This window comes from Bufo gargarizans, chromosome 2, assembly GCF_014858855.1.
Source record: "Bufo gargarizans isolate SCDJY-AF-19 chromosome 2, ASM1485885v1, whole genome shotgun sequence".
NCBI classification, from domain to species: domain Eukaryota; kingdom Metazoa; phylum Chordata; class Amphibia; order Anura; family Bufonidae; genus Bufo; species Bufo gargarizans.
Genome location: NC_058081.1, coordinates 32,975,370 through 33,262,422, shown reverse-complemented (window position 1 = coordinate 33,262,422; position 287,053 = coordinate 32,975,370). Strand labels below are relative to the sequence as shown.

The 287,053-nt window shown below is 44.2% G+C and overlaps 1 protein-coding gene across 1 annotated transcript; it reads right to left on the bottom strand.

Annotated features, from left to right (window-relative positions):
- Positions 1-54,683: 54,683 nt before the first annotated feature.
- Positions 54,684-205,316, bottom strand: LOC122927157 (venom factor-like). The gene is given in 42 exon segments (XM_044278754.1): positions 54,684-54,914; positions 55,020-55,158; positions 56,868-56,951; positions 74,847-74,933; positions 75,730-75,819; positions 85,554-85,659; positions 97,574-97,663; positions 97,827-97,914; positions 98,775-98,820; positions 101,412-101,502; positions 103,761-103,820; positions 108,519-108,677; positions 109,113-109,273; positions 123,264-123,414; positions 126,332-126,430; positions 140,943-141,102; positions 141,199-141,274; positions 141,386-141,589; positions 142,128-142,214; positions 145,478-145,538; positions 147,386-147,598; positions 157,222-157,361; positions 158,871-158,959; positions 161,252-161,363; positions 161,834-162,034; positions 163,533-163,607; positions 166,730-166,859; positions 167,503-167,652; positions 169,071-169,181; positions 169,183-169,263; positions 172,382-172,594; positions 173,387-173,530; positions 173,912-174,027; positions 177,546-177,669; positions 179,757-179,859; positions 183,429-183,516; positions 183,811-183,890; positions 185,410-185,501; positions 187,068-187,138; positions 188,522-188,684; positions 192,537-192,723; positions 205,189-205,316. Coding segments are annotated over 42 exon segments (4,929 nt in total). The 5' UTR covers positions 205,254-205,316; the 3' UTR covers positions 54,684-54,772.
- Positions 205,317-287,053: the final 81,737 nt, after the last annotated feature.

Genomic DNA, 287,053 nt, shown 5'->3' with positions numbered 1-287,053 from the left:
GATACACAGCTCAGCAGGCAGTATAACACATAATAGGATTAGATACACAGCTCAGCAGACAGTATCACACAGGATAGGATTAGATACACAGCTCAGCAGACAGTATCACACAGGATAGGATTAGATACACAGCTCAGCAGACAGTATCACACAGGATCGGATTAGATACACGGCTCAGCAGTCAGTATCACACAGGATAAGATTAGATACACAGCTCAGCAGACAGTATCACACAGGATAGGATTAGATACACAGCTGAGCAGACAGTATCACACATGATAGGATTAGATACACAGCTCAGCAGGCAGTATCACACAGGATAGGATTAGATACACAGCTCAGCAGACAGTATCACACAGGAGAGGATTAGATACACAGCTCAGCAGACAGTATCACACAGGATAGGATTAGATACACAGCTCAGCAGACAGTATCACACAGGACAGGATTAGATACACCGCTCAGCAGATAGTATCACACATGATAGGCTTAGATACACAGCTCAGCAGTCAGTATCACACAGGATAGGATTAGATACACAGCTCAGCAGACAGTATCACACAGGATAGGATTAGATACACAGCTCAGCAGACAGTATCACACAGGATAGGATTAGATACACAGCTCAGCAGATAGTATCACACATGATAGGCTTAGATACACAGCTCAGCAGGCAGTATCACACAGGATAGGATTAGATACACAGCTGAGCAGACAGTATCACACAGGATAGGATTAGATACACAGCTCAGCAGACAGTATCACACATGATAGGATTAGATACACAGCTCAGCAGACAGTATCACACAGGATAGGAATAGATACACAGCTCAGCAGTCAGTATCACACAGGATAGGATTAGATACACAGCTCAGCAGGCAGTATCACACAGGATAGGATTAGATACACAGCTCAGCAGACAGTATCACACAGGATAGGATTAGATACATAGCTCAGCAGGCAGTATCACACAGGGTAGGATTAGATACACAGCTCAGCAGGCAGTATCACACAGGATAGGATTAGATACACAGCTCAGCAGACAGCATCACACATGGCAGGATTAGATACGCAGCTCAGCAGGCAGTATCACACAGGATAGGATTAGATACACAGCTCAGCAGGCAGTATCACACATGACATGATTAGATACACCGCTCAGCAGACGGTATCACACAGAATAGGATTAGATACACAGCTCAGCAGACAGTATCACACATGACAGGATTAGATACACAGCTCAGCAGACAGTATCACACAGGACAGGATTAGATACACAGCTCAGCAGACAGTATCACACAGGACAGGATTAGATACACAGCTCAGCAGACAGTATCACACATGATAGGATTAGATACACAGCTCAGCAGACAGTATCACACAGGATAGGATTGGATACACAGCTCAGCAGACAGTATCACACAGGAGAGGATTAGATACACAGCTCTGCAGACAGTATCACACATGATAGGATTAGATACACAGCTCAGCAGACAGTATCACACAGGATAGGATTAGATACACAGCTCAGCAGGCAGTATCACACAGGATAGGATTAGATACACAGCTCTGCAGACGGTATGACACATGATAGGATTAGATACACAGCTCAGCAGACAATAAGTATTTTGAATGTCATGCAAAAATTGCGGTATATACTGACACCCAATGTGTCTGAATTGTATTATGTACATTTGTAACATGTTATGGGACTGTTAAAAGTATATAATAATCTCTGCATAATACTGTGGTTGGTGTGTGTTATTTTGAATATAATAAACATAATACTAGACTAGCACTGTATACTGACACCAAGTGTGTCTAAATCATAGTATACGGCATATAGAATTGTAGTGAACAATGGCACAGGTCAAAATATATGGTAATCTTTGCGCAGTAAAAAAAGAAAAGAGCATCCGTTTTTCATATATTTTAAATGTAAGACAAGGACCTGATGTGAACTCGGCCAAATCTTACAATTGTAATTCCATTGCCAGGTCTTTACCTTAAGTTTAGGTATTTAGCTAGTAACACAAAGCGCCACCTGCTGTCTGAACGTTGTATAGCTAGTAACACAAAGCGCCACCTGCTGTCTGAACGTTGTATAGCTAGTAACACAAAGCGCCATCTGCTGTCTGAACGTTATATAGCTAGTAACACAAAGCGCCACCTGCTGTCTGAACGTTGTATAGCTAGTAACACAAAGCGCCACCTGCTGTCTGAACGTTGTATAGCTAGTAACAAAAAGCGCCACCTGCTGTCTGAACGGTGTATAGCTAGTAACACAAAGCGCCACCTGCTGTCTGAACGTTGTATAGCTAGTAACACAAAGCGCCACCTGCTGTCTGAACGTTGTATAGCTAGTAACACAAAGCGCCACCTGCTGTCTGAACGTTGTATAGCTAGTAACACAAAGCGCCACCTGCTGTCTGAACGTTGTATAGCTAGTAACACAAAGCGCCACCTGCTGTCTGAACGTTGTATAGCTAGTAACAAAAAGCGCCACCTGCTGTCTGAACGGTGTATAGCTAGTAACACAAAGCGCCACCTGCTGTCTGAACGTTGTATAGCTAGTAACAAAAAGCGCCACCTGCTGTCTGAATGTTGTATAGCTAGTAACACAAAGTGCCACCTGCTGTCTGAACGTTGTATAGCTAGTAACACAAAGCGCCACCTGCTGTCTGAACGTTGTATAGCTAGTAACACAAAGCGCCACCTGCTGTCTTAACGTTGTATAGCTAGTAACACAAAGCGCCACCTGCTGTCTGAACGTTGTATAGCTAGTAACACAAAGCGCCACCTGCTGTCTGAACGGTGTATAGCTAGTAACACAAAGCGCCACCTGCTGTCTGAACGTTGTATAGCTAGTAACACAAAGCGCCACCTGCTGTCTGAACGTTGTATAGCTAGTAACACAAAGCGCCACCTGCTGTCTGAACGTTGTATAGCTAGTAACACAAAGCGCCACCTGCTGTCTGAACGTTGTATAGCTAGTAACACAAAGCGCCACCTGCTGTCTGAACGGTGTATAGCTAGTAACACAAAGCGCCACCTGCTGTCTGAACGGTGTATAGCTAGTAACACAAAGCGCCACCTGCTGTCTGAACGTTGTATAGCTAGTAACACAAAGGGCCACCTGCTGTCTGAACGTTGTATAGCTAGTAACACAAAGCGCCACCTGCTGTCTGAACGTTGTATAGCTAGTAACACAAAGCGCCACCTGCTGTCTGAACGTTGTATAGCTAGTAACACAAAGCGCCACCTGCTGTCTGAACGTTGTATAGCTAGTAACACAAAGCGCCACCTGCTGTCTGAACGTTGTATAGCTAGTAACACAAAGCGCCACCTGCTGTCTGAACGTTGTATAGCTAGTAACACAAAGCGCCACCTGCTGTCTGAACGTTGTAAAGCTAGTAACACAAAGCGCCACCTGCTGTCTGAATGTTGTATAGCTAGTAACACAAAGCGCCACCTGCTGTCTGAACGTTGTATAGCTAGTAACACAAAGCGCCACCTGCTGTCTGAACGTTGTATAGCTAGTAACACAAAGCGCCACCTGCTGTCTGAACGTTGTATAGCTAGTAACACAAAGCGCCACCTGCTGTCTGAACGTTGTATAGCTAGTAACACAAAGCGCCACCTGCTGTCTGAACGGTGTATAGCTAGTAACACAAAGCGCCACCTGCTGTCTGAACGTTGTAAAGCTAGTAACACAAAGCGCCACCTGCTGTCTGAACGTTGTATAGCTAGTAACACAAAGCGCCACCTGCTGTCTGAACGTTGTATAGCTAGTAACACAAAGCGCCACCTGCTGTCTGAACGTTGTATAGCTAGTAACACAAAGCGCCACCTGCTGTCTGAACGTTGTATAGCTAGTAACACAAAGCGCCACCTGCTGTCTGAACGTTGTATAGCTAGTAACACAAAGCGCCACCTGCTGTCTGAACGTTGTATAGCTAGTAACACAAAGCGCCACCTGCTGTCTGAACGTTGTATAGCTAGTAACACAAAGCGCCACCTGCTGTCTGAACGTTGTATAGCTAGTAACACAAAGCGCCACCTGCTGTCTGAACGTTGTATAGCTAGTAACACAAAGCGCCACCTGCTGTCTGAACGTTGTATAGCTAGTAACACAAAGCGCCACCTGCTGTCTGAACGTTGTATAGCTAGTAACACAAAGCACCACCTGCTGTCTGAACGTTATATAGCTAGTAACACAAAGCGCCATCTGCTGTCTGAACGGTGTATAGCTAGTAACACAAAGCGCCACCTGCTGTCTGAACGTTGTATAGCTAGTAACACAAAGCGCCACCTGCTGTCTGAACGTTGTTTAGCTAGTAACACAAAGTGCCACCTGCTGTCTGAACGTTATATAGCTAGTAACACAAAGCGCCACCTGCTGTCTGAACGTTGTATAGCTAGTAACACAAAGCGCCACCTGCTGTCTGAACGTTGTATAGCTAGTAACACAAAGCGCCACCTGCTGTCTGAACGTTGTATAGCTAGTAACACAAAGGGCCACCTGCTGTCTGAACGTTGTATAGCTAGTAACACAAAGCGCCACCTGCTGTCTGAATATTGTATAGCTAGTAACACAAAGCGCCACCTGCTGTCTGAACGTTGTATAGCTAGTAACACAAAGCACCACCTGCTGTCTGAACGTTGTATAGCTAGTAACACAAAGCGCCACCTGCTGTCTGAACGTTGTATTGCAATTTAGCCAATTTAGATATAACGTCATTTCGTGACACACTTCTCAGGAGATGTTGAGATAAGTGATCAGTTAAGTGTGGACACATCTGTATATCAAAATACAGGGCAGCAGTTGTGTGCTTTCATATGCCTCTAGTGGCGTCCCACCGGGCATCGGTGCGCTCACTACTGTTACCTTTACCGGAGTCTTCACAGCTCTTATTTGTGGCTGGTTTCGTGATAGTAACCGTAGCTCCGCACTTGGCGTCCCACGTGGTTGTACCGCTGAGGTATTGGTGTCCCACGTGTGTGCTCCGGACTTGTCACGAGGGTATCGAGAACCACGCCTGACTCCGTTATACCCGGGGTCAGGAAGTCGCAGCGGTTGGCTGCACGCTCCTTTTAAGATAGGGCTGTTTTCCTTATGGTAGCTTTCTGGGTCTGCTTTGCAAACCCTTTTGGCTCACTCAGGGATCCGTAGCTCCTTCTCCTCAGCTGTTCCTTGTCCAGCACTCCCAAACCTCCTTATATTCCCCTCTCACACTTCTCTGGTTGCCAGAGATAGAGCTTCCTGCCTGGACATCTATACTGACCCACTGGAGCTGTGCTGTTGCGTTCTCTGGTAGTTGGTCCAGAACGCTACCCTCCGGATCCCTCTTGGACGTTTGTGGTCTGCTGTGGTCGCCCACCTGGGTTTATGTGTTTGTCTGTTTTGTCTGTCCTCTCCCTGGTGTTTCCCTCTTAGTGATAGTGGTGCGGACTAGCGATCCCACCGCCCTGTTCACTATCTAGGGCTCATATTAGGGAAAGCCAGGGTTTAGGCACGTGATCGCCGCATGGGTGAGGAACCCGTCTAGGGACGTCAGGGCAGTCAGGTGCCCGCCGCAAGGTGAGTCAGCGGTCACCACCTTTCCCTCTCCCTTGGGCAGGGCTTTCCCTGTTTTCCTCCCTGTGCGTGACGTCGGGCATTACAGGACTGCTTCGTGGGCTGCCAGGCAAATGAAGAAGGTTGGTGTGGAAGCGCTTCCTGAAAAAATTGATAGGTACTGTCCGTCTTGTGATGGGGGTTATTTTTCTTTAGAGTTTGTTCAATTATAAATAACCACAATAGTTAAGAAATTGTAATTGAAATTGTAGAAAAATAAATAAATAATATAGATAAGGGGTGAAATTTATGTTCAAACTGTAAAAAAGTTGCTGTTTGCATAAAAGAGAAAAAAATAATTATAATAATAAAAGGATCCTCAATTCATTTCTCGCTTCAAGGTGGTATCTTCACAGTTGTGGCTTAATTTAATATATAGCTATAATCAATCAATTTCGTCTTTTATATTACCACAGATCCCCCATCCTATAACAGTGCCATCCACAGACCCCCCCCATCCTATAACAGTGCCATCCACAGACCCCCGCACCCCATAACAGTGCCATCCACAGACCCCACCCCTTAACAGTGCCATCCACAGACCCCCCAACCCCATAACAGTTCCATCCACAGACCCCCCAACCCCATAACAGTGCCATCCACAGACCCCCCAACCCCATAACAGTGCCATCCACAGACCCCCCAACCCCATAACAGTGCCATACACAGACCCCCCCACCCCATAACAGTGCCATCCACAGACCCCACCCCTTAACAGTGCCATCCACAGAACCCCCACCCCATAACAGTGCCATCCACAGACCCCCCCACCCCATAACAGTGCCATCCACAGACCCCCCACCCCTTAACAGTGTCATCCACAGACCCCCCATTGCCGCTCCAGTACAGTTATAAAATGTGTAATTCAATTAATAATGATTCATGCTGCCCCCTCTGTAGTATAACATTCAATATATCCTACTCCCAGGGCTACTGTTATATCGTAATGCAGGCCGGCCGGGCAGACGAGCTGCAGAGTGACTGACTGACGTCACGTGCCTGCCCGGCTGACTTTATGAATGAAGCAGGCGGCGCAGGCACGTGACGTCAGTCAGTCACTCTGCAGCTCGTCTGCCCGGCCGGCCTGCATTACGATATAACAGTAGCCCTGGGAGTAGGATATATTGAATGTTATACTACAGAGGGGGCAGCATGAATCATTATTAATTGAATTACACATTTTATAACTGTACTGGAGCTGCGGGGCCGGAGCACAGTGAACGCACCGGCCCCCACCTCATCCTCCCAGTCCCTCCCCGCTGATACTTCGCAGCCTGCGATGCTGGAGCATGGCAGGCTGCGATGTCAAAAGGTGGCGGAACGCCGTTCCGGTGCGTTCCGCCAGAAAAAAAGCCCTGGTCTCAGTCCTGAAGCGATAGTGCCCCAGCCATCTTCTTCTTCTTGTGTCACAGTGTCAGCGATTTAAGATTTTGTTGTGCCAGTGGACAGCGCCCCCCTGCAGTGTGGCGCCCGGGGCAACGCCCCCCCCCCCCCCTCCACGCTAGACCCCTGCAAACACCTATGCTCCACTGAATCAATTTGGATACATTGTTGCGGTTGTGATAGCAGCTGACTATATAGATTCCATTATATATAGACTCAGATAGTGGTGTATGGTGTACACACAGTCACCAGCATCGCAATTGCAACTATATTTGAGCCAGTTAATATACCCTTGTGTATTTTTATGTACATTATATGCATTGAAGTATATATCCTTAAACTATACCTTCTCCGTCTGGTGCCTGTCTTTACACTGGCTGATTATCTGTAAATGATAACGTAATATAATGCTTAAATCTATAGGGGTAGGGGTAAGAAATTGCATAGTAGTTTGTGAACTTGTGTTTTACACAGGAGACTTTTTTTTTGTAATCAGAATATTTTAGCAAGCAAAAGATATTGGGCACAAATCTATTAGTGGCGCCGATATTGCAATATTTCCAAAGTCAACTGTCAGTAGCAGTGCAGTCAGTGATGTTATGGAAATGGGAGGACATCGTCTTGCAGCTCCCAGTCTTTAATTTTCAGAAAGCAGATTTGCAAATTGTTCCACAGTTTGTGTCACTGTGTATATTTAGGCCTAAAAATGTCCATTCTATGAAAGGGTTCCAAACGAAAGACCCAGAGCCAGAATGTGGGTAGTAGCAGCACCAACTATCCGGCTAGTAGTAGTAGTAGTAGTAGTAGACCACAGTTGTCCCTGGCTTTGGAAAAGTGCAACATTATCACTGAGGTGAAAGAGGATGAGATTGTAGATTGGATGGCTCACTCCTCCTCTTAGTCACAGCAGGATGACATGAAGTTGAGCCTGACACTGTGCCGTGGAGCCAGGGGTCACAGCGTTCCTCCTGCTTCTCCTCCTTGTAGCCTGGCAAAGAACTGCCACCAAGCCCTAAAGTAGATAGTCTCCCTGTCGACAAGTTTTGTGAGAGCACTCATCGTTTATACTGCCCTGAGGAGGAGATTCAAGCGGAGGCTGGGGAACACAGACATAGCTGTATTGGTGATAGTAGTAGTGGCACTCATAGCCACGGTATTGGCTTTTAGGGGCTGCCACAGTGGCAATGAGGGAAAATGCAGAGCAGGGGAGAGGTGACCAAAGAACCCACCATGATATTGCATAGTCTGATAGAAGTGGCAGGGAGGATGAGGATTTAGTGCTGGACAGGGCCTGGGAGCCAGATCGGGGTGCTGAGGAGGAGGCGGCAACATCAGACGAGGAGGGTGGTGGTGGCAGCAATGAAGAGCAGAGGCCATGTACCTCCCAAAGAACAGCCAGGGCCTTGTCTGCTTCGGGATCTGATGATGACACTGGCGCTGTGGGTGGGTTGGGCACAAAATGTGCCAGAGCTAAGCTGAGCTCAGCTGCCTTTAGCTCTGGGCGAGTATCTCCTGTGTGGCAGTTTTTATCCACGCTGCGGGAAGACAGAAGCATTGCCCTGTACAAGAGAAAAATAAGATGTGGGTAGGCAAACACAAACGTAGACACCACAGCTCTACATGAAGCGGCATCACCCCATCACATCGGCAATCAAAGGTGGGAGCCAACCACGGCAGCAGGAGTTCCCTTGGGGCAGCCAGGCTTCATCCACGGACAGTTCAGTGTCATTCACATCGTCATCATCCCTTTCCATTTCTCCAGCTCAGACTCCACCTCCTCCGCTCCATCATCAGCCACCGATAATGGAATATGTGGCCTGGAAACAACACTATATGCGCAGTTGCTGTCAACCATTTAGTCGCATCTGCTGCCTTTAAGCAGCTGATGGTGTGCACTCAGCCTTTCTGGAAGTGCGGCGGACTCGACCGCAGCCAGGGGTCCCCTTTTAGTAACAGTAATAAATATTTTGTCATGACGCCAATTGCAGTGAAGCAACAATGGGCACAGGGCACCTTTTAGTGATAGTGTAGATGGTACCCAGGTATAGGAACTCCAGAGTGGTGCAGGGTGGCCTAACTGTCCTTCATTGGTGTTGCACTTGTCACGGTGCTCCTACCTGGATATGCTGGACCCCGGGCGGTGTCATCCGAAGAGGAACAAAGGGGTAGTTGGTACAGTGAATGAAGATATAAATCAAGTCCAGACCCTGTATATAGTAAAACAGCAGCTTTACTTTCAATGAACGTTTCTCCAAACATTTTAAAGGCTCTGTCTTGGTTTCCAGCATGCCTCGGCCTCCCTATCCAGCTGAGCCAAAGGCGCTCAAGCTGGCCTCAACAGGGCTTATCCAGCAGAGATGGGCTCCTGCTTGCTTCCCCAAGCAGGGGGTACTCTCCACTGAACTCTCAATAACTAGTCCCTCCTTCACTTAGAGAGAGCTAGAATGGAAAGAAGGGTTCCATTCTAGGTAAAATAGTTCTGCCATTTATGCTGCCATCTGCTGGTGAACCAGGCATATTATACTTGAACAATTACATAACAAGAAATATGAATAAACATTTTGCAAGACCTGGAAATTAATACATATGATGACGTCAGGTTAACCATAGGAGATAGTAGCAAGGTGCAAAGGTGATAACGGCACTCTGGAGCCTTACATACCCCCTAACTTAAAAGTCAAGCCACCCTCAGCTTGTGCTTAGGGTATATATAAGTAGATATGCTCTAAGGGTACCTGGGAAAAATGAGGGGTGGCATCATCCTGTATTCCCTTCATAACACCAAGGTCTTAAAATGCTTTACGCTTCGTCACCTTGATGACTGACCAGGTAGCTACACACTTCCTCTAGGCTTGGCTAAGCACAAGTCCTAGGTCTATAAATAACCTTGGCTAAGCATAAGGCCTGAAAACATAGAACAATTACGAGAATGAGGCGGTGTTCTCCAATCTCTCCAGAAGTATTAGCAGTGGGTTACCCTTGACAATGTCAGATCTGCTTTTGACTAACCACTTGGTTCCCCCTGTGTAGCAGTACAATACCTAGGCTATCTAGCTAACACAATGTCACATAAGAACCATTAGTATTTAATATCCTCAGAGGCAGGCCATAATGAGCAACAGCGATGTTACACTTGTTTGTGACGTACCAGACATCCTCAGAGGCAGTCCATGTAAGCAAAGAAGTAAGGTGCTGACTGTCTGGCTCACAATGTGAAGTGCAGAGTCCATACAAAAATGCATATAATCACATTGCGGCACCTAAAAAAGAATACGCACAATGGGTACAGTACTTGAAACGTTGCTGAAAATGTAAAAGGTTAATGCAAAAATAGGGCAAATATTTAATGCAAATAGATAAGGCAAACATTTAAGGCACATATTCAATATTATAAAATAGTGCAATAAGGCAAAAAATTCACATTTGAGTCTCTCCTTCCATGTTGGCGGATGGAATGCACCAAACGGGAATCAAATAGTGCAAACAGTTCCTTTTTAATCCATGGGAAATAATGTCACCATTTGTAATCCAAATGAGATAGTAAAGTCATTTGTAATCCACATAAGGCAATAATGGCATTTGTAATCCACATGGGTATAAGAATAGCAGCACAGGTCATGAGAACCTTTTTTTGCAAAGGGGGTTCCAAATAACCTGAAAATGGGGAAAAAGGAATTGGTGTGCAACCGTACGAAACTGGGACTTTTGGTAGCTGGGGGAGTCCTAACTAACATGGACATCCGGGTGAGGACTAAAAACCAGGTGCAACCTGAAACATAAAACAATGCCAACAGGCCCTCACCCTTTAGGTCCAGTCCATGGAGTGGCTCCCAGAAGTTCTTTCTTTAAATAAAGATGGTGAGTCTCCTTAGAGGAAGGACCTCAGTTCCTCCTCACTGCTGGAACTGCTAAAATGAATTAAAGGTTGGTTCTGCCTTTTGTAGTCCATCCTGGCTTTCACAGTGGTGTTTTGGCAACACCTGCTGTCACTTCGGGGTAGTGACCTGGTGGTGACACTCCGCATAGCTGCTGTTACTTTCCGATTCACAGGGGCGGTTGCTCCTGCCATTCTGAGGGGATCAAGAATCTCCGGTTGCATGGGGGCCGGTAAGTAGGTCTCCTCTCTAGGTGGTATCAGTGACAGCTCCGGATTGATCTTACTCAACTGTGGCCAGGATTTCCATGGCAGCTGGTACGCTTCCACTGTAGAGCTGAACACCAAGGCAGCGTGGGCCATACCTCCCATCTATTGACCGATGGTTGGAGGTGCAGGCAGTCCCAGTATAAGGGCCTCCGGTAGGGGCTGTTCTCTGAAGCACAGCACCCCATCTTCTACTTCTTTCAGTGGTCCGACACATCCCCGGGCAGCTGGGTCCTCCTGCCAGTGCTCCGGCATGAGCACTGGGACCAGCGGCTTCTCCAGCAAACCCCTGCAGCAAAGAAGCCTTTAGAGGACCGCATGGGAGTATATTTCACCTGCTCCCCTTTATACATACTATGTCGGGCCTGCGGCAGGTAAGGCCGTTTAATCGATCGCCGGTTGACTGGTCATCCTGGATAGACCCCGTAGCTCACTCAACATTGAACCAGATAATGGTCCCGGTTTGTCTTTCCAGCACTGGGTCATGGGGCAATGGTCGGTCTAACAGGCGGACCACCCAATCCTTGATGGCCTTTCTGTAGTTCCACGTGTTGGCGGCATGGGCCGTGAATTTCAAAGGGACTAATGGGTTAAGGGGATCGTGAGCCTCGCTCTTTCTGGCTAGTGGAGTAGTAACTCCTGCCGCCTTTGCCATGCCAGCTGGCACGGGGAAAGCTCCAGATCCTTTCTCGGGTCTCCGCACAAGCTGCAACACTCTTATTTCTTCTACTGCTTCTTGCAGTTCGGGCAGGTCGTCACCACAGCACATTTCATTTCAGTTGGGCTTTGGCACCGCCATCTTGCCTTCTCTCTCCCTGACTTTAACTGTCAATGAAGGAGGGGCTCTAGGGGTAGAACTTCCACCTCCCTTCTCTTTACTTTTGTGTTGTTCCCTGTGGGCAGGGATCCTACCTGGATAAGCTGGACCCCAGGTGGTGTCATCCGAAGCAGAGCAAAGGGGTAGTTGGTAAAGGGGATGAAGAAATAAATCGAGTCCAGACCCTGTATATAGTAGAACAGCAGCTTTACTTTTAATGAACATTTCTCCAAACAGGAGTTTACAGGCTCCGTATTGGTTTCCAGCAGGCATTGGCTACATCAGTCACTCTCTGACTTTGCCGGGCTGATAGGGTAACTGCATATTACACTTAATTGTCACATGCCGGAGGCCCAAGGCAGACCTCCGGGACATCAGGGAATTAGGACAAGGCAACACAGACCAGCAGCAACACATAGCAAGAGCTGCAACAGGACATACAGATGTACGCACAGGCACACTACACAGAACAGCGGGTGTGGACTCACTGTGCCACTCACTGGCAATACTCTGGAGAGGCGTAACTAAGCAACTCCCTGGTATTCACTAGAGCCTCAGATGGTGAGGATAGACTTGAGCCAGTAAGGTAGTTGCCAGGGGCGACTCCAGAGCAAACCCTGAGTCAGTGGCAGCTGGTCCAGACAGACCAGGAGGTACCTGAATTAGGTACCGGCAAGAAGCGTAGACAAACACGCAGACAGAGACAAAACCAGGAGCAACGGCAAAAACAAGCGAAATACAGATCAGAGATAGCAGGCATGGAACAGGCTAGAAATACATACAGAGTGGGATTCCCCCTCCGGGGAAGCCAGGGATCCTCTCACGAAGGCAGGAACGGATATAAAATGAACAGAAGCAGTTAAGCACTGCCAGACTAATGAATGCAGTTACGCACTGCTAGGCGAACAAAAACAGACCAGGAACGTGACCACATACAGGGCAAATGCAGAACAGATCAGGACATGACATCGAACACCAAAACAGAACAGGTACAGGAGGACAGACAACAATGTCAACAATGCAAAACCAGGTGACACCACGCAGAAGGGTAAACAGTACCCACAGACAGAAGTGAGGTGCTACACCTAGACAGACACAGACAAAACTAAAACCCCTCAGACCCACAGCTCACAGAACTATATAACTGGGTAACGAGGCACCTAAAAAGCCATACCCAGCCACAGAACAGGGGAAGTTAACCCCATCAGAACCGGAATACAGATCCACAGGAAACACACAGGCAGAAGCACAGGACGTTGCCCCTAGCAACCGGCATACACGGCGACACCCGCAGCCAGCACACCATGGCAGAACGAACCCATGACACAACAGACATGGGGAGATCAACATACACAGGCAAGTCCAGGAACATCACAGCCAGCACGCAGCCCCAAGCAACCAGCCTGCCCAGGATTTCGGCTTGCAGCCAGTACGCAAAGGCGCATGCAGCCAGCCTGTACGGAAAACGCCACCGTGAACCGCACTGTGACATTGAACAATTACATAACAAGAAATATAAATACACATTTTGCAAGACCTGGAAATTAATACATATGACGATGTTAGGTTAACCATAGCAGATAGTAGCAAGGTGCAAAGGTGGTAACGGCACTCTGGGGCATTACAGAAGATACCTAGCCACCATTATTTTTACCAAAAAGTAATTCCTGCCTTGTATTCCCATGTGGTGGACAACGGGGGTAACTCTCTGCGATTCTCGCTGTGTGGCAAGGTTAAGGCCACAGTGGACACCTGGAGCAGCTCTTACAGGCAGGGACAGTACATGTCTTTTATAGTCCACTAGGTCAATGTTTTTTGTGGCAGTTACGTGGCAGCACTCCGATAGCGAGACCAGGTCCTTTTGACTATTTTGCTCACATACCAGGAATTTATCGACCCCTTCCTCTTTTATCGACGCTTGCCTGTCCACAAAAGCAGCAGGGCACAGCGTTTCTTGCACTACCCCTCTTTCCTATCACATGTGTCAAGTCAAGTGTAGTGATGAGGGGCATAGGCAATATTTGTTTTCGCGATATTTCGGAAATTTTTCGCATAATATTCGCAATAAATTCGCAAACTCTAGAATTCGGGATCTCCAGTCATTATTTTCGTGATTGCGCAAATCGGCACTAATGATGCGCATATTTTTTGCGCTATACATGGAACTTCACATTTTATCAGGTCTGAGTAGATATTACTGATTGGTGCACTAAGTATTGTTGTGACATCACAGCACTATGTCTGTAGCATGTATGTATGGACAGCAGAGAAACAGCAATTCCTATCACACTACCTAACACCCTGCACTGGAACCTATCAGCTACACTATATCACTATCTGACCTACACTGACTATCTCCCACTATCTGTATTATATATATGAGCTAACTATCTAATGTAATTGGATAAGGAATAGGATCCAGATGAAAGCACAGAGCACAGTAATGTCACTGCTCTCTCTCTCTCTCTCTCTCTCTCAGAACTGCAAAAAACTGCAGAAAATGGCGGCTGAGGAGGATCTTATATAGTAAGGGGTAGGCAACTTTTCTATTGGTTGCTAGGGATGTTGCTAAGCTCTGACAAAGATATTGCAGCCTTCATATTGGCCCACAAGCAAGAAGGGAGGTTACTGATGGGAAAAAAACTTGAATATTTGCGATAAAAATTTGTGATTAGAATATTTACAATCAACACTAGTTAATCAGTATCTGGTGAAAGCAAGTATATCAAACCCCTTAATCAGTATTTGATGGAGTAAGGTATGTCAAACACCTTACTCGGTATTTTGTGGAAGCAGGTATATCGCACCACTCATTTAGTATTTTGTATAAACAGGTATATAGAACCTATTTATGAATATTTACTAAAAGCAGGTATAGTGCATACTTTAATCAGTATTTTGTGGAAGCAGGTATATCACACCCCTCAATCAGTATTTTGTGGAAGCAGGTATATCAATCCCCTTAAACAGTATTTTGTGGAAGCAGATGTATTGCATATCTCAATCAATATTTAGTGGAAGCAGATATATCGCACCCCTCAATCAGTATTTTGTTGAAGCAGGTGTATCGCAAGGCATTAATCAATATTTGGTAGAGGCAGGTATATCAAACCCTTTAATCAGTATTTTGTGGAAGCAGTGTATAGCAGGCTTCAATCAATATTTAGTGGAAGCAGGTATATCAATTCCCATAATCAGTATTTTATGGAAGCAGGTCTATCGCAGGCCTTAATTAATATTTGGTGTAAGCAGGTATATCAATACCCTTAATCATTATTTTGTGAAAGCAGGGGTTTTGCAGACTATAGTCAATATTTTGTGGAAGCAGGTATATCGCACCCCCTAATCAGTATTTTGTGGAAGCAGGTGTATCGCAAGGCCTCAATCAATATTTGGTGGAGGCAGGTATATCAAAACCCTTAATCAGTATTTTGTGGAAGCAGCTTAATTGTAGGCCTTAATCAATATTTGGTGGAAGCAGGTATATCAAACCCTTTAATCATTATTTGGTGGAAGCAGGTATTTCAAACCCCTTAATCAGTATTTGGTGAATGCTAGTATATCAAACCACTTAATCAGTATTTGATGGAGTAAGGTATGTCAAACACCTTACTCAGTATTTTGGGGAAGCAGGTATATTGCACCCCTCATTTAGTATTTTGTATAAACAGGTATATGGAACCTGTCACGGATGATCCGCGAGAATATTGAACTGTCCTCCCAATATTATCAATATTAGTCTCCCTTATTGAGCAGTAGGTCTATTAAACAGTAATTATTTCCCTAGGCCCCAGAATCTACAATTTGATTACTCAGAGTGTCTCCTCCTGTGTACCCAGGAAACAACATAGTCCTTTTGTTCAAGTCAGTCAATAGATGCCCAGCAGATAACGCAATTACAGCTGGCTTCCTCAGGTTGACAAAAGAACTTCCCTTTCTGAAGAGATATCACAGCTAGGTGTGAAGACTGCACCTGGGGGGAGCCATTTGGTGTCGCTGCCATAGGGGGCTGTAAGCTAGCTTGCTGCAGACAGGCCGGCACCAAGGTTTCCCAGATTGCAACATGAATCTAAGATATGATTTTTACCTTTTTAAGAGAGCCCATGCATCTTACGGACGTAAAAATTACATCATCGTGTCACTCAGAATTCACTGGACGTTTACATAGGACAAACATAACTGTAAGATGTGCCCAGGTAAAGTTATGGTGTTACCCCATCATAGAACCAGTTATAATAGTAATATTTGGTATCCCTGAACTCCATATTTTGTGGGGAATGTGAATATGTGCTTGTTACTTGTGTACAGCGGAGACATCCCGCGATATGGCACATGCCATATTTCAGAACTGACATTCACCTCAGGAATACAGCCTGCCCAGCAGGCGGACTCTCAATTCCCCGCCTTGATTCTGGGACCCTTTATAACAAAGACTTAGAATCTGCTAAAGTAGTTCTCCACTTTAACAACACCTGAAAAGGGCCTCAGCCAGAGAACCTGTGGGCTGAAGGCATATTACACTGGACAAAGGCTTCTTGGACTTTATCCCTGCAACGGACTATTTCACCAACGGACATCTTTTCTGCGGAAAACTAAGTATTTTCTTTCTTTTCTCCCTTTTGTTTATTGGACTATACTTTCCTTGATTATTGTGTTATAATTACTGTGCATCGTGATAATTTGTATTGTATATAGATATATAATAAATGACCTCCAAGTCATTTCTCTAGCCATATGCCTGTTTTCAAACACTGCAAAAACTTACCCTAGCCTCTCCGAAGAGAAAGCTAATCGGTTCTGTTATCCAGATAGTGGGTTCCTTGCTCCCATAAATTGCAAGGTGGTGGCAGTTAAACTACCCTGTGTGTGGTTCCGGTCTGGTCGCTCACACGCTTAATGGCTGTCGATCGGCGGTCCAATCCCTGCGCTTTCAGCTTATCGACTGTACGGACTCAAGTTAGACTGTCGGTGTGCTGAAAGTGGCTGGGAGGCCTGTTTGCGGATTGACCACTAGGGGCGCTGTGGCGGTTTCGTGACGTATTGTGGCCGCGGCGGTCGCAGTTCATCACATATTGGTTGGCAGCTACTGGGATTCTTTTTTGCATGTGTTTAGAACTTCTGAACAGAGATTAACTAATTTACCTCTGTCAGAACCAAACCAATTTGGTGGTGGTGTGGCTGAGAGCAATACATTTATCTGTGTGTACAGAGAGACTGTGTAGTCCAGTACCCTCCCCGAAATCTTGTTTTCTTTATCTATCTTTTATATGGCGTGAAAATGTCCGGGGAATGCAAGAAAATGGCTTTGGCAGATCAGGAAAATCTGTGCCAAGAACGGAGCATTGAAGTCGGTCGCAAGACGAAGACCGACCTGATAAAAGACTTGTTCCGATAAGATAACCAACAACTGCGGCTGTTGGATGTGTCTACTGCGGGAGACACCGGCCCATCTGACTCAAGTCCTGAGGAACCGGAGACTGAGAATCCTGACTACTCGGAGGGGGAACATCCTGCGGGCCCTGTTGGCCCCCCAGCGCAGTATTTCAGTACGGAACCGGCCAGTACCAGACTATCTATTTGTACAGACCCTATGATGCAGCAGGCCCTCCAAAAACTAATGGACACTGACCCGGTAAAGTACCTACAGTACATGGCTGAGCGCGAAGAAAGCCAACGTCGGCATGAACTGAGCATGGCCAGAATACATCAACCCAGCCGAAGCTCATCACCCAACTTTCCTGCAGAAGGAGCAGCATCACACGTGAGTGCAAAATTTAAATTTGCTCCCATTGAAAAGGACACTGACATAGACTTGTTTTTGCGATCCTTTGAGAAAGCCTGCCGTCAGTATCGTCTGCCCCAAGAGCAGTGGGCCAGACACCTGACCCCCCTGTTGCGCTACAAAGCGCTGGACGCGTTTGCGGAGTTATCCATGGAGCAGGATGAAGATTATTCCGCCATAAAAGACGCTATCATTGCTAAATACCAGCTGACCCCTGAAGTCTATCGGAAAAGGTTTAGGTCCTTACAAAAGGATCGTACGGACTCTTATCCGGATGTGGTCAGCAGCTTACGCACTACATTCCGCCAGTGGACTTTAGGCCTAACAAAAGGGTCTTTTGACATCCTAGAGGACTTGATGGTGCTAGACCAGCTTCTTTGTATTTGCCCTGCGGATGTGAGACAATTTCGTGCTAGAACGGAAGCCTGCATCAGCAACCGCTGCTGCAGACTTAGCTGAGACTTTTGTCACAACCCGAGTGCCCGATCTGCGTAAATCTGCACCATCTCACTGGAGAGGAGGTCTGCCCAATGTCAGGGCAGACCCCCCTGCCTCTGTGGGCCGTCCACCACAGAGACCACCAAGTGCAGCTACTGCTTCCAGACCTGGGGCACCTAATGGAATCACCTGTCACTACTGCCGCAAGCCTGGACATATGAAATTCTACTGTCCTGAGCGGAGACAGCCACAGCCAGCCAGCGCATCCCAGCGTGAACTATCATCTTCAACTGTTTTGTTCGCCGGTGGGGAGGAGATTCACCCCATCACCAGCAATCACCAGCTTGTTACAGTGAATGACCAGCTAGTCACCGGTTTCCGGGACACGGAAGCCGATGTCACCCTGGTGCGTCCGCACCTTGTGCCCACAAAGGACATCATCCCAGACAAGTATCTCACCCTCACTGGGGTGGGGGGCACTCTTTCTCACATGCCCCAAGCCCGGGTTTCCATCGACTGGGGGGTGGGTGTTCAAGAAAAGGTAGTTGGTATCCTAGACCAGCTACCAGTTCCTGTTTTGTTGGGGTCCGATCTAGGCAAGCTGGTATCCTATTATGAACCCGCCATGAACCCCTCGGGATCCCAGGAAGGATGTCCGCCCTCTGCCCCCACCCAGGTGCTTGGCACCCGGGGGCAAAAGTCTGGGGGAGGGGGGTTGAATGTATCTAATATTAATGTTGATGATATGCATGACGTACCTGCTAATGTGATTTCTACATGTGTTATTGAAAATGCTAATCTGCCTTGCTCCGAAGTCATACCTGTCCTAGCTGTGACTCGGAGTCGGGCCACCCAAAACTTGAACTCAGAACAGGGGGAAGAGGCTCCGGTCTCCTCCCACTCCTCTGACCCCAGGGAGGGTGACTGTCAGCCACAGGCCTCGCACGCCACGGGCCAGCTGGCTGAAACGGATCAGGCGGCCTTCGAGCACGCACTTCAAACCGATCCTAGCCTCGAGGGTCTCAGAAGACAGGCTGCTGAGCCCCTCGCGGATGGGGCCGGGTTCAAAGTGTACTGGGAAGGTGGGAAGTTGTATAGTGAGGCGATACAACCCACCGAAGGCGAAATGACTGTGAGTACCAAGTTGCTTGTGGTACCTAGTGCCTTCCGGGGGCATGTGCTGAAATCCGCACATGACATCCCCTTGGCAGGGCACCTAGGAATTCGCAGGACACTTGACCGTATTCAGGGGCATTTCTACTGGCCTAGAATGAGGATAGATGTCATCAATTATTGTCTCTCCTGTACGGTTTGTCAGAAGGTTAAACGAGCTGGGAATCCGCGCAAGGCTCCCCTGTGTCCACTGCCAATCATAAGTGAGCCATTTCACCGAGTGGCAGTCGACATAATTGGACCTCTGCCCATTCCCAGCCGCAGCGGCAAGAGGTACACCTTGACGCTGGTGGATTACGCGACTCGCTACCCATATGCGGTCGCCCTCTCCTCCCTGAGGGCAGACAAGGTAGCAGACGCGCTAATTACCATATTTTCACGTGTAGGGTTCCCTGCGGAGATGCTCACAGATCAGGGACCCCAGTTTGTGTCTATACTGATGGACGCCCTGGCGGCAAAGATCCAGATGACGCACCTCGTCTCCAGTCCATACCACCCACAAACCAACGGCCTCTGCGAGCGCTTTAACGCGTCATTAAAGCAGATGCTGGCCACGTTCGTTGAGTTGCAGGGTGGGGACTGGGAACGATACCTGCCTCATCTGCTGTTTGCCTACAGGGAAGTACCGCAAGAGTCCACCGGGTTCTCCCCGTTTGAACTCCTGTATGGCAGGAACGTCCGAGGGCCACTACAGCTGATGCGAGAGACGTGGGAAGGCAAAGGTGATTCCACGGATGTCTCTGTAGTGGATTACGTCCTGAAGTTCAGAGACAAAATGGAGTCACTCTCTGCCATGGTAACGGAGAATCTGGCCCAGGCCCAGGCCAAACAGAAACTATGGTACGACCGCACCGCAGGAGACCGGGCATTTGAAACTGGAGACAAGGTCTATGCCCTTCTTCCCATACGGCACAATAAGTTACAGGCGGCATGGGAGGGGCGATACACCATAGAGAAGCGTTTAAACCCCCTGACATACTTGGTGAACATGGGGGGTAGAAAACAGAAGGCCTTTCACATTAACATGCTGAAGGCTCACCACGATAGAACCCAGTATGTACTCCCAGTGTGCAGCCGGTTAGAACAGGGCGAGACAGACCCTCTGGTAGATCTGCTGGCTGACACTCGGGAGACGGACGGGGACATAAATGTCAACCCACAGCTCTCCCCGTCCCAGAGAGAGCAGTTACAGGAGGTGTTAGGTCGGTACCACCGGACCTTCTCAGGTATCCCGGGACGGACCAATCTGGTCGCTCACCGGTTAGATACCGGAGAACATCCCCCTATCAAGCAATCAGCCTATCGCGTCTCTCCGGAGGTGCAGGCGGACATGCAGCGTGAGGTGGGGGAAATGCTAGAACTGGGGGTCGTTCAGCGGTCCTGTAGTCCATGGGCGGCACCCGTCGTCTTGGTACCCAAGAAAGACAAGACAACGCGGTTCTGCGTGGACTACCGGAAGTTGAACGCTGTAACCACTACGGACGCCTACCCCATGCCTCGCATCGATGAGATGCTAGATAAGCTGGCGGCTGCCAGCTATCTATCAATCATGGATCTGAGCCGGGGGTACTGGCAGATCCCTCTTGCCCCGGACGCGCGGCAGAAGTCGGCCTTTATCACTCCCTTCGGGCTCTTCGAATTTACGACAATGCCCTTTGGAATGAAAAATGCGCCTGCCACGTTCCAGCGGGCTATGAACGACCTGCTGGAGGAAATGCAACTGTTCGCTGCAGCATATTTGGACGATATTGCGGTGTTTAGCCCCACCTGGGAAGAACACCTCAAACATCTGTCCCAGGTACTGCAACGGCTGGCTGCAGCCAATTTGACAGTTAAGCCAAGTAAGTGTCAGATCGGCATGACGGAAGTCCAGTATTTAGGGCACTGAGTGGGAGGGAACACCCTGAAACCGGACACGGGAAAGGTTGACGCCATCTTAGCGTGGCCTCGGCCTATCACCAAGCGGCAGGTTCAGGCATTCCTGGGGACCGCGGGCTACTATAGGAAGTTTGTACCGGCCTATAGTGCCATCGCGAAGCCCCTGACGGATGCCACTGGTAAGAAGCACCCGAAAGTGGTTACGTGGACCCCTGAGTGTGAGAACGCCTTCCGGGCCTTGAAGCAGGCGTTAGCTAGCGCCCCTGTGCTTCAAGCCCCAGATTTCAGCCGTCGGTTCATAGTGCAAACCGACGCATCAGATTACGGTCTCGGCGCTGTCTTAAGCCAGGTGGATGGAAAAGGGGACGAGCATCCTCTTCTGTACCTGAGCCGGAAACTTCTTCCCCGAGAAGTCTCCTACTCAACTACAGAAAAGGAGTGTCTGGCGATTGTGTGGGCCCTGCAGAAGCTTCAATCCTATCTGTACGGCCGCTCCTTCACAATCATTACGGACCATAATCCTCTCAGTTGGCTGAACCGTACTGCGGGGTCCAACGGAAAGCTCCTACGTTGGAGCTTGTCGCTGCAGCAGTACGATTTTACCATCCAGCACAGGGCAGGCAGCAGACATCAAAATGCGGATGGCTTATCCCGGTGCAACGGCGATCCAGACCGATCAGCGCAGGATAGCGGCGACGCCACCCATCTTGCGGACGGATGTCTAGCCACAGACGCGGGGGGAGGTGTCACGGATGATCCGCGAGAATATTGAACTGTCCTCCCAATATTATCAATATTAGTCTCCCTTATTGAGCAGTAGGTCTATTAAACAGTAATTATTTCCCTAGGCCCCAGAATCTACAATTTGATTACTCAGAGCGTCTTCTTCTGTGTACCCAGGAAACAACATAGTCCTTTTGTCCAAGTCAGTCAATAGATGCCCAGCAGATAACGCAATTACATCATCGTGTCACTCAGAATTCACTGGACGTTTACATAGGACAAACATAACTCTAGGAGGTGCCCAGGTAAAGTTATGGTGTTACCCCATCATAGAACCAGTTATAATAGTAATATTTGGTATCCCTGAACTCCATATTTTGTAGGGAATGTGAATATGTGCTTGTTACTTATGTACAGCGGAGACATCCCGTCGATATGGCACATGCCATATTTCAGAACTGACATTCACCTCAGGAATACAGCCTGCCCAGCAGGCGGACTCTCAATTCCCCGCCTTGATTCTGGGACCCTTTATAACAAAGACCTAGAATCTGCTAAAGGAGTTCTCCACTTTAACAACACCTGAAAAGGGCCTCAGCCAGAGAACCCGTGGGCTGTAGGCATATTACACTGGACAAAGGCTTCTTGGACTTTATCCCTGCAACGGACTATTTCACCAACGGACATCTTTTCTGCGGAAACTAAGTATTTTCTTTCTTTTCTCCCTTTTGTTTATTGGACTATACTTTCCTTGATTATTGTGTTATAATTACTGTGCATCGTGATAATTTGTATTGTATATAGATATATAATAAATGACCTCCAAGTCATTTCTCTAGCCATATGCCTGTTTTCAAACACTGCAAAAACTTACCCTAGCCTCTCCGAAGAGAAAGCTAATCGGTTCTGTTATCCAGATAGTGGGTTCCTTGCTCCCATAAATTGCAAGGTGGTGGCAGTTAAACTACCCTGTGTGTGGTTCCGGTCTGGTCGCTCACACGCTTACTGGTTGTCGATCGGCGGTCCAATCCCTGCGCTTTCAGCTTATCGACTGTACGGACTCATGTTAGACTGTCGGTGTGCTGAAAGTGGCTGGGAGGCCTGTTTGCGGATTGACCACTAGGGGCGCTGTGACGGTTTCGTGACGTATTGTGGCCGCGGCGGTCGCAGTTCGTCACAGAACCTATTTATCAATATTTACTAAAAGCAGGTATATTACATACTTTAATCAGTATTTTGTGGAAGCAGGTATATCACACCCCTCAATCAGTATTTTGTGGAAGCAGGTGTATCGCAGGCTTCAATCATTATTTGTTGGAAATTGGTATATCAAAACCTTCAATCATTATTTTGTGGAAGCAGGTATATAGAACCCCTTAATCAATATTTGATGGAAGCAGGTATATCGCACCCCTTAATCTGTATTTTGTGCAAGCAGGTATATCGCACGCCTCAACCAGTATTTTCTGGAAACAGGTAAATAGAACCCCTTAATCAGTATTTTGTGGAAGCAGGCATATCGCACCCATCAAACTGTATTTTGTGGTAGCAGGTATATAGAACCCCTTATTCAATATTTGTTGGAAGCAGGTATATCACACCCCTCAATCTGTATTTTGTGGAAGCAGGAAAATCAATCCCCTTAATCAGTATTTTGTGAAAGCAGGTGTATCGTGTGCCTCAATCAGTATTTGGTGAAAGCAGGTATATCAAAAAACTTACTAAATATTTGGAAAAAGCAGATATATCAAACCCCTTAATCAATATTTGGTGGAAGCAGGTATATCAATCCCCTTAATCAGTATTTTGTAGAAGCAGGTGTATTGCAGGCCTCAATTAATATTTGGTGGAAACAGGTATATCAATACCCTTAATCAGTATTTTGTGGAAGCAGATGTATCGCATATCTCAATCAATATTTAGTGGAAGCAGGTATATCACACCACTCAATCAGTATTTTGTGGCAGCAGGTGTATTGCAGGCTTCAATCATTATTTTTTGGAAATTGGTATATCAAAACTCTTATCAGTATTTTGTGAAAGCAGGTGTATTGCGGGCTTCAATCAGTATTTGGTGATAGCAGGTATATAGCAACCATCAATCAGTTTTCTTTTGGAAGCAGGTATATCAGACCCCTTAATCAGTATTTTGTGAAAGCAGGTGTATTGCAGGCTCCAATCAATATTTGGTGGAAGCATGTATATCAATACTCTTAATCAGTATTTTGTGGAAGCAGGTGTATCGCAGGCCTCAATTAATATTTGGTGGAAGCAGGTATATCAATACCCTTAATCAGGATTTTGTGGAAGCAGGTGTATCGCAGGCCTCAATCAAATTTAGTAAAAGCAGGTATATCGCACCCCTTAATCAGTATTTTGTGGAAGCAGGTATATTGTAGCCCTCAATCAGTATTTGGTGGAAGCAGGTATATCAATCCCCATAATCAGTATATTGTGGAAGCAGGTGTATTGCAGGCCTCAATCATTTTTTGTTGGATGTAGGTATATCAATCCCGTTAATCAGTATTTTGTGGAAGCATGTGTTTTGCAGGCTTCAATCAATATTTGGTAGAAGCAGGTATATCAATCCCCTTAATCAGTATTTTGTAGAAGCAGGTGTATTGCAGGCCTCAATTAATATTTGGTGGAAACAGGTATATCAATACCCTTAATCAGTATTTTGTGGAAGCAGTTGTATCGCATATCTCAATCAATATTTATTGGAAGCAGGTGTATCGCAGGCTTCAATAATTTTTTGTTGGAAATTGGTATATCAAAACCCTCAATCAGTGATTTGTGGAAGCAGGTATATAGCAACCATCAATCAGTTTTCTTTTGGAAGCAGGTATATCAGACCCCTTAATCAGTATTTTGTGGAAGCAGGTGTATTGCAGGCTTCAATCAATATTTGGTGGAAGCAGGTATATCAATCCCCTTAATCAGTATTTTGTGGAAGCAGGTGTATCGCAGGCCTCAATTAATATTTGGTGGAAGCAGGTATATCAATACCCTTAATTAGGATTTTGTGGAAGCAGGTGTATCGCAGGCCTCAATCAATATTTAGTGGAAGCAGGTATATCGCACCCCTCAATCAGTATTTTGTGGAAGCAGGTATATTGTAGCCCTCAATCAGTATTTGGTGGAAGCAGGTATATCAATCCCCATAATCAGTATATTGTGGAAGCAGGTGTATTGCAGGCCTCAATCATTTTTTGTTGGATGTAGGTATATCAATCCCGTTAATCAGTATTTTGTGGAAGCATGTGTTTTGCAGGCTTCAATCAATATTTGGTAGAAGCAGGTATATCAATCCCCTTAATCAGTATTTTGTAGAAGCAGGTGTATTGCAGGCCTCAATTAATATTTGGTGGAAACAGGTATATCAATACCCTTAATCAGTATTTTGTGGAAGCAGTTGTATCGCATATCTCAATCAATATTTATTGGAAGCAGGTGTATCGCAGGCTTCAATAATTTTTTGTTGGAAATTGGTATATCAAAACCCTCAATCAGTGATTTGTGGAAGCAGGTATATAGCAACCATCAATCAGTTTTCTTTTGGAAGCAGGTATATCAGACCCCTTAATCAGTATTTTGTGGAAGCAGGTGTATTGCAGGCTTCAATCAATATTTGGTGGAAGCAGGTATATCAATCCCCTTAATCAGTATTTTGTGGAAGCAGGTGTATCGCAGGCCTCAATTAATATTTGGTGGAAGCAGGTATATCAATACCCTTAATTAGGATTTTGTGGAAGCAGGTGTATCGCAGGCCTCAATCAATATTTAGTGGAAGCAGGTATATCGCACCCCTCAATCAGTATTTTGTGGTAGCAGGTATATTGTAGCCCTCAATCAGTATTTGGTGGAAGCAGGTATATCAAACCCCATAATCCTTATTTTGTGGAAGCAGGTATATCGCAGGCCTCAATCAGTATTTGGTGAAAGCAGGTATATCAATCCCCATAATCAGTATTTTGTGGAAGCAGGTGTATTGCAGGCCTCAATCATTTTTGTTGGATGTAGGTATATCAATCCCGTTAATGAGTATTTTGTGGAAGCAAGTGTTTTGCAGGCTTCAATCAATATTTGGTGGAAGCAGGTATATCAATCCCCTTAATCAGTATTTTGTGGAAGCAGGTGTATCACAGGCCTCAATTAATATTTGGTGGAAACAGGTATATCAATACCCTTAATCAGTAATTTGTAGAAGCAGATGTATCGCATATCTCAATCAATATTTAGTGGAAGCAGATATATCACACCCCTCAATCAGTATTTTGTATAAGCAGGTGTATCGCAAGGCATCAATCAATATTTGGTAGAGGCAGGAATATCAAACCCTTTAATCATTATTTTGTGGAAGCAGTGTATTGCAGGCTTCAATCAATATTTAGTGGAAGCAGGTATATCAATCCCCTCAATCAGTATTTTGTGGAAGCAGGTCTATCGCAGGCCTTAATTAATATTTGGTTGAAGCAGGTATATCAATACCCTTAATCATTATTTTGTGGAAGCAGGTGTATCGCAGACCATAGTCAATATTTAGTGGAAGAAGGTATATCGCAACCTCTAATCAGTATTTTGTGAAAGCAGGTATATCGCAAGGCCTCAATCAATATTTGGTGGAGGCAGGTATATCAAAACCCTTAATCATTATTTTGTGGAAGCAGTGTATTGCAGGCTTCAATCAATATTTAGTGGAAGCAGGTATATCAATCCCCTTAATCAGTATTTTGTGGAAGCAGGTCTATCGCAGGCCTTAATTAATATTTGGTGGAAGCAGGTATATCAATACCCTTAACCATTATTTTGTGGAATCAGCTGTATTGTAGGCCTTAATCCATATTTGTGGAAGCAGGTTTATCAAACCCTTTAATCATTATTTGGTGGAAGCAGGTATTTCAAACCCCTTAATCAGTATTTGGTGAAAGCAAGTATATCAAACCACTTAATCAGTATTTGATGGAGTAAGGTATGTCAAACACCTTACTCAGTATTTTGTGGAAGCAGGTATATCGCACCCCTCATTTAGTATTTTGTATAAACAGGTATATAGAACCTATTTATCAATATTTACTGAAAGCAGGTATATTTCATACTTTAATCAGTATTTTGTGGAAGCAGGTACAGTCATGTGAAAAAATTAGGACACCCTTTGAAAGCATGTGGTTTTTTGTAACATTTTTAATAAAAGGTTATTTCATCTCCGTTTCAACAATACAGAGAGATTAAAGTAATCCAACTAAACAAAGAAAACTGAAGAAAAGTCTTTTCAAGATCTTCTGTAAATGTCATTCTACAAAAATGCCTATTCTAACTGAGGAAAAAGATAGGACACCCTCACATGTATTCCCTCTTAAATTGGCTCAGATCTCACACAGGTATATCACACCAGGTGCACATAATTAGTAGATCGTTACTCTGCATGTTGAATGAGGCTTGCCTTATTTAAACCTCAGACATTTAGTTTGGTGTGCTCCTGACTGTTGAAGTGAGAGTGAGCACCATGGTGAGAGCAAAAGAGCTGTCAGAGGACTTCAGAAAAAAGATTGTAGCAGCCTATGAGTCTGGGAAGGGATTTAAAAAGATCTCAAAAGATTTTGAAATCAGCCATTCCACTGTCCGGAAGATAGTCTACAAGTGGAGGGCTTTCAAAACAACTGCCAACATGCCCAGGACTGGTCGCCCCAGCAAGTTCACCCCAAGAGCAGACCGCAAGATGCTAAAAGAGGTCTCCAAAAACCCTAAAGTGTCATCTCGAGAACTACAGCAGGCTCTGGCTACTGTTGATGTAGAAGTACATGCCTCTACAATCAGAAAGAGACTGTACAAGTTTAACTTGCATGGGAGGTGTGCAAGGAGGAAACCTTTGCTTTCCAAGAGAAACATCGAGGCCAGACTGACATTTGCCAGAGATAAAGTTGACAAAGACCAGGACTTCTGGAATAATGATCTTTGAACAGATGAGTCCAAAATTGAATTATTTGGACACAACAGCAGAGGACATGTTTGGCGTAAACCAAACACAGCATTCCAAGAAAAGAACCTCATACCAACTGTGAAGCATGGAGGTGGAAGTGTCATGGTTTGGGGCTGCTTTGCTGCAGCAGGACCTGGTCAGCTCACCATCATAGAATCCACGATGAATTCTACTGTGTATCAGAAGGTGCTTGAAGAACATGTGAGACCATCAGTTCGAAAATTAAAGCTGAAGCGGAACTGGACCATGCAACATGACAATGACCCAAAACATACTAGTAAATCAACCAAAGATTGGCTGAAAAAGAAGAAATGGAGAGTCCTGGAATGGCCAAGTCAAAGTCCAGATTTGAATCCCATTGAGATGCTGTGGGGTGACTTGAAAAGGGCTGTACGTGCAAGAAACCCCTCAAACATCTCACAGCTGAAAAAGTTCTGCATTGAGGAGTGGGGTAAAATTTCCTCAGACCGATGTCGAAGACTGGTAGATGGCTACAAGAACCGTCTCACTGCAGTTATTTCAGCCAAAGGAGGTAACACTCGCTATTAGGGGCAAGGGTGTCCTATCTTTTTCCTCAGTTAGAATAGGCATTTTTGTAGAATGACATTTACAGAAGATCTTGAAAAGACTTTTCTTCAGTTTTCTTTGTTTAGTCGGATTACTTTAATCTCTCTGTATTGTTGAAACGGAGATGAAATAACCTTTTATTAAAAATGTTACAAAAAACCACATGCTTTCAAAGGGTGTCCTAATTTTTTCACATGACTGTATATCACACCCCTCAATCAGTATTTTGTTGAAGCAGGTGTATCGCAGGCTTCAATCATTATTTGTTGGAAATTGGTATATCAAAACCCTTAATCATTATTTTGTGGAAGAAGGTATATAGAACCCCTTAATCAATATTTGATGGTAGCAGGTATATCGCACCCCTTAATCTGTATTTTGTGGAAGCAGGTGTATCGCGGGCTTCAATTAGTATTTGGTGGAAGCAGGCATATCAATTTGCTTCAATGAGTATTTTGTTGAAGCAGGTGTATCGCAGGCTTCAATCATTATTTGTTGGAAATTGGTATATCAAAACCCTTAATCATTATTTTGTGGAAGAAGGTATATAGAACCCCTTAATCAATATTTGATGGTAGCAGGTATATCGCACCCCTTAATCTGTATTTTGTGGAAGCAGGTGTATCGCGGGCTTCAATTAGTATTTGGTGGAAGCAGGCATATCAATTTGCTTCAATGAGTATTTTGTGGAAGCAGGTGTATCGCAGGCCTCAATAAGTTTTTGGTGGACGCTGGTACATCAAACCCCTTAATCAGTATTTGGTGGAAGCAGATATATCGCAACCCTCAATCAGTATTTTGTGGAAACAGGTATATTAAACCCTTAATTAGTATTTTGTGGAAGCAGGTATATTGCAGGCCTCAATTAATATTTGGTGTAAGCAGGTATATCACACTTCTCAATCAGTATTTTCTGGAAACAGGTAAATAGAACCCCTTAATCAATATTTTGTGGGAGCAGGTATATCGCACCCCTCAATCAGTATTTTGTTAAGCAGGTATATAAAAAACCCTTAATCAGTATTTTGTGGAAGCAGGTATATCGCACCCATCAAACTGTATTTTGTGGTAGCAGGTATATAGAACCCCTTATTCAATATTTGGTGGAAGCAGGTATATCACACCCCTCAATCTGTATTTTGTGGAAGCAGGAATATCAATACCCTTAATCAGTATTTTGTGAAAGCAGGTGTATCGCAGGCCTCAATGAATATTTGGTGGAAGCAGGTATATCTATCCCCTCCATCAATATTTTGTGGAAGCAGGTGTATCGTGTGCCTCAATCTGTATTTAGTGAAAGCAGGTATATCAAACCCCTTAATAAATATTTGGTGAAAGCAGATATATCAAACCCCTTAATCAATATTTGGTGGATGCAGGTATATCGCACCCCTCAATCTGTATTTTGTGGAAGCAGATAGATAGAACACCTTAATCAGTATTTTGTGGAAGCAGGTATATAACAGCTCCTTAATCAGTATTTTGTGAAAGCAGATATATAACACCCCTCAATCTTTATATTGTGGAAGCAGGAATCTAGAACTTCTTTATAAATATTAGGTGGAAGCTGGTATATCGCACCCCTAAATCAGAATTTTGTAAAAACAGGTATATAGAACCCCTTAATCAATATTTGGTGGAAGCAGGTATATTGCACCCCTCAATCAGTATTTTGTGGAAGCAGGTGTATCGCAGGCTTCAATCAGTATTTGGTGGAAGCAAGTATATCAATTCCCTTTAATGAGTATTTTGTGGAAGCAGGTGTATCGCAGGCCTCAATAAGTATTTGGTGGAAGCTGGTACATCAAACCCCTTAATCAGTATTTGGTGGAAGCAGATATATCGCAACCCTCAATCAGTATTTGGTGGAAACAGGTATATCAAACCCTTAATTTGTATTTTGTGGAAGCAGGTATATTGCAGGCCTCAATTAATATTTGGTGTAAGCAGGTATCGTACCACTCAATCTGTATTTTGTTGAAGCAGGTATATCGTAGTCCTCAATCAGTATTTGGTGGAAGCAGATATATTAATCCCCTTAATCCGTATTTTGTGGAAGCAAGTATATCGCAGGCCTCATTCAGTATTTGGTGGAAGCAGGCATATCAATCCCCATAATCAGTATTTTGTGGAAGCAGGTGTATTGCAGGCCTCAATCATTTTTGGTGGATGTAGGTATATTAATCCCCTTAATCAGTATTTTGTGGAAGCAGGTGTATTGCAGGCTTCAATCAATATTTGGTGGAAGCAGGTATATCAATCCCCTTAATCAGTATTTGGTGGAAGCTGGTACATCAAACCTCTTAATCAGTATTTGGTGGAAGCAGGTATATCACAACCCTTAATCAGTATTTTGTGGAAACAGGTATATTAAACCCTTAATAACTATTTTGTCAAAGCAGCTATATTGCAGGCCTAAATTAATATTTGGTGGAAGCAGGTATTTCACACCCCTTAATCTGTATTTTGTGGAAGTAGGTATATCGTAGCCCTAAATCATAATTTGGTGGAAGCAGGTATATCAAACACCTTTATCCGTATTTTGTGGAAGCAGGTATATCGCATGCCTCAATCAGTATGTGGTGGAAGCAGGTATATCAAACCCCTTAATCAGTATTTTGTGGAAGCAGGTGTATTGCAGGTAGAGTTGAGCAGACACCTGGATGTTCGGGTTCGACGGGTTCGGCCGAACTTGATAAAAAAGTCTAAGTTCGGGACCCGAACTTGACCCGAAATTTACCCCAAACCCGAACCCCAACCCCATTGAAGTCAATGGGGACCCGAACTTTTGAGCACTAAAATGGCTGTAAAAATGTCATGAAGAGGGCTAGAGGCTGCAAATGGCAACAAAATGTGGTTAAGAGCATGGCAAGTGCTCTGCAAACAAATGTGGATTGGGACATGACTTTAAATAACATAAAATAGGTAAAAATAAAAAATAATAATCTTTATCTAGGAGGACGAGGTCCATATGGAGTATGAGGTTGAGGAGGCGGTGGATGTGGCGGTGTAGGTGGAAGAGGCGGTGGTGGAGGAGGAGGTAGCCTACACTGCTTTTTGCTTTTAAATATTATTTTCAAAATTAGGGTACACCCCAAAACATTTGGAAATATAACCTGTGATAACCCCCTCCAGTCATGCTAAACACACGTTCAGACAATACACTGGCTGCAGGGCAGGCCAGCACCTCCAAGGTGTAAATGGCAAGCACAGGCCATGTGTCCAATTTGAAAACCCAGAAGTTGCAGGGGCTGACCCCTGTCAGTCAGTTTGTGTAGGCATATGTACACTTACTGCCCCAAACGTCCCCGTGATGCTCACAATCCAATTTGATATCTGCTCTATCAACTTTCTATGTTCTTTTATGCGTCTTCCATGGTGATCACGGGTGGCGTGGAATCAGGGTTCCAGGCCAGAGAGGGAGCGTTAGAAAGAGAGACCACATCCAAGGGAGTATTCATTTTTTCAAATTATAGAGCTGAAATATGGGAGAAATTATTAAAGCATAAAAATGTGACAACTTTTCAAAGTGTAAGCATTGAATGAAAGGATGTGGCGCGCATTAATTACTGAATAATATATTACATTTTATTCCTAGTTGTCACCTATGCATAGCAGGTGTTTATTCACGTCTAAAATTGTATAATGTCAACCCAAGAATGTAACAGAAAAAATATTCAAATTTATTAAGCTGCCAACTAGGTAGAGGAGGGGTATATTACACCCAAAAATTGGTGAATTTCACCAAAAAATGTAACTGACAAATTTTATTTGATAAAACCTGTCTACTAGGTATAGCAGTGGTACACCACACCCAAAAAATTGTTAATTTCACCAGAAAATGTAACTGACAATGTTTTTTTTTTTTTTTTCCTTACCTGTCTACTAGGTATAGTAGTGGTACTATACACATCACAATTGGTGAATTTCACCCTAAAATGAAAATACTTTTTTTTTTTTTAACCGGCCTACTAGGTATAGCAGTGGTACTGTACACTCAAAAATTGGTGAATTTCACCCGAAAATGTAAATTACAATTTTTTTTTGTTTAACCTGTCTACTAGGTATACCAGTGGTACTATACACCCCAAAATTTGTTAATTTCACCAGAAAATGTAACTGACAATTTTATTTTTATTTTTTACTGGTCTACTAGGTTATAGCAGTGGTACTATACACACCAAAATTGGTGAATTTCACCCGAAAATGTAAATTACTATTTTTTTAACTGGTCTAGGTTATAGCAGTGGTACTATACACCCCAAAATTGGTGAATTTCACCCGAAAATGTAATTGACAAAGTAGTGAAATGACATAAAATAAAATACGTACAAATAAAATAAAATAAATATTTGATTTACGACGTGGAGTTCCATATGGAGTAGGAGTTTGAGGAGGCGGTGGGCGTAGCGCTGTAGGTGGAAGCGGCGGTGGAGGAGGACGAGGTAGCTAACACAGGTTTTGGTTTTAATAAAAAAAATTTAAATTAGGGTACACTCTAAAAGAGTGTGAAATATCCAAAATACAAAAATTAGCAATTGCGCTGCAGTATAACAATGGCTGGTTAGTGCCGGTATACATGTCTATTCTGCACAAGGTACGGACAAGTCCTGAGGGATCCATGCCTGGTTCATTTTAATGAATGTGAGCTTGTCCACATTGGCTGTGCACAGACGGCTGTGCTTGTCTGTGATGACGCCCCCTGCCATGCTAAACACATGTTCAGATAATACACTGGCTGCAGGGCAGGCCAGCACCTCCAAGGCGTAGAGGGCAAGCTCAGGCCATGTGCTCAATTTGGAGACCCAGAAGTTGAAGGGGGCAGACCCATCATTTAGTACGTGTTATGGTGTGCACACATACTGCTCCACCAGCAGCGCGTCTCCCAGCGTGCTCTTGTACTAGCGCATCTTACGATCATGCTCCAGTGACGGAATTAAGGACGGTACGTTGTCCTTGTAACGAGGATCCAGCAGCATGGCCACCCAGTAATCAGCACAAGTTAGAATGTGGGTAACTCTGCGGTCGTTGCGGAGAGGCAACGAAAAGCTGTCCTCTGTGGAAGGTGTATCGTCTGTGTCCTCTGTATCCCCCCAGCCACGCACCAGTGATGGCCACGAGCTGGTCTGGGTGCCACCCTGCTGTGAACATGGTTCCTCCTCCTCCTCCTCATCCTCTACCTCGTCATCCTCCAGAACTGTGCCCTGGCTGGACAATTGTGTACCTGGCGTTTGTGGGTGCAGGAACCCACCCTCGGAGCCACTTGTGAATGACTGGCCGGAAACCCTACGAAATGATCCCTCTTCTTCCTACTCCTCCAGTGCCACATCCTCTTCTATCATCGCCAGGAGCGTTTTTTCAAGGAGGCATAGAAGTCGGATAGTAACGCTGAGAACGGCGTTATCGGCACTGGCCATGTTGGTGAAGTACTCGAAACAGCGCAACAAGGAACACAGTTCTCGCATGGTGGTGAAGTGGTGCTGTTCCGCCGAGCGACTAAACCGTGCGTGCTGCAGTTGAAACTCCTCTATCACCTGCTGCTGCTCGCACAGTCTGGCCAGCACCTTGTGGGCACGTCGCATATGAAGCGGTGAACGGGAAGGCCAAAGTTACGCTGCAGCACTGACAGGCGAGCAGCAGCAGAGTGAGAACGCCGAAAGCGCACACAGACAGCACTTTATGCAGAAGCTCTGACATATCGGGGTAATTTTTAAGGAATCTCAGCACCACTAAATTCAGCACATGCGCCAGGCAAGAGATGTGCGTCAAACCGGCTAGTCCCAGAGCTGCTACGAGATTTTGCCCATTATCGCACACCACCAGGCCGGGCTTGAGGCTGACCGGCACAAACCACTCATCGGTCTGTTGTTCAAGGCCCGTCCACAGCTCCTGTGCGGTGTGGGGTTTGTCCCCCAAACAGATACGTTTTAAAACTGCCTGCTGTCGTTTACCCCTGGCTGTGCTGAAGTTGGTGGTGAAGGTGTTACGCTGACCGGATGAGGAGCTGGTAGAGGATGAGGAAGCGGAGTAGGAGGAGGAAGCAACAGGAGGCAAACTGAAGCGCCCTGCAATCCTCGGTGGTGGAAGGACATGTGCCAAACTGCTATCCGCCTCAGGCCCAGCCGCCACTGCATTTACCCAGTGTGCTATTATGGAGATATAACGTCCCTGACCGTGCTTACTGGTCCACGTATCCGTAGTGAGGTGCACCTTGCCACAGATGGCGTTGCGCAGTGCACACCTGATTTTGTCCCCTATTTGGTTGTGCAGGGAAGGGATGGCTCTCCTGGAAAAGTAGTGGCGGCTGGGCACGACGTACTGTGGGACTGCCACCGCCATAAGGCCTTTAAAACTCTCCGTCTCCACCAGACGGAATGACAGCATTTCAAAGGCCAGTTAATTAGAAATGCTGGCATTCAGGGCTAGGGATCGCGGGTGGGTAGGGGGGTACTTCCTCTTCCTCTCTAGTGTTTGGGAGATGGAGAGCTGAACGCTTCTGTGGGACATTGTGGAGATGCTTGGTGACCCAGGTGTTGGTGTTGCTGGCAGATCCTCTGTTTGCGGGGTGGCAGGTGGCACTGTCCTTCCAGAGGTGGATGAAGAGGCCGAGACAGCAGCAGAAGAGGAAGCAGGAGGAGCCAGAGACCTTTCTTGGTTTTTGAGGTGTCTACTCCACTGCAGCTCGTGCTTAGCACTTAAATGCCTGGTCATGCAGGTTGTGCTCAGGTTGAGAACGTTTATGCCTCGCTTCAGGCTCTGATTGCACAGCGTGCAAACCACTTGTGTCTTGTCGTCAGCACATTGTCTGAAGAACTGCCACGCCAGGGAACTCCTTGGAGCTGGCTTTGGTGTGCTTGGTCCCTTGCTGCATTGGGCAGTAGCAGGCGTACTGTCTAGAGGACGGCCACTCCGCTTTTGCACTCTGCTCCCTCTTCTGCTGTGCTGTTGGCTCTGTGCGACCACCGCCTCTTCCTCCGAACTACATAGGTCACTTGCATGAACTTGATTCCATGTGGGGTCGAGGATCTCATCAACCTCCACATCCTCCACCCAGTCTTCACCCCTGCCTTCCTTGTCGGTCTGCACACTTTCGAAAGCCCCAGCAGTTGGCACCTGTGTCATCATCCGAGACGTGCTGCGATGGTCCTCCCATGTACTCATCTTGAATGATAAGTGGTTGGGCATCGGTGCACTCAATCTCTTCCACTTCTGGGGCAGGGCTAGGTGGATGGGCCTGGGAAACTCTGCTAACAGAGTCATCAAAAAGCAGAAGAGACTGCTGCATGACCTGGGCCTCAGACTGCTTGGCTGATTTGCAAGGGGGTGAGGTGAAAGATTAATGGACTGGACATCGGCTGCAGGTGCCAACTGTGGTCTTTCAGCAGGAGACTGGGTGGGAGACAATGTGAAGGAACTGGATCCATTGTCAGCAACCCACTCTACTATCGCCTGTACTTGTTCAGGCCTCACCATTCATGGAGCCGCATTAGGCCCAACCAAATACCGCTGCAGGTTCTGTCGCCTACTCGCACCTGAGGAAGGGTTTTCACTTGTGCGTGTAGCTGGTACAGATCAACCACGTCCTCTCCCTGCAACAGGAGCTCCACCAGCAGCACCACGACCTGGGCCATGTTCCTTATTTGACGCTCTCCTCATATTTCTCGAATTTGGGATCTTGCCCTAAATGGGTGTTTAATTAATAGTAGAATATAACGACAGTATGTAAAGGGTGTATCTCACACGGCCTGAACCAGACTAGGCCTCAATTAAAGATTTTTTTGCCCAAAATGGCTGTATTTCAAATACCTGAATCAAACCCCTGTATTTAAAGGGTGTATCTCACACGGCCTGACCCACGGTAGGCCTCAATTAAAGATTTGTTTGCCTAAAATGGCTGTATTTAAAATACCTGAATCAAACCCCTGTATTTAAAGGGTGTATCTCACACGGCCTGACCCACAGTAGGCCTCAATTAAAGATTTGTTTTCCCAAAATGGCTGTATTTTAAATACCTGAATCAAACCCCTGTATTTAAAGGGTGTATCTCACATGGCCTGACCCACAGTAGGCCTCAATTAAAGATTTGTTTGCCCAAAATGGCTGTATTTCAAATATCTAAATCAAGCCCCTGTATTTAAAGGGTGTATCCTACACGGCCTGACCCACACTAGGCCTCAATTAAAGATTTGTGCACAAAATAGCTGTATTTCAAATACCTGAATAGAACCCCTGTATTTAATGGGTGTATCTCACGCGCCCTGATCCACACTAGGTCGCTATCAAAGAATTGTGCCCAAAATGGCTTTATTTCAAATAACTGAATAGAAAGACAGTATGTAAAGGTGGTATCTCACACTAACATCTGCAGCAAAGGCTGCCAACTAATTTTTTTTTGCCCAAAGGGGTGTTTGCTTAATAACTGAATTTGACAACAGTATATAAACCTGTAATTTCACACGTACTGATGCTGCAAGGCCTGAAATATTGTGTATTTTGCCCCAAAAAGGGTGTTTTATTAATAAAAAAATATAAGCCTTGTCCATACAGGGTGTATCTCACACGGCCTGACCCACAGTCGGCCTCAATTAAAGATTTGTGCACCAAATGGCTGTATTTAAAATATCTGAATATAACCCAAATGTATAAAGGGTGTATTTCACAATGACATATGCAGCAAAGGCTGAAAATAAACTTTTTTTTGCCCAAACAGGTGTTTCTTTAATAACTCAATATGGCAGCAGTATATAACCCTGGAATTTCAAATGTGCTTATGCTGCAAGGCCTGAAATATTGTGTATTTTTCCCCAAAAAGGGTGTTTTATTAATGAAAGAATATAAGCCCTGTATATACAGGGTGTATCTCACACGGCCTGACCCACAGTAGGCTGCAATTAAATTTGTTTGCCCAAAATGGCTGTATTTCAAATACCTGAATAGAACCCCTGTATTTAAAGGGTGTATCTCACACGCCCTGATCCACACTAGGACACTTTCAAAGAATTGTGCCCAAAATGGCTTTATTTAAAAAAACTGAATAGAAAGACAGTATGTAAAGGCGGTATCTCACAATAACATCTGTAGCAAAGGCTGCCAACAAATTTTTTTTTGCTCAAAGGGGTGTTTGTTTAATAACTGAATTTGACAGCAGTATATAACCCTGTAATTTCACACGTGCTGATGCTGCAAGGCCTGAAAATAGTGTTTTTTGGGCAAAAAAGTGTGTTTTTAAAACCCCAGAAAATGATGGCTGTATTTCTAGCTTAAATTGCACACTGACTAATCCAGATGTTGTATATTGCCAAAAAAAGTGGTTTTTTTTGGTAACAGAATATGAAAGCTGTTTATATTAAACTTGAATTTAACACTTGCAGATCAGAAAAATAGTTTTTTTGGGCAAAAAAGTGTGTTTTTAAAAACCTAGAAAATGATTGCTGTATTTCTAGCTTAAATTGCACACTGACTAATACAGATGTTGTATATTGCTAAAAGGGTATTTTTTTGGTAACAGAATATGAAAGCTGTTTATATTAAACTTGAATTTAACCACTTAAGGACCACAGGTTTATACCCCCTTAGTGACCAGGCACTTTTTTTACAAATCGGCACTTCACAACTTTAATGATTTATTGCTCGGTCATGCAGCTTGGCACCCAAATTAATTTTACCTCCTTTTCTTCTCACAAATACAGCTTTCTTTTGGTGGTATTTGATTGCTGCTGACATTTTTTGTTTTTCTGACATTAATCAAAATAGACCGCAATTTTTTCAAAAAAAGTGTATTTTTATTTTTTTCTGGTAAAATTGTTCAAATATAATTACATTTCTATACAAGTTTGTGTCAGAATTTATTGTGCTGCATGTCTTTGATAAAAAAAAAATCCAATAAGTGTATATTTATTGGTTTGCGCAAAAGTTATAGCATTTACAAACTATGGTACAAAAATGTGAATTTCCGCATTTTGAAGTAGCTCTGACTTTCTGAGCACCTGTCATGTTTCTTTAGCTGCTAGAATGCCAGGATAGTATAAATACCCCCCAAATGACCCCATTTTAGAAAGAAGACACCCCAAAGTATTCGCAGAGGGGCATGGTGAGTTCATGTATGATTTAATTTTTTTTCACAAGTTAGCGGAAAATGACACTTTCTGAGGAAAAAAATAAAATAAATAAAGTTTTCATTTCTGCTAACTTCTGGCAAAAAAAATAAAAAATCTCCCACGGACTCACTATGCCCCTCAGTGAATACCTTGGGGTGTCTACTTTCCGAAATGGGGTCATTTGTGGGGTGTGTTTACTGTTCTGGCATTTTGGCATTTGGGCAACATTAATGGTTCTAAATGCTGTGCAAAGTGTACCTTAAGTCTAATCGATCTATAGAAGCGTTGTAAATCCTGTTCCAAAGAAAAAGAGTAAAGGGGACCAAACGGGCAAAAGGATAAACCTTTGGATAATGTACTAAGTTCTGCCGGGGATAGTGTACGTGATGAAATGTTCACTACTATGTCCGTACCTGTGACCATGTTTGGACTCCCGATTGGTTTCGGGAACCATTAATGTTGCCCACACCGGCCTTGACCTCTGATTTATCTATTAAATCTCTTGACTTAAAAAACAAAAGTACCTTTATGCCCCCTAAACAATATCATGCAGCGGAAGCCTTCACTAACCTTGTCAAACAAGATCTGGACACTTGTCTTAAACATACCACGCAATCTCAAAAGTGAGGAACAGATCGCCCTCAATATTTTGAGAGATGACAAAAATATCGCAATAAAACCGGCTGATAAACGCGGGGCTATTGTTGTGATGGACACTACAACCTACATCGCTGAAATTAAGCGACAATTGTCAGATACCAATACTTACTCCAAAGTGTCCCTTAACCCTGTCTTTCGTATTAAGAAAGAAATTATTTCCTTACTTGACCATCATCTTCAGTCAGGCACAATCGATAAACCCACTTATACTTTTCTTATCAATGATCACCCGGTTACTCCCGTTTTCTATATACTACCCAAGATCCACAAGAATCTCACTAATCCTCCAGTTCGACCCATTGTTGCAGCTACAGATTCCATTCTCTCTCCACTCTCCATATTCCTAGGAAGAATCCTTACTCCACTCATCAAAAATACCCGGTCTTTTCTACTAGATAAGACACACTTCTTATCAGTCATTTCCTCATTACAGAACATTCCCTCCGATAGTCTATTGGTCACACTAGACGTAAACAGTTTATACACCTCTATTTCGCACGAGAAGGGCATTGAAGCCGTTTCCTCCCTGCTCTCTACTTCCAATCACTCCTGAGATTTGTATTACAAAACAACTATTTTATGTTCGGTGACGATTGCTATATCCAGAAGCGCGGAAACGCAATGGGTGCGAATGTGGCGCCACCATATGCAAATGCCTTTATGGCCAAATTCGAGGAGGATAAAATTTATTCCAATCAACTTTTTCAACAGTTTGCACAGATTTGGTATTGCTATATAGACGATATCTTTTGTGTGTGGACTGGTGACACCAGTACACTTTCCAACTTCATTGACTACATCAATAAACAAGACGCGGACCTCACTTTCACTTCCCATATAGACCAATATAGCATCAGTTTTTTAGACACACTGGTACTTAAGACAGAAACTGGATCACTAACTACTGACCTTTATAGGAAATCGACAGATCACAATACATTGCTTCATTATTCCAGTTGTCATCCTCAAAATACCAAACATTCTCTACCCCGATCTCAGTTTAAACGTGTATCCAGGATTGTAGCTGATCCTTCCCTCCGCCACTTACGCCTGAACGAAATGGCACAAAAATTCACAGACAGAGGCTATCCTACGAGCCTCTTGGAAGAGGAACTTACTCTAGCCAAATCGGCTCCCTCTAGATCCACCAAACCTCTACCTTCACCACGTATTCCTTTTATCACCACATATCACCCCTTTGCTCCTAAAATACAAACTATTATTAAAATACCCTGGGCTTTACTAGGACGATCCTACCCAAATGTGTCTGAATTTCAAAACCCAATCCATATGTGCTACAAATGCCCTACCAATCTCAAGGATAAATTGGTACATGCCGACATAGGCCCACTGTCACCGACACTTAGACAAACAACCTTAATACCTCGTAAAACACTTATCCGTGCCTGCACTGCGCTCAGTGTACGAATGTTATCAAGGGCAATAGGATCGTACACCCCCATTCGGGCAAAATTTATCACCCCAGAGATTTCTATACCTGCAATTCCTCTTTTGTGGTGTACCTTATTAAATGCCCCTGTGGTTTAGCCTATGTAGGCGAAACAACCCAGTGCGTCCGTGATCGTATTTACAAACACAAGTCCGATATCCGCTGTCAAAAAACGGAACTCCCAATTCCATATCATTTTCTATCTACTAAACACCAGATCAATCAGCTACAATTCCAGGTTTTGGAGCAAGTATCTTCAGCACGACGAGGAGGTAATCGAATTGCACGCCTCAAAGAACGCGAGGCATTTAGGATTTTTTAATTGAAAACGTTGTCTCCGCATGGTATGAATAGGGACTTTGATTTTCGCGTTTGATCTCTATATTCTGATTATGGACTGATAATGTCATTATGCTTGTTTATGGTATTTTTCACTGTATTGATTTTTGTATATATATAGTCTTGGACATAATCATTAATTCTCTTCTTTTTACCTTTCACAGAGAAAATGAGCCCCATAGCCTCATCATCACAGGTAGTATATATATATCCCCACATAGTTTAGAGCTATATTAGTAATTATCTATATGCTTCCTTGTTTTCACAAGTGTACACATATATAAATATATAACTATATATCTGTTTTACGGTTCTCCTCTGCATCCTATATATAAATGTTATTACACCGTACTATAGATATTCTATCATTGATTCGTTACAGATATTTTGCTTTATTGCATATTTATTGTCTGCCCTGTGAATTTTGTCTATACCAAACTCTTATGTATGTATTTGTGCTTTAGGCCGTGAACAAGGTCCTGGTGGACCGAAACGTTGGCCAGTGTAATCAATTTAATTTTGGGATGGACAATAAAATTAATTTTTTCTAATCATTTCAATATGAGTGCCGTGGTCTTCACCTATATCTATATTAATTATTACCACTGAGCACCGGAACCTATACGGAACCAGGAGTGCCATCCACTATATATCATTGTTCGTGACTAGGGATGAGCGAACCCGAACTGTATAGTCCGTGACACGGACCCGAACCCGGACATTTTCGTAAAAGTCCGGGTTCGGGTTCGGTGTTCGTCGCTTTCTTGGCGCTTTTTGAAAGGCTGCAAAGCAGCCAATCAACAAGCGTCATACTACTTGCCCCAAGAGACCATCACAGCCATGCCTACTATTGGCATGGCTGTGATTGGCCAGAGCACCATGTGACCCAGCCTCTATTTAAGCTGGAGTCACATAGCGCCGCCCGTCACTCTGCTCTGATTAGCGTAGGGAGAGGTTGCAGCTGCGACAGTAGGGCGAGATTAGGCTGATTAACTCCTCCAAAAGACTCCATCCAGTGATCGATCTGCAGCTGTGGGTCATTGAGCTGCTGATACTCAGTTGCTCACTGTTTTTAGGCTGCCCAGACCGTTTGTCAGTCACTTTTTTCTGGGGTGATCGGCGGCCATTTTTTGTCTTGTGGTGCGCCAGCACAAGCTGCGACCAAGTGCATTTAACCCTCAATGGTGTGGTTGTTTTTTGGCTAAAGCCTACATCAGGGTGAGGCTGTCACACCAAGTGCATTTAACCAGCAATAGTCTGTTTATTTTTTGGCCATATACTACATCAGGGGCAAGCTGCGCCCGTCACCAAGTGCATTTAACCCTCAATGGTGTGGTTGTTTTTTGGCTAAAGCCTACATCAGGGTGAAGCTGTCACACCAAGTGCATTTAACCAGCAATAGTCTGTTTATTTTTTGGCCATATACTACATCAGGGGCAAGCTGTGCCTGTCACCAAGTGCATTTAACCCTCAGTAGTGTGGTTGGTCAAGCTGTCACACCAAGTGCATTTAACCAGCAATAGTCTGTTTATTTTTTGGCCATATACTACATCAGGGGCAAGCTGTGCCTGTCACCAAGTGCATTTAACCCTCAGTAGTGTGGTTGGTCAAGCTGTCACACCAAGTGCATTTAACCAGCAATAGTCTGTTTATTTTTTGGCCATATCCCAGTCTAATTCTGTCAGTAAATCTATACCTGTCACCCAGCGCCTAAATACTAGGCCTCAAGTTTATATCCAGCTAAATCTGTCGTTACTGCTGTACTGTTGTGGCTGGGCAAGTTTATTAGTGTCCGTCAAAGCACAGTTTTTGTTCTGGGTTGAAATACAATTCCCAATTTAGCAATTTCCTAATTTAGTGGTTTCTGCTGTATCAGGCCTACTTTAAATACATCCCTAAAAGGGTATATCAGAATCAAGGTGCTGATAGGGTCATTCTGAGTAACTTCACACACACGCTACTGTGCATTTCCAAGTCTAATTCTGTCAGTAAATCTATACCTGTCACCCAGCGCCTAAATACTAGGCCTCAAATTTATATCCCGCTAAATCTCTCGTTACTGCTGTACTGTTGTGGCTGGGCAAGTTATTTAGTGTCCGTCAAAGCACATTTTTTGTTCTGGGTTGAAATACAATTCCCAATTTAGCAATTTCCTAATTTAGTGGTTTCTGCTGTATCAGAGCTATTTGAAATCTATCCCTAAAAGGGTATATAATATTCAAGGTGCACATAGGGTCATTCAGAATAACTTCACACACACGCTACTGTGCATTTCCAAGTCTAATTCTGTCATTAAATCTATACCTGTCACCCAGCGCCTAAATACAAGGCCTCAAATTTATATCCCGCTAAATCTGTCGTTACTGCTGTACTGTTGTGGCTGGGCAAGTTATTTAGTGTCCGTCAAAGCACATTTTATGTTCTGGGTTGAAATACAATTCCCAATTTAGCAATTTCCTAATTTAGTGGTTTCTGCTGTATCAGGCCTACTTTAAATACATCCCTAAAAGGGTATATCAGAATCAAGGTGCTGATAGGATCATTCTGAATAACTTCACACACACGCTACTGTGCATTTCCAAGTCTAATTCTGTCAGTAAATCTATACCTGTCACCCAGCGCCTAAATACTAGGCCTCAAATTTATATTCAGCTGAATTTGAATACAATACATTGGGCCAAATAATATTTTTGTTGTTGTGGTGAACGATAACAATAAGGAAAACATCTAGTAAGGGACGCGGACGTGGACATGGTCGTGGTGGTGTTAGTGGACCCTCTGGTGCTGGGAGAGGACGTGGCCATTCTGCCACATCCACACGTCCTAGTGTACCAACTACCTCAGGTCCCAGTAGCCGCCAGAATTTACATTGATATATGGTGGGGCCCAATGCCGTTCTAAGGATGGTAAGGCCTGAGCAGGTACAGGCATTAGTCAATTGGGTGGCCGACAGTGGATCCAGCACGTTCACATTATCTCCCACCCAGTCTTCTGCAGAAAGCACACATATGGCGCCTGAAAACCAACCCCATCAGTCTGTCACATCACCCCCATGCATACCAGGGAAACTGTCTCAGCCTCAAGTTATGCAGCAGTCTCTTATGCTGTTTGAAGACTCCGCTGGCAGGGTTTCCCAAGGGCATCCACCTAGCCCTTCCCCAGCGGTGAAAGACATAGAATGCACTGACGCACAACCACTTATGTTTCCTGATGATGAGGACATGGGAATACCACCTCAGCATGTCTCTGATGATGACGAAACACAGGTGCCAACTGCTGCGTCTTTCTGCAGTGTGCAGACTGAACAGGAGGTCAGGGATCAAGACTGGGTGGAAGACGATGCAGGGGACGATGAGGTCCTAGACCCCACATGGAATGAAGTTCGTGCAACTGACTTTCACAGTTCGGAGGAAGAGGCAGTGGTGAGACCGAGCCAACAGTGTAGCAAAAGAGGGAGCAGTGGGCAAAAGCAGAACACCCGCCGCCAAGAGACTCCGCCTGCTACTGACCGCCACCATCTTGGACCGAGCACCCCAAAGGCAGCTTCAAGGAGTTCCCTGGCATGGCACTTCTTCAAACAATGTGCTGACGACAAGACCCGAGTGGTTTGCACGCTGTGCCATCAGAGCCTGAAGCGAGGCATTAACGTTCTGAACCTTAGCACAACCTGCATGACCAGGCAGTGGAGTAAACACCTTAAAAACAAGGAAGTCAGTCAGGCTCCCCCTGCTACCTCTTCTGCTGCTGCCGCCTCGGCCTCTTCTGCTGCTGCCGCCTCGGCCTCTTCCTCCGCCTCTGGAGGAACGTTGGCACCTGCCGCCCAGCAAACAGGGGATGTACCACCAACACCACCACCACCTCCGTCACCAAGCGTCTCAACCATGTCACACGGCAGCGTTCAGCTCTCCATCTCACAAACATTTGAGAGAAAGCGTAAATTCCCACCTAGCCACCCTTGATCCCTGGGCCTGAATGCCAGCATTTCTAAACTACTGGCATATGAAATGCTGTCATTTAGGCTGGTGGACACAGACAGCTTCAAACAGCTCATGTCGCTTGCTGTCCCACAGTATGTTGTTCCCAGCCGCCACTACTTCTCCAAGAGAGCCGTGCCTTCGCTGCACAACCAAGTATCCGATAAAATCAAGTGTGCACTGCGCAACGCCATCTGTAGCAAGGTCCACCTAACCACAGATACGTGGACCAGTAAGCACGGCCAGGGACGCTATATCTCCCTAACTGCACACTGGGTAAATGTAGTGGCAGCTGGGCCCCAGGCGGAGAGCTGTTTGGCGCACGTCCTTCCGCCGCCAAGGATCGCAGGGCAACATTCTTTGCCTCCTGTTGCCACCTCCTCCTTCTCGGCTTCCTCCTCCTCTTCTTCCACCTGCTCATCCAGTCAGCCACACACCTTCACCACCAACTTCAGCACAGCCCGGGGTAAACGTCAGCAGGCCATTCTGAAACTCATATGTTTGGGGGACAGGCCCCACACCGCACAGGAGTTGTGGTGGGGTATAGAACAACAGACCGACGAGTGGTTGCTGCCGGTGAGCCTCAAGCCCGGCCTGGTGGTGTGCGATAATGGGCAAAATCTCGTTGCAGCTCTGGGACTAGCCGGTTTGACGCACATCCCTTGCCTGGCGCATGTGCTGAATTTGGTGGTGCAGAAGTTCATTCACAACTACCCCGACATGTCAGAGCTGCTGCATAAAGTGCGGGCCGTCTGTTCGCGCTTCCGGCGTTCACATCCTGCCGCTGCTCGCCTGTCTACGCTACAGCGTAACTTCGGCCTTCCCGCTCACCGCCTCATATGCGACGTGCCCACCAGGTGGAACTCCACCTTGCACATGCTGGACAGACTGTGCGAGCAGCAGCAGGCCATAGTGGAGTTTCAGCTGCAGCACGCACGGGTCAGTCGCACTGCGGAACAGCCCCACTTCACCACCAATGACTGGGCCTCCATGCGAGACCTGTGTGCCCTGTTGCGCTGTTTCGAGTACTCCACTAACATGGCCAGTGGCGATGACGCCGTTATCAGCATTACAATACCACTTCTATGTCTCCTTTAGAAAACACTTAGGGCGATGATGGAAGAGGAGGTGGCCCAGGAGGAGGAGGAGGAGGAGGAGGAGGAAGAGGAGTAATTTTTAGCACTTTCAGGCCAGTCTCTTTGAAGTGACTCAGAGGGAGGTTTTTTGCAACAGCATAGGCCAGGTACAAATGAGGCCAGCCAGGGCCCACTACTGGAGGACGAGTAGGACGAGGATGAGGAGGAGGTGGAGGAGGATGAGGATGAAGCATGGTCACAGCGGGGTGGCACCCAACGCAGCTCGGGCCCATCACTGGTGCGTGGCTGGGGGGAAAGGCAGGACGATGACGATACGCCTCCCACAGAGGACAGCTTGTCCTTACCCCTGGGCAGCCTGGCACACATGAGCGACTACATGCTGCAGTGCCTGCGCAACGACAGCAGAGTTGCCCACATTTTAACCTGTGCGGACTACTTGCCACCCTGCTGGATCCACGCTACAAAGACAATGTGCCCACCTTATTTCCTGCACTGGAGCGTGATAGGAAGATGCGCGAGTACAAGCGCACATTGGTAGACGCGCTACTGAGAGCATTCCCAAATGTCACAGGGGAACAAGTGGAAGGCCAAGGCAGAGGAGGAGCAAGAGGTCGCCAAGGCAGCTGTGTCATGGCCAGCTCCTCTGAGGGCAGGGTTAGCATGGCAGAGATGTGGAAAAGTTTTGTCAACACGCCACAGCTAACTGCACCACCACCTGATACGCAACGTATTAGCAGGAGGCAACATTTCACTAACATGGTGGAACAGTACGTGTGCACACCCCTCCACGTACTGACTGATGGTTCGGCCCCATTCAACTTCTGGGTCTCTAAATTGTCTACGTGGCCAGAGGTAGCCTTTTATGCCTTGGAGGTGCTGGCCTGCCCGGCGGCCAGCGTTTTGTCTGAACGTGTATTCAGCACGGCAGGGGGCGTCATTACAGACAAACGCAGCCGCCTGTCTACAGCCAATGTGGACAAGCTGACGTTCATAAAAATGAACCAGGCATGGATCCCACAGGACCTGTCCGTCCCTTGTGCAGATTAGACATTAACTACCTCCCCTTAACCATATATTATTGTATTCCAGGGCACTTCCTCATTCAATCCTATTTTTATTTTCATTTTACCATTATATTGCGAGGCTACCCAAAGTTGAATGAACCTCTCCTCTGTCTGGGTGCCGGGGCCTAAATATATGCCAATGGACTGTTCCAATGTTGGGTGACGTGAAGCCTGATTCTCTGCTATGACATGCAGACTGATTCTCTGCTGACATGAAGCCAGATCCTCTGTTACGGGACCTCTCTCCTCTGCCTGGGTGCTGGGCCTAAATATCTGACAATGGACTGTTGCAGTGGTGGCTGACGTGAAGCCTGATTCTCTGCTATGACATGCAGACTGATTCTCTGCTGACATGAAGACAGATTCTCTGTTACGGGACCTCTCTCCTCTGCCTGGGTGCTGGGCCTAAATATCTGACAATGGACTGTTGCATTGGTGGCTGATGTGAAGCCTGATTCTCTGCTATGATATGAAGACTGATTCTCTGCTGACATGAAGCCAGATTGTCTGTTACGGGACCTCTCTCCTCTGCCTGGGTGCTGGACCTAAATATCTGACAATGGACTGTTGCATTGGTGGCTGATGTGAAGCCTGATTCTCTGCTATGATATGAAGACTGATTCTCTGCTGACATGAAGCCAGATTGTCTGTTGCGGGACCTCTCTCCTCTGCCTGGGTGCTGGACCTAAATATCTGACAATGGACTGTTGCATTGGTGGCTGATGTGAAGCCTGATTCTCTGCTATGATATGAAGACTGATTCTCTGCTGACATGAAGCCAGATTGTCTGTTACGGGACCTCTCTCCTCTGCCTGGGTGCTGGACCTAAATTTATGAAAATGGACTGTTGCAGTGGTGGGTGACGTGAAGCCTGATTCTCTGCTATGATATGAAGACTGATTATCTGCTGACATGAAGCCAGATTGTCTGTTACGGGACCTCTCTCCTCTGCCTGGGTGCTGGGCCTAAATATCTGACAATGGACTGTTGCATTGGTGTCTGACGTGAAGCCTGATTCTCTGCTATGATATGAAGACTGATTCTCTGCTGACATGAAGCCAGATTGTCTGTTACGGGACCTCTCTCTTCTGCCTGGGTGCTGGGCCTAAATTTATGAAAATGGACTGTTACAGTGGTGGGTGACGTGAAGCCTGATTCTCTGCTATGACATGAAGACTGATTCTCTGCTGACATGAAGCTAGATTGTCTGTTACGGGACCTCTCTCCTCTGACTGGGTGCTAGGCCTAAATTTATGAAAATGGACTGTTGCAGTGGTGGCTGACGTGAACCCTGATTCTCTGCTATGATATGAAGACTGATTCTCTGCTGACATGAAGCCAGATTGTCTGTTACGGGACCTCTCTCCTCTGCCTTGGTGCTGGGCCTAAATTTATGAAAATGGACTGTTGCAGTGGTGGGTGACGTGAAGCCTGATTCTCTGCTATGATATGAAGACTGATTCTCTGCTGACATGAAGCCAGATTGTCTGTTACGGGACCTCTCTCCTCTGCCTGGGTGCTGGGCCTAAAAATCTGACAATGGACTGTTGCATTGGTGGCTGACGTGAAGCCTGATTCTCTGCTATGATATGAAGACTGATTCTCTGCTGACATGAAGCCAGATTGTCTGTTACGGGACCTCTCTCCTCTGCCTGGGTGCTGGGCCTAAATATCTGACAATGGACTGTTGCATTGGTGGCTGACGTGAAGCCTGATTCTCTGCTATGACATGAAGACTGATTCTCTGCTGACATGAAGCCAGATTGTCTGTTACGGGACCTCTCTCCTCTGCCTGGGTGCTGGGCCTAAATTTATGAAAATGGACTGTTACAGTGGTGGGTGACGTGAAGCCTGATTCTCTGCTATGACATGAAGACTGATTCTCTGGTGACATGAAGCCAGATTCTGTGTTACGGAACCTCTCTCCTCTGCCTGGGTGCTTGGCCTAAATTTATGAAAATGGACTGTTGCAGTGGTGGCTGACATGAAGCCTGATTCTCTGCTATGACATGCAGACTGATTTTTTGCTGACATGAAGACAGATTCTCTGTTACGGGACCTCTCTCCTCTGCCTGGGTGCCGGGGCCTTAATATCTGAGAATGGACTGTTCCAGTGGTGGGTGACGTGAAGCCAGATTCTCTGCTATGGGACCTCTCTCCAATTGATTTTGGTTAATTTTTATTTATTTAATTTTTATTTTAATTCTTTTCCCTATCCACATTTGTTTGCAGGGGATTCACCTACATGTTGCTGCCTTTTGCAGCCCTCTAGCCCTTTCCTGGGCTGTTTTACAGCCTTTTTAGTGCCAAAAAGTTCGGGTCCATATTGACTTCAATGGGGTTCGGGTTCGGGACGAAGTTCGGATCGGGTTCGGATCCCGAACCCGAACATTTTCGGGAAGTTCGGCCGAACTTCTCGAACCCGAACATCCAGGTGTCCGCTCAACTCTATTCGTGACGCCAATTGCAGCGTGCGCAGGGTATTATCACAGGGCCCTCCCAAGGTGTTACAACTCACGTCCCAGGTTAGGAATGCCAGAGTGGTGTAATGATCCATAATGTCTCTATAGGTGATGATAATGGTGTCAACGGTGTCTCCTACCTGGGTACGGCTGGACTCCTAGCTCCTGGCTCACTTGCAATAAATTTGAGTGTAGTGATAGGAGGAGTAATAGAGGAATTTTGCTGCAGAAATTATGTCCAGACCTTTAGATGAAGTTCAAACTTTTCTTTACTTAAGATTACTTGAATCCAAACAGAATACAGCTTTGGTCTTTGGTCTGAGCAGGTTTTGGCAATCATTGGCAGGAATAAATCTTCTGCTTTGAACGGTACCTTCTGCTTTGTGGGGACAGACAAGCTGAGGAGGAATGGCTTTTCCTAGGTCTCCGGACTTGACTCACAGTTATATTCTCAGGGGATGCTTTCTTCCTGGAACTGGAGGTTGTCTGAAACTTTCTGCTTCTTTTCGTCCAGTTGCGCTGCAGGGCTCAGACTGGGAATTTGATCAAGTCTCAGAACGAGACTTGGTCCTTGCTGTCTTCCCTATGCAGGGGAAACTAAAACTGGATCTAACAGTTTTTTTTTTCCTCCCTTGCTGCAGGAAGCTGGAAACATTCACTTCTTTTCAGCAGGGGGGGCAGAATAGAACAGAATCGTTCCACTCTGAATTGCCATAACATTAAAACTATCTCTACCAATGATGCTGCCACCTGCTGGTGGACCTGTAAAATTACAAGGAAAAAATAACATTTAACATGGTTTAGATGCACATTTGTGGAGACATAATACAAATTATATCTGATGACAATATAAAAGCTCTTAAAGGGCAGTAGCTGGGTAGAGGAGTGTAGTAACACAACTCTGGGGTGTTGCAGAAGCAGCAGATCTCTTCTCCAGATCTTGGCTGGGCAGTAGCTGCTGACTGTCCTCTAGAAGCTTATCCTCACTGAAAAGTAGAGGAGAGCTGACAGCATACAATACTTCCCAAGAAGAAGGAAAAGAAAATGAAAGAGGCAGGTTCAGGACAGGTGGAGGCACAAAGCTTGTTCCCGGGCCATGCCAATTAAGTGTGGTGTCAGAGGGACCTATCAACTACTGGATGGGGGTGTCTGATGTAATGTGAGATGATGTTGAAGACCAAGTCATGCATTCAAGGACAGCTGGGATGTTGTTCAAAACACGACCGTTGGATGACACTGGCAGCTCTGGCCTGTCGCTGCGACTACTGCTGCCACCCCTTCCTTAGAAGGGCCTTGCACCTGTCGACTGTATTATTTTTTCCGTCATGTATAATGGAAACAAACGTAACCATTTTTGGGCCCCATAGACATGTATTAGGACGGAGCAAAACTTAAAGGGGTTCTGCAGTTTGTTTAAACTGATGATCTATCCTCTGGATAGATAATCAGCATCTGATCGGTGGGGTCCAACACCCGGGACCCCCTTCCGATCAGCTGTTTGAGAAGGCAGCGGCGCTCCAGGAGCTCCGCGGCCTTCTCACTGTTTACCGCTGGTCCAGTGACGTCACAACTAGTATCAACTTGCCTGGGCGGGGCTAAGCTCCATTCAAGTGAGCGCCGCTGCCTTCTTAAACAGATGATCGGCGGGGGTGTCGGGTGTCGGACCCCCCTCAAGAGTATAGATCATCAGTTTAAACAAACTGCAGAACCCCTTTAATGCCTCTTAAAGGCTTCCGTTTTGCAAAATCGCCCTAATATGGATATGTATAAAATAAATATGCTTGACCCAATTGGAGGAAGAAAGTTGTGAGACCCTATCTTAAAGGGGATGTTTGCCTTATATAAACGTCAACAAGTGTTCAAGTGCCCTAAAGTACCTCCATAGGGAAATTTAGACTTACATGATACATGATGCCTATTGCAATCAATGGGCTGTCAATGTAATTGTGGTGCTGGCGTTCCTTGCCCGCCACTGCCCTGCTCCTCCTTGTGGGCACGGGTGTCGCGCTACCCACCCAGTGGCCCCTCCCCTCCCCATCCTGACAGTGGTTTGGTTCTGTTCACCTTCCTCCTTCAGCCAGTAATTGTCCTGGATGCTGCCATCTAAAGTTTTTTATGCTCGCTGCAGCCTACGACCTCAGGTTAAAGGCCTCCAGGCTTGTTCTATAGGGTGCATACACACTTGCCCTTGGCCTCTTAAAGGGCCATCATGCCTATCGCTGGCCTTCCTTGGGTAAAAAATAAGACATATCTGAGCTTTAGGTTTCTAGTTTACCAGCGAAAGTGTGATATTCTGTCTTCCTGTGTACCATATTGATACTGTGCTCAGTCAGCTCCCAACTATATCTTGGAGTATCTCAAGAGGTAGCGACCTGCTGGCTCCCCTGCAGCAAAGACCAGATCCCTGCTTTGGCTAATACTGTAAATGTAGTAGAAGTTTTGTGCAGTCCTGTGTAACACCATTGATAACACAGTGATAACTCTCTGAGAGTAAATGTAGTAGATGTTACCTGCAGTCCTATGTAACACCACTGATAACATAGTGATAACTCTCATAGTACAGATAATGTAGTAGATGTCACCTGCAGTCCTATGTAACACCACAGGAAACACAGTGATAACTCTCTGAGAGTAAATGTAGTAGAAGTTACCTGCAGTCCTATGTAACATCATTGATAACACAGTGATATCTCTCTGAGAGTAAATGTAATAGATGTTACCTGCAGTCCTATGTAACACCACTGATAACATAGTGATAACTCTCATAGTACAGATAATGTAGTAGATGTCACCTGCAGTCCTATGTAACACCACAGGAAACACAGTGATAACTCTCTGAGAGTAAATGTAGTAGAAGTTACCTGCAGTCCTATGTAACATCATTGATAACACAGTGATATCTCTCTGAGAGTAAATGTAATAGATGTTACCTGCAGTCCTATGTAACACCACTGATAACATAGTGATAACTCTCATAGTACAGATAATGTAGTAGATGTCACCTGCAGTCCTATGTAACACCACAGGAAACACAGTGATAACTCTCTGAGAGTAAATGTAGTAGAAGTTACCTGCAGTCCTATGTAACATCATTGATAACACAGTGATATCTCTCTGAGAGTAAATGTAATAGATGTTACCTGCAGTCCTATGTAACACCACTGATAACATAGTGATAACTCTCATAGTACAGATAATGTAGTAGATGTCACCTGCAGTCCTATGTAACACCACAGGAAACACAGTGATAACGCTCTGAGAGTAAATGTAGTAGAAGTTACCTGCAGTCCTATGTAACATCATTGATAACACAGTGATATCTCTCTGAGAGTAAATGTAATAGATGTTACCTGCAGTCCTATGTAACACCACTGATAACATAGTGATAACTCTCATAGTACAGATAATGTAGTAGATATCACCTGCAGTCCTATGTAATACTACAGATTGAACAGTGATAACTCTTAGAATACAGATAATGTTGTAGATGTCACCTGCAGCCCTATGTAACACCAGAGATATAACAGTGATGACTCTTGGAGTACAGATAATTTAGTAGATGTCACCTGCAGTCCTATGTAACACTACAGATTGCACAGTGATAGCTCTGTGAGTACAGATGATGTAGTAGATGTCACAGTGATAACTCTCTACAGATAAACTAGTAGATATATATATATATATATATATGCCTTACAGATGTAGCATTAAATACACAGTTGTAGCAAACTTCAACTTGACCTTTTGTTGTGTTAAAGGGGTTGGCCCATCTCAGACAGCAGTGACCAATCATAAGGAGATTTTTGGAACTGGCATAGTGATGAATGGAGAGCACGATATCTGCCTTCCTTCAATTTGGGTGGGGGGCCCTTTAGGAAATAACTGCAGGTCCTAGACTTGGGACCCTCAACTGTTTGACATTGGTGGCGTATCTTAGAGATATGCACCCAATGTCTGAGATGAGAAAACCTTCACTTTTTCCTCTGCGCCTTTCAAGAGCCCTAGCTTACTTTGAATGCTCTGTCGACATAGCCGTACAAGGGCTTTTTTCAGGACGAGTTGAATTTTTTTAGTGCTTGCAATTGATGTTCCATATAATGTATTGTGGAACTAATTGTTATGAGAAATGGAAAAAAATAGATTTTGGGCTCAGTTTTGGCCTTCTCTATGCAGTACAATTGACGTGCTACTTGTACTGTAACTTTATTCTGTCGGTTTATATAGTTTAGATTTATTACTAAGAAAATTAAAGATCTTGAAAAAAAAAAAGACTGAATTTTCAAAAAATATTTACTTCAAAAGAGCTGCATGAGGCTTTGTTCCTTGTGGAGTGTGTTGTAGTTTTACCCTTGGTATATATGATATTGTAAAACTATGAGATTTTTTTATTCCATTTATTTTATTTTTTTGCAGGGGCTAGACAAATGATGTAATATTTTACTATTTGCATCTTAAAAATATATTTTTTAAAACTTTGTTAACTCTTTTTGTTAATTCCCCTGGAGACATGAACTTGCAGTACTTCTGTACTGCAGTGTATTGGGAGTTTACCTTTCGTTCTCTAGCTGTGTGTATTAGGTGCACTAACATGGCACTTGGCACCATATAATTTTGTTTGTGGGGTGGTGACGGGGGTGGGGGACAGAAGTAGCCCCCTCTGGTAGCCCCCTCTGACTAACTGCTGAGATGCCACAGTTGCTATTGACTGTATCATGTCTTCTATCCCAGGTTGGTTGTCAGTTACCGAACGCGCTCCATACAATCCATGTATAGCTATAATATACCGTTGTGGGGCCTAGTTAATGTTTGCTGGATCTGTTCTGCATATCTTCTGTTCTGAAGCCTCTGCCTAGAGCAGGAAGAGAGCTTGCCCTGTTCCTAGTCTACACAACTCTTGGCATGGCAAGTGTAAATTATATTTGCCCAGATCACCCTGACCCTCCAAGCCTGATGGGCCCTGGCACTTACCCCGGTTTAATACTTGTTGATGCCAGCCATGATAAAATGAAGGTTGACCCTAAGACAATAATTAACACAGACTGTGCAGAATACATAATACTTTATTAGTGAATAATATGGTACAGTACATAAATCCCATCAGTTAAAGAAGTAAGATTTGGACTGTTTGTGATCAACTTTGACATCCAACAACTTCAAGTTCATCAGCAACTGCAGCAAAGTCATTACAGAGGGCTTGATGCTTAGGGTTTTGGCACTCTCTGTCATTTGGCCACCACTCGAGCCAAGAATCACTGTCCAGGACATAGGTGTAGCTGAGGAAATATAGAGTACATAGTCAGCATTTGTTGATTCTATCATAGAGTTGACCAACCAGTGAATCCTTGACTCCAACCTCAATGGTCAGACCTCTCACTTACCCTGATGTCTCTGTGTGAAATACATTATGGAAGGATCCATAGATAATGTAGTCTTTTTCTGTCTCCAAGCCCAAATTTTCTCGACACTTAATGTGGCTGATAAAGGTCCGTTGCTTGCCCTTGGCATCTTCATCCGTTCCTAGGGTATATAAGATGAAATTAGTAGTGATGAGATGGTAAAATTGGTTCAAAATTCAAAGCTGGAGCTTTAGATGTTATAATAATGACATAAGATGTTCAAATTGATCCAACCAAATTCAGAATTGTCCTGGCATTGGGGTACACTGGGTGAAACAATTTGCCCATTATATTTTCTGAACTGATGGATTGGGTGGGTTGACACTATTGGGAGGTTCTCAGTACCATTTTCATGCCGATTACACCTATTTTAGCCTTATTTCTAAGAGTTGCTCTGAGTTGCTGTTTAGAGATATGCTTTACAGCAGCACATGAGCTATAGTAGACTTGACTTTCTGATGACACATTACTTTATTTATCAAGTAAACTTAAAGAGAACCTTTTACCAATTTATTTTTTGGTTAAACTAAGTACCTTTACAAGCGGCGTACACTTCGATAATGCTGTTATAACTTCTCTTTTGTTCAAACGCCTCTCGGCTACTCCACTGTGCCCCCGTTCTGTTTCCGTGGCCTGTATGCTAATAGATAGCATCAGTACAGGGAGGAGAAGATGCCAGCGCTTCTCAGTGGGCGTCTCCCTCTCCCTGGCTGTGGCGCATTCCAATTGCAGCGGATCATATCACAGCCAGGAAGATGGTGAGCTGTTTTTCACTTCCTGGCTGTGATGCGTTCCATTGCAATTGGACTGCACCAAAGCCAAGGAGAAGGAGATGCCCACTGAGAAGCGCTGCCATCTTCTCCTCCCTGTACCGATGCTATCTATTAGCATACAGGCCACGGAAACAGAACGGGGGCACAGCTGGGCAGCCGAGGGGCGTTTGAAAAAAAGAAAAGTTATAGCAGCATTCGCGAGACTACCCGAGACTACCCCGCTTGTAAAGGTATTTTTTATTTTTTTTTGCTGGGCAGCTTGAGTAGCTTTCCTTGGCCCCATTTTGGGGTACATAGAACTTATATATTAAATTTCCGAGATTTAAATACTTATGGATTATTTTCTGGATAGTTTATCAGTATATGATTGGTGGGGGTCCGATACCCGGGACCCCGCCAATCAGTTTGAGAAGGCATCTGCGCATCCTTTTGCAGCCCACCAAGCACAGTGCTGTACATTGTATAGTCACTGTGCTTGGTATAACAGCTTAGTCCCATTAATTTCAATGGGGATGAGCTGGGCTTAGGCCATGTGGCCGATGAACGTGACATCACCTGGCCTAGGGAAAGCTGAGGAAAAAAATTGCTGCGATATTGCGAGCGCCGCTGCTTTCTCAAACAGCTGATCGGTGGCGTCATCATTATTTAAGTATCGGAAATTCCCTTTAAGTTATATCATGAGCCCAAATCAGTTCTCATGGCTCATAATAACTTCCAGAACTTATAGAAAGATATAAATAAAGGTGTTATATAATATATTATATATAGAAAGAACCTTATCTCAAACAGATCTGAATCACACTCCTTGGGTATTTGGGACTCATCCATGGCAAAATATTTCTTCTAGCCCTGCCCCAAGTTTTTTACAAACCCAAATCTCTTTTCCCGCTCACTCCTAACATGGGAAGAATTTTCTATTTTTAACGCATTTGTTGGTGGATGGGAGAATTTGGTGGATGGAATAAATTTCTATGACCTCAGTGACCTGCATCGAATCAGTCCTGGACACAGTTTCTTGCTTAGAGATTTAGTTGTTCTACATCACATTCAACGTTACCTCTCTTGAAGACCTCTTTAATGTGCATTTCATATGTGTCAAAGTCCTTTTCATAATGTATCTTAAGAACCACCGCCTTGAACACTGTGTAGATGAGAAAACAGTGAAATTAGCCATTACTTTTAACTAATAAGAAGTAAAACTAAAACTAAAAATGCTATCACTGTAGTGGTATATGGAATAAGAAAGTGATGGACTCTGTGGTGGGGGAACTACAGAGAACTCTATGCTGTATATCTGGTAGTAGTGCAATATATAGAAGTCTTAGGACCCTTTTACAACAGTGATAGAAGGGTCATACAAACTCTTATTCCCAATAGTTGACATGTGCAGAGGCCCCGGAATATTACCACAGAAAAAAGATAATACCCACAGCAGATATAACCATGGGACTTCATAGTTAAAGTTAAAATGGGGACTCCTTAAATTTACCACTCCCCATTTCTTAGTCATTCCTAAACAAAGGATTGAGGAACAGTCTGCGATTCCTGCTAACATGGTAGTTATGCCCATACTAAGATCCCTCTAAAGCATCGGTCTCATTCAGAAGTGTACTCATAGTGATTGCAGAGGTAGCAGTCACATCTGGGCCCTGGTTCCTGAGCAGGCCCAATGGCCCCTCTGGCACATAAGAAGACACCCAAATTATACATGAACCATGGCCGGTGGGGACGCCCTGCTACAGTAATCCAGTGGCCCTCAGATGCTTCTACCTCTAGTCTGAAACTTTTCATAATTCTCTTAAATCTACCTTAAACTACTCATTTACTATAGTAGCGTAACTCTCCATCTGTTGTAAAATTGCAGGGCATGTTGAGAGTTGAAGTTTCATAATACCTAGAGGGTCACTCTTTGGAGAACACTCCCCAATGGTATCCCCTTGTTTGTTAGTGTAACAGCGGCTTCTGTGCACCGCTGTTCCCCTGCTATCCGCCACGGTCCCGGGCGCAGTGTTCAGCGGTGATCTGCGGCCGCTGCTTCCCATTCACCGCTGCAGACCTGAGCTCTCTCTGTGTGGGTGCTGTTGTTCTGGGAACCACCCCACAATTTGCTCTCACCCCTGGCCACAGCATGCTTGCTGCTTGTTTCCAGCAGCACTTCCTTAAGGCCCGGCGCTCGTGACTTTCTGGTCTTTATGGGTTAGTTCATGTGACCTCACTGAGCTATCCTAGCCCTCCTGCGCATATATAAGTGGCTCAGCCCCCTTCCCAGATGCCTCAGTATCAAGGTCCTTGTGCCCTGCTAAGGTTCCCAGTTTCAGCTTGTATTCTTGTGTTCCTGACTCGTATATGTATTCCTGGATTCTGCTACCTGTTATATTCCTACCTGCTTGCCTTGACTCTCCTGTTTCTGATCTGGATTACTTGACCTGTACCTGTGCCACCTGCCCTGACCTTTTACCTGTCTGACTACGCCTCTGGTACCTCCTGGTCCGCCTATACCAGCTGCCTCGTGTGCCTATCCTCCTCAAGAGGTAGCTACCTGGTGTTCCCCTCGGGAAAGTCTATCCCCACCATAAGGGGTACTATGAAGATCCAGGGGTTCACTTAGACAACACCCTTAAAGGAGGTAGGATATATGACACAGTGGGTTCACACCCGCTGGTTCGTGACAGTTAGGCTTTTTCTCAAATCTGTTAAACCCTTGGTCTATAAGTTTACTGTACAAGCTGGAATTTAGTAATTAGCACCTAGTACCATATGGCAAGAGCACAACATCACTGATAGAAACACACCAACCCAAGGAAAGATAAAGTTAGATTTAGCCTACGCTACACTTGTGATGACCTTAGCATCACAAGGGAGGGTAAAGGCAGTCCGTTCTCATCCGGATTATCAGCCACTGTGATAGGGATCACTTGAGCAGATGTCTTAAAGGGACAGTGATGGGCCTAACAAATGCCCCAGGACTGACCCATGAACCCATATGATAGCATACCCATGTTAGAATATACACAGCCAATGATGTACTAAAATACAAAGATATTCACAGGTATTATAATAAAAATAAAACTGTACTAAAAAAACAATGACTGGATTTCTTTTTTTTAAAGGGGTTTCCCCACCATAAGATCATATGCCCTATCCACAGAGTATCTGATCAGTGGGGTGACAAGCTCCCCATTAAACATCACTTATCTAACTCAGGGAGAAGTGCAGATTAAAATATAGAAATTACCAGGCTCAGACAGCATACACCCATGGGTACTAAGGGAATTAAGTGCAATAACAAACAACAAGGGTAGGGTCTGTTCTACAGGCCTGGCTCATAGCAAATGGGGTACCAATATTCAAAAAGAGGTTAAAAAAGTGAGCTCCGGAACTATAGGCCGGTAAGTTGAACATCTACAGTTGGTAAGTAGGGATGAGCGAACTCGAACTGTATAGTTCGGGTTCGTACCGAATTTTGGGGTGTCCGTGACACGGACCCGAACCCGGACATTTTCGTAAAAGTCCGGGTTCGGGTTCGGTGTTCGTCGCTTTCTTGGCGCTTTTGTGACGCTTTCTTGGCGCTTTTTGAAAGGCTGCAAAGCAGCCAATCAACAAGCGTCATACTACTTGCCCCAAGAGGCCATCACAGCCATGCCTACTATTGGCATGGCTGTGATTGGCCAGAGCACCATGTGACCCAGCCTCTATTTAAGCTGGAGTCACATAGCGCCGCCCGTCACTCTGCTCTGATTAGCGTAGGGAGAGGTTGCGGCTGCGACAGTAGGGCGAGATTAGGCAGATTAACTCCTCCAAAGGACTTGATTAACTGATCGATCTGCAGCTGTGGATCATTGAGCTGCTGATCCTCAATTGCTCACTGTTTTTAGGCTGCCCAGACCGTTTGTCAGTCACATTTTTCTGGGGTGATCGGCGGCCATTTTGTGTCTTGTGGTGCGCCAGCACAAGCTGCGACCAAGTGCATTTAACCCTCAATGGTGTAGTTGTTTTTTGGCTAAAGCCTACATCAGGGTGAAGCTGTCACACCAAGTGCATTTAACCAGCAATAGTCTGTTCATTTTTTGGCCATATACAAAATCAGGGGCAAGCTGCGCCTGTCACCAAGTGCATTTAACCCTCAATGGTGTGGTTGTTTTTTGGCTAAAGCCTACATCAGGGTGAAGCTGTCACACCAAGTGCATTTAACCAGCAATAGTCTGTTCATTTTTTGGCCATATACAAAATCAGGGGCAAGCTGCGCCTGTCACCAAGTGCATTTAACCCTCAATGGTGTGGTTGTTTTTTGGCTAAAGCCTACATCAGGGTGAAGCTGTCACACCAAGTGCATTTAACCAGCAATAGTCTGTTCATTTTTTGGCCATATACAAAATCAGGGGCAAGCTGCGCCTGTCACCAAGTGCATTTAACCCTCAATGGTGTGGTTGTTTTTTGGCTAAAGCCTACATCAGGGTGAAGCTGTCACACCAAGTGCATTTAACCAGCAATAGTCTGTTCATTTTTTGGCCATATACAAAATCAGGGGCAAGCTGCGCCTGTCACCAAGTGCATTTAACCCTCAATGGTGTGGTTGTTTTCTGGCTAAAGCCTACATCAGGGTGAAGCTGTCACACCAAGTGCATTTAACCAGCAATAGTCTGTTTATTTTTTGGCCATATACTACATCAGGGGCAAGCTGCGCCCGTCACCAAGTGCATTTAACCCTCAGTAGTGTGGTTGGTCAAGCTGTGACACCAAGTGCATTTAACCAGCAATAGTCTGTTCATTTTTTGGCCATATACTACATCAGGGGCAAGCTGCGCCCGTCAACAAGTGCATTTAACCAGCAATAGTGTGGTTATTTTTTGGCCATATCCCAGTCTAATTCTGTCACTAAATCCATACCGGTCACCCAGCGCCTAAATACTAGGCCTCAAATTTATATCCCGCTAAATCTCTCGTTACCGCTGTCCTGTTGTAGCTGGGAAAGTTATTTAGTGTCCGTCAAAGCACATTTTTTGTTCTGGGTTGAAGTACAAATCCCAATTTAGCAATTTCATAATTTAGTGGTTTCTGCTATATCAGAGCTATTTGAAATCTATCCCTAAAAGGGTATATAATATTCAAGGTGCACATTGGGTCATTCAGAATAACTTCACACACACCCGCTACTGTGTATTTCCAAGTCTAATTCTGTCACTAAACCCATACCGGTCACCCAGCGCCTAAATACTAGGCCTCAAATTTATATCCTGCTAAATCTCTCGTTACCGCTGTCCTGTTGTAGCTGGGAAAGTTATTTAGTGTCCGTCAAAGCACATTTTTTGTTCTGGGTTGAAGTACAATTCCCAATTTAGCAATTTCATAATTTAGTGGTTTCTGCTATATCAGAGCTATTTGAAATCTATCCCTAAAAGGGTATATAATATTCAAGGTGCACATTGGGTCATTCAGAATAACTTCACACACACCCGCTACTGTGTATTTCCAAGTCTAATTCTGTCACTAAACCCATACCTGTCACCCAGCGCCTAAATACTAGGCCTCAAATTTATATCCTGCTAAATCTCTCGTTACCGCTGTCCTGTTGTAGCTGGGAAAGTTATTTAGTGTCCGTCAAAGCACATTTTTTGTTCTGGGTTGAAGTACAATTCCCAATTTAGCAATTTCATAATTTAGTGGTTTCTGCTATATCAGAGCTATTTGAAATCTATCCCTAAAAGGGTATATAATATTCAAGGTGCACATTGGGTCATTCAGAATAACTTCACACACACCCGCTACTGTGTATTTCCAAGTCTAATTCTGTCACTAAACCCATACCTGTCACCCAGCGCCTAAATACTAGGCCTCAAATTTATATCCTGCTAAATCTCTCGTTACCGCTGTCCTGTTGTAGCTGGGAAAGTTATTTAGTGTCCGTCAAAGCACATTTTTTGTTCTGGGTTGAAATACAATTCCCAATTTAGCAATTTCATAATTTAGTGGTTTCTGCTATATCAGAGCTATTTGAAATCTATCCCTAAAAGGGTATATAATATTCAAGGTGCACATTGGGTCATTCAGAATAACTTCACACACACCCGCTACTGTGTATTTCCAAGTCTAATTCTGTCACTAAACCCATACCTGTCACCCAGCGCCTAAATACTAGGCCTCAAATTTATATCCTGCTAAATCTCTCGTTACCGCTGTCCTGTTGTAGCTGGGAAAGTTATTTAGTGTCCGTCAAAGCACATTTTTTGTTCTGGGTTGAAATACAATTCCCAATTTAGCAATTTCATAATTTAGTGGTTTCTGCTATATCAGAGCTATTTGAAATCTATCCCTAAAAGGGTATATAATATTCAAGGTGCACATTGGGTCATTCAGAATAACTTCACACACACCCGCTACTGTGTATTTCCAAGTCTAATTCTGTCACTAAACCCATACCTGTCACCCAGCGCCTAAATACTAGGCCTCAAATTTATATCCTGCTAAATCTCTCGTTACCGCTGTCCTGTTGTAGCTGGGAAAGTTATTTAGTGTCCGTCAAAGCACATTTTTTGTTCTGGGTTGAAATACAATTCCCAATTTAGCAATTTCATAATTTAGTGGTTTCTGCTATATCAGAGCTATTTGAAATCTATCCCTAAAAGGGTATATAATATTCAAGGTGCACATTGGGTCATTCAGAATAACTTCACACACACCCGCTACTGTGTATTTCCAAGTCTAATTCTGTCACTAAACCCATACCTGTCACCCAGCGCCTAAATACTAGGCCTCAAATTTATATCCCGCTAAATCTCTCGTTACCGCTGTCCTGTTGTGGCTGGGAAAGTTATTTAGTGTCCGTCAAAGCACATTTTTTGTTCTGGGTTGAAATACAATTCCCAATTTAGCAATTTCATAATTTAGTGGTTTCTGCTATATCAGAGCTATTTGAAATCTATCCCTAAAAGGGTATATAATATTCAAGGTGCACATTGGGTCATTCAGAATAACTTCACACACACCCGCTACTGTGTATTTCCAAGTCTAATTCTGTCACTAAACCCATACCTGTCACCCAGCGCCTAAATACTAGGCCTCAAATTTATATCCTGCTAAATCTCTCGTTACCGCTGTACTGTTGTTGCTTGGAAAGATATTTAGTGTCCGTCAAAGCACATTTTTTGTTCTGGGTTGAAATACAATTCCCAATTTAGCAATTTCATAATTTAGTGGTTCCTGCTATATCAGAGCTATTTGAAATCTATCCCAAAAAGGGTATATAATATTCAAGGTGCACATAGGGTCATTCAGAATAACTTCACACACACCCGCTACTGTGTATTTCAAAGTCTAATTCTGTCACTAAATCCATACCGGTCACCCAGCGCCTAAATACTAGGCCTCAAATTTATATCCTGCTAAATCTCTCGTTACCGCTGTACTGTTGTTGCTGGGCAAGATATTTAGTGTCCGTCAAAGCACATTTTTTGTTCTGGGTTGAAATACAATTCCCAATTTAGCAATTTCATAATTTAGTGGTTCCTGCTATATCAGAGCTATTTGAAATCTATCCCAAAAAGGGTATATAATATTCAAGGTGCACATAGGGTCATTCAGAATAACTTCACACACACGCTTCTGTGCATTTCCAAGTCTAATTCTGTCACTAAATCCATACCGGTCACCCAGCGCCTAAATACTAGGCCTCAAATTTATATCCCGCTGAATTTGAATACAATACATTGGGCCAAATAATATATTTGTTGTTGTGGTGAACCATAACAATGAGAAAAACATCTAGTAAGGGACGCGGACGTGGACATGGTCGTGGTGGTGTTAGTGGACCCTCTGGTGCTGGGAGAGGACGTGGCCGTTCTGCCACATCCACACGTCCTAGTGTACCAACTACCTCAGGTCCCAGTAGCCGCCAGAATTTACAGCGATATATGGTGGGGCCCAATGCCGTTCTAAGGATGGTAAGGCCTGAGCAGGTACAGGCATTAGTCAATTGGGTGGCCGACAGTGGATCCAGCACGTTCACATTATCTCCCACCCAGTCTTCTGCAGAAAGCGCACAGATGGCGCCTGAAAACCAACCCCATCAGTCTGTCACATCACCCCCATGCATACCAGGGAAACTGTCTCAGCCTCAAGTTATGCAGCAGTCTCTTATGCTGTTTGAAGACTCCGCTGGCAGGGTTTCCCAAGGGCATCCACCTAGCCCTTCCCCAGCGGTGAAAGACATAGAATGCACTGACGCACAACCACTTATGTTTCCTGATGATGAGGACATGGGAATACCACCTCAGCATGTCTCTGATGATGACGAAACACAGGTGCCAACTGCTGCGTCTTTCTGCAGTGTGCAGACTGAACAGGAGGTCAGGGATCAAGACTGGGTGGAAGACGATGCAGGGGACGATGAGGTCCTAGACCCCACATGGAATGAAGGTCGTGCCACTGACTTTCACAGTTCGGAGGAAGAGGCAGTGGTGAGACCGAGCCAACAGCGTAGCAAAAGAGGGAGCAGTGGGCAAAAGCAGAACACCCGCCGCCAAGAGACTCCGCCTGCTACTGACCGCCGCCATCTGGGACCGAGCACCCCAAAGGCAGCTTCAAGGAGTTCCCTGGCATGGCACTTCTTCAAACAATGTGCTGACGACAAGACCCGAGTGGTTTGCACGCTGTGCCATCAGAGCCTGAAGCGAGGCATTAACGTTCTGAACCTGAGCACAACCTGCATGACCAGGCACCTGCATGCAAAGCATGAACTGCAGTGGAGTAAACACCTTAAAACCAAGGAAGTCACTCAGGCTCCCCCTGCTACCTCTTCTGCTGCTGCCGCCTCGGCCTATTCTGCTGCTGCCGCCTCGGCCTCTTCCTCCGCCTCTGGAGGAACGTTGGCACCTGCCGCCCAGCAAACAGGGGATGTACCACCAACACCACCACCACCACCTCCGTCACCAAGCGTCTCAACCATGTCACACGCCAGCGTTCAGCTCTCCATCTCACAAACATTTGATAGAAAGCGTAAATTCCCACCTAGCCACCCTCGATCCCTGGCCCTGAATGCCAGCATTTCTAAACTACTGGCCTATGAAATGCTGTCATTTAGGCTGGTGGACACAGACAGCTTCAAACAGCTCATGTCGCTTGCTGTCCCACAGTATGTTGTTCCCAGCCGGCACTACTTCTCCAAGAGAGCCGTGCCTTCCCTGCACAACCAAGTATCCGATAAAATCAAGTGTGCACTGCGCAACGCCATCTGTAGCAAGGTCCACCTAACCACAGATACGTGGACCAGTAAGCACGGCCAGGGACGCTATATCTCCCTAACTGCACACTGGGTAAATGTAGTGGCAGCTGGGCCCCAGGCGGAGAGCTGTTTGGCGCACGTCCTTCCGCCGCCAAGGATCGCAGGGCAACATTCTTTGCCTCCTGTTGCCACCTCCTCCTTCTCGGCTTCCTCCTCCTCTTCTTCCACCTGCTCATCCAGTCAGCCACACACCTTCACCACCAACTTCAGCACAGCCCGGGGTAAACGTCAGCAGGCCATTCTGAAACTCATATGTTTGGGGGACAGGCCCCACACCGCACAGGAGTTGTGGCGGGGTATTGAACAACAGACCGACGAGTGGTTGCTGCCGGTGAGCCTCAAGCCCGGCCTGGTGGTGTGTGATAATGGGCGAAATCTCGTTGCAGCTCTGGGACTAGCCAATTTGACGCACATCCCTTGCTTGGCGCATGTGCTGAATTTGGTGGTGCAGAAGTTCATTCACAACTACCCCGACATGTCAGAGCTGCTGCATAAAGTGCGGGCCGTCTGTTCGCGCTTCCGGCGTTCACATCCTGCTGCTGCTCGCCTGTCTGCGCTACAGCGTAACTTCGGCCTTCCCGCTCACCGCCTCATATGCGACGTGCCCACCAGGTGGAACTCCACCTTGCACATGCTGGACAGACTGTGCGAGCAGCAGCAGGCCATAGTGGAGTTTCAGCTGCAGCACGCACGGGTCAGTCGCACTACAGAACAGCACCACTTCACCACCAATGACTGGGCCTCCATGCGAGACCTGTGTGCCCTGTTGCGCTGTTTCGAGTACTCCACCAACATGGCCAGTGGCGATGACACCGTTATCAGCGTTACAATACCACTTCTATGTCTCCTTGAGAAAACACTTAGGGCGATGATGGAAGAGGAGGTGGCCCAGGAGGAGGAGGAGGAGGAGGAAGAGGGGTCATTTTTAGCACTTTCAGGCCAGTCTCTTCGAAGTGACTCAGAGGGAGGTTTTTGGCAACAGCAGAGGCCAGGTACAAATGTGGCCAGCCAGGGCCCACTACTGGAGGACGAGGAGGACGAGGATGAGGAGGAGGTGGAGGAGGATGAGGATGAAGCATGGTCACAGCGGGGTGGCACCCAACGCAGCTCGGGTCCATCACTGGTGCGTGGCTGGGGGGAAAGGCAGGACGATGACGATACGCCTCCCACAGAGGACAGCTTGTCCTTACCCCTGGGCAGCCTGGCACACATGAGCGACTACATGCTGCAGTGCCTGCGCAACGACAGCAGAGTTGCCCACATTTTAACCTGTGCGGACTACTGGGTTGCCACCCTGCTGGATCCACGCTACAAAGACAATGTGCCCACCTTACTTCCTGCACTGGAGCGTGATAGGAAGATGCGCGAGTACAAGCGCACGTTGGTAGACGCGCTACTGAGAGCATTCCCAAATGTCACAGGGGAACAAGTGGAAGCCCAAGGCCAAGGCAGAGGAGGAGCAAGAGGTCGCCAAGGCAGCTGTGTCACGGCCAGCTCCTCTGAGGGCAGGGTTAGCATGGCAGAGATGTGGAAAACTTTTGTCAACACGCCACAGCTAACTGCACCACCACCTGATACGCAACGTGTTAGCAGGAGGCAACATTTCACTAACATGGTGGAACAGTACGTGTGCACACCCCTCCACGTACTGACTGATGGTTCGGCCCCATTCAACTTCTGGGTCTCTAAAGTGTCCACGTGGCCAGAGCTAGCCTTTTATGCCTTGGAGGTGCTGGCCTGCCCGGCAGCCAGCGTTTTGTCTGAACGTGTATTCAGCACGGCAGGGGGCGTCATTACAGACAAACGCAGCCGCCTGTCTACAGCCAATGTGGACAAGCTGACGTTCATAAAAATGAACCAGGCATGGATCCCACAGGACCTGTCCGTCCCTTGTCCAGATTAGACATTAACTACCTCCCCATAACCATATATTATTGGACTCCAGGGCACTTCCTCATTCAATCCTATTTTTATTTTCATTTTACCATTATATTGCGATGCTACCCAAAGTTGAATGAACCTCTCCTCTGCCTGTGTGCTAGGCCTAAATATATGCCAATGGACTGTTGCAGTGGTGGCTGACATGAAGCCTGATTCTCTGCTATGACATGCAGACTGATTCTCTGCTGACATGAAGCCAGATTGTCTGTTACGGGACCTCTCTGCTCTGCCTGTGTGCTAGGCCTAAATATATGCCAATGGACTGTTGCAGTGGTGAGTGACGTGAAGCCTCATTCTCTGCTATGACATGCAGACTGATTCTCTGCTGACATGAAGCCAGATTGTCTGTTACGGGACCTCTCTCCTCTGCCTGTGTGCTGGGCCTAAATTTATGACAATGGACTGTTGCAGTGGTGGCTGACGTGAAGCCTCATTCTCTGCTATGACATGCAGACTGATTCTCTGCTGACATGAAGCCAGATCCTCTTTTACGGGACCTCTCTCCTCTGCCTGGGTGCTGGGCCTAAATTTATGACAATGGACTGTTGCAGTGGTGGCTGACGTGAAGCCTCATTCTCTGCTATGACATGCAGACTGATTCTCTGCTGACATGAAGCCAGATCCTCTGTTACGGGACCTCTCTCCTCTGCCTGGGTGCTGGGCCTAAATTTATGACAATGGACTGTTGCAGTGGTGGCTGACGTGAAGCCTGATTCTCTGCTATGACATGCAGACTGATTCTCTGCTGTCATGAAGCCAGATTGTCTGTTACGGGACCTCTCTGCTCTGCCTGTGTGCTAGGCCTAAATATATGCCAATGGACTGTTGCAGTGGTGGGTGACGTGAAGCCTGATTCTCTGCTATGATATGAAGACTGATTCTCTGCTGACATGAAGCCAGATTGTCTGTTACGGGACCTTTCTCCTCTGCCTGGGTTCTGGGCCTAAATTTATGAAAATTGACTCTTACAGTGGTGGGTGACGTGAAGCCTGATTCTCTGCTATGATATGAAGACTGATTCTCTGCTGACATGAAGCCAGATTGTCTGTTACGGGACCTTTCTCCTCTGCCTGGGTTCTGGGCCTAAATTTATGAAAATTGACTCTTACAGTGGTGGGTGACGTGAAGCCTGATTCTCTGCTATGATATGAAGACTGATTCTCTGCTGACATGAAGCCAGATTCTCTGTTACGGGACCTCTCTCCTCTGCCTGGGTGCTGGGCCTAAATTTATGACAATGGACTGTTGCAGTGGTGGCTGACGTGAAGCCTGATTCTCTGCTATGACATGCAGACTGATTCTCTGCTGACATGAAGCCAGATCCTCTGTTACGGGACCTCTCACCTCTGCCTGTGTGTGTGCTGGGCCTAAATATATGCCAATGGACTGTTGCAGTGGTGGCTGACGTGAAGCCTCATTCTCTGCTATGACATGCAGACTGATTCTCTGCTGACATGAAGCCAGATCCTCTGTTACGGGACCTCTCTCCTCTGCCTGGGTGCTGGGCCTAAATTTATGACAATGGACTGTTGCAGTGGTGGCTGACGTGAAGCCTGATTCTCTGCTATGACATGCAGACTGATTCTCTGCTGTCATGAAGCCAGATTGTCTGTTACGGGACCTCTCTGCTCTGCCTGTGTGCTAGGCCTAAATATATGCCAATGGACTGTTGCAGTGGTGGGTGACGTGAAGCCTGATTCTCTGCTATGATATGAAGACTGATTCTCTGCTGACATGAAGCCAGATTGTCTGTTACGGGACCTTTCTCCTCTGCCTGGGTTCTGGGCCTAAATTTATGAAAATTGACTCTTACAGTGGTGGGTGACGTGAAGCCTGATTCTCTGCTATGATATGAAGACTGATTCTCTGCTGACATGAAGCCAGATTGTCTGTTACGGGACCTTTCTCCTCTGCCTGGGTTCTGGGCCTAAATTTATGAAAATTGACTCTTACAGTGGTGGGTGACGTGAAGCCTGATTCTCTGCTATGATATGAAGACTGATTCTCTGCTGACATGAAGCCAGATTCTCTGTTACGGGACCTCTCTCCTCTGCCTGGGTGCTGGGCCTAAATTATGACAATGGACTGTTGCAGTGGTGGCTGACGTGAAGCCTGATTCTCTGCTATGACATGCAGACTGATTCTCTGCTGACATGAAGCCAGATCCTCTGTTACGGGACCTCTCTCCTCTGCCTGTGTGTGTGCTGGGCCTAAATATATGCCAATGGACTGTTGCAGTGGTGGCTGACGTGAAGCCTCATTCTCTGCTATGACATGCAGACTGATTCTCTAGCTGACATGAAGCCAGATTCTCTGTTACGGGACCTCTCTCCTCTGCCTGTGTGTGTGCTGGGCCTAAATATATGCCAATGGACTGTTGCAGTGGTGGCTGACGTGAAGCCTCATTCTCTGCTATGACATGCAGACTAATTCTCTGCTGACATGAAGACAGATTCTCTGTTACGGGACCTCCCTCCTCTGCCTGGGTGCTGGGCCTAAATATATGCCAATGGACTGTTGCAGTGGTGGCTGACGTGAAGCCTCATTCTCTGCTATGACATGCAGACTGATTCTCTGCTGACATGAAGACAGATTCTCTGTTACGGGACCTCCCTCCTCTGCCTGGGTGCTGGGCCTAAATATATGCCAATGGACTGTTGCAGTGGTGGCTGACGTGAAGCCTCATTCTCTGCTATGACATGCAGACTGATTCTCTGCTGACATGAAGCCAGATTCTCTGTTACGGGACCTCTCTCCTCTGCCTGTGTGTGTGCTGGGCCTAAATATATGCCAATGGACTGTTGCAGTGGTGGCTGACGTGAAGCCTCATTCTCTGCTATGACATGCAGACTAATTCTCTGCTGACATGAAGCCAGATTCTCTGTTACGGGACCTCTCTCCTCTGCCTGTGTGTGCTGGGCCTAAATATATGCCAATGGACTGTTGCAGTGGTGGCTGACGTGAAGCCTCATTCTCTGCTATGACATGCAGACTGATTCTCTGCTGACATGAAGCCAGATTGTCTGTTACGGGACCTCTCTCCTCTGCCTGGGTGCTGGGTAGTGTTGAGCGCGAATATTCGAAAAGCAAATTTTTTTCGCGAATATCGCAACTTCGCGATTTCGCGAATATTTCGAATATAGTGCTATATATTCGTAAAAACGAATATTCGTTTTTTGTTTTTCCCCCCCCCCCCACAAAATTACAGTACACATATAATTGATTGTTTCCCAAAGGTCCAACAGCTCAGATCTTACTCACATTGCCTAGAAAGTGATTGAGGCGCGAATCTTCGTAAGGCGATTTTATTAGCGCACATGCGAATATCGGCACGTCCCAGAACAGAGGCAAAGGGCTTTGCATTCATACATTAGTGAATTGAGTTGCGAATCTTCGTAAGGCGATTTTATTAGCGCACATGCGAATATCTACACTTGTCCCAGAACAGAGGCAAAGGGCTTTGCATTCATACATTAGTGATTGAATTGAGCTGCGAATCTTCGTAAGGCGATTTTATTAACGCAAATGCAAATATCTACACTTGTCCCCAGAACAGAGAGGCAAAGGCCTGTGCATTCATATAGTATAGCACCATATTCGCGAATACGTAGAACTTCGTAAAATTCGATTAACGAAAATTCGTATTTTTTATTTTACTTTCCACCTTACAGATTACATTGATCTGTACTCTGTCAACTACTGTCATCACCCCCCACTGTATCTCGATTGATTCCCAAAAGTCTCACATTCCCTAGAAAGTGATTGAGGTGCGAATCTTCGTAAGGCGATTTTATTAGCGCACATGCGAATATCTACACTTGTCCCAGAACAGAGGCAAAGGGCATTGCATTCATACATTAGTGATTGAATTGAGTTGCGAATCTTCGTAAGGCGATTTCATTAGCGCACATGTGAATTTTGCATAGCATATGTATTATGCGATGCGAAAATTCGAATTATCGCATATGCGAAATAATAACGAATTTGAATAATCGCGAATATTTTACGAATATTCTTTCGAATATTCACAAAATTTCGCGAATTCGAATATGGGACATGCCGCTCAACACTAGTGCTGGGCCTAAATTTATGACAATGGACTGTTGCAGTGGTGGGTGACGTGAAGCCTGATTCTCTGCTATGACATGCAGACTGATTCTCTGCTGACATGAAGCCAGATTGTCTGTTACGGGACCTCTCTCCTCTGCCTGGGTGCTGGGCCTAAATATATGCCAATGGACTGTTGCAGTGGTGGCTGACGTGAAGCCTCATTCTCTGCTATGACATGCAGACTAATTCTCTGCTGACATGAAGACAGATTCTCTGTTACGGGACCTCTCTCCTCTGCCTGGGTGCCGGGGCCTAAATATCTGAGAATGGACTGTTCCAGTGGTGGGTGACGGGAAGCCAGATTCTCTGCTATGGAACCTCTCTCCAATTGATTTTGGTTAATTTTTATTTATTTAATTTTTATTTTAATTCATTTCCCTATCCACATTTGTTTGCAGGGGATTTACCTACATGTTGCTGCCTTTTGCAGCCCTCTAGCTCTTTCCTGGGCTGTTTTACAGCCTTTTTAGTGCCGAAAAGTTCGGGTCCCCATTGACTTCAATAGGGTTCGGGTTCGGGACGAAGTTCGGATTGGGTTCGGATCCCGAACCCGAACATTTCCGGGATGTTCGGCCGAACTTCTCGAACCCGAACATCCAGGTGTTCGCTCAACTCTATTGGTAAGCTGTTTGAAGGTTTTCTAAGAGATAACATTCTAAGTGGGTAAGTAACGGGCTCAGTGGTAGGAAGAAGAGGGTGGCAATTAATGGTACATATTCCGACTGGTCATCGTAAATCATGGGCAAACATAGGGGTCAGTATTGATAAGGTTACCGTTGCTAGTGGGGAACCACAGGGGGCACATTTATCATTTAAGACAGGATTTGAGACAGGTCTAATTTGGAACGGGCCTATTTTGTGTGAGATTTACCAAAAATGGCACATTATCGATAAAATTGTTGCAAATTTAGACGTGAAGCTTTTCCACTCTGCACCAATAAAAAGCATCCAAATTATAAATCTACAACACTTCTACACATGACACATTATGGAGCTGATCCACAGCATATGGCCGACCTCTTAGCTGAGTTTTTGCTGCAAAAATGGAAAAACTGGGCCACAACATCAGATTCCAACACTACATCCGTGCCAGCTCTGAGAACTGAACAGGGTTACAGGCGAGGAGGGAGTTGTTTGGGTAAGGGGGAAGTTGGGGGGGGGTCTTTATTATTAAAATATAAAAATATTTATCCCATACGGCCAATGTGATAAAATCGAAATGTCCAATTCGCCATTTTTTCAATCGTTTTACTTATGCAAAATAATTCAGATCAAAAAGTCACATACACTCCAAAATAGTATCAATAAAAGCTACAGATTGTCCTGCAGAAAATTAGCCCCCACACACCTCTGTATACATAACTATAAAAAAGTTATGGGGGTCAGAATAGGGCAATGAAAAAACATATATTTTTGTTCAAACTTTTGATTAAAAACACAAAAAAACTATTCAGATGTGATATCTTTGTAATCATACTGACCCAGAGAATGAAGGGCACAGGTCAGTTTTTCCACATCGCAGGGACAAAACCCCTAAAACTGGCAGAATTGCATTTTTTTTTTTTCAATTCTGACCCTATTCAATTTTTTCCCGCTTCCCACTACATTTCATGCCATATTAAATGGTGGCATTGCAAAATACAACTTGTCCCACAAAAAACAAGCCCTCATACGGCGATGTGAACCGAAAAATAATAAGTTATGGCTCCACGAATACAGAGAACAAAAATGAAAACGCAAAAATTAGAACACCTCCAGTATTGAAGGGCTTCATGTACAGCTAATATGTGGCACTTAGACATAACTGTATCACATCTGTGAGTTGTGTGTTTTCTGTAGCCCAGACATGGATATTGTAGTTAATGTATTACCACCTTACAAACTAGCATTGTGGCTAGACATCTGAGGAAGCGTACGCCTGGGCAGGAGCTGGCGTGGGATGCAACTTTTTTGCTACATTTTGAAAGGTTGCAAAACATAAATAAACCATTATCCAGGTCTAATTTGACGTTCTCGTCAAGAAAATTGAACTTAAGAGATGCAATAGACGCAAAAAACTGCAAAAAGTCACAGAAATGCACTTCGACCCCATTATCTGTATTTTAGAATACTATAGGTCTCGATTCTAGATATGTTTGTGGCTTGGGCAGATGAGGTTTAACACTGACAAATGTAAGGTTATGCACATGGGAAGGAATAATGCAAGTCACCAGTACATACTAAATGGTAAAATACTGGGTAACACTGACATGGAAAATAATAATTTTCCCTAAGATAAGGAAATTGGCCTTTGCCTTAATGAGGGTTTTTACCTTCCTTTTGATAATTGTTGCAGGATAATAGTGAACATATATGTTTATTTAGCTATAGCAAACCATGTGGGAATTTACTAATATGGGAATTTCATACAATTGATTTTGGCTTCATGCACATGGCCGTTGCTTGGCCGTTCCGTGCATTGGGGACCACAATTTGCGGTCCCCAATGCACAGGCACTATCCGCGCCGCAACGGATCCAAACCCAACTTGAATGGGTTTGTGATCCGTCCGCACCGCAACAAAATAGAACATTTAATATTTTTTTGCAGTGCGGAGGCACGGAGAGAATTCCCACGGAAGCACTCTGTTTCACACCTCACCTTCTGGATTCAGGACCCATTCAACTCTCCCCTGACAGATTATCAAGGGAGACAAGGATCAGTCGAAATTAATATTCTTGGCCAATCCTTTTGTTTCTCCAGGGCTTAAAGGGAACCTGTCACCAGTTTTATGGTGTCCTAACTAAGAGCAACATAAATAAGTGACTGATTCTCTTACCAAAATGCTGGGTCACTTTCTTTAATTGACCCAGTCAATCTGCCAACATCTTGTATTGAAAAGCTCCAGCTGATAATGAGAAGTCCTGAATATTTATGAGCTCCTGACTCTCCCTGCCTACATGCTGCTGATTGACAGTATTTTTTTCATATAAATCAGCAGCAGGTGGGCAGGGGAGTGGCTATATCTCTGAATTAAAAAAACGCTGGACTCACTGACATCACGCTGGACTCAAATCAGCTCATTAGCATGCGGCATGTGGCATCTTTGTGTGTATATTATGAGGTAACCATCTGTCACACCAGTAAGTGAATACATCTAAGGTACTTTTTAGTAGTTAATGATTGTATATAATAAGTTAAATTATAATTAAATATCCACATGACAGGTTCCCTTTAAGCTGCCTCCAGAGGTGCTTGGCAGGAGCTTTTTCCGTTCTCTCCAAATAATATATGTTTGGCCGAGGTGAATGTGTATGGAAAAACTGGTACGGAGTCAGGAGAGATAGCTGTTGGACAAGCGATCATGACTGTGTATGGCCGCCTTTACTGTGCAGCTGTAATACCAATTGGAAGAACTACTGTGGGGTTAACGTCCTCAACTTCAGTTGAGAGTGGGAGCAGAACAAACTAGGAGCAACAAAAACATGCAGCAAGTTTCATTATGTGGCAAGAACCCCATCTGTATATGTATGTTGATTGAAATTACCCTGGGACAAAAATTGTGCAACTTTCCAACAGTCCCAAAGTAGGAATTGTGTAGAATGACATAAATAGGTGAATTGAACAGATGAGATATAAATATTTTATGAGCTAGACTTCTAGCTGGACTGTTGTGAAGGCATAATGATGATGCTGATTGGCTTATAGAAGTGTAATAGTTAAAGCTCACCATAGTCTACTCCAGATTTGCAGGCCTTAGTCATTCGATCTAAAGCTCTGTTTTTGTCTGTTGTCTCTTGTTTCATCAAGCAGTTGCCTGAAAATGGATAAAAGTTGTTAAATAAGGAAAAATAAAGTCTATATACAAGATGCTTCCGACCTCCAAAATACTTGACCTCATACTTCTGAGAAGGGACATCAGGGAGATAGTGAAAATGGAAGTATAATATGGCGCACAAAAGTTTTGGCTTCAGGCCAATACCTACTTACTGTATATGGGACATGATCCAACCTTATGACATTTTAATCTCAAATAGTGCACACAGTATATATTTTTGTCAAACCCCAAAATGAATACGGACACCCTAAGCTAATATTCCCCCAAAGATCAGATCCCCTAAACAATTACAGGCCCCAGATCAGATTTCTAAATATATATACCAGACCCAACCAACTGATACAGATGGTGACCTCAGATCAGATTCCTAAATATATTTAGAGCCTCCAGAGACCCTGAACTTTTACAGACCCCAGAAGAGATCCCTAAATATTTTTAGAGCCTCAAGAGACCCTGAACTAATACAGACCCCAGACCAGATCCTTAAATATATTCAGAGCCTCCAGAGACTCTGAACTAATACAGACCCCAGACCAGCTGTCCCCTTAAACAGAGTGGAGACTGGGTTCTTCCTAAATAAAGGCCCAAGGCTATCCGTAAAATACAGACTCCAGACCAGACATATTACGTAGATCATCACTTCTCTTTGTGTGGCAGTCCTTTTCAATCCTGAGTTTTCACCACCACATTGTCCTGACGCTTGTCCCGATGTGCACAGTGGAGGGGTAGAAGTGAATACATTCAGTAACTGGAGGAGTTTACAAATATACTTTACCTTCAGCACATTGACACACATTTCCCAGACAAATGCGACCAAATAACTTGTTATCTTCTTGGGTGTGGTAGAACTTTTGACAGCGACTTTCTATAGGAGAGAAAAAGGATACTGGTTATAATCTCTAGGTACTTGCTGTTTTGCCTCATTAAAGAGGTTCCCCAACTAATTTTTTTTTTTTTTTTAATATATCTGCCCTCTCCTCACACCAATGGCAGGACTACTTTCATCAGAAGACATGATCAAAAACAGATTTGCTACTAGGGAATTGTGATTCATACAGTTCTAACTGCCTGGCTTCTCTTGGACTTTGATATTGTGGGCAGTGCTGTTGCCGAGCAATCAGCCAAAGATGAGGGAACGTTTGCCACTGACAACTGTGACCCCTATAAAAACTCTGTTCCTGGCTCTTTAGTCGTCATGATTTTCAGTTAATAGAGATTGTGGTATTCGAAGTAAGGGGGAATCTAATTTTGTTTACTGGTTATACACCTTGTATGATGGTTTTAAGGAACAGCCTTGGGCCTAACAAAGGTACTCAGGGCTAACCTGTGCTATTACCTATAAAAAGATGCCTGTGCATTTTGCATAAACACACAGGCAGTAAAAATACTTAAAGGGCTTCTGTCACCCCCCAAACACCAGTTTTCAGTTTTTGACTTAATATATTTGCTAATTTTTACAGATTAGATATATACTCCTCTTACCTCCGGCTGTGGTGTAATTTCTGTAAAAATCGGACTTTAGTGATATGTAAATTTCTTCACTACCAGCAAGTTGGGCGGACTTGCTGGAAGCCGCCGCATCCTCTGTCTAAAAAAACGCCCCCTCCTACACTTGATTGACAGGGCCAGCGAGCACTCTCATCCTCCAGCTGGCCCTGCCTGCAGCTCAAATCCCACGCCTGCGCCATACCGGTCCTCATTTGGCGCAGGCGCTCTGAGAGAAGGAGCAGCCAAGCGAGCGTGGCCCTGTCAATCAAGTGGAGGAGGGGGCGTTTTGTCAGACAGAGGATGCGGCGGCTTCCAGCAAGTCCGCCCAACTTACTGGTGGTGAAGAAATTTACATATCACTAAAGTCTGATTTTTACAGAAATTACACCACAGCCTGAGGTAAGAGGAGTATATATCGAATCTGTAAACATTAGCAAATATAGTATGTCAAAAACTGAAAATTTATGTTTGGGGGGTGACAGAAGCCCTTTAATATTTTTTAAAGATTATGGAGGAGATTTATCAAAACTGAAGTAAAAAAAAATGGCTTAGTTATCCATAGCAACTAGAGTTGAGCAAATTTCCTAGCAAATTGATTTAACCTGAAATAGCGTAAAAAACAAAAAAAAATCATAATTATCTCCTCCATTTGCTCGCGAAATCCCGTGCGTGGTAATGTATGAAGTCACCACGTGGCTGGCGTGACAACGGGCCACATGAGATTTCGCACCAGATCTTCAAGGAAGATGCCGGCGGCCGGCCCATCGCGCGCAAATAGAGGTAGTAAGTATGATGTTATTTTTTTCTGTTAATTTTACTCTGTTTTTACTCTAAGATGCATACATGATCCCGGCATCCGAGGGGTACAATGATGGGGAGCAGTGCTATCGCAGCTCTCTGTCATTGTACCCGCTCCTTACAAAAAAATGCACTTTGTGACAAAGTAATTGCTCACAAACCAATTTTTTTGGGTCAAATTCAGCAAAGCAGCCAAATTGAATTTTGAAGAAATTCGCTCACCTCTAATGGCAACCATATTCCACCTTTCATTTTTCAAAGGAGCTTTGGGTATAAGCTTTTATTTGGTCTTTATTAAACATTTCGAACCCCAGTCTCTGTGCAGCCTTGAGTTTTTCTAGCAACAGGCTCTGAATTTTCACTCTGTTCAGTCAGGCAACTCAGCTGACAACTCCTTATCTCTGATCTCTGACCTCCTAAACACTCATTATAGCTCAATTATTATCTTACTGATATGAATGTGACTTAACCCTTTCTACCCCAGGCCAGTTTTCACCTTCCTGTTCAGGCTATTTTTTGCAAATCCAACATGTGTCACTTTATGTGGTAATAACTTTGGAACACTTTTAGGCCGAATGCACACAGCCGTGTTCCGCGGCCGAGAGCGGTCCGTGGTATGCCGGGCTGGATTCCTGTTCAGAACAGGAGCGCACAGCATTATCTATGACGCCGTGTGCTTCATGCAGCCGCTGCTGTACAGTAATGCACTATACGAGTGTATTACTGTACAGCAGCGGCGGCATGAAGTGCACGGCATCATAGCAACCAATGACGCCGTGCGCTCCTGCTCTGAACAGGAATCCAGCCCGGCATACCACGGACCGCTCTCGGCCGCGGAACACAGCCGTGTGCATTCGGCCTTACTTATCCAAGCCATTCTGAGACTGTTTTCTCATGACACATTATACATTCACGACAGTGCTAAATTTGAGTCAGTATATATATTTTTTTATTTATTAAAAAAAATATATATTTACAAAGAATTTGGAAAAATTCTCAATTTTCTACATTTAAATTTCTCGACTTTTAAGACAGATAGTAATGCCTCATAAAATAGTTATCAGTCAACAGTCCCCATATGTCTGCTTTATGTTGGCATCATTTTGTAAATGTCATTTAATTTTTTTAGGATGTTAGAAGGCTTAGAAGTTTAGAAGCCATTTTTCAAATTTTCAACAAAATTTCCAATACCTTTTTTTAAGCACCAATTCAGCTATGAACTGATGTTACAAACTTTGTTAACCCTTTAGGTGTTCTACAAGAATTAAAGCAAAATGGAAGCAAAATTTAAAACAATTTTTTTTTATGCAGATTTTTCATGTTAATAAATTTTTTCTTGCACCACAGCAAGGGTCATCAGCAAACTAAACCTCAATATGCATTACTCTGATTCTGCAATTTATAGAAATACCCCATATGTGGTGGTAAACTGCTCTATGGGCACCTGGCAGTGGTCAGAAGGAAAGGAGCGCCATAAGGATTTTGGAGGCAGATTTTGCTACAATGGTTTTGGTGTAGTTTTTTTATTTATTTTTTTACAGTATTCACCTGAGGGGGCATATAATGTGATAATTTAATAGAGCAGATTGTTATGGATGCGGCGATACCCAATATGTCTATTATTTTTATTTTTGTTAAGTTTTACACAGTAAATGCATTTTTGAACAGAATTAAATATTGTTTTTGTGTTGCCATTTTCTGACTAGCCTTTTTTTTTATTTTTCTGGCGATTGTCTTAGGTAGGGTCTCATTTTTTGTAAGATGAGAAGGTGGTTTTAATCATACAATTTTGGGGTACATAAGACTTTTTGATCGCTTGGTATTACACTTTTTGTGAGGCAAGGTGACAAAAAATGGCTGTTTTGGCATAGTTTTTTAAAACATTTTTTACAGCATTCACCTGAGGGGGCATCTCATGTGATATTTTTATAGAACAGGTTGTTACGGACGTGACGATACCTAATATGTCTATTATTTTTATTTTTGTTAAGTTTACACAGTAAATGCATTTTTGAACAGAATTAAACCCTTAAGGACCCTGCCCTTTTTCACCTTAAGGACCTGGCCATTTTTTGCAAATCTAATGTGTCACTTTATGTGGTAATAACTTTAAAACACTTTTACTTATCCAGGCCATTCTGAGATTGTTTTCTCATCATATATTGTACTTCATGACAGTGGTAAAATTGAGTCCAAAAATTTCATTTTTATTTATAAAAAAATACCAAATTTACCAAAAATGTGGAAAAATATGCAAATTTCCAAATTTCAATTTCTCCACTTTTATAATAGATAGTAATACTTCCAAAAATAGTTATTACTTTACATTCCCCATATGTCTACTTAATGTTTGGATTATTTTGTGAATGCCATTTTATTTTTTGGGGACGTTAGAAGGCTTAGAAGTTTAGAAGCAAATCTTGAAATTTTTCAGAAAATTTCCAAAACCCAATTTTTAAGGACCAGTTCAGGTCTGAAGTCACTTTGTGAGGCTTACATAATAGAAACCACCCAAAAATGACCCCATTTTAGAAACTACACACCTCAAAGTATTCTAAACTGATTTTTCAAACTTTGTTAACCCTTTAGGTGTTCTACAAGAATTAATGAAAAATGGAGATGAAATTTCAGAATTTCACTTTTTTGGCAGATTTTCCATTTTAACCACTTCAACCCCGCTAGCTAAAACCCCCTTCATGACCAGGCCACTTTTTACACTTCGGCACTACACTACTTTCACAGTTTATTGCTCGGTCATACAACTTACCACCCAAATGAATTTTACCTCCTTTTCTTCTCACTAATAGAGCTTTCATTTGGTGGTATTTTAGTGCTACTGACATTTTTAATTTTTTGTTACTAATCGAAATTTAAAGGGACTCTGTCACCACTTTCTAACCCCCACTTTTTTAACTATCGTTTTATTCATGGTGCCCTTCTGATTACAGTTGCCATCTTATATGTTAGATCTGCGGTGCCGTTTAGGTAAAAAATCGATTTATATCACCTGTCAATCAGCTAGATAAGGTGCCCAGGGCGTTCCTCTCCTCTTGAATCTGCCGCCTGCCGCCTGCCGCCGCCGCCGTTGGTGCCCAGCTCCTCCCCCGGTCTCGTCAGCGCTGCCTCAAACAACACAGATCCGCCTCCGGCTCTCCCTCAATGCCCCCTCCTTTTTTTCGGAAATCTCGCCCGTGCGTACGCATCCTTTCGGCATCATCGCTCTAAGTTCGCGTTATGCGCATGCGCGAGAAAAGGATGCGTACGCACGGGCGCAGGCCTGTGCGCACACGCGAGATTTCCGAAAAAAAGGAGGGGGCATTGAGGGAGAGCCGGAGGCGGATCTGTGTTGTTTGAGGCAGCGCTGACGAGACCGGGGGAGGAGCTGGGCACCAACGGCGGCGGCGGCAGGCGGCAGATTCAAGAGGAGAGGAACGCCCTGGGCACCTTATCTAGCTGATTGACAGGTGATATAAATCGATTTTTTACCTAAACGGCACCGCAGATCTAACATATAAGATGACAACTGTAATCAGAAGGGCACCATGAATAAAACGATAGTTAAAAAAGTGGGGGTTAGAAAGTGGTGACAGAGTCCCTTTAACTATTTTTTTGCCAAAAAATGACATTTTTCACTTTCAGCTGTAAAATTTTGCAAAAAAAACGACATCCATATATAAATTTTTCGCTAAATTTATTGTTCTACATGTCTTTGATAAAAAAAAATGTTTGGGCAAAAAAAAATGGTTTGGGTAAAAGTTATAGCGTTTACAAACTAAGGTACAAAAATGTGAATTTCTGCTTTTTGAAGCAGCTCTGACTTTCTGAGCACCTGTCATGTTTCCTGAGGTTATACAATGCCCAAACAGTAGAAAAACCCCACAAATGACCCCATTTCGGAAAGTAGACACCCTAAAGTATTCGCTGATGGGCATAGTGAGTTCATAGAACTTTTTATTTTTTGTCACAAGTTAGCGGAAAATGATGATTTTTATTTTAATTTTTTTTTTCTTACAAAGTCTCATATTCCACTAACTTGCGACAAAAAATAAAAAATTCTAGGAACTCGCCATGCCCCTCACGGAATACCTTGGGGTGTCTTCTTTCCAAAATGGGGTCACTTGTGGGGTAGTTATACTGCCCTGGCAATTTAGGGGCCCAAATGTGTCAGAAGTACTTTGCAATCAAAATGTGTAAAAAATGGCCTGCGAAATCCGAAAGGCGCACTTTGGAATATGTGCCCCTTTGCCCACCTTGGCTGCAAAAAAGTGTCACACATCTGGTACTCGGGAGAAGTTGGGGAATGTGTTTTGGGGTGTCATTTTACATATACCCATGCTAGGTGAGAGAAATATCTTGGCAAAAGACAACTTTTCCCATTTTTTTATACAAAGTTGGCATTTGACCAAGATATTTTCCTGAGTACGGCGATACCAGATGTGTGACACTTTTTTGCAGCCTAGATGCGCAAAGGTGCCCAAATTCCTTTTAGGAGGGCATTTTTAGACATTTGGATCCCAGACTTCTTCTCACGCTTTAGGGCCCCTAAAAAGCCAGGGCAGTATAAATATCCCACATGTGACCCCACTTTGGAAAGAAGACACCCCAAGGTATTCAATGAGGGGCCTGGCGAGTTCATAGAATTTTTAATTTTTTGCATAAGTTAGGGGAAATTGATTTTTTTTTTGTTTTTTTTCTCACAAAGTCTCACTTTCCGCTAACTTAGGACAAAAATTTCAATCTTTCATGGACTCAATATGCCCCTCACGGAATACCTTGGGGTGTCTTCTTTCCGAAATGGGGTCACTTGTGGGGTATTTATACTGCACTGGCATTTTAGGGGCCCTAAAGCGTGAGAAGAAGTCTGGAATATAAATGTCTAAAAAATTTTACGCATTTGGATTCCGTGAGGGGTATGGTGAGTTCATGTGAGATTTTATTTTTTGACACAAGTTAGTGGAATATGAGACTTAGTAAGAAAAAACAAACAAAAAATATATATATTTCCGCTAACTTGGGCCAAAAAAATGTCTGAATGGAGCCTTACAGGGGGGGTGATCAATGACAGGGGGGTGATCAATGACAGGGGGGTGATCACCCATATAGACTCCCTGATCACCCCCCTGTAATTGATCACCCCCCTGGTAAGGCTCCATTAAGACGTCCGTATGATTTTTACGGATCCATGGATACATGGATCGGATCCGCAAAACACATGCGGACGTCTGAATGGAGCCTTACAGGGGGGTGATCAATGACAGAGGGGTGATCACCCATATAGACTCCCTGATCACCTCCGTCATTGATCACCCCCCTGTAAGGCTCCATTCAGCTGTCCGTATGATTTTTTACGGATCCACGGATACATGGATCGGATCCGCAAAACACATGCGGACGTCTGAATGGAGCCTTACAGGGGGGTGATCAATGACAGGGGGTGATCAGGGAGTGTATATGGGTGATCACCCCTCTGTCATTGATCACCCCCCTGTAAGGCTCCATTCAGACGTCCGCATGTGTTTTGCGGATCCGATCCATGTATCCATGTATCCGTAAAAATCATACGGACGTCTGAATGGAGCCTTACAGGGGGGTGATCAATGACAGGGGGTGATCAGGGAGTCTATATGGGTGATCACCCCCCTGTCATTGATCACCCCCCTGTAAGGCTCCATTCAGACGTCCGAATTACTTTTACGGATCCATGGATACATGGATCGGATCCGCAAAACACATGCAGACGTCTGAATGGAGCCTTACAGGGGGGTGATCAATGACAGGGGGGTGATCAATGACAGGGGGTGATCAGGGAGTGTATATGGGTGATCACCCCCCTGTAAGGATCCATTCAGACGTCCGCATGTGTTTTGCGGATCCGATCCATGTATCCATGGATCCGTAAAAATCATTCGGACGTGATCCAAAAAAAAGTGATCCCATTTTGGAAACTATGGGATAAGGTGGCAGTTTTTTTCGTACTATTTTAGGGTACATATGATTTTTGGTTGCTCTATAGTACACTTTTTGTGAGGCAAGGTAACAAAAAATAGCAGTTTTGGCACAGTTTTTATTTTTTGTTATTTACAACGTTCATCTGACAGCTTAGATCATGTGCTATTTTTATAGAGCAGGTTGTTACGGATGCTACAATACAAAATATGACAGTTTTACATAATAAAGCATTTAAAAAATGATTTCTTAGTGTCTCCATATTCTGAAAGCCATATTTTTATTTTATTTTTTAAGCAACTGTCTTATGTGGGGTCTCATTCTTTTCTTATGAGATGACGGTTTGACTGGAACTATTTTAGAGTGCATATGACTTTTTGATCGCTTGGTATTACGTGTTCTGTGATGTAAGGTGACAAAAAATAGCTTTTTTGACACACTTTATTTTTTATTTTTTATTTTTTTTACGGTGTTCACCTGAGGGGTTAGGTCATGTGAATTTTTTTTACAGCAGGCCATTACGGACGTGGCAATACCTAATATGTATACTTTTTTTATTTATTTAAGTTTTACACAACAATACACTTTTGAAACAAAAAAAATGTTTCAGTGTCAGAGCCATAGCTTTTTTTTTTTTGCGATTGTCTTAGGTAGGGCATCATTTTTGCCGGATGAGATGATGGTTTGATTGCCACTATTTTGGGGTGCATATGACTTTTTGATCGCTTGCTATCACACTTTTTGTGATGTAAGGTGACAAAAAATTGCTTTTTTTACACCGTTTTTACTTATTTATTTTTTAAGGTGTTCATCTGAGAGGTTAGGTCATGTGGTATTTTTATAGAGCAGGTTGTTACAGACGCGGCAATACCTAATATGTATAATTTTTTTTAATTTATTTAAGTTTTACACAATAACAGCGTTTTTTAAAACAAAAAAAAATCATGTTTTAGTGTCTCCATAGTCTTAGAGCCATAGTTTTTTTTTGGGGGGGCGATTGTCTTAGGTAGGGGCTCATTGTTTGTGGGATGAGATGACGGTTGGATTGGTACTATTTTGGGGGATATACGCATTTTTGATTGATCAGTGTTGCACTTTTACTGATGTAAGGTGACAAAAAATGGTTTATTTAGCACAGCTTTTATTTTATTTTTTTGACGTTGTTCACCTGAGTGGTTAGGTCATGTGATATTTTCATAGAGCCAGTCGATACAGACTCTTTTGGGAAAAGGACATCTTTTTTTACTTTAAACTTTAAATTTTTTTTTTTTTTTGGGAAATTTTTTTTTAACTTTTTTTTTGTCCCACTCTGGGACTTCAACTTTTTGGGGTCTGATCTCCTTTACAATGCATTACAATACTTCTGTATTGTAATGCATTGGCTGTGAGATCCAGGCAAGCAGAATGTAAGTAAATTACATAATGATACACTTACGGCCAATGCTATCGCTGTCAGAGACACCAAATTACTAAAGTGTGCATAGCCTTTAAATTTTAAGTACCAAAAAAGATACAAAATAAGTTAAAATGGGCTTTTCCAGGAATTTGATATTGATTCATCAATATTGGATCAGTGGGTGTCAACTGGAACACCTGGAAACTTCACCAATCAGCTGTTTTGGGCAGCAGCTGGTGCTGGAAGCTATAGAATGGATGGAATGGATTGCCTGTGTATTTCAAATGCTGGCATATTGGACTTTATCGGACTGACTTTCTTTCGCTCAGTACCAGAAGACCCCATGGATAACCTACTAGGGATGGACATATTAGAGACACCCACAAACCTTCAGGTATTGTCTGTATAGACAGTACGGCAGGCTGTGTGTGCATTATGGCAGATGCAATAAAGTAGGAGTTAATGGGGAGAAAAGTGTTAATAGACCGTACAGTCTCCAGGACTATGCCACCATCTAAAGAGACCAGGGAGTAGCAAAGGAGCTTCATTTACAGTTGTATCTGTGTGTACAATGTATAATGTATTATCTAGGCCTCCAGAATACAGTCCAGTTGTGATTTGTCATTACACTCCCTGCCCTTTAATAATGAAATGACTCTGCCGATCATGTCCCAGTCTACACAACAGAAATGTGAGCTACAGGAGACAGAAAGTTTCAAATTTTCATTAGCACTATCTGTACAATGTTATTTTAAGTTTTTGAGATCATTACTCATTTTCTAACCTGTTTTTTCATGTTTGAACTATTTGTAGCTATTGGGGCCATACAGCTTCTAATATTTCATCCGATTACAGTACATACTGTAGAAGGTTGGGTTGCAGTATAATGGTGTGTTGCTTTTTTACATCAGTCTATAGCGATCTGAGGACTAAAGGTTTGCCATTTCAGTTTCTCAAGTCTATAAAGTTACCTGGTGAATAATAGTCATAGATTGTGATGGATCCAGGTTGGACAAGTCCCACATTTAAATTTCTGTTAAGTTTAACCTTCAGACATTGTTCCTCACTGTGCGAGACCTGCCGGGATAAAAAATACATAAAAAAAAAAAAGTTGAAGATTATAGTCCCTGTGGAAATGGATTCCTCCAACATTATGACAACCTCAATTACAGAATGAAAATATAACAGAAATGTAGATTACTGCAGCCTTCTTCCTAAAGAAAGAAAGCCATGCCAAGTCAATGTCAAGTTAACATTTGCCATCTAGTTCCTCACCCCCCTGCAAACCCCAGACCTTGAATTTGGCTCTTGGCCAACACTTGGGGTGGAAGCCAGAGCAAAACTGGCACTTCTCCAGCTTCGGCTGTGGAAGGGCCACTAGTCCTGGTCCCATGTAGGAGCCTTCTGGGCCAGAGGGACCAGGATTGGTTTATGGGTGGCCCCTTTTCTTATGGAGACGGCCTCTGATGCACCATGACCTATAGCATGTTTTTGATGGACGGGTATAGAAAGCATGTATCTTGGTCTTTCATTAAAAAATGTGTCCAGGGTGTCAATGTGGTGTGTTCAATACCCTAGAATAGGGTAGTTGCAAACTGTTTGTCAGTATGGGATCTGCATCTCCACTGCAGGATGGCAGATCGCTGTCTACACATTGCAGCACTATGGGTCCCAGTACTGGCTTACCTGGTAGGAGACGCAGGTGCCCGCCAGCATACCGTCGCATCCGTCCTCTTTGCCAGGTGTCATCTGATGAGCTATAGCACGCGCGCGCGCACCTCTCCCTTTCTTATAGGAGTAGGCAGCTGGTTCCTGATTACCATCCCCACCCGGAGGCGGGACTATTTGTATTTAAGGCAGCTTCACTCATCATGAAGTGCCCAAGCGTGGTTGTTGTACCTCTTGACTCCCGCTGAAGCACTCCACTGTGTCTGTTTATTGGATTTCCTGGATTCTGACCTCCGCTTCATTTGACTACGCATCTGCCTGCTGTCTGTTTATTGGACCTCCTGGATTATAGACCTCTGCACTGCCTGACAACGCATCAGTCCATCTCTTCCAGTAAGTCTGCCTGGATCCAGACCCTGTGCTGCCTATGAGACTGCTTATATCTGCACTGCCTGATTATGCATCTGCCCATGTAAAGTCTGCCTGGATCCAGACCCTGCGCTGCCTCTGAGACTGCTTATATCTGCATGCTATATTGCTCTGAACTTTGTGTTGCCTGTATCTGTCAAGTGACCTTTTGAATACTGTCTGCCAGTAAAGACCATCTGTTACTTTATTCTGCCTTTGTTGGACTCTGTTCACACTACTGCAGGTAGCTGCATTCAAGGTAACAGGTGCAGACACCAGGGTCCTGTCTCTGAGAGTCGGCAGTCAGCGATATTGGACTAATTCCAGTCCTCTATCAGCTGACACAGAGGATCCACATCCTCTGGTCGTAACAGTACGCTTGGGCCATGGATCCCGCTGGCTCTAAACCAGGAATGTCTGAAGTACTACATGAACTTGAACAACAGCGTACCACCCAGAAACAAGTGATAAATTACTTGCAGCATGTAGCTGCTCGCCTGGACTCCCTTGCTACAGCACAGTCTGCACAGGCTCCTACTGCTCCTGCTGTCCCTGTTGCGGCTGCAGCACTGCCAAGCGTTTCTGGACCACGTTTATCTGCTCCGCCCCGTTACAGCGGCAACCCGAAAGCCTGTCGTGGGTTTCTTAACCAGTGTACAATTCACTTTGAACTGCTTCCTCATCACTTTCAATCAGACCGCGCCAAAGTGGCATTCATTATCTCTCATCTCGAGGGTGAGGCTCTGGCCTGGGCGAATCCAATATGGGAGAGATCTGGTCCTATCACCAATAATGTGGCACTATTCATAGGCTCTTTTAAGAAGGTGTTTGAGGAGCCAGGTCGAGCTTCTTCTGCGGCCTCCTCTCTGCTGCACGTCCGTCAAGGAAGCTGGTCGGTGGGCCAATATGCGATTCAGTTCCGCACCTTAGCGTCTGAAGTTTTGTGGAATGAGGAGGCTTTGGTGGCGGCCTTTTGGGAAGGGTTGTCTGGACGTATTAAGGATGAACTTGCAGGTCGTGATGTGCCTACCTCCCTTGAGGCTCTGATCTCTCTGGCTATTAAAATCGACATACGGTTTTCGGAGCGAGCTAGGGAGGCCCGTCAAGAGAAAAGACTTCCACAACAACGGTTTAAGTCTAATATGTCTCAACCTCCATTACGCACCTCCTTTTCGGATCCTGAACCCATGCAGGTGAATTCCACTCGGCTCTCGGATGAGGAACGTCGTCTTCGCATGTCTTCTGGACTCTGCCTCTACTGTGGTGGTTCGGGTCACCGTGTCCGCAACTGTCCCCAGTAGTCGGGAAACTCCAATGCTTAGGGTCTTTGGGAGAGGCGGCTCTAGGCGAAAACTGCTCCACTCTCCAAATTCCTGTGACTCTGGTTCTTGGGGGCATCAAGGTCTCCATATCTGCTTCCTTGGATTCCGGGTCTGCGGGGAACTTCATACACCAAGCTATGGTGAGTCAATACCACATTCCTGTATGCCTGCTTCAAAATCCCCTGCTGGTGACTGCCGTCAGCGGACAAGTACTGACGGATCCAGTCCGGTTCATCACTGAGCCGTTGGAACTGCAGGTAGGGTGGTTACACGTTGAAAAGATTTCTCTATATGTGCTCCCTGAACTGTCCCATTCTCTTTTGCTGGGGTTGCCCTGGCTTAGGATGCACAATCCAGTAATCGAGTGGAGCTCTGGAGAGGTTCTTCAATGGGGACAGCTGTGCCAAGGCAAGTGCTTATGTTCCATTCAACGAAGGGTCTCTATATCCCTCCCTAAAAACCTGGAGGCCTTGCCAGTGGTCTATCATTCCTTTGCGGATGTGTTCGATAAAAAAGAGGCTGAGACACTACCTCCCCATCGCCCCTATGACTGCCCAATTGATTTACTATCTGGGACTTCTCCTCCTCGGGGTCGTGTTTATCCTCTGTCCCCTGCCGAATCGCAGGCAACAGCAGATTACATTAAGGAGAACCTTGAGAGGGGTTTCATCAGGAAGTCTTCCTCACCTGCAGGGGCAGGATTCTTTTTTGTGAAAAAGAAAGATGGGTCTCTTCGCCCCTGTATAGACTACCGTGGTCTGAATAAGATCACCATCAAGAATAAATACCCTTTACCGTTAATTTCTGAATTATTTGATAGACTCCGTGGGGCTCGGATCTTCTCTAACTTGGACTTGCGGGGGGCATATAATTTAATACGGATTCGTGAGGGTGACGAATGGAAGACAGCTTTTAATACCAAGGATGGCCACTATGAATACCTCGTGATGCCCTTCGGGCTCAGTAATGCCCCTGCTGTCTTCCAGGAGTTTGTCAATGACATTTTTCGAGATCTGCTCTATTCTTGTGTTGTCTATTTGGATGATATTCTTATTTTTTCCAGAGACATCAGAACTCATCGCAGGCATGTGCAGATGGTCTTACAACGCTTACGAGAGAATCGTCTGTACGCTAAATTGGAAAAGTGTGTCTTTGAAAAGTCGTCCCTGCCCTTCCTGGGGTACATCATCTCGGATCATGGTCTCAAAATGGATCCTGGAAAGGTGGCAGCAGTGCTCGACTGGCCCCGTCCCTCCGGCCTGAAGGCAATACAAAGGTTCCTGGGTTTTGCCAATTATTATCGTCAATTCATCCGTAATTTTTCTACCCTAACAGCTCCTATTTCTGGCCTGACCAAGAAGGGTGCCAATCCCAAACTATGGTCCCCTGAAGCAGAGACAGCATTTTCCTCCCTCAAGCAAGCCTTTTCTTCAGCTCCAGTCCTTAGACGCCCAGAACCCAACAAACAGTTCTTCTTGGAGGTGGACGCTTCCTCTGTGGGAGCCGGGGCCGTCCTGTCACAGAAGAATACCTCAGGTCGTATGTCTCCTTGTGGTTTTTTTTCTAAGTTATTTTCCGCTGCCGAAAAAAACTATTCTATTGGGGACAGGGAACTCCTAGCAATTAAGTTGGCTCTAGAGGAATGGAGATATCTTCTGGAAGGTTCTAGCCTACCAGTCATAATTTACACCGATCATAAGAACCTCACCTATTTGCAGACAGCTCAACGACTTAATCCTCGTCAAGCCCGTTGGTCTCTCTTCTTTGCCCGATTTAATTTTCAATTGCATTTTCGGTCCGCTGACAAAAATATCAAAGCGGACGCTCTCTCCAGGTCCTTTGAAACCACAGATTCAGAAGACGAACCCCAGTTTATCATTGAACCAACTAGAGTAGTCCCAGTGGCTCCAGTTAACCTGTCCAAGGTTCCCCCAGGTAAGATCTTTGTTCCGGAATCTAAACGAAGGAAGGTTTTACAGTGGGGGCATGCATCCAAGATTGCCGGCCATCCAGGTCAACGGGGGACCTTGAATCTCATCTCCAGACATTACTGGTGGCCATCCATAACAGCGGATATTGTAGACTTTGTGGCTTCCTGTACCTTGTGTGCCCAGAATAAGTCTCCCAGACTGAAACCTGCAGGTTTATTATTGCCTCTTCCGGTGCCTGAGGTCCCCTGGCAGCATATTGGTATGGACTTCATAACCGATTTACCTGTCTCTGAGGGCTGTACAGTCATTTGGGTTGTCGTTGACCGTTTTCCTAAGATGTCGCACTTTATTCCGCTTCCAGGTCTGCCATCTGCTCCTCGTCTTGCTGAGCTATTCATTTTACATATCTTCCGCCTTCATGGATTTCCCCTCCATATCGTCTCGGATAGAGGAGTACAATTTACCTCCCGGTTCTGGAGATCTTTATGTAAGTCTCTGAATGTCTCTTTGGACTTCTCTTCTGCCTATCATCCACAGACTAACGGCCAGGTGGAACGCATGAACCAAATATTGGTCAGCTTCCTGCGACTTTTCACCAATGCCCATCAGGATGACTGGGTGAAGCATCTTCCCTGGGCAGAATTTGCTCATAACAATAGAGTCAACCAAGCCACAGGTAAATCTCCATTTTTTGTGGTCTATGGACGACATCCAAGTGTTCCTCTTCCTGTGCGGCCTTCTTCTGGAGTTCCTGCGGCAGATTCCTGTGTGGAGCAGCTGTCTCGGGTCTGGTCCGACACTAAAGTATCGCTTCGGAGAACAGCGGACCAGATGAAAAGGTGTGCGGATAAGAGGCGCAGACCTCCTCCTCAGTTTGCCATTGGAGACAAGGTATGGCTTTCTTCTAAGAATATCCGTCTCAGACTTCCCTCTTACAAACTGGCTCCGCGATTCTTGGGACCCTTTTCTGTGATCAAGAAAATTAATCCTGTTGCCTACAAGCTCAAACTACCTGCTACCTTGCGGATTCCCAACTCATTTCATGTTTCATTACTTAAGCCAGCTGTCTTTAACAGGTTTTGCAAAGGCTCTTCACAGAACCCTCCTCCTGTCACTATGGATGATGAGTTTGAAGTTAAGGACATTCTAGACAGGAGGATTATCAGAGGTAATACCTTCTATTTGGTGGACTGGAAGGGCTACGGACCTGAAGAAAGGTCATGGGAATCTGCAGAGAATATTCATGCCCCTCTGTTGCTGAAGAAATTTCTCTCCAGGTCAGCCGTGTGGAGGAGGGGGCGTAAGAGGGGGGGTACTGTCAGTATGGGATCTGCATCTCCACTGCAGGGTGGCAGATCGCTGTCTACACATTGCAGCACTATGGGTCCCAGTACTGGCTTACCTGGTAGGAGACGCAGGTGCCCGCCAGCATACCGTCGCATCCGTCCTCTTTGCCAGGTGTCATCTGATGAACTATAGCACACGCGCGCGCACCTTTCCCTTTCTTATAGGAGTAGGCAGCTGGTTCCTGATTACCATCCCCACCCGGAGGCGGGACTATTTGTATTTAAGGCAGCTTCACTCATCATGAAGTGCCCAAGCGTGGTTGTACCTCTTGACTCCCGCTGAAGCACTCCACTGTGTCTGTTTATTGGATTTCCTGGATTCTGACCTCCGCTTCATTTGACTACGCATCTGCCTGCTGTCTGTTTATTGGACCTCCTGGATTATAGACCTCTGCACTGCCTGACAACGCATCTGTCCATCTCTTCCAGTAAGTCTGCCTGGATCCAGACCCTGTGCTGCCTATGAGACTGCTTATATCTGCACTGCCTGATTATGCATCTGCCCATGTAAAGTCTGCCTGGATCCAGACCCTGCGCTGCCTCTGAGACTGCTTATATCTGCATGCTATATTGCTCTGAACTTTGTGTTGCCTGTATCTGTCAAGTGACCTTTTGAATACTGTCTGCCAGTAAAGACCATCTGTTACTTTATTCTGCCTTTGTTGGACTCTGTTCACACTACTGCAGGTAGCTGCATTCAAGGTAACAGGTGCAGACACCAGGGTCCTGTCTCTGAGAGTCAGCAGTCTGCGATATTGGACTAATTCCAGTCCTCTATCAGCTGACACAGAGGATCCACATCCTCTGGTCGTAACACTGTTCTTTTAATATAATGTTATTTAATACATTTAATATGTCTTGTAATGTACCAGCATATCTCAGTATGGTTTAGTCACAGGTTAATAATCCTGACTTTCCCCTGTAGGAAGTTAGGTGTTAGACTTAGTAGTAGTTCAGTTATAGTGGATTTGCTGAGGAAGTGAGAGAACCGACATGTGCTCAATCCTTAGAGTAATAGGCCTGAGTTCTAGAGAACAATTGTCTCTGGGGATGTTTGCATCAAGTCAGCTATCTCTACTTCATAGTGCTCCAGAAAGAACGAGAAAGGAAAGATCTAAAAGGGACAGAATCTGCATGGTTGGACATTGGAGTCAGTCAATAAAATTGAAATAAAAAAAAGTTATGGCTTTTGGAATGTGGGGAGAAAAAAATTAAATCCAAAAATGTCAATGGGCATTTTCTTGAAAGGATTAAAAAAGAACCAATTGAAAAAATTGAATAAATCAATTGAAAAAAATATTTTTTTAGCCCAAAATGAGTACAATGCAATCATTAAAAAATGCCCCAAAAGTGTGCATATTAAGTACCAAAAATGAAACAAAAATGTTTGAAAAATTACACAAGATATTTGCAGTTTAAGGTTGAAGAAGACTTTACTGCAGTGATAGGGACATTGCTTCTACACCCTTCACACTTAGACATGACCTGGCCAGTCGTATCTTAGTCCTGTACCCCTCATCTGGAAATTACAGCCACTATGGCAAGAGTCATATTGCCAGCCTTAGATTCTGCAAAGAGAGGGACTTTGGAGAGATATAGGGGAGTACTACAACCCCCATCCTCACTTATAGCCACACGTTGCTCTCTGGAAAGATTTGCACTGTCAATTGTTTGTAACGGCACCTACATATCCTGACTTGCACCCTTACAACACTCATAACACCAAGGGCACCCCAACTACCATCAGGCAGGAGCCTCAATATCAGGGTATGTCTAGACAGAAGAAAGGGTATGCCCCCGATTGAAAATATTGATATTAATTTGGGTCCAGCTGTTCCCTCCTCTGATGAGTCCTGTATATATGGTTGGGTGTGATATGTGTTTTGTCATCTAGGGCCTTTGAAATTGCCTTCTAGCTACTCAAACCTCAGCAACCCAAGATACTGTAAGACAGGGCTGGCGTCATAAAAAAGAGTCATGGGGTTGGGAGGGGTTGGGAGCAAGCACACATGGTTAACAGGCTCCAGATAACCCAGACAGACAACTCGAAGAGAGAATTATTTGCTCCACTGACAAGAAAAAGTTCCCACAATTTCTTTGTCCACCATCCAGACACAGGTGGCCCCTTCATTGCACACCCTGGTCTCTGCCCTGACTATTTCCAGGTGATTGCATCACTTCCTTGGCTTATCCATTTACCAGATGGACAGGCCAACATTTATAGGACCAGATGCGGCTCCAGTTTCAGAAACCTATGTGTGCGCAGGATCTACAGGCCCAGCTGCAACATCTGTAGGCAAATGTGCCACGGGATACCATATGGAACCTGTATGTAGAGATGGCCTTGCGGTTCGCCCGGCAGTCGTTTCGTGGCAAACTTTGCGTGTTAGCGATTCGCCGAATATGCGAACATATGGAGAAATTCGCGCCCGTCATATTCTTTTACATTATGAAGAACTTTGACCCATGACACATCCATCAGGTGGTACAGGACAGCCAATTGAGACGTTTCAGCACATAGACATACCCCCTACCTTATAAATAAACCCGATCTGGCCGCCATTTTACATTCGGTGTTTTGCCAGTGTAGAGAGAGGTTGCTGTGTGGAGCAGGGACAGACTGTTAGGGTCACAAAACGCTAGCTAATAGGGCCACAAAAGTCCTTTTAAGGACTGGTATAGGTGTGCTATCAATAGGTGTGACATACTGAGGGGTGCGATATACTTATAATATACTTTTATAATGAGTCAAAAACACATAGATCTATATAGTGATCACCTGGAAGACAGGGGTCTAGGGGCTAGAGGCTTACTAGGGCAATTTTTATATAGGGTAAGGTTCCGGACAGGGTCGCTCTTATCAGGGCGGGTGGTCTGTCGTTAGGCTATCAGGGCCAGAATAGCACCCCCTGTAGGGCAATATCAGGGACAGTTCTTTGCCCACCCTGTCCTTCAATACCACATCATCATCTAGCCCAGGGATAGATGGTTTTTGCTTTCCCTCCGGGATTCATAGATGTGCACTGGAACCCCCCGGATTGTGGTAGGACATATGGTTTCTGATTTAGTGCCGCTGAGCACCTGATTTAGTGCCGCTGAGCACATGTTATCGCCTACCACATCTATGCTTTTTGCTTAAAGGGGTTCTGCACTTTGCTTTAACTGGATAGATCATCAGCATCTGATCGGCTGTTTGAGAAGGCAGCGGCGCTCCAGCAGCGTTGCGACCTTCTCGCTGTTTACCGCTGGCCCAGTGACGTCATGACTAGTATCAACTAGCGTGGGCAGGGCTAAGCTCTGTTCACTTGAATGGAGCTTAGCCCCGCCCACGCTAGTTGATACTAGTCGTGACGTTACTAGGCCGGCAGTAAACAGTGAGAAGGCTGCGACGCTGCCTTCTCAAACAGCTGATCAGCGGGGGTCCTGGGTGTCGGACCCCCGCCGATCAGATGCTGATGATCTATCCAGAGGATAGATCATCAGTTAAAGCAAAGTGCAGAACCCCTTTAACTTTAATTATTTATTTTATTTTCATTTTGAGGGATATCTTTTCCATTCACACATCCGCAAAATGGGTCCTCATCCGTTCCGCAATTTTGCGGAACTGGTGCAGACCCATTCATTTTCAATGGGGCCGGAATGTGCTGTCCGCATCCGTATTTGCGGATCCGCATTTGCATCTGTGCTTCCTTTTCCGCAAAAAAATAGAACATGTCCTATTCTTGTCCGCAATTGCAGACAAGATTAGGCATTTTCTATTATCGTGCCGGCGATGTGGGGTCCGCAAATTGCGGAATGCACATTGCCGGTGTCCGTGTTTTGCGGACGTGTGAATGGACCCTCATAGTAACTTTATTAAAGGTTACGTTTTATCTTTATGTATATTCTAATGGATTGTCTTTCTTGTACAATGTTATGTTAGACAGTATATTATAGTGCATTTGTATTGTGCGGCAGTTGTGTGCGGTTCTGCTGCGATACTGCAGGTATATGGAGCGACAAGCGTTATTGGAACAAATCATTTCTACTGGTGTGATATACCAGTCGCCCCCCAAAAAAATTGATGGAAGCGGGGTGTTATATACCAATATACTTTCTTTATAGTGCATTTGGGTACTGTATAGTGCATTTGCGCATGCGCGTACGCGAAAATTATATTGCCGATATTTTGCATTGAAAATAATAATGAATGGAGATCGCAAATTCGAATAAGGCTACTTTCACAATTGCGTTCAGAGTGGATCTGTCTGCATTATAGTTTAGAAAAAATTATAAGTGTGAAAGTTGTTCAGACAGATCCGTCCAGACTTTACATTGAAAGTCAATGGGGGACGGATCCGTTTGAAATTGCACCCGGACACCCGAACGCTGCAAGCTGCGTTCAGGTGTCCGCCTGCTGAGCGGAACGGAGGCCAAGCGGAGCCATCCTGATGCATTCTGACGGGATCCGCATCCACTCAGAATGCATTGGGGCTGTATGGATCCGTTCGGGGCCGCTTGTGAGAGCCTTCAAACGGAACTCACAAGCGGAGCCCCGAACGCTAGTGTGAAAGTAGTAACACCCCCCCAAAAAAATTATTCCCCCTCAAAAAAAGGCTGTAGTACAATGTTACTTCACTGTAGAACGGCAATTAAGACATATTTATATATATAAATATATATTATTTTTATAATATTTTCCAATTAATAAACTCCCCCCCAAAAAATAAAAATAATAACAATTCACCCCAGAACGGCAATTAAGACGTATTCTTTTCCTATTTTTACACCCCAAAAAAGAAATATAACAACCACAATTCACTGCAGAACGGGTGATGGGACGTACGTATATTTTCTTTTTCTACACCACGTAAATGTTTGTAGTACAATATAACTTCACCACTGAATGCCAATTATGACATATATGTTCTCCTTTTTTTGATATTTTAGGAAAAAATGCGATTCGTTACCACGAAGCGCAAGGAAATTCAGATTCGGTGCGAATAGATCAAGAACGAATTCCACTTTGTCCACTTCGATTCGCTCATCTCTAATTGTAATCACTTACATATATCATTACATTCACAAATAGAGCGTTTTATTAGATTGCCACAGCTCCTTCTTGCTGCATTATCTTTTTGGTCAATGAGTTTACATGGTACTTTAAAGGAACAGAAGGATTTTTTTTTAGAAATTTCTATTCCATTCCATTTCCAGGATGAAACATCGTTTCTCTGAAACTATGACCAGCAAAAAATGGTCCAGATAAAGAATGAAAATAAGATTGAGATATAAGCTACCATTCCTTACATAGTCTGTGTAAATATCCATGTTGCCTAAGATATGCCAAGGGACAGATCTTTGAAATGTAGATGAACTAGAGTCATTCCAGCTTACAGAATTTAACCCATCTCCCCTCTCCCATATCTCTTTGCCCCTTCATCAGACTTTTTGTATTGACGATGGTCTAGTAGAATTTATAAAATGGCCAAGGGTAATTTTTTTGTTGTTGGATGTGTTGCTTAGTAGCTCAAATTGGGACCAAATAAGATTGATTGGATAGTCTTACTATGACAATTGATGTATCAAAAAGGAACTTAGCTACGTTCCTTAACCGTTTTTTGAACCAGCAATTAAAATGTCTATCACAGTCAGGAACTGGAACTGAGCTGCACCTAAGCCACGTGACCTATGAGTGTGATGCCACTGGTATAGGGTAAGCTGCAAGAAGGCCACGGCACTCACATGTGTGTTAGATCCCCACCAATCAGATACTGGTGACCAGAGCATAGGACATCAGTATAAAAAAGTCAGAAAACCCTTTAAAATTATTACGATGACCTCCTACAAATGATGTGTCACTATCAACTATCTAACCCTTACTCCTTCCAGTCTGTGACACCTTCAAAATGTTATTGCATGCAAACCAACAAAAGTACCAAACTTTTCTCTGGGAGACTCCAGTCAGGACCACAATAAAGCCCCAGTAGCTAAAGAGCCACTATGTATGACCAGAGCTTTCAAGAGCTCCAGTCATGTTTCTTACCTTGTAAGGACAGGAAATGGCTGAGGGGAAAGAAAAGGCCCTTTCTTATGTCCTTAAGCAGGTTTCCTGTCTCTGAGAGGTATGGTGTTGTCATGGAGGATAGAATTAATTTGTATGTATGGCATGAGTGCAACCATGAGCATCCTATAATATTTCCTTTTATGCGTAACTATATTATTATATGTTATATAGTATAGTACATATGATATGGTATTATAGATGAACCTTATTAAATTTTACTTATAATGTTAAACGAAACAGCAATGGACATGTAACCAATTGACTTCTCACCTGCTGCAGGTAGATGATTAGAGCTCCTTTATCGAATGCCCCTTTGTTTATCTCAAATAAAGAGATGTACTTGTCCACTCCATTCTTAAGCTGGAAAACATAACAATATTCTGGTTAAGATAACATAACAGCCTTGATCTTCAAAAAACGTTCTCATTGTGTCAATAACATGTCTGTATTACCCGATATACATGAAAATAGAAGCTCTCCTATGATACATGCGCCACATCCCTTTGTATTGACCTTTACTTGCCTTGTTTAGGTCTTTTTCATCTGGGGAGAATCCGGTCATCATGGAAATATCAATGATGGACATGGTAGCATCTACAGGTTTGCGGTGTCTGTGGATAACCCAAGTTTTTTTTATTCCATGGGTTTTGGATATAATCAACTTCTAACATATATACACTTTATTAGCTCACTTTTTATAAAGTAAAAAGTGTGTTGTTAACTTGTCAAGGCTGGGCCACAACCGTGACCCTCAAAATACTGTCAATGTAACCGTTGACTCTCAGTGTATAAGAGATATCAGTGCCAAGTGGAGCCAAATAGATGTAAATGGAAAGTCCCACATTCCTACTTTGTAATTAGACTTCAAACACAGAACCCTAGTGTTACACATTGTTATTAAAGTCAATACATCCTATCCAAGTGACCTACCAACCTTTATACACAAAGTGTAGAGTGAAGTTCAAGGGATGTGGAGAAGTCCATTTATACACGTATCTAACACCTTTCCTATGTACCGTACATAGACTGACTTCAAAATTACTGATCATAAATGTGTCCACCAAGTTTTTGTAACAGAATAAGAAGGTTTGGGTTCATTTTCATGTTCTAGGGTGGTCTGAATTATAATTTAGAGTCTGGTTTTACGTCTTGCAGGCCAGTGTCAGGACCTTGTATGAGATAGAAGCTGAAGGAGAAGAGGACTCGGGAATGAAGAGTGGTAAGTAAACAAAAAGGGGTCTGGTCAGGGATCTTAATATATTACGATGTTTAGGGTATTTATTGATTTTGGTGTCTAGACTGGAGTCTGAATTAATTTTATTTGCGTGTGAGTGACTCAGATAGGATTTATTGTCTTTCAAACACTGTGTCCTCACAGTGTTGTGCATTTGAAGTGATGTTATAAATTGAAAGATCTTTTGACTCAAGAAAGATATAAACCGAAAAACCATAGAGCACGCTAAAGACAAACCTGAAGCAGATGTTGAGAGAAATTGTCTCCAAAGCATTATGTCCAGCTGTTAAAACATAGAAAATCAGAGAAACACATAATTATATACCAAAAACGTCAAGTCGATTAACAAATTAGAATATTTTAATAAAAACCATCATAGTAGTTTACAAGATGTGCATGAAAATAACATCATTTTTTTGCCTAAGATCAATCTCTTCCAGGACTTGATTAAAGAGGTTGGCCACTATATAAGTACTTTACACAACATTGTTGGAGGCAGGGTAAAAATGAGTTTCCAAATATACTTTATTTTAAAAATCTGTCTGCTAATCTTTTTATAGTAAGTCATGCCCCCTGAGCCCCGCTCTGCCATGCAGCCAGTTCATCCATGGCTGCACGCGACATTGAGGAGCTTTAGAGAAAGCTCGTCCATGCCTTTATTGTAACTGCACATGCACTGCTCTCCTAATCTGCCTAAGAGCAGCGCATGCCCAGTCTGCCCCTGCCACTTGCGCGCTTCCTGTTCCGTCTCTGACAGGAATCCGCTGCTTGTTCTTTCTGTACAAACAGCTTATTCCTGTCAGAGTTCGGAGCGGGGAGCCTAGTAAGAGCTCGTCCACGGCTGATCGCTCTGATTGGCTAGTCTGTACAGACTAGTCAATCACAGGATCCTAATGCCAGCTGAAACTGGTTCTGATCCCCACAGTCACGGACCCTCTAAAATGTATGTGTATATAATATCCCCCACTCGTGGTCCCTAGCCCCCATTGTGCCCCCCTAATTTTAGGATGGCCAGCGGCAGCGCTGCTGATCCCCCTTCCGCCCCCCTCCTGCCCCGATCTGTTTCAGGATGGCCAAGCGGTTAGCAGTGTGTCAGCTATGATATACAGCTCACACTCTGCTTGTAACGGCTGATATCGGTGTTGGCACCGATGTCAGCCGTTTAACCCCTGCCATGCTGCGGTCCATAGGGACCGCTGTATGGAAGGGGTTAAGAGATAGAGGGAGCTCCCTCCCTCTCCCATTGGGCTGCTGCTGTGTTGTGGCAGCAGCCTGGTGCTTCATGGGTTAACAGAGGGAGGGAGCTCCCTTAACTATTGGCAGCGCAGCAGCGTCCTGGTGGTTACCATGGTAACTAGATGCCTTCACAGGCATCCAGCTTGCCTTAGTATAGGGATCAGGCCTACTGTGAGTGATAATGCACTGCAGAACACTATACAGTGTACTGCAGTGTATTGTAAACCATCAGACCCACTGGATCTTCAAGAACAAAAAAAAAAGTTAAAAAATAAATAAAAAATAAATACATTTTTTTCTTATAGCTTATAAAAAATAAAAATTAAAAAAGCGTCCTTTTCTCAAATTAAAGTAAAAAAAAAAGGAAAGTAGACATATTTGATATCGCCGTGTCCATATTGACTGGCTCTATTAAAATATCACATGACCTAACCCTTCAGGTAAACACCGTAAAAAAAAAAATGCATAAAAAAACATTTTTGGGTCACCTTACATCACTAAAAGTGTAACACCAAGCGATCAAAAAGGCGCATGCCCCCTAAAATCATACCAGTTTAACCGTAACCTCATCCCGCAAAAAATTAGCTCCTACCTAAGACAATAGCCCCAAAAATTAAAAAACTATGGCTTTCAGACTATGGAGACACTAAAACATGATTTTTTTTTTGTTTTAAAAACACTGTTATTGTGTAAAACTTAAATAAATAAAAAAGTATACATATAAGGTATAGCCACTTCTATAACAACCTTCTCTATAAAAATACCACATGACCTAACCCCTCAGATGAACACTGTAAAAAAGATAAAATAAAAACGGTGTCACAAAAGCCATTTTTTGTCACCTTCATCACAAAAAGTGTAATAGCAAGCGATCAAAAAGTCATACGCACCCCAAAATAGTGCCAATCAAACCGTTATCTCATCCCACGAAAAATGAGCCCCTAAATAAGACAGTCACCCCCCTCAAAAAAAACTATGGCTTTCAGAATAAGGAGACATAAAAAAAATATTTTTTTTCAAAAATGCTTTATTATGTAAAACTGAAGCAAACAACCCCAAAACCCCGTCACCCCCTCCGATCAGCTGTTTGAAGAGAAGGCGTGCGCGGTGTCAGCGCTGCCTCCTCTTCACTGTTTACCTTCTAGCCGTTGCATCTGCAGTGGTGAGCAGGTGTAATTTCACCCAAGCCGTCCCATTAATTTCAATAGGAAGGCTTGGGTGTAATTACACCTGCTCACCACTGCAGATGCAACGGCTAGAAGGTAAACAGTGAAGAGGAGGCAGCACTGACACCGCGCATGCCTTTTCTTCAAACAGCTGATCGGAGGGGGTGCCGGGTGTCGGACCCCCGCCGATCTGATATTGATGACCTATCCTGAGGATAGGTCATCAATAAATATAACTTGGACAACCCCTTTAAGTCCCCTTGAATGGTATAGCCCTTGTGTGCGGTTGCCCCTGGTGTACACCTTATATTACAACCATGAACTCTATTGAAAAATGGGAAATACATGAGATATACGGAGCCAGTTCCCTCTTAGACATTAGATGGCTGAAAGCTTCAACTATAATTGCCTGGATCTGCTAACACATCTCATCTTAAGATGACACAGTTCTGAAATCGAGTATAACACTTACCAAGAATTTCTTTATTCACAGTGACTGACAGATCAAAGTCTTTGCATTCTTGTTCCTCCGCTCTCACTAGCTCATAGTAAACAGCCATCACCTAAACAAGGGATGATCATAAACACCCATGTGAGATTGAAGGTTTGTTAACAATTAGAAAACAACTGCCTCCTTCTCGAAACATGCCAAATCTGTTCATGGGTTGTGTGCGGTGGTGCAGCTCAGACACTGTACATTAGTAGAACTTGGATGGAATACCAGACACAAACCATGGACAGGTGGAGCTCTGTTTATGAAAAAAGCAACAATGTTTTTTTTTTCTAATCCTTGATAAAAAGCATCACTATGCAAACTTTAGATTTTTTTACATTTTGACCCGTAACTGGACCAATTAGCTAACATCTTGAGGATGAATGAACAGCAACAGTGGCGTAAATACCGGGGAAGCAGGGGAAGCGGCTGCTTCGGGGCCCGGCGCCCGGCAGCATGTCAATCAAGTCAGCTTAGCTGCCCTGCCTTTAATTTAGTTTTTCAGGCCAGGCAGGCCCCTTCACAGTGCGGCGCAGGCAACTGTGTGAGCTGTCCATCATCAATATCATCCAATCCCTCCTGGGCCCCTCCCGTTCTGTTCTAGTTAGGCACAGACAGCACAGTCTGGCACACCCACCGACTCCTGACCATGACCAAAGGAAGCAGCAGGTGGGCGGGAAAAAAGCTCATCGACAAGAGGAGCAACACACAGGAGCGGCACAGCAGAGCAGAGCTGCAGCGCACATCAGTGACTGATGACTCACTGATAGTCCAGTATATATATATATATATATATGTATTAGGAAAAGGATGGTGTGGCAGCCTGGTCTGGTCTAGATCGTGACTAGCCAAAGGAGTGGGGTTTACACATGAGGGGAGAGTTGCGAAGCGCGCTGGGGGGGCCATACAAAAATTTGCTGTGGCCCAGTCACTTCTAGTTACGCCCCTGAGCAGCAAGGTTGCTCAGTGGTTAGCACTGGTGTCTTGCAGCGCTGGGAGTCCTAGATTTGAATCTAACCAAGGACAACATCTGCATGGAGTTTGTAAGTACTCAATGTGTTTGTGTGCACTAAGAATGTGTGTCTGCCCTCCATTTTTTTCTATGGGAGCACAAAAAATAGCCAGACGCTGACTTCTAGCAGACCCATAAAAGTGAATGGAAAGGTGGCTGCACTCATGCAGTACACTCTCCATTATTTCTATGGTACTCCCGAAAATGGCTGAGCATGCTGAACATCTATTTTCAGCTCTCCCATAGAAAAAATGAAGGCACACTCTCCCCCGCTTTGCAGACTCCATTGTAGAGAGGTGGGACCCTCACCTACCTAACATTAGTGGCATAGTCTAGAGATATATCACCCATGTTTGAGGTGAGACAACCCCCCTTTAACCACCTAACTGGTTTGCCAAAGTCCAGCTTGGGCAGTAGGAAAAGTAGCTAACTGTTCTGCCTGAGCTGGGCTGGGCAGAAAATGGAGGGGGAGGGCTGCTTTAGATGCTGCTATCTCATGAATGGTAGCAGCTAGAAAACGTTTGAATGCTGACATTCCAGGCTTTCATTCAAGACTAGCCAAGTCCAAGCAACAGAGGAGAAATCACTGTTAGAAATTGAGTCGGGAATAATTGCGGGTAAAATTAACAGTATTCACAGCATTCCGATTTCTATCAGTGATATCTTCCCCTGTACTGAACACATTGCTGTCATTCTGGTACTGTTTGAAAGCTTGGAATGCCAGCTTTCAAACAATATGAGCAGTTAAAGCAGCCCCCCCTCCCTTTCAGTCTGGAGTAGAATGAGGGAGCAGCTGCAGAGCTGACAGGAGGCAGGAGGAGAGAAAAAAACCCCCAGTAAAAATAAATAGAAATGTGACGTTATATTCATTTTTAGTAACCCAGATAATAAAATTATATTATTTGTACCACACAGTGAAATCTGTAAAAAAAAATATCCACAAAATAATGCAAAATGTAAATTTTCCCCTTAAAAATAAAATAATAAAAGTTATTTAATACACAATATATACACCAACATGGTTCCTAAAAAACCTACAACTAATCCCGCAAAATAAAAACTTTAAAAGAAAAAATTAAAAAGTTATGACTGCTAGAACACAAAGGGGGAAAAATTTTATTGGTTCTTAAGTCTAAAATTTAAAATGCAATAGTGTCCCCTGAGTTGTGCGCCAACAAGATTTACTGCAGACACACATTAAAAATATACAAGAAAAAAAATTGAAATTTTTGGGCAGTTTTTTCCAATTTTATCATTAATGTTAGGAGGTTACGTTTCAGATAAAAAGTATACCTCAATATTATGTACAGTCTTACCGTTAATGTAGCTTTTCCACTTCCCGTTGCCTTGACCGCAAAACCTTCATTTATATTGGTCTGTAAAGAAGCCGAACAATCATATGCAATGGCCTCATCATTTTGTTATGTGCTCCAGTGAGTATCACATCAAAACATCAAAGTCATTTTATTCTGCTTTGTTAAAGGGAACCTGTCACCGGTTTTAAACCATAAGAATCATCGATATCCTGTTCTTCCCCACCTGTTTTTTTAAACACCTCCAAGTACTTCTTTTACAGTCCACTTTTGTTTTTTTCAAGTTATGTCAATTAAATGCTTACCTCATCACTTCCCATTCCTAACCCCACCTCCCGTTATAAGAGTGACAGAATCTAAAGATCCTACCCTCCTCCCGAACTCACGTCCCCAATCCTCTGTATGTGCAGAACCAGTCACCTCACTCACGAAAAAAAAATCTAGAATATTCGCGATTACGAAGATATAGCACTATGTTCTAGATCTTCACGAAATCTCGAAGTGCCGATATTCACGATTTGAATATTCGCGATCAATACTACTCCTCATCTCACACTGATCATATAATGTATACTGCGCAGCTGCGAGACTTGGAAAAGAAGGGGTGGAGATGAGCAATCATAGAGGGTGTGTCTTATTCGTTTGTGGGCGTGGCTGGACTCATCTCTGAAGCATTGAGGAGACAGGACTCATCTAAGTGGGCATTTACATATATGGCGGGAACATTTATTTTAGGTTTTTCTCTGAACTGACTTCATTGGCTTCACTGGCTCCATTGACGGATCATATAGTTCCATTCACAATGGCTTCATTGCTCCATTTTGTGGAATCTTATCTCTCATCTTCTCAATGACGTCATGGTTTTGTTCACAGTGGAATTATAGCTTCTATTCACAATGGCTTCATGGTTTCATTTTCATCAGGTTTTAGTTGTCTCTGATAGGCATAATAGTGCAATCAGTTGTACTTTCTATCTCTAGTAACCATAGCACATTCCCATCTTTTAAGGTCTGCAACTTTAGATCCATCTCTACCCATTTCCCCATAAGTACCAGTTGTCTATAGCCCCAGGGCATACCCCACCAGTTCCTTGATCACTTTGCTGCCTGGCTTCTAAGTATGTGAAATACTCCCATTATGGGCACCTTTAACACCCCCATTGACAATCCCATCTTCCCACCTTCCTCTGTTTCTATCTTTAACCTCCTCACTAGGCATTTCTCAACTTGCAAATTCTACTGTGCATGAACAAAGGAATTCATTTGTTCTGATCTTCTTCTGACTTTACTTAGTTTCTGACTTTAGCAACTCTCTTCTCTCGCTCTCTGAATACAACCTTCTCTCCTTTGCTATCAAACAGTCTCATCCATCTCAGGACACATCTACTGTGCCTATCTCACATATAGAAATCTGCACTCTCATAGACACTCTACAATCTTCATTTCCCCAATGTGTCTGTCAAATATTATAAAAAACCTAAAATTTTCCTGAATGAAGCACTGCCCCTATTCTCCAAACCTCTTGACACAGACAGCAACAACCTTGGTACATGTCCGAAACTCCTTGCTCTATGTTGTTCCAAAAATGTCCTGAAATGCGAACCTCATCCATGACCTGAACCTCCTAGTCTTAAGACTTCACTCGAGTAGCACCAGTTCTCTTTAATATACTACTATGGACAATCCGATTAATTTCCAACATCCTCACTTTTAAGGCCCCTTTCACAATGGGCGAGTATTCCGCGTGGATGCGATGCGTGAGGTGAACGCATTGCACCCGCACTGAATCCTGACCCATTCATTTCTATGGGGCTGTGCACATGAGCAGTGATTTTCACGCATCACTTGTGCGTTGCGTGAAAATCTCAGCATGTTCCTCTTTGTACGTTTTTCACGTAACTCAGGCCCCATAGAAATGAATGGGGCTGCGTGAAAATTGCAAGCATCCGCAAGCAAGTGCGGATGCGGCGCGATTTTCACGCACGGTTGCTAGGAGGCGATTGGGATGGAGACCCGATCATTATTATTTTCCCTTATAACAGGGAAAATAATAGCATTCTGAATACAGAATGCATAGTACAATAGCGCTGGAGGGGTTAAAAAAAAATAATAATAATTTAACTCACCTTAATCCACTTGATCGCGCAGCCCGGCTTCTCTTCTGTCTTCTTCTTTGCTGTGTGCAGGAAAAGGACCTGTGGTGACATCACTCTGGTCATCACATGATCCATCACCATGGTAAAAGATCATGTGATGACATCACAACAGGTCCTTTTCCTGCACACAGCAAAGAAGAAGACAGAAGAGATGCCGGCTGCGCGATCAAGTGGATTAAGGTGAGTAAAATTTTATTTTTATTTTTTTAACCCCTCCAGCGCTATTGTACTATGCATCCTGTATTCAGAATGCTATTATTTTCCCTTTTAACCATGTTATAAGGGAAAATAATACAATCTAAAGAACACCGATTCCAAGCCCGAACTTCTGTGAAGAAGTTCGGGTTTGGGTACCAAACATGCCGATTTTTCTCACGCGCGTGCAAAACGCATTACAATGTTTTGCACTTGCGCAGAAAAATCACGCATGTTCGCGCAACGCACCCGCACCTTTTCCCGCAAGGCCCGTGTGAAAGGGGCCTTAGGGCTTGTTTCACACGAGCGATGCCGTGCGTGACATCCGCTCCGTGAAAGAGTGCCAAGACCAGATGCAGACTGCAGAGGCACGGAGCAGTAACATGACTGATAATGCTCTGTGCCTCTCTGTGATCTCTTTACTATGAAATCACAATGACAACTGTGATTTCGTAGTAAAGAGATCACAGAGAGGCACGGAGCATTATCAGTCATGTTAATGCTCCGTGCCTCTGCAGTCTGCATCGGATTTTGGCACTCTTTCACGGAGCGGATGTCATGCACGGCATCCACTCGTGTGAAACAGCCCTTAGGGTGCTAATCTACCTATTCTCTGCTCACCATGTTTCTACATTACTCCTCACAATCTGATCCTTCCATCCAGCAGTATCTCCAACACTCCATGCACTTCAAATCTGTGCACACACAAATACTGGATCATACTGTTTCGCTTACTAATTCTATAAGCTATTACTAGACAAGAAGGTGGAACCATTTTACAAAAAGAGCACTTTTACCTCCTACTAGATAGTAAGGGTACTTTCACACTAGCGTTGTTTGAATCCGGCGGGCAATTACGTCGGCGGAACTGCCCGCCGGATCCGGAAAAACGTGTGAAAACAGATTATATTTGAATCCTGATCAGCATTCTGATCACAATGAAAAAATGCATTGGGAAAAACGGATCCGCCATTTATGGTCTTTAACTTTTTTTGCACTTTTTTCGGGTTTAGCATGCAAAAGCCAGATCCGGTTTGATGAAACACACGGCGCCAGATCCGGCATTAATGCAAGTCAATGGGAAAAATGCCGGATCCGGCGTTCAGTTAAAGTTTTCTGGATTTTTGGCCGGAGGTAAAAATACAACATGCTACGGTTTTCTGAAAAGCCTGATCAGTAAAAAAGACTGAACTGAAGACATCCTGATGCATCCTGAACGGATCGCTCTCCATTCAGAATGAATGGCGATAAAACTGATCCGTTCTTTTCCGGATTTGAGCCCCTAGGACGGAACTCAGCGCCAGAAAAGAAAAACGCTAGTGTGAAAGTACTCTAAGCTCTTGTGAGCAGAGCCCTCACTCCTCTTGTTTACATTTTTACAAAGTTTCTAGTGATAAGCGGCAGGGGCAATATTCGAATTCGTGATATTTCGCGAATATTTGGGTGAATATTCATGAATTTGAGAATTCGTTATCTTCAGTCATTATTTTCTTGATTGCCAAAATCGGCAATTAAAAAATTTGCAATAAAAAAAATTTGCATTACGAAAATTCGCAATCAACACTACTCCTAAAGTCAAAGATATTGCAGCCTTCTCATTGGCCCACAAGCTAGAAGCAGGGAGGGGTCATGTGTACTGATTAAAAAAAATCTTGAATATTCTAAATATTTGCGAATTCTCGAAGTGCCGATATTCGCGATAAAAATTTGCAATTCGAATATTCGTGATCAACACTAATAGTTTCTTAGGCTACTTTCACTCTGCCGTTTTGATTTCCGTTTGTGAGATCTGTTTCAGGGCTCTCACAAGCGGTCCAAAACGGATCAGTTACATTCTGAATGGAAAAGGATCCGCTCAGAATGCATCAGTTTGCCTCTGATCAGTCTCCATTGAGCCCTGAAGGCTGCTTGCAGCCTTTTGGTTTCCATCTGACGAAACTTAGCCAAACGGATCCGTTCTGACACACAATGGAAGTCAATGGTAACGGATCCATTTTCTATGACACAATCTGGCACAATAGCAGAAGATGGAAACTATTGTTAATGATATATTGGCATGGCACAGTCCTGCAGTGTAGACCCATGGCAATTTAAACTGTAAACCCATGGCAGTAATTCAAGGCTCACTCTCAAATTTCAGCCAACACTGTATTGACTTAGTAACTGTGAAGCTCCAAAACTCCTCTGACATTACCATCAGCATACAAACTGTGCACAGGGAGCTTCATGGCATAGGTGTCCATGGTCGAGCAACTGCATGCAAGCCTCGCCTCACCCTGGAATTTCTGCTGCGGAATCCTCATCTGATTTTTCCACACGACAAACATAGTCAAGTGGACGTTCTCAACTATGGTCAACGCCAGCATTTAACAGCATAATAACAATAATGTAGTCAAAGAAGATGTTCTCACCTCCTCTGATCGAGATCGCAGAGCATTTTGTAAATCGATACGGTGTACCGTTTTGTCTTTTCTTCCGGGTAAGTGGAATGAAACATCCATGTTCAGCTTCTTTATATCAGCTTTAGCCACATTGTATTGGGCCAGAGCTTGAAAGAGCATTATCGTGGCCTAGAGAAGATCAATGAAAAGAAAAAAATAAATAAGCCTCTTAAAATGGGCGCAATGTGTTATCTCAGAAGTCATCTACATGTATAATGAAGGACACATATTGTAAAGTTGTGTAGAGCAGCAGACTAACACAAAGTTACTGGTGGTGTAGAACAGTCCAGCATCATATCAGCATAGTAGCCTACCAGATATTATGAAGAAGGCCTGTAGAGGCATCAGATTGGTGGTAAATGGCAAGAGCAATTTAGAGAAAAAAAAGGTTTGTTATTTTTCCAGAAGTTGCATCACCATTGTCTATGGACATTTTTTTGCTGTAACTCAATCTCATGCATTAGAAAGTAACAGAATTACAAGGTCAGACACAGCCCATGAACAGCAGGCGTGCAAACCATTCTTTCTAATTCTGGACAACCCCTTTGGGCTTCCATGACTCACTTGTGTTGAAACGACTTTTTCACCATAGCGATGCTGCTCGGTAAGCCAACGAACCACTGGATCTACAGCGTCATGTGTTTCCATTTTCAAAAGAGCAAGGAGAGCATAAGACGTGGCTTCTATAGATACCATCTTGGATCCTTCATCCCAGAAAGTTTTATCTTGGAAAGTTGGAGAAAATGATGGTAAATATTGGTGGTAGTAGAGTATAATATTTTAACATATTGTGATTGTCCATATTGCCTCCATTGCTGGCATGATACACTGCTCATTTCCAGGGGTTACAACCACCTTACAATCCAGCAGTTGAAGAAAAAAGCTGCTGGCTTCTCTGGTGGTTGGTACCGTGGGAGTTCACTTAGGCACTTTTTCCTATGGCCATCGCTGCTGGACTGTATGTTGGTTGTAACCCCTGAATATGAGCAGTGTATAATCATGCAATGAAAAACAATATATGATGCCAGCAAAGGTCTCAATATGGACAATCACAATATGTTAGTAAGTACCTTGTATTAACTTTTTCTACATGATAAATACCATTTTCTAAAGTAAGACAGCCCCTTTAACAGTCATTTTTACAATGGAGCGGTCAGGGGTAGAGTTGAGCGAACCCGAACTTTAGGGTTTTCGGCACCCGGACCCGAACCGGAACCTTTACCTAAAAGTTCGGGTTCGGTGTTCGGCGCTTTTTGAAAGGCTGCAATCAACAAGCGTCATACTACTTGCCCCAAAAGGCCATCACAGCCATGCCTACTATTGGCATGGCTGTGATTGGCCAGTGCAGCATGTGACCCAGCCTCTATTTAAGCTGGAGTCACATAGCGCCGCCCGTCACTCTGCTCTGATCAGTGTAGGGAGAGGCTGCAGCTGCTGTGAGGGAGAGATCAGGGAGGAATCTTATGAAGAACAGCTTCTTTACTCAGCGATCTACAGCAAATGTGTTTTGTGGGTGCAGTGCACAATTGTTTTAAGCCTGCCCTGAGCCAACTACTACTGAAAACAAACTTTTTTTTCCTTCAGTTAGTCAATATCAATACAGTCAGCAGCCATTTTATGCAACAATAGTGCACCAGCACAGGCTATCTGCATGTCTGCAAGTCCAGAAATACTGCTTTGAGACACTGGGGTTAAAAAAAAGCTTTGTTTCATATAGTGCACATCTAGGATTATCGCTGCATAAGTGACTGTGAAATTTAGGCCAGAAATACGGCTCTTTCATACTGGGGCAAAAAAAAACATCTGTTTCATATAGTGCACATCTAGGATTATAGGTGCATAAGTGAGTGTCACATTTAGGCCAGAAATACAGCTTTTTGCTTACTGGGGTGAAACCCCCCCCCCCCCCCATCTTTTTCATATAGTGCACATCTAGGATTATAGGTGCATAACTGACTGTGAAATTTAGGCCACAAATACGTCTTTTTGATTACTGGGGTTAAAAAAAAACTCTGATATACTGCACATCTGGGATTAGACGTGCATAAGTGAGTGTCACATTTAGGCCACAAATACTGCTTTTTGCTTACTGGGGTTAAAAAAAAAAACCTCTGATATACTGCACATCTGGGATTAGAAGTGCATAAGTTACTGTGAAATTTAGGCCACAAATACCGCTGTCACATAGAGAGTTTAAAAAAAAAGATTTAAAATGTTGTGCAATACCCTACATCAGGGTTTTTATTGGCGGTTAATTATTTTTAACAGACTTAACTACTTTTTACTTTGCTTGGTGAATGCTAACTATGAGGCAAACATCTAATAAGGGACGCGGTTATGGTCGTGGTGGTGTTGGTGGAGCCTCTGGTGCAGGGAGAGGATGTGACCGTTCTGCCACAGCTACACGTCCTACTGAACCTACTACCTCAGGTCCCAGTAGCCGCCAGAATCTACAGCGACATTTTTTCAGGCTTAATGCCATTCTAAGGATGGTAAGGCCTGAGCAGGTACAGGCATTAGTCAATTGGGTGGCCGACAGTGGATCCAGCACTTTCACATTATCTCCCACCCAGTCTTCTGCAGAAAGCGCACAGGTGGCGCCTGAAACCCTCTGCTGGCAGGGTTTCCCAAGGGCATCCACCTAGCCCTTCCCCAGGGGTGGAAGACATAGAATGCACTGACGCACAACCACTTATGTTTCCTGATGAGGACATGGCAATACCACCTCAGCACGTCTCTGATGAAACACAGGTGCCAACTGCTGCGTCTTTCTGCAGTGTGCAGACCGAAAAGGAGGTCAGGGAGGAAGACTGGGTGGAAGACGATGCAGGGGATGAGGTCCTAGACCCCACATGGAATGAAGGTCGTGCCACTGACTTTCTGAGTTCGGAGGAAGAGGCAGTGGTGAGACCGAGCCAACAGCGTACCAAAAGCGGGAACAGGGTGCAAAAGCAGAGCAGCCGTCGCCAAAACAGTTTGCCTGCTACTGGCCACTGTCACCAGGGACCGAGCACACCAAAGGCAGCTTCAAGGAGTTTCCTGGAATGGCACTTCTTCACACAATGTGCTGACGACAAGACCCAAGTGGTTTGCACGCTGTGCCATCAGAGCCTGAAGTGAGGCATTAACGTTCTGAACCTTAGCACAATCTGCATGACCAGGCATATACATGCGAGACACGGGCTGCAGTGGAGTAAGCACCTTCAAAACCAAGAAAGGGCTCAGGCCTCTCCTGCTCCCTCTTCTGCTGCTGCCTCGGCCTCTTCCTCCACCTCTGGAGGAACGTTGGCACCTGCCGCCCAGCAAACAGAGGATGTGCCACCAACAACACCACCTCCGTCACCAAGCATCTCCACCATGTCACACGGAAGTGTTCAGCTCTCCATCTCACAAACCTTCGAGAGAAAGCGTAAATTCCTACCTAGCCACCCTCGATCCATGGCCCTGAATGCCAGCATTTCTAAACTACTGGCCTTTGAAATGCTGTCATTCAGGCTGGTAGAGACGGACAGCTTCAAAATGCTCATGTTGCTTGCTGTCCCACAGTACGTCGTTCCCAGCCGCCACTACTTCTCCAGGAGAGCCGTGCCCTCCCTGCACAACCAAGTATCGGATAAAATCAAGTGTGCACTGCGCAACGCCATCTGTGGCAAGCTCCACCAAACCACAGATACGTGGACCAGTAAGCACGGCCATGGACGCCATATCTCCCTAACTGCACACTGGGTAAATGTAGTGGCGGCTGGGCCCCAGGCGGAGAGCTGTTTGGCGCACTTTCTTCCGCCGCCAAGGATTGCAGGGCATCATTCTTTGCCTCCTGTTGCCTCCTCTTCCTACTCGGCTTCCTCCTCCTCTTCTACCACCTCCTCATCCGGTCAGCGACAGACCTTCACCACCAACTTCAGCACAGCCAGGGGTAAACGTCAGATGTGTTTGGGGGACAGGCCCCACACCGCGCAGGAGTTGTGGCGGGGTATAGAACAACAAACCGATGAGTAGTTGCTGCCAGTGGGCCTCAAGCCCGGCCTGGTGGTGTGCGATAATGGGCGAAATCTCGTTGCAGCTCTGGGACTAGCCAGTTTGACGCACATCCCTTGCCTGGCGAATGTGCTGAATTTGGTGGTGCAGAAATTCATTTACAACTACCCCGACATGTCAGAGCTGCTGCATAAAGTGCGGGCCGTCTGTGCGCACGTCCCGTGTTCTCATCCTGCCGCTGCTCGGCTGTCTGCTCTACAGCGTAACTTTGGCCTTCCCGCTCACCGCCTCATATGCAACTTGCCCACCAGGTGGATCTCCACCTTGCACATGCTGGAGAGACTGTGCGAGCAGCAGCAGGCCATAGTGGAGTTTCAGCTGCAGCACGCACGGGTCAGTCGCACTACAGAACAGCACCACTTCACCACCAATGACTGGGCCTCCATGCGAAACCTGTGTGCCCTGTTGTGCTGTTTCGAGTACTTCACCAACATGGCCAGTGGCGATGACGCCGTTATCAGCATTACAATACCACTTCTATGTCTCCTTGAGAAAACACTTAGGGCGATGATGGAAGAGGATGTGGCCCAGGACGAGGAGGAGGAAGAGGGGTCATCTCTAACACTTTCAGGTCAGTCTTTTTAGAAGTGGCTCAGAAAGAGGATTTTTGCAACAGCAGAGGCCAGGTACAAATTTGGCCAGCCAGGGCCCACTACTGGAGGACGAGGAGGAGGATGGGGATGAAGCATGTTCACAGCGGGGTGGCATCCAACGCAGCTCGGGCCCATAACTGGTGCGTGGCTGGGGGGATACGGAGGACACAGACGATATGCCTCCCTCAGAGAACAGCTTGTCCTTAGCTCTGGGCAGCCTGGCACACATGAGCGACTACATGCTGCAGTGCCTGCGCAACGACTGCAGAGTTGCCCACATTTTAACGTGTGCTGACTACTGGGTGGCCACTGTGCTGGATCCCCGTTACAAAGACAATGTGCCGTCCTTAATTCCCTCACTTGAGCGTGATCGGAAGATGCGCGACTATAGGAGCTTGCTGGTAGACGCGCTCCTGAGAGCATTCCCGACTGACGCCGGGGGACAAGTAGAAGCACAAGGCGAAGGCAGGGGAGGAGGAAGAGGTCGCCAACGTAGCTGTGTCACCGCCAGCACCTCAGAAGGCAGGGTTAGCATGGCCGACATGTGGAAAAGCTTTGTCGCCTCGCCGCAACAACCGACCCCAACTGCTGATATGGAGTGTGTTAGCAGGAGGCAGCATTTGAACAACATGGTGGAACAGTACCTGTGTACACGACTACACGTACTGACTGATGGTTCTGCCCCATTCAACTTCTGGGTCTACAATTTGTCCACATGGCCAGAGCTTGCCCTGTATGCCTTTGAGGTGCTGGCCTGCCCTGCAGCCAGTGTACTCTCTGAACGTGTATTTAGCACGGCAGGAGGCGTCATTACAGACAGACGAATTTTTGTAATAAAAAAATCGGGGGCACATCAAAATTAGGATGAGAGTGCCGGCACACGGTATAAAACGCATGTAATGTAATTCAAAAGAAAATAGAATACCGAGATAATAGCCGCACATCTAAAAAAGTATCAAATTTATTTAGGACAACAGACACGACAAAGAATAAGTTAAAAACATTGTATACAATGGATCTGGGCCATGAGAACTGATCATATGCACATGCCCTCCTGACTCACCACAACACCATAGACATTCCCCCACAAATACAAATAAACAGAGAAGTAAAATGCATGTAATCCATCAACAATAAAATTATTGGAGAGCTGTAATACTTATCATTTAAGATGACATGGTGGGGGTATGCGTGGTGGTCAGGAAACAAGCCCAACGCGTATCGCCAGGCTCTGCTGGCTTCCTCAGGGGTGCAGCCGCCTGTCCACAGCCAACGTGGACAAGCTCACGTTCATTAAAATGAACCAGGCTTGGATCCCACAAGACTTGTCTGTCCCTTGTGCAGAATAGACATTTATACCAGCATCAAACATACGTTCTTGTACTCAAGTCAAGTGCAATGATTCTTTGTTTTCTTTTTTCTTATTTGTCCCAATATTGTGGGGGCTACCTACCCCAATAAAAAATATTTTAAAACAAAATTGTTGACTACCTGTTCCTCCTCCATTGCTGCCTCCACCTATAACACCACATTTACCGCCTCCTCAACCTCCGACTCCATATCCACCTCCTTCTCTGAATTTGTAATTTTTAGTTATTTTATTTAATTTTAAGTTATTTCCCTATCCACATTTGTTTGCAGAGCAGTTGCCATGCTCTTAAGCACATTTTACTGCCTTTTACATCCCTCTAGCCTTTTCAAGGACTATTTTAGAGCCATTTTAATTTTAAAAAAGTGGCAATTTTAGTGCCCTAAATTGAGAAAATTCTTATTTTCAATTGTCGGGTGACATTTTACCATTTTTTATTTTGTATACAAACCCCTGCTGTGCCTGGGTGACAGGGGCCTAAATTTCTCAAAATCCTCTGTTGTATTGCTGGGTGACATGAACCCACTTTTGCCGTGAATGAACCCCTGCTGTGCCTGGGTGACAGGGGCCTAAATATCTCAAAATCCTCTGTTGTATTGCTGGGTGACATGTGTAGTGTCCCACTACGTAACTGTGGGCACTACTCAAGGGTAAATTGGGTCACGTTGTTCTCCACCTCTTGTGGAACATGATACATGGTAATGGTAGAAAGGGCAGAAGGATATTTACAACAAGAGGATTTATACCGGAGGAAGGTCTCCCTACCCAAGGATAAAGCCAGCTATTAGGCATACGGGCCTTGGAGAAAGCCAGACAGGATCTGAAGAAAGTACAGCCTGATCTGTGAGTGTTATTCCCTCTGAGTATCTTAAAAAGACTTTGCCTGCCATTTATGTGAAACCTGCCTGTTACCAAGATTTTGCATATGGAGCTAACTGAATGCCTGTACATAGTTGAACTGTTCAGTAAAAAGGAGTTCTGGTTCACTACAACTTTGTGTACCTCAATTATTCCTACAATAAATCGGTGTGCCACCGTTACCGGCACTGGCGTCATGAACTATAAGGGATCTTGCCACCGACACGCTAAACCTACAACACTCAGTTCACCTCACGTACCACCAGGCCTGGTCCCTATACCCAGAGAGTGCCCCAGAGGATCTATGTGCCAGCCTCTCCATCACTACTGTACGCCTGCCCAGGGTATACAACAAACTGTGAGTACCAAGAGCTACCCTAGGTCTGTTAACTGACCCCCGTGACCTCACATTCGCTCACCGTAAGGGACTGGCGTACTGCACATGTACCCCCTTTTGCCGTGAATGAACCCCTGCTCTGCATTGCTGACAGGGAACAAAATTTAGTGAAAACATCTGTTACTGATCGGAAGATGCGCGAGCTGATGATAGCATTCCCACCTGACAGCGGGGGCACAGTGGAAGCACAAGGCGAAGGCAGAGGAGGAGGAAGAGGTCGCCAACGCAGCTGGGGCGCCACCAGCACCTGAGAAGGCAGGGTTAGCATGGCCCAAATGTGGAAAAGCTTTGTCAGCCTTGGAGGTGCTGACCTGCCCTGCAGCCAGTGTATAGTGTGAACGTGTGTTTAGCACGGCAGAGAGCATTATCACAGGCCGCAGCCAACGTGGACAAGCTTACGTTTATTAAAATGAACCAGGCATGGATCCCACAGGACTTGTTCGTACCTTGTGCAGAATAGACATTTATTCCAGCCTCAACCATCCATTCTTGTACTCAAGTGCACTTATTCTTAGTTTTATTTTGTTATATGTGCAATCAATTTAAAAATAAAAAACAACACAAATCAGTGTTGGCTACCTATTCCTCCTTCACTGCTGCTTCCACCTACACTGCACTGTCAACCTACAGAGGATCTGTCTGCTCTCCTGTGTGGTGTAGTATAGAGGATCTGTCAGCTCTCCTGTGTGGTGTAGTATAGAGGATCTGTCAGCTCTCCTGTGTGGTGTAGTATAGAGGATCTGTCAGCTCTCCTGTGTGGTGTAGTATAGAGGATCTGTCTGCTCTCCTGTGTGGTGTAGTATAGAGGATCTGTCTGCTCTCCTGTGTGGTGTAGTATAGAGGATCTGTCAGCTCTCCTGTGTGGTGTAGTATAGAGGATCTGTCAGCTCTCCTGTGTGGTGTAGTATAGAGGATCTGTCAGCTCTCCTGTGTGGTGTAGTATAGAGGATCTGTCAGCTCTCCTGTGTGGTGTAGTATAGAGGATCTGTCAGCTCTCCTGTGTGGTGTAGTATAGAGGATCTGTCAGCTCTCCTGTGTGGTGTAGTATAGAGGATCTGTCAGGCTCTCCTGTGTGGTGTAGTATAGAGGATCTGTCAGCTCTCCTGTGTGGTGTAGTATAGAGCATCTGTCGCTCTCCTGTGTGGTGTAGTATAGAGCATCTGTCGGCTCTCCTGTGTGGTGTAGTATAGGGGATCTGTCGGCTCTCCTGTGTGGTGTAGTATAGAGGATCTGTCGGCTCTCCTGTGTGGTGTAGTATAGAGGATCTGTCGGCTCTCCTGTGTGGTGTAGTATAGAGGATCTGTCGGCTCTCCTGTGTGGTGTAGTATAGAGGATCTGTCAGCTCTCCTGTGTGGTGTAGTATAGAGGATCTGTCAGCTCTCCTGTGTGGTGTAGTATAGAGGATCTGTCTGCTCTCCTGTGTGGTGTAGTATAGAGGATCTGTCTGCTCTCCTGTGTGGTGTAGTATAGAGGATCTGTCAGCTCTCCTGTGTGGTGTAGTATAGAGGATCTGTCAGCTCTCCTGTGTGGTGTAGTATAGAGGATCTGTCAGCTCTCCTGTGTGGTGTAGTATAGAGGATCTGTCGGCTCTCCTGTGTGGTGTAGTATAGAGGATCTGTCAGCTCTCCTGTGTGGTGTAGTATAGAGGATCTGTCGGCTCTCCTGTGTGGTGTAGTATAGAGGATCTGTCGGCTCTCCTGTGTGGTGTAGTATAGAGGATCTGTCGGCTCTCCTGTGTGGTGTAGTATAGAGGATCTGTCAGCTCTCCTGTGTGGTGTAGTATAGAGGATCTGTCTGCTCTCCTGTGTGGTGTAGTATAGAGGATCTGTCAGCTCTCCTGTGTGGTGTAGTATAGAGGATCTGTCAGCTCTCCTGTGTGGTGTAGTATAGAGGATCTGTCAGCTCTCCTGTGTGGTGTAGTATAGAGGATCTGTCGGCTCTCCTGTGTGGTGTAGTATAGAGGATCTGTCAGCTCTCTTGTGTGGTGTAGTATAGAGCATCTGTCAGCTCTCCTGTGTGGTGTAGTATAGGGGATCTGTCGGCTCTCCTGTGTGGTGTAGTATAGAGGATCTGTCGGCTCTCCTGTGTGGTGTAGAATAGAGGATCTGTCGGCTCTCCTGTGTGGTGTAGTATAGAGGATCTGTCGGCTCTCCTGTGTGGTGTAGTATAGAGGATCTGTCAGCTCTCCTATGTGGTGTAGTATAGAGGATCTGTCGGCTCTCCTGTGTGGTGTAGTATAGAGGATCTGTCGGCTCTCCTGTTGGTGTAGTATAAAGGATATTCGCTCTCCTGTGTGGTGTAGTATAGAGGATCTGTCAGCTCTCCTATGTGGTGTAGTATAGAGGGATCTGTCGGCTCTCCTGTGTGGTGTAGTATAGAGGATATGTCAGCTCTCCTGTGTGGTGTAGTATAGAGGATCTGTCGGCTCTCCTGTGTGGTGTAGTATAGAGGATATGTCAGCTCTCCTGTGTGGTGTAGTATAGAGGATCTGTCAGCTCTCCTGTGTGGTGTAGTATAGAGGATCTGTCAGCTCTCCTGTGTGGTGTAGTATAGAGGATCTGTCGGCTCTCCTGTGTGGTGTAGTATAGAGGATCTGTCAGCTCTCCTGTGTGGTGTAGTATAGAGGATCTGTCAGCTCTCCTGTGTGGTGTAGTATAGAGGATCTGTCGGCTCTCCTGTGTGGTGTAGTATAGAGGATCTGTCGGCTCTCCTGTGTGGTGTAAGTATAGAGGATCTGTCGGCTCTCCTGTGTGGTGTAGTATAGAGGATCTGTCAGCTCTCCTGTGTGGTGTAGTCTTAGAGGATCTGTCAGCTCTCCTAGTGTGGTGTAGTTATAGAGGATCTGTCGGCTCTCCTGTGTGTGGTGTAGTATAGAGGAATCTGTCGGCTCTCCTGTGTGGTGTAGTCTAGAGGATCTGCGCTCTCCTGTGTGGTGTAGTATAGAGGATCTGTCAGCTCTCCTGTGTGGTGTAGTATAAGAGGATCTGTCGGCTCTTCCTGTGTGGTGTAGTATAGAGGATCTGCAGCTCTCCTGTGTGGTGTAGTATAGAGGATCTGTCAGCCTGTGTGGTGTAGTATAGAGGATCTGTCTGCTCTCCTGTGTGGTGTAGTATAGAGGATCTGTCAGGCTCTCCTGTGTGGTGTAGTATAGAGGATCTGTCAGCTCTCCTGTGTGGTGTAGTATAGAGGATCTGTCAGCTCTCTCTGTTGGTGTAGTATAGAGGATCTGTCAGCTCTCCTGTGTGGTGTAGTATAGAGGATCTGTCAGCTCTCCTGTGTGGTGTAGTATAGAGGATCTGTCAGCTTCTCCTGTGTGGTGTAGTATAGAGGATCTGTCAGCTCTCCTGTGTGGTGTAGTATAGAGGATCTGTCAGCTCTCCTGTGTGGTGTAGTATAGAGGATCTGTCAGCTCTCCTGTGTGGTGTAGTATAGAGGATCTGTCAGGCTCTCCTGTGTGGTGTAGTATAGAGGATCTGTCAGCTCTCCTGTGTGGTGTAGTATAGAGGATCTGTCAGCTCTCCTGTGTGGTGTAGTATAGAGGATCTGTCGGCTCTCCTGTGTGGTGTAGTATAGAGGATCTGTCAGGCTCTCCTGTGTGGTGTAGTATAGAGGATCTGTCGGCTCTCCTGTGTGGTGTAGTATAGAGGATCTGTCAGCTCTCCTGTGTGGTGTAGTATAGAGGATCTGTCAGCTCTCCTGTGTGGTGTAGTATAGAGGATCTGTCAGCTCTCCTGTGTGGTGTAGTATAGAGGATCTGTCAGGCTCTCCTGTGTGGTGTAGTATAGAGGATCTGTCAGCTCTCCTGTGTGGTGTAGTATAGAGGATCTGTCAGCTCTCCTGTGTGGTGTAGTATAGAGGATCTGTCAGGCTCTCCTGTGTGGTGTAGTATAGAGGATCTGTCAGCTCTCCTGTGTGGTGTAGTATAGAGGATCTGTCAGCTCTCCTGTGTGGTGTAGTATAGAGGATCTGTCAGCTCTCCTGTGTGGTGTAGTATAGAGGATCTGTCAGCTCTCCTGTGTGGTGTAGTATAGAGGATCTGTCAGCTCTCCTGTGTGGTGTAGTATAGGATCTGTCGGCTCTCTGTGGTGTAGTAGGAATCTGGCCTCTCCTGTGTGGTGTAGTATAGAGGATCTGTCGGCTCTCCTGTGTGGTGTAGTATAGAGGATCTGTCGGCTCTCCTGTGTGGTGTAGTATAGAGGATCTGTCAGCTCTCCTGTGTGGTGTAGTATAGAGGATCTGTCAGCTCTCCTGTGTGGTGTAGTATAGAGGATCTGTCGGCTCTCCTGTGTGGTGTAGTATAGAGGATCTGTCAGCTCTCCTGTGTGGTGTAGTATAGAGGATCTGTCGGCTCTCCTGTGTGGTGTAGTATAGAGGATCTGTCAGCTCTCCTGTGTGGTGTAGTATAGAGGATCTGTCAGCTCTCCTGTGTGGTGTAGTATAGAGGATCTGTCAGCTCTCCTGTGTGGTGTAGTATAGAGGATCTGTCAGCTCTCCTGTGTGGTGTAGTATAGAGGATCTGTCAGCTCTCCTGTGTGGTGTAGTATAGAGGATCTGTCAGCTCTCCTGTGTGGTGTAGTATAGAGGATCTGTCAGCTCTCCTGTGTGGTGTAGTATAGAGGATCTGTCAGCTCTCCTGTGTGGTGTAGTATAGAGGATCTGTCAGCTCTCCTGTGTGGTGTAGTATAGAGGATCTGTCAGCTCTCCTGTGTGGTGTAGTATAGAGGATCTGTCAGCTCTCCTGTGTGGTGTAGTATAGAGGATCTGTCAGCTCTCCTGTGTGGTGTAGTATAGAGGATCTGTCAGCTCTCCTGTGTGGTGTAGTATAGAGGATCTGTCGGCTCTCCTGTGTGGTGTAGTATAGAGGATCTGTCAGCTCTCCTGTGTGGTGTAGTATAGAGGATCTGTCAGCTCTCCTGTGTGGTGTAGTATAGAGGATCTGTCAGCTCTCCTGTGTGGTGTAGTATAGAGGATCTGTCAGCTCTCCTTTGTGGTGTAGTATAGAGGATCTGTCAGCTCTCCTGTGTGGTGTAGTATAGAGGATCTGTCAGCTCTCCTGTGTGGTGTAGTATAGAGGATCTGTCGGCTCTCCTGTGTGGTGTAGTATAGAGGATCTGTCAGCTCTCCTGTGTGGTGTAGTATAGAGGATCTGTCAGCTCTCCTGTGTGGTGTAGTATAGAGGATCTGTCAGCTCTCCTGTGTGGTGTAGTATAGAGGATCTGTCAGCTCTCCTGTGTGGTGTAGTATAGAGGATCTGTCAGCTCTCCTGTGTGGTGTAGTATAGAGGATCTGTCAGCTCTCCTGTGTGGTGTAGTATAGAGGATCTGTCAGCTCTCCTGTGTGGTGTAGTATAGAGGATCTGTCAGGCTCTCCTGTGTGGTGTAGTATAGAGGATCTGTCAGCTCTCCTGTGTGGTGTAGTATAGAGGATCTGTCAGCTCTCCTGTGTGGTGTAGTATAGAGGATCTGTCGGCTCTCCTGTGTGGTGTAGTATAGAGGATCTGTCAGCTCTCCTGTGTGGTGTAGTATAGAGGATCTGTCAGCTCTCCTGTGTGGTGTAGTATAGAGGATCTGTCAGCTCTCCTGTGTGGTGTAGTATAGAGGATCTGTCGGCTCTCCTGTGTGGTGTAGTATAGAGGATCTGTCGGCTCTCCTGTGTGGTGTAGTATAGAGGATCTGTCGGCTCTCCTGTGTGGTGTAGTTAGAGGATCTGTCGGCTCTCCTGTGTGGTGTAGTATAGAGGATCTGTCAGCTCTCCTGTGTGGTGTAGTATAGAGGATCTGTCGGCTCTCCTGTGTGGTGTAGTATAGAGGATCTGTCAGGCTCTCCTGTGTGGTGTAGTATAGAGGATCTGTCGGCTCTCCTGTGTGGTGTAGTATAGAGGATCTGTCGGCTCTCCTGTGTGGTGTAGTATAGAGGATCTGTCAGCTCTCCTGTGTGGTGTAGTATAGAGGATCTGTCAGCTCTCCTGTGTGGTGTAGTATAGAGGATCTGTCAGCTCTCCTGTGTGGTGTAGTATAGAGGATCTGTCAGCTCTCCTGTATGGTGTAGTATAGAGGATCTGTCAGCTCTCCTGTGTGGTGTAGTATAGAGGATCTGTCAGCTCTCCTGTGTGGTGTAGTATAGAGGATCTGTCGGCTCTGCTGTGTGGTATAGTATAGAGGATCTGTCAGCTCTCCTGTGTGGTGTAGTATAGAGGATCTGTCGGCTCTCCTGTGTGGTGTAGTTTAGAGGATCTGTCGGCTCTCCTGTGTGGTGTAGTATAGAGGATCTGTCGGCTCTCTTGTGTGGTGTAGTTTAGAGGATCTGTCGGCTCTCCTGTGTGGTGTAGTATAGAGGATCTGTCGGCTCTCCTGTGTGGTGAAGTGTAGAGGATCTGTCGGCTCTCATGTGTGGTGTAGTTTAGAGGATCTGTCAGCTCTCCTGTGCGGTGTAGTATAGAGGATCTGTCAGCTCTCCTGTGTGGTGTCAGTAATATAGTTAGACAATCTGTTTTTGAACAATATTGTGGGCACATTAAGGGGCACATTTATTTAGACCGTTGTTTTAGAAGCTTGTAATAAACCTTTTAAACTGGCGGTGGATTCGCCGGAGTTATCAAGTGGCACCGGTCTCTTCATAACGTCTGTGGATCTTCTATCAGTTCCAAATGTAAAACAGTTACCGAGCTGTCTTACATTTAGACCTTTTTCTATGACTGAAACAGGCATTGAAAATGGTAAATTATAGAGCCTTGCCAGCCCGTCCCCTTCCCCACCCATGTCCACTTTTTTAGACCTGGCGTGATAGGGGAGAAGTCTCAGACTGCAGCGCAACTAACCGCTGCACCGCAATCTGCGCCTGAAATATGCCTAATAAATGAAGCTTAATTACCTGTACCGCCATTGGCTCACAGATATGCCTCCAGCTCTTTTTTAAATCCTGGCATTTTGTGCCATTACTACTTGGGGTAGACACTCCACAACTTGATGCTGTATTTGTAAAAAAAATCTTTCCTGTATTCATCTCTTAATTACCTTTCCTCAACACAAAGATTGTCCCCTGGTCTTTTGTGTGAATACATTATGTGACTTTTCTTGGTATTGACCACCCAATTATGCTTACATGTAAAGCAGAGCCTCTCTAAGGCGTCAACCGTAATACTATTCTGGCTAAGGCCTGTTTTGCACCACATATGAAGGAAGACATCTGTGATTCACAGCCAGCAGTTCTTTTTCTATTTCTTGCACTTACATATTCTGCACTGCTTCACAGACATTATCATCACTCACTGTCCCAAGTGAGGAGGTCTCTTTTTAATTTCCCGTCGTCATGTGAGGAAATCCACACAATCATAAGAAGAACATGCAAACTCCATGCTGATGTTTCTCATGGTCAGATTATAACCTACAACCGCTATAATGAGACCACCATGCTGGCCAGTTCTCCGCAACCCTCAAACCACCTACCGTACATAAACCTTACCTTTTGCTACAGACAGAAGCTTCTGTGGGTCCTTTAGTCTGCCAGCCAAAGCAAGGGCATATGATGTGATTGCAACTGAATGTGGTTTCTTCAGTTTTTTATAGTGTTCCTCTATGTAGGTCACCGCTTTATTAATGCTGACATGCAGATTCTTAAAGGAAGGAAGAAAACTTTAGCAAACATTTGGAACATATCCCGTATCAAAAGCAGTGACAGTTATTAACATCTTATGTCTCTTAAAAGGTTTATCAAATACAGAAGCACTGTCATAACATTGTAATGAAGTGACTTCTACTAGATAAGGGTTAAGGAAAGAAAGTAACAAGCGTTAAGCAAATCTATAGGCTCCCGTTATAGCGACAAAGACCATTAGAGCCTTTTGGCCTCCCTGGGTGGTATATCTCTTGGGAACCATCTTTTTCACTATATTAACTAGTGCAGCAGACTGTGCTGTTCCATGCCGGGCATCCCAGTGAGCTTGCACAAGCCATTCTTACCTAGTCAAAATGTCTATTGTAGCCTTCATTATGCCACAAGTCTTAAAGGAGCTACTACACAAAAACTGTAGCATTGGGATACAGCTCCTGCTCAGATGGGGTTGTATGCACCACTGCAGCCAATGACCGAGTTTCAGATTCAGTTGTTTCATGTCCACATGTACATCACTGCTTGACCATGTGCTGCTTGGGGACGCAGGAAGGCTGGAGCCAGTCATTGGCTGCAGCCGTAGATACATAACCTTATCTACGCAGGAAGTTGAGAGATGGGACCACAAATCCAGTGAAGACAGCCTAGGAACCTGAGAGTCGCAACCCAATGGCAGCGACCAGGTGAGTATGGATTTCTCCACAGTTCCCCATGCTTGGGGTTAGATAAAAAAATATATAATACAACCTGGACAGCCTTTATAAGACAGTCTACCTGTACACAGCAGTGCTCAACAAAGTCTTTGTATAGTGTAGCTAGGCTAAAGATCTAAATTCTACCTTCCCTTTAAGAATGACTCGCCAAAATTTGCAGATACTACAGAACATGACTCTACACAGTTAAAACTGGTTGTCTGGTCTGACTGTTTAATTTTTTTTATTCCTTTTCCAGAACATGATTAAGGAGGGTGGTCTGCTTTTAACAGAATTCAGGGATCAGCATGACTGCAGCTACATGGACTGGAGACGTTCATTGTCTTCTATTGGGGAGTGTTGTGGGCATGCTCAATGACCTGTACAGAGGTCATTGTCCACCAAGTGTAAAATGTGAACCATGACCATCAACTATTTAGACAGGTTTGATCCTACATTACACATATACTCTTCTGGGTGCTATTTATCATTAGGGAGACTAAAAAATGTGCATGAATATTGTATGCCAGGTGATTTCCAGGAAGAATATATGTACATTTACATATGTTAATTCTTTCTGGCAGTAGATAGGATATTACCTCTTCATTTTTGTCAAGCATGCCAATTTGCATACCTTTGGGTTTCTGGGACAGATATTAAAATTAGCTTTTCTTCCAAAACATAGAAGAATGCTAATCAAAAAGCTATTGAAAATAAGTTTAACAAACTAGATTGAAACAATGTCATTTTCTGATGGCACGCTCCCTTTTTTGGGGGGCTTCTGCATCCTCCAATATTGAGCACAAGGAAATTAATCTGTCAATTTTACACGCGGCTATTCCACACATCACCCCTGGGAATACGTTGGTCAGGAAGCTAAAGTACGGAGATCAAAATTTTCTGAATGCTTCAGATTGTGTATGTCTTAGCACACCTGACTTCATGGTCCCTCTGTAACACAGTTCCCTCCATTGCAGATATGCAATTAGACCTTTGTCCTTTCCACTTGCTGACCCAGTGGAATGTTAGACTTACCAATAAAGGAGTTTTCCAGTAGTTAGATATGGTCCAACACTCAGCACCCCCACCAATTAACTGTTTTGAGCAGCTGTCAATGTAATAATCTACAGTGGATGCAACCAGCAGGCGGGATGTTTCATCCATTGTGTAGTGGTCATGTTGGGGTACTGCAGCTCAGCTTCCATTCAAGTAAATTAGAGCTGTGCTGCAGTACACCGGCAACAGCAACTCTGGTTTCTCCGAATGGCAATGTGGAACTGTAGTGTAAAACAATGGTGAAAATCATGCTACAGGAGGACAATGAATAAAGGTCTGGTGTGCCAAGAGATAATCAACCTCCTGGCTGTAGAGAATTACTTCCTTTGAGAGAGTTAGAGAGAAAAACAGGAACCGTGAAGTCTAGGACTTTAGATAGTACCACTGACTGAGCACCATTAAAGAGTCTCTGCCCTGCACCTCATAGAAAGAGTAATCCAAAGGTCTTCCTTCTGTGGCTGACCAGACTTGTCTATAAAGTATCTTAGGGAATCCTAAAGGTCAAATAGGATTATGGTTTATCATGTGGGACTTGCTGTTTTGGAATCCATCTCCTTTATTCTGTGTATCTGGTAAAATGCTGAGTTACCCTAGTGTATCAGATTGCTTGGTTCTCTAAAAAGGTGATGGTGTATGGCAGCAGACTTTGGTGCTTGGACATCAGCATGAACTGCAGCTGTCACTGTTGGCACTGTGTGTGACTGCTGGGCGTTTCTCATCACTACAAGTACATCTGCTAAGAATGTGATGAAAAATATCAATGAGCCACTGCTAGGATGTACAGAGATAGAGGCGCTGATAACTAAGGTTTGCAGCACCCTAATGGTTGATAAGCATAACTTCTGAAAATGCTGTAGTTACTGGTTGCACGCCATATGATCTATGGAGATGCCTATAAGGTAATGGTCATATGACCTAGAAAGAACCTCTGTAACAGCTGGTCAATGGGGTCCTCCGTCAGGAGTTGATGTCCTCAGCCTTAGATCTGGTCTGACTGAACATCTGAGTTTCACCGTTACCAAATAAAATTTTGAAAATGGCAACTGTCTCTGCTCTTACTCCATCTACATATTACGTATGCGTAGAGTGTCCACCGTCTGACCACTGTGCCAGTGAAACAACTCCCTACAGGTCATGTTGTTAGTTAATGAGTTCTTTCTACAAGTCACTTACATTGACAGAACTGGCGCAGAGTTTTTGACTTTCCAAAAGACTAATAACAACAAAAGCCGTCACAGCAACATCAACATCTGTCGAACCCGCAAGACCACCCTGAGAAAAAGAAAAAATTATTTTTAGGAGGCGACATCATCACTGAATCTTTACAGTTTCTTAAGCTTTGCTGAAGCCTGTGTTGCCTGACCACCACAAGATGACACTCAACAAACCCCAACACAAGACACTTAGGGAGAGTTCATATCTCCGTATTATTTACCATTCTTCTAATCCATCAGAAGAACAGAACAGAAAAAAAAAAAAAGGATTTTGTAAAAGAACAGAGCCTGTGTATCAGTTTATGCACAGGATTGTTTTTTTTACAGGATCTTGTAAAAAAACTAAAAGTGATCCTGTTGCAAATTGTTGCCATTTCCATCTGAAATCAGTTTTTTTTTGGGCAGGAGAAAAAAAGTCAGATGAAAATGGATCTCAGACGGAAATGGCTCAAACAGATGCCAAATCTGCAATAGGACCGGTTGTTTCACAGAATCCTGTTTTCAGTAGAAAAGTAGGAGAAGAAAAAAAAGGATATATATATATATATATATAACTCCCCTTCTCCAAATTTGAAATAAAAATAAACAATAAAAAAAATCATAAGCACCACCATGTCCAAAAATGCCCCTACTATTAACCCTTTGAGGAAGCTATTTTTCACCTTAAGGACAAGGCCATATTTTTGCAAATCTGACGTGTCACTTTATGTTATAATTTTGGAATCCCTTTGCTTATCCAAGCCTTTCTGAGATTGTTTTCTCATGACACAATGTACTTCATAACATTGGTAAATTTTAGTAGATATGCATTAAAAAAAATCCCAAATTTTATAAAAATTTTGAAAAATTAGCAATTTTCTAAATTTGAATTTCTCTGCTTTTAAGGCAGATAGCTATACCTCATAAAATAGTTATTACTTTACATTTACCATATGTCTTTATGTTGGCATCATTTTGTAAATGTCATTTATTTTTTTTGAACCTTAGAAGAATTAGAATGTTAGAAGCAATTGTTAAAATGTTTAAGAAAAATTCCAAAACCCACTTTTTTAAGGACCAGTTCAGTTATGAAGTCCCTTTGTGGGGCATACATAGTAGAAATCACCCATAAATGACCATTTTAGAAACTACATTCCCTTAATTTATTCAAAGCTGATTTTAAAAACTTTGTTACCCCTTTAGGCATTTCAGAAGAATAAAAGGAAAATGGATACAATTTTTTTTTTTGTCAGATTTTCCATTTTAATAAATTTTTTATGCTCTAACACATCAAGGGTTAACAGCCAAACAAAACTCAATATCTACAGGTGAAACTCGAAAAATTAGAATATCGTGCAAAAGTTCATTTATTTCAGTAATGCAAATTAAAAGGAATTGCATTGATGCAGCTTAAAATTAGAATTTTGTGAAAAGGTTCAATATTCTAGGCTCATAGTGTCACACTCTAGTCAGATAATTAATCCATATCACCTGAGCAAAGGGTACCTCAAAATTGAGACTTTGGGGTTTCATAAGCTGTAAACCATAATCATCCAAATCATAACAAATAAAGGCTTGAAATATCTCGCTTTGCATGTAATGAGTTTATCTCATATGTTAGTTTCACCTTTTAAGTTGCATTACTGAAATAAATGAACTTTGCACGATATTGAAATTTTTCGAGTTTCACCTGTATTACCCTGATTCTGCAGTTTTCTGAAAAAAAACATATGTGGTCGTAATTTGCTGTATGGGTGCACAGCAGGGAGCAGAAGGAAAGAAACGCCATAGGGTTTCTGGAGGGCAGATTTAACAGAACTGGTTTTTAGGTACCATTTCACATTTTAAGCCCCTTAATGCACCCCTACCTTAAAAACTCCCAAAAAGTGACGCCATTTTGGGCTCCTTTTTTGCGGGAAGACTTGACATTTTAATTAGTACAATTTTTGGGTAAATATGTCAATATCAAATATCAAATTTTTTGATCATTCTATATTACACTGTGACAAGGTGACCCAAAAATTGGTTGTTTTTGCACAGTTTTTATAAATTTTTTTACAACATTCCCCTTGGGGGGTAGATCATGTGATATTTTTATAGAGTAGGTCATTACAGATGGATAGATACCTAATGTATCATTTGCACTCCAAATTAAATCTATAAAATATACATATCAACCCAGATGTAAATAAAAAATATTTTTTTCCAAAGTTTTTATTTTTTTCAGTAGTAAAACAAAAAAAACAATATATATGTGGTATTGTTGTAATCGTACTGACCCAAAGAATGAAGGGCACAAGTCGGTTTTACCGAATAGAGGACACCGTAAAAATGAAACTCACAAAATTGCATTTTTCTTCCAATTATTTCCCATTTGGAATTTTCTTATTACCTTCCGACTATGACATATGCAATTTCTTTCTACCTTCCCACTATGACATTTGCATGAAAATGCAAAAACATAACATTGCAAAGTACTGAAATGGTTAAAGAGCCCGTTTTCAAGCATTGAAGGTGTTCTTGGATTTCATAATGATGAGATGTCCTTCGGCTACATTTACATCTGCGGTTTCGCTTTCTGCTATTGAGATCCGCTATAGCACTTCCGTTTTGTCCCCATTCATTGTCAATAGGGACAAAACTGAACGAAAAGGAGTCACCAGAATGCACTCCATTCCGTTTGGTTGTGTCCCCATCGCGGACAGTATAACGCTGCAAGGTGCGGAGCAGGACGGATAGACAGAATAGAAAACTGATCCGTCCCCCATTGACTTTCAATAGTGTTCATGACGGATCCATCACGGCTATTTTAAAGATAATATATACAAATTGACAGCACTCTAGAGTTGAAGGTGAAGTAATTAATGATTTTATTCAGCCGGACATAATTTCAGGCAACGTTTTGGGCTATATGCAGCCCTTCATCAGGCCTACTGTGGGGAGCATCAGCGTGGAAGCCGGATTTTAACTGCCTCACAACCGCCTAACGCGGTTTATTCCTCCTTGACGCATCTACGCGTCATCTCGCGAGACGCGAGATTTCCTGTGAACGCGCGCTCACAGGATCGGAAGGTAAACGAGTTGATCTACAGCCTGCCAGCGGCGATCATTCGCTGGCAGGCTGTAGATGCAATTTTTTTTAACCCTTGAAAGGCACAAGTTAGCGGAAAATGTTATTTTTTTTCTCTCTTACTTTCTCTTATTTTCCGCTAACTTGTGCCAAAAATAAAAATATTCTAGGAACTCGCCATGCCCCTCACGGAATACCTTGGGGTGTCTTCTTTCCAAAATGGGGTGACATGTGGGGTATTTATACTGCCCTGGCATTTTAGGGGCCCTAAAGTGTGAGAAGAAGTCTGGAATCCAAATTCCTAAAAATGCCCTCCTAAAAGGTACTCATTGGAATTTGGGCCCCTTTGTGTACCTAGGCTGCAAAAAAGTGTCACACATGTGGTATCGCTGTACTCAGGAGAAGTAGGGCAATGTGTTTTGGGGTGTATTTTTACATATACCCATGCTGGGAGAGAGAAATATCTCTGTAAAATGACAACTTTGTATAAAAAAATTGGAAAAGTTGTCTTTTACAGAGATATTTCTCTCACCCAGCATGGGTATATGTAAAAATACACCTCAAAACACATTGCCCTACTTCTTCTGAGTACGGAGATACCACACGTGTGACACTTTTTTGCAGCCTAGGTGCGCAAAGGGGCCCAAATTCTAAAGAGCACCTTTAGGATTTCACAGGGCATTTTTTACGCATTTGGATTCCAAACTACTTCTCACGCTTTAGGTCCCCTAAAATGCCAGGGCAGTATAAATACCCCACAAGTGACCCCATTTTGAAAAGAATAAACCCCAAGGTATTTCGTGAGGGGCATGGCGAGTTAATGTGAAATTTTATTTTTTGTCACAAGTTAGAGGAATTTGAGACTTTGTAAGAAAAAAATAAAATAAAATAAAAAAATCATTTTCCGCTAACTTGTGACAAAAAATAAAAACTTCCATGAACTCACTATGCCCATCAGCGAATACCTTAGGGTGTCTACTTTCCGAAATGGGGTCATTTGTGGGGTGTTTCTACTGTCTGGGCATTGTAGAACCTCAGGAAACATGACAGGTGCTCAGAAAGTCAGAGCTGCTTCAAAATGCGGAAAATTCAAATTTTTGTACCATAGTTTTTAAACGCTATAACTTTTGCGCAAACCAATAAATATACACTTCTTGCATTTTTTATTATCAAAGACATGTAGAACAATAAATTTAGAGAAAAATGTATATAGTTTATAGTTTTATTTGAAAAATTTTACAACAAAGTGAAAAATGTCATTTATTGCCAAAAATTTCAGTCAATTTCGATTTATAACAAAAAAAGTAAAAATGTCAGCAGCAATGAAATACTACCAAATGAAAGCTCTGCTAGTGAGAAGAAAAGGAGGTAAAATTCATTTGGGTGGTAAATTGTAAACCGTGAAATTAGTGTAGTGCAGAATTGTAAAAAGTGGTCTGGTCATTAAGGGGGTTTAAGCTAGGGGGGCTGAGGTGGTTAAAGATAATACAACTGTCCGGATGCAGATGGTTGTATTATCAAAAACGGGAGCTTTTTTGCTGGATCCGTCATTGCTGTTGTGAAAGAAGCCTTAGCTGTAAGAAGGTGATCGTATGTGGATGCAGAGTTTGGCAGTTGTTCCACAAGATAAACTGTTGGACACAGTGGCCAAGCTATCAGGGAAGTGGCTGCTTCGGGGCCCAAGCTCAGAAGAGGTTCAGGAGCAGTACTACACAGTGTCGGACTGGCCCCACCCCCTCTACACTTACTACACAGCTCTAGAATGCTAGTGGTGCAAAGTAGTCAGATAAGCCCCGCCCACTAGCATGGACCATTAATGGAGGAGCCTTGCTGCCTCATTGTGCAGGCATTGATCAGTACACTGTGTTACAGGGAGATCCAGTCTCCCCGCCTTCTCCTGTACTATTAGTACAGTCCAGCTTCCATATACTGCTCTGTAGTCAGCAATAACAGGAGGATGAGGGGAGACTGATTAGTGTGAAACAGGAAGTCCTGCAGGAAGAAGAGCCTGTGTCTGTCCTCCATCTCTGACCCCCTACCCCACCAGCTGACATTCATCTGCTATCCTCTGGGCCCCCTTCCCCAGTCCCCCTATCCAGCTGATGCCAGTCTCCTGGGCCCCCTACCCATCTGATGCCCCCAGTCCTCTGGGACTTCTACCCATCTATTGCCAGTAACCTGGGCTCCGTTCCCATCTGATGCCAGTCCCCTGGACCCCTTACCCATCTGATGCCCCCGGTACTCTGTGCCTTCTACCTATCTGATGTGCTTTCCTCTGGGCCTTCTACTCATCAATGACTGTCCCCTGGGATCTCAGGAAACAGGAGGAACAGACTGAAAGAGGACAATATTATATAGACCTATCTCTCTTCTTAATACAAATGTTAAACTTTTCTCCAAGATCCTGGCAATGAGGTTAACTAGTGTTATGACATCAATTAAACATCCAGGCCAAACTGGTTTTATGCCTAATAAAGGGACCCATTATAATTTACATTGTCTCTTTACTAATTTACAGACGTCCATAGGGGATTCACGATCTATCTTGTCTATAGATGCCTCTAAGGCTTTCGATAGAGTTGAATGGAGGTTCCTGTGGAGAGTGCTTCATAAGATGGGCTTTAGCCCTAGGTTTATTGGTATGATAAAACTTCTGTATAGATCTCCTACCGCAAGATTGAACATAAATGGGTATCTTACAAGAAGTTTTTCTATGACTAGAGGCACTCGCCAGGGATGTCCACTTTCTCCGCTTTTATTTGATATCTATATTGAGCCCTTGGCCGCTACAGTTAGACAGGACCCTAGGATTCTGGGGTTTGGGGAACTAGGAGTCGAAGACCAAATCTCTCTTTATGCAGACGGTATTCTATTTTATGTTCAACAGACTCAATCTACTTTGTTGAACATCATTCAAATGATACATCAATTTGGAGAGGTCTGGATGTAAACTGGGAAAAAAATACCCTCATGCCTTTGGATAATAGGACCATGTCCTTAGATAACCTTTTACTCCCCAACGAGGCTCCTATGAATACTCTGAAAATGTCTGACTCTCTTGAGTATTTAGGCATTATAATCTCTCCTAGGGTGGAAGATTTTATCGCGCTTAATTTGATTCCACTGATAAATAAGCTAAGGTTAAAAATAACAACATGGCTCCGGTTATCTCTATCGAAAGCTGATAAAGTATCTCTAATTAAGATGGTGATTCTTCCCCAGTTACTGTATGTCTTCAAGAATTCTCAAGTTTGGATTAGGGATAGATTTTTTTAAATAATATAAATAATTATTAGGGACTTACGATGGGGCCGGAAACACGTAAGACTTAAATTAGACTATTGGTATAAGCCCTTGGAGAGAGGAGTAGTTAATCTCCCCTCCTTCAGGGGTTACTTCTTGGCCGCCCAGTTCTGTTTTCTCCGTGAGTGGATTGATAGCCCACTCTGCAAGTGACTAGATCCCCTTATGACAATTTTTTTACGCAATTGACCGACTCCGACAGAGAATTAAAAATCCGCCAGAAATTTGATTATGAAGTCATGGGATTAGATTAGACTTTGGTATGGAGTGAAAGGTTCAATAGGATGTACTCCGTTGTGGTATAACAAGCACTTGCAAACTTTAGTTGAATTAAGTAGAGATTTATATTGGCAAAAAGGTCATATTTTATATCTGACATAGGTAGTAAGAAGTGGGGATATTGTTTCGTTCACGGTATTATCACAAAGACAACAATCACTGAAATTATTATGGTTTTGGTATTTCCAGCTAAGATCGGCACTTTTTAGTATTAAAGAAAAAAATAGGCTGGAAATTCATACCTGTCCACAATTTAATGAATTGATAGAGAACTTGGGGAAAAAGATGAAGATTTCTCAACTTTATAAAAGCTTAATTACGGCACAATTGGTGATATTTGGTACCCGGGACAGAGGGCTTGGCAAAATGAATGTTTAATAACACACTTGGAGGATCAGGAGAAGTTATCTCAGGATCTAAAATTGGTATCACATCATTTTAATCACGTTTTGGTGCAGTTTAAGATTCTACACAGACTTTATGTTACCCCTCTCTGGCTTAATAAATGTGGTATTAGGAATCATTCTAATTGTCCTAGGTGTGATGTTCCTGGGGCGGACTATCTACATATGTTCTGGTTTTGCCAGAGTTGAAACACTATTGGGAGACTATTCACGACTATATAGAGAGAAAACTGAATGTGCGGATTCCTTTTATTGCTGGGTATTGGGGGATCTTGCCAAGGTGGGCTGTCACTAAGATAAAATAAAAAGCTCCTGTTTAACCACCTCAGCCCCCCTAGCTTAAACCCCCTTAATAACCAGACCACGTTTTACAATTCTGCCCTAGGCTACTTTCACGGTTTATTGCTCGGTCTAACAACTTACCAACCAAATTTATTTGACCTCCTTTTCTTCTCACTAATAGAGCTTTAATTTGGTGGTATTTCATTGCTGCTGACATTTTTAATTTTTTTGATATTAATCAAAATTGACCGAAATTTTTGCCAAAAAAATGACATTTTTCACTTTCTGTTGTAAAATGTTTCAATTAAAACTACATTTCTATATCAATTTTTCTCTAAATTTATTGTTCTACATGTCTTTGATAAAAAAAATGCAATAAGTGTATATTTATTGGTTTGGGTAAAAGTTATAGCGTTTACAAACTATGGTGCAAAAATGTGAATTTATGCACTTTGACTTTCTGAACACCTGTCATGTTTCCTGAGGTTCTACAATGCCCAGACAGTAGAAACACCCCACAAATGACACTATTTTGGAAAGTAGACACCCTAAGGTATTCGCTGATGGGCATAGTGAGTTCATGGAAGTTTTTATTTTTTGTCACAAGTTAGCGGAAAATCTTTTTTTTTTTTTCTTACAAAGTCTCATATTCCACTAACTTGTGACAAAAATAAAATTTTTACATGAACTCACCATACCCCTCACGGAATACCTTGGTGTGTCTTCTTTCCAAAATGGGGTCACTTGTGGGGTATTTATACTGCCCTGGCATTTTAGGGGACCAAAAGCGTGAGAAGTAGTTTGGAATCCAAATGCGTAAAAAATGCCCTGTGAAATCCTAAAAGTGCTCTTTAGAATTTGGGCCCCTTTGCGCACCTAGACTGCAAAAAAGTGTCACACATGTGGTATCGCCGTATTCAGGAGAAGTAGGGCAATGTGTTTTGGGGTGTATTTTTACATATACCCATGCTGGGTGAGATAAATATCTCTGTAAAAAACAACTTTTCCCATTCTTTCATACAAAGTTGTCATTTGACAGCGATATTTCTCTCACCCAGCATGGGTATATGTAAAAATACACCCCAAAACACATTGCTCTACTTCTCCTGAGTACGACGATACCACATGTGTGACACTTTTTTGCAGCCTAGATGCGCAAAGGGGCCCAAATTCTAATGAGTATCTTTTAGGAGGGCATTTTTAGGCATTTGGATTCTCAAGCTTTAGGGCCCCTAAAATGCCAGAACAGTATAAATACCGCACATGTGACCCCATTTTGGAAAGAAAACACCCCAAGGTATTCCGTGAGGGGCATGGCGAGTTCATAGAAGTTTTTTATTTGGCACAGGTTAGCGGAAATAGATTTTCTTTCCTCACAAAGTCTCCCTTTCCGCTAACTTGTGACAAAAAGTTAAATCTTTCATGGACTCAATATGCCCCTCAGTGAATACCTTGGGGTGTCTACTTTCCGAAATAGGGTCATTTGTAAGGTGTGTTTACTGCTCTGGCATTTTAGGCGGGGCTAAATTGTGAGCAACCCAGTAAAGCCTAAAGGTACTCGTTGGATGTTCGGCCCCTTTACGCACCTAGGCTGCAAAAAAGTGACACACATGTGGTAACACTCGTACTCAGGAGAAGTAGGGCAATGTGTTTTGGGGTGTATTTTCACATATACCCATGCTGGGTGAGAGAAATATCTCTGTCAAATGACAACTTTGTATAAAAATGTGGTAAAAGTTGTCTTTTAGAGAGCAGCCTAGGTGCGCAAAGGGGCCCAAATGCCAATGAGTACCTTTTAGGAGGGCATTTTTAGGCATTTGGATTCCAAACTTCTTCTCACGCTTTATGGCCCCTAAAATGCCAGGGCAGTATAAATACCCCACAAGTGACCCCATTTTGGAAAGAAGACACCCCAAGGTATTCTGTGAGGGGCATGGTGAGTTCCTAGAATATTTTTTTTGGGCACAAGTTAGCGGAAAATGATTTTGTAAGAGAAAAAAAAAATATTCCGCTAACTTGTGCCCAAAAAAAATATATTCTAGGAATTCGCCGCAATCCTGCGGTTAAAATAATGTTTCTGGCAAGACTCCTAATAGCACGCTCTTGGTTTGCGCGAGATGCTCCTAGTATTAATACATGGTTAAATTTGGTAAATACCAACAAGAGATATGAACATATTCTTTATAAGCAAAGAGGTAAAATGGAGTAGAATTTGGGGTGAATGGAATCTATAGAGCTCTCTCTGCTCACCATCCTTCTCCATCATTCCTCGGTCATGTTACGGAGGGCTGGTGAAGTAGGACACATCATGGGATGGGAGGGGGAGGGAATTCGGGGGAAGGCTTTGGGCTGGAAAATGATCTTAATATTGATATGTGTTTATGAAATAGTTTGTTACTATTGGAATAATAATAAAGAAAGTTAAAACCAAAAAGCTGGCAAGGGAATGATGTAGGCCCCAGACCCGCCTTGAGTAGTTTCCAGCAGGCTGTGCCTCTCTGGCGCAGCCTGCTAGTCAATGTCAGAATAACACTGTAGTGGAAAGCTTGGGATCTAGTGATCACCAGTCAGTGTGGTTTACTATAAGTACAGTGACTGAGTCACACCACACAAAAACAAAAGTTTTAGATTTTAGAAAAACAGACTTTTCTAAAATTAGAATAGTGGTATACGAGTCCCTATCAGACGGGAACAGTTTCATTGGAGTCCAGGAGAAATGGGACTACTTAAAAGTGGCACTATTGAAGGCAACAGAAAATTGCATTAGGCTTGTCAGTAAAAGAAAAAAAAGGAAGAGACAACTGTGGTACTCAGCAGAAGTGGCCAAAATCATTAAAAACAAAAAGATAGCATTTAGGAATTATAAAAATAAAACAAAACGAGGATGACAGACACATTTATAAGATTAGGCAGAGAGAGGCCAAACAAGTTATAAGAGCTTCTAAAGCACAGGCAGAAGAGAAATTAGCTCAGTAAGGGAAAAAAGGCGATAAGGCATTCTTCAGATACATAAATGAAAAAAGGAAACTAAAACAAGGAATTACCAAATTAAAAACTAAAGAAGTAAGGTATATGGAAGAAGACAAAGAACTAGCTGACTGCCTCAATGAATACTTCTGTTCAGTTTTTACAAAGGAAAATGCAGGAGAAGGACCTCAGTTAGGAAAGAAGACTAATGAATCATTTGACGCATGTGTCTTTACAGAGGAAGAGGTTCTAGGTCAACTGTCTAAAATTAATACAAATAAGTCACAGGGGCCTGATGGGATACACCCAAAGCTATTAAAAGAGCTCAGCGGTGAACTAGCAAAACCATTAACAAATTTACTTAACCAATCACTGGCAACAGGAGTCGTCCCAGAAGATTGGAAATTAGCAAATGTTGTGCCCATTCACAAGAAAGGTAGTAGGGAGGAATCGGGCAACTATAGGCCAGTAAGCCTGACATCAATAGTGGGGAAATTAATGGAAACCATACTTAAGGAGATGATTGTGGACCATCTAAAATCCCATGGATTGAAAGATGAAAAACAGCATGGGTTTACTTCAGGGAGATCATGTCAAACTAATCTTATTGATTTTTTTGATTGGGTGACTAAAATAATAGATGGAGGAGGTGCAGTAGACATCGCTTATCTAGACTTTAGTAAGGCTTTTCATACTGTCCCACATAGAAGGCTTATCAATAAAGTGCAGTCATTGGGCTTGGACTCCCATATTGTTGAATGTATTAGGCAGTGGCTGAGGGACAGGCAACAGAGGGTTGTAGTCAATGGAGTATATTCAGACCAAGGTCTTGTTACCAGTGGGGTACCTCAGGGATCTGTTCTGGGACCCATATTGTTTAATATCTTTATCAGCGAAATTGCAGAAGGCCTCAATGGTAAGGTGTGACCTTTTGCTGATGACACAAAGATTTGTAACAGGGTTGATGTTCCTGGAGGAATACACCAAATGGAAAAGGACTTAGGAAAACTAGAGGAATGGTCCAAAATCTGGCAACTAAAATGTAATGCTGATAAGTGCAAGATAATGCACCTGGGACATAAAAACCCAAGAGCAGAATATAAAATCAGTGATACAGTCCTAACCTCAGTATCTGAGGAAAGGGATTTAGGGATCATTATTTCAGAAGACTTAAAGGTAGGCAGACAATGTCACAGAGCAGCAGGAAATGCTAGCAGAATGCTTGGGTGTATAACAAGAGGAATTACCAGTAGAAAGAGGGAGGTGCTCATGCCGCTCTACAGAGCACTAGTGAGACCTCATTTGGAGTATTGTGCTCAGTACTGGAGACCATATCTCCAGAAGGATATTGATACTTTGGAGAGAGTTCAGAGAAGAGCTACTAAACTGGTACATGGATTGCAGGATAAAACTTACCAGGAAAGATTAAAGGACCTTAACATGTATAGCTTGGAAGAAAGACAAGACAGAGGGGATATGATAGAAACTTCTAAATACATAAAGGGAATCAACAAGGTAAAAGAGGGAAGAATATTTAAAAGAAGAAAAACTGCTACAAGAGGACATAGTTTTAAATTAGAGGGGCAAAGGTTTAAAAGTAATATCAGGAAGTATTACTTTACTGAGAGAGTAGTGGATGCATGGAATAGCCTTCCTGCATAAGTGGTAGCTGCAAATACAGTGGAGGAGTTTAAGCATGCATGGGATAGGCATAAGGCCATCCTTCATATAAGATAGGGCCAGGGGCTATCCATAGTATTTAGTATATTGGGCAGACTAGATGGGCCAAATGGTTCTTATCTGGTCAGGGGATTAAAGATAATTTTTACAGGATCTGCTTCTCTGCCTGCAGGAAGAAAATGATCGTTACAAACATGCTGGGAAGGTTTTTTTAGTTTTAATTTTACACAGTTTTTACACTGAGATGTCGCTATCATGTATTAATGTGGTATTTGAGGGGTACAATGATGGGCAGCAGCACTATCGCAGCTCCCTGTGATTGAACTCCGCTTCGTGACGAAGTAATTAGTCATGAAGCTAATTATTTTGTAAAAATGTTAAAACAGTTGTTCATAAAATTATTCCTCCTCCACACATATAGCCTGGTTAGGTTAATCACACCCTGATCTAGACTATACATTGCCTCCCTACAGAAAATACTGCATTTTAATTCATATGCAGATGACCTAACTAGAGCATAGAGGGCACGTGCATACAGTCGGGACTCGGTGGTCATCAATCTTCCATGATGCAGGAAGGGGCAGTCTCATAGGCAGGGTAGTGGTCCTAACTTGGGGATCTCTCCCTATTCACCCTATATTTGTGTATCTGCCTAAAAAATGGAATAGATGCCCCAACAGGGGCGATCCCGTATTCAGAAACCTCCTAAATACCCTAGGATGGCCCTGAAAACAGGTGATACAAGCCCACCCTTAACTATTGGTATATTGCTAGCATTGAATGTCTACTACTCTATTTATACCTGTCTGATGCCAATTGGGACACTTGTTGAGTGTCCCCTGATGAGCCTGATTTATCATACTGGGTGAAACACATTGGAATCAAGGGACCTAACAAATATATGTTGGTATTTTTCAACTATTGAGGAGCCCTTCTAATAATATACAATAGAGTTAAAAGTGTACTTAGCATCTTTTTGGACGGTTGCTTTGTTCATAGTAGTCTTCACTGTGGGTATATGAACTCCATCATCATATTTTAGTAAAAATATCTTTGATACATTCCGCATTTTTTTTTTTTGTGTATCTAGATTATACCACCTCATCAGGGTGGGTCTGTATCACCTGTTTTCAGGTTCCTGAATACGGGACCGCCCCTATCAGGGCGGCCATTGAGTTTTTTAGGCAGGGACACAAATATAGGGTGAATAGTAGGGAGAGATCCCCAAGTTAGGACCACTGCCCTGCCTATGGGACTGCCTGTCACGACGGACAGGCTATCACATACACAGAAAAATAAACAAAAAAGTATCTAGGCAAGAAGCTGGGGTTCAGGGTCACCTCCTGACACATCCCTACCAGCTCTCCCTATACTGCTATGGCCACGTTCAGACCCTTAAGGTGGGAATAACATGTCCTCGTGCCTGGGCTGATAATACCCTAAAATCCCTAAGATGGTGAAGGGGAATAGAGCCAGCCTGCTCCCTCAGAACCTGGAGGGGACAGGCGTCTCTCTAACAGTCTAGACAGTAAACAATAAGAAAACAACAACCAACTTATCTTTTCTGAGCAGGAAAAGCCAATCCTTCCTTCTTTCCTTTCACAGAGCCAGAAAGAAGCTATAACCTGCACAGAACACTGGGAGTAAGTGTAATTTAAACCAACGACCCCACCCAGTGCACCTGAAGGGAGGCAGATCTAGCTCGACTCCAAAACAAAACAAAAGACTAGACACGTGCTGCTAATCTGGCAGACCTCCGCACGTAGCCCGAGCAGGGCAGGACACTGCCCCTTCCTACATCATGGAAGATTGATGACCACACATCAATTTTTGTTTTGTTTAACACGTGTTGTATGTGGGGTTATTTTAATTGTACAATAAATGTAAAATGTTATATTATAGTGGTACTCTGTGATAGTGATACTTGAAATTACACCAATATAAGGATATCTTCCCTTTGACGGGTTACTGTCTTAGCTGTGATTTTTTTTTGAGCATAGAGGGGCCAGCCACAGCCCTTGGAGCACCAGTTTGTTACACACTTTCAGCTTTAGTCTCTCCCCCATTCCCCTTGATTGCCAGAGCTAGACATGTCATCTATACCAGTCTTCTTGTTCCTGCGCTGTGTCTTCTGGTTACTGCAAATTCCAACTGAACCAGCACCGAGACCTGTCATCTTGCACCTGCACTGTTGTATCCTCTGGTCTCGGCGCTTGCTCAGCTAGAATCTGCACTGCCTGGAGTGCAGCAAGAGATCCACTGAGCAAATGCTGAGACCAGAAGACAAGTGTAGACCTGTCAATCCAGGGAAAGTGGGGAGGAACTAAAGCTAAATGAGTGTAACCAACTGGTGCTCTGGTCAGCCCCTCAGTGCTCCAATTGGGTCAGGTGTATATGAATAGAAATGCAGTATTCTCTGTAATGAAGCAACAGATAATCATGATCAGGTTATCATTTTTATCAGCATGATCAACCCTAGCAGGCTTTATTCCTGGTTTAGTAGGGTTGATCATGCTGACATATGCTCTTTAAGTCTTGCTTACCTCAACCTTCTGGCAGTGAATAACGTAAAACTTGCATGTTATGTGTTTATGTGAAGTTCTTACCCTTGAATATTGACTACTAATAGGAATCTTCTCAGTGAACATCCCATCCGGCTTCTGCTTCGTCAAAACAAGCCACTTCACAGACTCACACAGTTTATCATCACGAATGTTGGTAATACTCTTAGCCATAGCAAAAACTTTGAGAATATAAGCGGTGAGCCTAAAGACAAAGCAATACTGGAATTAATATGAAAAAGTTAATAATCCTACAGAAGAATATACTATCAATGACCCTAAAAGAAGATATCATAGCTACCATGTGCCAGAGTCTGTTCCAGGGAAAGATCCGAAAGATCCATCACTTTTACGATAATTGAGCTGATGGACATAACCTAGTAAGAAAGTAAGGAAAGACCAAATATGGAATGGTTACTTACTACAGTAGATACAACATGAAGATTGAACTCCTAGTAATGTCCTCCCAAGAAATAACCTGATACTACCTTTGTTGACCTTTTGAATGGCGTCCTCCCGGCGATTGACTCCTATTCGGTCCCACTGATTAGTGGCATCAAGATAATATGTGGCGATAACAACTGGAGTAAGACTCATCATGGTTTGTTCGCAACAACCGCCTGGCGTAACGATAAGATGGCTTATGCTGGCACCGTCTATGGCATCTTCAAGAAATTGTGCAATCGGTATTCCTAAAGAAAGACATATCATTTCCAAAGATGAACATTCACTTGTATAGTCTTGTAAACCAACTAAGGGAAGGTGCACATCAGCATTATGAATTCCATTATTGCTTTCTGTTATAACATCGCTATAACGCAAAATAACTGAAATTGTAAGACGGAATTCAAAACAGAAACCTTTAGAGGCATTCCGTTTTGATTCCTCATAATAGAGGTCTATGGGCAAGCATAACGGATCCATCTAGTTTCAGTTATGCAGGATGAAAAAGAAAGTTCTTTATAACAGAAACCAGACGGATCGATCCGTTATGCTGCCCATAGACCTCTAATATGAGGGACAAAAAAACAGAAGGCCGCTAAAGGTTTCAGTTTTTTAAATCTGCCTTACAAATTCCGTTATTTTCCGTTAAAACCATGTTATAACGGAATGCAATAACGAAATTCATAATGCTGATGTGAACCCGCCCTAAGAGAGATTAAAAAAAAAAAAACTGTGACAGGTCATCAGCAGGTACCCAACAGCAATGGTCGTTACTCAGCACCGCACCTTGTACATTGACAATAATTGTAGTTGGTGAACCTGGAACAATTTTCTTATTGGCAAGTGATGGCACCTTTACTACATGATCTCCACCTGAAAGAACCAAAGATGTGAAAATTAATAGTCATCGTGGTAACGATCGTGGTAACGCAACCTCTCAAGACAATGTAATAGAGCAGCACGAAATGCCAGCAGAATGCTTGGATGTATAGGGAGAGGTATAAGCAGTAGAAAGAGTGAAGTGCTTATGCCGCTGTACAGAACACTGGTGAGACCTCACTTGGAGTATTGTGCGCAGTACTGGAGGCCATATCTCCAGAAGGATATAGATACTCTAGAGAGAGTTCAGAGAAGAGCTACTAAACTAGTACATGGATTGCAGGATAAAACTTACCAGGAAAGGTTAAAGGACCTTAATATGTATAGCTTGGAAGAAAGACGAGACAGAGGGGATATGAGAGAAACTTTTAAATACATAAAGGGAATCAACAAGGTAAAAGAGGAGAGCATATTTAAAAGAAGAAAAACTACCACAAGAGGACACAGTTTTAAATTAGAGGGGCAAAGGTTTAAAAGTAATATCAGGAAGTATTTACTGAGAGAGTAGTGGATGCATGGAATAGCCTTCCTGCAGAAGTGGTAGCTGCAAATACAGTGAAGGAGTTTAAGCATGCATGGGATAGGCATAAAGCTATCCTTCATAAAAGATAGGGCCAGGGACTATTCATAGGATTCAGATATATTGGGCAGACTAGATGGGCCAAATGGTTCTTATCTGCCGACACATTCTATGTTTCTATGTTAGAAATTAAGGGGTGACATGAAATGTCAATGGAAAGTCCACCCAACATCCGTGCCCATCATCATTAATGGTTTTGCCAATGAAGCCTTTCCATGAGAATGATGCTTTTTATTGGGTAACAGGTGAACCAAACGCCATATTAGAAGAGTTTAACAATGTGGGTGGCATGATGATCACTGAATCGCTGTGCGTCTGGCTTGATTTAGAATGTTGTGTTATATATACAAGTTTTGGCATCACAAGGGATCTGTATATAGCCTGGTTAGGTTGATCATACCCTGATTATGACTATATGTTGCCTCCTTACAGAAAATACAGCATTTTTATTCATATGTAGATAACCTAACTAGAGCATAGAGCGGTCATCCACAGCCTTTGGAGCACCAGTTTGATACACCCTTTCAGCTTTAATCTCTCCCCCATTACCCTTGATTGCCAGGGCTAGACATCTCACCTATACCAGTTCCAGCGATGTGTCTTCCCGTCTCTGCACTTGCCCAGTGGATCTCCTACTGTGCTCCAAGGAGTGCAAATTCCAACTGAGCAAGCACCGAGACCTGTCATCTCGCACCTGCGCTGTTGTGTCTCCTGTTCTCGGCGCTTGGTCAGCTAGAATCTGCGCTGCCTGGAGTGCAACAACAGTTCTACTGAGCAAATGCTGAGACCAGAAGACAACTCTAGACCTGTCAATACAGGGGAAGTGGGGAGGGACTAAAATTAAAGGAGTGTAACTAACTGGTGCTCTGAGGGCTCTGGTCAGCCCCTCAGTGCTCCAATTGGGTCAGGTGCATATGAATACAAATGCAGTATTCTCTGTAATGAGAATGAAGCCTTTCCATAAGAGTGATGCTGTTTATTGGGTAACAGGTGAACCAACGCCATATTAGAAGAGTTTTCTGATCCGAGACAGTCCATTTCACAATGTGGGTGGCATGATGATCACTGAATCGCTGTGCGTCTGGCTTCAGGCAGAATGTTATATACGAGTTGTGGCATCACAAGGGATCTGTAAGGATGTTCATATTGTATTTCTTTTACCTAAAGTCTATAGATACCTTCGGGGGGCAATTGTATTTATGCACTGTATTCATTTAGAGCTAAACGTCATTTTTTAAATTTGTCTTTGTTTCAAAATGTTCAACCCCTTTCTCTGTACAGACTTTAGATTCTGTAGTGCCAGGCTCTGTGTTCATACTTTTTCCCTCAGCTGATGGCTCCTAATCTCTAATCTCCTGACCTCATAGATAATCATTATAGGTCAGTTCTTATTTTACTGATAAGAATATAGGTTAAATAACCATTTTTGAGCTGTTAGTAGTTCAAAGATAAGGGACATACATAACCTGACAGTGAGGTTTCAAATGAAAGTAAGATGCCTACAGTGAGGAAAAGAGTTACCCCTTTATGACAACAACTGCTTAAACATTTTAATAAAGACTGATTGAAAAAATGATTTTAGCACTAAATGAGTAAAATGATATCATAACAAATGGCCCCTATTGGGTTCATAGCTTTAAAAGGGGTTTTCCCGTGCTTAGAAATTGATGGCCTATCCTCAAAATCCTCATCACACTGGTGCAGGTCCAATACTCAGACTGGTGCGGGTCAATACTCAGAGTGGAAACCAAATACTGGAAACAAGGCTCCATCGGCTGTGTAGCTTCGTCGCTGGAGTAATGAAGGTCAGCTCCCATTCACTTAAATGCTGAGCTGCAGTTACACGACATAGGTTCTACACAGTGGACAGAGCCTAGTGCTTGAGGCTCCGGCAGCTGCCCAAAACAGCTGATTGTTGGGGGTGTTGGGTGTCAGACCCCCTAAGATCTCATATCGATGATGTATCCTGAGGATATTCCATCAACATATAAGTACTGAAAACCATTTTAGCTGCAAATTAAACTATACCATCATATAGTGCCAAAATAATACCAGCATATACAATTCAAATTGTACCACCATATAGTTCCCACATAATACTGAAATTCTGTTTCCAAACATTAGCACCATGCACCACTAATTAATAATAGGGTTTCTGTCTATGGAGTGATTGCCCAGTGTGCCACCCCCTAAAACAATCCCTGAACACTTTTCTATAGGGGACTCTGAAGCTGTGAAGAGCCACAAAGATGGAGGGGGAAGATTCTTTAAAGGTCAACAATAGTGTTGAACGCAAATATTCGAAATTTGAAAATTCACAAATATTTAGAATATAGTGCTATATATTCGTATTCGCGAATAGTGTTGAATATTTTATTCGCAAATTTATTGCAAATTTATTACAAATTGATTTTTCGCAATCAAGTAAACAATGACTGAATTCTCAAATTTGCTAATTTATGGGGAATATTCGGCCAAAAATTTGTGAAATATCGCAAATTCTAATATTGCCTATGCCGCTCATCACTAGTCAACAGCATACATAGCTTTTGCTACAATATCTTTTACTCATATATAAGCAAAATACATCAAACTATTTCAGGAAATACAGTTTTAAAGTGGAATTTTCTATAACAACAGCTCCAAACCTAATTTAAATGGAGAGAAGGACACTTACTTCTTGCTTCTGGCTCCAGTATTACCGAGGATACAATTTCCGTCTTACGAACACCTTCCGGCTGAAATGGAAATCAAAAATTTTAGATGGTGTTAAAACAACTGTCAGTCATTTTCACTAAAAATTGTGGCCAAGTGCCAATGTAATTACTGTTTCAAAGGGTTTCCCATCTTACGTAATAAAGATCTTTCCTCAGACTAGGTCATCGGTAAGGATGAGCGAACTTTACGTTTTGTTGATCCATTCGGTTTCCTTTATGCAGAAGTCCTCTTCTGCATAACAGAAACTAGACGGATCCATTATGCCGGCCATAGACTTCTATTATGACGGAAAAGGCATTCCGTCATGGAATTGCGTTATGGTCCGTGGTAACGGAATCCATAGTGCAATTTAGCAAGAAACTGAACCCGAACTTGAACTTCAAAACTTGAAGTTTGCCCATTTCTAGTCATCAGTATCAGATTAATGAAGGTCTGACACCTGGCACAAAGATCAATGGATGTCTGACACCTGGCACAAAGATCAATGAAGGTCTGACACCTGGCACAAAGATCAATGAAGGTCTGACACCTGGCACACCTCAGCCGATCAACTGTTTGGGCAGTTACAGGCACCAGAAACGGTACAGTAGATTGAGCCAAACAGAAATTAATAAAATGATTAGTGATGAGCGGCAGGGGTCATATTCGAATTCGCGATATTTCGCAAATATTTTGTAGAATATTCGTTGAATATTCGCAACTTCGAATATTCGTTATATTCTACGATTTTTTTTACTGGAAAAGAATTTTCGGATTCAAATTTTTTATTGCGAATTTTTCAACTTACAACTATTAGACAAAGAAGATTATAGCACTATATTAGCTAAATTGCTCTATATTAATTTTTTTCGAATATTCGCTATATTGCTATATATTCTTGTTTTAGAATATTACGAATATTCGAAAAAACTAAGTTATAGCAATATAGCGAATATTCGAAAAAAATTAATATAGAGCAATTTAGCTAATATAGTGCTATAATTTTCTTTGTCTAATAGTTGTAAGTTGAAAAAAAAGGATTATAGCACTATATTAGCTAAATTGCTCTATATTCGATTTTTTTTTCTTCGAATATTCGCTATAGCAATATAGCGAATATTTGAAAAAAACGAATATAGAGCAATTTAGCTAATATAGTGCTATAATCCTTTTTTTTTCAACTTACAACTATTAGACAAAGAAAATTATAGCACTATATTAGCTAAATTGCTCTATATTAATTTTTTTCGAATATTCGCTATATTGCTATAACTTAGTTTTTTCGAATATTCGTAATATTCTAAAACAAGAATATATAGCAATATAGCGAATATTCGAAAAAAATTAATATAGAGCAATTTAGCTAATATAGTGCTATAATCTTCTTTGTCTAATAGTTGTAATTTTTTTCTCATCTGAAGTTCAGATTGGAAAAAAATTACAACTATAAAAAAATAAGATTATAGCACTATATTAGCTAAATTGCGCTATATTAGTTTTTTTAATATTTGCTATATTGCTATAACTTCGTTTTTTCGAATATTCGGAATATTCTAAAACAAGAATATATAGCAATATAGCGAATATTCGAAATAAAAACTAATATAGAGCAAAATTCGCAAACACTACTACTCCTAAAGTCAAGTATATTGCAGCCTTCTTATTGGCCCACAAGCTAGAAGCAGGGAGGGATCATGTGTACTGATTAAAAAAAAAAAATGTAATAAAAAAAAAAGGGGAATTATTTTTTCCGAATATTCGAAATTACGAATATATATTCACAAATTTTCAAAGTACCTATATTCGCGATAAAAATGTAAAATTCAAATATTCGTGATCAACACTAAAAATGACTGCCATAACTCATACAGTAGCCATACTCTCTTACCACGACTTTCAATTTCCTCTTGACACCATCGCCTGCTAATTCTCCGTAGACTGAAGCTTTAACCTGAATATAATGTTCCCCTAAAGAGAGCGGTACAATGACAAACGGAACTACAGTCGATGAGTTTTCATCCACCGTCACCTCCACTGTGTGCTGCCTTCTGGCTGTAGAAAGGCTGCAGAACTCAGGGTTGTGAGCAAACGTCACTCGCACCTAAAATGGGACCATATTGACATTATTTACAGCATGTCAAATACTATATGACACAGTGTTACTTTTCACCTACCCTAATCTGCTTGAGGTTAGGTCAAGAACCATAAAAGAAGGCAAAAGTACTGTAAATTCAGATTATTAGTTTAGCAGAATTAAGGATGAGTGAACCAGGCTCAGTCCAAATGTTTATATTTTTCGACCGGCAGATAAACCCAAATCTTTTCAGGTTCATGCAAGACGAATCCATGAAACCGGCACGTTGCACCATTTTAGCATACATGTTGGTGAGAAAAAAGCAGTCGGGAGGAAGAAGAAGTGGTCTTACATGACCATGAGATTAAGTGGGGGGGGGGAAGACTTGCTCTGATTGGCCCAATTTTGCCACTGTTTCTAACTGTCTGTCTGCCTAACTGCCGTCACGTTCTATACAGCTCCTGCGGCCTACATCATGCCACTAATGGCTCTTAATCGCCAGTTTACATGTATTCATTTTCCACATGGTTGAAATTTTAAAAAAAATTGGCGAGGGGGCTTTAAATTTCATTAACCCATTAAGGACCGGGCTCATTTTCACCTTCAGGACCAGGCCATTTTTTGCAAATCTGACCAGTGTCACTTTATGTGGTGATAACTTGAAAACGCTTTGACTTATCCAGGCCATTCTGAGACAGTTTTTTCATCACATATTGTACTTCATGACACTGGTAAAATGGAGTCAAAAAAATTAATTTTTAATTATAAAAAAAAATACAAAATTTGCCAAAAATGTTAAAAAATGTGTAAGTTTCAATTTCTCTACTTCTATAATACATATTAATACCTACAAAAATAGTTATTACTTTACATTCCCCATATGTCTACTTCATGTAAGGATCATTTTGGGAATGACATTTTATTTTTGGGGGACATTACAAGGCTTAGAAGTTTAGAAGTAAATCTTGTAATTTCTCAGAAATTTTTAAAAAACAACTTTTTAAGGACCAGTTCAGGTCTGAAGTCACTTTGTGAGGCTTACATAATAGAAACCACCCAAAAATGACCCCATTCTAGAAACTACACCCCTCAAGGTATTCAAAACTGATTTTACAAACGTCGTTAACCCTTTAGGTGTTCCACAAGAATTAATGGAGAATAGAGGTACAATTTCAAAATTTCACTTTTTTGGCAGATTTTCCATTTTTTTATTTTTTTTCCAGTTGCAAAGCAAGGGTTAACAGCCAAACAAAACTCAATATTTATGGCCCTGGTTCTGTAGTTTACAGAAACACCCCATATGTGGTTGTAAACTGCTGTACAGGCACAAGGCAGGGCGCAAAAAGGAAAGGAATGCCATACGGTTTTTGGAAAGCAGATTTTGCTAGACTGTTTTTTTTTACACCATGTCCCATTTGAACCCCCCCTGATGCACCCCTAGAGTAGAAACTCCATAAAAGTGACCCCATCTAAGAAACTACACTCTCAAGTTATTCAAAACTGATTTTACAAACATCATTAACCCTTTAGGTGTTCCACAAGAATTAATGAAAAATAGAGATACAATTTAAAAATTTCACTTTTTTGGCAGTTTTTCCATTTTAATATTTTTTCCAGTTACAAAGCAAGGGTTAACTGCCAAACAAAACTCAATATTTATGGTCCCGATTCTGTAGTTTACAGAAACACCCCATATGTGGTCGTAAACTGCTGTATGGGCACACGGCAGGGCGCAGAAGGAAAGGAATGCCATACGGTTTTTGGAAGGCAGATTTTGCTGGACTGTTTTTCTTTACTCCATGTCCCATTTGAAACCCCCCTGATGCACCCCTAGAGTAGAAACTCCCCAAAAATTACCCCATTTTTGAAACTATGGGATAGGGTGGAAGTTTTGTCGGTACTAGTTTAGGGTACATATGATTTTTGGTTGCTCTATATAACACCTTTTGTGAGGCAAGGTTACTAGAAATAGCTGTTTTGGCCCTTTTTTTTTTTTTGTTATTTACAACATTCATCTGACAGGTTAGATCATGTGGTATTTTTATAGAGCAGGTTGTGATGCGGCGATACCTAATATGTATACTTTTTTTATTTATGTAAGTTTTACACAATGATTTCATTTTTGAAACAAAAAAAATCATGTTTTAGTGTCTCCATAGTCTGAGAGCCATAGTTTTTATTTAGTTTTTAGGCGATTGTCTTAGATAGGGTCTCATTTTTTGCGGGATGCGATGACAGTTTGATTGGCACTATTTTGGGGTGCATATGACTTTTTGATCGCTTGCTATTACACTTTTTGTGATGTAAGGTGACAAAAAATGGTTTATTTAGCACAGTTTTTATTTTTTACGGTGTTCATCTGAGGGGTTAGGTCATATGATATTTTTATAGAGCCGGTCGATATGGACGCGTCAATACCTAATATGTATACTTTTTTTATTTATGTAAGTTTTACACAATAACAGCTTTTTAAAACAAAAAAAATGATGTTTTAGTGTCTCCATATTCTGAACCATAGTTTTTTAATGTTTTGGCTGATTGTCTCAGGTAGGGACTCATTTTTTGTGGGATGAGGTGACAGTTAGATTGGTACTATTTTGGTGGACGTACACCTTTTTGATCGCTTGCTGTTGTACTTTTTGTGACGTAAGGTGACAAAAAAATTGTTTATTTAGCACAGTTTTTATTTTTTATGGTGTTCATATGAGGGGTTAGGTCATGTGATATGTTTATAGAGCTGGTCGATACAGATGCGACAATACCTAATATGTCTATATGTCTGTTCCCATTTTTTTTTTCTATTTTTTTTACTTTATTTTTGGATTCTTTTTTTTTTTACTTGAAACTTTAATTTGTTTTGTAAACATTTAATTTTATAAACTTTTTTTCACTTTATTATTTGTCCCACTGATCCCTGTTTCAATGCAGCACAATACATCTGTATTGTGCTGTATTGAACTGTTAGTGTCTTAGGCCTCATGCACACGACCGTTGTGTGCATCCGTGTCCGTTGTTCAGTTTTCCGTGATTTTCTGCGGACCCATTGACTTTTAATGGGTCCGTTGAAAACTCGGAAAATGCACCGTTGTTCATCCGCGTCTGTGATCCGTGTTTCCTGTCCGTCAAAAAAATATGACCTGTCCTATTTTTTGGACGGACAACGGTTCATGGACCCAATCTAGTCAATGGGTCCATGAAAAAACACGGATGCACAAAAGATTGTCATCCGCGTCAGTGATCCGTGTCCGTAGGCTACTTCCATACAGACGGATCCGGAGATCCGTCTGCATAAAAGCTTTTTCAGAAAACTCAGATCCAACAGTATATTCTAACACAGAGGCGTTCCCATGGTGATGGGGACGCTTCAAGTTACAATATACTACGAACTGTGTACATGACTGCCCCCTGCTGCCTGGCAGCACCCGATCTCTTACAGGGGGCTGTGATCAGCACAATTAACCCCTCAGGTGCCGCACTAGAGGGAGGGGGGATGGGGGGGCCGCACTGGCCACCAATGAAATTAATACAGTAGAGGGAGGGGGGGCCGAACTGGCCACCAATGAAATTAATACAGTAGAGGGAGGGGGCCGGGGGGGGGCGCACTGGCCACCAATTAATGTAATACAGGGGAGGGAGAGGGTCTGCCCCCTGCTGCCTGGCAGCCCCCGATCTCTTACAGGGGGCTATGATATGCACAATTAACCCCTCAGGTGCCGCAACTGAGGGGTTAATTGTGCGGATCACAGCCACCTGTAAGAGATTGGGTGCTGCCAGGCAGCAGGGGGCAGTCATGTACACAGTTCTCAGTATATTCTAACTTGAAGCATCTCCATCACTATGGGAACGCCTCTGTGTTAGAATATACTGTCGGATCTGAGTTATCACGATCTAACTCAAATCCGATGGTATATTCTAACATAGAGGCGTTCCCATGGTGATGGGGATGCTTCAAGTTAAAATATACCCTGACTTTACATTGAAAGTCAATGGGGGACGGATCCGTTTGCAATTGCACCATATTGTGTCAACGTCAAACGGATCCGTCCCCATTGACTTGCATTGTAAGTCAGGACAGATCCGTTTGGCTCCGCACGGCCAGGCGGACACCAAAACGACTTTTTCCTTCATGTCCGTGGATCCTCCAAAAATCAAGGAAGACCCACGGAAAAAAAAACGGACACGAATCACGGAACTACGGAACCCATTTTTGCGGACCACAAAAAAAAATCTGCTGCTGATCGCGGCACCGCACGCGGGGGGGGAAGAACGACTGCAGGACGAGAACGCTCATCCTCTAGCGCTAAGTTCCGGTGATTTAGGACGAGCATCTCGTCCTGGGTCGTTAAGGGGTTAAGCAGCATACATACATGCATTACTGCATTAATACCGACATTTTCTCTCAGCTCAGGCGGAATGCGATCAATAGACCTCTCCTTGCTGCTGGTGGCCCATTCTACCACTCTTGCTGTCTGTCTGCCTACCATAACGTTCTGTACGGCTGCTGCGGCTGCGGCCTGCATCATGCCACTAATGCCACTTGCCCACCATAACCTTCCCCCCAAGCCAATTTTTTTTTTTTTAGCCCATAACACGTTATGTGTTTAAACATCATCTTCCCCCAATGAGGGACAATTTTTGGAAGCTTTGGAATATGAAAAAGCATGAGACATGTACCAATGCTATATGATATCAAACACGCTGTATGTTAACGCCGTCCGATGTGCGTTTACCCATAGCTAGGTATGTCAGTGTCACTCAGACATCATTTACTATTGCTGTCATTGCGTTCCAAAGCTTGAGGAGGGGGAGTGGAAAAAGATTTTATTAAAAAAATAAACTAAAAGAGATAACAAGTTTTCCTAAGGCTACATTCACACGTCAGTATTTTCCTATATACTGATTTTCGGTCCGTTTTTTGCGGATCCGTTGTTCCTGAAAATGTTTCCGTATGTCATCCGTTTTTTGCGGATCCGCAAAAAACGGAAACATGTATAAAGTTCAATAATCAAATAAAGTTGTTTGGATTTCTTTGAAAAAAAATAGAAAAAAAAAATAAAAGAAAAATTTGTTATGTGTTTCCAGGAACGGATTCCGCATAAAACGGATGACATACGGAATGACATCCGAATGTCTTCCGTTTTTTGCGGATCCATTGACTTTGTATTGTACCAGGATCCGAATTTTGCGGACAAGAATAGGACATGTTTTATATTTAAATGGACATGCGGAACGGAACAACGGAAACGGACAGCACACATTGTGCTGTCCGATTTTTTCCAGGACCCATTGAAAATGAATGGGTCCAGATCTGGTCCTGATCTGTTCCGCAAAAAACTGAACAGATCAGGAAAGAAAAAACGGACGTGTGAATGGACCCTAAGAGTACTTTCACACTTGCGGCAGAGAATTCCAGCAGGCAGTTCCATCGCCGTAACTGCCTGCCGGATCCAGCAATCCTGACGCAAACAGATGGCATTTGTCTGATGGATCCGGATGCGGATCTGTCTGACAAGTGCATTGAAAAATCGTATCCGTCTCTCTCCAGAAAAACTGATCCGGTATAACATTTTTTTTTTCATTTTTAAAGGTCTGCGCATGTGCAGACCGGAAAGCCGGATACGTTTTGCTGGAACACTTAATGCCGAATCCGGCACTAATACACTTCAATGTAAATTATTGCCGGATCCGGCATTCCGGCAAGTGTTCAGTATTTTTGGCCAGAGAGAAAACTGCAGCGTGCGGTGACTGAACTGATGCATCGGGAACGGATTGCTCTCCATTCAGAATGCATTAGGATAAAAATGTTTTTTTCCGGTATTGAGCTCCTGTGACGGAACTCAATACCGGAAAACAAAAACGCTAGTGTGAAAGTACCTTTAGGCCTCATGCACACGACCGTTGTGTGCATCCGTGGCCGTTGTGCCGTTTTCCGTTTTTTTTCGCGGACCCATTGACTTTCAATGGGTCCGTGGAAAAATCGGAAAATGCACCGTTTTGCAGCCGAGGCCGTGATCCGTGTATCCTGTCCGTCAAAAAAATATGACCTGTCCTATTTTTTTGACGGACAACGGTTCACGGACCCATTCAAGTCAATGGGTCCGTGAAAGAACACGGATGCACACAAGATTGGCATCCGTGTCCGTGATCCGTGGCCGTAGGTTGCTTTCATACAGACGGATCCGAAGATCCGTCTGCATAAAAGCTTTTTCAGAGGTGAGTTTTCACTTCGCGAAAACTCAGATCCGACAGTATATTCTAACACAGAGGCGTTCCCATGGTGATGGGGACGCTTCAGGTTAGAATATACTGAAAAACTGTGTACATGACTGCCCCCTGCTGCCTGGCAGGTGCTGCCAGGCAGCAGGGGGCAGACCCCCCCCCCCCTGTTTTTAACTCATTTGTGGCCAGTGCGGCCGCCCCCCCCCCCCCTCCCTCCCCTGTAGTTAACTAATTGGTGTCCAGTGGGCCCCCCCTCCGTCCGCTATAGATACAGTCATGTGAAAAAATTAGGACACCCTTTGAAAGCATGTGGTTTTTTGTAACATTTTTAATAAAAGGTTATTTCATCTCCGTTTCAACAATACAGAGAGATTAAAGTAATCCAACTAAACAAAGAAAACTGAAGAAAAGTCTTTTCAAGATCTTCTGTAAATGTCATTCTACAAAAATGCCTATTCTAACTGAGGAAAAAGATAGGACACCCTCACATGTATTCCCTCTTAAATTGGCTCAGATCTCACACAGGTATATCACACCAGGTGCACATAATTAGTAGATCGTTACTCTGCATGTTGAATGAGGCTTGCCCTATTTAAACCTCAGACATTTAGTTTGGTGTGCTCCTGACTGTTGAAGTGAGAGTGAGCACCATGGTGAGAGCAAAAGAGCTGTCAGAGGACTTCCGAAAAAAGATTGTAGCAGCCTATGAGTCTGGGAAGGGATTTAAAAAGATCTCAAAAGATTTTGAAATCAGCCATTCCACTGTCCGGAAGATAGTCTACAAGTGGAGGGCTTTCAAAACAACTGCCAACATGCCCAGGACTGGTCGCCCCAGCAAGTTCACCCCAAGAGCAGACCGCAAGATGCTAAAAGAGGTCTCCAAAAACCCTAAAGTGTCATCTCGAGAACTACAGCAGGCTCTGGCTACTGTTGATGTAGAAGTACATGCCTCTACAATCAGAAAGAGACTGTACAAGTTTAACTTGCATGGGAGGTGTGCAAGGAGGAAACCTTTGCTTTCCAAGAGAAACATCGAGGCCAGACTGACATTTGCCGGAGATAAAGTTGACAAAGACCAGGACTTCTGGAATAATGTTCTTTGTACAGATGAGTCCAAAATTGAATTATTTGGACACAACAGCAGAGGACATGTTTGGCGTAAACCAAACACAGCATTCCAAGAAAAGAACCTCATACCAACTGTGAAGCATGGAGGTGGAAGTGTCATGGTTTGGGGCTGCTTTGCTGCAGCAGGACCTGGTCAGCTCACCATCATAGAATCCACGATGAATTCTACTGTGTATTAGAAGGTGCTTGAAGAACATGTGAGACCATCAGTTAGAAAATTAAAGCTGAAGCGGAACTGGACCATGCAACATGACAATGACCCAAAACATACTAGTAAATCAACCAAAGATTGGCTGAAAAAGAAGAAATGGAGAGTCCTGGAATGGCCAAGTCAAAGTCCAGATTTGAATCCCATTGAGATGCTGTGGGGTGACTTGAAAAGGGCTGTACGTGCAAGAAACCCCTCAAACATCTCACAGCTGAAAAAGTTCTGCATTGAGGAGTGGGGTAAAATTTCCTCAGACCGATGTCGAAGACTGGTAGATGGCTACAAGAACCGTCTCACTGCAGTTATTTCAGCCAAAGGAGGTAACACTCGCTATTAGGGGCAAGGGTGTCCTATCTTTTTCCTCAGTTAGAATAGGCATTTTTGTAGAATGACATTTACAGAAGATCTTGAAAAGACTTTTCTTCAGTTTTCTTTGTTTAGTCGGATTACTTTAATCTCTCTGTATTGTTGAAACGGAGATGAAATAACCTTTTATTAAAAATGTTACAAAAAACCACATGCTTTCAAAGGGTGTCCTAATTTTTTCACATGACTGTAACTCATTGGTGTCCAGTGGGCCCCCCCTCCGTCCGCTATAGATAACTCATTGGTGGCCAGTGGGCCCTCTCCCCTCCCACCCCCTCCTAATTAAAATCGCCCCCCTATCATTGGTGGCAGTGGTGAGTACCGATCGGAGTCCCAGTGTAATCGCTGGGGCTCCGATCGGTAACCATGGCAACCGGGACGCTACTGCAGTCCCGGTTGCCATGGTAGCTTAGCAATTTGTAGAAGCTTTATACTTACCTGAAGAGCAGCGATGTCTGTGACCGGCCGGGAGCTCCTCCTACTGGTAAGTGACAGGTCTGTGCTATAAGCAATGCGCCGCACAGACCTTTCACTTACCAGTAGGAGGAGCTCCCGGCCGGTCACAGACATCGCAGCTCTTCAGGTAAGTATGAAGCTTCTACAAATTGCTAAGCTACCATGGCAACCGGGACTGCAGTAGCGTCCCGGTTGCCATGGTTACCGATCGGAGCCCCAGCGATTACACTGGGACTCCGATCGGTACTCACCACTGCCACCAATGATAGGGGGGCGATTTTAATTAGGAGGGGGAGGGAGGGGAGAGGGCCCACTGGCCACCAACGAGTTATCTACAGCGGAGGGAGGGGGGGCCCACTGGACACCAATGAGTTATCTATAGCGGACGGAGGGGGGGCCCACTGGACACCAATGAGTTATCTATAGCGGACGGAGGGGGGGCCCACTGGCCACCAACGAGTTAACTACAGGGGAGGGAGGGGGGGGGGCGGCCGCACTGGCCACCAATGAGTTAAAAACAGGGGGGGGGGGGTCTGACCCCTGCTGCCTGGCAGCACCTGCCAGGCAGCAGGGGGCAGTCATGTACACAGTTTTTCAGTATATTCTAACCTGAAGCGTCCCCATCACCATGGGAACGCCTCTGTGTTAGAATATACTGTCGGATCTGATTTTCACGATGTAGCTCATATCCGACAGTATATTCTAACATAGAGGCGTTCCCATGGTGATGGGGACGCTTCAAGTTAAAATATACCATCGGATTGGAGAAAACTCCAATCCGATGGTATAAAAGAACTCCAGACTTTACATTGAAAGTCAATGGGGACGGATCCGTTTGAAATGGCACCATATTGTGTCAACTTCAAACGGATCCGTCCCTATTGACTTGCATTGTAATTCAGGACGGATCCGTTTGGCTCCGCACGGCCAGGCGGACACCAAAACGACTTTTTTTTCATGTCCGTGGATCCTCCAAAAATCAAGGAAGACCCACGGACGAAAAAACGGTCACGGATCACGGACCCACGGACCCCGTTTTTGCGGGCTGTGAAAAAAAACTGTCGTGTGCATGAGGCCTTATTCATATAAATAAATCGCTATAATGCATAGTAATCCTGAGAGCGCTGAACTGATTGCTACCCCATGCTGCCCAGCGTTTCGGGGGTCGTGCCCTTTAATCATGCATCTCTTTGATGATGTCTTGGGGCACAACAAATGTGATTCAATGACAAAGTCTGCTTAGATAAAGTCTGGTTGGTATAAATGAATTTACCTTTAGTTTCTTTGATTCATAATTGTAGATGATGGCTCGAATTTCAACCTGTTCATTCCTCACTACAGAATATGGAAGTCTAAGGTCAATAAAGAAGTTCTTGAAGGCTTGTATTTCATAAGGTTTGGCCACACACATGCCTGTATGGATGGAATAAGACGGATGGTGAGTATCATCATCTGACACAACACTATACTGATGATTGCATATTATCTTACAGTTGGGGGGGCTATAATTATACAAAAGGTAGTAGACTATGCATTGTAATATGTTACTTTGAAAAACAATCCTATTTCTAAGGCCTCATCCACACAACCATATGTATTTTGTGGTCTGTAAACCGTGGTTCATCAAAGTACGGATACTGACTGTGTGCATCCCATAATTGTCTCTGGCCTCATTGACGTAAAGCCTCTTCTTGTATGACAAGAATAGGTTATGTTTTATGTTTTTGTGGGACTCATATGCGAACATACGAATGCAGACAGCACATTTGTCGCAGCCCCATCTAAATTAATGGGTCCGTATCTAAGCCACAAAAAAAAATAGGAAAAAATGAGAGTTGTGTGCATGAGACCTGAAGTTACAAAAATGGGAATGAGGGAAAGCTGTAACACTATTGAAGCTGATGTACAAGAGTGATACTGTTTCTTTAAAGACAGCGGAGACCCGGTATATTGTGCCCCACCCCAATAATTTATCTTAATGTCTTTGTGTAGCAGTTGCACACAATTACCCATGGTAGTGGATGTGATTGTCAGTCATTACTGCATGGCAGTACCAAAAGAGAGGGGATTAGGATTGGGAAGCATATTTACTGCCTCACTAGCAGAGTATATTTTGGTTGCAAAGGTCATCCAATTGCACAGAGTTTCAAACCTGTTGCAAAGTTTCCTTATGTGGTCCACTGCTTCTTCTAATACGACCATGAGTGTATAAATACCGTCAGTCATCCGGCCCCATTAAGGGATACATTTTGGACAACTTGTTCAGAACAAGCTACTGCTTCTTCTAATTCTAACATGTAAAATTTTTAGAACTTTTTTAAAGAGCATAACAAATCTGACAGTGCAGTGTGTTACTAAACAGGCTGTTTTCTAACACCGTAAACCATGCGTTTACCCATAGCTATTTACGTCAGTGTCACTCTCTCATTAAGGCTACATTCACATGACCGTATGTATTTAGCAAAAAATACGGAAGACATCCGTGTGACATCCGTGTGGCATCCATTTTTTTTTGCGGATCTATTGTAACAATGCCTATCCTTTTCCGCAAAACTGAGTAGAATAGGACATGCTAATCATTTTTTGCAGGGCTACGGAACGGACATACGAATGCGGACAGCACACGGTGTGCTTTCTGCATTTTTTGCGGACCCATTGAAATAAATGGGTCCTCATCCAAGCCACCAAAAAAATGGAACGGACACGGAAACAAAATGCGTTGGTGTGATACATGCCTAATGCTGTCTTTGCATAAAATGAAGTTTTCATTAAAAGAAAATCTGAAACAAAGAGAAATTTGCTCATGTCTAGTCATAAGAGATCCAGAAACCCTGGAAGAGTCTTCACAGCACAAGCCAGAACCTTCTACAAATTTAATAGAAGAATAGAAATATTTATTTTTCACAGCTTTTTGATTTTTACCTTTATTCTCTGATAGGCTCACGGCCAGCAGTTCCCATGTTGTGATGGAGTCCTTCAGGAAAAAGTTTGTCAGGAGCTTTGTAGAAATACTGATGAAAGATAAACACCATATTCATTAGATTCTCCACTTTTAACAATCCCTACTGATTAGAAAAGTCCCTTAATAATAAGCTGATTGCAATGGTTCTTCTGCTGGTGCAGTACCCCAAGCTTAAATCTGTGATTTGTGGGGAACCTTGGCAGTTTAATTTTCCTGCAGTGCCGCCACAGGGGGAATAGAGCATTAGACATGTGGAACCTTTTAGTTTAGGCATTGTCTGGTTTCAGTACCCTATGGGGGTGTTTTGAGCAGTGATATAGATTGTGAACGTATGTTCTTGTTAACCTACCAAATAGTAATTACAATAAAGTATATATTTTTTTTTTTTGGGAGTGAACGTGACTGAAACATCAGACAACACAGGGTTTGTTTGTAGTCTGTTACCATGGAGATACATTGTCTGTATAGGAGCTATAGATACACATTCATAGGATATTTTTTATTAAAAATGCTTACAAAGATTTTTTTATTTTAGATGTTTTGAAGCAATAAATTGGCTACAAAGTGGACATACCCTTTAAAGCAACTGACTGATTGACTGAATGATATATTCTAGGCTATTTTTGCACCTATAGCAGGGGTAGGCAACCTCCGGCACTCCAGCTGTTGTGAAACTACAACTCCCGTCATGCATACTTAATCTGCTATTCTCTGAACTCCTATAGAAATGAATGAAGCATGCTGGGAATTGTAGTTTGACAACAGCTGGAGTGCTGAAGGTTGCTGATCCCTGCCCTATAGGATGAGTAAAATGCATTTTTTTTATTTTTTGTATAGTTTATTTATTTATTTATATGTTGATACCCGAAATTGTTTGGGCTTTAAAGGGACATTCCAGTTACAGAACGTTACCCCCATCAACAAGAGAGAGGAGATTACTATTAGATCAATGGGAGTCCTACCACTGGGACCTCCACCCATCACAAGAACAGTTACCTGGTGGAGTTCCCCTGAAATAGACGGAGCGGTTGGTCGGAAATGTGCTCCTCCGGAACTCCCTTAGAAATTAATGGAGCATCAGGGTGAATTTCCAACCAGCCGCTCCATCCATTTTTGGGGAACTCCACAGGGTATGGGGCCTCCTGTTCTCATGATTGGTCGAGGTCCCAGCGGCAGGACCCCCACCAATCTAATAGTTATTCCTAGGGGATAAGTTTCTCTAGCTGGAATTCCCCTTGGATGACCAAGCAAGTTTTTTTTCATCCTCACATTTCGCAACCCTTATTTTTTTTTCCATCTGTGTAGCGAAGACAAGTTGTATTTTTTAATGATGCCAGATGCATCGGGTTTTCAGTTCAGTTTTTTTAGTTTCATTTGTACAGCATTCACCAAGTGATATAAATGGCATTTAAACTTTATTCTAAGGGTCAGTACAATTACAACAATACCTATTTTTTATATATGTATTTTGTTTTACCACTTTTGAACTGTAAACACACTTTAAAAATATTTTTTTGTCACCACATTCTGAAAAAGTACATACATTTTGACTGCTTTTGAGGAAAGGGAAAAAGAAGATGACAGAACTGGAGCCAGGGGGTGGCAATAGGGTGACAGAGGTAACCTCCTTGATGTTTTGGTGGTAAGATCTGTGGAGACCAGGACAAACATACTTTCTGTGGAACTTCTGTTATCATGAGTAGTTTGAATATGAAGTTTTATTCTGTCATATTCTTTTATTGCACTGTGTACTGGAGGCGGCACTTTACTGTGAAGTGCTCTATCTGTTGAGCTTCTGGATAGCCACTCCCCTCTGCTATGAGGGACATCTGTAGCATACAACTAGGAGCTGCCACTCAGAGCAGAGGGGTGGATGCACTTAAGAAGCAGAATAAACCTTCATATTTACACTACTCCTGATAATAAAAGCTCCACTAAAGGTGTGTACTTCTCTCCCCAGGCACTACCTAGGGCTGTCAGCGGTTTATCATGGGAAAAACTGCTGACAGATTCCTTTAAAGAGGATATAAAGCCAGGTTTGGAGTCATCCCTGGTATCATTAAACATATCTGTAGTCATATGCTTCTACAGACAAGACATGCAGAATTAATGCAACACAACAAAATCTAGGCCAGTGCTTGCTGCGACACCTTTACAAATAAAGAGAAACCAAAGAATCTTGTTGCTCTCAGCAGGTGTTGATATTCAGAGGTACTTAATTGGGCAGCAAACAACTACCATGTTTCTGTGCCTTTAAGAAGTCACCATTGCGATCAGCCTTTAAATAAAAACACTTATTGATTAGCTAAGAGTCAAGAAGTGAAATCCTTAAAGCACCTACTTGTCTGCATTAGGTGCTTCGTCCATTCTTAGAACGTTCCAGTACCAACTTTCTGGAAAGTCACTCCTAACCAAAATATCAGCATCCGGCAAATACTCATTTTCCTTATCACCTGTACGGAAGAACCAGTTTACAAGATTAAACGGGTATTCTCATCTCTGACATATATGGCATATCTGAAAAACAATGCAAAAATATCTGATGGGCGCTGATCCCATCCCTGAAACCCACACCAGCGTTGAGAATGGCTCTTTCCATTCGATTTTATGGAATTTATGCAGTCTGGCAAATATGGCCGGCTGTTCCCCTTATTCACTTAGAAGTAAAATCTTATAGCGTTTTAGTAGAAAAAAAATATTCAGTCCTAAGGGGTTTGTACAGAATTAGAAAAACATGGCTGCCAGCACCACAATTGCCCTTGGTTAGTGTCTAGTACTGCAGCTAGGCCTGATGGAAGTGAACAGAACTGAGCTGCGATACCACCCACAACCTGTAGACAAGTGTGGCGCTGTTGGAAGAAGTGAAGCATGCTTTTGCATTCCTGTATGAACCCTTTAATTTCCTTGCCACGTGTCCACTCACTTCTGTCGTAAGTATCAGTTTCTTTCAGTATCCTCTCAGCCTTCAGCTTCATTTCAATGTATCTGCAGCAGTCCAGGAAAGCTTCCACACACTTTTCTCCTTCTTGAATGAGGCGAGCGCGCCGCTCACAGCTGTGGCCCATTGGGTTGCTAATCATGCCATCATGGCAGCATTTCTTCTCCAGATCTGTGTAATTGGAGGCTAAGGGATTGAAGAAACATGTTTATTTTATGACCCCCATCAACACTATCAGTCATGGAAAGGACCACACGGTATGAACAGGACCAAACCCTGCTCCAGTTCCATAAATCCAATTGGTCCAGCCAGTCTGATTCTGATGCTTCTCGGTTCCCCCGATGGCCTCTGCTACATGATCCCTCTCAACACACAGAAAATAGCTGCAGGCCACAGAGGTAGACCACCACAGTCACAGATTGGCTGAACAGGCATTTCCTTGTGTGTCCAGAAGGACCATAAAGCAGAGAATGGCGAAGCATCATGGAACGGGAGCCACAAGGGATCTGTGAAGTATGGCGTTTTTAAGCATTCTTGGCCTATGGAAAAACATATCGACCAGACAACGTCTTTGAAATCTGATATTATATATGGCTACAGTTGGCTTGAGGACCTTGTGTGTGTGTGGTTCTTAATTACCTAAACCTATGCCAAAAAGTACCCAGAATTCAGTGAGACAGACCCAGGTTCCTGCCACACATCTCATGGGAAGAGATGAATCATATACTGATTTTGTTTCATGGAAATTCTCTAATACTGACTGGCATGGAAAGGGATAGCTACATGGCTGCTTGAATGGAAGCTCCTGCTGGAGGAGCAGTAAGTAATACAGGACCATGTGCAACGCGAGGAGGGGTTTGTAATATCGGGGTATTGTGTCTGATGCTGTTGTATGGGTTTTGCTGTAGAAGTAACTACTCTCTGGGTACTGCTGAAGGATTATTACATAGTCACTGCTCTACAGCTGGTATCATTGTATTCATTTCCCTGTGTAATGGGCTTAAATGTGTCGGCTTGTCTACCTGTGCAGGGTGTAGATAAAGTCCACCCGTGAAGATGTACTGTCATTTTATATATATGTTAATGATTTTACCTTATATGCATGTTGTGAATGTGCTACAATGTCCCCTTTTGGCCACAAAGTGGGCCTGCTGCAGCAGAAGTCAGGGGGCTCATGCAAGAGGTTGCTAGACAGGAAGTGGGCCAATTATGCTGCTGAATTGAACAGTCCCTAGTAGAGGGGGCCCAGTGATGATGCATAGGGCCCTGCGTCTGCATTACACAGGTGGTGCAAATGGCCTAACATATTCAAAGTTTTACCGCCAGCGTGTGTTGGCTGTTTTCTGTCATGGCTGCACAATTTTCAATGCATTGCTGTACAGACCCAGAAAGTAATAGAGCATATCTGGCGATTTGAGGAGAGACAAGCTGCAGAGGAGAAACAGTGAAGGTTTTCGAACATTGCTGTAGATCCAGAAGAAGAGTGCCAAGAGGTTTGTGCTTATCAAGGCCGAGGAGTTAAGTGGATATATGCGTTCATGAATTAATATGTATTATAAGACTATGCTACCTTTCGGAAGTCCCATGACACCATTTTTAAATCCAAAATAGCTGGTAATAGCCGCAAATAATAAGTAACAAAAAAACTAACAAAAAAAAAGAAATCTGCAATTTCTCCTCCTACCCTTCTGAGTTTTGTGTTCCATCAACGCAGCTGACGTGCTTCTTTTGCGTCTCTTAGTGTCCATACATGATGGATCTGAGAATAAAAGAGAAAATGGCCTGGAATGAAAATCATGAAAAAACGGAGCAAAAAAAAAAAAACAACAACAACAAAACAAAAACAAAACAAATGGCTTCTTAAAGGAACATTCCAGGAAAAACTAATACACAGGCCCTTGGTTATTAACCACTTTGTGGCAAAAACTTGAATAAGGAGATAAATAAAAGTCACCAATGATGGTGCCTGAAATTTTTGCTCAAAAGTGTTTTCTTTGTACTCTCATGTTTTCAAAGTGCAGGGGAAAGTGGGTGTGGTTTACTGGCAGTGGGTGGGTCAAAAATACATTTACAGTATTAATAGTGAATCCAGAAAGACCCAAATTACACTTTCTATTGTTTTATACTTAATACTTGGGGGTATGAGGGAGGAACACCCAACATAGATTTCTGTTTTGGGGCTATGTGAATCTTCAAGTCATGCGCCTCCCTTCAGACCCTGCACTACACTATGGCTTGAAACTGTGGTCCACTAATGTGAGTACTCCTAGGTTTTGGCAAAAATGTGGTACAAGAGGAAATGATCTATATTACACTACAATTCCGGCATAAAATAAGACAAAAGTGTCTGTATCTTGCACAGCGGTAATCATCCAGCCCGAGCCACCATGATAAATCTGGTGCAGGTCCAGACAGCCTGTCTAATGTGTGGATAAATAAGGACACCTTTGAAAACTAGTCAGTAGAGATGGCCTTGCGGTTCGCCCGACGGTCGTTTCGCGGCGAACTTTGCGTGTTCGGGATTCGCCGAACATGCGAACGTATGGAGATATTCACGCCCGCCATATTCTTTTAAACTGTGAAGAACTTTGACCCATGACACATCCATCAGGTGGTACAGGACAGCCAATTGAGACGTTTCAGCACATGGACATACCCCCTACCTTATAAATAAACCTGATCTGGCCGCCATTTTACATCCAGTCTTTTGCCAGTGTAGGGAGAGGTTGCTGTGTGGAGCAGGGACAGTCTGTTAGGGACACCAAACACTAGCTAATAGGGCCACAAAAGTAATTTTAAGGACTGGTATAGGTGTGCTATTGATAGGTGTGATACACAGAGGGGTGCGATATACTTATTATAATATACTTTTATAATGAGTCAAAACACATAGATCTATATAGTGATCACCTGGAAGTCAGGGGCCTCGGGGCTGGGGGCTTACTAGGGCCATTTTTATATAGGGTAAGGTTCCGGACGGGGTCGCTCTTATCAGGGCGGGTGGTCTGTGGTTAGGCTATCAGAGCCAGAATAGCACCCCCTGTAGGGCAATATCAGGGACAGTTCTTTGCCCACCCTATCCTTCAATACCACATCATCATCTAGCCCAGGGATAGATGTTTTTTGCTTTCCCTCCGGGATTCATGGATGTGCACTGGAACCCCCCGGATTGTGGTAGGACATATGGTTTCTGATTTGGTGCCGCCGAGCACTTGTTATTGCCGACCACATCTATGCTTTTTGCTTAACTTTAAAAATTTAATTTAGTTTCATTTTGAGGGATATCTTTTCTATTCACACGTCCACAAAATGGGTCGGCATCCGTTCCGCAATTTTGCGGAACGGGTGCAGCCCCATTCATTTTTAATGGGGCCGGATTGTGCTGTCCACAACAGCATTTGCGGATCCGCATCCACATTTGCGCATCCGCACTTCCGCATCCGTGCTTCCATTTCCGCCAAAAAATAGAACATGTCCTATTCTTGTCCACAATTGCAGACAAGATTAGGCATTTTCTTGTCACGGAAGGTGTACAGAAAACTAGAAGACACAAAATGAAGATCCGACTGACTGGATCCAAAACTAAGGAACAAAAGGGAGAGCCCTGCATCAGACCTGGCTCTCCCCCTAACTGCTCAGCCTATGCGAAAATCCCAATGGTAGATGATCGCATATCCTCGTACCTCGACTGTATAACACCTGAACACCCTATAATAGTGAGGGGACATGACCACTGGCTCCCTACACTTGATACGGAGGGAGTCAGGGTCACCTGGGATCCAGCAAACATGAAAACACAAATAAATGAACAAAAACTTATCTGTAGAAGACTCAGTAGTAGCAGTAGCATGCACACACTCCAGGAAGTAATATAAACCGCAAAGTGATGCAGTATGGGAAGGGATTTAAAGGGATGCAATCAGTGCAACTACATGACAGCTGAGAGAGGCTAATGAGATGAGAAAATGAAAGCAAAACAAAAGGAACCTCAAGGAGGAGGTATTGAAGGACGTCTGTCAGAGCTTCTCAGATGTCTGGTGGTGACATTTCTATTATAGTGCCGGCAATGTGCGGTCCGCAAATTGCGGAATGCACATTGCCGGTGTCCGCGTTTTGCGGATACGCAAAACACTTACGGACGTGTGAATGGACCCTCATAGTAACATTATTAAAGGTTACGTTTTATCTTCATGTATATTCTAATGGATTGCCTTCCTTGTACATGTTATAATATACTTTCTATGTTAGACAGTATATTACAGTGCATTTATATTGTGCGGCAGTTGTGTGCGGTTCTGCTGCGATACTGCAGGTATATAGAGGGAACCATTTCTACTGGTGTGATATACCAGTCCCCCCCCCCAAAAAACTGATTGAAGCGAGGTGTTACGGTATATACCAATATACTTTCTTTATAGTGCACTTGGGTACTGTATAGTGCATTTGCGCATGCGCGTACGCGAAAATTATATTGCCGATATTTCGCATTAAAAAAAATAATGAATGGAGATCGCAAATTGGAATAACACATCTGGTATGTCACTGTCCATGTTGTGGGACTATTTGTGCACTTCTAGTAATTATTTCTTGGCTGCAAATATGAGCTGAAGGTTTTTCAGGTTCATCTGCCATTAAAATGAATGGGACCCGCCGCAAACTTGCGGTTCGTGAACATTTGATCGCGTTTGCGCTATCGTGTCCGCGAACCGTCACGGCAGATGTTCGTCCATCACTACTAGTCGGGTACTGGTGGTTGTTTGGGAGGTAAATGTGTTCTGACTAGTTCCTTTTAAACCCAAGACCTAGTACTGCAAGATGATAATGAAAACCACTGTGCCACTATGACAAACCCTACAAAGGAAAGCCATCATTCACAATTACCAGATCTCTCTTTAGTGGTCATTCCAAAATTTGTCTGTACAGCCAGTCCAGCATCGTAAAATACTTCCATATTGTCAGCACCACTTCCTGGACCACATCCAAGGTCAGATTTATCCACGATTTCCCATACCTGAGAGGCAAATAAGAACCATATAAGCCTGTCATCACAAATGTCATCAATAATGTTAATGGATATGGGTTAATATGATGGGTTTTGGTATGGTCAACAACTTCTTGGATTCACCCTGCATTTGGTATATTCACATTATCCTACTTATTTCTACTTATTTGTTGTCTACAAACGTTTGAGGACCCTATCTTTTTGGCTACAGCTTCACTTTGAGACTAGGGAGGGTCATTTATTAAGACTGGCATTTTAGATGCTGGCCTAATATCCCCTAAAGCTGTTGGTGGATCCGCCAGAGTTATGTAGAGGTGCCGGCCTCTACATACCGTAACTTTGGTGGATCCACCGCCGCTTCTAAATGTAAGATAGCTTCCTTGCTGTCTTACATTTAGACCATGTTCTATGCCTAAAGCAAGCCTAGAAAAGGTAAATGAGACTGGCCTACCAGCCCTCCTCTTTTTTAGACCTGGCATGAGTGGGGAAAAGTTGCAAAGAAATAATATATGCTAATATAGAATATTTTGGGTTAGTAAATGACCCCCTAGGTCTCTTTACAATGGTAAATTGTTGCATTACCACATCAGGAGCGTGACATATACATTTCTCTTTATAGTTTTGAGACATCAACATATCTACAGGTTCTCACCTTTCTTTGAATCAGTTTATACTTGCTGTTTACTGTAAAGACACCTTTATCGACTGCCACCAGTCCAACGGTGGAATTATAATTTGCTTTTAAAGTCAGTTTTACTAGATCTTGAGGTTTTGCAGTGTCTCTGTCGGCCTGCAGGGTCAGCTGTGGATCAGAAGAAGCATAGAAATACAATTAGCTGTGAGTTTCAAAAGAATGAATTAATGGGATCTAAAAAATTCCCCATGCAATGCAAAATATTAAGGTTCTGGTATGTTGGCGGTCTTCTGGTTTGAACCATCTCATCTGATTAGAGGTCAACTTTAACCCCTTATTGAACAGCCTGTTTTGAGCCTTATTGACCAAGTGTTTTTCTTCCTTTTTTGGGGAAGAAAGGGATGCAATTGAGGTCTTAACAAGCTCTGCCTCTGATGCCACCAGATGTAAGGCAGCTATCCTATAAGTCATTGCTCAAAACTTTAAATAGGCCTTGACTTATATAAGCCAGCACCTCATCTGCAGACAGATGTTTCGGAGTGATTGCCTCTCATCAGTGCAGAGCAGAGAGTTCTGGCTTAACTGGGTGAGAGGCCTAAGTCAGGATTTCTCCTTGGACTTTTTAAAAACTCATTTGCTCCCCTTTATTCCCAGAATTCCAGAGGAGACATGTATGGCCTACAAGTCTCCTCACACCTACTAACTCTTTCACGCCCAGAGTTTTGGTTTTGTGCTCCCTGTTGTACTTTCCAACATTTAATATTACATATGATGTAGTGAGAAGCGGGAAAAAAAATCCAAATGGGGTGAAATTGCAAAAAAAAAAGCTTTATAAAGTTTTATAGGTTTTTTATTTACGACATTCGATGTACGATAAAACTAACTGGTCACTTTTAATTCTACAGGTCAGTACGAATCCAGCAGTACCTTATATGTATAGTTTTTCTTGCATTTTTATAGCGATAAATTTAAAAAAATATATATATTTTGACCCCTATAACTTTTTGGGAATTATGTGTACGGAGCTGTCTGGGGGCTCATTGTTGGTGGGGCGATCTGAACTTTACATTGATGTCATTCTGGGGGTGTGTATGACTTTTTGATCACTTTTTATAAAAAAAATTGTAGAAAATGAAGCGACCAAAAACGGCGGATCGGCCATTTGGATGCTTTTTTCTGTTTTGCTGTTTGCCGTATGGGGAATATATTTTTATATTATGGGCGTTTTCCCACATCCCGACACCCATGATGTGTATTTTTTTTAATTTTTTTTTAGTTCTTTTATTTTTATTTTGGGAAAAGGGGGGTGATTTGAATTTGAATGAACTACCATCCAAAAACACAGTTGCAACAAGTCTGTTTGGCCACTTTTTGTACTTTTATTTTTTATTATTATTTTTTTTTTTTATGCGTGCGCTCCGCATGATATATACCTGGGTCAATAATTAATGTACAATATTTTGATGTATCTTTTAATAATATTTTAATGAATGTTTATGCAAATGGTGAATTACGGTAATAAAATACAGATGATTTGTTGAGAGACAGTCTCAGTAATAGATAATTTTTAAAATGCGTTCTCTTACCGTTCCCATACAATCTTCCACCATGTGCAACCACAGGGAGTCAGAGACTATCTCTCTGTTAACAGTGTAATATGCAACAATACGGAATGATGGCATCAAGTCCTCAGTGATGAAGCAGTGGCACGCTGACCAGGTTCTGGCCAGCCAGGCGACTATACTTGCCCACTTTCATTATTCGGCCTTTGCTTAGTGTCTGGAAAAGTAGGAAGTCATGGTATCACACATCGATTATTGTATATCAGCTCTAACAATGCAATCCAATCTAATACCTGCAGATCTCACTCCTGATCTGATCTCTAAAGATTATATTTGGGGCTGTATTGCAGCTCACAATCCCAGTAGTGTTTCAGTTAGTCAACAGAAAAAGGATGACAGGTGGCACTGCTGATGCGTGTTCACACTGGTGCGTGCCTGCACAAGCCTCTCGATACCTCCAAACAAAAAAAACAGCGAGGTGGTGCACAATCCAAAAGATAAAGTCATAAAATCTTGCAAACTGAGATGAAGGAAAAATAGGCATCACTCACCAATGGTTCATTTGCTTCTTTATATCAAGCAGATAATAGATAATAAAGAAGCAAATGAACCATTGGCCATTGGTGAGTGCTGCCTATTTTTTCCTCATCTCAGTTTGCAAGTTTTTCAGTTAGTGTTGAGTGAAGTATCTGAAGTAGACTTCAATACGAATTTCAGGAAAAATTCGATTTGTCACGAAGTCGAATTTCCTTGCGCTTTGTGGTAATGAATCAATTTTTCTTAAAATAGTGTCTGGAAGAAAAAAGTTATACTTACCTCATCCACTTGCTTTCCAAGTAGCTGTCCACTCCCATCTTGATTGAAGAAAAACCACCAAAGGACCTGTGGCGAGCGTGATGACTTCACCATGTGATCACGCTTGGCGCACGTGGTGACGTCACTGATTATGTCACCACGTGCTACCAGCGTTATCACGTGGTGGCATCATCAAGCTGGCCGCAGGTCACGTGGCGGGCTTTGAGTGGATGAGATGAGTATTTTTTTAACCCCTGATTAACTCCTGAAAGACTGAATTTGAGTCACAGATGCTGCAATCAGCATTGAACGTGGCATCTGAGGGGTTAAGTGAAGGGAGGTGGCACAATCGCCGTTCCCTGTCATTGTACTGGCCCCATACAATGGAAAGCAATTCTTGGTAAAGTAATTTGTAAAAAAAAAAAAGTTTCTTGTTGAAGTTTGGCCAAGCAGGCGAATTGAAATTTTCTAAACATTTCTCATCTTAGCATTGGAACAAGCTGTGGCTCATATCTCTAGCTGCTATAGAGCCGTAGATAGAGCCATTAGTAGCACATCTCATACCTCGTTGACTTATGAAGAGAAAATTGCCAGCAAATACTGTAGTCAGTACAAATTAAATACCAGCATTGGCCTCCTGCTGGTAATATGGGATATGGTGGTGGTTTACTGTCCAGTAGGAAACCCTAAACTTCCATATAAAAGCATCATGTGACCACGGGAGTGAGGAGGGCTTGCCCATAGCCACCTTGATTGGCTAACTGTCTGCCAGTCAATCAGATGGGCTGGATATTGGCTGGTCCTTCAGGCTCTGGGCTAGCTCAGAAGCACAGACACCATTCTGAGATCCCCCAGCAATGTGAGAGGATATTTATGCCATGTGTCTGGCCGCTCTGGCAGATACAAATTACAGATGACACCAGTCTTGGAGTGTTGCGGGGATAGTTTAGGTATATATTTAGTTAGGTACAGTAGATTGAATAAATAGGTAGAAAAGTCAGTGTTTTATCAGTAGAGAGGTATAGTGTAGGAGAGGGGAGAGTACTCTGAGTGTGACGGCAGCTGGAGCTGTTCATGTAATGCGCTAAAATGAATCCTGCAGTGACTGCAACATACATTTTTTTTCTGTCCATGATCAGCCAGCCTTTTCTTCACATGGGATATGCTGCTCAATTGTGCTCTTTTCTTTCTTAAAGCCAATTTCAGTTTTAATTCAGCACATTTTACTGCATTAATATACCAGCTTAATTCAGCACATTTTATATCATTTATATATCACTTTAATTAAACATATTTTACTGCATTAATGTACCAGTTTAATTCAACGTATTTTACTGCATTAATATACAAGTTTAATTCAACGCATTTAACTGGTAAAGAGTCACTGTACTTTTACACATTTTCATTTCATTTTTATGGAGACTGATATAAATAGCAAGTTATAAACCCCTTTATTTAAAAAAAAAAATCTACCTGCATCCAGCTGAAAAATGCTGTAAAGTCATGACCACTGCCTAATTTACAGTCCACTGCCTGTTGTCAGACAAGATCCAACCTTAGTAAACGAGACACAGAAGATGGCTCACAGCAAATAGGAACATTTTGGAGCTAGCTGAGGCTGATAAAAATGCTGCTTCTACACAGCTTTTGAAGATTATAGGAGCCTACTGTGTGTCTGTAAGTGTGACTTCTCCCTCCTTATTTGTTCTGTCAGCGCTGGAGTTGAAAACAAACATAGTAGGAGGTAAGAGAAAGGACATCACAGCAGCACAGTGCTGCCAGATTCCAGAGAAGGGAGACACCCCCTGCTTCTGAGTGTAATGCATCTAGCTATGCAGCTGAACCAGGGAATAATATGGCTGAAAGAGACATAAGGGAAGTCCCAAAAGACCTGTCCGTTCATAGTACAAAGAAGAACAGCCATTATACAAACTTTTTTAAAGATCAGGTACACTTTAAAGCTCATTCATTCCATTGGTCAGTTTTCCATCCAGCCCACAAAAAATGAACAAAAGAATGAATGATTAATAGTGCACATTTATAAAACAAACTTTAATTCCTACAATGACATATTTAACCTTTAAACTAAATCCAAAATCTCATGGATTTTATTAAAGTGAATAAATCCCAAAAAGCATAAGTTTAAGCTAAATTATTTCATTTTTTCTCAAAAACAATAAATCTTATAAAAGTATTTTTTTCCCAATAGACACATCTGGTGGTGGAATAGATGTTTTACACATTAATTACTGTAAAATGCCGAAAGTTAACAATGCGGTATGACCAGTTTCATGCCCTGCCACTGCGATGTCACTCTGTTGGGCTAAGCCCATCATGATACACCATTGGACTAGAATCTTCATGGAGCCTAATATCCTGCATGGTGACCAAATAACAGTGGCATAACACAAAAGAATCACACAATACCACCTTACAGCGCTCACATTATACCAACACACAGATAATAGCTCCATACATGTTTTTGAGCAGTGGTCTATGTAGTACTCTATTTGGTAGTTATTGAACCAAAGTTTACTTACCAAGTAGGTGAAATGGTTGATCTGATTCTGGACTGCAACATTTGTATTCAAGATATTAAAATTTATAAAAATTTGTGTATTGGGTTTCAGGACATTAGTTGGGACTTCAATGTGAAGATAGTTGCCTTGTCCACGTAATGGTTTATAGGCCACCACTGTTGTTTCTCCAGATGCCTGCATGTTGTCTGCTAACCCGGGCACATCTGTTCTCACCTATGGATTTATTGATACAGCAGAATGAGACAAAGACTTTTGGATGGGGAATTGTTCTTAAACTATTGTTTGCCCTTGTTCCAGCCACCTGTGGCTCAAACCCTTGAAGCCCCTGCTGTCCCATAGAGAATGAATGGAGCATGGTTGAACTGCCACTTTTTCAGATCAAAGGGACCCTTATCCTTGGGATTGGTGGGCGTTCCAGGGTTAGGACCACTAGCGATACATTAGCTATCCCCTATCCTGTGGTACATAGCGTTTAATGAGTGGTAAGTAGTGAGAAGAGGAAGAGGCTATGTCGGTTCCTCTATTCCTCTATAGGACCCGGCAATCACATAATAGTCAGGAAATCTAAGGCAGAGCAACACTGCAGAGCCAGATAAGTTCTGCATGTGTACAGTGCCACAAATAGGGGGTAGTTTTCTCTTTAACTGAGGCTCCTTTGGGCGACCCACTTACAGTTGAAATGTGCTACATTATACCTCACCAGAACATGTTTTTAGGGCCAGCCCATACTACCACCCCTGCTATTCTGCTGTTGGACCATGTACAAGCAGTGTCAGCTTAACCCATTCATATTAGTAGATGTAATGTTAGTAGAATAAGTGGTACATTTGTAAAGTTGAGGAAGACCAAGAGGAAGCTATCACCCTGTTACTACCAGGGAGACCTGCAGTTGCAATGTACTATGTCATGGTTTTATGACCATATGGACCATCATAGCCTCAATTATCCACTGCAACCAAAACAATGTCAACCAGAATATTCTATTAATAGTATAATAAGACTCACGGATATTTTTAAAGAGTTTATATTTGCGGCCATGTTCATTCTCAGTCTCACCACTCCATCTTGATTAGTTATACCTCGGTCTTTTTGGTTTGCCACCACTATGATGTTTCTTGCAGGAGAACCATCTGGGTTGTTTACCATGAGCTACATGGAAGCAAAAAATGAAAAACCATTAACAGTAAACCCAAAACTTTTTACCCAACTGTTTCTTTGTGGAGATCCCTCGTGGTCTTCTAATAGCTGAAGGCTTTTTGCTGGGTTTGGCAACCTGACAACCAATCACATGAGCGAGCTGCAAACCACTTCAATTGGATGTTGTAGTTTTTCTTACTCTGCTTGACAAGTGGCTCGGTGCTGACTTTTTGCCATGTAGTCAAGGACAGCACAGGCTTCGGTTGCAGCTAAGTAGAGGGCAATAGGTAGCCTCTTGCATGCAAATCTTTGGACAATTCCATCAGACGGGCTAAATCTTGCTTCATAATAGCATGCTGTACTGTAAATATCATATAGAGCAAAAATACAAACCTCAAGATCAAGTGGCATTCCAGGCTTAAAATACTTGGATGTTCTGCTAAAGATCATTTTATATGGAGATTTCACAATGTGAATGTCATCCAACTCCGCTTCTACAAAGTCTGTGCCTGTAATGGAAAGAATTGCATTCATTTGCATAAAGTGGAAGAATCATTTATCTCATATCATTCCAACCAAGAACTCCTGATGCCACCCTTCTCCTGGACTGATATATTCTACCTATGCTTTTGATAAATAGTACATGAGGCTAATAGTATTTCCAACCATGGCCATTAGAGAGATCCTCTGCTTTGGAGTAGATAGGTCCCTTGCAGGAACCACGAGTGATCAGCTGGAGTCTGTGGTAGACCTGGCAATGTTTAGTTTCCATGCAGTGCAGGTGAAAATAAGCATTATGCAGTTTACATTCAAATCAATGGATTGTCTGTGTAATGCAGGACAGCACAGGTCCTCCAGAGTGAGAGACACTCCTTGTAAGTGCTCTCCATTCAGGCCAAGACATGCGGATCCTTAATAGAGGACCCCCTCATTTAATGTAGGTTTCCTTAAAGGGGTTATCCAACCCCTATAATGACCCCCCCAATTCCGGGCCCCTCATATACATTATACTTATCTTCTCCCCATCACGATCCGAGCGACAGGAAGATGCAGTGGCGGCCATGCAGGGATTTGGAGCGTCGCAGGTGCCCGGGAGCAGGTAAGTATAATGTATACGAGTGTTTTGGGAATTGGGGTGGTCATTATAGGGGTTGGATAACCCCTTTAACTGGTTGTATGAAAAACTGTTTTCTAAGTTGGACAATTCCTTATTGTGAGAAACGATGTCTGCTTTCCTAAGTCTACTTGGCTAGGAAATATTTCCTCTATATGTTGGGACAGTGCACCAGTGTGTATGTGTGAAATCAAATTTTATTTCAGGAAAAAAGCCAGAAGCAAGGGGTTAATTGCCATGCAGGCCTCAACACTGGACTGATTCAAGGGTCAGCATAGGGGTCACACTTAGGATGTCCCCATTTATTGTCAATAAACAGAGGTGCTGAGAAGGACCTCAGGGTCAGAGCATACAGAAACCACTGCAGGAATGTCACAGTCACTCATATTGAGAGGACCAGGCAATCTGTGGGGTAGTTAGCTAGGAAGTGAAGGTAAGTAAAACTCGCAAGTTGATGCACTATGCTAGGTACTTAGGACCTAGATAGAATTTGGAGCAGCAACACCAATAGCAAAGGCAGAGTGCTAAACAAGGGCAACCAACCATAGCGCTTCCTACTCCTTGCAACCACAAGTCTTCAGACCTCTGATGGCCCAAGGCGGATGATAGACCAGGTTGGCACAGTAAAAACAACAATGTAGAGTATGCTGTGCTGGGCTTTGCTGAGGAGAGACAGTTAGCAAATATATAGCATATAGATCTGGATAGTAGAGAGTAACACCTGATCACTGTGATGCATAAGGGTGCGTCACATGGAAGGACCAACGGCCTATGTCCATGCTGATGTACAGGGTGCACACTGTGTAGAGGGAATCTGTGGCCTACACTAAGTTGTGTTGCCCTCTTCATAACTACCACCCGTGGGGGCCGTAGAGCAAAGATGTTGATGCTAATTTCCCTAAGTTGAGGGCAGCATTTCAGGGCATAGACTGGGAGCAGCTACTGTCACATAATAATACTGAGGATAAATGGGAGAGCTTTAAATCCACATTGAGTAATTGCACTAAAAATGTGTATTCCTTTAGGTAACAAGTATAAACAACTAAAATTAACCCCCCCCCCCCCCCCATGGCTTACAGCGTAAAAAGCGCAATAAAAGACAGAAAAAGGGCATTTAAAAAATACAAATCTGAGGGGTCAGCTGTAGCGTTTTGAAGATTACAAAGGGCTAATAAAATCTGTAAAAAGGAGATAAAATTAGCAAAAATACAAAATGAATAGCAGGTGGCTAAAGAGAGCAAAGCAAATCCCCCAAAAATATTTAAATATATAAATCTTAAAAAACCAAGGTTCGAGCAGGTAGGTCCCTAAATAATGGTAAGGGGGGGGGGGGGGGGTAGTCACTGAAGAGGAAAAGGCAGAGTTACAAAATTGTTTTTTTAGCTCTGTGTATACAAAAGAAGAAAAAGGAGCTGATATCTGTGGTGCCCGGGATGTTAGTACATCCAGTGATATATTGAATTGGCTAACTGTAGATATGGTCCAAGATAAGTAAAATAAAGTAAATGTGAACAAGGCTCCGGGTCCAGATGGATTACACCCAAGAGTGCTTAAAGAGCTCAGTTCAGTCATTGCTGTGCCCCTGTTTATAATTTTTAAAGATTCTGTAGGTACTGGTACCTTGCCAAGTGATTGGCGCAATGCAAATGTGGTGCCCGTATTCAAAAAAGGATCTAGGTCCTTCACAGGTAACTATAGACCTATAGGCTTGGAAAGTATAGTTTGTAATTGGATTGAAAACTGGTTGAAGGACCGTGTCCAGAGAGTTGTGGTCAATGATTCCTATTCAGAATGGTCCTGGGTTATAAGTGGTGACCCCAAGTTTCAGTGCTGGGCCCTCTATTATTTAATTTATTTATTAATGATATTGAGGACGGGATTAATAGCATCATATCTTTTTTTGCAGATGTACATTTTATGGAAGATGTCCACACACTACAAGCGGACTTGAACACTCAGAGTGATTGGGCATCAACTTGGCAAATGAGGTTCAATGTGGACAAATGTAAAGTTATGCATCTTGGTAGTAATAATCTCCGTGCTTCATATATCCTAGGTGATGTAGCACTGGGAGAGTCACTTATAGAGAAGGATTTGGGTGTCCTTGTAGATGGTAGATTGAATTACAGCATACAATGTCTATCAGCTGCTTCTAAGGCCACCAGGATATTGTCATGTATTAAAAGAGGCATGGACTCGCGGGGCAGGGATGGAATACTACCACTTTACAAAGTGTCAGTGCGGCCTCATCTGGAATATGCAGTCCAGTTCTGGGCACCAGTACATAGAAAGGATGCATTGCAGCTGGAAAAAGGACCAACGAGAGCGACTAAACTAATATGGGGCATGGAGGGTCTCAGTTATGACGAAAGATCAAAAGAATTGGATTTATTTTTTGTTGAGAAGAGACTTCAAAGGGAGGACATGATTAACCTATACAAATATATAAATGGGCCATACAAAAAATATGGTGAAAAACTGTTCCATGTAAAATGCCCTCCGACTGGAGAGGAAAAAGTTCAGTCTCCAGAAGTGTGAAAGCTACTTTACTGTAAGAACTGTGAATCTGTGGAATAGACTTCCTCAGGACGTGGTCACAGCAGGAACAGTGGACAATTTAAAAAAGGGTTTAGATGAATTCTTAAAAGGAAATGACATTAATGCTTATGAAAATGTGTAGAAATCTGAGACTCACTTCCTTCTGGGATTTGTGTCTCCACCTGTCCCTCGGTTGAACTTGATGGACTTATGTATTTTTTCAACCGTATTAACTATGTAACTATGATGCTCTTTGAGTTGAGTGTAACGCCAACATTTACTTCAGACGTAAAACACACCATCTTACTATTCAGCTTTCACACTCATCATGAAGACATTTTATCATGTGACTTTATTAGTAAGCAATTTCCAAACCTAAGTCAGTGATGACTGTCACCGAAACGTAGAGCTTGTACTCTAGCAAATCGTCTACTTTCTTGACAGACTTTATTAGGTCTCCTCTTAGAAGTTTTACTTCTTCCCCTATTCCATCAGAAATCTAGACGGGGAAACATAATTAACCAAAAGAAAAAAATAAAGGAGTATTTCAGATGTGAAATAAAGACAATGATATCATAGCATACATAAAATTGTTATTTCGGACAATCATATAGTTCTCAATTATCACAAATTATTGTGGAATTAATTAATTTAATTTGTAATACCATGTCTAGCCACATAGATTGCTGTAGCAGAATAAAGTTCTTATTTAGAATATCACACATACTCCCCCTAGTGGTAAAATATGTATTGCAATATTTACATTTGCTGCTCTGTAAAACACAAAACTAATGCAATGACTATAGGTAGAGATGAGCGAATTTCATGTTATGAAACTCGTTCACGCTTCGTTTGGTGATAAAAGCAGAATTGCATTATGGTTTCCATTACCACGGACCATAACACAATTCTATGACGGAATACATAACGGAATGCCTTTAGAGGCATTCCGTTATTCATTCCGTCATATTAGAAGTCTATGGCCTGCATAACGGATCTGTCATGTTTCCGTTATGCAGAAAAGGACTGGATAACGAAAACGGGATGGATCCATTTTGCAGCCCATAGACTTCTAATATGACGGAATGAATAGCTGAATGCCTCTAAAGGCATTCCATTATGCATTTTGTCATAGAATTGCATTAGGGTCCGTGGTAACGGAAACCATAAGGCAATTCTGTTTTTACCGCCAAAGCTCATCTCTAGATATAGGCATAAAGGCATAAACACTGTCAAGTAGATTTACATTTTTGCATCCTTCACCTGAATGTTACTTATCTCCCTGTCTATGACATTTTTCTTAACCCAACAGATTACCGTAACTGACACCTACACTCCATTTTCCAAGCATGGTGCCAGTGTAGGGCAAATAAAACCCAACAGAAGGTAACACCATGGCACTCGCTGTATTATACATTGCAATTTTATTAATACATTGAAAGTCAGTAAGATCCAGATATAATGATCAAGCAATATCAGAAGAAGCTCATATAATGTAAAGAACGTTTCGGTCAAGAAAAGACTTTCCTCAACTATATTCCTCATTTGTCCATCCAGGCCGAACTGGATGGACAAATGTCTTTTTTCGGCCTAATGTACTATGTTACTATATGAGCTTGGTGTTTAAAATTGAGGCTCTGGCTTTCTGGACCCCTCTTTCTACCCTAACCTCATGAAAATGACCATCCAAAATATGGATAGCACCTGGTAGGGCCTGGGTGGTTGGGTTCTCAAAAAAGAAGCTGAAATGCATATAATATAATTTATCATATATAAACTGATCTTCATAAAGCGGTAGTTTTTCTTAGAGTTGATCTTTTGGATGGATTGCTACCTGACTTTCCAGGTCCAGGTACCACCAAAATAATTTCTTTAGACTAAATTTGTGGTGGCCATTCTAATCACAGTTAATAACTACAACCACCATCAAACAACACTGAGTCTGACAGACTGATATGCTAGAAAAGCCATCATACTACGACTTAAGGTCTGGTCAGTTTGCCTCTCCATCAGTTATACTTACTCATTCTAGCCATCAACAATCAAGTAACCTATATGAATCCCACACCCTTAATACGTGCTTGATCCCTTTATCTACACTTCCCCTTGCTCTAATTTATCATCTTTTCCCTTTTTAATATCCCTCTAAGAAAACACTTTCCATCCAGCTAAACTTTCTTCAGATTTTTTTTGCAATTAACCACAGAAGTTTTATGGTAATTTTTTGCATTTCTTAGGTCACTGGTCCATAATCAACAGGTAAATATGACCTGAATTATTATCACAGGTATTGGCAATTTCATTTATTGCAGGTCTGTCTTAACTATGCTAATTTGAATGGTATAACAAAAGTCAAGTCTACTGATGATGTCTTGTTTCTCCACATTTAATATGCCTTTCCTACATTTTCGATTTTACTATGCGTCTCGAACATCATTTAAAGTTGAATGTGGTTCCCAAGGTACAAAAGGTTGGGTCTGATCAAGTTAGTTAATCATATTACACTTTCTGAAGTTTAAATGCCTACACCCTGATATCCTTTCATTCATTCAATATAAGAGTTTTTAATAAACTATTTTACAGTACCTGAATTGTTCTCAGTGAGTCTGTGATACTTCTCTTTTGATTGTCCTTCTTTAGGCCAAAAATAACAAAGGCTTGACCGTTAACTGGTTTCTTATAAATGTACCTAAGCATTGGAGAAATATTGGGTCAATAGAAGTGAGTTTCCAGTAGTCAATTAGACAAATCTTTTGCTTCCACATCAAATCACATTGGATATGTATGGCCCGCCACTATTTGGCATATAATAGGCCATGACATCTGTAGACACCTCTTGGCATCCCTGCAGGTCAGCTGTTTGAGGAACTCGTGGTGCTCACCAGAGCTCTGGTGAGCTCCATGACTTTCACACAGCTTGCCAAGCACTGTCCATGTGATAGTGGCTGTGCTTGGTATTGCAGCTAATCCCCATTCACATGAATGAGACTAAGCTGCGCCTAGCTCATGTGATCAATGAATGTGATGGGGCTTAGGAAGAGGCCTAAGTGCTCACAGAGCGTTTTCATACAGCTGATCAGCTAAGGTCCCGGATGTCAGACCCTCAATGATTTGATATTGATAACCTATCCTGAGGAGAACTCCTTTAACCAAAGGCAGTATTGATCTGTTAACTGCCAAAGCCTCACACTATTGGTCTGTGCTCCTCCCCATAAACCTTCCCTGTCTGATCGACCACTCCTTGTTAATAATTCTCTCATCCCTTGGAATCACAGATTTGTCTCTTCACAGCAATAAAACAGCCTCCCACTCACACACCACCTCCTGTTCTAGTCATATCTTCGTTAACCTTACAAGGGGGTGATCAATGACAGGGGGGGGTGATCAGGGAGTCTATATGGGGTGATCACCCCCCTGTCATTGATCACCCCCCTGTAAGGCTCCATTCAGACGTCCACGGATCCGCGGATTGAGTCCTTCAATGCTTTTTCTGGTTTCCCTGCTGTGTGATGTCTAAACATTTGGGCTAGGAGAGCCTATAAACTCCAATGGCATTCAATACCACTTTTATTCTTAGATTCTTCTCCTATTCTCCTCCTTTTCTTCCTTTTTCTAAAACTCAAGGAGAAAACACAAATTTATTGTCATTTTTCCCTTTTACCCAATCCCATCATAAGATCTATTTAACACCTCATAAGACCTCTGCCTTGAAAATGTGCACTGTCCTTGAGATGGTTTATCCAAGCCATTTTGACATCTGCTTTAGCAGGCAGCATTGACGTCTATGAAGAAGTCATTACCACCATGTTCTCCAATAGGCAAGAGCTTTGTGGTCTTCTATAGGGCTTTATGGCCATTCTTTACCAGAAAAATAAATAAATAAATATATATATATATATATATGTGTGTTAGTCCTTATTCTCATCACATATATTTCTTTTCCTCATTACCATTGTCCTTGTCTCTTCACTAAGTCATTCTGTATACTGAACCTTAGTGCCATTATATAAGCTTCCAACATAAAGTTGACTTTGCACCTCAAAAAACTTCTAGGGAGTTTTCCCAGCGAGGAAATACATGGCATATCATTGGAATATGATTTAAATGTCTGATAGATGTGGGACCTGCACCCTTGTGGAAAAGGGCTGTTTCTGTAAGTACCAAAGAAGTGACTGGTGAGAGCCAACCTCATGTGCAGCCACTACTCAATGTCTGTCAGAATGTGGTATCTGATAGTTAAGGAACTCAGATAAGGTGCTCGACATGAGAGGTAGGACCCAAATCAACCAGATATTTATGGCATATCCTATAGAGATGTTATGAATGTTCTAAGTGTTAATACCTTTAAAGATGAATAGAAGTGATAAGGCTGAGTTTTCACTTCAGTTATTTGATCAGTTATTTCCATCAGTTAGTGTGAGCCAAAACTAGATGCGGGTCAAAAACACAGAAGAGATGCAGATACAGTCATGTGAAAAAATTAGGACACCCTTTGAAAGCATGTGGTTTTTTGTAACATTTTTAATAAAAGGTTATTTCATCTCCGTTTCAACAATACAGAGAGATTAAAGTAATCCAACTAAACAAAGAAAACTGAAGAAAAGTCTTTTCAAGATCTTCTGTAAATGTCATTCTACAAAAATGCCTATTCTAACTGAGGAAAAAGATAGGACACCCTCACATGTATTCCCTCTTAAATTGGCTCAGATCTCACACAGGTATATCACACCAGGTGCACATAATTAGTAGATCGTTACTCTGCATGTTGAATGAGGCTTGCCCTATTTAAACCTCAGACATTTAGTTTGGTGTGCTCCTGACTGTTGAAGTGAGAGTGAGCACCATGGTGAGAGCAAAAGAGCTGTCAGAGGACTTCAGAAAAAAGATTGTAGCAGCCTATGAGTCTGGGAAGGGATTTAAAAAGATCTCAAAAGATTTTGAAATCAGCCATTCCACTGTCCGGAAGATAGTCTACAAGTGGAGGGCTTTCAAAACAACTGCCAACATGCCCAGGACTGGTCGCCCCAGCAAGTTCACCCCAAGAGCAGACCGCAAGATGCTAAAAGAGGTCTCCAAAAACCCTAAAGTGTCATCTCGAGAACTACAGCAGGCTCTGGCTACTGTTGATGTAGAAGTACATGCCTCTACAATCAGAAAGAGACTGTACAAGTTTAACTTGCATGGGAGGTGTGCAAGGAGGAAACCTTTGCTTTCCAAGAGAAACATCGAGGCCAGACTGACATTTGCCAAAGATAAAGTTGACAAAGACCAGGACTTCTGGAATAATGTTCTTTGGACAGATGAGTCCAAAATTGAATTATTTGGACACAACAGCAGAGGACATGTTTGGCGTAAACCAAACACAGCATTCCAAGAAAAGAACCTCATACCAACTGTGAAGCATGGAGGTGGAAGTGTCATGGTTTGGGGCTGCTTTGCTGCAGCAGGACCTGGTCAGCTCACCATCATAGAATCCACGATGAATTCTACTGTGTATCAGAAGGTGCTTGAAGAACATGTGAGACCATCAGTTAGAAAATTAAAGCTGAAGCGGAACTGGACCATGCAACATGACAATGACCCAAAACATACTAGTAAATCAACCAAAGATTGGCTGAAAAAGAAGAAATGGAGAGTCCTGGAATGGCCAAGTCAAAGTCCAGATTTGAATCCCATTGAGATGCTGTGGGGTGACTTGAAAAGGGCTGTACGTGCAAGAAACCCCTCAAACATCTCACAGCTGAAAAAGTTCTGCATTGAGGAGTGGGGTAAAATTTCCTCAGACCGATGTCGAAGACTGGTAGATGGCTACAAGAACCGTCTCACTGCAGTTATTTCAGCCAAAGGAGGTAACACTCGCTATTAGGGGCAAGGGTGTCCTATCTTTTTCCTCAGTTAGAATAGGCATTTTTGTAGAATGACATTTACAGAAGATCTTGAAAAGACTTTTCTTCAGTTTTCTTTGTTTAGTCGGATTACTTTAATCTCTCTGTATTGTTGAAACGGAGATGAAATAACCTTTTATTAAAAATGTTACAAAAAACCACATGCTTTCAAAGGGTGTCCTAATTTTTTCACATGACTGTATTTCCATTATAGGCTTCACTACGGTTTTTGACTCACAATAACTGATGTAAATAACTGATCAAATAGCTGAAGTGTGAACTCAGCCTAATTTTGGTTGCTTGATTAATATACCATAACATACATCGTTCTCCAATCCATAATTTTGGCCTTTATGATTATACAGGTACTTACTGACTTGAAATTGTTACTGAAAAACTTTTATCATCTATGTGCATGAATTTTTTCTCCGCTGTTATGGTAACTTCAAAATTTGGTAATACTGGGGAAAAAAGGATCAGTATAAATAAATGAGTCCCATCATCATTCCACCTCCCCAAAAAGACAACCTGGACCTGGAAAGTCAGGTAGCAATATAATCACTACTGTTCTCGCAGAAAAGGTCTCCATTGTTTGTAAATTCATGAAGACCAAGGTTGCCTATTTTTGACAATATATATTAAGATCCATGTAACGTCAAATCTGGGCATACTTGCTAACCTGGACCATGGAAAACCTGGATGTCTACCCCTGTGGGAGCTCTGGCGGCATTGGTTGACAAAATAAATATTCTTACCATATTCTTTCACATCAAATTTTGCAGAGAATTCTTCTTGGGAGTTGTCATATTGTGCTGTGATGGTCCAGGTGCCAAGCCTGCAAGGAAAGGAAACTATATCAGAATTTAGACTTGAAGAAACACATGAAGGAAAAAAATGGAAAGGAAAAGTACCGTAACAGTAATATTTCACAAAGTGAAAAAATTTAATCTTGAATAGTGAAATTTCCAATCTTCCAAATTCACTGTGGCTAGAGATTGTTGATCATCCCAATTGCTGTCCATCTTGAGTTTTGGTATGGCCCTCATCCTAACATTTTCTACTACTTTGTGTATTTATTGCATAGTTAAAGATGCAATGTCGCCAATTCTTCTCATGCATTAATTCAAGTATACTGATTTTTGTTTGCAGTTGTTTCACTACTGGCCCCCACTGTCAGCTTTTAGGATGCAGAGAACTGTTGTGGAAATATTCATTTCAACTGACTCTTATGGTTGTTCAAAGTCAAGTACCTGTCCTACTTCAGCAAGCAGAAAATGGCTAATGGGAACATTAATAAGTCCAGTGATTGGTTCATCAGCCTTTCCAGGAGTTTCGAGTGTGCCTAGCAGGCATAGAAAATGAAAAGCACGGTGTAATGACAGTGGTCAGTGCCCGCCATCATCCCGCTCACCATGGTGGGTGTGAGCACCGACCCACTTACCCTGGTCGCTGGAGTCTCATGTGCCTCTTGCTGGCAGGTTTCAGCTTGCTTCTTGCTGGAAAACGCTCCTTCCTAGCAATAGTGTGTGCATGCTTTCTGGTTCTAGTACTCACACGCACCCTGATTCTTCCTCCTAGCCTATGGCTGGCCTCTTGTGGGTATTTAAGGCACCTTCCCCTATGGGAAGATACCTGTGCAATAGGTATATTAGCTTGATAGAGCCTGTGAAGGTGCTCTACTTGAGCTTGTCTTCCCAGGTACCGACCTTTGGCTAATTTCCTGGAATTTGACCCTCTGCTGTCTACCCTGACCTGTGTCTGACTACCATGCTGACCCTAAGATGCCTGCCTTGAGCTTCGTACTATTTTTCACATTTGTATGTACTCTGCCAGCCCTGACCTCAGCCTGTTGCTGATTATGAGTTTTGCTATGAGCCATTGTCTTTTGACCCACGTGGGTCAGCAGCCAACGACGCGGAGACTGTTCCAGGAGGTAGTGACATGCTGCGTTCTCTGCAGGGGAGTCCAGATGCCTGTATAGGGGTTAAAGGCTGAAAACCAGGGAAACCTAAGCCAAATCTGTTGGATGACACAATGATTCCATACCCACTACCATAACACTGAGGAGGCCAGAGCAGCATTTAATGGCAGCAAAAAGAGATTGGTGGAGATGAGCAATGCTCCCTAGAAAACCCTTTATCATGCTCTAATAAACATGTACTCGACATCTTGACCTCCATTCAACAAAATCTATATAAAAAAATATTAAATTGTCTGTATAACAGAAAAATAAAAGGGAATGGGGATCGTATGGTCAGGGCAAGATGCTTCTCATCAAAGTGAATCAAATAAACAAACTGTATACTACTCAGAAAGATAAAACCACATATAACAAGTGGATTGGTTGTCCTTACATTGCTAGGTCAGACAGTTCATAATTCTTAGAGATGATGCCAAATTTATCAGGGAACCAATTCCCTTGTGCTGTAATCATCCCATATGGGTTCTGAAAAAGATTTAAAAAAAAAAAATCAAAGAAAGCTCCTCTACATGTTTTTGACGTCACTTAGATTAAAGGAACACTAAATCTAGAAATTAGAAATTAGAAAAGTAAACAAGAAATATTTTTTTTGTCCTACTACAGACCTGGCAGAGAGGGGAGGCTTCTGCTGCAACCAGCTGTCTGACAGCCAGATACAGAATAGTTAGGAGCAGGTGCGGAAGGTGACTTCTCCTTCTCCTGCGACCTGTTCCCAACCGCCTTACAAACGTTGGTGGTTGGGATTTTAAATATGGCGCCCCCTCACGAGTGCAGCAGGCAGCATAGCAGTCAGGTGCCTACTGTTTTAAACAGCAGGTACCCAGGGCTAATGTATGCAATCAAAGATAATGTCAATCACATAGATTTAACCCTTGGAGGCCGTTGTCAAATGTTGCCACGGCATCTCTGAGGATAAAAGCTTGGAGCACGTGCTTCCAGCCATGCAGAGGCTCCCCCTAGCGAGGAACAGGGGAGTTGGACGTAGTGTGTGGCAGCCTTGATCCTCCTGAGTGACATGAGGCTGCTGCCCAATGGCTCCCATGGATGGGCTCTATCGGAACTTAGGGTAATTCTCATAGACTCCAATGCTAAAGAAAAAATATGGGGGATTCAGCCCGCACAACCCCTAGCAGGTGCAGATTGCTATGGCGAAATACAGATACAAACGCAAAAACTCAAAATGCTGGTTGCAGTGTGCGATTGCATTTAGTGTTTTTCCGTTTCCAATGCTAAAGAGTTAGAGTCTGTGACCGAAACAATCTAATGATTGCTTTTTATAGTTTCCTAGGGAAAAAAAAAAAAAGTGTAAAAAAATAGAGGAAAGTTTTTAAAAATATAAAAAAGATTAAAATTCAAAGCACCGCCTTTCCACAAAATTAAAATAAAAATGCACTCAAAATGTAAAAAGTTAATATCATGGGCATCGCTGTGTGTGAAAATATTTATCCCATATGGCAAACCGTGAAACAGAAAAAAAAAATCTAAATGGCTGATTGCCAATTTTTTGTTGCGTTAACTTCCACAAAAAAATATGTAAAAGTGATCAAAAAGTCATACACACTCTAAAAGATATTTAAAAATGTACATATCTCCCTGCAAAAAATGAGCTCCCACTGAGCTCCATACACCTAAAAGTAAAAAAATTATGGAGGTCAGAATATTGCAAAGAAAAACATACTTTTTTCCATAGTTTTAATTGTTTTCAGTATTAAAGCGCAAAAAAAACTATGTGGTATAATTGTATTCGTACTGATCAGGAGAATTAAAGTAACAGGTCAGTATTAACTGCATAGGGAACGCTGTCAAAATAAAACCCATATACCTCTTGCAGATTGTGTTAATTTTGTGTTAATTCCACCTCATTGGAAATTTTTATCCCTCCCCCATTACATTGTATGCAACTGTAAATGGTTGCATTAGAAATTACAACTTATTCTGCCAAAAAAACAAGTCATAATATTCACAGTCCTAATTTTCTGTGCATTTTCTGCATTTAGTAGGAAACAACTGAAAATTAATGAACATTCTCACCTTAATCTCATACATTACTGTCTGTTTTTTTGGCTGCATCTTGTAGTTCATTGGGTAAATACGGTAGAGAGCTAAAGAGACACAAGGTAAACTACTTTAAGAAATGTGCTGCATGGAAATTAATGCTGCAAGTCATCTTTATTTCCAACCACTTATATCCTTAAAGGGGTTCTCCGGGAATGAAAAAAAAAAATTAAAATACCTTAATATTACTTTATTATAAATATATTTCCAAAATACCTTTCATTAGTTATAATGGCTTGCTTTGTCTGGGGAGCAATAATCAGGGGAAACAAAATGGCCGCCATCCTATTAGTACACACAAAACCTGTCCTAATCACACAGGACAAGTCACTTCTGAACTCTGAGCCAAAGAGCTGGCTCATCGTCCTCCTCTCTGCTCTGCTTGTCACAGGTTATAATCCTGAATACAGATGATAACATTTTCAACTGGGGATTGAGTTCATGAGGATACATGAAGTACAAAGAGGACAGACTGTGGTAACGGACACTGCATACAAGATCTGCTGCTCATTCTCCACATTTCCACCTCCTCTCTGTACTTCATGTCTCCTCATGGACTCCATTCCTACAGAGATTCAGCGGAAGATCCTATCAGCTGTATTCAGGATTATAATCCCTGACAAGCAGAGCAGAGAGGAGGATGAGGCAGCTCTTTAGCTCACTGCTCTGAAGTTACTTGTCCTGCTGTGTGAATAGGACAGGTTTTGTGTGCACTAATAGGATGGCGGTCATTATATTTTCCGTGATGATTGCTCCCTAGACAAAGCGAGCCATTATAAATAATAAAAGATAATTGAGAATATATTTATAATAATGTAATATTTACATATATTTTTTTCTTATTTACTGGAGAACCCCTTTAATCCTAGCCCATGTCCCTCGGTTCTCAGTTCTTAATCATTAATATGGCATTTCGCACTTCTTTGGTTTAAAGAGGTTTCCTAAACCAAACACTGTGCTTGTGACCCTTTTTATCGCCTCTTGTGCAGAAAGTTTTGAACAACTGCTGTTTCTCCGCCTCTGCCACTTTCCCAAAATGGGGGCATGACAAGGGTGACGAGGGGGTTGCCAGAGGGCCCAGAACATTTGTGTTCTTTTATGTCAGTTTACGCCCCTGGGTGGTAAGGATTTCAGTTTAGGAGCATGGATTCCCGGAGATAAAGAGGTGTATGCCTTGTAATCGATTAGACACATCTATCAGCAGCACAGGAGAGATCATAGACTTCGGGTAATTGATGGTCTATGTTAAATCCCCCCCCTCCATATTTTGAGTTCACTGAGAACTATACAGTAAGTCCCCACTAGTAGCAGATGCATAACACCATTGCCATCACACTGGAAGAGAAAACTTCACCTTGAGTGGTGAGGATTGATGACCCTTATTCCCCAGGGCCCCGGTATATACAAAAAGTACAGTAAGTATTTTTTACCTTTAGATCCTGGGGTGTAAATAGTTTTGTCCATCTGAATGACGATGTATCCGCTATGAAAAGACACAAGAACTACTTTCTCCAAGTTACACTGTGATGAAAACACTTGGACAGATACATAATATTTTTTCTTTGGTTCATTCAGAAGGTCCTGTGATTTAACCTGAATTCACAAATGTAAAAAAAATAAAAAACATCATTAGCAATGCAATATATGCAATATGGTAGGGCTCAATTACATAAAGTAAACCCCTGTCGGAAGTCAATGAAAAAACGAAAGAAAAGAAAGACCTTCATTTGTCAATAGGATGATGTATGTGAGCAAATCGAATCCACTGAAGTGGAATTAGATCTGAATTTCAGGATATATTCGATTCACTGCAAAGCTGGATTTCCTCGTGCTTCGTGCTAGTGAATTGATTTAACCTGAAATTGTGTAAAAAAACAAACAAAAAATCATACTTACCTCCTCTATTTGCTCGTGATGGGCCAGCCGCCGCCATCTTGATTAAAGATTTTGGCTGAATTCCCGTGTGTGGTGACGTATGACATCACCACGCCGGACGGTATGACGACGTCATCTAGGGTCACGTGAGATTTCGTGCCAGATCTTCAATAAAGTTGGCGGTGGCCAGCCTGTCGCGAGCAAATGGAGGCGGTAAGTATGATTACATTTTTTTCTTCTGTTAATTTTACTCTGTTTTTACTCTCAGATGCCGTGATCTTGTATGAACATGACATCTGAGGGGTACAATGATGGTGAGCGGCACTATTGCAGCTTTCTGTCATTGCACTCACTACTAAAAATGCATCTCATGATAAAGTAATTTGTCACAAAGCTAATTTTTTTGTAAAATTCAGCAAAGCAGCCAAATCGAATTTTACAAAACTTTGCTCATCTCTAGTGGTAGCACCAACTCTACATACCTGCTCAGATGCCGTACAGTACACACTACTACAACCACAAATCTACAGCCCTACAACCTACAGAACAGATATATCATCCATGAAGATAGGAAGGGTTTTATTCACACTTGTAGAGCTGCACATCTTGAACATACAGTTACTATTGTCCATCTTGTAGACTAGGGACAATATTTATCTAGATATGGAGGCCAAGTCTGATGTTTGACATTACTCAGGAGAACCACTATAGGAAAAATCTGCTTCACCAAAATAACAACCACGGGAACAACACAGCAGGGTAATAAAGTGAAATATCAAAAATAATTGGTAGATCCTTTACTAAGTACAGATGGCCTGGTCTGTGAATAATAGAAATGATTCATTCCCCTGACCCCCATTTTAGAAGCTAAAGAGGACAAAAGACAGAGGTTGTCACACGTGACTATCTTTATTAGAGGCTTTGGGAATTACAGTGCAGAATTGTGCACCAGGACAGGATCCAATCCTGCTTCCATTAGCTACCTAACCTTAAAAGCTATTTTGTATAATTGTATTTTACTCATTTTGGGCTAAGAATCTTTTTTTTTTCAATTGGTCTTTATTAAAAGATATTGAGCCATTCTGTCACAAAGAGTTAGGTTTTTCCAACTGTTTGAACCCACATATTTTTTCTTTGACTCTGTGCCGGTCATCTAATAAACCTTATCTCTAAATTACTTAAAAATCGTAAACGCTAATTTCAGCCACAATCTTATTAGTAAGGCTACTTTCACACCTGTGTTAGGATCCGCACCTATAATGCAAATGCTTGTATCCGTTCAGAATAGATCCGTTTGCATTACCATGAACAAATAATTTTTTTTTTTATTCATGATGATGCAAACGGATCCGTTTTGACTTACACTGAAAGTCAATAGGAGGCGGATCCGTTTTCAATTGCACCATATTGTGTCAGTGAAAACGGATCCGTCCCCATTGACTTACATTGTAAGTCAGGATGGATCCGTTTAGCTGTGCATCGTCAGGCGGACACCAAAACACTGCAGGTAGCGTTTTGGTGTCCGTCTCCCGAGCGGAATGGAGGCTGAACAGAAGCAAACTGATGCATTCTGAACGAATTCTTATCCATTCAGAATGCATTGGGGCTAAACTGATCCATTTTGGGGCCGCTTGTGAGAGCCCTGAACAGATCCCACAAGCGGACCCAGAAACACCAGTGTGAAAGTAGCCTAAGACAAGAATTGAGCTATAATCTAAGGTCAGAGATTAGGAGCCCCTTAGCTGAGCTGCCTGATAGAGATGTCCCAAACTATTCGCTGGCGAACAGTTCCCGGCGAATATCGCATGTTCGCGTTCGCCACGGCGGGCGAACATATGCGATGTTCGGTCCGCCCTTCTATACGTCATCATTGAGCAAACTTTGACCCTGTACCTCACAGTCAGCGACACATTCCAGCCAATCAGCAGCAGACCCTCCCTCCCAGACCCTCCCACCTCCTAGCAAAAAGCAAGGACAGCATCCATCTTAGATTCATTCTGAAGCTGCAGTGTCACAAAGTTGTAATCGCAATGCGAATAATGCAGGTTATATTATTCGCATTGCGATTACAACTTAGAGCTGGGTGCCTAATGGTTGTATTGCTAGAATATATAACGAAGATTGAGAATATAGTGCTATATTCGTTGTCAATTCTAGCAATACAACCATTAGGAACTCAGATCTAAGTTGTAATCGCAATGCGAATAATGCAGGTTATATTAATCGCATTGCGAATTCAAGCTAAGTTCCTAATGGTTGTATTGCTAGAATTGACAATGAATATAGCGCTATATTCTCAATCTTCGTTATATTCTAGCAATACAACCATTAGGAACCCAGCAGCTCTAAGTTGAATTCGCAATGCGATTAATATAACCTGCATTATTCTCATTGCGATTAAAACTTTCTCAAATCCGACAGTACATTCTAGCATGGAGCCGTTCCCATGGTGATGGGGACGCTCCATGAGCACGCAAGTCGGCAGAAGCTCTAAGATGAAATCGCAATGCGATTAATTCAAGTTCTATAAATCGCATTGGGATTTCAACTTAGAGCTTCTGCCGACTTCCGTGCTCATGCAGCATCCCCATCACCATGCGAACGACTCCATGCTAGAATGTACTCTTTGAGAAAGTTGAAATCGCAATGCAATTAATTCAAGTTCTATAAATCGCATTGCGATTTCAACTTACCACACTCTGCGTCAACTACATAATCCCCCTCCGGCATGCCACAGTCCAGGTGTTAGTCCCCTTGAAACAACTTTTCCATCACTATTGTGGCCACAAAGAGTCCCTGTGGGTTTTCAAATTTGCCTTCCTATTGAAGTCAATTGCGGTTCACTCGTTCGCGAACATTTACAGAAATTTGCATTTGCCGTTTGCGAACGGAAAATTTTATGTTCGCGACATCACTACTGCCTGACAGAGCAGAGAGAAAATCCAGATCCTGCCAGTAAAGAAACTCAGCCCTATGCAGGGAAAAGGGCTCAAATCTTTAATTAAGATAAAAAAAAAAAATGCCCCTAAAGTTGCACATAGCCCTTTAAGGAGTTTTCTTATTTTAGACACATAGAAAGAGATCTATCAAACTGGGGTAAAGTAGAACTAGCTTAGCTTCCCCTAGGAGCCAATCAGATTACACCTTTCATTTTCAGAAGGAGCTGTGGAAAATAAAAGGTGGAATCTGATTGGTTGCTATGGGCAACTAAGCCAGTTCTATTTTACACCAGTTTGATAAATCTACCCCATATAATATACCCAAAGGTTATGCCATAAGTCTCTGACTGGGAACTCCACGTGTCGAGAAAACACAGGCCTCTTGACCCCAATGATGAAAGCTAAGCGATCTGGTGGCTACATCCAGTAGATGATCAAGTGAAGAGGTACCTGAATATCTGAACATTGTGTCCTCAATGGGAGGACAGAATGCAAGCAGGGGATCTAACTCTTCCTATAAACAGAGCTCCCAGATATGGGGATCTTCCGGTGGGAATTCCTGTTGTGAACATTACTCAATAATACATCCTACAACTTATGGCTACACATTGGTTATATGTGGGTAACTTACATTTATGGTAGTCGTTCCCAAGAAGCTATTTTTACTATTGACAGAGATCTTGCCCTGAGCAAACAAGCGTGTCTTCAGTGGAAAATCCTGGACTCTGATATCGGCCTCAAATCCGGAGCCATGTCCATCAAGTACAATAGTTTCTTCAGTGTCAGAACGTATGATTCCAGGAGTAATCAAAGTGCATCTGTTCAGAGAAGAAAAAGCTATAATATGGTGGAAACTTTAATCACTCGTCCTGTACACCAACTTTGTCTCCCAAGTCGAAGTGAATTACCCAATAAATCACTGCTCTGTGCCAACAAGGGACAAGCATATTTTACTCTTGAAGAAGAATCTGGTTTGCTTTGTCTTAGTCATGTTACAAGGCCTAGTAAAAGGTTGGACATTGGCTCATACGAAACATTTCCCAAATAGGTATCCGTAGAGAGACAGTTTACCTTCTTCCAAGAGGAGACATACTTTGCATATTTATTTTGCCTAGCCAATAAAAATCATTACACCAACTTGGTGGTCTCCACAAGGAGAAACTTTATTCCCTCAGACTATGCCGTGAAAACCAAGGAAGACAACCCAGTGTTCAGATATGACCTAGAACATAAATGGGTTTGTTGGAAGGGTTGCCTAGCTTAGAAAACAGAATTAATAAAGGAAAACAAAATGTGCAAATGTCTCCAACAATCTACTTAGAATAATGTCAAGTACATCATAAGTAAACATAGCCACTCAGGGACTAACTGGGAACTTAACCCCTTAGTGACCAGCCTGTTTTGGTTCTTACTGACCAAGCGTTTTTCTTCCTTTTTTCATCGTCGCGTTCCAAGAGCTATAACTTTTTTATATAGCTTTATGAGGGCTTGTTTTTTGCGGAACAAGTTGTGGTTTTTAATGGAGCCATTTGGGAATACACATAACTTTCTGATTACATTTTATTAACTCTTTCTGGGAGGGAAATGGGAAAAACAGCAATACTGCCACTACGTTTTTACGTTATAAATTTGAAGGCATTCATTTTTCGGTATAAATAACATAATATCTTTATTCTCTGGGTCAGTATGATTACAGAGATACCAAATACATATTTTTTTTTTTTTTAGGTTTTACAACTTTTTTGCAATAAAACCCCTTTTTTTAAAAGAAATTTATTTTTTTACATTGCAGCTTCCCAAGACCCATACTTGCGGGATGACTTGTATTTTTCATTGCTATTATTTTGGAGTAAATGGCGCTTCTTGATCACTTGTTATTACGTTTTTCTGGTGGCAACTAAGAATAAATTAGCAATTTTGCCTTTTTTTTTTTTTACAGCGTTCACCATAGAGGATAATTCATGTGATATTTATGTAGTCTGGGTCATTACGGACAGGGCAATACCAAATATACAATGGAGATTATTTTTTTGCAATTTTTTTCCTTGAAAAGCATATTTTCAATGGAAAAAAAGTGTAATTTTTTAATGGAATTTTTAAATGGAATTAATTTAGGCTCAGCCTGCTGGAAATTACTACAGTTGGGACCAGGTCCTACAACAGATGCCAGGTAGCCTTTAAAAAACATCGGCACCCCGTGATCCCATTTGCGGGGTGCTGATAGGACACAGAGGGTTTCCACTCCCTCTGTCACCTCTTTACATGCGGCGGGCACCATTGCCCGGGCTGTTAGAGCAGAGCCGCGGCTCTCATGTGAGAGACCCGTGCAGCGCTTAGATTGGCCCCATCCTGAGGCCCCAGGCCCCTTAGTGACCGCCGTAAAAACACATATCGGTGGTCACTAAAGGGTTAAAGTGGCCCTGGAGAAAAAAAAAAAGCAATCAAGTTGTAGGTGGTCCAAATTGACAGAAGGCAGAGCAACACGAGTAGATAGAGCCAACATAAGCCAGAAGTAGGCAAGGACTACAGAAGTAGACAGGGCCAACAATACCATAATGCAGTACAAAATAGTGCCCCAACAAGACCAAATACCGCAGTGCAGCATAAAATACTGCCCTATGACTATAGTGAGGACGGTGATAAAGATGAGTTCAGGAGGCCCCCTGTGGCTGCTGGCCAGGTAAATAAGTACCCGATGCTCCTAGCATTAATTTAAGCTGGGAGCATCAGATCGTTATGTTCCTAGCTAGTGGCCATGAGGAGGGCTTGGGTGACCCTCTGAGCATTAGCGCTCAGGGATATTTCCCTGTAGGGTCTATGGCTAGTCCAGCCCTGTGGACATTGAAGGGGATCTTCTGTTCTTAACTATTGATGATCCTCAATATCCTATTGACAGGGTACCTGGAGTCAAAATGGCTGTTTTGCAATAGTGCCAGTGCTGGAAACTGGCACCAGAAGTGTCCACTGTTTACTGGCCCAACATGTTGGAGCCTCATACACCCTGAGGACGCTGCTGTTTAGCGCCGATGTGCATTGGGTTGTTTTTACTATGGCAGCGCTATCTCCCTACACATTTGTGTGCACTTTGTACTTTAACTGCTTCCAGACTGCCATACGGCTATACATGTCAGTGGTCCCCGTTCCGGAGCAGACGCCATAGCCGCGGGGTGCCTGATGTTTCATACAGCAGACACCCGCGCCTAATGTCTGTGACCAGCGATAATGCCAGTCACTTAACACTTCAGAGGCCGTGGTCAATCCTTATCTGTGCTTCCATGTGTGCTGCAGCTTCCCCGAACAGGGATCGGGGGAGCTGGAATGTGTTAGCAGCAGCCCCGGTCCTCCTGTGAGAAAGAAGGCTGCGGCTAAGCAATTTCTGTAAAAAAAAAAAAAAAAAAAAACACATCATAGGTATCCCGGTGTGCACAAATGCACGTACTATTAAGATATAAAAAAATGTAAATGGAGAATGGCGAAATGTAAAAAAAAGGCTAATTTGTCTTTTTTTTTTCACTGCTCCTCTCACAGAAAATTTTATAAAAAGTGATCAAAATGTCGTACATGCCTCAAAATGGTATCACTGATCGCCCCGCAAAAAATGAGCTCTCACACAGCTCCTCATACATAAATACAAAAAATTATAGGAGTCAGAATATGGAGACTAAAAGTAAAAAATTATCATATTCAAGGGTTTTATCTTATTTTCACTATAAAAATGCAATAAAAAATATACATATGTAGTATTGCCAGATTCGTACTGTCCTGGAGAATAAAAGTAAGGGTCCATTCACACGTCCGTAGTGTATTGCGGATCCGCAACACACCCGGCCGGCACCCCCAAAGAACTGCCTATTCATGTCTGCAATGTTCTGTTCTTCCGGTCCGCAGCTCTCGAAATGCAGATGCGAAGAGCACATAGTGTGCTCTCCGCATCCATTCCTGCCCCATTAAGAATGAATGGGTTTGCCCCCGTTACGGATATTGCGGAACGGATGTGGACCCATTCCACGGACGTATGAATGGACCCTAACTGGTCAGTTTTATAATATAGGGAATGCCATAAAAACAAATCCCAAGAAACTGTTCTGGAATTGTGTTTTTTTCCCAATTTCACTCCAATTATAACTTTTTCCCCGCTTCCTACCACATTTTATGCAATAGTCAATAGTGCCATCAGAAATGGCATCTATTCCTGCATACAGCTATGTGAACAGAAAAATAAAAAAGTTATGGCTTTGGGAGGGCTGGGAGTAAAAAACTAAAACTAAAAATCGCCTGTCATGAAAGAGTTCATGCATATTGGATTTCATTTTTGCACATTATTAGTTTATGGCGGTGTTTTTTTTTGGAAGAAGATGCAGAACAATGAACATGCTCCCGATATGGAACTTTACAAAATGCTCACCTCTAGTTGGTGGTTCTACCTCTGAGACCCATCTAATAATTGACCCACATGCCTTCTGCATAAGTCTTATAGAGCATATAGTTGGCTAGCCCTCTATGTTTCACCTTCCAATGCCTGTGTGGCTGCATCGGACTGTAATAGCGTTGAGCGCAAATTGTCACGGCCATGGCTATGACCGTGACTCCTGAACCGCATGCGGTTGTCAGCGGTTTTGTTTGGTTGTCAATCACAGGTGAGGGCTTTGGTTTTTGCTTCACCTGTGGTTGCCGCTGGCAACTGTTTTTATGTGGCAGCATTGCAGTATGAGTTGTGTCGTGGCTGCTTGCTGTGTTATGCGTGCGGTTCCACTTAGCAACTTGTGTGTTTGGTGTGCACTTCCCATGTTTGGTGTGCACGGGTTGTTTGTCTGTTCACTTCCCCTTTAAGTGGTGTTTTCCCTTCCTTGGTGGTGGAAGGGTTAACTCCCTTTCTATGTGTGTGAGACACTGGGTGTGTCTGTGTGGGTGTGGCCACTTAGGCCTATAAAGCCTCTGTGTTTGGCATGTCTCAGTGGGTTGCTTCAGCCATGCTTAGCTGGAGCAGCCTCCTGTGCATTACATCTGTCAGTGGGGACCACCCTTGTGGTCATAAACAAACTATTGTCATTCTTAAGTTTATGTGTGATGTCTATTTGATGTTTTCCTTGTTTTTCTGTGCAGCTATGGATCTGGGTCTCTGTGTGTGGATGCGTTGTGATCTTCAGCTTGCCAGCACAGGGATCCAGTCAGCAAGGCTGTGGCAGGTAGGTGGAACTGGTTCAGTTCACCTGCCATATCCATAGATCTGTTTGTGTTTCCCCTTTTCCCTGCAGCTTGGCCAGTGAGACCCCTGTTCCTCCGTGTCCAGAAGGAACAGGCAGTCTTACCCTGACTCCTAGTCCAGGGACCGGTCGGAGGGATCCGAGGTTCCTGAGCGTGGGTCCCCTACCTTAACCTTCTCCGGACCGCCGTACGCAGGATTGTGTCCTGCCGGCGGCCCTGCTCTTCTGGGTGGACAAATATACGCGTCCTCCCGCGAGAGCCGAGATTTCCTGTGAACGCCTGCACGCAGGCGCGCGCGCTCACAGGAACGGAAGGTAAGAGAGTGGATCTCCAGCCTGCCAGCGGTGATCGTTCGCTGGCAGGCTGGAGATGTGATTTTTTTAACCCCTAACAGGTATATTAGACGCTGTTTTGATAACAGCGTCTAATATACCTGCTACCTGGTCCTCTGGTTGTCCCTTTTGTTTGGATCGACCACCAGAGGACTCAGGCAGCTCACTAAAGTAGCACCAAACACCACTACACTACACTACACCCCCCCTGTCACTTATTAACCCTTTATGAACCACTGATCACCCCATATAGACTCCCTGATCACCCCCCTGTCATTGATCACCCCCCTGTCATTGATCACCCCCCTGTAAGGCTGGCTCCATTCAGCTGTCCGTATGATTTTTACGGATCCACGGATACATGGATCGGATCCGCAAAACGCATACGGACGTCTGAATGGAGCCTTACAGGGGGGTGATCAATGACAAGGGCGTGATCACCCATATAGACTTCCTGATCACTTCCCTGTCATTGATCACCCCCTGTAAGGCTCCATTCAAACGTCCGTATGATTTTTACGGATCCATGGATACATGGATCGGATCCGCAAAACACATGCGGACGTCTGAATGGAGCCTTACAGGGGGGTGATCAATGACAGGGGGGTGATCAGGGAGACTATATAGGTGATCACCCCCCTGTCATTAATCACCCCCCTGTCATTGATCACCCCCCCTGTAAGGCTCCATTCAGACATTTTTTTGGCCCAAGTTAGCGGAAATATATACTTTTTTTTTGTTTGTTTTTTCTTACTAAGTCTCATATTCCACTAACTTGTGTCAAAAAATAAAATCTCACATGAACTCACCATGACCCCATTTCGGAAAGAAGACACCCCAAGGTATTCGCTGAGGGGCATATTGAGTCCATGAAAGATTTACATTTTTGTCCTAAGTTAGCGGAAAGTGAGACCGCTAACTTATGGAAAAAAAAAATTTCTATGAACTCGCCAGGCCCCTCATTGAATACCTTGGGGTGTCTTCTTTCCAAAGTGGGGTCACATGTGGGGTATTTATACTGCCCTGGCTTTTTAGGGGCCCGAAAGTGTGAGAAGAAGTCTGGGATCCAAATGTCTAAAAATGCCCTCCTAAAAGGAATTTGGGCACCTTTGCGCATCTAGGCTGCAAAAAAGTGTCACACATCTGGTATCGCCGTACTCAGGAGAAGTACGGGAATGTGTTTTGGGGTGTCATTTTACATATACCCATGCTGGGTGAGAGAAATATCCTGGCAAAAGACAACTTTTCCCATTTTTTTATACAAAGTTGGCATTTGACCAAGATATTTTTCTCACCCAGCATGGGTATATGTAAAATGACACCCCAAAACACATTCCCCAACTTCTCCTGAGTACGGCGATACCAGATGTGTCACACTTTTTTGCAGCCAAGGTGGGCAAAGGGGCACATATTCCAAAGTGCACCTTTCGGATTTCGCAGGCCATTTTTTACAGATTTTGATTGCAAGGTACTTCTCACACATTTGGGCCCCTAAATTGCCAGGGCAGTATAACTACGCCACAAGTGACCCCATTTTGGAAAGAAGACACCCCAAGGTATTCCGTGAGGGGCATGGCGAGTTCCTAGAATTTTTTATTTTTTGTCGCAAGTTAGTGGATTATGAGACTTTGTAAGAAAAAAAAAAATTAAAATTAAAATCATCATTTTCCGCTAACTTGTGACAAAAAATAAAAAGTTCTATGAACTCACTATGCCCATCAGCGAATACCTTAGGGTGTCTACTTTCCGAAATGAGGTCATTTGTGGGGTTTTTCTACTGTCTGGGCATTGTAGAACCTCAGGAATCATGACAGGTGCTCAGAAAGTCAGAGCTGCTTCAAAAAGCGGAAATTCACATTTTTGTACCATAGTTTGTAAACACTATAACTTTTACCCAAACCATTTTTTTTTTGCCCAAACATTTTTTTTTATCAAAGACATGTAGAACAATAAATTTAGCGAAAAATTTATATATGGATGTCGGTTTTTTTGCAAAATTTTACAGCTGAAAGTGAAAAATGTCATTTTTTTGCAAAAAAATCGTTAAATTTCGATTAATAACAAAAAAGTTAAAATGTCAGCAGCAATGAAATACCACCAAATGAAAGCTCTATTAGTGAGAAGAAAAGGAGGTAAAATTCATTTGGGTGGTAAGTTGCATGACCGAGCGATAAACGGTGAAAGTAGTGTAGTGCAGAAGTGTAAAAAGTGGCCTGGTCATGAAGGGGGTTTTAGCTAGCGGGGCTGAAGTGGTTAAAGGTCGGCCCATGCAGCTAGGAGTTAGGGTCAGATTAGGGTTGCGATTAGGAGGTGACCTGCTCCCTAATTCTGTCGTCCTGGCCGAGCAGGGGTTAACATCATCTGGCATCGCACAGCTGAGGATTTTCCCCGTCCTCAGCCGTGACAGTATGACCACAAGGGTAGCCCCCACTGGCAGATGGAATGCACAGGAGGCTGCTCCAGCTAAGCATGGCTGAAGCAACCCACTGAGACATGCCAAACACAGAGGCTTTATAGGCCTAAGTGGCCACACCCACACAGACACACCCAGTGTCTCACACACACAGAAAAAGAGTTAACCTATCCACCACCAGGGAAGGGAAAACACCACTTAAAGGGGAAGTGAACAGACAAACAACCCCGTGCACACCAAACATGGGAAGTGCACACCAAACACACAAGTTGCCAAGTGGAACCGCACGCATAACACAGCAAGCAGCCACGACACAACTCAGGCTGCAATGCTGCCACATAAAAACAGTTGCCAGCGGCAACCACAGGTGAGGCAAAAACCAAAGCCCTCACCTGTGATTGACAACCAAACAAAACCGCTGACAACCGCATGCGGTTCAGGAGTCACGGTCATAGCCATGGCCGTGACACAAATATTCGAATCGCAAATTTTTATTGCAAATGTATAACATTGCTGATTTTCGCAATCAAGTAAATGACTGGAAAACATAAATTCTTGAATTTTTGGTGAATATTCGGCCCAAAATTTGCGAAATATCGCAAATTTGAATATTGCTTAAGCCGCTCATCACTAGACTGTAAAATGGGGGTCTCAGGACCATTGTTGGAATGGCATACACCCCCGTATCCTAAAGGAATTAAGTAATGTTAGCCAGACCCTTATTTCTGATATTTGCAGACTCTATACTGACAGGGAATGTCCCACAGGATTGGCGCATGGCAAATTTGGTGCCAATATTCAAAAAGGGTCCAAAAACAGAGCCTGGAAACTATAGGCCAGTAAGTTTAACATCTGTTGTGGGTAAACTGTTTGAAGGTTTTCTGAGAGATGCTATATTAGAGCATCTCAATGGAAATAAGCAAATAACGCCATATCAGCATGGCTTGATGAGGGATCGGTCATGTCAGACTAATTTAATCAGTTTCTATGAGGAGGTAAGTTCTAGACTTGACAGCATCGAATCAATGGATGTCGTGTATCTGGACTTCTCCAAAGCATTTGACACTGTACCGCATAAAAGGTTAGTATATAAAATGAGAATGCTCGGACTGGGAGAAAACATCTGTAAGTGGGTAAGTAACTGGCTCAATGATAGAAAACAGAGGGTGGTTATTAATGGTACACACTCAGATTGGGTCACTGTCACTAGTGGAGTACCTCAGGGGTCAGTATTGGGCCCTATTCTCTTCAATATATTTATTAATGATCTTGTAGAAGGCTTGCATAGTAAAGTAGCAATTTTCGCAGATGACACTAAACTGTGTAAAGTAATTTACACTGATGAGGACAGTATACTGTATATATACTACAGAGGACAGTATACTGTATATATACTACAGAGGACAGTATACTGTATATATACTACAGAGGACAGTATACTGTATTTATACTACAGAGGACAGTATACTACTACAGAGTGATCTGGAGGTTTGGGCAGATAAGTGGCAGATGAGGTTTAACACTGATAAATGTAAAGTTATGCACATGGGAAGGAATAATGCAAGTCACCCGTACATACTAAATGGTAAAACACTCAGTAACACTGACATGGAAAAGGATCTAGGAATTTTAACAAACAGCAAACTAAGCTGCAAAAATCAGTGTCAGGCAGCTGCTGCCAAGGCCAATAAGATAATGGGTTGCATCAGAAGGGGCATAGATTCCCGTGATAAGAACATAGTCCTACCACTTTACAAATCACTAGTCAGACCACACATGGAGTACTGTGTACAGTTCTGGGCTCCTGGGAACAAGGCAGACATAGCAGAGCTGGAGAAGGTCCAGAGGAGGGCAACTAAAGTAATAATTGGAATGGGGCAACTACAGTACCCTGAAAGATTATTAATATTAGGGTTATTCACTTTAGAAAAAAGACGACTGAGGGGAGATCTAATTACTATGTATAAATATATCAGGGGTCAGTACAGAGATCTCTCCCATCATCTGTTTATCCCCAGGACTGTGACTGTGACGAGGGGACATCCTCTGCGTCTGGAGGAAAGAAGGTTTGTACACAAACATAGAAGAGGATTATTTACGGTAAGAGCAGTGAGACTATGGAGCTCTCTGCCTGAGGAGGTGGTGATGGTGAGTACAATAAAGGAATTCAAGAGGGGCCTGGATGTATTTCTGGAGCGTAATAATATTACAGGCTATAGCTACTATAGAGGGGTCGTTGATCCAGGGAGTTATTCTGATTGCCTGATTGGAGTCGGGAAGGAATTTTTTATTTCCCTCAAGTGGGGAAAATTGGCTTCTATCTCACAGGTTTTTTTTTTGCCTTCCTCTGGATCAACTTGCAGGATAACAGGCCGAACTGGATGGACAGATGTCTTTTTTTGGCCTTATGTACTATGTTACTATGTAATATGTACTTGTCTGAATACAGTCTATGATGAAGAATAATATGTATAAATAGTGGTGTCTCTTTCACATCGGGTCAGTCAGCGTTGTCCTAATCAGGTAAAGCTGCCGTAACCCTAAATATTATGTGAAGAAAACTGTTGGAAGCTGAGATTTAAGGAGCTGTTTGGTGGGATTGACGTACTATAGACAAGTGTTATTTGTCCTTGTACTGCAAATCATGGAGGCAACACGGTGGTCATCAAGATTTTCTTTATCTGCTCTCTATTCCAATGGAGTTGAGTAGATACCTGACACAACCCATGGCTAGGTGTGATGCTGATGTTTCTGGAAGAAAGCAGCCAGGTCTTTTTGATCTTCTACAACCCCTTTAATCACCATGTCATTTGTGTAAATTATGGAATACCTAATGTAAAAGCTCCATGCAGGATATGCACGTCATAGGATCACAAAAGCTGTGTCCATGCCATCCACAGGGGAAGACCAGCAGTAATTGACCTCTGATACCAGTTATTTAACCTCTGGAATGCCATAGTCTATAAGGAGCTTGATAGATAGAAAGGGGCTCCTTCTATCATCCAGTGGCGGATCCGGGGGGGGGCAACGGGGCAATTGCCCCCCCCCCCCCCCCCCGAGCTGCTCAGAGGTGGGCGGCGGTGGGGCACAGGGAGATGAGCGCTTCCATTGTGGAAGAGTTCATCTCCATAGTCATCTGTATCGCCGTCCTCAGGACAGTGATACAGAAGGCTGTGTGGAGGAGCAGGGGAGAGGTGTGTCCCTTCTCTGTTCCTCCGATAGGCTGCCAGCACTAGGCCGGCAGCCTATCAGAGGCCGGCGCAGGCAGGGCGATGAGGTCATCGCGCCGCCTGAGCCGTACAGCGCGGGACATAGGCCGGAAGAGGCTTGCATCGCATCGCTGCCAAGGAGGTAAGTATAAGTGTTTTTTGTTAACTTTTATATATACAATACTTTTACTGTTATTACTGGCACATAATGGGAGGGGGGCTGTTATTACTGGCACATAATGGGGAGGGGCTGTTATTACTGGCACCTAATTGGGGGGGCTATTATTACTGGCACATAATGGGGGGCTGTTATTACTGGCACATAATGGGGGGCTGTTATTACTGCCACATGATTGAGGGGGAGTGCTTTAATTACTGGCACATGATTGGGGGGGATTGCTTTTATTACTGGCACATTATTGGGGGCACTATAGGGGCATCTACTGAGGTCACAAAGAAGGGGTATTTTATATTGGGGCTCTGTACAGTATAATTTTTATACTGGGACACATTATGGTGGGCACTATGGAGAAGGGGGGAGAGGAGCACTATGGGGTCATCTACGGGGGAAACTAAATAGGGATATTTTATACTTGCAAATTATGGGGGACACTGAGGGCATCTACTGGGGCACTATATATGGGGCATTTTATACTGGTACATTATGGGGGGCACTAGGAGGAAGGGGGAGAGGAGCACTATGGGGGCACTGTATTGGGGTATTTTATACTGGCACATTATGGGGGCACCATGGGGACATTAGCTCAACTGGGGGCATTACAAGGGGGTATTTTTTGCACTGTCACATTATAAGGAGAATTATTTCTACTGGGGGTGGCATTATGGTGGGCTTTATTACTCCCCCATGGTATGACCCCCTAGTAGCAGCACCAGCCTCTCCCTGCTCTGCTATCCCTCTGCCCCTTCTCCAAATCCTTATTATGAAATCTTTCTCGTTAGGATGAAACACAACATCAGCTCCGCCGAGCCCCCGGCCAAGTGTTGAAGTGGCGTCCGAGATCCCCAAGGGCCAAGCCAAGTAATTGTACGTTTTTATGTGAAATATGTTTATTATACACATATAGCCTACACTGTGCCACACAATATACAGTATATCTCTATACTGTGCCACACAATATACAGTATACCTCTACACTGTGCCACACAATATACAGTATACCTCTACACTGTGCCACACAATATACAGTATACCGCTACACTGTGCCACACAATATACAGTATACCGCTACACTGTGCCACACAATGTACAGTATACCGCTACACTGTGCCACACAATATACAGTATACCTCTACACTGTGCCACACAATATACAGTATACCTCTACACTGTGCCACACAATATACAGTATGCCTCTACACTGTGCCACACAACATACAGTATACCTCTACACTGTGCCACACAATATACGGTATACCTCTACACTGTGCCACACAATATACAGTATATCTCTACACTGTGCCACACAATATACAGTATACCGCTACACTGTGCCATACAATATACAGTATACCTCTACACTGTGCCACACAACATACAGTATACCTCTACACTGTGCCACACAATATACAGTATACCTCTACACTGTGCCACACAATATACAGTATACCGCTACACTGTGCCACACAATATACAGTGTACCTCTACACTGTGCCACACAATATACAGTATACCTCTACACTGTGTAGTCTGTTCTATAAGCACCCTTGTTCTGTGGCGGTGGACAGAAAATAATCTGGAAGTGCCCCTCCCGAGACCAGGCTCTGGATCCGCCACTGCTATCATCCTACTTGTGCCTCACAACATGATGACAGCCAAGAACCTGACAAAGACCCCCAGGTCTTCTAGAGTAATCTGCCTTGTAGGTAAAGATACTACTAATACTATAGTTTGTAGGTAATTCATGGGACAAAATAGCTAAAATAATTATACAGTATATAAACTATTTTTTTTTTATTAGCCCTAGATTAGAACAGATAATTACAAGGTTTTCAAAATTTTAGATGACCTGTTTCACAAGTTTATCTTTTTTTTTTTTTGTTATTCCTTTTCTGAAGAAACTGATATTGACAACATCTTAATGAGTCATAACTAAAACTACTCACAGTGGTTGTGCATAGGAGCCCAAGAGACAGGACAGCACTAGGAGACCTCCAACTGTCCACTCCATGATAGAGTTAGAGACTGGGCAGTGAATGTGGACATTTATAAAGTGTGCTGACCTTATTCCGGTAATGCTTGAGTAAATATAGTGGTGGGGGTTTTCAATTTACAGCAAGGCAAAGTACAATGGTCATGTTTTTCTTTTAGAGGTATTATATGGAAATCAGGTGTGGCAAGAACTGTTTCTCTCACTGCCAACCATCTGAGTCCACACTCTTAACTCCATACTAACCAGAGCAACTAAGTTGATTCCCTGGGATCCTGCCCTTGGTCCTATCTGCAGTCATCCAGTCTCTCACTCACTTCGAGTCTACCACTATACTTGTCTGGACTGGACCCCATGTCCTCTTAGATACAGTACAAACCAAAAGTTTGGACACACCTTCTCATTCAAAGAGTTTTCTTTATTTTCATGACTAGGAAAATTGTAGATTCACACTGAAGGTATCAAAACTATGAATTAACACATGTGGAATTATATACATAACAAAAAAGTGTGAAACAACTGAACATATGTCATATTCTAGGTTCTTCAAAGTAGCAACCTTTTGCTTTGATTACTGCTTTGCACATTCTTGGCATTCTCTTGATGAGCTTCAAGAGGTAGTCACCTGAAATGGTCTTCCAACAGTCTTGAAGAAGTTCCCAGAGATGCTTAGCACTTGTTGGCCCTTTTGCCTTCACTCTGCAGTCCAGCTCACCCCAAACCATCTTGATTGGGTTCACATCCGGTGACTGTGGAGGCCAGGTCATCTGGCGCAGCACCCCATCACTCTCCTTCATGGTCAAATAGCCCTTACACAGCCTGGAGGTGCGTTTGGGGTCATTGTCCTGTTGAAAAATAAATGATGGTCCAACTAAACGCAAACCAGATGGAATAGTATGCCGCTGCAAGATGCTGTGGTAGCCATGCTGGTTCAGTATGCCTTCAATTTTAAATAAATCCCCAACAGTGTCACCAGCAAAGTACCCCCACACCATCACACCTCCTCCTCAATGCTTCATGGTGGGAACCAGGCATGTAGAGTCCATCCGTTCACCTTTTCTGCGTCGCACAAAGACACGGTGGTTGGAACCAAAGATCTCAAATTTGGACTCATCAGACCAAAGCACAGATTTCCACTGGTCTAATGTCCATTCCTTGTGTTCTTTAGCCCAAACAAGTCTCTTCTGATTGTTGCCTGTCCTTAGCAGTGGTTTCCTAGCAGATATTCTACCATGAAGGCCTGATTCACACAGTCTCCTGTGTTCTAGAGATGTGTCTGCTGCTAGAACTCTGTGTGGCATTGACCTGGTCTCTAATCTGAGCTGCTGTTAACCTGCGATTTCTGAGGCTGGTGACTCGGATGAACTTATCCTCCGCAGCAGAGGTAACTCTTGGTCTTCCTTTCCTGGGGCGCTCCGCATGTGAGCCAGTTTCTTTGTAGCGCTTGATGGTTTTTGTGACTGCACTTGGGGACACTTTCAAAGATTTCACAATTTTTCGGACTGACTGACCTTCATTTCTTAAAGTAATGATGGCCACTCGTTTTTCTTTACTTAGCTGCTTTTTTCTTGCCATAATACAAATTCTAACAGTCTATTCAGTAGGACTATCAGCTTTGTATCCCCCTGACTTCTCCACAACGCAACTGATGGTCCCAACCCCATTTATAAGGCAAGAAATCCCATTTATTAAACCTGACAGGGAACACCTGTGAAGTAAAATCCATTTCAGGTGACTACCTCTTGAAGCTCATCAAGAGAATGGCAAGAGTGTGCAAAGCAGTAATCAAAGCAAAATGTGGCTACTTTGAAGAACCTAGAATATGACATATTTTCAGTTGTTTCACACTTTTTTGTTATGTATATAATTCCACATGTGTTAATTCATAGTTTTGATGCCTTCAGTGTGAATCTACAATTTTCCTAGTCATGAAAATAAAGAAAACTCTTTGAATGAGATGGTGTGTCCAAACTTTTGGTCTGTACTGTATGTACGCACTACCTTCCATCAGTCTAAGGTGGGCTATATTGGCCCTGGGTCTCTCTGAGGGATCTGAACTTTAAGCAACTCTCTTTTGGGCACTAAACCTTGTCCATTTCACAGATGATGTTACACGCCATGCTTACGTGTTGCACACTCCCAGTAATGTTAGAACAGGATTCCAAAGCAGCGGCACGTGATCAAAAACTCCTTTGAGATGGTGGACAGGACTCTAGGTCTTCAGGTTGATACTTTTCAGGGATACAAATGTCACCATACAAAACGATCAAATAACAAAACTATTAAAGGGATTGTCCCACGAAAAATATTCTACAGTTTTTAAACCAGCACCTGGATCTGAATACTTTAGTTATTCAATAAAATGTGTCTTTATAGTGCCACTTCATTTCTTATTTCTTTGTCCTGCTCACTGAGAAGGTCGCACATGCTCAGTTTCATCTTTCAACTGCCTCCTGAGCTGTGATAGGCAGAGCATGGACACGCCCCCTGAGCTGCAGCAGGAAAGAGACGCCTCTTGAGCTATCAGCTTTATATAAATCTAGCAGAGGAATGAATGGGGACATCTCTGGATGTGAGGTACTAAGCTGGTTCTAGCTTTATTAGAAAGGTATTGTCATGGACTATATGATGTCTGATTTTCATTTTTTACATTATTTATGGGAGAACCCCTTTAAGCACAAAACCTCAGGTACACAACCTAAACATAGTGTTAAGTAGGAAATATGAAACCAAATGAACAATATAGACAAAAATGTGTTTGGCTTTATCCTTGAAACCATCATTCACTAGATGATTTTTCATTTAAGAGTTGTTCCACCATGTAGCAAAGCAGCTGCAGATCCACGGTGTCACTTGAACAGATTTGGTTTGGAGCTATTACTGAGGCATTCCTTGGTCTTTACCCTTTAAACCCTACACAGGGACCTGGACTCTGCTGCAGGGGAACCACCAGGCTGCAACGTTTTTCATGTTAGCACTTTACTTACCCTGTTCTCAGTATCACAGCATTCTAGTAGGATATTTACATGCAGAACTTTCTGTTTTCCTCAGATTCCTGCTCTGTTTTCTAACCAATACCAGCATGCTTTGCTTTGTAGTGAAGGGAGTCACGAATAGTCAAAAATCACAATCACGCTTGTATTCTACTGCCAGGGACTGTGAAGGGAAAGGATAGAATTACAAATAATAGGAAGAATTGTGGGGGTAATTTACTATGCTGAAATATGCCTAAAGTAGGCGTATTGCAGGTGTAGATATCGGCGCATCAGTTAGCGGTGCCACTATCTGTGACTTCTCCATGCTCACGCAAGGTCTACAATTGTGGGCGCGGTTGGGGAAGGGGCCTGCCGGCCACCCCGACTTAGTCACCATTTTCTACACCTGGTTCTTGCCCCTCTTTATAATTTCGGCAGATCCTTCGCCAGCTATGGCACTTTATTAAGACTGGCGTGTAAAACTCTGGTTTTAATAAATGTGCCCCTTCTTTTATTTCTTTATCCCATAACACTAAACATCATCTGCCCTCAATTTTCAGAAGCTTAGGAATATGATAAAGCATAACACATGTGCCGGCGCAGTGTGTTTTTTAAACACGCTGTATGTGTATTTACCTACAGCTGTCAATGTCACTCAGGCATCATTTACTATTGCTGTCATTGAGTTTGAGAGCTTGGGGAGGGGGGAAGGAAAAAAACATAAAAAAAACTAAAACAAACTAAAACAGATAGGTTTTCCTAGGAGACTAGAGGTTGTTATACACTCACCTAAAGAATTATTAGGAACACCTGTTCTATTTCTCATTAATGCGATTATCTAGTCAACCAATCACATGGCAGTTGCTTCAATGCATGTAGGGTTGTGGTCCTGGTCAAGACAATCTCTTGAACTCCAAACTGAATGTCAGAATGGGAAAGAAAGGTGTGCTACAATAGCAGAAGACCCCACCGGGTACCACTCATCTCCACTACAAATAGGAAAAAGAGGCTACAATTTGCACAAGCTCACCAAAATTGGACTGTTGAAGACTGGAAAAATGTTGCCTGGTCTGATGAGTCTCGATTTCTGTTGAGACATTCAAATGGTAGAGTCCGAATTTGGCGTAAACAGAATGAGAACATGTATCCATCATGCCTTGTTACCACTGTGCAGGCTGGTGGTGGTGGTGTAATGGTGTGGGGGGTGTTTTCTGAGCACACTTTAGGCTCCTTAGTGCCAATTGGCCATCGTTTAAATGCCACGGGCTACCTGAGCATTGTTTCTGACCATGTCCATTCCTTCATGACCACCATGTACCCATCCTCTGATGGCTACTTCCAGCAGGATAATGCACCATGTCACAAAGCTCGAATTATTTCAAATTGGTTTCTTGAACATGACAATAAGTTCACTGTACTAAAATGGCCCCCACAGTCACCAGATCTCAACCCAATAGAGCATCTTTGGGATGTGGTGGAACGGGAGCTTCGTGCCCCGGATGTGCATCCCTCAAATCTCCATCAACTGCAAGATGCTATCCTATCAATATGGGCCAACATTTCTAAAGAATGCTATCAGCACCTTGTTGAATCAATGCCACGTAGAATTAAGGCAGTTCTGAAGGCAAAAGGGGGTCCAACACTGTATTAGTATGGTGTTCCTAATAATTCTTTAGGTGAGTGTATACCAACTGTCAGGGCAATTGGAGCAACTTTGGTTTGGACCGAATCAATTTGTGTCTGAAACTAACTTTTTCAAAAATTCTGTGAACCATCTCGAATGGTTCACTAATCTCTACTCTGTAATGTTTCATAGGGAGTGCTCTGCCTAACTAACATGGACAGAAAATACATAGGAGGCTTGACTACCTGTGGCAGGAAATGCAATCCCTGAGAAAAATTATAGCGCAAACTGCATGGTTTCACCAAAATGGGAAGTTTTGCATGTTCTGCAACATCCTGCCAGAATGCACTGATGCTGAGAACAGGGGCAGGAAAGTGTTGACGTGAAAAACAGTTATATGGGGAAAAATATGCAGTGTTTGGGATGTTCTGGGCAGATAAAAAGAAAAATCATGATGGGACTGGAGAATCCCTCAGTGTCAAATGTTCTATGTATTGTAGGTTTTCAGCTTTTTTTATTGGCCTGATACCTAGGATTTCCAGGTACCAAGGGTGTGTTTAATTATTATAGAAGCTCTCTTACCACCTAGGAAAAATGGGCTATAAGAAAACACAATAGTCAGGTCTGAAATTTGTTGCCTAGTAGCATGCACTTTCTGTCCATAGTTAATAATAATAATGGTCAATGCGAAGGTCAGGCACAGGTAAGGTTAGACAGCAGAGGATCAGAATCCAGTAAACAGGTAGAGGTTGGTACATGGGCAGACAAATGGATACAACCAGTGGTGTACTAAGGGGGGGAGAGGGTGGGAGGTCTGCCCGGGTGCTGGCTCTCAGGGGGGTGTCAGAAGGAATGAGCACTTCCATGAATACAGATGGAAGCGCTCATTGCTGGAGTGCTGTGAGCTGGGTCCTGTCACTCACCTCTCAGCTCCCAGCGCTCCTCCCCTCCTTCAGGCCGGTCGTGCTCTGAATGGTGAAGCAGGAAGACTTCTCCTTGCTCCACCATTCAACCTGGAGGCACAGATCGCGCTGCTGGCCTGTGTGGGCAGAGCCTGCAGCCAGGAAATCTGCATAAGCTCTGCCCACACATTGCTGCAGAACAATCTGTGCCTGTAGGGAAGAGAGGTATGTGAGCCTCAGGAACAGGACAAGATAAGTAGTTACTGTGTATTTTTATTTTTTGTTTATAAAGATGGGGGGCGCAGAGGGCTTTATTACTATGGAGGGGGCACAGATGACTTTATTACTATGGAGGGGCGCAGAGAACTTTATTACTATGGAGGGGTCACAGAGGACTTTATTAATATGGAGGGGGCTTAGAGGACTTTATTACTATGGAGGGGACACAGAGCCAGTGGGCATTACTACAATGAAGGGGGCACATAGGGCATTATTACTGTGAAGAGGGCACAGAGGGCATTATTACTGTGATGGGGGCTCAATGGGGATTATTACTGTGAAGGGGCACAATGGGGATTTCTACTATGGAGGGGGCACAGAGGTCATTACTAGCACAATGGACATTACTACTATTATGGGGCACAATGGGCATTATTACTGTGCAGGTGGCAAAGTGGATATTATTATTGTGAAGGGATCACAATGGGGATTTCTATTATGGAGGGGGCATGAAGGGCATTACTAGCACAGTGGGCATTACTACTATTAAGGGAGCACAATGGGCATTATTACTGTGCAGTGAGCACAGTGGGCATTATTACTATGAAGGGGACACAATGGGGATTATTACTATGAAGGGGGCACAATGGGGATTATTACTGTGAAGGGGGCACAACGAGGGAATTACAACTGTGAAGGGGGAACAGAGAGGGCATAACTACTGTGAGGGGGGCACAATGTGGGAATAAATACTGTGAAAGGGCATAATGTGGACATAACTACTGTGAGGGGGCACACATCTGTACAAAACTAGTGTGAAGGGCGTTAAATGAGGGGAATACTACTGTGAGGGGATGCCATTTTTTTTAAGTATTGGGGGTAGGAGGGTGCCAGAGAAAGAACCCGCCCTGGGTGCCAAACACCCTAGGCATGCCGCTGGATAAAACACACCTTTGTAGGTACTAGCAAGCTATGAAATCTATTGCTCAGAAACCTTACCACAGGGAAAGGTACCTTAAATACCCCAGGGTTGCCAGTGATTTCCTGGTGAAGATTAGGATGCACACATGGTGGCTCTTTTCATAGCCGGGGGGATCATTTATGTGCGTCCTAAAAGATGCAGAGGAGAAGAGGCCTTCCAGCAAGCAGGCCACATCCTGCATGGATGGAAACAGCATACCAGGCAGCCGGACCTGCTAGGAATAGGTCAGTGGAAGATGGGCCCGAGCCATCAGTTGAGGCAAGCAGGGTAGCAGCGGGTTGCAGACGCAACAGTACCACTATCTATTTTATTGTTGGTGTTGCAGTGCTGTTTGTAATCCCAAAGATAATAAAACCTTGAAAATTTTAATTTGGATTGTGTAGCCTGAGTTGATGAGTTTCCTACTTAGAAATCACACAGCTCCAACATAGTTCAATGCATAATCCAGAGTGCGCCGCTCCCCCCAATGGATGCTCAAAGTAAATGAAGAACATGTTCTGCAAGCCCTATAGCAAAGCCCCTGCATAGAAGCAGTAGCTACAGACTAGAGATGGCCTTGCAGTATGCCCAGGGGTAGTTTTGCAGCAAACTTTGCTCGTTTGCGAATCCACGAACATGCGAACATATGGCGATGTTCTCATACGCCATATTGATTTACATTGTGCCGAACTTTGACCTATGACACATCCATCAGGTGGGACAGGACAGCCAATTGAGATGTTTCTGCACATGGACCTACCCCTACCCTATAAAAGAACTCGATCTGGCAGCCATTTTACATTCAGTCTTTTGCCGGTGTAGGGAGAGGTTGCTGTGTGGAACAGGGACAGACTGTTAGGGAGTAGGGCACCAAAAGCTAGCTAATAGGGCCACAAAAGTCCTTTTAAGGACTGGTATAGGTGTGCTATCGATAGGTGTGACATACTGAGGGGTGTGATATAATTATAATATACTTTCTTACATAGAAAGCATATTATAGTGCATTTGTATTGTGCAGCAGTTGTGTGCGGTTCTGCTGCGATACCGCAGCTATATAGAGGGACAAACGCTATTGGAATAACTAATTGCAATGGGTGTGATATACCTGTTGCCCCAAAATAAAACTGATTGAGAGGTGTGATATACCTATAATATACTTTCTAACATAGAAAGTATACAGTGCATTTGTATTGTGCAGCAGTTGTGTGCGGTTCTGCTGCGATACTGCAGGTATATAGAGGGACAAGTGCTATTGGAACAACTATTTGCAACGGGTGTAATATACCTTGTTGTGGAAATTTTATTAGGATGTGTATTTAATATATTGTGTATTGTCATCATGTTTCTCAGTGTCAGGGTAAACCATTGGAGTGGATATCTTCCCATGTATGTCCTGTAAAGAAACGTGCGTTTGTTGTCTCTAGTGCGCCTGATCAGCCGCTGGAGATAATGACGCTGTCCTGTAAATAAGCCTGCATGTGGATCATAGTAAATTTATCTGGCATTGATCACTGAGCAAGGCTGGATAAAGTTCGCTCCAGTGGTAATGTTAGATTATTGTATACATGTGTTTGTTAGCTGGCTATGTTATTCTAAATGCTTGTCTTCCTATGTCATCACTTCCTGTATGTCATCACTTCCTGTATCCTTGTCTTGGGCCAGCCCCTTTTACAGCTTTTGTTTAGTCAATAAAGGACGGAGACTGGGCAAGGATGGGGGAAGTTGCTCAGAATTCAATCAAGATGGTAGCACCTGGGTCTTTCTCTAACTGCGGCTGATGGAAGATGGATTTACCTTTTTCCTTACACAAACTTTGATGCAAGCTGATTACAACTATTAATATTTGTCTACAACAACCTGTTGCCCCCCAAAAAACTGATTTAGGGGTGCAATATACCTGCTTCCACAAAATACTGATTGATGGGTGCGATATACCTGCTTCCACCAAATATTGATTGAGGCATACGATATACCTGCCTCCACAAAATACTGATTGAGGGGTGCGATATACCTACTTTCACCAAATATAGATTAAGGGGTTCTATATACCTGCTTCCAAGAAATACAAATTGAGGGGTGCGATATACCTGCTTCCACCAAATATTTATTAAGGGGTTCTATATACCTGCTTCCACAAAATACTGAATAAGGGGTGCAATATACCTGCTTCCACCAAATATTGATTGAGACCTGCGATACACCTGCTTCCACAAAATACTGATAAAGGGGATTCATATACCTGCTTCTACCAAATATTGATTGAGGCCTGCGATATACCTGCTTCCACAAAATACTGATTAGGGGAACGATACACCTACTTCCACCAAATATTGATTGAGGCCTACAATACACCTGCTTCCACAAAATAATTATTACGGGAATTGATATACCTGCTTCCACTAAATATTGATTGAGGCCTGCGATACACCTGCTTCCACAAATACTGATTAAGGGGTTTGACATACTAGTTTCCACCAAATACTCATTGAGGCATGCAATATACCTGCTTCCACAAATACTGCTCTTCTCTAGGGACTTTGCCACAGGGTCATTTTGAAAATGAAAGGCAGAGGTAGAGGCAGGCCACCCCGCAGGGGTGGTAGGGGTCGGGCAGGCGCACCAGGCCAGTGCCTAATTGGGAAGTTGGAGAAGGTGCATGCCATTACGTCAAAGGACGCACCAGAGTTGGTTGAGTGGCTCACTCAGCCTTCCTCTCCTGCACCCTCCTCATCCTCTGTATCTGCACCCTCCTCACTCTCTGCTGTTTGCACCCCCAAAGACACCACCACCACCATAGCCCCTCCACTCGAGTCAGAGGAATTATTTTCCCATCCATTCCCAGACCTTACCAATGCACAACCATTCTTTGTATCAGATGAGGAAGAGGAGGTAGCAACGGCCACCCTGCTGTCTGACGACAGTACCCAGATCAGTCCAAGGAGGGTGGTCCCTGCTGTTGCTGCCTACTCCTTGATATCTAATGTCAGTGGTGGAGAAGGTGACGATAATGGCATTTCGATGGACGTCATGTGGGTGCCCACAAGAGGGAAAGAGGAGGGGAGTTCAGAGGGAGAGACGGAGCAGCAGATAGGTAGGAGAAAGAGGAGAAGCAGTCAGAACTCGCAGTGCACCGGAGGCAAAAATCAGACTGCAAATGTATCTGGTGCGAGTCATCCACATACACGATCAGATCTTGCGCTCCTAGGATGCTGGCACATGGCTCCGCAGTGTGGGCTTTTTTTAATGTGTCAGCTGCTAACGATAGTGTTGCCATCTGCAGCCTGTGCTGTCAACGCATAAGGGTACTTTCACACTTGCGTTATTCATTTCCGGGATAGAGTTACGTCCATATACTATAAGAACTGGTCAGTTTTATCCCCATGCAATCTGAATAGAGAGCAATCTTTTCAGGATGCATCAGGATGTCTTCAGTCTTTGACTGATCAGGACAGAGATAATACCGCAGCATGCTACGGTTTTATCTCTGGGCAAAAAAACGGAACACTTGCCTGAATGCAGCATTTTTTTCCATAGGAAATGTATTAGTGGCCTCCCATCACCAAGCCCAGTGGGAGCAACGCCATCAGAACAAGCCACACTCCCGGCACTCCACATCCTGCCTCTTCTCTTTCTTCTCTCTCCTCCTATTTTTCCTCCACTCGACCTTCCACCATGCCATTGTCGCGCTCATCTGGCAGAATGGCAGAAGGCAGGCCTCCGTGGCCCAAATGTTTAGGCGTAAAAAGTATAACCCTCTTTCCCAACTTCTGACTGCTGGTTGGGCGGAACTGCTAGCCTGCCAACTACTGCAAAATAAACTGGTGGACTCGGAGGCCTTTAGAAAATTTGTGGCCATTGGCACACCTCAAGGGAATGTCCTCTGAAAGAAATATTTCTCCCAGATGGACATCCCAGAGCTATATGGCCACGTTCAGTGGCAAGTGAATATATCTCTGGCACACAGTGTCGGTGCCAAGATACATCTGACCACAGACACGTGGTCTAGCAAACACGGGCAGGGAAAGTACATAACTTTTACTGCCCACTGGGTGAACCTTCTGACGGCTGTCAAGCATGTAACCCGTGGCTCCCATGTGGATTTGGTGTTACCGCCACGGATTTCATGCAGGCCTGCCTCTTCTTCTCCTCCTTCTACTACTCCATCCTCCGTCTCCTTCTCAGCTGACTCCTACTTTTCCACTGCTACCGCCTCTTCCACTGCACCCCCCCCCAAGCTCCCCAAAATCTATTTGATGTGCCAGATGAGACGTTGCCATGCTGTGCTGCGGCTGTTGTGCCTGGAAGCCAAGAGCCACGCCGGTACTGCACTGCTTTCAGCTCTGCAGTCACAGGCCTATCAGTGGTTAACTCGCTCAATTTGACAGTTGGTAAAGTGGTGTGCGACAACGGTGCCAATCTGCCGAGCACGCTGAAACAGGGCACATGTCCTGAACTTAGTCGTGCAGCGATTCGTCGCCAAATACTCCAGGGTCCAGGACGTCTTGCTGCAGGCCAGGAAAATCTCTAGCCATATTAGAAGATCTTACACGGCCATGGCTCGTCTTGCTGACGTTTAGCGATGACAAAACCTGCCCGTCATACGTCTGATTTGTGACAGCCCGACGCGCTGGAACTCCACCTTGTATATGCTTGATAGGCTGCTCCAGCAGCAACGTGGCGTTAACGACTACCTGTACGAACTCTGCAGCAGGACAGGTTCTGGGGAGCTTGGTTTCTTTTCACCGCGCCAGTGGCTGCTCATGCGTGGCGACGTAATGAAGGATAAAGAAGGCACCAAGTCTGAAACCAGGCCTCCTTCTTAAAAAATTCTATTCAGCCTGAAGAATCGCCATAAACCGCGACCACACTTGACGAGGGTATTGGTTAATTCCCGTTCGCCACCTCTTATTCACTTTAATAGCCCACTTCTAACAACCCCTTTTTCCACCATTACACTTCCCCACCATTGAGCCCCATAACCAATAAAACACAGACCACCGACTGGAAATGTAATGGCCACAGCAGCCGTTTATTAAATAACAAATACAACATAACATACATAATACTGTAAAAAACCCCAATGGGGGGAGGTCCTTAAAGCCCCAAAACATCGAGCTGCCGAACCAGGGTGAGCCATTCTTGCCTCCAGCCGTAACGCCCAGCTCGAAGGCACCACCGAATGACCCCCCCTCGATTCACCACAACCACTCGGTCCACCTGGGAGTCCAGCCCCAACCGTGGGGCTCCCCAATTGTCCTCAGCTTCTACCATGACCAACTCCAAGGACCCCCCCCCACCGCCACAAGCCGCCGTGACATGACCCACCACACAAGACCTTTCCCCCGAACCAAACCCCAATCCCTGCCGTACTCCAACAAAAGGGGACGGGTGGGCGGGAGCTTCTTCTCTCAACCTAAAATGGCGCCCTGTCTTCCTCCTCTCACCCTATTTAACCCCTTAACTCCACCCCCCAGCTCAAACTACCTATCCTAACCTCCGTCCCTACCTATAGCCCTCCCACTCCCCTATTCTGACCCCACCCTCCCTTCCAGCTCACTAAACCAAACCCTAGTCATGTAGGCCTCCCCTAAAGGGGGCTCCGCCCCCCCTCAGTCCGGCCATTGCTTTAACTGCTGCATCTGAATACCTTAACATGATGGTAGTCAGTACTAAGGAGATCTTAGGAGCTAGCTGTAGACTGTTCATACTGTACATTGAATTAAAATTTTTATACTGATGACCTATCCTCGTCCTGGCACTCCTGTGAGCACCACAGCCTTCTCGCAGCTCAACAAGTGCAGCACCATACATGGTATAGCAGCTATGCTTTGTATAGAAACTCATCCCCATTCATTTCAAAGGGGCTGAGCTGCGCCTGGTCCATGAGACACATGAGCATGTCATCACTTGGTCTAGGAAGATCTGTAAGAAGGCCGTGGTGCACCTAGAAATTAAATTTGGGTGGAGGTTCTGGGAGATTGTGACTAATGATGCCTCCATCTGGTTTGATATGCAAATAATAACAATGCAAGGAAGGAATATATGATAATAATTTCATACATTGAATAGTTTTTATTTCTACCACAGACAAACAGTTAATGTATGATGATCTAGCAGAAAACAAAACTTGTCAACTTTTCAGAAGAGACATCAGGGAGATTTGATACGGAGAAAGAAATGGAGGCTGTATGTCTTTTTAGAGCCTATGACGTTCTCTGTAGAGTATTATGGCACTGCAGAACATATTACTGAACAGGTAGAATAATGACTCACAGGTGACATCTTCTCTGACGATCATTCACTCTATTTCACCATCTTCTCCATTTGATCTGGATAATGATGATGACTTTTTCCAGTGGGGATTTGCCTCTACTGCCATGCATACTTTTTGGATCCTCATTCCATACACCGGGGCATTTCAAACATGGTGCCAAAGGGACCACAGAACAATGGCATTGATAATATACCTGCTGATAGCATAACGTGAAGTGTGTCTAGTCAGCTTGTCAATGCTATTGATCCGACACCATCTCAGCATAGTAACTGACCCTAGTGGCAGTGGGAACACGACAAGTGCTCTTACAGACTGGGACTTCATGTGCTGCTGCCTACATATAGCAGGGATCGAAATGTTAAGAAGTACAAAAAGATTGACCAGGAATATGTAGTACAGAACCATTTCAGACCCTATAAAATACCTTGTGCTGTTTCAGCTCTGTCGGGTGCATAGGTTAGTGTCTGTAGCCATCCTTAGGCCCCTTTCACACGAGCGAGTTTTCCACGTGGGGGCAATGCGTGACGTGAATGCATAGCACCCGCCCTGAATCCTGACCCATTCATTTCAATGGGTCTGTGCACATGAGCATTTTGTTCATGCATCAGTTCTGCATTGCGTGAAAACCGCAGCACGTTCTATATTCTGCGTTTTTCACGCAGCCCTGGCCCCATAGAAGTGAATGGAGCTTCAGTGAAAAACGCATTGCATCCGCAAGCAAGTGCCAATGCGATGCGTTTTTCACTGATGGTTGCTAAGAGATGTGGTTTGTAAACCTTCCGTTTTTTATCACACGCGTGAAAAACGCATCAAAATGCATTGCACCCGCGTGGAAAAAACTGAACAGCTGAACGCAATCGCAGACGAAACTGACTGAACTTGCTTGCAAAATGGTGCGAGTTTCACTTAACGCACCCTGAACGCATCTGGAGCCAATGCGTCACGCTTGTGTGAAAGAGAACAAAGGTCTGGTATAGGGTAAATGATATCGTTATGCAGTACCTAGCTGACCAGTGTTGCCTAATATTTACTTGCTGCTCTAGAGATTAGAGGCACAGACAAATATGCAAGAGGCATTCCTATACCTGATAAGCCATTTACACGGAAATGAAAAAGAAAAGCAAAATAAAGGTCATGGACCATCACGTAGTCAGATATTTCCCAATGCAATTCCTTACAACCAGTTATGTCATCTTCATTGCTCTTCATCATCAGATCATTTGCCTCCCTTTGTAGATCATTTTGTAGCAGTATTACCATCTGAACACTGTCCTTGAAAAGTCTACTAAGGTTTCCTATAGGTCCCCAAAGGACACATTTTTTTCCTGTCCATAATCACTACTCTGGCCTGGTCTTTGGAGTAGGATGCTAAGACTATGCCACTTTCAGTGAGTTCATGGAAGGCAGCTAGCATGGCTATCACTTTAGTGATGTTTGGCACAGTATGTTCTACCTACTCTCTGAATTAATCATCTAGAGTCACGGATCCTCCATTCTGTCTCTCCTCGTCTTTATTCTCTCCACTTTCAGGTTCAAGATTTCCTTCATGTCCTCTTACGTATGGCAATTAAGCTATTAGCCCACCTCTATATGTTCCCTTGCACTATCACCGCCACCAGTTCTACCACCACCGCTCCTACCATGAATGCTTCAAATGTTACCATAAGTAGGGATGAGTGAACCTGGACTGTACTGTTCGGGTTCGCACCGAACATTACGGTGTCCTTGGTGCCAAAGTCTGTGTTTGTGTTTGATGTCCAGATTTTAAATAAAGCTTGTCGAAAGGCTGCAGCGCAGCCAACCAACAAGCGTTTAAGCTGTGGTCACTTGGGAGCCATCACAGTCATGCCTAGTATTGACATGGCAGTGATTGGCCGGCGCACTATGTGACCATGTATGCATAAATTAATGGATCATGAGGTGCACCACCATTCTGCTCCGACTAGTGTAGGGACAGGGCTCTGCTGGGACAGTCTTAGGCTTTTATTGTTTTTAATAACCCTGTAGGTGACCTGCAGGCATGTATGTGAGTGCAATACAAGACCTTTGCACCAGTGACACAGAAATACAATACTTAATCGGGTTGTTGATTCTGTGGGTGACCTAAAGCCATTTTTGGGGTTCAAAAATCTTGAGATTTAATCAGTCTGTTAATTCTGTCGGTGACATAACACCGCTTTTGGGAAGCAGATACACCCCATCTGCGACACAGAAATACAATAGTTAATCAGTCTGTTATTTCTTTCGGTGATCTATAGAAATTTTTTGGGGTGCAAAATACTTCATTTTCACCCGTGACACAGAAATGCAATAATTAATCAGCCTATTAACTGTGACAGTGACATAAAGCCTTTTTTGGGGGGTTCAGAACACGACATTTTCATCTGTCTTAAAGTTGTAGGAGAGTTAATCAGGCTGTTAGATGTGGCGGTCACATAACACCTTTTTTGGAAGGGGGATACACCTCATCTGCATCCGTGACATGGAAATACAATAGTTAATCAGTTAATTGTGTAAGTGACCTATTGCAATTTTTGGGGGTTTAAAACCCTTCATTTGCACCTGTGACACAGAAATAAAATTGTTAGTCTCTCAGCCAATTTGGTGGGTGACCGTTAAAAAATGATTAGAGCATCAAATAAGGGACGTTGCCGTGGTCATGGTGCTGCTGGTGTTGGTAGAGCTCCTGCTGCAGGGAGAGGACATTGTCTTTCTGTGCCAGCTACACTCCGAATTGAAACACCTTCTTCTGGTGCACGCAAGCGACAGGACGTTCTGCGTCATTTTGTAGGCCCAAATACTGCTCTATGAATAGTGAGGCCAGAACAAGTAGAGGCAGTAGTAGATTGGGTGGCTTCCAGTTTCTTCCCATTGTCTTCCACCCAGTCCCCTGCTTAAAGTGGAGAGTTGGCACTGGAGTCCCACGGGCATCTGTCTGCCATCTTAACCCCTTGCACATAAGCCAAGCAGTCTGAGCCCCAAGTCATGCAGCAGTCACTTATGCTTTTTGATAAGACTCTGCTGGGGGGCTATCCATGGGCCATCCACCTAGCCCTGCCCCAAAAGTGGAAGAGACTGAGTGCACTGATGCCCAAACACTTATGTTTGAGGATAAGGAATTGGGAGGACCACTGCAGCCTGTCTCTGATCATGATGACGAAACACAGGTGTCAACTGTTGCGGCTTTCTGCAGTGTGCAGACCGGAAAGAACAGCGGGGGTGAGGAGTGGGTGGAAGATGATGTGGAGGATGATAAGGTCCTAGACCTCACCTGACATCCAGGTCATGCGAGTGACACGTGCAGTTCGAAAGGAGGGGGGGGGGGGGGGTCACAGCGCCAGCCGCACAGCAAAAAAGGGAGAAGGGTGCAGCAAAAGCAGAGCAGCCGCCCCCAGCCAGTACACCCGCTACTGCCCACCTTGCAGAGGGACAGAGCACACCAAAGCCAGCTCAAAGGAGTTCCTTGGCGTGACAAGACATGGGTCGTTTGCACGCTGTGCAGTCAGAGCCTGAAGCGAGGCATAAATGTTCTAAACCTAAGCACCACATGCATGATCCGGTATCTAACTGCAAAGCACAAGCTGCAGTGGAGTAAACACCTGAAAAACCACGAGAGATCAGAGGCTCCTCCTGCTCCTTCTTCTGCTGCTGTCTCGGCCTCTTCCTTCCCGTCTGAAGTGACAGGCCAACTGGCACCCTGCAAAGAGAGGATGCAACAGCAAAACCAACACCACCACCAGTGTCACCGAGCATCTCCACACTTTCCCATGGAAGCGTTCCGCTGTCCACCCCCCCAAACACTGAAGAGAAAGTACTCACCTATCCACCTGGCCCTAAATGACAGCATTTCAAAATTTCTGGCCTTTAAAATGCTGCCATTCCCTCTGGTGGCTGTCTCACTGTACATGGTTTCCAGCCATCACTATTTTCCCTGTTCTGCACGAACAAGTGGCGGAAAAAGCAGGTGTGCGCTGCGCAACGTCATCAGTGGCAAGGTCCACATAACCACGGATACGTGGACCAGTAAGCACAGAATGGGACGTTATATCTCCCTAACTGCCCACTGGTTAAATGTAGTGGTGGCTGGGCCTGAGGCGGAAAGCAGTTTGGCGCATGTCCTACCACCACTAAGGATTGCTGGACGTTTATTGGTGCCTCCTGTTGCCTCTCCTCCTACTCCCAGGGGCGTACATAGAATTCATTGGGACCCATAGCAAGAATCTGAATTGAGCCCCCTCTAACTCGACCCACTACCCACCCAGGCCACGACGGGAATGAGCCTCCCTAACGATGCTGTGAAAGGGCACAAAGATGGGCATAACTACTCTGACGGACACAAAGGTGGGCATAACTACAGTGAGGGGTCACAAGGAGGACGTAACTACTGTGAAGAGGCAAAAAGGTATGATAACTATTGTGAATGGGCACAAAGTTGGGCATAACAACTGTGAACGGGCACAAAGGTGGGCATAACTACTACTATGAAAGAGCATAACGGTGGGTAAGGGAGGCTCGTTCCCCTTGCGGCCTGCTATTGGCTGCTCCCCAGCACCCTCCGGTCGCCAGATGTTTTGTGATGGGGAGATGCAGCGATGGCCATGACTGGCCTTGTGCTCGTCAGCATTCTCACCTGAGATAACAAGACTATTACTGAAATGTTTGCAGCAGGTCCTTTAATGACAGCAATGAAATGCAGTGGAAAGGTTTTTTGGGGATGAAGTTAATTTTCATGGCAAAGAAGGACTATGCAATTCATCTGATCACTCTTCATAACATTCTGGAGTATATGCAAATTGCTATTATAAAAACTTAAGCAGCAACTTTTCAAATCTCCAATATTTATGTAATTCTCAAAACCTTTGGCCACCACTGTACTGTGCCCACTGCCCACCACTCATATCTGGTGGCACAGTACCTTGCAGAAAAAAAAGTCATAATTTTTTTTCTCTTTAATATAATTGCAGTTGCCTGCCAGTGTGTCTCAGGCCCACAGACTGTACTGTGCCCACTGCCAGTGCCCACCACTCATATCTGGTGGCACAGTACCTTGCAGATAAAAAAGTCATTTCATTTTTCTCTGTAATATAATTGCAGTTGCCGGCCAGTGGTTGTCAGGCCCACAGACTGTACTGTGCCCACTGCCCACCACTCATATCGGGTGGCACTGTACCTTGCAGATAAAAAAGTAATAACATTTTTTCTCTGTAATATAATTGCACTTGCCTGTGTCATGGAACCATGAACCAGACGTACAACAAGAGATAAGTGGAAATAAGAAGGCTTTATTGAAAATCAAGCTGTAAGGCAAAAGTCCAAAGGGATGGCTAAACCGAAGCAGGGTCTTGCGAAGCCAGAGGTCAGGAACCAGAAGGGTAGTCAGACGAAGCCTGGATCAGGAACCAGCAGGGTAGTCAGACGAAGCTTGGATCAGGAACCAGCAGGGTAGTCAGACGAAGCCAGGATCAGGAACCAGAAGCAGCAGCAGTCTTAGAAGCATGTGAACACAGGAGGACCAAGCAAGGAACTGAAGCCACAGACCTCCTATATATATGAGCTAGGCATCCAGCTCCTCCCAGTGGGAAGGAGAAGCCGCAGGGTGGGAGGCTACAAGAAACCCAGAAACCAAGATGGCCGCCAGCACATGTCAAACGAAGGAGAACAGCAAGAAGGTAAGACCATGACAGTACCTCCCCCTCAAGGGCCCCTCCTCCGCGGAGTGAAGAACGGTTTCTGAGGGAAGCGTGCGTGGAAGGCTCGGAGCAAGGCAGGAGCATGGACATCTGCGGAGGGAACCCAGGAATGCTCCTCTGGACCATAACCACGCCAATGGACCAAAAACTGCACCGGACCGCGGACCAGGCGTGAGTCCAGGATATTGCTCACCTCATACTCCTCACGATTGCCCACTTGGACCGGACGAGGCCGAGGAACCGAGGAAGTAAAAAGATTACACACCAGTGGCTTCAACAGGGAGACATGAAACACGTTGGAGATCCGCATGCCAGGAGGAAGCGCAAGGGCATAGGCTACCGGGTTTACCCTGCGAAGCACTCGGAAGGGACCAACAAAGCGAGGCGCCAGCTTGGGAGTGGGCACTCGAAGGTTGAGGTTGCGGGTGGACAACCATACGCGGTCTCCGACCTGGTAGGAAGGAGCGGGCGCTCGTCTGCGATCAGCCTGGAGTCTCTGGCGCTGCGCAGAGACCTCAAGGAACCTCTGGATCTGTACCCAAGAAGCACGTAGGACGGAAAGGTGATCCTCCACAGCCGGAATATCCTGGGGAGAGAATACCTCCGGTAACACGGCAGGTTGGAACCCATAATTGGCCATGAAGGGAGACGTCCCAGAGGAAGAGTTCACTGCCGTGTTCCTGGCAAACTCAGCCCAAGGCAGGAGGTCAACCCAATTGTCTTGGTGATCGGAGACATAGCAACGAAGGAATTGCTCCAAGGCCTGATTGGATCGTTCTGCGGCCCCATTGGACTGAGGGTGGTAGGCCGAGGAGAAAGAGAGATGAATCCCCAACTGGGAGCAAAAGGAGCGCCAGAACCTGGACACAAACTGACTCCCCCGATCCGACACAATCTCCTTGGGCAAACCGTGCAACCGGAAGACCTCCCTGGCAAAAATCGTGGCCAACTCTTGTGCAGAGGGTAACTTCTTGAGAGGAACACAGTGGCACATTTTGGAAAACCGATCCACAATCATGAGAATGACCGTATGGCCTCGGGATGCAGGGAGGTCCACAATGAAATCCATCCCCAGGTGTGACCATGGACGCTCCCCGGTGGCTATGGGTTGCAAAAGGCCCAACGGACGGTGCCGAGGGGACTTACTCTGGGCACAAACGGAGCATGCCGCTACATATGCGGCGATGTCGGAACGTAGAGAAGGCCACCAGAACAGACGTGAAACAGCCCAGGACAGCTGATTCTTTCCAGGATGCCCCGCGGCCTTGGAGTTATGGTAGGTTCGCAACAACCGAGTGCGCAACTCCTCAGGCACAAAACATCTGCCGTTGGGTCTCCCAGAGGGAGCACCAGATTGAGCCGCCAAAATCTGCTCACCCAGGGGAGAGGTCAGGCTGGTGCGAATGGCGGCCAGGATCTGATTCGGAGGTATGACCGAAGTCGGAATCGACTCCTCCCCGGACAGCTCGGAGTACTGCCGTGATAAGGCATCCGCTCTGATGTTCTTGGAACCGGGTAGGTAGGAGACCACGTAATTAAAACGTGAGAAGAACAGAGCCCATCTGGCCTGACGTGGTGTCAATCTCTTGGCCTCAGAGAGGTTGGTCAGATTCTTGTGGTCCGTCAGGATGAGAACCGGAACCACCGAGCCCTCGAGCAAGTGCCTCCATTCTTTAAGGGCCTGCACGATGGCCAATAACTCCCTGTCACCAATCTGATAGTTGCACTCCGCGGAAGACAGTTTCCGGGAGTAAAACCCACAAGGAAGCAGAGGACCCTCTGGTGTTCTACGCTGAGACAGAAGGGCGCCTACTCCCGTCTCAGACGCGTCCACCTCGAGGACAAAAGGCAACCCAGGGTTGGGATGCGACAGAATCGGAGCCGACACAAAGGCAGACTTTAGAGCCTCAAAAGCTCGGATGGCCTCGAGCGGCCAGACCTGGGGATTACTGCCCTTCCTGGTCAGATCCGTGAGAGGCTTGGCTAGCATGGAAAAGTCCCTGATGAACTTCCGATAATAATTGGCGAAGCCCAAAAAGCGCTGCAGGGCACGAAGACCACTGGGCTGGGGCCACTGTAAGACAGCCGAAACCTTCTCAGGATCCATGGAGAACCCCTCAGCGGAAATGATGTAACCTAAGAAGGTTACCTGGGATCGGTGAAATTCACATTTCTCAAGCTTACCGAACAGCTTGTTCTCTCGTAACCGTTGCAACACTCGTCTGACATCCAGAATGTGGGCCTCCATGGATTCAGAATATACTAAGATGTCATCCAAATAGACCACCACACACTGCTGTAACAGGTCACGGAAAACATCGTTGATGAATTCCTGGAAGACTGCGGGCGCATTGCACAACCCAAAGGGCATAACCAAGGATTCATAATGACCGGTCCTGGTGTTAAACGCGGTCTTCCACTCATCGCCCGCCTTGATCCTTACCAGGTTATATGCCGCCCTCAGGTCGAGTTTGGTAAAGACCGTGGCCCCTTTGAGGCGATCGAACAGCTCGGAAATCAAGGGTATCGGGTAAGCGTTCTTGATCGTGATGCGATTGAGACCCCTGTAATTGATGCAAGGCCTCAACTCACCGCCCTTCTTTTTCACAAAGAAAAATCCAGCCCCTGCCGGGGACGAGGATTTGCGAATGTGTCCGCGTGAAAGCGCCTCCCTCACGTACTCCTCCATGGCCTCATTCTCCGCTACCGACAGTGGATAGACTTTGCCACGAGGAGGAACGGCACCAAATTGTAACTCTATGGCACAATCGTATGGGCGGTGCGGAGGTAGGGCAACCGCACGCACCTTATCGAATACATCCCGGTACTCCTCGTATTCAGGAGGCAACAGAGAGTCCGAGGAAGTACACAGCAACTTGACAGACCCATGGATGCAACTAGCCCCACACTGCGGTGACCACGAGAGGATCTCGGCCGATCTCCAATCGAAAGTCGGATTATGCTTCTGGAGCCAGGGGTACCCCAAGACCACCGAGTAGTGTGGAGACGAAATAACCTGGAAACAGACCGATTCTCTGTGAACGGCACCAATGGCCATCCCCACTGGAAGGGTCTCATGAGTCACGTGTGGCGGCAGAAGGGGTCTGCCGTCTATCGCCTCAAGAGCCAGTGGGGAACCTCGAGGCTGCAGAGGAATGGAATTGGCGGCAGCGAACACACTGTCAATGAACAAACCACCAGCACCAGAGTCCACCAACGCCTGGGTCGTCACCGAGCCCCCGACCCAGGAGAGGACAACAGTAATCAGTGGTTTGTCAACACGGGAAACCGGGGACGAGGAGACTCCACCCAAGATCTGCCCCCGACAGGATCTCAGGTGCGAGCGTTTCCCGGACGGTTCGGGCATGCCAACCGAAAATGCCCACCGAGACCACAGTACATGCATCGGCCCTCGCGTCTCCAGAGTGCCCTCTCCCCCTCGGACAGGCGAGCAAACCCCAGCTGCATGGGTTCACCCCCAGACAAGTCATCCCCAGGAGGCGTGGGAGGAGAGGGAGGCACGGGTGGGACAGCAAACGTAGGCGCCAATCTGTTAGAAGGCCTCCGCAGGCTCTCCTTAAAGGAAGGTCTCTACCTGAGTCTGGTGTCAATCAAAATCAGGAAAGAAATAAGAGACTCGAGCTCCACTGGTAGGTCCTTAGCAGCAACCTCATCCTTCAAGGCATCCGAGAGACCATGAGAGAAAGCAGCGACCAGAGCCTCATTATTCCAGCCCACCTCTGCTGCCAGGGTACGAAACTCAATGGCGTATTCAGCTACGGATCGTGAACCCTGTCTGATGGGCATAAGGAGCTTCGCAGCAGAGGCAGCACGAGCCGGCACATCGAATACCTTCCGAAGAGAAGCAACAAAACCGGAAAACTCGGCAACCACCGGATTGTTGTTCTCCCATAAAGGGCTGGCCCAGGCCAAGGCCTTGTCCGAGAGCAGCGAGATCAAGAAGCCCACCTTTGATCTCTCAGTAGGAAAGGCATGTGGCAGCAACTCGAAATAAATGCCCACCTGGTTAAGGAAACCTCGGCACTGAGTTGGCTCTCCCCCAAAGCGCTGTGGAAGGGGGGCAGAACCGGTCATACCCCGAAACACCGCAGGCGCAGCAACAGGTGTCGGGGTAGACTCTGGCGCAACAACCGGAGCGGCAGTAGAAGCGGGCCCAGGAGCGACAACCGACCCATCGGCAACGGAAGCTAAATGAGCCGTGCGTTCAAGCAGGGTTTGCAACGCCACAGCGAACCGACCCAACTGGTGATCCTGCTGATCAAGTCTGGCAACCAGCGTAGGTAGCGAGGATGGCCCTGTACCGTCAGAATTCATGGCTTGGTCCTAATGTCATGGAACCATGAACCAGACGTACAACAAGAGATAAGTGGAAATAAGAAGGCTTTATTGAAAATCAAGCTGTAAGGCAAAAGTCCAAACGGATGGCTAAACCGAAGCAGGGTCTTGCGAAGCCAGAGGTCAGGAACCAGAAGGGTAGTCAGACGAAGCCTGGATCAGGAACCAGCAGGGTAGTCAGACGAAGCTTGGATCAGGAACCAGCAGGGTAGTCAGACGAAGCCAGGATCAGGAACCAGAAGCAGCAGCAGTCTTAGAAGCATGTGAACACAGGAGGACCAAGCAAGGAACTGAAGCCACAGACCTCCTATATATATGAGCTAGGCATCCAGCTCCTCCCAGTGGGAAGGAGAAGCCGCAGGGTGGGAGGCTACAAGAAACCCAGAAACCAAGATGGCCGCCAGCACATGTCAAACGAAGGAGAACAGCAAGAAGGTAAGACCATGACAGCCTGCCAGTGTGTGTCATGCCCACAGACTGTACTGTGCCCACTGTCCACCACTCATATCGGGTGGCACAGTACCTTGCAGATAAAAGAGTAATTTACAGGTTTTTTTACCCTATAAGACGCACATTTTTCCCCCCAAAAGTGGGGGGAAAATAGCAGTGCGTCTTATGGGGCGAATGCTGCTGATTTTGCCGAGTTCTCAATGATACACCCGCCGCGATGCCGCGCGGCGGGTGTATCAGCTGTGAGGGAGGAGGGGCTGGGGGCCGGCATCTGCTTTTATAATGACAGCGGGGCCCCGTGCAGTGACTGTATTCTACTACACGGGCCCCGCTCACTGTATAATCGTATCTCTAATAGTTAATTGTTATGTATATAATCGCATAATGAGCGATGTGTATTACTTACAACTACAAGTGCTCGCCGCTCGGTAGGTAGCAGAGAGGAGGGAGGAGGCAGGCCGGGAGGACAGGCGCTGGCAGCGTGAGTCATACGTCACACGCCTGCGCCGCCCACTTTATGATTGAAGCAGGTGGCGTGGGCGCATGACGTATGACTTACGCTGCCAGCGCCTGTCCTCCCAGCCTGCCTCCTCCCTCCTCTCTGCTACCAAGCGCTTGTAGTTGTAAGTACCGTAATACACAGCGCTGATTATGCGATTATATACATAACAATTAACTATTAGAGATACGATTATACAGTAAGCGGGGCCCGTGTAGTAGAATACAGTCACCGCACGGGCCCCACTGTCATTATAAAAACAGATGCGACCCCCACCCTGTGTATTGAGGGTCATTCACTACAGGGACACTTATGGAGGGGATCTGTGGATGACACATAACATAAGATGCTATATATGTGTCATCTACAGATCCCCCCCATAACTGTCATACACAGATCCCCATAACAGTGCCATCCAGAGAGCCCAATAAGAGCCACCCACAGATTCCCCATAAATGTCACCCACAGATCCGCAAGTGTCACCCACAGATCCCCCATAAGTGTCACCCACAGATCCCCCATAAGTGTCACCCACAGATCCCCCATAACAGTGCGTCACCCACAGATCCCCCATAACAGTGTGTCACCCACAGATCCCCCTTAAGTGTCACCCACAGATCCCCCATAACAGTGCGTCACCCATAGATCCCCCATAACAGTGCGTCACTCACAGATCCCCCATAACAGTGCGTCACCCACAGATCCCCCATAACAGTGCCATCAACAGACCACAATTAGTTCAAAACCCACCAAAAGCACACCTTTTGGTTCAAATTTTTTTTTTCTTATTTTCCTCCTCAAAAACCTAGTTGCGTCATATGGGCCGGTGCGTCTTAGGCTCCTTTCACACTAGCGTTCGCTGGTCCGCTCGTGAGCTCCGTTTGAAGGGGCTCACGAGTGGACCCGAACGCAGCCGTCCAGCCCTGATGCAGTCTGAATGGAGCGGATCCGCTCAGACTGCATCAGTCTGGCGGCGTTCAGCCTCCGCTCCGCTCGCCTCCGCACGGACAGGCGGACAGCTGAACGCTGCTTGCAGCGTTCGGTTGTCCGCCTGGCCGTGCGGAGGCGTGCGGATCCGTCCAGACTTACAATGTAAGTCAATGGGGACGGATCCGTTTGAAGATGCCACAATGTGGCTCAATCTTCAAGCGGATCCGTCCCCCATTGACTTTACATTGAAAGTCTGGACGGATCCGTACGAGGCTATTTTCACACTTAGCTGTTATATGCTAAAAATAATGCAGACGGATCCGTTCTGAACGGAGCCTCCGTCTGCATTATTATGAGCGGATCCGTTCAGAACGGATCCGCCCGAACGCTAGTGTGAAAGTAGCCTTATAGGGTGAAAAATATGGTAATGTAATCTCTGTAATATATTTGCAGTTGCCTGCCAGTGTGTGTCAGGCCCACAGACTATACTGTGCCCACCACTCATATCTGGTGTCACAGTACCTTGCAGATAAAAAAGTCATTTAATTTTTTCTCTATAATATAATTGCAGTTGCCTGCCAGTGAGTGTCAGGCCCACAAACTGTAGTGTGCCCACTGCCCACCACTCATATCTGGTGGCACTGTACCTGGAAGATAAAAAAGTAATTATATTTTTTCTCTGTAATATAATTGCAGTTGCCTGCCAGTGTGTGTCAGGCCCACAGACTGTACTGTGCCCACTGCCCACTACTCATATTGGGTGGCACAGTACCTTGCAGATAAAAAATATCATAGAAAAAAATGTGCATAGCAGCACAGCGAAAAAAATAAAGCCTTATCTTGTGGTGGTGCCAGCCGTGTTGGGAGCCAGTCTGAAGTTCCCCCTTGGATGCGTCATATATGAAGAAACCGCAGCACTCACTTGTCTTCAATTATGTGGAATTTATTTCACCAGCAAAAATGCGACGTTTCCACCGTAATGGTCTTTCTCAATCAACATATAATGTGAATAGTAGCAGACATATATGCACACAAACCCTCCCAGTAGATCACATGTCCTAATTAGATATGCAAATAATATGAAAATTACACCAATAGTGTGGATCCTCTACATTCCACCCACCTGTGATTTAGTCCAATAGAATTAAACCTATTAAACATCCCCCCATCTCTATTAATCATAGTGCCTATATTATATAACATCAAGAAAATGTTTACTCATAAAAACCTTTGTAAAAGTCTGGTCGGCACATCATGAAGGGGACCTGCCTCATCTTCCAGTGTACTCTGAAAAGCGCACGCAACCCAGCGTCTCCATGGCAGAGGTGCGCATGCGTTATGGACACGTGCAGGCTCATAGAGGGCGCAAACTACCTAGCGTTCCTTCTTGGCCGGTGCGCCTGCGCATCGGGTAAAGAGCTGGGTTCCCTATGTTGGCGTGCTCCTCTCGTTGCTATAGTGACGCTTCTATTCAAAACAGATAGGCGTGTCACGCCGGGACTTCGGTGTAGCGATTCAGCTCCTCTATGTGTATCCAGTATTGTCTTTGTGTAGCGTTTGTCTCTGCCATGTAAAGAGCGATTCAGCATTAACCCTATGTAGTCTATGTCACTACCTATTGGAGTTTTAACCCTTACTGGTAGTCATTGTTGTACTGGGCATTCCTTGGTCTCAATTTCCACCGCAGAGTGTGTCCATTTATATGACCATATATGTTTTGGGGCAATTAAGCTCCATAAATACCATTTTAATAAATATATGTATATGTCACTCTAATTGTGGTTTATTGCCTAAGAGGCTCTACAGTGGTAAAACATAAAGACAGAATTCAGCAGCATGGGCTCCACCACTAATTTGGTATCCATATTGCCAGGGTTATGCAACAATCTTCTCTCATCAAACGGCAGGATTATAGGTCTAGTATTAAAACCACGTTTAAGGGCTCAATCAGCCATATGGGAGTCCACATACCCCCAACTTTTTTGGAGAAGGAAGGGTTTATGTTGGGGTTGTGCCTTTAATCACTTATGATCAAGGTCTCCGGTGGGGCATACACTCCCCCAAAGAAAAATGGGGGAGGTCTCTACCCTCTCAGGACCTTTGGCGTCAATTAGGTCAGGGGGTGCATTACCCATAAATATGGTATTTATGGAGCTTAATTGCCCCAAAACATATATGGTCATATAAATGGACACACTCTGCGGTGGAAATTGAGACCAAGGAATGCCCAGTACAACAATGACTACTAGTAAGGGTTAAAACTCCAATAGGTAGTGACATAGACTACACAGGGTTAATGCTGAATCGCTCTTTACATGGCAGAGACAAACGCTACACAAAGACAATACTGGATACACATAGAGGTGCTGAATCGCTACACCGAAGTTCCGGCGTGACACGCCTATCTGTTTTGAATAGAAGCGTCACTATAGCAACGAGAGGAGCACGCCAGTATAGGGAACCCAGCTCTTTACCCAATGCGCAGGAGCACCAGCCAAGCAGGAACGCTAGGTAGTTTGCGCCTTCCATGAGCCTGCACGTGTCCATAACGCATGTGCACCTCTGCCATGGAGACGCTGGGTTGCGGTTGCACACGCTTTTCAGAGTACACTGGAAGATGAGGCAGGTCCCCTTCATGATGTGCCGACCAGACTTTTACAAAGGTTTTTATGAGTAAACACTTTCTTGATGGTATTTAATTATGGCACTATGTTTAATAGAGATGGGGAATGTTTAATAGGTTTAATTCTATTGGACTAAATCACAGGTGGGTGGAACGTAGAGGACCCACACTATTGGTGTAATTTTCATATTATTAGCATATCTAATTAGGACATGTGATCTACTGGGAGAAGTTGTGTGTATATATGTCTGCTACTATTCACATTATATGTTGCTTGAGAAAGACCATTACGGTGGAAACGTTGCATTTTTACTGGTGAAACAAATTCCACAGAATTGAAGACAAGTGAGTGCTGCGCCCACTGCCCACCACTCATATCTGGTGGCACAGTACCTTGCAGATAAAAAAGTAATTACAATTTTTCTCTGTAATATAATTGCAGTTGCCTGCCAGTGTGTGTCAGGCCCACAGACTGTACTGTGCCCACTGCCCACCACTCATATCAGTTGGCACAGTACCTTGCAGATAAAAAAGTAATTACATTTTTTCTCTGTATCTTAATTGCAGTTGCCTACCAGTATGTGTTAGGCCCACAAACTGTAATGTGCCCACTGCCAGTGCCCACCACTCATATCTGGTGGCACAGTACCTTGCAGATAAAAAAGTATTTTAATTTTTTCTCTGTAATACAATTGCAGTTACCTGCCAGTGAGTGTCAGGCCCACAGACTGTACTGTGCCCACTGCCCACCACTCATATCTGGTGGCACAGTACCTTGCAGAAAAAAAAGTAATTAAATTTTTTTCTCTGTAACATAATTGCAGTTGCCTGCCAGTGTGTGTCAGGCCCACAGACTGTACTGTGCCCAATGCTTACCACTCATATCGGGTGGCACAGTACCTTGCACGCATAGTATCACTAATCTAAAAAAATGACAGGCAGAGGCAGGCCACCCCGCAGGGGCCGTCGTGGTCGTGGTGCTGTGATTTCCTTTGGCCCTAGAATAATGCCCAGTGTTCAGAGGCCACGTACCTGAACTCGAAAAGTTCTGAGGACATAGTTGACTGGCTTACACAGGACACCCAATCTTCTACAGCTTCCGCTTGGAACCTTGACGCACCATCCTCATCCAGCTCAGCTTCGGGCACCTTTCAAGTTACCACTCGCCTCCTGGCGCCACCACCAACACTAGCACCACAGCCGCTTCCCTTGATCTGTCAGAGAAGTTATTTACCCATCAGTTGGAAGAAATAAGTGATGCGCAACCATTATTGCCAGAGGATGTAGATAACAGGGATATGTTTCAGTCAGGCAGCATTACACACATGGACGTACGGTGTGATGATGATGATGTTGTACCCACTGCTGCTTCCTTTGCTGAGTTGTCAGATACAAGTGAAGCGGTTGATGATAACGATGTGTCTGTGGATGTCACGTGGGTGCCCACTCAAAGAGAAGAAGAACAGGGGTAAAGTTCAGATGGGGAGACAGAGAGGAGGAGGAGACGAGTTGGAAGCAGGGGGAGGTCGTCGCAAGGAGCTAGTGGCACAGTCAGACAGCATGTATCGGCACCCGGGGTCAGCCAGACAGCACGTCAATCAACACATGCTGTTGCCACCACCAGAATGCCGTCATTGTAAAGCTCAGCAGTGTGGCATTTTTTGTGTGTGTCTGCCTCTGATAACAGCAATGCCATTTGCAACCTGTGCTAAAAGAAACTGAATTGTGGGAAGTCCAACACCCACCTAGGTACAACTACTTTGCGAAGGCACATAATCTCACATCACAAACGCCTATGGGATCAACACATGATGAGTACAAGCAGCACACAAACTCAAAGCCACCATCCTCTTCCTGGTCCAGCATCTTCAGCCACGTCAACCACTGCTGTCCTCCTTGCCCCTTCTCAACCACCCGCCACTCTGCCTCTCACCTTCAGCAATTCCTGCTCATCTGCCCACACTCAGGTGTCTGTCAAGGAAATGTTTGAGCGTAAAAAGCCAATGTCAAAGAGACACTCCCTTGCCCGGTGTCTGACAGTTGGCTTGTCGGAACTCTTAGCCGCCAGCTTTTACCATACAAGCTGGTGGAGTCTGAGGCCTTCAAAAAATTTGTAGCTATTGGGACTCCGCAGTGGAAGGTACCCGGTCAAATTTTTTTTTCACAAAAGGCATTCCCCAACCTGTACTCTATTGTGGAAAAGGAAGTCATGGCATGTCTGGCACACAGTGTTGGGGCAAGGGTCCATCTGATGACTGATACCTGGTCTGCAAAGCACGGTTGGGCAGGTATATCGCGTACACTGCGCATTGGGTAAACCTGCTGACGGCTGCCAAGCATGGAATGCGTGGCTCTGCAGAGAAGTTGGTGACACCGCCACGACTTGCATGCAGGCCTGCTGCCACCTCCTCTACTCCTCCTACTCCATCCTCTTTGCTAACCTCCTCGGCTGAGTCCTCTTCTGCTGCTGCGTCTTGCTCCACATCAACTGCACCCCCCCAGCTCCCCAGGGGCTATTCCACATCCCGAAATGACAGTGTCACGCTGTCTTGGGGTTGACTTGCCTGAAAGCAGAGAGTCACACCGACCACCACTCCTGTCTGCCCTGAACGCACAGGTGGATCAGTGGCTGACCCCGCACCAACTGGAGATCGGCAAAGTGGTGTGTGACAACGGAAGCAATTTGTTGGCGGCATTGAATTTGGGCAAGTTGTCACATGTGCCGTGCATGGCACATGTGTTGAATCTGATCGTACAACGCTTTGTGCATAAGTACCCAGGCTTACAGGACATCCTCAAGCAGGCCAGGAAGGTGTGTTGCCATTTCAGGCATTCCTACACGGCCATGGTGCACTTTTCCGATATTCAGAGGCGAAACAACATGCCAGTGAGGCGCTTGATTTGCGACAGCCCAACACGTTGGAATTCAACACTCCTAATGTTGGACCGCCTGCTCCAACAAGAAAAAGCTGTCAACGAGTATTTGTATGACCGGGGTGCTAGGACAGCCTCTGCAGAGCTGGGAATTACTGAACGCTTGTGCACAATGGCTGTAGGCTCATGCGTCCTTTTGAGGAGGTGACAAACCTGGTCAGTCAAACCCAAGGCAACATCATCGACCTCATACCATATGCTTTTTTTCTGGAGCGTGCCCTGCGAAGAGTGCTGGATCAGGCCGGCCGTAGATGAGCATGAAGAGGAAGAGTTGTGGTCACCATCACCACTAGAATCAGCCTTGTCGTCGTTGATTGCTGGACCTGCGGCAATGCAGAGAGAGGAGTCTGAAGAAGAGGAGTCAGAGGAGGAAGGTGGCTTTGAGGAAGTGGAAGACCAGCCACAGCAGGCGTCCCAGGGGGCTTGTTGTCACCTTTCGGGGACCCTTGGTGTTGTAAGTGGCTGGGTGGAGGAAGAGACCTTTAATGACATTTGTGAGGACAAGGAACGGGACATGGCTAGCTTGGTATCCAACCTTGTGCAAATGGGAAGTTTGCGGTTGTGCAAATGGACTGTTTGCGGTTGTTTGCGGTGCGTTAAACGGGGAGTTTGGTCTGTCAGAGTTTGATCTGTCACTGTGAAGCGGGCGTAACCCTTACACTACCTGATCGATACAACATCATACCTGATGTTTTAAAGCACGTTATTCTAAACAATTTAGGAATGCTAGGTGATTTATGCCCTTTATGGATTAAATCCCGACTCTGCGTCAACTACGTAATTTTCCATGGGAGTTTTGCCATGGATCCCCCTCCGGCATGCCACAGTCCAGGTGTTAGTCCCCTTGAAACAACTTTTCCATCACTATTGTGGCCAGAAAGAGTCCCTGTGGGTTTTAAAATTCGCCTGCCTATTGAAGTCTATGGCGGTTTTTCGTAAATTCCTGTTCGCCGTTCGCGAACGGAAAATTTTATGTTTGCGACATCTCTAGTCCCCACACACATACATGTGTCAGTTTAGTCTTCACCACAGGCAGATTTTTTTCAAGCAAAGAATTATAAACAAGTTCAACCTGTAATTTTTATTCAGACTTCAGATATTGCATAACCTAAAGTCCCACACTTTGCATTCACTCCAAGCAGTGTAACAAAAAGATTAGTATATCACCATCTTTAGCGTCTGTCAGAGACCATGCTCATTTCTCTGCAGGTTCAGTTTTCACATCTCCTGTCCACACTTAAAAAGAACAGCATTTTTAATCCCCACTTTATAAAAACACTTGATGGAGTACAGAAGTGACCTGTGCCACTATATCTGTCTGGGCACTCAGTCCAAAAACCCGGACCCTAATTAAATACACATAAAATGTTTTTTTTTTACAGCAAGCTGATGTTACTGGTGTACTGATTTCTGTAACGTATCTCAATGAGGCATACAATTTAATTAAGATGTAATGAGCATCCAAGATATACAATTTTTCTTATACTAGAGTGAACAAAACTGTCACGGGGTAGCGTCATGGGTATAAAGATAGAGCGGAGGTGCACCCCCTGAGTTGCCACCCGGTCCCCTGTCCATGCCTACTTGCACCACACGCCCTAGGTGACGGGGCGCAACTGGGCGACAGTCCCTGACCTGAGAAAGTGCAAGCAGAGAGATAGAGACAGCAGGGAAGCGGACAGCCAATGAGAAGTAGCACTCGAGCGGACAGAGAGGTGGAACTAGCAAGGTACCACAAAAAACGGAACGGCGAGGCAGATCAACTAGCCGGGGTCAGTCCAGAAGGTCACGTCAGTATGAGGGAGGAGACAGAGATAGATCCGAGAGCGGGCCAAGGTCAAAATCCGGGAGGTTATGTCAGTACAAGAGAAGAGGCAAAGACAAAATCCAAAAGCAAGCCGAGGTCAAAATCCGAGAGGTAGTGTCAAGGTTCAGGGAGCAGGCAGAAGAGGTGTCAGGAAGCAGATCAAGGGTCAAATCCAAAGGTAAGCTTAATAACAATAATAATACACAGCCTAAGGGACCAAAATCACAGGCAACCTGTAGCCAGCAGGTTGCCTGTATTTTTTAGTGGGGAGTGAGGGTCATGTGACATGGCCAGCGTCACATGACCGACAGACAGAGAAGTCGAGACCGAGTGATCAGCTCGGCGCTCAAGGCAGACCTAGAAGCAGGGAGCCTCCCAACTTGCAAAGCCCCCGGGAACGAGGCCGAACACAGATCCTCGCTCCCGAAGCTAAGAGGCAGGTCCTAACTAAACCAATATATAGCGGATTGCAAAAAAAAATCATCTGCTTTATACACCAATCAATGATTGTCTTTTAAAGTTCATATACATTTTTTATTTCCTTTACTTTTACAGCTCACAACAACATAATAAAATTTTTTTAAAAATGCAGCGCCAACGGATGAGGCAGTTCAGGGCGCTGCAGATGCACAGGATAAGGGAGCTGAAGCTCCAATTATCCCACCAGCTCGGCCGGGTATGGCCTTTATCAAACTGTGACAAAAATGGAGTGAGAAAACAGTGTGTCAATATATAAGCAACTCATGGTGTAAATCAGTTATTACATAGTATAGGCAACTATGGTGCTGTGCGGTCCCGTGTGGTTACAGGGAACAACAAGATAGGGTATCTAAAGCGGTCATCTAAGGAAAACCCCTAATCGTAGAGGCTGTGTACAATATGTCACATATATAATTAATGTATAATATACAATATATACAATATATACATTCCGGTATTTATACTGCAAGGTATTGCGTAAGCATTGGCATACAGGTATTGTAAATCAGAAGTTATACCATAGAAGTTATACCATAGGGTAGCCTTATCTGAGACGGGGAGGCAGTGATCAAAATTGTGCCAGAGGGACAGGTCATTTAACAGGTGATAGAAATCAGAGAAGCCAGAAGAATGATTAGATACAGTTAACCTGGTAAAGGTGCTAGTAATTAACAGCTGCCGCTATGTAGAAGATGGAGATGTGTAGTAGAAAAGGCTGTGCTCAGTGGGTGATGTTGGCGTGTAGTTGCACGGACAGGTAGATGCGCCACGTGTGGTGGGGAAGGTGCGTATTTAAAACCGTCAGGCGCACTTAGTTGTGGCCGGTGCGCATGCGCATTGTAGTCTGACTACGGAAATGTGTGTGCCGGCTATGACGCGTGCGGTCCAAGCCTCGTTTCATCTCGGTGCTAGTTCTCTGGTCGGGTCTACCTAAAAGCGCATGCGCAAGGCACCCGGTGAGCGCTACAGGTTATATTATACAAAAATGTATATGTTTATAATTGGCATATTACAGGCATGACAGGCCGCTAAGTTATTGCAAGGGATATACAGGGAATCTATAGGAGATATAAGAGGAAGCAGGATTAGAAGGTAAAAAGTGGAAAAGGAGATATGTATGCATACATATACACTCATATATACATGTATACATATACACACACACATCCATATGAGAGAGGAGGTGGAAGAAAAGGGGGGAGAGAGGAACAACCAGTTCTGTTAGTATATAGTACATTAACTGCAAATGTAAAGATAGTACATTAACTGTAAATGTAGAATATAAAGTATACTGGAGGTGGTTTCAGCAAAGACCTGCTAGTTGACCTGTAGGGAAGAAGGGACAAGAATATCCGTCATAACTAGGTCTAAATATACCATCGATCAGACATGAAAATAGAGAGAGTCATATTGATATAACATTGTGATCATGATATATCTATGGATAATACAAAATTGGAAAAATACCACTAATCAGATATGAAAATGAAAGGTCCATATTGACATATTGTACGGTGTAATCATGATATGCACAAGGATGAGGGACTGGATCATGGTAAATTTAACATGAACCCCCAGAGGTAGGTAATGACAACTTAGTAGAAACCTTGTATTTCATATTCTCAGTTTAATCCTTTAAGTTCCAGGCTGTCGAGCATATGGATTCAAAATGCCTCTTTTCTTTTCAATTGTGTTGTGCGATTGCCCCCTCTCCTGTGTGGCATTACTTGTTCAATGACCTGGTACTTTAGTTGCACCAGGTTGTGTCCCACCGTGTCAAAATGGGACGGTACCGGCAATAGAAGATTCTTGCGTCTAATGGTCGATTTATGTTGGCATACACGGTCACAGATTTTTTGTGTGGTTTCACCCACGTAGATTTTTCCACAAGAGCACTTAAGCAGGTACACCACGAATGAAGATTCACATGTGAAGTACCCCTTAATAGGGAAGCTATTCCCCGATTGTGGGTGGTGAAAGTATGAGCCCTTTTGTACATTGGAGCACTGTAGGCAGTGCACACGGAAAGGTCCCGGTTTTCTGTGTGGCCAGGACTAGAGTTGAGCGAACACCTGGATGTTCGGGATCGAGAAGTTCGGCCGAACTTCCCGGAAATGTTCGGGTTCGGGAGAATCCGGAGAGAGAGAGGTCTCATAGCAGAGAATCAGGCTTCATGTCACCCACCACTGGAACAGGCCACTGTCAGATATTTAGACCCCGGCACCCAGACAGAGGAGAGAGGTCCCATTGCAGAGAATCAGGCTTCATGTCATAGCAGAGAATCAGGCTTCACGTCACCCAAAACTGGAACAGGCCATTGTCAGATATTTTGGCCCTGACACCCAGACAGAGGAGAGAGGTCCCATAGTAGAGAATCAGGCTTCATGTCATAGCAGAGAATCAGGCTTCATGTCATAGCAGAGAATCAGGCTTCACGTCACACACCACTGAAACAGGCCATTGTCAGATATTTTGGCCCTGGCACCCAGACAGAGGAGAGAGGTCCCATAGCAGAGATTCAGGCTTCATGTCATAGGAGAGAATCAGGCTTCACGTCACCCACCACTGGAACAGGCTATTGGCAGATATTTAGGCCCCGGCACCCAGACAGAGGAGAGAGGTCCCATGGCAGAGATTCAGGTTTCATGTCAGCAGAGAATCAGGCTTCATGTCATAGCAGAGAATCAGGCTTCACGTCACCCACCACTGGAACAGGCCATTGTCAGATATTTAGGCCCCGGCACCCAGACAGAGGAGAGAGGTCCCATAGCAGAGATTCAGGCTTCATGTCAGCAGAGAATCAGGCTTCATGTCATAGCAGCGAATCAGGCTTCACGTCACCAACCACTGGAACAGGCCATTGTCAGATATTTAGGCCCCGGCACCCAGAAAGAGGAGAGAGGTCCCATAGCAGAGATTCAGGCTTCATGTCAGCAGAGAATCAGGCTTCATGTCATAGCAGAGAATCAGGCTTCACGTCACCCACCACTGGAACAGGCCATTGTCAGATATTTAGGCCCCGGCACCCATACAGAGGAGAGAGGTCCCATTGCAGAGAATCAGGCTTCATGTCATAGCAGAGAATCAGGCTTCACGTCACCCAAAACTGGAACAGGCCATTGTCAGATATTTTGGCCCTGGCACCCAGACAGAGGAGAGAGGTCCCATAGCAGAGAATCAGGCTTCATGTCATAGCAGAGAATAAGGTTTCAAGTCACCCACAATTGGAACAGGCCATTGTCAGATATTTTGGCCCTGGCACCCAGACAGAGGAGAGAGGTCCCATAGCATAGATTCAGGCTTCATGTCAGCAGAGAATCAGGCTTCATGTCATAGCAGAGAATCAGGCTTCACGTCACCCACCACTGGAACAGGCCATTGTCAAATATTTAGGCCCCGGCACCCAGACAGAGGAGAGAGGTCCCATAGCAGAGATTCAGGCTTCATGTCAGCAGAGATTCAGGCTTCATGTCATAGTAGAGAATCATGCTTCATGTCATCCAACACTGGAACAGGCCACTGTCAGATATTTTTAGGCCCCGGCACCCAGACAGAGGAGAGAGGTCCCATAGCAGAGATTCAGGCTTCATGTCATAGCAGAGAATCAGGCTTCACGTCACCCAAAACTGGAACAGTCCATTGTCAGATATTTAGGCCCCGGCACCCAGACAGAGGAGAGAGGTCCCATAGCAGAGATTCAGGCTTCATGTCATAGCAGAGAATCAGGCTTCACGTCACCCAAAACTGGAACAGTCCATTGTCAGATATTTAGGCTCCGGCACCCAGACAGAGGAGAGAGGTCCCATAGCAGAGATTCAGGCTTCATGTCATAGCAGAGAATCATGCTTCATGTCACCCAACACTGGAACAGGCCACTGTCAGATATTTTTAGGCCCCGGCACCCAGACAGAGGAGAGGTTCATTCAACTTTGGGTTGCCCCGCAATATAATGGTAAAATGAAAATAAAAAGAGGATTGAATGAGGAAGTGCCCTGGAGTACAATAAGATATGGTTAAGGGTAGGTAGTTATAAATGTCTAATCTGCACAAGGGATGGACAGGACCTGTGGGATCCATGCCTGGTTCATTTTTATGAACGTCAGCTCGTCCACATTGGCTGTAGACAGGCGGCTGCATTTGTCTGTAATGACGCCCCCTGCCGTGCTGAATACAGGTTCAGACAAAACGCTGGCCGCCGGGCAGGCCAGCACCTCCAAGGCATAAAAGGATAGCTCTGGCCACGTGGACAATTTGGAGACCCAGAAGTTGAATGGGGCCGAACCATCAGTTAGTACGTGGAGGGGTGTGCACACATACTGTTCCACCATGTTAGTGAAATGTTGCCTCCTGCTAACACGTTCTGTATCAGGTGGTGGGGCAGTTAGCTGTGGCGTGTTGACAAAACTAACATGCTAACCCTGCCCTCAGAGGAGCTGGCCGTGACACAGCTGCGTTGGCGACCTCTTGCTCTGCCTTCGCCTTGGGCTTCCACTTGTTCCCCTGTGACATTTGGGAATGCTCTCATTAGCGCGTCTACCAATGTGTGCTTGTACTCGCGCATCTTCCTATCACGCTCCAGTGCAGGAAGTAAGGTGGGCACATTTTCTTTGTACCGTGGATCCAGCAGGGTGGCAACCCAGTAGTCCGCACACGTTAAAATGTGGGCAACTCTGCTGTCGTTGCGCAGGCACTGCAGCATGTAGTCGCTCATGTGTGCCAGGCTGCCCAGAGGTAAGGACAAGCTGTCCTCTGTGGGAGGCGTATCGTCATCGTCCTGCGTTTCCCCCCAGCCATGCACCAGTGATGGGCCCGAGCTGCGTTGGGTGCCACCCCGCTGTAAACATGCTTCATCCTCATCCTCCTCCACCTCCTCCTCATCCTCGTCCTCCTTGTCCTCCAGTAGTGGGCCCTGGCTGGCCACATTTGTACCTGGCCTCTGCTGTTGCAAAAAACCTCCCTCTGAGTCACTTCGAAGAGACTGGCCTGAAAGTGCTAAAAATGACCCCTCTTCCTCCTCCTTCTCCTCCTCCTCCTGGGCCACCTCCTCTTCCATCATCGCCCTAAGTGTTTTCTTAAGGAGACATAGAAGTGGTATTGTAACGCTGATAACGGTGTCATCGCCACTGGCCATGTTGGTGGAGTACTGGAAACAGCGCAACAGGGCACACAGGTCTCGCATGGAGGCCCAGTCATTGGTGGTGAAGTGGTGCTGTTCCGCAGTGCGACTGACCTGTGCGTGCTGCAGCTGAAACTCCACTATGGCCTGCTGCTGCTCGCACAGTCTGTCCAGCATGTGCAAGGTGGAGTTCCACCTGGTGGGCACGTTGCATATGAGGCGGTGAGCGGGAAGGCCGAAGTTACGCTATAGCGCAGACAGGCGAGCAGTGGCAGGATGTGAACGCCGAAAGCGCAAACAGACGGCCCGCACTTTATGCAGCAGCTCTGACATGTCGGGGTAGTTGTGAATGAACTTCTGCACCACCAAATTCAGCACATGCGCCAGGCAAGGGATGTGCGTCAAATCGGCTAGTCCCAGAGCTGTTGTTCTATACCCCGCCACAACTCCTGTGCGGTGTGGGGCCTGTCCCCCAAACATATGAGTTTCAGAATGGCCTGCTGACGTTTACCCCGGGCTGTGCTGAAGTTGATGGTGAAGGTGTGTGGCTGACTGGATAAGCAGGTGGAAGAAGAGGAGGAGGAAGCCGAGTAGGAGGAGGAGGCAACAGGAGGCAAAGAATGTTGCCCTGCAATCTTTGGCGGCGGAAGGACGTGCGCCAAACAGCTCTCCGCCTGGGGCCCAGCCGCCACTACATTTACTCAGTGTGCAGTTAGGGAGATATAGCATCCCTGGCCGTGCTTACTGGTCCACGTATCTGTGGTTAGGTGGACCTTGCCACAGATGGCGTTGCGCAGTGAACACTTGACTTTATCGGATACTTGGTTGTGCAGGGAAGGCACGGCTCTCTTGGAGAAGTAGTGCCGGCTGGGAAAAACATACTGTGGGACAGCAAGGGACATGAGCTGTTTGAAGCTGTCTGTGTCCACCAGCCTGAATGACAGCATTTCATAGGCCAGTAGTTTAGAAATGCTTGCATTCAGGGCCAGGGATCGAGGGTGGCTAGGTGGGAATTTAGGCTTTCTCTCAAATGTTTGTGAGATGGAGAGCTGAACGCTGCCTGTGACATGGTTGAGATGCTTGGTGACGGAGGTGGTGGTGGTGTTGGTGGTACATCCTCTGTTTGCTGGGCGGCAGGTACCAACGTTTCTCCAGAGGCGGAGGAAAAGGCTGAGGCGGCAGCAGCCGAAGAGGTAGCAGGGGGAGCCTGAGTAACTTCCTTGGTTTTAAGGTGTTTACTACACTGCAGTTCATGCTTTGCATGCAGGTGCCTGGTCATGCAGGTTGTGCTAAGGTTCAGAACGTTAATGCCTTGCTTCAGGCTCTGATGACACAGCGTGCAAACCACTCGGGTCTTGTCGTCAGCACATTGTTTGAAGAAGTGCCATGCCAGGGAACTCCTTGAAGCTGCCTTTGGGGTGCTCGGTCCCAGATGGTGGCGGTCAGTAGCAGGTGGAGTCTCTTGGCGGCGGGTGTTCTGCTTTTGCCCACTGCTCCCTCTTTTGCTACGCTGTTGGCTCGGTCTCACCACTGCCTCTTCCTCCGAACTGTGAAAGTCAGTGGCATGACCTTCATTCCATGTGGGGTCTAGGACCTCATCGTCCCCTGCATCGTCTTCCACCCAGTCTTGATCCCTGACCTCCTGTTCAGTCTGCACACTGCAGAAAGACGCAGCAGTTGGCACCTGTGTTTCATCATCATCAGAGACGTGCTGAGGTGGTATTCCCATGTCCTCATCATCAGGAAACATAAGTGGTTGTGCGTCAGTGCATTCTATGTCTTTCACCGCTGGGGAAGGGCTAGGTGGATGCCCTTGGGAAACCCTGCCAGCGGAGTCTTCAAACAGCATAAGAGACTGCTGCATAACTTGAGGCTCAGACAGTTTCCCTGATATGCATGGGGGTGATGTGACAGTCTGATGGACTTGGTTTTCAGGCGCCATCTGTGCGCTTTCTGCAGAAGACTGGGTGGGAGATAATGTGAACGTGCTGGATCCACTGTCGGCCACCCAATTGACTAATGCCTGTACCTGCTCAGGCCTTACCATCCTTAGAACGGCATTGGGCCCCACCAAATATCGCTGTAAATTATGGCGGCTACTGGGACCTGAGGTAGTTGGTACACTAGGACGTGTGGCTGTGGCAGAACGGCCACGTCCTCTCCCAGCACCAGAGGGTCCACTAACACCACCACGACCATGTCCGCGTCCCTTACTAGATGTTTTCCTCATTGTTACCGTTCACCACAATAAGAAAAAAATTATTTGGCCCAATGTATTAAATTCAAATTTAGGCCTTTTTTTACAGACACCTAACACTATTAGTGATAAGCGGCAGAGGTAATATTCGAATTCGCGATATTTCGCGAATATTTGGGCGAATATTCGTCATATATTCGCGAATTTACAAATTCATGATCTCCAGGCATTATTTTATTGATTGCGAAAATTTGCATAAAATTTGCATACAAACTTTCGCATAAAAATTCGCATGAACTGGTATTTTCACAAAAAACGAATATTCGCAATTACGAATATATTTAGCTATATTCGAAATATTCACGAATTCTCGAAGTGCCGTATTCGCAATTAAAATTCGCAATACGAATATTCATGATTAACACTAAACACTATCTGGCTATCTATTTAGGTACCGTATTACACTAATACAGGCACAGCAGTAACGACAGATTTAGCTGAATACAAATTGTAGGTCTGGTATTTAGGCGCTGGATGACAGGTATACGTTCATATGCTTTGGCAAACACTTTGTATATAAAAAATAAAAATAAAAACATTCCGGAAATGATTTATTCATCCACATCGACTGATATGAATGGAGAAATCGGGATTGCTAGGGTATACGAGCTGAGTGGGTTTGTATGTTGGGCGGAGCTCCTATGTCCTGGCAGACGCCTTTCCCCACCTTTTTTTTTTTTTGCCTATTTTTTGGGCAGAGATTTTTTCATCCACATTGATCGATGCGAATGAAGAAATCTGTGCCGTTCATTTTTTCTTTCAGCCCAGAGGCTGAACGAAAAGAAAAATTTTTATTACCCGTATGCTCAATATAAGGAGAATAGCAGTAACTCCTAATGCTGGCCATACATGTAATGATTGTAGAGACCCTCAAATGCCAGGGCAGTACAAACACCCCACAAATGACTCCATTTTGAAAAGAAGACACCCCAAGGTATTCGCTGAGGGGCATATTGAGTCCATGAAAGATTTAACTTTTTGTCCCAAGTTAGCGGAAAGGGAGACTGTGAGAAAAAACAAATAAAAAATCAATATCCGCTAACTTGTGCAACTAAAATAAAAACTCTTCTATGAACTTGCCATGTCCCTCACGGAATAGCTTGAGATGTCTTCTTTCCAAAATGGGGTCACATGTGGGGTATTTATACTGCCCTGGCATTTTAGGGGCCCTAAAGCGTGAGAAGAAGTCTGGAATCCAAATGTCTAAAAATGCCCTCCTAAAAGGAACTCATTGGAATTTGGGCTCCTTTGCGCACCTAGGCTGCAAAAAAGTGTCACACATGTGGTATCGCCGTGCTCAGGAGAAGTAGGGCAATGTGTTTTGGGGTGTATTTTTACATATACCCATGCTGGGTGAGAGAAATATCTCGGTAAAAGTCAACTTTTCCCATTTTTTTATACAAAGTTGTCATTTTACAGAGATATTTCTCTCACCCAGCATGGGTATATGTTAAAAGACACCACAAAACACATGCCCAACTTCTCCTGAGTACGGCGATACCACATGTGTGATACATTTTTGCAGCCTAGGTGCGCAAAGGGGCCCAAATTCCAATGAGTACCTTTTAGGAGGGCATTTTTAGACATTTGGATTCCAGACTTCTTTTCACGCTTTAGGGCTCCTAAAATGCCAGGGCAGTATAAATACCCCACATGTAACCCCATTTTGGAAAGAAGACACCCCAAGGTATTCCATGAGGGGCATGTTGAGTTCATAGAAGATTTTTTTTTTTTGGTACAAGTTAGCGGAAATTTTTTATTTTTATTTTTTTCTCACAAAGTCTCCCTTTCCGCTAACTTGGGACAAAAAGTTCAATCTTTAATGGACTCACTATGCCCCCCAGCGAATACCTTGGGGTGTCTTCTTTTCCAAAATGGTATCATTTGTGGGTGTTTGTACTGCCCTGGCATTTGAGGGTCTCTGCAATCATTCTCCTTATATTGAGCATATGGGTATTGAGATTTTTTTTCCCATTCAGCCTCTGGGCTGAAAGAAAATATGAACGGCACAGATTTCTTCATTCGCATCGATCAATGTGGATAAAAAAAATCTCTGCCAACAAAATGTGAAAAAAAAAAAAAAGGAGGGGAAAGGCGTCTGCCAGGACATAGGAGCTCCGCCCAACATCCAAACCTACTCAGCTCGTATGCCCTGGCAAACCCGATTTCTCCACTCACATCAATCGATGTGGATGAATAAATAATTGCCGGAATTTTTTTAAAATAAAAAATGTTTGCCAAAGCATATGAACACCGCCCCTCAGCTCATAAGCCTCGGCAAACGTATCTTTTTTACTGCAGAGGAGAAATCTCGTCTTGCAGCGCTGCATGCACTGACTTTTGTGTAATCTGACAGCAGCGCAATCCTTCTGTCAGAATGCACATCGGTGCTGCAGCTGGTTGATTGGTTGGTCCACCTAGAACAGGGATCAGCAACCTTCGGCATTCCAGCTGTGGTGAAACTACAACTCCCAGCATGCATACCTTCTTGCCTGTTCTCAGGACTCCCAGAGAAGTGAATGGAGCATGCTGGGAGTCGTAGTTTGACAACAGCTGGAGTGCCGGAGGTTGTTGATCCCTGACCTAGAAGGTAAAAAAAAAAAAAACAGGCAACAACGCAATAAATTTATTAACATTAACTTTATATAACATTTGAAACAGAACATTAACTTTTATAAACTTTATAGAACTTTTGGAACATTAACTTTTTTGCTTACCTGTGATTTTTTTTTTTTTTTTTACCTTTATAGGACAAACCTCTCCTTCCCCATGGGACAATGTGCAAAGTGCAAATCGCCCACAGCTGTGGCGAAGTACATTATGCACTTTGTCCAAGGTGAAAGGAGAGGTTTGCAGCAGCTGTGAGTGAAAGGGCTCTAAGACCCCTGTGTGCATGTCCTGTGTCACGCAATCCCTATACTAATAGTGTACCTGTGTGTGGTACTTCCGGAAACACTCCCCTAAGCATAGGGCAGGGTGGTCAGGGCAGTCAGGACAGAAATAGTGGGTGTCACGCCTTATTCCACTCCTGCTACAGACACATTTTTTTCGGGGTGGCGCTTGGTTTAAGGTACCAGCAACGACATTGGGGAAATGTCGCTCGTGTAGACGGCTCACTACACTGGTGGTTGGGGCCACAGAACCTCCTGGATACAGGAGGTTCTCGATAATCTCTTCCTGAAATTTGAGGAAGAATCCTGTTCTCCCAGCCTTACTGTAGAGAACAAAACTATTATAGACAGCCAATTGAATTATGTATACAGACACCTTCTTATACCAGCGTCTGGTCCTGCAGGAGAGTAAATAAGGAGCCAACATCTGGTCATTGAAGTCCACCCCTCCCATGAGCGAATTATAGTTGTGGACACAGAGGGTCTTTTCAATAACTCCAGTTGCTCGTTCAATTTTGATTGTCTTGTCTGCGTAAATGGAGGAGAGCATGTAAACGTCATGCTTGTCTCTCCATTTCACCTCCGTTACACAAGGCAGCCCTCTCCCCCCTTGCAAGACGGGTGGTAACGAGCCATTGGGGGAAGCCCCGGCGGCTAGGTCGTGCGGTGCCACGGCAGCCAATCTGTTCTAAAAACAAATGCCTGAAGAGGGGCACACTTGTGTAGAAAATGTCCACATAAAGATGGTACCCCTTGCCAAATAAGGGTGACACCAAGTCCCAGACTGTCTTCCCACTGCTCCCCAGGTAGACAGGGCAACCGACTGGCTCCGGGGTCTGATCTTTACCCTCATAGACACGAAATTTGTGCGTATAGCCGATGGCCCTTTCACAGAGCTTATACAATTTGACCCCATACCGGGCGCGCTTGCTTGGGATGTATTGTTTGAAGCCAAGGCGACGGTAAAATGTATCAGGGACTCGTCTATGCAGATGTTTTGCTCAGGGGTATACAAATCTGCAAATTTGGTGTTAAAGTGGTCAATGAGGGGCCGAATTTTGTGAAGCCGGTCAAAAGCTGGGTGGCCTCTGGGACGAGAGGTGCTGTTGTCACTAAAGTGCAGGAAATGCAGGATGGTCTCAAATCGTGTCCTGGACATGGCAGCAGAGAACATGGGCATGTGATGAATTGGGTTTGTGGACCAATATGACCGCAATTCATGCTTTTTTGTCAAGCCCATGTTGAGGAGAAGGCCCAGAAAAGTTTTAAATTCGGAAACTTGGATGGGTTTCCACCGGAAAGGCTGGGCATAAAAGCTTCCCGGGTTGGCGGCTATAAATTGAGTGGCATACCGGTTTGTTTCTGCCACGACAAAGTCAAAGAGCTCCGCAGTATAGAACAGCTCAAAAAACCCCAGTGCCGATCCGATCTGAGCTGTCTCAACCCAAATTCCAGACTGGGCGGTGAAAGGGGGAACTACTGGTGTGGCTGAAGATGGGGACTGACAATCAGGGTTTGCCAGCACCACAGGGACTCTAGGGGCTCTATGGGCCTGTCTGTGCGGTGGCTGCGACGGGGGAACTACTGCACGTCCAACTGTACCAGCTTCAACTGCCCTTCTGGTGCTCGCCACTTCGCCATGTTCTACGGCAGTGCTGGTACTAGGTCCAGGATGGGCTGCGCTGCTGGTGTATGCCTCACCACGTAATCCGACAGCGCCAGCCCCACTCTGCAGCCCTTGAAGCGTATCCTGCGCAACCTGTGGTCTAGCAACACAGGGCTGGGTACGCCTGGTGGTATCAGGGACCTCAACCTCATCATCCGAACTTTGGGTCAGACTGCCACTGCTTTCTACAGGTTCGTATTCTGACCCGCTGGATTTGTCAGATGAGGGTTCCCATTCCTCATCCGACTGGGTCAGAAGCCTGTAGGCCTCTTCAGAAGAATACCCCTTACTTTCCATTTGGTCAACTAAATTTAGGGGGTATTCCCTGAGACTACCCAACAACAAAAAAAGCAAGCATGTCTTACAAATGGGAGGCTAACGAAGTACCGGAGGCCGCTGCGGTTGATAAAAAATATCAAAACTGATTTTTTTTTTATCGCCGCAGCGCTTGTGTAGTGATTGTGCAGTGATAAAAAAATTAATTAAAATTTTGTCACTGAGGCGGGGCGGGCGTGGGTGAACGCACGTGTGGGCGACCGATCAGGCCTGATCGGGCAAACACTGCGTTTTGGGTGGAGGGCGAGCTAAGGTGACACTAATACTATTATAGATCTGACTGTGATCAGTTCTGATCACTTACAGATACTATAAAGTACCAATGCTGATTAGCGATTTGCTACGATACACTAATCAGCGAATTAGTGACTGCGGTGCGGTGGGCTGGGCGCTAACTACCTACCAAAGGGGCCTAAACTAACCTAAACCTAACCGTCAATACTGGTGAAAAAAAAAACTGACAGTTTACACTGATCACTTTTTTCCCTTTCACTAGTGATTGACGGGGTGATCAAGGGGTTAATTGGGGTGATGGGGGGTGATCTGGGGCTAAATGTGTTGTGTTCTGTGTACTTACAGTGATCTGTGCTCTCTGCTGGGACCAACCGACGAAAAGGAAACAGCAGAGAGCACAGAAGCCATTTAACACATTATATTTATAAATATAATGTGTTAAATGGCTTGTGATTCAAGTTTTTTAAAAGTCACCAACCTGCCAGCGCTGATCATTGGCTGGCAGGCTGGTGATGAACTTCTCCTGCTACTTTTCCCAGCCCGAACTGCACATGCGCAGTTCGGGCCGGCTTTGCGCGTAATCTCGCGTCTCGCGAGATGACGTGCCGATGCGTCGAAGAGGAACAACCCGACCGCCAGCAGGACGTTTCCATGCGTTAGGCGGTCGGGAAGCGGTTAAGTACCCCAGAACCACACCTAGAAGTGAAGGGGTTTATTCAGCAAGCTGGGGTAATTTTTTCCCAGACATGGTTCTTTGCAAAGGCAGAGAACCCAGGGACAGCCAAGGTCTTTGATCAATGAAGCGGATTTTAAATCACAATGTGAACGGTTAAAATGTGAAAATGTGAAGCTACCTAATTTAAATAGATTTTTCCTTTTCCCTAGGAAAAAACGGTTTTGGGACCTTGTAATGTTAAATTCTGCTTCTCTGGTAAAATGAATCTGAAGATGGTTTGAGACTGGCCAAATTAACATTTCAATGACTGGGTGGGTAGAAATTCTCCTGTACGGTTTAGGTGAACCCTCCAAGACATTGATTTGTTAATTCAGTCCTATACAGTTGAATGTGTTCCAGAGGGTTTTTGTTTTTGTATTTGGGTCTCAGTTTTAAGTTAACATTTACATTTTACTGAATCTTAATGTATATGGAAAGACTGTCTGTAACTGAAGTTTTCTATGTTGTTTGTTTTTCTCTCCTGTTTACATTCAAGGGTTGCTGCTGAGCGAGAGGTTTTTGATCAGTCACTGCAAAAAGGGCTTTGTGTGCTGTTCAGCTTGACTATATAGAATCATATCGTCAAAGGAAAGTGAGTTGATGAGCTTTTTTTTAAGGAGACAAGGTGATATATATCATGCGGGCATACCAATAGCTGTGTGAGTAACCCCATTCCCCACAGTCCCCACAGAATGTACTGTGTGTTCTCTGTGCACCCCTTTTACCACTCCAGGTCAATTGGAAGCCCTATCCTGTGGCCAGGACACTATTCAGAGCCAAAACCGAGGCTGGTATATCTCATTACGAGACTCTGAGGGCCGCCGTGTGTTGCGAGAGCCCTTTTCCTCACACCGATTACTCATTTTCCTGAGGTCTAACTAGGGTGAACAGAGTCTGTGTGTCAGTGCCAGAAACCCTGGGGCAACTCAGAGGCGAACAAAGGGGAGTAGCAGCCATCCAGCGTGTGTCGCAGGACAGTCCTAGAGTAGGTTGCGGGACACTGTAGGATGGACGCACCTACTTTTAGAAGGCTCGACCATAGGTTTAGGGAAATTTAGGGAACAGAAGGGTACCACTTCTGACTATAGGACAGCCAAGCAGTACATGAAATCCACCTATGGAGGAGGAGTTGTTAAGCCCCTCAAAGATTGGCACCAAGGGACTGTAGGTTCAGAGTAAACCATCCCCAAATAAGGGACCTTTGAGGTCTGGATGGGAAAAAGTTTGTCCGTAAATTCCCCACTAGACTCCAAAGCCATGGTTTCCTCCAGAAAGCAGAACTGTGGCTGCACGAATCCATCAATCTCCAGCAACAGGGCATTCAAAAGTCCCAGACAGTGCAAACTAACACTGTCATGTATTCCCATCCCGCTAAGTCCAAGAGAAGCGCTTTTCTCTTTCTCTCTCTCTATCTCTCTCTGTCTCTAACCTTGAGACGATGCACCATGTTTAAATCCAGCTTCTCTTCGTCCTGGTTTTAAGAACGATGAAAAGGGGGGGAAAGTGGTGCATAAAATAACGATCTTCAAACTTTCTAACCTCTCAAATGTCAATCAATTTCTAACCTAGTAGGGAATTACGTTGAGAACCATCACGACTGCCTTTTCTTTGATGGTACGTGAGTCAGATTTTTGCAAAGAAGGTAAAAATCACAGCCGATCCATGGCCTGAATGTTCCGTTGTAACCCTTTATTCCATCAGGTATGCCTCCAGGCAGCCCCACGGGTTATTACCAGATGTCCACCACCGGGTTCGGGAGTTTCTCCCGGACCCAGACTCAATAACCAGTGTTCATTCTAGTCAACCAGGTGATTGGGTCGTGCTAAAGAAACATCCAAGGACGGGACTAGAGCCGAGATATCTTGGCCCATTCCAGGTGCTGCTGATGACGCCAACCTCTCTGAAGTTCGAGGGACGAGACAACTGGATCCACACCGGTCGCTGCAAGAAGCTGCTCAACTAAGTCAAAGAATGCTGATTATCACTTTTGTTTATTTGTTACAAGGAGGCATTTGTTGATAGCACATAACGATACATTCCTAGAGGGTAATATCAGTTATAGGTTTAATATTAGCTCTGGCTCCTGCTCCTCGCTTGTTAATCCTGTATGGGTGTCCAGGCAGCTAGGTGGCCCGTAGATGTGGTAAAGGGCATAAGTTTGTGGGATCCTCCAGTTGTGAGGAAGGTGTACGGTTATGCCTGGCTAGCAGACACCATTGACAAGGGTCAGGCCCATACTTACAGGAGCAGGGCAGAGGCAGAGCTATGACTAGTGAGGGTCAGAATCCTTTTTAAAGCTTTGGGAGGTCTTGGGGTTCACTGGTTTTCCATTGGATCCAGGCGAAAGGAAATAGGACATGTACTTATGTTTTTTTTGTTTCCATTCCTTCTATATGCCGGAGTGATATGTTCCTGATATCTAATCGACCGAGTTACCGAGGCCAGAACAGACAAGACGCCCTGAAGACCAAACCATGGACCAGATGCAGAGGATCCCAAACCAGCCGGCGACCAACGCGAAACGCCACCTCCTAAGTCACCTCCCGAAGAAAAGAAGCTACGTGTCAAGATTGACTTTCTGTTTTCCATCATCTGTTTTGTTTTATGGATTCAGGACTTTTCGTAGACAAGACAGTTTTTTTTCAAAGAAGAAGATCGAGATGGGGAGCAGAAGACAAAGAGGAGGGAAATTTTATTATGCGGACATTTTATCTTAGGATGTGTGTGTGTTTTTATAGATTGTCATCTGTCTCCCTGTGTCGGATTTAGCCAAAGAACGCTCTAGCAGAGGGTACTTGGGTTGAATCGGGACCAGTGGTAAAACCGTCAGTATGAAAACCTTCTCATGGGCTTGGAGATGTGTTCTCAGTGTGTAGGGGGGCTATTGCCGGTTTGTGAGCACCAAGTGCAATGCACTGGGCTTCTACCCTTCAAATGTCTATACACATTAGAGAAGTGAAGTCTGCATAACGAGAGATACATATTATACCTCTGCTGCGGCTTCGCTATCCCTTTCTGGATACATATCTGCTTTTAAGACATGCATATCTGTCTTGTCGGTATACTCGTACCGTATACTGAAAATAGCAGTAGCAATGTCTTGCAGATATCTCAAACCTATAAGAACCAGAAGAATGATCTTTATTAGATATTGGCCACTTTTGAGCAGTATTGAATGAGGTCCATGCTGACAGTGATGGGGGGTGGGCGGCCACCTGGCTGGTCAGACAATGGACATGACTCATCCTTCCTTGTACAGGGGTGGGGTTTGTGCATTGTCTGTCCAGCCACATTGATCACCCTTCCCTGTCCTTTGACATGTCATCACTTCCTGTATGTCATCACTTCCTGTATCCTTGTCTTGGGCCAACCCCTTTTACACCTTTTTTGAGTAAATAAAAGGAACAAACTGGGCAGGGAGGAGGAGGAGTTGCTCAGAATTTAATCAAGATGGTAACACCTGGGTCTGGCTCTGACTGCGGCTGAGGGAAAGGGGATTTACCTTTTTCCTTACACAAACTTTGATGCGAGCTGATTACAACTATTAATATTTCTACAACAGTATGGATAACTGCGGCATGAACAATGTCATCCCGCCTCATATTTATCTTATGCTCACGTAACAAGGGACGACAGCAGAAAACAGATAAAGAATCTTACTGCCCATCCTGTAGCTGTTGGAGACCCACAAAGAGATAATTCCATGGAGGAGGAAAAGGAGTTGGTATAGGAGTAAAATGATGATAATGATGATAACACTGGCCACGACACCTAATCATCTCAATGGGCACAAGAGCTGCAAAGAACTAGCTCCTCAGGCACACTGGCCAGAATGCCAAGCTAATATGCATAGATGCTTATGTAGTTGAAGTCACCATGGTACGCAGAAAATATTTGCAATTTAATATAGCTTTATTAATATAGTGTACTGTAATGCTTGTACTCCTGGATGGTGGCACAAGTTTGCTGGATGGATTAATAAAGCCACAGTATATTAAACAGAGCGCTGTGGTGGCTTCAACTACTACTGTATTTAAAGAATTTTCCCTACCATAGAGCATCAGATAATTATCTAAGTCAGAGTGCCAACCAAAACCTTTCTTTGCTTGTTTACGCACGGACAGGTGTATCATTCACATGAAGCAATCGGGTGATTACTGGATAGCCATGCTTTTAGACCCTCGCTATCAAAGCAAAATTGTTTTCCCCCAGCCGAAAGGGAGGACAATTACTTTATTACCACGAAACACTGTCTACGCAGCTTGCCCCAGCTTTCAGTGAGCGATGTCTGTCGTCTGAAAGGGAGACCCATCTCTACCACCTGAAGAGTTACCCACCACCTGCTGTTTTTGCTACCACAAGCAGCAGAAGCTGTAGCAGCCAGTTCAGTCTCTTCAACATGATGGAACAAATTTATCACATCCTACACCAGGCTTAAGAAAATCAGCAAATGGAGATCACCTAACTCAATGCCCAGGTTCAGTTACACCTGTACTCTGCTCTGTTTCTGGCATGCTTATTGACCCCATGGACTTCTCATCAGGCAGGTGCAGTGGCCGGGTTTGGGTTAAACGCTATGCTGAGTCCCCCAGACATGATTTAGGTGTCATCACATGTTGCTAATCTCTGGAAGGGATGGTAAGGAGAAGTGCATCCCAATGGGAAATAAGTCTAGAGATTCAGGGTCTGCAGCTGACCACTTTTTTATTGGAGGAAGTCAGGAGCAGAAAATAAAATAAAGGCATAGGGTTTGATGCTGAGGAAAGGTCTGAGCTAGCTGTCCCCCTATCTCTCTCTCAGAAGGCTGGTGCCCCGGTGAAAGGCTGGAGGCCCATGGTCTGTAGCTCAGTAGTCCAGGTGGCTCCTTGGTCACAAGGCTGGTGACCCATGGTTTGTGGCTCAGGGTCCCCATCTCGGCGTCTTCTTCTGGTCACTCATGCAGACTGGCATTAATCTCCCCCTCCAAACACTGGTCCATAACTGCAGAACACTATGGGCTCTGACTTCTCTGCTTATATGCAGTTTCTGGCTGAACTAGAACCTTTTAGTGGGAGTGGTGGAGTTGAAAAACTCAGCACAGACAGATACATTGCTACAACTTCGGTCTCTCATAGACTTACTTTGGAGCATCAATGATATTCAATGGCAATGACACAGCAGTTTTTCCAGACAAAAACAAGTTTCCAGACATAACAACAGAGCTAAACCAGACATTAAAAATGTCAGTCTGTCTGGTTTTAGTTGTAAACAAGTTTGGCTTTTTCTTCTAAAACATTATCTTCTTTAGACGCTATGGCAGCTTTGGAAAATTGCAGTTTCTCATTCAAAGTCCCAAAAGTCTCTCAATATTCATTAACCCTTTCCACAGAGCCTCACAAGTACAGTGCAAATAAACAGGATATATATAACAACATATAAAGTACAGTTACACAGTATTAAACAGTGCAAGTTAACCCTTACAAGTGAAATAAAAAAATGTATGACTTTGCTTAAGGGAAACAGGGGCAAATGTCCACAAATGTCCAGACTTCAGATTACCCCTGCTCCAGGGCACTACACAGGTAGACTAGAAGAGTGTCCCAGCCTGCAATATTATATCGGAGAGATTTTTCAGCGTAGCAGAGAGAGTGGTGATACAAGTGTCCAAAACATCACTTCTGAAGCAGATAATTAGATCTAACATTGCTGATGATGCCCCATGATGCCACTGCTCCTATTTGCCTGCCTATTATATTGTCTGCCTGCCAACATGCACAGTACAATGTAGCTGCTGCTTTTCACGTTCCATGCTATGCTGCTCCTGTCACCACTGTTGTTCAGGCCACATGTTGCTATTACCCTTTCCACACCATAATACTACTAGTGAGTGAGATTTTCTAGTTTTTTTCAGAATGAGTCACTTTTTCTTCTAACAGTTACCATGTGTGCATGTACTCTGTCCCTGTTAAGGCATCATTTTTGGAGGCTTGGTCCAAACAAGCTACTCTTTTTCCTGACAAGTAGCACTTGTGCAGACATTCTGTCCCTGTGAAGGCAAAATTTTTGTATGTTTGGTTCCCAACAAGCCACATTTTTTCCCCATAACACTGTGTGTATTAAAAAACAGGTCGTTTTTGGAAGCTTTGGAATATTAAAAAAACATACAGTAGCCTAATAAGCCTATGTGCCATTAGTGTTGATCACGAATATTAGAATTGCAAACTTTTATTGCGAATATAGGTACTTTGAAAATTTGTGAATATTTAGAATATAGTGATATATATTAGTAATTTAGAATATTCAAGATTTTTTTATTGCAAATTTTTGTAATGCGAATTTTCGTAATTGCCGAGTAAAAACATGATTCCTTCCTGCTTCATGCTTGTGGGCCAATGATTCATTGGCCCACAAGCAAGAAGCAGGGAGGAATCATGACTTTAAATGGGAAAAATGATGAATATTCAAAAAAACGAATATATAGCAGTATATCGAATATATTTGTTTTTTCAAATATTCGTAATACTCTAAAACAAGAGTTTATAGCAATATAGCGAATATTCGAAAAAAAAACAAATATAGAGCAATTTAGCTAATATAGTGCCATAATTATATTATATTCGATATAGTGCTATGACTCATTGGCCCACAAACAAGAAGCAGGGAGAAATCATGTTTTTGCTAGGCAATAGAAAAATTTGCAATAAAAATTTGCATTATGAAAATGTTTATATTATGCGATCATTACCTTGTCCATTTTTCAAGTAAAAAAAATCGTAGAATATAACGAATATTCGAATTTCGCGAATATTCGCTGAATATTCTACTAAATATGCTAAATATTGCGAATTCGAATATGACCCCTGCCACTCATCACTATGTGACATGTGTTGTTTGTTAACATCATCCAACATGTATTTATTAATAGCATTCAAGAACTTAGGGAGGGGCGAGAGAGAAAAAAAATATATATAAAAAAATAAAGTAGATAACATCATTTTCTAAAATCCTGAGTCTTGGGAGACTAGAGAGTGTTATATACCAATTTTCAGGGTAATTAAAGTAACTTTGGTTAAGGTAGAATCATTTTTAGTCTAAACCAAACTTTTTGAAAAATTTGGAGACAATGAAATAAACAGAAACTCAAAAAGTTTTCTCATCTCTACTATACACATTCGGTGGTGTTTGTTTTGATGTAGGCATTCTCTTTCCTTCAATTCTCCATTAGGACCAGACTATCAGGTTAATGTATTTTTTCAGTTACATCTAATGTCTGTCACAATTTTTTTTTTTCCATCGTCCTAACCACCCTGGTGCTCAAACAGTGTCAACCTGCTGCCAGTGGCAATACTATGCATGCTGAATTCCCCAATGCCCCCAAATACTATATTGCAGGAAAAGGTATTTCCAGTAAAATAAATGCCCCCTGTTGTGTCCCGAGTAATAATGATTTCTCAATACTGCCCCCAGCTATAATGTTGCCTAAGTGGTGCTGGCAGTATTAATAATGCCCCCTATAATAGCTCCAGTATTACTAATGATCGCTAAGTCACACACCTGTCTCTGGTGTAACACCCCCTTCCCAATAAGGAGATGCCACATGTTACATACCCACAGCTACCGTCACCAATATCATGCCTCATAACCATACACGGCACACCTCTCTACTGGAAATAAGGTGCGTGAGCAACTACCATCTAGGGAGCCTTGGCGTTTGGAAGTGGGGCTTCATATGTGCCTTGCTTCATCATGTAGGGGGGTGCTCAATGCCCAAACGGTGGACACCCCCTCCCCCGGGACTATAGTGCTTCAGTGTTGATGTTAGAAAGTAGAGGACATGCCCTCTCATCTTAGCGGCAGATGCACCCCTTCCCGCTGACTGTAGCGCACCTAAGGTGGCACTACATGTGTGCCTTACTTTGGATGACAGTAACATCTGTTTTGATGAGAGATAGAAGGGAACGTGGCTGCCGTAATGGTGGGTGGCCCCTCTGGTTGTGGGGTCCACTGACCTATGTTCTTAGAGCCAGGGAGTGGAGTGTTTTTTTCAGCAAGAAGGCACTCCCCTAATGATGTCTGAGTGACCAGATCTTGGACATTGGTTTGAAAATATGGGTGTTAATATACACATGTCCTACAACAAATAGAGAACAAAAGGCTCAGGCGTTCTGCCAGTCCAATGATGTCATACGGGGACCAGATTGTGCCACGGCGGGGAGCGGGGAAAACCCCCCCACCCCGTACGATGACTGCGGGATAAGGAAAGCAACTAGGTAGGTCTGAACACAAGGATAAGGGAGCAGGTCACCTCCTAATGCATCCCTATACCTAGCCCTAACTCCTCACCATATGAGCGGACCTGGATGGTAGGACGGCTCATACCCCGGATACCTAAGGCCCTGAGTCGCCCTGAGAATCCCTCACAAAGGAGCTGAGGAGAGGGCCCTGTTCTTCCAGGACACGGAAGAACAGGAGTCTCAAAAGGCTTAGAAGCACGGAAAGGAAAAGACCATATGCAGCAAGAGAATCGGCAGATAAGAAAACTAGACAACACACTTACCTGCCGCTGCCACCACAACTGGAACCCGTGAATACGTATCGGAGCCCTAACAACAAACAGGACACCATGCCAGCAACTCACACAGGTATCCAGCACACCAGACTCCGCCAGGACCCCCATGCCACAGGGTGCATGGCAGCCCCAGGCGGCACTGCATACAGGCTTGTGTTCAATAACAACACACCAAATCATAACCCCACACCAAACATACAACACATGTAAGGGAGGGAAGACATCGCTGGAGACCTTGATGTCCCACCAGGTGGCCCTAAATCTGGCAGATGGAACATGAAGACCAGGAGCATAACTCCAACACACCATGGCTGGAGTACCACTGACTCCTGGCTTCTAGCCACAGGTAAGATCAAGCACCTAGTGACCACGCCCAACAAGGTGGTTAACCCCTCCAGCACCAGACAGAGGAGGAAACAACTGACAGGGGAAGTGCACACACAAGCATAAAAAGCTACACGTTGCCGCAGGCAACAACATGCAATGCAATCATGTCACGGCACACACCACAAAGGCTGTGACACTGCCACAGGCAACAGCAAGCGCGGCATAAGTGTCACAGCGCACACCAAAGGCTGTGACAGATTAGCTGCCTGGCTTTGGAGAGTAGTGGACTTTGCCTGCAAGAAAGTACCCACTGACAAGGTGGAGTGGTACTCCCCTAATGATGTCAGCGCAATCAGTTTTTTGACATTGGACTAAAAATATGGGTGGTGGCAACACCCAAGTCCTACAACAAATATAAAACTAAAGGCCTAGGAATTCTGTCAACTGAGTGATGTCATATGGGTACCAAATTGGTACCCTGGCCCTTGGGGGGATTGGTCTTGCTGGCATGAAGGCACTCCTCTAATAATGTCAGTGGCACTCTTCTAATGATATCAGAGTGACTAGCTTTCTGACATTGGACTAATATGGGTGTTGGCATACCAACGTCCTACAACAAATAGGGACCCAGATTTTTGCCTGCCCAGTGATGTCATACGAGGACCAGATTTGTTCCCAGGCCCTGGGGGGCTTCACTATTGGCTGGGACAACAAAGGCAGGTGCATGTTTACAATGAAATGTGGCAGGCTGTAGAGCTTCCCCTTAGTACAAACCAAAGCCCCTTATGAAGCTGATGTGCTGGTGAAACATGTATGAAGGGTTTGCTCTCGGGAATCTTATTTTAGGAATCTATCTCCTGATAGAGGTGTTGATGAAACCTCAGTGTGCATTCTCCCTCTTTCTCCTTCCCCCACTTAGGGGTGTAAGAAAGGAGGGGAGAAGGGGAGACCCAAGCAGTGTAAGAGGTATCTGATAGTCCTGATAGCAGTGTGTATGCGTGATCTGAGCGTACTTTCTCCCCTTTCTCCTTCCCCCGAGCGGTGTAAGAAAGAAAAGAGGAGAGACCTCAGGAGTGGAACAGGTCCTTCTCCACACCTACCTCCTGATAGCAGTTGCATTTGTGACCTTACGTGCTTCCCCCCACCCCCTTCTCCTTCTCCCACCTAGGGGAGTAAGAAAGGAGCAAGAGTAAGAAAGGAGCAAGTAAGGAGGTGAGACCCTAAGAGTGGAAGAGGTCTCTCTCCACACCTATGTATGACTGCTCATCAAAGTGAGTACAAAATCAAAGTAACTACAAAATTGAGGACTCCTCTGCCATTTCAGAATAATTCAATAGGTAGCCTGTAGCCAGACCACAAAGAGGCCACTAGACCTGGGACATATTGGGTAATGTAGGTATCTATAGATGTACCCTAAAATACTGGTGGATCATCTTCCCACCAGAATTTCATGTGCACTTAGAGCCAGCAAATAACTCCAATATCCTATCAGATGATACAGTAGATGGGATTTGTATGCCATGACAAAGCAGAGTGACAGCAGTACTCTAATTGTTTTAATGGATCACATTTGTATTTTAACATAGAAACATAGAATGTGTTGGCCCATCTAGTCTGCCCAATATACTGAATACTATGAATAGCCCCTGGCTCTATCTTATATAAAGGATGGCCTTATGCCTATCCCATGCATGCTTAAACTCCTTCACTGTATTTGCAGCTACCACTTCTGCAGCAAGGCTATTCCATGCATCCACTACTCTCTCAGTAAAGTAATACTTCCTGATATTACTTTTAAACCTTTGCCCCTCTAATTTAAAACTATGCCCTTTTGTAGCAGTTTTTCTTCTTTTAAATATTCTCTCCTCTTTTACCTTGTTGATTCCCTTTATGTATTTAAAAGTTTCTATCATATCCCCTCTGTCTCGTCTTTCTTCCAAGCTATACATGGGAATACATAAGGTCCTTTAATCTTTCCTGGTAAGTTTTATCCTGCAATCCATGTACCAGTTTAGTAGCTCTTCTCTGAACTCTCTCCAAAGTAGCAATATCCTGGAGATATGGTCTCCAGTACTGAGCACAATACTCCAAATGAGGTCTCACTAGTGCTCTGTAGAGCGGCATGAGCGCCTCCCTCTTTCTACTGGTAATGCCTCTCCCTATACACCCAAGCATTCTGCTAGCATCTCCTGCTGCTCTATGACATTGTCTGCCTACCTTTAAGTCTTCTGAAATAATAATGACCCCTAAATCCCTTTCCTCAGATACTGAGGTTAGGACTGTATCACTGATTTTATATTCTGCTCTTGGGTTTTTACGCCCCAGGTGCATTATCTTGCACTTAACAACATTAAATTTTTGTTGCCAGATTTTTGACCATTCCTCTAGTTTTTCTTTTAGCATAAATAGTAAAAGTTATGTTTTATGTCAATAAGAGTGACCCTGTACAGGAATGTTTTTGGGGTTATCAACCCTCTCATTCAGTTTATGTCAAAATCCCCATGGGTTTCACCCTTTATAATGCAATAAACTCTTTCTCAGAAGAATGCAGTCTGGAATAAGCTAGTTGAGAGACCCTGAGGAGACCTCTAGATAGGTACTATTTCTATTTATGGAATCCAGTTAATATATAGTACATGATAACTGTTGTAGGCTAGCAGGGTCGTAGCTAAAGGCTCATTCTTTCTGATACAAGAGAAGCATTGCCTAGCCTACAATAGTAACATAACAGTTTATAAGGCCGAAAAAAGACATCTGTCCATCCAGTTCAGCCTGTTAGCCTGCGAGTTGATCCTGCAAGTTGCCTAAAGGGGCAGTCTAATATATTGCCGCTTTTATCTTGTATAACTGCTGCGACATTAACAGTTAATCGATGTGGTGGATTTGGTGATGTCTAAAATAAGGACACCCCTTTGCTTTGTTTTCCTTCCCTAGAGGGATATCTGGCTTTTACTGTGTTAAAGACCAGTAACTCGGGTTACATGGTTATTTTGCATACTACAGTTTCCCAGGGGGCTTTGCCCTTTGGATTGCTATGTTAAGACTCTTGAATGAGGCTCCACAGTATTTTTTGAAGCTGGTCTCCCCAAGATCAGCTATTGTTTTGTTTGAGTAGTCTCCTAGGAATTGTTCCTGGTAAGCCAGAATCCAATCCAACAGTGATGAAGGGCAACACCCTGAAACAGATGTCTGTGGATGGATAACTGGCTTAGGTTTTTTTTCCTTGTCATATCCTTAAGGTTTGTAGCAGAGCTGGATCTTGACTTAATTTGGTGGATTTGGTGATCTCTAAAATGGGGACACTCCTTTGCTTGGTTTTCCTTCCTTGGAGGGATATCTGGCTTTCATGTGTTGAAGACCCATAACTAGGGTTCCATGGTTATTTTGCACATTCACAGTTAATCTGTCATTTTACACATAGACTTACTGTACTGTGCATCAGACTCAGTATTAAAAGGCGGTCTAATATATCACTGCATTTATCTTGTTTAATTGCTGCAACATTCACAGTCAATCTATCATTTTATACATAGACATACTGTGCATCAGACTATTAAAGGGCGGTCTAATATATTGCCACTGTTATCTTGTTCAACTGCTGTAACATTCATAGTCAATCTGTTACATTACTGATAGAGTTACTGTACACTATGGCCAACAGATAGTTGCCTGCGCCCTCCAAAGGAACGGGCAGTGGAAAAAATGTTGCTGTAGCCAGCAGAAGTGGCAGCAGAAGAGAGGGTGCAGCAACAGGCCAGAGCTGCCACTGTCATCCAGTGGTCGTGTTTTGACCAACAATCCAGCTGTACTGGAATGGTTGACTTACTCTTCAACATCATCTCAAGTGACAACAGATACGCACAGTCAGGAATTGGTGGGTTTCTCTGATTACAACGCTTCGCTGGCATGGCCCAGGAACTGCCTCTGTGCCCTCACCTGTCCTGAACCTGACTCTTGCTTTTGCTGCTCCTTCTGCTAGCAAAGTAATGTATGCCATCGGCTCTGGTCCGCTTTTCAGCGAGTTTGTGAGGAAAGTCTGCAGTTACAGGCCAGCACAAAATTGGAGGAGATGTCTGCTGTGGACTCCTCTAGGTGTGCAACTACCGATGATGACAGTCGGGTGGGAGCACATGTTGTGAGAGGTCAGGGACATGTGCAAGAGACACGTGAAGGTGACACAAGTGACAACCAAACAGATGTAGATGATGATGGAGCCGGGTGAAGAGGGGGCATCATCATCACCAGGTGGTGAGGCTGGCAGTTTGCCCATGAGACAGCAGGGTGGAAGCGTACCCATGAGACAGCATGGTGGACGCAGTGGGAGATCTGCAGCCAAATACAGGGCTGGTACACCAGCTGCTATTCGGGATACTACCTGTGAGGAACAAACTAGCAGTGCAAGGGTTCATAAAAGCAACGGCAGGCAGGCATCATGCAGTGGTGGAAGGAGAATGCCATAGTCAATTATTGGGGGATGTTAGCTTGGTGGTATCCAGGATGTGTGGGCAGAAGGTGAGGCGCGGACAGGGTTCTAAAGTTGGCACGACAGCCCTGCTTCAACATGTGGAACATCATCATAAAATAACGTGGGAAAACTGTGCCACACATTTAGTGTTACAGAAAACACTGCATCTCCCACTGCCCCACACCCCTTCTCCAGCAGTCAGGACTTCCCATCGACTTCAATGTTGTCTATTGCTCCTGATGCTCCTCCTTCTCCTCCTCACTAGTTTCGACAGCAAACGATCACTGAGGTGATTGCAAAAAGACAACAGTATGTATGCACTCATATAACGGTGCAGAAGCTGAACATTCACCTGGCCAAATGGAAATTATTATTTTTTTAGGCACCCCTTAGAGGGGCCAGGTCTCAATGATGACTATCCTCATCTTTTGCTGGCTTAACATCTTTCAAATCATCCTTTGTGGTCTCCATGTCCGAGAAAAGTCAGCAAGTTGCAGAGAGAGGAGGAGCTGGATATTCCTGATGACATATCATTGGTAATAGATGATGTGGAAAAAATGGAAAAGCAGAGGGTTCTTTGACCTGTAAGGCAGGAGAATGGTTGGAGTTGGAGAAGTGGGTTTGCAACTGGGAAGGGGGGGGGGGGGGGCTTTCTTCTTGTGTCACTCTTGGAATTTCCCATCTCCTCTTTTATCAGTTCTTTGGATCCAATTGTCAGTCATCTGCTGCGTCACAAGGTACTCTTCATATGTAGAATGCAAGGATTAAAGGTGAGTATAACTTTAATTATTAGGTAAAATGTATATAGTCGTCAACTATTGGCCCTATGTGGCCCCTTTATGTAATTCTCATACAAATGGGACATTTTCTGGATATTGCAGGCCACAGCATGCCATGTACCTAACCGGCCCAACCCCATACCAGCAACAGCCCTTTTTGGTCACCGTATTATTTGGCAGCCAGTTTTTAGGCTCCTGCCCCTTATAGCAATAATCATGTGGCCATGTTTGATCCATCCACGATGTTCAGCCCATTTGTTATTAACCGTAATATATGCTATAAATCAGATGGTATCTTGCTTTAAATATGTATTTGTAGTATATATTTGCATAGTTTTTTTATTTTACACTTTTTTAAATGGACTCATGTCCACAGTGTTGAAAAATAATGTCTGTTTTTTCAGTAGTTTTCCATTTGACAGAACTATTTTCAAATTTAATGTGGGCATTTTTATATGTATCCTCCGTTTTTAAAAGTTCTTTATTGTTTGTATTTTTTTCAGAGCATAAAGTACGGGCCCATATTTGGTTTAGCATTTTTTTTCTCTCACAATATTCCAATAGCCATAACTTCCTTAATTTTCAATTTATATAGCCTTATAAGGGCTTATTTTTTTGGTGGATAAGTTGTACTATTTAAGAGCACCATTCGATTTACCATGTATGGTATTGGAAGAAGGTAAAAAAATCTCTGTGGTGTTAAATTGAAAAATAAAATATAGAGTTGAGCGAACACCTGGATGTTCGGGTTCGAGAAGTTCGGCCGAACTTCCCGGAAATGTTCGGATTCGGGATCCGAACCCGACCCGAACTTCGTCCCGAACCCGAACTCCATTGAAGTCAATGGGGACCCGAACTTTTCGGCACTAAAAAGGCTGTAAAACAGCCCAGGAAAGGGCTAGAGGGCTGCAAAAGGCAGCAAAATGTAGTTAAATCCCCTGCAAACAAATGTGGATAGGGAAATTAATTAAAATAAAAATAAAAAAAATAAAAATTAACCAATATCAATTGGAGAGAGGTCCCATAGCAGAGAATCAGGCTTCAAGTCATAGCAGAGAATCAGGCTTCATGTCATAGCAGAGAATCAGGCTTCATGTCATAGCAGAGAATCAGGCTTCATGTCACCCAACACTGGAACAGGCCACTGTCAGATATTTTTAGGCCCCGGCACCCAGACAGAGGAGAGAGGTCCCATAGCAGAGATTCAGGCTTCATGTCATAGCAGAGAATCATGCTTCATGTTACCCAACACTGCAACAGGCCATTGTCAGATATTTTTAGGCCCCGGCACCCAGACAGAGGAGAAAGGTCCCATAGCAGAGAATCAGACTTCATGTCATAGCAGAGAATCAGACTTCATGTCATAGCAGAGAATCAGGCTTCTTGTCATAGCAGAGAATCAGGCTTCATGTCACCCACCACTGGAACAGGCCATTGTCAGATATTTAGGCCCCGGCACCCAGACAGAGGAGAGAGGTCCCATAGCAGAGATTCAGGCTTCATGTCATAGCAGAGAATCATGCATCATGTCACTCAACACTGGAACAGGCCACTGTCAGATATTTTTAGGCCCCGGCACCCAGACAGAGGAGAGAGGTCCCATAGCAGAGAATCAGGCTTCATGTCATAGCAGAGAATCAGGCTTCAAGTCATAGCAGAGAATCAGGCTTCATTGCATAGCAGAGAATCAGGCTTCATGTCACCCACCACTGGAACAGGCCATTGTCAGATATTTAGGCCCCAGCACCCAGACAGAGGAGAGAGATCCTATAGCAAAGATTCAGGCTTCATGTCATAGCAGAGAATCATGCTTCATGTCACCCACCACTGGAACAGGCCATTGTCAGATATTTTTAGGCCCCGGCACCCAGACAGAGGAGAGAGGTCCCATAGCAGAGATTCAGGCTTCATGTCATAGCAGAGAATCATGCTTCATGTCACCCACCACTGGAACAGGCCATTGTCAGATATTTTTAGGCCCCGGCACCCAGACAGAGGAGAGAGGTCCTTTAGCAGAGATTCAGGATTCATGTCATAGCAGAGAATCATGCATCATGTCACTCAACACTGGAACAGGCCACTGTCAGATATTTTTAGGCCCCGGAACCCAGACAGAGGAGAGAGGTCAAATAGCAGAGATTCAGGCTTCATGTCATAGCAGAGAATCAGGCTTCACGTCACCCACCACTGGAACAGGCCATTGTCAGATATTTTTAGGCCCCGGCACCCAGACAGAGGAGAAAGGTCCCATAGCAGAGAATCAGACTTCATGTCATAGCAGAGAATCAGACTTCATGTCATAGCAGAGAATCAGGCTTCTTGTCATAGCAGAGAATCAGGCTTCATGTCACCCACCACTGGAACAGGCCATTGTCAGATATTTAGGCCCCGGCACCCAGACAGAGGAGAGAGGTCCCATAGCAGAGATTCAGGCTTCATGTCATAGCAGAGAATCATGCATCATGTCACTCAACACTGGAACAGGCCACTGTCAGATATTTTTAGGCCCCGGAACCCAGACAGAGGAGAGAGGTCCCATAGCAGAGATTCAGGCTTCATGTCATAGCAGAGAATCAGGCTTCACGTCACCCACCACTGGAACAGGCCATTGTCAGATATTTTTAGGCCCCGGCACCCAGACAGAGGAGAAAGGTCCCATAGCAGAGAATCAGACTTCATGTCATAGCAGAGAATCAGACTTCATGTCATAGCAGAGAATCAGGCTTCTTGTCATAGCAGAGAATCAGGCTTCATGTCACCCACCACTGGAACAGGCCATTGTCAGATATTTAGGCCCCGGCACCCAGACAGAGGAGAGAGGTCCCATAGCAGAGATTCAGGCTTCATGTCATGGCAGAGAATCATGCATCATGTCACTCAACACTGGAACAGGCCACTGTCAGATATTTTTAGGCCCCGGCACCCAGACAGAGGAGAGAGGTCCCATAGCAGAGAATCAGGCTTCATGTCATAGCAGAGAATCATGCCTCATGTCACCCAACACTGGAACAGGCCACTGTCAGATATTTAGGCCCCGGCACCCAGACAGAGGAGAGAGGTCCCATAGCAGAGATTCAGGCTTCATGTCATAGCAGAGAATCATGCATCATGTCACTCAACACTGGAAAAGGCCACTGTCAGATATTTTTAGGCCCCGGCACCCAGACAGAGGAGAGAGGTCCCATAGCAGAGATTCAAGCTTCATGTCAGCAGAGAATCAGGCTTCATGTCATAGCAGAGAATCAGGCTTCACGTCACCCAAAACTGGAACAGTCCATTGTCAGATATTTAGGCCCCGGCACCCAGACAGAGGAGAGAGGTCCCATAGCAGAGATTCAGGCTTCATGTCAGCAGAGAATCAGGCTTCATGTCATAGCAGAGAATCAGGCTTCACGTCACCCACCACTGGAACAGGCCATTGTCAGATATTTAGGCCTCGGCACCGAGACAGAGGAGAGAGGTCCCATAGCAGAGATTCAGGCTTCATGTCATAGCAGAGAATCAGGCTTCACGTCACCCAAAACTGGAACAGTCCATTGTCAGATATTTAGACCCCGGCACCCAGACAGAGGAGAGAGGTCCCATAGCAGAGATTCAGGCTTCATGTCATAGCAGAGAATCAGGCTTCACGTCACCCAAAACTGGAACAGTCCATTGTCAGATATTTAGGTCCCGGCACCCAGACAGAGGAGAGAGGTCCCATAGCAGAGATTCAGGCTTCATGTCAGCAGAGATTCAGGCTTCATGTCATAGCAGAGAATCAGGCTTCACGTCACCCAACACTGGAACAGTCCATTGTCAGATATTTTTAGGCCCCGGCACCCAGACAGAGGAGAGGTTCATTCAACTTTGGGTTGCCCCGCAATATAATGGTAAAATGAAAATAAAAATAGGATTGAATGAGGAAGTGCCCTGGAGTACAATAATATATGGTTAAGGGGAGGTAGTTATAAATGTCTAATCTGCACAAAGGATGGACAGGTCCTGTGGGATCCGTGCCTGGTTCATTTTTATGAACGTCAGCTTGTCCACATTGGTTGTAGACAGGCGGCTGCGTTTGTCTGTAATGACGCCCCCTGCCGTGCTGAATACACGTTCAGACAAAACGATGGCCGCCGGGCAGGCCAACACCTCCAAGGCATAAAAGGCTAGCTCTGGCCACGTGGACAATTTGGAGACCCAGAAGTTGAATGGGGCCGAACCATCAGTCAGTACGTGGAGGGGTGTGCACACGTACTGTTCCACCATGTTAGTGAAATGTTGCCTCCTGCTAACACGTTCCGTATCAGGTGGTGGTGCAGTTAGCTGTGGCGTGATGACAAAACTTTTCCACATCTCTGCCATGCTAACCCTGCCCTCAGAGGAGCTGGCCGTGACACAGCTGCGTTGGCGACCTCTTGCTCCTCCTCTGCCTTCGCCTTGGGCTTCCACTTGTTCCCCTGTGACATTTGGGAATGCTCTCAGTAGCGCGTCTACCAATGTGCGCTTGTACTCGCGCATCTTCCTATCACGCTCCAGTGCAGGAAGTAAGGTGGGCACATTGTCTTTGTACCGTGGATCCAGCAGGGTGGCAACCCAGTAGTCCGCACACGTTAAAATGTGGGCAACTCTGCTGTCGTTGCTCAGGCACTGCAGCATGTAGTCGCTCATGTGTGCCAGGCTGCCCAGAGGTAAGGACAAGCTGTCCTCTGTGGGAGGCGTATCGTCATCGTCCTGCGTTTCCCCCCAGCCACGCACCAGTGATGGGCCCGAGCTGCGTTGGGTGCCACCCCGCTGTGAACATGCTTCATCCTCATCCTCCTCCACCTCCTCCTCATCCTGGTCCTCCTCGTCCTCCAGTAGTGGGCCCCACCACTGGAACAGGCCACTGTCAGATATTTTTAGGCCCCGGCACCCAGACAGAGGAGAGAGGTCTCATAGCAGAGAATCAGGCTTCATGTCACCCAACACTGGAACAGGCCACTGCCAGATATTTTTAGGCCCCGGCACCCAGACAGAGGAGAGAGGTCCCATAGCAGAGATTCAGGCTTCATGTCAGCAGAGAATCAGACTTCATGTCATAGCAGAGAATCAGGCTTCACGTCACCCAAAACTGGAACGGTCCATTGTCAGATATTTTGGTGGTGCAGTTAGCTGTGGCGTGTTGACAAAACTTTTCCACATCTCTGCCATGCTAACCCTGCCCTCAGAGGAGCTGGCCGTGACACAGCTGTGTTGGCGACCTCTTACTCCTCCTCTGCCTTCGCCTTGGGCTTCCACTTGTTCCCCTGTGACATTTGGGAATGCTCTCAGTAGCGCGTCTACCAATGTGCGCTTGTACTCACGCATCTTCCTATCACGCTCCAGTGCAGGAAGTAAGGTGGGCACATTGTCTTTGTACCGTGGATCCAGCAGGGTGGCAACCCAGTAGTCCGCACACGTTAAAATGTGGGCAACTCTGCTGTCGTTGCTTAGGCACTGCAGCATGTAGTCGCTCATGTGTGCCAGGCTGCCCAGAGGTAAGGACAAGCTGTCCTCTGTGGGAGGCGTATCGTCATCGTCCTGCGTTTTCCCCCAGCCATGCACCAGTGATGGGCCCGAGCTGCGTTGGGTGCCACCCCGCTAAGAACATGCTTCATCCTCATCCTCCTCCACCTCCTCCTCATTCTCGTCTTCCTCGTCCTCCAGTAGTGGGCCCTGGCTGGCCACATTTGTACCTGGCCTCTGCTGTTGCAAAAAACCTCCCTCTGAGTCACTTCGAAGAGACTGGCCTGAAAGTGCTAAAAATGACCCCTCTTCCTCCTCCTCCTCCTCCTGGGCCACCTCCTCTTCCATCATCGCCCTAAGTGTTTTCTCAAGGAGACATAGAAGTGGTATTGTAACGCTGATAACGGCGTCATCGCCACTGGCCATGTTGGTGGAGTACTCGAAACAGCGCAACAGGGCACACAGGTCTCGCATGGAGGCCCAGTCATTGGTGGTGAAGTGGTGCTGTTCCGCAGTGCGACTGACCCGTGCATGCTGCAGCTGAAACTCCACTATGGCCTGCTGCTGCTCGCACAGTCTATCCAGCATGTGCAAGGTGGAGTTCCACCTGGTGGGCACGTCGCATATGAGGCGGTGAGCGGGAAGGCTGAAGCAGCGGCAGGATGTGAACGCCGGAAGAGGGCACAGACGGCCCGCACTTTATGCAGCAGCTCTGACATGTCGGGGTAGTAGTGAACGAACTTCTGCACCACCAAATTCAGCACATGCGCCAGGCAAGGGATGTGCGTCAAACCGGCTAGTCCCAGAGCTGCAACGAGATTTCGCCCATTATCGCACACCACCAGGCTGGGCTTGAGGCTCACCGGCAGCAACCACTCGTCGGTCTGTTGTTCTATACCCCGCCACAAGTCTTGTGCGGTGTGGGGCCTGTCCCCCAAACATATGAGTTTCAGAATGGCCTGCTGACGTTCACCCCGGGCTGTTCTTAAGTTAGTGGTGAAGGTGTGTGGCTGACTGGATGAGCAGGTGGAAGAAGAGGAGGAGGAAGCCGAGTAGGAGGAGGAGGCAACAGGAGGCAAAGAATGTTGCCCTGCGATCCTTGGCGGCGGAAGGACGTGCGCCAAACAGCTCTCCGTCTGGGGCCCAGCCACCACTACATTTACCCAGTGTGCAGTTAGGGAGACATAGCGTCCCTGGCCGTGCTTACTAGTCCACGTATCTGTGGTTAGGTGGACCTTGCAGTGGCGCAGTGAACACTTGATTTTATCGGATACTTGGTTGTGCAGGGAAGGCACGGCTCTCTTGGAGAAGTAGTGGCGGCTGGGAACAACATACTGTGGGACAGCAAGCGACATGAGCTGTTTGAAGCTGTCTCTGTCCACCAGCCTAAATGACAGCATTTCATAGGCCAGTAGTTTAGAAATGCTGGCATTCAGGGCCAGAGATCGAGGGTGGCTAGGTGGGAATTTACGCTTTCTCTCAAATGTTTGTGAGATGGAGAGCTGAACGCTGCCGTGTGACATGGTTGAGATGCTTGGTGACGGAAGTGGTGGTGTTGGTGGTACATCCTCTGTTTGCTGGGCGACAGGTGCCAACGTTCCTCCAGAGGCGGAGGAAGAGGCCGAGGTGGCAGCAGCAGAAGAGGCCAAGTCGGCAGCAGCAGAAGAGGTAGCAGGGGGGAGCCTGAGTGAGTTCCTTGTTTTTAAGGTGTTTACTCCACTGCAGTTCATGCTTTGCATGCAGGTGCCTGGTCATGCAGGTTGTGCTAAGGTTCAGAACGTTAATGCCTCGCTTCAGGCTCTGATGGCACAGCGTGCAAACCACTCGGGTCTTGTCGTCAGCACATTGTTTGAAGAAGTGCCATGCCAGGGAACTCCTTGAAGCTGCCTTTGGGGTGCTCGGTCCAAGATGGCGGCGGTCAGTAGCAGGCCAAGTCTCCTGGCGGCGGGTGTTCTGCTTTTGCCCACTGCTCCCTCTTTTGCTACGCTGTTGGCTCGGTCTCACCACTGCCTCTTCCTCCGAACTGTGAAAGTCAGTGGCACGACCTTCATTCCATGTGGGGTCTAGGACCTCATCGTCCCCTGCATCGTCTTCCACCCAGTCTTCCTCCCTGACCTCCTGTTCAGTCTGCACACTGCAGAAAGACGCAGCAGTTGGCACCTTGGTTTTGTCATCATCAGAGACGTGCTGAGGTGGTATTCCCATGTCCTCATCATCAGGAAACATAAGTGGTTGTGCGTCAGTGCATTCTATGTCTTCCACCGCTGGGGAAGGGCTAGGTAGATGCCCTTGGGAAACCCTGCCAGCAGAGTCTTCAAACAGCATAAGAGACTGCTGCATAACTTGAGGCTCAGACAGTTTCCCTGATATGCATGGGGGTGATGTGACAGACTGATGGGCTTGGTTTTCAGGCGCCATTTGTGTGCTTTCTGCAGAAGACTGGGTGGGAGATAATGTGAACGTGCTGGATCCACTGTCGGCCACCCAATTGACTAATGCCTGTACCTGCTCAGGCCTTACCATCCTTAGAACGGCATTGGGCCCCACCAAATATCGCTGTAAATTCTGGCGGCTACTGGGACCTGAGGTAGTTGGTTCACTAGGACGTGTGGCTGTGGCAGAACGGCCACGTCCTCTCCCAGCACCTCTCCCAGCACCAGAGGGTCCACTAACACCACCACAACCATGTCCGCGTCCCTTACTAGATGTTTTCCTCATTGTTACCGTTCAGCACAATAAGAAAAAAATTATTTGGCCTAATGTATTGAATACAAATTCAGGCCTTTTTTTACAGACACCTAACACTATCTGGCTATCTATTTAGGTACCATATTACACTAATACAGGCACAGCAGTAACGACAGATTTAGCTGAATATAAATTGTAGGCCTAGTGTTTAGGCGCTGGATGACAGGTATACGTTTACGGACAGAATTAGACTTGGAAATGCACGGTAGCGTGTGAAGTTATTGAGGATGACCCTATCTGCACCTTCGATCTAATATACCCTTTTATGGATCGATTTAAACTTGGCCTGATACAGCAGAAACCACTGATTTAGGGAATTGCTAAGTTGGGAATTCAACCCAGAACAAAAACTGTGCTTTGGCGGACACTAAATAACTTGCCCAGCCACAGCAATAACCACAGATTTAGCTGAATATAAATTTTAGGACTATTATTTAGGCGCTGGGTGACAGGTATACGTTTACGGACAAAATTAGACTTGGAGATGCACGGTAGCGTGTGAAGTTATTGAGCAGAAACCACTGATTTAGGGAATTGCTAAGTTGGGAATTGTATTTCAACCCAGAACAAAAATATATCCTTTGCCAGACAGCAGACAGTATTACAATTGGCTAGCCACAGCTGAAACACCAGATTTAGGGTACTGCTATTTTGGCAATTGTATTTCCCCCCTTAATAAAATAGCAAGCACAGCCAAGCCCCTGATGTAGGATATAGCAAAAAAAAACACACTATTGATGGTTAAATGGACTTGGTGGCAGCTTGTGCTGGCGCACCACAAGACACAAAATGGCCGCTGATCACCCCAGAAAAAAGTGACTGAAAAACGCTCTGGGCAGGCTAAAAACAGTGAGCAATTGAATAGCAGAAGTTGAATGATTCACAGCTGCAGATCGATCACTTCATTAAGTGTTTTTGCTGAGTAAATCCCTGCCTAATCTCGCCCTAACAGCAGCTGCATCCTCTCCCTACACTGATCAGAGCAGAGTGACGTGCGGCGCTACGTGACTCCAGCTTAAATAGAGGCTGGGTCACATGGTGCTCTGGCCAATCACAGCCATGCCAATAGTAGGCATGGCTGTGATGGCCTCTTGGGGCAAGTAGTATGACGCTTGTTGATTGGCTGCTTTGCAGCCTTTCAAAAAGTGCCAAGAAAGAGACGAACACCGAACCCGAACTCGGACTTTTACGAACTATACAGTTCGGGTTCGCTCATCCCTAATAAAATACTAGTCTGCCAAGGTTTTTGAAGTTTTTACATAAAAAAATTCACTGTCATAAGATATACTAAGTGGTCTCCATAATAGAAATAGTAATTATCCAAAGATCACCTTAAAGCCTCTCAACTAGAGCACACAATTTCTTTTTTTTTTGTCTGCTTTGCTCTAATAAAATGTTGTATCTTGGAAGAGCAGTTTACAAATATGAGGTTGGCTAAACTGTTATTTTAATTATACTAAGAAGCCAGTTTAACAGATTAGTAATAATTTAAAGGCTACACTGGAGTTGTAAGTAAAACAATCAGATTTTCTTAAATAAAGAGGTTTGTTAGGTGCTCTCCATAATAAGATAGAGTAACCACCCTAGACAAGGCATATATTTTGCCTAGAAACCCAAAGAAGCATACTTTTCTCTGTTTACCATTATTATTTGGTGGTACCTAAAGTTAACATCGGGCACTGTAATAGAGGATGTTTTTCCAACTTTAATCAAACACAACTTTAGGACCCACAAACTGGTTTTCATTGTAAAGTTAAAGTTTACTGCCGAGCCACACCCCTGAGACATACATACATACATGTAATCCCTTAAAGACTTGAGGCCTACAAGTACAATGCAAGTGGGACTTTACACAGCAGACACGCGTTGGCAGCGTATGTGATTGGTAACAAATCTAATGGACACTTTACTCCTCAGATGCCGTGATATATTGCTACCACGGCATCTGAGTGGTCTTTTCCTGGGGACCGAACGGCTGCTCTGAATTTAGGGACAAAAGGAGCTGTTTGGTTTCTATGTCAGTTTCAGGCCTTCTAAAGGCTCCAAAGCCTGCCATAGTGAACTTTCTAATAAACCCTGTCTGTGGCTGGGCTGAATAGGAGTCAAATGTAAAAAACATTGCAGTCTATAAGAGATGCAATCAGATAATCACATGTTAAACTCACCTAATGGGTCTTAAAATCAATATAAAAATTGAAAAAAGTTTTTAAAAATATAACCACTTAAAGACCAGGCCATTTTTAGCAAGACATGTTTCACTTTATGTGGCAATAACTTTAAAACACTTTTACTTATCCAGGCCATTCTGAGATTAATTTCTCATCACATATTGTACTTCATGACAGTGATAAAATTGAATAATACATTGTGTCGATCGGCACTGCGGTTTGAAGTGGAGTAGCGGTGCACGTGTCTCAGGGTCCTCTTTCCGTATAGACACATGTACCCCTACTCCACTTCAAACCGCAGTGCCGATCGACACATTGTATTACTGAACCTGGCTTTCTGATGTGTGCACATGGACTACTGGCATCAGCACAGGACCAGATGAATTCCTTTGCTTACAACGACGTACAAGCAGATGAGATTGTGGCGAGGATCACTGCTTCATCTGAATTTTGAAAGGTTCCATCCAACTGGAATGTGACAATAAATCAAAGCAAGATTATCTAAACAAGCGAGTGCTGGTCTCTTTTCTCCTTAACTTAGCGGTAAAATTGAATCAAAAAATTTAATTTTTATTTATAAAAAACTACCAAATTTGCAAAAAATTTTGAAAAATTAGCAAATTTCCAAATTTCAATTTCTCTACTTTTATAATAGATAGTAATACCTCCAAAAATAGTTATTACTTTACATTCCCCATATGTCTACTTCATGTTTGGATCATTTTATGAATGCAATTTTATTTTTTGGGGACGTTAGAAGGCTTAGAAGTCTAGAAGTAAATCTTGAAATTTTTCAGAAAATTTATAAAACCCACTTTTTAACCACCTCAGCTCCCCTAGCTTAAACACCCTTAATGACCAGACCACTTTTTACAATTCTGCACTACACTACTTTCACGGTTTATTGCTCAGTCATACAACTTACCACCCAAATGAATTTTACCTCCTTTTCTTCTCACTAATAGAGCTTTCATTTGGTGGTATTTCATTGCTGTTGACATTTTTACTTTTTTGTTATTAATCGAAATTTACTGAAATTTTTATTTAAAAAAAATGAAATTTTTCACTTTCAGTTGTAAATTTTAAAAAAAAAATACATTTCTATATAAATTTTTCTCAAAATGTATTGTTCTACATGTCTGATAAACAAAATGTTTGGGTAAAAAAAAATGGTTTGGGTAAAAGTTATAGCGTTTACAAACTATGGTACAAAATGTGAATTTCCGCATTTTGAAGCAACTCTGACTTTCTGAGCACCTGTCATGTTTCCTGAGGTTCTACAATGCCCAGACAGTAGAAAACCCCAACAAATGACACCATTTCGGAAAGTAGACACCCTAAGGTATTCACTGATGGGCATAGTGAGTTCATAGAACTTTTTATTTTTTTGTCACAAGTTAGTGTAAAATGATGATTTTTTTTTTCTTACAAAGTCTCATATTCCACTAACTTGTGACAAAAAATAAAAACTTCCATGAACTCACTATGCCCATCACGAAATACCTTGGGGTGTCTTCTTTCCAAAATGGGGTCACTTGTGGGCTATTTATACTGCCCTGGCATTTTAGTCTGGAATACAAATGTGTAAAAAATGCCCTGTGAAATCGTAAAGATACTCTTTGGAATTTGGGCCCCTTTGCCCACCTAGAATGCAAAAAAGTGTCACACATATGGTATCACCGTACTCAGAAGAAGTATGGCAATGTGTTTTGGGGTGTATTTTTACATATACCCATGCTGGGTGAGAGAAATATCTCTCTAAAAGTCAACTTTTCCCATTTTTTTATACAAAGTTGTCATTATAGAGATATATTTCTCTCACCCAGCATGGGTATATGTAAAAAGACACCCCAAAACACATTGCCCTTCTTCTCCTGAGTATGACGATACCACATGTGTGACACTTTTTTGCAGCCTAGGTGCGCAAAGGGGCCCAAATTCCTTTTAGGAGGGCATTTTTAGACATTTGGATTCCAGACTTCTTCTCACGCTTTAAAATGCCACATGTGACCCCATTTTGGAAAGAAGACACCCCAAGGTATTCCGTGAGGGGCATGGCGAGTTCATAGAAGTTTTTTTTTGTCACAAGTTAGAGGAAAATTTTTTATTTTTATTTTTTCTCACAAAGTCTCCCTTTCCGCTAACTTGTGACAAAAAGTTCAATTTTTCATGGACTCAATATGCCCCTCAGCGAATACCTTGGGGTGTCTTCTTTCCGAAATGGGGTCACATGTGGGGTATTGACACTGTCCTGGCATTTTAGGGGCCCTAAAGCGTGAGAAGAGGTCTGGAATATAAATGTCTTAAAATTTTTACGCATTTGGATTCCGTGAGGGGTATGGTGAGTTCATGTGAGATTTTATTTTTTGTCACAAGTTAGTGGAATATGAGACTTTGTAAGAAAAAAACAAAAAAACAAAAACAAAAAATAATCTATTTCCGCTAACTTGTGCCAAAAAAATGTCTTAATGGAGCCTTACAGGGGGGTGATCAATGACAGGGGGTCATCAGGGAGTCTAATATGGGGTGATCAGGGGTTAATAAGGGGTTAATAAGTGACAGGGGGGGTGTAGTGTAGTGTAGTGTGGTGCTACTTATTACAGAGCTGCCTGTGTCCTCTGGTGGTCGATCCAAGCAAAAGGGACCACCAGAGGACCAGGTAGCAGGTATATTAGACGCTGTTATCAAAACAGCGTCTAATATACCTTTTAGGGGTTAAAAAAAACGCATCTGCAGCCTGCCAGCGAACGATCGCCGCTGGCAGGCTGTAGATCAGCTAGTTTACCTGCACTTCCTGTGAACGCGCGCGCCTGTGTGCGCGCGTTCACAGGAAATCTCATCGTCTTGCGAGATGACGCCCCGGCGCGTCCAGGAGGAATAACAGGGCCGCCGCAAAGACGCAATCCTGCGTACGGCGGTCCTGTAGTGGTTAAGGACCAGTTCAGGTCTGAAGTCACTTTGTGAGGCTTACATTATAGAAACCACCAAAAATTACCCCCTTTTAGAAACTACACCCCTCAAGGTATTCAAAACTGATTTTACAAACGTTGTTAACCCTTTAGGTGTTCCACAAGAATTAATAGAAAATGAAGATTACATTTCAGAATTTCACTTTTTTGGCAGATTTTCCATTTTTATAAATCATTGAAAAAAATGCACCAAACGGATATGCCACTGTCTATACTGGCTAGCCATACAAGCAGATATTAAAAGCTGAGACTTTTGCCAATATATTCCTGTCAGGAAAATATCGGAGCCCATCATGCACCACGTCACGGTCACTCAGCATGTCAAGGGGTCCTACCACTGCGCTAACTATGGTGTAAACACAGTCTGAAGGTGATGAAATCCAGCTCACAGTACGCATTTTTTGCTGGGGATCGTCGTTTGCTGCGGTCCACATGCGGTGGGACTGCTCCCCCAATGAGAAACACGCTACAGTGTTAGGGGTTTGAGCAGTTCCCCCATATTTGCCACTATATTTCTGTGATTTTGTTTTATATGTATTGAATGTGCCTTTACCTGGCATTTAAACATTCTTTTGCACCTGGTGGCCTCCATCACATGGTCTGATATGGGTGTGGCTTACAGTCTTGCTTTATTCACATTGCATTAGTTGTCCTGCTATGCGGTTGTGTGGAAGCTTGGCTGTGAGCTGGATTTCATCACCTTCAGACCGTGTTCACACCATAGTTAGCGTAGTGGTAGGACCCTTGCCATGCTGAGAGACCATGACGTGGTGCATGAGGGGCTCTGATGTGTTCCTGACAGGAATATATTGGCAAAGTTCTCAGCTTTTAATATCTGCTTGTATGGCTAGCTAGTATAGTCAGTGGCATATCCGTGTGGTGCATTTTTTTTCTGTGATTTATATTTATATATTTTCATCCGCACAATGCTCCGTTTTGTGTAGGATGCCTTTGTGGTGCATGTGGACCGCGCTAGCATCCTCCATTGTACGCATTTTTTGCTGGGGATGGTCGTTTGCTGCGGTCCACATGCAGTGGGACTGCTCCCCCAATGAGAAATACGCTACAGTGTTTGGGGTTTAAGCAGTTCCCCCATATTTGCCACTATATTTCTGTGATTTAGATTTTCCATTTAAAAAAAATAATATTCCGCTAACAAAGCAAGGGTTAACAGCCAAACAAAGCTCAATATTTATTGCCCTGAGGCTGGGTTCAGACCTGAGCTTACTGAACGTACGCTCTGTATGCGCAATTGTACGGGCGTTTGCAATCGCGCATACAGAGACAAGCGAACGCCCATTGTCGCGCGTTCCCGCTGAAGTCTATGTACGGGAACGCGCGTCAAGACGCCCCAAAGAAGCTCCTGTACTTCTTGGGGCGTCGGGCGTTTTACAGCGCGATCGTACGCGCTGTAAAACGCTCAGGTGAGAACCTTCCCATAGGGAATCATTGGTTCTTGCCTGTTGAGCGTTTTACAGCGCGTAGGAACGCGCTGTAAAACGCTCAGGTCTGAACCCAGCCTGATTCTGTAGTTTACAGAAATGCCCGATATGTGGACATAAACTGCTGTACGGGCACATGGCAGGGCGCAGAAGTAAAGGAGCTCCAAGTGGTTTTTGGTAGGCAGATTAGCATGTCACATTTGAAGACCCCCCGATGCACCCCTAAAGTAGAAACTCCAAAAAAGTTACCCCATTTTGGAAACTATGGGATAAGGCGGCAGTTATTTTAGGGTAAATATGAATTTTGGTTGCTCTGTATTATACTTTTTGTGAGGCAAGGTAACAAAAAAATAGCTGTTTTGGCACCATTTTTCTTTTTTGTTACTTACAATGTTCATCTGACAGGTGAGATCATGTGGTATTTTTATATAGCAGGTTGTTACGGACGTGACAATGCCAAATATGACTTAGTTTATTTTTTATTTTTTGGGTGACTGTCTTATGTAGGGGCTCATTCTTTTCGGTATGAGATCATGATTTGATTGGTACTATTTTAGGGTGCATCTGACGTTTTGATCGCTTGCTATTATACTTTTTGTGATGTAAGGTGAAAAAAAATGGCTTTTTTGACAACATTTTTATCTAAAAAAATTTACGGTGTTCATCTGAGCACTTAGGTCATGTGATATTTTTATACAGCAGGTTATTAAGGACTTGACAATATTTAATATTTATACTTTTTTTATTTAATTAAGTTTTACACAATAACAGCATTTAAAAAAAACAAAAAAAAACATGTTTTAGTGTCTCCATTGTCTGAGAGCCATAGCTCTCTCTTAGTTAGGGGCTCATTTTTTGTAGGCTGAGGTGACAGATTGGTACTATTTTGGGGGGTATACGCCTTTTTGATCGCTTGGTGTTGCACTTTTAGTGATGTAAGGTGACAAAAAAATTGTTTATTTAGCACTGTTTTTATTTTATTTTTTTGACAGTGTTCACCTGAGGGGTTAGGTCATGTGATATTTTTTATAAAGCCGGTCGATACTTTTCTTTTTTCCCTATTTTTTTAAAAAAATCTTACTTTATTTGGGGAAAAGGAAGCTATATTTGAAACTTTTAATTTTCTTTTTGGAAAACTTTCTTTTTTTTACTTTATTTCACTTTATTTTTTGTCCCACTCTGGGACTTCAACTTTTGGGGATCTGATCCCCTTTACAATGCATTACAATACTTCTGTATTGTAATGCATTGGCTGTAAGTGTATTACTCCCAGGGTGCTGGATCTCACAGGCTCTCCCAGAAGGCAGCCACGATGCCTAAGGAAGGCATCGGGCTGCCTTCCCTGCCATCGGGTCCCCATCACAGCAGTGCGGGGGCCCGATTGACACCCTGCACATGTCTGAAGCCCGCATGTGCCGCAGTCAGCGCTGAACGCGCTGTGCAGGGATTAATGTGCTGGCATCGGTAATTTCACCGATGCCGGCGCATACAGCAGGAGTCCGGCTATCAGTGACTGCTGGACCCCTGCTGCTGATCGGGCGAGAGCAGCTCCTGAACCCGCCCGATCACCATGAAGTACATGTACTTCTCTGGTCCTTAAGTCACGTCCAGAGATGACGAACATGTATGGATCCTTAAGGGGATAATAATTCTATTCACTTCCCCTCCACATATTAAAAATAAACAATAAAAAAAAAACATGATTAGTATCACTGCATCCCAAAAATGCCTGTACAATTAAAATATAAAAATATTTATCCCATATGGTGAACAACACAATTTTTGATTGGTTCACCTCTCCAAAAATTTAATAAAAAGTGATAAAAAAAGTCATACATACCCACTCTAAAATAGTATTAATAAAAACTACAGATTGTCCCACAAAAAAACACATCATAGACATAAATATAAAAAAAAATGGGGGCAGAATATGACGATGCAAAGAAAAAAATTAGTTTCTTTAAGTTCTTATTTTTTGTTTAATTATTGAAACACAAGAAAAACTAAAAAAAATCTGGAATCACTGTAATTATTCTGAGCCGGAAAATGAAGGTTACAATTACTGTATGTTCTTTTTCCATTTCCATCCCTTTGGATTTTTTTCCCAATTCCCACTATATCTTAAGCAACATTGAACGTACCGTTCAATGTTGCTTAAGATATAGTGGGAATTGGGACAAAACAAATTGTCCTGCATAAAATAAGCCCTTATATGGCTACATGGATGTAAAAATAAAAAAATTGTGTCTTCAGGAAGGCTGAGAGTAAAAAACAAAAATGGATAGTCCCTTTATCCAAAAGGTATTAAATTCTGCTATTCATCACTGACATGGAACATAAAAATGTGCTATTATGGTACCATAGTAATTGCCTGTTTGCAAAATCACATCATTTTTATTTTGCACTAGCTGAAGGACCCAGCTTAACTCGGGTATTTATAATCTATTTAATTTAATGTTTGTGTGTCGTTAAAAGATATCAACACTATCCACTATAACAGTGACATCTACAGTACTCCGCCCCCAAAACAGTGACATCCACAGCCCCCCACCCCTTAACACTGACCTCCCCCACAGTGCAGCGTCCCTTAAAATTGAACCTCCACAGTAGCCCACCTCCTTAACTTTGACCTTTATAGCAGCCTTCCCCTTTAACAGGGACTTTCACAGCACACCCCCCCCCCCCTTCACAGTGACCTCCACAGGGGCCTTTCCCTTCAGGGACCCTTTGGACCTGGGATTTACATTTTTAGGGTTCAGATAGCCAAACGGCTAATGGTTTCCCGTTTAAGGTCAAATATAAAATATAACATTTATTGAGTATTCTTTAAAATGAACGGGAAGATAGAAAAGAAAAGGTATCTAAAATTAAAGTGCTCTAGTGCTTGGTGACAGTATACACTTCTTTTGTTAATGGTTACTGCTTTTATTTGTAGTCTTTCCCATGGTGTATTTCAGTTCTGAGGAATAGATCCTATTATGTTTCCCTCCTCCGGTCTAATAGGATTGTGACGAGATGTGAACTCTCTGTCAGCCCTACACCGGGGTGAATAGAGTACGTGTAGCTCTATCCCTAAGTTCCTCATTTAGGACTGAGTGTAACTGTTCAAATCGGTTAACCCAGTGTCTGCAGCGCACCAGGGGCCGATCACCATGCACTCTACACTAATCTAAAACCTAGACTTGCAGCTCCCCCGACATGTTTCACCACGGATGTGGCGTCTTCAGGGGCTATGGAGCTACTATCAACAAGATCGCCCTGCAAATCGGCCTTTATATATCGTCTGGGTGGTTCTTTCCTGTCCCTTATTGCCAATGAATTGCCGGCGATCGATTGATAGTCACTTGATTTGGCCAATTACAATCTATTGCTTGTCAGTCACGGATTCGCCGGTATTTATGACGAGTATATACCTTGGTGTGGGCCTGTAACTTTGTTCCGCCTACCTTTTCGGGTTCCAATGGGTGTCTAACTGGGATGATTTCTCCGTACCGATGCTAAGTCCAGACGCATGCGCTCAACTCTCCACATCGCTTCCTTCCAGATACCAAGTCTGGGCGCATGCGCTCCAATCTTCACATCGCTCTCTCACGATTTCTCCCTACTGCGCATGCCCACACACTTAGTTAACAAGTCTCCAGAAATACATAATCAAGGTATCAGTGCGCGTGCGTCCACACTTAGAAATCCCTGGCATCCATTTCTACTTTCGGCTTCTTCCTTCAATTTAAAGTCGGGGCGCATGCGTCCACACTCTAATAGTATTTTGTGAGTGGTTCCTTCTGCGCATATTCAGCCACTTAGGCTCACAATTGTCAGAACTCTCCCAAATCCACACTCAGATATACTTCATATCCCCTTTCTTAGAGATTTCCAGTTCATGCTTCCCATCTCATATATTCCCCTTCCGATCCTCTCAACCCATAATTATCTCCACATATATTAGGTGGATTTAGAGATTTGTTATACTTGTTCTCCCTTTTACTCTCATATGGAGTTGAAATGACTCCAAATTATGAATGGAGACTCATACAGGTTTACCTGGATATGGGAAAGGGGGAAAAAAAGGAGAAGGGGAAGAGGAAAAGGGGGAGGGGGGGGGTTAGATGTTTTGTGTTCCATAAGAAGTTAAAGGACTACCTCTTCTGAATGAATATTATTGCTGCTATTTCTATTATATTTTATATTCTACAGGGGAAATTCGCCCACTCTATTTAAAGAGACATACTCCTATACTACTTCATAGAGTATAACCACATATGGTCCCAGTCCTAACTCTATTAATTTTCTATATATGGGTTATTTAATTACTGGAAATCCTATATGTGACACCAAACTAGATGATTATTGGCCTTACTTCCTTTCTAAAATTCTTCCTTTTATTCCTTGTATTTTGATTTATTTGGATATATATATACTGAAGTATATTGGGTTTCCTTTTTATATATGAATATAATTTATGCTAGATGAATGCTGCGAATGAAAAGCCTTCATTCAGTCCATAAGGACTCATGGTGTTTAATCTATCAATCCACCGGGCTACAGATTGTAACAGTTTTTTGTCTAGATTCCCTCCTCTTGGTCCCATGGATATTTTTTCTATTCCCCAGAATCTTAATATAGAACTCTGGTTCCCATCTATATATTAAACGTGTCTTGCCAGAGGGGTATCTTTATCTGTTTCAATGGTATTTAAATGGCCTGAGATCCGGCGTCTCAGCTCTTGTATGGTTTTACCCACATACAGTTTTGGGCATGGGCAGGAAGCTATATAAATAACTCCTTGTGTTCTACATGTTATTAGTTGTCTAATTTCATATTCCTTTTTGTCTCCAGGGTTCATGAATTTTTTAATGCGAGGTATGTATTTACAAAAGGAACAGCTCCCACATGGTGATGATCCCTTGTATTTTTCCTTTTTCCCTATAGGTTGGATCTTATCTTCTCCCAGGTGACTATGGACCAACTGGTCCTTGAGATTCGGACCTCTCCTGTATGTTATAGATGGATATGGGGTAAGAACCATCCCTAGGTCTTTGTCAGATCGTATTATGTGCCAATATTTTTTAATTATGCGGCATATCTCATCATTATATCCATCGTAGGTACCAATACACCTAATGACTTCACTTTTTTTGTGAATTGTTGTTTTCAATAATTCTTCCCTGTTCAGGCTTTTAGCTCTATTATAAGCCTTCTTCAGGGGTCTGGTCGGATAACCTCTCTTCTTAAACCTCTGAAATAGTTGTTCACTCTCTCTATCAAAGGAGATTTCATCCGAGCAGTTCCTACGTGCCCTCAAATATTGGCCAGTAGGTATCCCTCTTTTCAGGGGGGGTGGGTGCCAGCTGCTCCAATGCAAATAGCTGTTAGTTGCCGTTGTTTTTCTATGAACCTCTGTAAAAAGATGACCCTCTTCTGATTTTTTTATTTTGAGATCAAGGAATATTATTTCCTCATTCTGAACCTCAAAGGTGTATCTCATCCCTATATCATTGCTGTTAAGTCTCTGAGTGAATTCCTGAAACAATACGTGACCGCCATCCCATAATATGAGAATGTCGTCAATATATCTGCCCCAGAATAAAATGTGGCAGACATATGATGACATCTCATCTGTGAAAACAAAATTATTTTCCCACCACCCTAAAAATAAATTTGCATACATCGGGGCACATGACGTCCCCATCGCAGTCCCATTTATTTGGTGATAGTAGTGTTCCTGAAAAATAAAATAATTGTGCTCCAAAATAAATCTAAGTGCTAATAAAACAAACTCATTATGTTTTTGGAAATTTTTACTTTTAGTATTCAAATAATATTCCACCGCGTGTATTCCTAGTGAGTGCTGGATATTACTATAAAGTGACTCGACATCTAGACTTGCTAGAATAGTATTAGATGTGACAGTGATGTCGTTAATTTTTAAAAGTAAATCTTTTGTGTCCCTTATATATGAGGGTAGGGCGGTCACGAAGGGTCTCAATATTTGGTCCACATATTCACTCAGAGCTTGTGTCAGGTTTTTGTTCCCTGAAACTATCGGTCTCCCAGGGATGGGTTTCTTGTTCTTGTGCACCTTTGGTAAGGCATAGAATGTGGAGACAGTAGGAGTTTTGTTAAAAAGATACTGATATTCATCCTTGGAAATGATATTTGCCTCTCATGCATCTGTGAGGAGATTTTTTAATTCACTCATAAATTCTTTTGTGGGGTCATGGGACAAGACTTTATAGGTTTTCCTATCTCTAAGGAGTCTAAGAACCATCTCAACGTAGTCATTTTTGTCTTGTATAACTATGTTACCCCCCTTATCACTCGGTTTTATTATTATGTTTCCATTTTCCTTTAGGGTCTCTAGGGCTTCAGGGGCCCACCCCCTTAACAGTGGCCTTTACTGGATCAGGGGCGTGTCCTTTTGAACAGCTCACTCTAAGACAGCAGCACTGTACTGTCTGAGTGTGAGCTGCAGGGAGAAAGTCACCCTCCCTCCCACCCCTGCAGCTGACAGAAGTTGATTTTTTCCTTCATTGTTTCAATCCCTATCCGCTAAGGAGTGGAGGGGGTGTGGCCCAACCAGATCGGGGCGTGGCTCAGCGGGACCTAGAAATTGATTTTTAACTTCATTTTTTCAATCTCAGTCAGGTGAGTGGGAAGGGGCGTGGCCTAACTGGATTGGGGGCATGTCCTTTTGAAAAGCTCACTCTAAGAAAGCAGCACTGTGCTGTCTGAGTGTGAGCTGCAGGGAGAAAGTCACGCTCCCTCCCACCCCTGCTGCTGACAGAAGTTGATTTTTATCTTAATCTTAATCAATCCCCGTCAGCTCAGGAGTGAGAGGGGCATGGCCTAACCAGATAAGGGGCATCGCTTAATGGGACCTGGGGGTGGGGTTTTAAGTCTTTTGAGGGTGGGCACATTGTGGCAGGGGGCTCTTCCTGCAAGAGTGACCCCCCTCTGGGCACCTTACTGG